Raw genomic sequence first — 288,358 nt, forward strand, 5'->3', positions numbered from 1 at the left:
GAACTCACAGCTTCCTAAAAGATCCAAACTAGTTTACACAATAGTTCCTACAATAATAGTAGCTCTAATAAAGTGCCTGGTCAGCCTGTCCTGCCCTTAATTCCCAAGTTCTTGGTGTGTATAGGCCATTGGAAAGTCTGACTTGTTCATGTGAGCTTGGGAGGGAGTGGGGGCAGGGTGGGCTGGGTTGATTTCCAGGTGTAGCAGTCTTCATTTTGGCCCTCTGGCCAGTGTTCCAGTTAAAATGAGAAAAGCAAGATTAAATCCAGTGACATTCCCATTGCCCTATAAAACTCCAGAGTCCTTTATCTGTGACTGCCAAGTATCTGGCCTCTTAGAATGTGAAGAAACCCTTGCTTTGTTTAAGATAGCCTTCCTGGGAAGTGACTGTCGGAATTACTTATTTAAACAAAACCTAATTAATGCCCAAGGCAGGAGCACAGCCATGGATTAATATTTAACCATTTGGAACGGGTAATTGAGTATATGGGGTTTAGCAACAGATTTGCAGCACCGGTTGATTGGTCTCTGCCTAGACAGCGCTCTTGGGGTCTCTGTTCCCTGGACCACATTCTTTCTTTGCCTCCTCACCCTCTTCCCCATGAAGAACCCAGGAGGAAACATGGATGGTGAAGTGTCAAGCTGGGACTTGCTAACCAAAGGCGTAGCTGAATTTAAGTTTAATATTTACTCAGCCAGGAAATGCTCTAATTAAAACAAGCTCTTTCAGTATTAAAGCCCTACCCTACAAGGACAGAAAAGAGCTCTCCCAAGAGGGTTCTGCCCTCAGGGGTGAGTAATCCTTTTCTGCCCTATACCCAGATGTCTTAGAGATCTTCCTTCCAAACTCAAGTAAGACTATAACTGGGATTGTGGATTGAATTTTCATGGGATGTTCAATGGTTTCCAGAATAAGAGCTGGCTGTGTAGATCTCCAATCCTAGATGGTCAAAAAGAAAAAAACAAAACAAAACAAAAAAGAACAGGGGCAAAAAGAAGATTTTTCAGCATGGGGGAGCAGATTCATATAGGAATAAAAGTAGGAGTAAGAAAGATGTCCTGGGTCAAATGTTGACTCCACCAGCGTTTCCTGTGTGACCTCAACTCTCTAAGCCTTGGTTTCCTCTTGGGTAAATTGGTTCTAGAATGAATCAGACATAATAATCCAGTAAAGTGTTTAATACATAATAAGTGCATATGAATTTATGCTACCATTAGTTTGATCATTCATGCCATCACTCATTCAAAGAATATGCCAAATGTTCAAAGCATACCAAATAATGAGCTAGGTAATGGTAATACAAGAAGCTGGCCCTTTCCTGAAGGAGCTCACAACAGTGTACAGAAACAAATATATAAAGTTTCCTCCCGTGTTGGGATAATTGCAATTGTGACAGTATGAACTAAAATGTTATTAATATGCAGCAAGGGCATTCTTTCCATGGGGAATTTCAAGAAGGCTTCCTAGTGACATTTAAACTGGGTATTTAAGGAAGGTTAGGACTTTTTCAGGAGGAGAAAAGAGAAAAGTTTATCCTGGGTAGAAGGATAGCACAAGTAGGAGCACAACAATAGAAAAAAGCCCAGTGTGTATGGGAAACAACAGGAAATTTGGACAGAATGCCCGAGGGCTAGGTATAAGGCAGGCATGTGAGCGAAGAGGCTAGAAAGCCAGGGTCAAGGACGTCCTGGGCTGTATCAAAGCATTTAGACTTTATTTGCATGATCAGATCTCTATTTAGGAAGATAATTCATAATTGGACAAATAAAGAGGGGATTAGAACAACAAGAACAGAGAGAAGAGTATAGCCACAATCCAGGCAGGATTCCCACAACAAGGGGAAAGGTGAGCAGGTCAGAATTAAGAGATACTTCAGTGAGACACTTGTCCAGTCTCCTTAGAGCAAATCACTTCCTTTGCCACTGCTCCTGGTACCTTATATCTAAAGCTGGTGTTAAGAAAGAGTTTGTTGGGGCACCTGTGTGGCTCAGTCAGCTAAGCATCTGCCTTTTTGCATGATCCGGGGGGCCTGGAGTGAGCCCTGTGTCAGGGCTCCCTGCTCAGTGGGGAGTCTGCTTCTCCTCCCTCTGGCCTTCCTCCTGCTTATACTCTCTCTCTCTCTCAAATAAAGAAATAAAATCTTTTTTTTTTTTTTTTAAAGAGACAGTTTCTGAAAAAATGTCTGGAAACAGTTGAGTGTTTCAGAAGAATATTTATAATGATATTTTGGGTAATGATTCATCCATATTTTCCCCAAATGATCAAGAACTGTTAGGCAAATTTCCCAACTACCTCCCACACAGAATTATATCACTTAAATTTGACTTGATTTTATTTCCTTCCATCTTTTCCTTCCTCCCTCCCTCTTCCCTTCGTCCTTTCCTTCTTTCCTTCTCAGTGATTTTTTTTTTAAAAGATTTTATTTATTTATTTGACAGAGAGAGATCACAAGTAGACGGAGAGGCAGGCAGAGAGAGAGAGAGAGAGAGGGAAGCAGGCTCCCTGCTGAGCAGAGAGCCCGATGCGGGACTCGATCCCAGGACCCCGAGATCATGACCTGAGCCGAAGGCAGCGGCTTAACCCACTGAGCCACCCAGGCACCCTCCTTCTCAGTGATTTTTAACTAGAGATTTTGTTTTGCCTATTCCAATCTCTCTATTAATTAGGACTCTACTGCAAGTGGCAGAAACCAACTAGCTTAATTAAGAAGAGTTGGGAGGAGGAAGAAGAAGAATGGGTGGGGGCAGGGAGAAACTGATTACTTACCTGCCTGGGAACTGCGAAGTGCAAGGATCTAGTCTCAGCTGGATCCAGGGAGTCGAACACAGATGCCACAGACCAATGACTGTTCCCAGAGGGATGGAAGGAATGCTCTACTTTGGCAGAACTGAATTATAAACCCACTTCTGTGGTCAGGAGGGCTGGACCAGTTACCAAAAAATGGGTGTGTATGAAATTTTTAGACCCAAAGAAAAAATGTATGACCACGGTCCACTACCTGAAAAAAATTGCTGAATGAGAATTATGGCAGCCCCTTCTTTTATGTCTTTTGATCCACAGTCAAGGATATTTTCAGGCTACGGAAATATATTTTCTTTGCTAAAAATTCCAGTGTTGTAAATAAAAACATAGTGTCCTCTGCGTAATTTCGCCAAAAGGATTGTGCTAAAATCCTAGGCTGTGGAGAGGGGTCAGCTAAGGTGGGAGTGCCTTTCCACTTTCAGCCTGTCACTAATGTCACCCACACTCTCGGGAGTCTTGAATTTATACTCTGGCTTTTGTTTTCAGTCTGGAGTCCTGATCTCGGTCAATTTTTGTTCTATTCCCTAGGCTTCCTGCCTTACTCTGGAATTCTTTTCAAACTCAGAGGGAAGGGTTCTAGAATTGGCACACTCCTTAGCCTATAGGTAAGCATATACTTTGTCCAGACCTCAATTAAATTCCATGTGCGCGTACATGCATGCACACACATTCACACGTGCACACACATGCACACACATGCACACACACACAAATGCACATGTCGGTGTGCTCCTGAGAGCCAGCTCTTAAATTTTCAGGAAATTGGGGTGCCTGGGTGGCTCAGTGGGTTAAAGCCTCTGCCTTCAGCTCAGGTCATGATCCCAGGGTCCTGGGATCGAGCCCTGCATTGGGCTCTCTGCTCGGCAGACAGCCTGCTTCCTCCACTCTCTCTCTCTGCCTGCTTCTCTGCCTACTTGTGATCTCTGTCTTTCAAATAAATAAATAAAATTAAAAAAAAAATTTTTTTTCAGGAAATTTGCAAGCCAATGGCTAAACACAGCCATGACTAAAATTTACATAAACCTCACAATTAAATGAATTATTTTAAAAGCAGAATAAGAAATACTCAAGATCCATCCCTTTTTGATGATTTGCATCTATTATATGTGTATGCTGGGGACATTATATAATAATGTGCTGCCATATATTTCTTCCCAGCTGTGTTCAGTGAAGTCAACCTCTGGTAGCTTCAAATCACCTACGGTGGGAGTATTTACATCATGGGAATCTGCAAATGCTACAAACCAGGGCTTTATATCTCACAGGGTTGGTGGTTAAACATCTACCAGCATGTCCCTGTGTTGACACAGGCATACCCTTTTCTGCTGTAGACTTCTTCTACATCCTTCTTAACACTTGTGTTACTACCCTTTGTCTGAGCACAACGTATCAGGGAAAACCTTGTCATGCATCAAAATATTGTGCTGTGCACATCACTCATAGCTAGGATTTCTTACCGAGATATTTACCTTTCTGCTTATTGGGGCAAGTAGATGAGTATTACCAGACACCACAGTGATTAGATTCCACCTCAACTCCCTTTAAGGAAGTGCCTGTTGGGAGAGACCTCACCCAAATAAGATTCTTCCATCTATTTTCTTGGGTCTGGCGTTTCCCCCCTCTAAGATTGTATTTAAGAATATTGCTGGCACTGAACCACAAGTCTTGTCAATTTCCCAAGTCCTTGGAAGAGTAATCACTCAGGAGCCAAGGATAAATTTGCATTGGATGGCTCCTTTGGCCTCTCTCACTAACAGAAATATACTTATGAATACAGTGGCTTCACTGTTATATTATTTCCTTGCTTTGTCAAATGAACCCAAGTGTAAGTTCACCATAGAACCAAACCCTGAATAAATACTGTCTTAAGGTTGATACAATTTTTAATTTTTTTTTGCAAGATGCAATTGAAAATATGTATCTAGTAGATCTGCTGAATACGAGGCCAGTCAATGCTTTAGACTTTTAATCTATTTAATGAGATAGAGGTTAGACGTAATTAAAGGTCTTGAAGCTTGCCTCTCTCAGTGCAATAAGCAAATGACTGAATTAAATCCATCCAGGGGATAAAATAAAAACATTTATCAAGGTAGCGATTTTGAAGGAATAACTCTCCTTCTGGTTGAACTTAAAAATAGTTTAGTATTTTGGCTAAATACCTGAAAAATACATATCAGTTTTAGTATATTAATAGTAAAGGCATTCATAAACAGAGTGGATAGAAAGATGAATTCCCTCATCTCAGTCTTCCCTGAGCCCCAGAATTTTTCTGTTTTTTGGGGTGGTGGCCTGGGTGGGGGGGGGTGTTGTTTCTTCTGTATTGTCTTGTGACCTTTTTGGGAGAATGTTGAAGGCCTTGAAGCAGCAGATGTCTTGGAATAGCAAAGGTCCAGCCTTCTAACTCTGACACACTGCAGATTTTCCTCCAGCTGATCACCAAAGGCACTGAGGACAGGCAAAGCCTCTGCTCTGAGAAGATGATCTGTTGCTAGAAGGAAGTGCTCAGCCCCTGAAATGGCGATGGCTCCCCATGGTCAATGAAGCCCAATTCCAGGGAGGCGCTCCCAAGCACATATCCTCTTGCCTCAGACTCTGTTTAGAACCACTGCTCCCAGATCTCGGTTCCAGTTCATCATGGAACTCTCTGGGCCCATGACAGTTGACCTCAGTCACCTCAGTCACCCTGTATCCTACTCTGCCTGAGCAGACTGGTTGGAATGGCCGCCTGTGCCAGCGTATCTTGGCATCCCAGCTTGACACTCTTCTCTCTTACCTGTGGACAGAGAAGAACTCATCTACCTGCTGTCCCATAAACCAAACCAGGCAGAGAGTCCTTCCCTGAGAGAGTCTGTACCGTGTCTGCATAGAGACCTGCACTGTTCTGGGCCAGTGGCTTGAAGGTCAGAGGAAGGGAGTGAGTGAGTGACGGGAGAGAAGAAGGGGGCCAGGGAACCAGCGTCCTGTACAAAGACAGATCACGTGAGTATTATGTGAATGTCAAATCAATTACCATTAGCTGTACTAATGCCCTCATCTCTAATGTCCTAGGCTTCCCTTCTAACTTAAAAACTTAATCTTGAGGGCTATTTTTTTTTTTTTTGCGTCTTAGAATTAGGGAATGAAAGAAAGGGTCCAGTGGCCAAAAGATCGGTCCTCGCTTCTACCTTCCTCTCTTTATACATAGGCGTGTGTGTGTGTACATATGCACACCCACATACACATCTACAAGGGCACATGCACACACAGACCTGCACTCGTGTAAGTATGTGTAGTCCCAGTGTTTGTTTCTGACCATGTTGTGCATTTTAAGATACTTTCCTGGATGTCTGCTTTAAGAACTCCCTATTATATTATACTTCTGAGTTATGACCTATGTTAGCTGATCTTTTACCTCTGTGCATTTTGAGGCGCTGATCCTTGACACTACGTTTTTAATATTCTACATTTTAAATTCTATCAGTGTGCACTGTGTAACAGAACTTGTTTGGGGAGTGTGTGCTTAACAATTGAGTAGATTCTGTTTCCTGGTTGACTCACTTCAAGCCCTAGAGAATGGAATGCCTGGCCCTCACAGGCTGCCTGATAACGCCAAGTGGCCCTGTTTGACTAGGGGGATGGGGAGTGGACACAAGAAGAAGATGCTATTTAAGCTGTGATGACCACGTCAAGCCCTTCCCTCAGCTCAAACTCCCTCAGAGGAAATTCTCCCTGTGGAAATGCAGGGATAGAAATTTTTCATGAGACCTAGAGGTAGAGGAGTCGCGTTTATGACTGACAAATGGGGAGGGACAGACAGAACTGTGGTTTGAAGGAATTGGGCCCAAGACCAGGGCTTGCTGGGTGAGAGCCAAAGGTGCAACTGCTCCTTCCACCAGCCTGGGCCCCTACAATGCTACTTTCTGCCCACTCCTGGATCAAATACTTCCTATGGCCAGACCTCTGGGATGGCGCCATCTTTGAACCCCTGGAAGTCCTACTTCTGGGATGTCTGCTTGGTTTCCTAGGGCCATAAGCATGTCTTTCCTGGTGTTGAAGTGGTAACCCAACCCAGTCACGCTTTTCAGCATTGTTTCTGAAGTCATGGAAAGGAAACGAGGAGAGGGGTGTGATCAACATGGTGCCAGGGGTTCTCTGGCCCTGGTGCCTTTGTCCAGACTGATGGACACTGCTATTCCTCCCCTGAGGCCTGAGACTCTGGGGGAGTCCTCACGGGTGGGACCCCTATGGGATGGACCTGAGGTCTGAGCTGCTGGGGAGTATTCAGGCAGTGAGCAGCGGAGAACCCCGAGTTGGTTTAGAGCCTCTGAGATAAAGGCTGCTTATCCGCAGCCACCACTCTCACAGGCCCGCTGTCCTTTAAAATACAGCACATGTAACTCCAGCAGCTGGGCTCTTTGGTGCCAAACCTGTAAGACCTTGCCCCATGCTTTTCCCCACCGGCAGGGCTCTCTCAGTGCTTCGAGGTGATGGCCCTCAGCTTGCGTCATCTGCGATTTCTATTTAAAGGCAAATCCCAGACAGTGAAGTATTTGCTGTAAACTCTCGCAGCAATGTGACACATGGCTTTTCTGCCAGTCAGGTCACTCGGCCACAGGCCTCGTGCTTCCTCCTCAATCGTGGCTCATTCCAGGAGGTTTCCTCCATTTCAGCCATTCTGGGGCAGAGCTGCTGGCCCAGCCATTTATCACTGGTAATAACCAGCAGAGCTGTGATCTTTCACATCTCCCCACAATGACCTGAGTCTTGGAAGGCGTCCTAAACTCCCGGATCCCCTCTGCCCGGCCAGGGCCTCTCTTCCTTTCTAAGGGCAGCGGATCGAGTTCAGAGGCGGGGCTCTCCCGCTGCGTAGGAGCTTGTGGGTCACTGGGAGGGCCAACAGCCTCATTAACATAGCAATCGAAGGAGAGAAGAAGGCCGGGTTATTCTGGTGAATGCTGAGCTTGTTCTAAATCCTCATATAGAATCCTCCGAGGCCCACAGGAGGAGGATTTGAGGCACTGTGTTGCAACAGAATTTCTGAGCCACAAAGGCATGGGAATGGAGCCATTAGGAAGGAAAGCCAGGCACTGCGAAGACATACTGCAAACACGCTCAGCTCTTACCTTATGGGATGCCCTTTCAGAACCGGAGGAGCTTCCTGCAACTTCTAGACATTTCCATAGTGTTTGCTGGACCCGCCCTGGCTTTGAGCGTGGGTGTCTCGCTGCAAACTCCCAGGACCTACATTTCTTGAGGAAGCAGGCCTGAGTGTACCTACATTTATCTCAATTATTTCCTCAGAATTGTCCGGCCTGTGAGTGGCCTTTTAAGACAGGCACCCCTAGCTGGCTTGCATGGTGGCCTGTGAGGTTTTGCCTCTGAGGACTCTGGGGTAATCCGTAGCCAAGAGAGCATCAGCACATAGGATCTGAGCAATGAGCCATCTTGAACTCATAACTACATTTTGGGAACAAGAACTGTGCCTTGAGATTTCAGGAATTCAGCCTTCAGATACGGAGAACAATGTTATAGGAGAGGGGTGGGGGGCTGCCTTTTGGCCCACCTACTTCTCTTGGCCACAAATTCCATAAAACTTTGGGAATTGCTTATAAACAACTCCATCGGAGAAGAAGTCTGAAACGTTATCTCTAGTGGTGTATGTGTATTTGCCGGCCACTTTCTCATACACGAGTGTACTGTCCAAGTACCAGATTTGGGACTTAAAGAAGAATCCAACAGACCCATCACCCCACCCTACTTTGTGACTACTTGTAATCATGCTAGTAAGTTGCATTTTGGCTTTCGAAGATGTCCAGTTTCTCTCTCTTTCCTATTTATTTTGGCAATGAATTGCTGTATAGACATGTAGTGATAGATGTGTTCGCTCTCTCCTGGGCTTCCCTCCCTGCTGTTCTCATCAAAGAGCAAGCTGAATACCGATGGCTGTGCTGGTCCCTCATGAGGGGGCCCCGTGTCACACGCTCTCTACTCAGAAGGGGCCCGGGTTGCCATTTGTCAGTGGCTCGTCGTCACGGCTGCCTCAGGTCATTGACCTGGATCCCTCTTGTGTCACAGCCAAAGGGGCTGTAATGGGAGCAAAGAGAGAAGGCTGACTTTGGTGTTTGAAAGTGACCAAGTTAGGGCTGTCTCTTGGAAGCGCAGTGAGATGGCCAAGGTTGGAGACACAGGGCAGGGGGACGGCTCCAGCCGCTGAGGAACGCGCTTTCCTGCCACTGCACCTTCTAAAAGGCTATGGGGCAGGACTGCCTTGCACAGCTCTGGGGGTCCCATTCACCCTGGAACTGGATCATGCTGGCTCTGAGGTCTGTGGCTTCCCGACCTTGTGCCTGAGGGGAAGACGGGAGAGGAGTGGGCAGACCAGTGACTCCGCGCCCGCTCCTCCTGCAGGTCCTGGCATGCTTCCGTTCGGACATTGAGCCCATGTCTCAGGGCCAAGGTGTGCCCCTCCTGGGGGAGAGTCTCTTCTGGTTTTGCCACGTACTAAACATATGGCAGATTATTCTATTGCCCCCATAGAGACCCATGACCAAAAGAAGGCTCATGAACAAAACTGGCCTTTTATTATTATTCTTTTAAAATATAAAGATTTTATTTATTTAGTTATCTATCTATGGGGGAGGGGCAGGGAGAGAGGAAAAAACAGAATCCCAAGCAGACCCTGACACAGGGCTTGATCTCACGACCCTGAGATCATGACCTGCGGTGAAATCAAGAGCCTGACACCCAATTGACTGAGCCACCCCAGCGCCGCCATCTTCTTTCTATGCCAAGGGTTTCTGCTAGCCCACAGCTCAGGGATGTTCACTGACTAACGTTTACATAGAACTTTGGTTCACTTGCGGACTCTGCTCACTGCCAATCTGTGCTCTCATGCCTTATATGCAAGCATCTAGAAGGCACGGAATGTGACTGGTCTGGGTTTGTCACCAACAGTCCTCTGGGCTACACACCAGTCTGTGGATTGCCTGCCTAGTCCTGTCTCCTTGCAGGAGGCTCGGGTGCTTTCCCCAGTGGAAGACTGCGAGCTTACCGCACTTGATGGCTCCCTCTAGAACGTAAGACCAAAGGTGAGAAGGAAGAAAGTGAAATTTGCTATAATTCCGCAGCAATCCGACAGCACCCCTGATGTCAAGGTATCCTGGGTGGCACTATTACGGAGGTCCCTGTTATGTAGATGGCATTTCTACCAATGTCAGAGCCTGCAGGTTGCTGGCCTGAAAGCAAGGCTGCCTTCGTGTAGAACAGCAACAACAAAAACCCCCAAACTTTCACTCGAGGCTGTGACTACTCACATTTGCCAAAGGAAGCAGTGGGAACCGCATTACTTAAATCCTTTCAAAATAGCCTGAATAAAGCACTTCACTCAAGTAAGCAGAATAGACTGCCGCTGACCCTGCAGGGCATCCATAAGATGACCTCAGAGCTTTTTTTTTTTTCTCGTGTCTGGTTTCTATGAAGGAGAAAGACTGGAGCTGAACCATGAAACAAAGAAGGAAGTTCACCCGCCCTCCCACCCCCTCGCCCTTTAGTCTTCAGTTGCGTCCTGACCTCTATCTAGATGGTCTCCACCAATGAGGTTGTAAGACCGCTCACACATACTGCCGTCCTGAAATACTGTAGGATCCTCCTTGCCACTTTAAAGACAGAATTCGTTTCCAAAAGCCTTTCATGGTCCCATTTCTTCTTCCATAATTCCTGCAGGTGTCCTTGTGAGTGGGCCCTGCGTAATTCTCCCGATGGGTTCCGGCGCCTCCAAGTGCGTCCCCTACAGCCGCCAAACAGGGTAAACCGCCCCTTTGCTCCGCTTTACCCTGTCAGTTATGGAGTCAGCCTTGTTTGCTCTTTGAGATCCAAAAAATCACAGGGCAGCGTCTCGGCAGCAGCTGGAATACAAAAAAGTGAAAGCAGAAGGAAGTGGACATCTTTGGCAGGAGGTGTAGTTTTGCTTTCCTTTCTCCTTCTTTCATTCATCTTTGTCTGGAAAACAGATAAGGAGGCATTATTTATTGAGAAGGAAGTGTGTGCATTAGCTACCATGGTAACTTATGTAACTATTGGCACTGTCCGGGCCAATTAAGGCCCTTTCTTAATGCTCATTTTCTTTCTAGAGGCTGAGAAAACCACTTACATAAGAGACTGATAAGTATTTTACAGGCTCTGATCATGAGGCTTCAAAGGTTCCTCTACCTGACTCTCCCGGCAATCTGGGCACAATGGAGTTCCATTTATTCCAAGTCTCTGGGAGGACCCTGGGCCCCAGGAGTGCCCACCTGCCGCTTTGGCAGGAGTCAGTCTTGCCACTACACCCTTCCACACCTGCTACCCATTCACTCTGCAGTTAGATTCTGAGCCTCACATGGTTGGTGCTATGGAGATCCTCCCTCCCTGAGCTCTTTGCCCAGGCCCTTGGTCCCTGCTGTCATACCTCTTTGGTGCTAAAACTGTTGGTCTGCCTCTGATCGATCCATCCATCCATCTGTCCATCCCTCCATCCATCCATCTATTGATTACCTTCTTACCACATGCCAGGTGCGGGGGATACTGAGATGAATAGGGCATGGTTTCTGCCCTCAAGGAACTTACAGTTTAATGGACGAGGCAAAAAGGCCAGTGATTTTATACATGAACACACAAAATTCACAGCATATGGAAGATTTAGAGTGAACCGTTTTATTCCCATTCCTATTGTGCAGATTCCCAGTTCCCCTTTCCACTACCTTCAACCACTTAGTTGAATTGCCTCCAGGGATGCACATGTAAACACATGCAAGTACCTGGGGATTGAGGGTGGTGACATACAGTAGATGTCTTCTGGACGAGAGGACCCTGATTGAAGAAGGAAGTGTATGGTCACTCGAGCAGTGTCCCCAGCCCTTGTACACTGGCAAACACACTTTGATTTTTTTTTTACTCTCATTTGTACAGCTGTAGGTTAAACCTCCCAGTACTACTATTACTACCTGTGATGTGTACTGATCCTTAATTGCCTACTGACCTTGATATGTAAGTTTCCTTAGCCATCTGTTTGGAGGTGGCGCGAGGCCCCCTAAGATGTGCATTTCCAAATCCTACATTCCATATCACTTCCGTTGCTCCTTGGGAGGCCCAGTGCCATAATTTCACACCTTATTGGCCATGGTGGGTGTTCGGCATAATGTAAAATGATGGGCAGGGAGAAGGTCCATCTTGCGTTAAAAGTATGTTTGTTAACTGAGTGCTAGTGACTCATGGCATGGGAAAAATACATACTAACAGAAGATTTCTGGTGCATAAATTTTGAATTGTCAGTGGATGTTCAGCTCTTACATTCACCTAGTATGTACTGGGACAATACACTGGTTGTTAATAGCTGGTGTATTTTCTGATTAGTTGGTGTCATGCTATACAGATTGGAGACATTTCAGTGACTCACAACGTTAATATAAATAAGTATTTCATGGAAAAATTTTAAATGAAGAATGCTGTATTTTATGCATAATCCATCACATGTATTGGGCCTGGGATTTTAAAAGCATTTCTGAGCCTCTTTAACCTTTCCTTGGCTATTGCTCAAGGCAGCCTCTTTGGGTAAAGAATGAGGCCAAACAGGCAGGTTGGCATAGAGTCTCCCTCTTTCTCTTGCTTCCACACTCTCAGAGCACTGGCTCTTTTGCACTGAGTTCTGAGTAAGATTTCTTTTGAAGAAAATGCTCTGCTAATTAGACGTAAGGTTGACACCCCATTCTAATACTCAGGCAGTGTCTCCATGAGGGCCATGAAGATACCTGAGGAAGGACACCTAGTCCATTTTTGAGGGTCAGGAATGCATGGGTTAAAGCTTTCCATGATAAAGTGATTCCTGAATGTGTGTGTAAGGTCAGGTGAGGAGGCTGTGTACCTCCCAGGCAGAGATAGCCATAAGTGGGAAGTCCCAGAAGCAAGGTGAGGAAAGTTTAGCTTCTTCAGGAAAGTTGCAAGGTATTCAATATGGCTGGAGTGTCTGGTTTCAGATGAGACTGGGGAGGTGAGCTGAAGTCAAACCTATGTTCTTGCCCATTCCACCTTGTCTGTTTCACTTGCTTTGACCAATGCTCTGTGTCTGGATGATGTCTCTCAAACTCTTGAACTTCAAATCTAATGTGGGTATCATCTGTTCCTCTCTATTCTTCTGGCACTATTGCACTTTGACCCCAACCCACATTCTCAGACCGTGTGATCTAGCTTGAGAGACCTGTCATTGACCAGTCAACTCACCCTTGTATTTGCTTTTCTGAAGTCTGTACTAATTCAGATACCAGATTCCTAAGCATCAAGCCCAGGACCTGATGTGTCTAAATCAAGTGCTGAACTTTTACTGGCCATGACCTTGCTTTTTGGCTCTCATTTGGTTTCTTAGTCAAGTCTTTGGATAAAAACCTTGTAATGGGATGATAGAATGACTCAACACCCTATAGTAAGCAAACATGGCATCCATGTTTTGGAAGCCAGCCTTTAGTTACCTACAGTTTCATCTGGCTAACCTTCAAGAATTACTGTGTCCTTTCTTCGGCTTGTGAAGCTATTTCTTGTACTAAGCTGTAATCAAATTTTTCATTTGTGGGAAATGTTCCATCCTTTTTTTATCACACTGGACTTCTCTTAGCCGAAAGGGATCTCCATGTTGTGAGAATTGAAAATGCCAGAAATCTCCACCACCATCGTTGCCGGCAAGGGACCTCTGGGCTCATCAAAATCAAAGAGCTCAGTTGAAAATCTTTAAAGAATGTCCTTACTGGTGGAGAAACCATCAAGTTCCACATTGCTTATTATGGTCTCCAAACTGTTGATTGTGACAAAGCAAGTTTTATGTACAGGAAACAACCACTTCCCTTCTCCCTTTGGAGGACCTAAAAAAGTTTGATCTTAGATAAGAAACCATAAATAATTACATAAACAATTACTCAGCCTTTGCCTTTCTTCTTGTAATCCTATAATGGTACTTTAGCAATAACATCAAACACCACTATTTTTCTTAAGTTTTTACAGTGAATAAAAATAGAAAATTTAAATATGATAAGTACTTGGTGTTTAAGACTTTAATTAGTTGTGAGAAGACACTGTTATTGATGAATTGCTGGCCCCATGCATGACTAGGACACTGAATGCAAGTTTTTGTTTTCCTCAACCAAAGAATTAGACCATTTTTACAGTGTGTCATTGAGGACATCAATTTTCCGGCTAAATGAAGTGCTTAGATGCATTTCGATGTGAACCCTAGCTCCAGTATTTAGTTTTAACTATCAGAATTTTAGGTTGTCCCAAACCATAACGAAGTTAAAAGCCAGGTCACTCCCTAAACAGAGGCTGGTCTTGTCCTTCCTTCCTTTCTTTCTTTCTTCCTCTTTCTTTCTTTTTCTTTTTTTAAAATTTTATTTATTTGTTTGAGAGAGAGAGTGAGTGAGAGAGAAAGCACAAATGGGAGGGGCAGGGCAGAGGAAGAAGAAAAAGTAAACTTCGGGTATGTGCTTTGGTGAGTGCTGTGAAGTGTCTAAACCTGGTGATTCACAGACCTGTACCCCTGGGGATAAAAATATATGTTTATAAAAAATAAAAAATTTAAAAAAAAGTAAACTTCACACTCAGTGGGAAGCCCGATGTAGGGTTTGATCCAAGGTTCCTGAGATTATGACCTGATCCGAAAGCAGACACTTGACCAATTAAGCCACCCAGGCACCCTAGGTTGGGCTTTCTAATATGCTGTTATTTTTTTAATGGGACAAAAAGTGATGCAATACTTTATAAAGAGTAAGCTAGCTTATTTTATGTAGCATCTTATGGGAAGTTAGGAATAAAAATGTTAATAAATAAATAAATAATTTTAAAAGTTAGGACCCCATCAATGTGAGCAATAAATATTTGCCCTGGGCTTAGTGACAGATTAGACATGAACTGTTTGGCAATGTTTTAGAAAAAAAGTTTTAAAAAGGAGGGTGCCTGGGTGGCTCAGTGGGTTAAAGTCTCTGTTTTTGACTCAGGTCATGGTCCCAGGGTCCTGGGATGGAGCCCCGCATCGGGCTTTCTGCTCAGCAAGGAGCCTGCTTCCTTCTATCTCTGCCTGCTTGTGATCTCTGTCAAATAAATAAAATCTTAAAAAAAAAAAGTTTTAAAAAGGCAAGGCCATTTTACTATGGAGAATGCGACTGTCCATTAGAATGTTCCCTGGACTTGAAGTGACATGAAACAATTCATTTAATATTTAACATTCATGTTATATACATTTTTAATATTTTATAACCACAAAAATACTTGATATAATCTGAATGTTACAATGCTGGATAATACACTGTGACTAGGAAGGTTCATTTCATAAAAGTTATCAAGGTGTGAGCTTCATTTAATGCTCTAAAGGAATTGTGTAATTGTACCTTTTGTTCTCTTAAGCCTATTTGCTTCAGGATAGTAGAATTAATCACATAAACACCCTTTTCCATGTCGCCCTATGCCCCCTATTCATTCAGTCTCTGACTGGCCTGTTGAGCATCTACTGGGTCAACCCATTGTGTAAGGTAAGAGGATGCAGGATTCCAAGATGAGTAGGACCTGGTCTTTGCCCTCCAGTAGTAAAAAACAAGTGGAATGGAGTGTTTGCCTAGCTTTGACATAAGTGCGAAAAGAATGCAGTGGAACTATGGAGGAAGGGGCCTGGTCTACATAGACAGGGACCTGGTCCCCATAGTCCTTCTACAATGAAGGATTTACCCATGACAGATGATGAGAAGGTGTCAGGAAAAAGACCCTGCACTGGAGATTAGGTTTGAGTTTGGCTCATTGTTCAGTTACTTCCTAGATTTGTGACCCTGGGTAACTTACTTCAATTCCCCAAGTTTTCTCATCTACAAAATAGAAATAATAATAGCTGTTCACTGGTCTCATAGAATCTTGGTTTTAAGGCTCAAATGAGCTAGTGCAAATGGAAATCCTTTTTAAAGTTTATATATATAATCTTATTAGAACTAACAGATGAGTTCAGTTAAGTAGCAAGATATAAAATTAATATGCAAAAATCTGTAGCATTTGTATACACCAACAACAATCAGAGAGAGAAATTAAGAAAGCAATCCCGTTTGCAATCACATCAGAAAGAATTAAATACCTAGGAAAATATTAAACCAAGGTGGTGAAAGATTTATACTCTGAAAACTGTAAGGCACGATTAAAGAAATTGAAGAGGATGCACAAAAAAGGAAAGATATTCCATGTTCATAGGTTGGAAGAATCAATATTGTTAAAATGCCATATTACCCAAAGCAATCTACAGATTCAATGTAATCCCTATCAAATACCAATGGCATTTTTTTCACAGAGATTAAATATTCCTAAGTTTTGTATGGAACCACAAAAGACCCTGAATAGCCAAAACAGTCTTGAGAAAAAAGAACAAATCTGGAGGCATCAACCTTCCTGATTTCAGACTATGTTACAAAGCTTTAGTAATCAAAACAGTATGGTATTGGCATAAAACCAGATACATAGATCAATGAAATAGGATAGAGAACCCCAAAGAAAATCCACACATGTATAGTCAATTAATGTATGGCAAAGGAAGCAAGAATACACCTTGGGAAAGGACAGTATCTTCAATAAATGGTGTTGGGAAAACTGGACAGCCACATGTAGAAGAAAGAAATGTGACCACCATCTCATACCATAACACAAAAGTTAACTCAAAATAAATTAGAGATTTGAATGTAAGACCTGAAACCATAAAGCTCCTAGAATAAAACAGCTAGTGATCTCCTTGACATCGATCTTGGTGATGATTTTTTTGAATCTGACACCACAAGGAAAAATAAATAAGTGGGACTACATCATACTCAAAAGCATCTGCACAGCAAAAGAAACAATCAATAGACTGAAAGTCAACTTACCGAATGGGAAAAATATTTGCAAATCATATATTTGATAAGGGGCTAATACCCAAAATATGTAAAGAATTCATACAGCTCAACAGCAAAAAGCAAAAACAAAAACAAAAAACAATCTAATTAAAAAAATGAACAAAAGATCTGAGTAGACATTTTTCCAAAAGAGACAATACAGATGCCTAGCAGGTACATGAAAAGATGGCCAAAAGTAGGGAAATGTAAATCAAAACCACAATAAGATATTACCTCACACGTGTCACAATGGCTGTTATTGAAAAGGCAAGAGATAACAAGTGTTGGCAAGAATGGAACGGAAAGGGAGTCCTTGTGCCTTGTTGGTGAAAGTGTAACTTGGTGAAGCAACAGGGGAAAACAGCATGGAGTTTCCTCAAAAAATTAACAATAGAACTACCATATTATCCAGCAATTCCACTTCTGGGTATTTATACAAAGAAAACACAAAAGCACTTGAAGAGATAGATGCTTCTCCATGTTCACGGCAGCCTTAGTTACAAAAGCCAAGATATGGAAGCAAGATAAGCCAAGATATGGAAGTGTCCATCAATGGACACTTGGGTGTCCACTGGGTAAAGAAGACGGGCGTACACATTTACACAAATGGGTAAAGAAGACGTGGCGTACACATTTACATGATGTAATATTAGCTATTAAAAGAGAATAAAATCTTGCTATTTGCCATAACATGGAAGGGGCTCAAGGGCATTTTGCTAAGCGAAACAAGTCAGATGGAGAAAAACAAATGCCATGCGATCTCTCTTACATGTGGAATCAAGCAAAACAACGACGAACAAACAACCGAACCAAGGTCACAGATACTGAAAACGGATTAGTGGCTGCTAGTGGCAGGTTGTGGGGGGTGGAAGAAATGGATGAAGTGGGTCCAAAAAAAAAAAAAAAAGATTGTATGTATGTATAATTATATCATCTAATATTTATATTACATAAATCTCACATTGGGGCACTGGTATCGGATTTCAGGTATTGTGACTACTTCTGGATTTCCTAACAAGGCTAGATTTCCTAACAAGAGTTTAGAGGGGACTTAGAAGAGATGGATAAGAAGATAAAAAAAGACGAAAATGGGAAGCCCGAGATGACATGTACAACAGACACAGGAAGGACACCAGGTGTTTCCTATCTTTGCCAAGACCCAGACACGAAGAAATGAATTCACACAGCAGCACGAGGGATTCAAGTTAGGAATAAGGATGACTTTATTTTCTCTAAAGAGCTGTTAAAACACTAAAAAGGCCAGTAAAGGAGGGCTCTGGTTCTCCTCTGAGAGTCTTTAAAAACAGAAAGAACGGGGAGCCATCCTCCAACAGTGCAGAGTTATATGAAGAGAGTTCAAGAATAAGAAGTCCACAGGGGATGCTTGGAACATGCTCGACCTTCAATTATTCCTTTGGGGAAGAATCAGTATTGGGAGAATGACGTCAGAGCCCCATCCACCACCTGGACAGAGTGGATGGAACAGACCTGCCTTCTCTTCTGCAGACCTCTGTTATTTTTGCTTTATTGCTTGGTATATCTTCAGGTGTTTTATGACATACCTATAGAGCCTGAGGGCCGTAAGCCATTTGCTTAGGACCCACCAAATATACGACTACTTCCTCTGAAGCACTTGTGTTGATCCTCATTCTTGCTGGGATTCTAGAATTTCATCCCAGTGCCATATAGAGAGCCGTACAGGCCTCGTGGACACTGGACTAACTCACGTCTCTAAGTTTCAGTCCTTAACCTCAGTGGAGTGTATTTCAAGGATTCCTGGTCTGTGGCTGGCGAGAAATCAGGTACATCGGGACCTAAAGACTTAACTTGCTTATTTTATTCACTCTATAAAGTGAATAAAGAGGAACAGAATCTTTAAGGCAGCCAGGTACAGACCTAGTCTAGGCGGAGGCCAAAGGATCGTTTGCATAACCAGGCCAAACGTACTTCGAAGAAACCATTAGTGCTGTTGGAATTGATTTGGATTGTTCCTGAATCTATGGCATGGTTACACCTGGCTTCCATTCCCCCAAAGAGACAAGACCTACACATGGTCAGAGGCCTGTGGGGGGTTTGCCCCTCTCGCTGTGGTTCAGTCCTGCCGTTAGTCCTTCCTCTGCCCTTCTCTGGCTGTGGGAGGTTAGAATTCGGGGCCAAAGGACACACTGATGGGTCCTCTACTGTCCAGGTGTGAGATCTGGGTCACCCTATTCTTGAAACAGCACTAGTCTTCCTTATTTCCCATCTGATTACACTGCAGCTTGGAGCTTGTGCTGCTTTTTCCACCCTTCCTGGTTGGAGTCGGCCTCCGTACTTGTGTAGCCAACAGGGAAAAATGGCAGAGGAAGGAGGGAGTTTCTGTTGTAACCGTCTATTTTTAGTGGCTCATAAACTTCTCCATATTCCTTTGGCCTGAAGCTACATATGCTTGGTCTCAGCCCAAAGGGAAGTTATTTTGGAAAGTCTGAGCAAAATCCTCTCCACTGCTGCTTGCATTGGCTTCAAGGAGACAGAAAAAAAATGGGCTTTTGGAAAATCAGGTCTGTAACTTTGGGGTTGGTGTAGAACTGGCCACTGGCCACTCTGTCCATCTCCCACCAGCCCCCATTAGAGGCCATGCCACTGGGTGGAACATTTAGGGGCCCTTTCATAGGCTGCTGTCTGGTCACGGAATAGTGACGGCATGGCTGTCCCGAAGCTGAGGGCTGATAGCAGGGCCATCAGTAGGCTGTGCTGTGGTGTGAAAGGAGAAGGAACTGGACCCAAACTCAGGAAGCTCTTACTAGTTGTGTTGGCTTGGACAGATCTAGTGGCTTCCTGGAGGAAGCAGCTAGGATGGCTCTCCGTTCCAATTCTGCTCCAGAATAAGGGGATAGAAATATATCTCTTCTTGGGATGAAAGTACTCAAATGATTGGGGGGGGAGGGGCGGAAATTGTCTTCATCCCTAAGGACACGGCTGGTAAGAGGCCATGGAGACCAAAGGCAGGCTTTTCCTACAGCTCATACGAGGGAGAATAAAAACTTGAGGTTCTCAAGCACAAATTTATAGAGAACTTCCTGTTTGTGGAGGATGGAGATGCAGGAGAGATATAAACAAAATTGAAATGATGATTCTCTTGTGGCCATTCCGTGTCGTTTCCCAGAATTGAAGCTATTTATCCATCAAAGCAGATGAAAGTCAATCTCAGCTGTTCCGAAAATGTGAAAAAAGCTCCCTTATTTATTTATTCAACTATTTATTTCTTCAACTAATATTTATCACATGCCCCCTGATTTTCACCCTTTCCTCTGGGAGCAGGAAAGGCAATGGACAGAGGAAGAAAAAAGTAAGAGAAAAAAACTGGTTGCCTGGGCACAGAAGATGGGCTTGGAGCTTAGGGAGCACCCCCAAGGTGAAAAATGGCAACCCCCATGGAGGACATAGAGCACCACTGAGCAAACAGAGCGACACTTAGATGATATGTTTGTGCTTCTTTTATGCTTCCAGGTTTCAGAGGCAAATCCCTCTCGATGATTAGTGGAGGTGCTGGGGCTCTGTGCTCAGGGGTGGCTGGCAGGAGGCCACCACACCTACATCAACCTTCTCGCTTCCCTGTTCTGTCATCTATTCCCATGGGAAGCTCAGAGTTCCCACACATCCTCAGCCAGGAAGGTCAGTGTGGACACATCTGTGTAGATGGTGGGGTGTGGCTGATAAGCGCCAGCTGCTGGACCCTGCTTGGCCCTGAGCACCACATCCTCTTCCGTATCAGCTCTTGCAGCAAATTACAGATCCCATCCCACAAGCCCCCAGGGCCAGCTTTTAAGAAGGGGAATGTGAAACAGCTCAAGGAACTTGACTGGGGTTCTCGCCACCCAGGCAAGACCTGGTGTGGGTTCTGCTGCTGTCAGAAGCAGAAAAGGGGGAGTGGTGGTGTCCTATTCCTGAGGCTTTGATGTGAAACCAAGAGAAAACAACACCCCTATTCTGGCCCACTGGAGAAAATGATGCAGAGCCTAGAGCCATCCTTCTCAAGCTTTCATGTGTGTACAGATCACTTGGGGGTCTTGTTGGAAAGCAGGCTCAGCAGATCTGAGATGGGTCTGAGGATATCTATGTCTAACAAGCACCTAGTAACGCTTGCATTGCTCATCTGTGGCCCTCCCTTTGAGAAGTGAGGCTTTATGTTCCGTTTCCTAGCACCCCTCCTCAGGGGTAAGAACTTGAACATGAACCAACAATAATATCCCAACACAAGTCAAGGGGTGGTACATGACAGCTGTGTGGCCCATCAGAGTTTTTGCTTTTTTTTATTGGGGGGGTTGGAGGGTGCAAAATGGAGGTGGAAGAAGGAAACCCTGTCCTCTTTAGTTGCTAAAGTGTGAATCAGAGCTGCTAGGCCCAGAGATTCCCATCTCACAGAAGAGTTGTTCTGAGATGTAGCAGAAACATGGAAGAAGTGAGCTGGGGAGCAGAGAGATCTTCACAGTGTTCAGTGTCCTGGCTCTGGTTGTCCCTTCGGGCAACTCCACTGGGCCCTTCCTCTGGTTTCCCTCTGTGAGTCTGCAAATTACTCTCTCTTGCTTCAGTTGGTGGTTCTCCATCTGGCTGCCCATTAGGCTGATGCTCAAAACCCCCTTCCTGGGGACTCTGATTCAGTCAGTCTGGAATAGGACTTGGGCACAGGTCGTTTTTAAAGCTCCCCAAGTGATTCTAATGTGCTACCAAGATGGAGATCCACCGCTAGGCACATTCAAACTGGGTGTGGATCCAGCAGCAACTGAGAGAGTGAGAGAGTCCTAAAGTGGGTTCTTGGAAACCACTGAAGTAGAAGATTTAGACTGAACAAGAAAACTGGGGCAGACTCCTGAGAAGACAACATCCACAGAGGGCCTGAAGAAAGGGAGGCTGAGGACCACACTCCAGCCCTTAGTGACCTCTCTGGTCCCTAACCTGTAGTGTATGCCATACTAGATCTGAATTATGTGTAGAGCTTGTAATTTGGTCTTTTTTGCTGAAAGGGGTAGGTCTCATTCTAGACGGTATGCTGCTACAGGGCAGGGATGGTCATCTGACGCCTCTTTCATTTCTTCCAAACACCAGCCACTGTATGTGCACTTACTGGTATCCCCAAACACGATGAGATGACGAACAGATATCCAGATGTGCGTCATAACGGGTTAGTCTCATCTTTCAAAACCAAGTCTCCCCAACTTCCTCCCTCCATGACTGTGAGGAATTCCTGAAACCCTTCACTATGTTCCCAGCTTGTGTTGGGGGAGGGGGAAAGGAAGGTTCATCAAGTGCTTATTTTATAGTCCTGACCCACATCTTAGTCTTAAGAGTGGATGGAACGAGCCAGAAGTGGGCCATTAAAGGGTTTGTAAACTCTCTTGTCACTTCAGAGTCAACAACTTGTTCTCTTGAAATAGAAATAGTTGTTGGTTTTGTGGGGTTTTACCCCCCCAAGGTCAGGCCCTTTTCTCAGAAATGCAGTTGCCTATGGAAAACTGACACTCCCTAATGAGTCCTTACCAGCTGTCAGCCTCATAGGAACAGTAATTATTCTGCAGGCTTCTTGCTAAATTCCAACGATGGTCTCTGCCAGAGCCTCGGAACACAAGCACACTGGAGATGGCAGGAACTCACAGAGCTCTTTGGGTGGTATTCTCTTCCCTTCCCTCAGGAGGACTTGCCCTGGGAGGCTTCCAGGCGGCCCCTCCACAGCAGATGTGAGGAGACTGGGAAGTGCGAATAGATCTCTCAAGCTGTACTTTAGGGCTGTTCATCCTGACCTGAAGAACCCGAACCACAGAAAGGGACTGAGCTGATAGCCAGGAAGACACCAACCTTAACCTTATTTTTCCCAAGGAAAAAATAAAGTACACAAATGCTGGTGAATATGTAAGAAAATCTTTCACAGTGTAAACACTATCATTCTTTCTTCTTCCATATTATTATATAGGAGAGAACCTTTACATATACAAGACACCTTTGGACCAAAGTCCTCAGATAGGAGTCCAGAGCTCAGCTATGGTCTTCTACACCTCAGTCTACCCAGACAGTTCATCTGTCTGGGCCTCAGACAGCTCTTCTACAGTGAGCAAATTCCTCCTTGCATGTGGTGTCAGTAGTCAACAGCCTTCCAATGCCACGTATGGGAAACTAATTATGATTATCGGCAGGAATGGTAGGGGGCTATCTCCAAGTAACTTGAGTCCACATGGATGGCAGTTCTTTTATTTCGTGGAAATGTGGTCAAAATGAAAGGCTCATCGGGAAGAAATTATAGCCTTCTGGGAGCCTCAGTCTCCTAAATGGATCCTCTTGGGCTTAGCAAGATGGGGAATTCATTTTTCTAACTCATTTGAGAATTTCTGTTGTGCTCTCTTTCTCTCTCTTTTCCTTAAGAGACTTTCTTTCCCAGACTCAATGGCTTCCGGGGGTGGGGTGCAGGGGTTTGAGCGGGACATCTGGGAAAGGCCTGGGGGTGTTGGGGGGGTGGTCCTAATGCAGTCAGCTGCTGCCTACAGCTCAGGCTGAAAGGGGTTTCTGCAAATAGCATGAGATGCCTATCCCCCAGAGCCGCCCCTCCCAGGCCATTCCCTAGAAGTGGAATCTGGCCAGTTCTTCCCAGCTGGCTCTGAAACCCGACGCCCCCGTGATTGATTTCACCATCTGACTCCAGAAGACTTGCACACAGGGGTGAAACGGACGCCTCTCAAGAGTGTGATAATCCACACTTCCTGGTAAGGTTCCCAAACACCACTCTTCCTGGGTCATCTTCTTACTTGGTCATCGATCTTTCTCTCGAGTCGGAAAGCACTCCTCGGGCTTTGTGATGATGGATTTCGTGCTTTTTCCCTTCATCTGCTCATAGCACCTGGCGCAGAATTTTGTCTGTGTCACGAGTCACTACGTATCATAATCCCTTGTGTACTTTTTCATCTGACAATGATCTCCTGAAGGTGGGAATTGTGCCTTGTTTATTCCTATACGTTCAGCCACTAACAGCCTGTAGTTCTTAGTGCATAGTAGGTCTTAACTATACGTTATTTTTTAAAAAAGATTTTTATTTATTTATTTGACAGACAGAGATCACAAGTAGGCAGAGAGGCAGGCAGAGGCGGGCAGGGGAAGCAGGCTCCCTGCTGAGCAGAGAGCCCGATGTGGGGCTCGATCCAAGACCCTGAGACCGTGACCTGAGCTGAAGGCAGAGACTTAACCCACTGAGCCACCCAGGTGCCCCAACTACATGTTACTTGAATGACTGCTTCGCATGAACGACCTCAGGGCGTTTCGGTGACTTTCCAGGAAAAGTGAGACCACCAAGAGTCAAAATATTTTAAAAACTGCATGGTTTCCAGGTATCAGGAGAGGAAATGCTATGAGTTCAGAGACCGGGTTAACTTTTGGTGGTGATGTAATAAGATTATTGGTTAAACTGGCTTTCTTTCTTACAAGTAAAATTCTAAAGTCTCCCAAGATAACATGAAGTAGTCCTATGAGGCCTTACGCATGCAGAAGGAAAAAGCCTGTATGCTCATGTCTCCATCCAGAAGTATTTGCCAAAGTATTTGCCTAATATACAGAAGATACATAAATTCCCTTTAACTTTCTTTGAACTCCATTATTAAAAGAAATACCCTACCTTTAAAGGCAGTAATATTTATAAACATAGCATGGTGTGTGGCACATAAATAGTAGCTGTTTTGATTATTTTAAATATTTTATTTATTTATTTGACAGAGAGAGAGATCACAAGTAGACAGAGGCAGTCAGAGAGAGAGAGAGAGGAGGGGAAACAGGCTCCTCGCCGAGCAGAGAGCCCGATGCAGGGCTCCATCCCAGGATGCTGGGATCATGACCTGAGCCGAAAGCAGAGGCTTTAACCCACTGAGCCACCCAGGTGCCCCACTATTTTGATTATTTTAATATAGATAATGAAGTGGCATGCTTCCTCCATCATTGCAAATCATGGTTAATGCCAAGAAGTCCCCTACCCTTTTGTTAAATTAAAAGTATATAAAAAGAATGATAAAAACAAATACAAAATAACTCTTGAAAAATTCTCTAGTTAAACACAGAGAATAATTTCTTGTATCTGAAGCCCATTTTGTTTTGTAGTTTTCATTCTTTAGGAACGCCTTCACACAGCAAGGCAAGAAAGGGTACCCTCAATGTATACGTGAAAAAATTGATGGTTTAGCTGAATTTGGCTCAATCTTAGGTCCCAGTCTCTTCAGAGACCCAAACCTGAGTTGGTAGTCCGTTTGTTTTTCATTTTACTTCTGCCTCATTCTTTTTGCTTTGCATGGAGCTCAACGAGGACAGTTCTACCACTGGGATACTGGACCCCAGGGTCTCTCTCCTAGAACACGAGGCTGGATTAAGGGACTGAGAGGAGAAACAGGGGAGATGGCATGCATTTCATCACTCAAAGCTGTCTTCAAAACTCCCGAGGTGATGGCTAGTCAGGGAACTAGAGAGGGTCTGATGTTTCTGATGTTTCCAATAATCCTGGTGAGGGAGGCTTTCTTACAGGCCAGACAGTCCCCTCACCCCCCTTATCTCCGTTAGTGAAGACAGGGTTCCATGATCCATGCTGGTTTTCCTTCTCCTTCCAACCTAGATTGGGTCCAGGATGGGTTTCCCTGCCTCTCCTCCCCAACCTAAGGAGGCACAGCTTTTAGGCAGTTTCTGGCCTCATGTGATTTTGGTGTTCCCAGATACGGACACACGAGCTACAGCCATTTTAAGGATTGTTTTGCTGTTTGGGACAGGAAGGCAGACAGCAGATGACAAAACTTACGCACAGAGGTGCACAGAGCCACCATCTCCAGAGCAAGACTGGAACTGGAATAAGGCAAGTGAGGACAAGTCACACAAACACAGGTCCTGAGCCCATCTTTATTTAAAATTTTGATATTTATTTTTGATTTTTGACATTAAAATATTACTGAAATTAATTAATTTCTTTGAAATTACTGACTTCTTTGGCGACCCCTTTCATTTTGTTGGAGCCAACAGTATTTCAATGACCACTACTGTCAGATTAGCTGTTGAATTTGTTCTTGTGATGGTCTCAGAGCCTGTCAAAACCCTGGCAGCGCTGCGCCACAGCACGCCATCTATTCTGAGGTAACGTAGATCAGGCATCTGTGCCTGGCCCAGAGCAGGGACTCGACTAACAAGTCTAGGTGCCCTTTCTTTCACCTGAGTGTGGAAACATCTCAAAGCTTGAGGCATTCTTCTCTGCCATATTGAATATGTTTAAAGTGAACGAGGTGAGCAACTGGTGATCTATTGTCCCCTGAAGTAGAATGGGTTGTTTTTCCTTCTGATGGAAAGAAGCTGTTTGCTTCCCCCTGTGGGCTCCCTCAGCACTTTGTCTATCCTGGATTATAGCTCTTACTCTGCTCATGTTCACAGACCCATCTTCCCAGGCTGTGAGTTTCTCTGTGCAAGGACGCTGTGTTGTGTCTCCCCAGCACTGTGTGTAGTGCCTGTAGTGCCTGGTCCTGGGCCTGCTCAGTACATTTTCATGGAGTGAAGGTAGAAATTTAGGCAGTGTTTCTGACTTATGTAAAATGCTTTTTGTTGGCATGAGCTTTCTGGACCAGAAATTCTTTGATAAAGCAGAACCAAGTGCTTTCTGGGACCCCTACCTAGCTCTCACTCCCAATATTTCCATTTGTGAGAGCTTAATATGTCAGGTCTAGTCATGTAAGGATGTCTTTAATAACTAGCCAGAATGCCTGTCACTTGAAACATTATGCTGGTGACTGAAAGTCTTCTTGAGTTAATCAGGACCTTCTGGTTTGTAAGCAACAGACTCCAACTCAAATGAGCTTGAGTGAAAATGAGAATTTTCTCAAATAACAGAGAAACCCAGGGATGAATATCAGCTCTAGAAGCTGAAATGAATGTCACCAGGACCCCATCTCTCACCACTAGTGCATGGTTTCTGGCATCCCAAGGCTCACATGCAACCTGCTTCCAGCTCCCAGTGAGGAAGAGGTCCTTCGTTAAACTCCACCAGAGGGGCACCTGGAGGGCTCTGTCGGTTAGGCATCTGCCTTCAGTTCAGGTCATGATCCAAGGTCCTGGGATCAAGCCTATATCCGACTTCCTTCTCAGTGGGGAGTCTGCTTCTCTCTCTCCCTCTGCGCCTCCCCCCCAGCTCCTGCTCTCTCTCAAAGAAATAAAATAAAATCTTTTAAACAAAACAAACGAAACTCTACCAGAAAGTCCTGGCAAAGAATCACTTGTGAACTTGTGAACCCATGGCTGAAGCTGGAGTGAATGGGCCACCTCAGACACTCTGGGGTCACATGTGGTGGAGGAGGGGCCTGGAGGGTGAGCTTAATCCCAGCCTCGAGCCTCATGGCTTTTGAGGTACTATCATACAATACAGATGAATAAGGGTGCGTGGGCAGGGAGAAACAGCAGGTGCTCACTATACTTACAACATTGGATTTACTCATTTTCCATTTAATTCTCATTTTTGCATTCAGTCTTATCAATTCCTCTTAAGTACCAAGTTATGTTATTGTTGGAGCAGTTTTATGGCTTAATCTTCCCTCTTTATCTCCCCTTTGGGCATTTTTTTTAAAGCCTTTCTTGAGGTAGGTTGTTTTCTTGTGTCTACCCTCTATCTGCGGCCTGCTTTTCTTTATTTACCAGTTTTCCCCTTCTTGTGCTTGCCTCAGAGGTTGGTCTTCAACATCCAGGGTATATTTTGGGCTTCTGGTTATGAACAGCAGTGGGGTGTGTGTGTGTGTGTGTGTACTATTGTTTTCAATCTTGCCAATTGTCAAATGTCTCCTCCAATGGCTTCTAGATGGTTTCAACAAGCAGGCTGCCTCACTTCACAGGGCATCCTCTGATAAACTCCTTTGGGTGTGTGTGGCCTGGGTGCTCACGGAGGGCGCAGGGGTGTTTGGTGAAGGCACACCAATTCTCCCGGGTGGGTACTGTGCTCACCCCACTAAGCATTTGCACGGGCTGTTAGCTCTGTCTGAAATGCCCTTGCCTGATCAATTTCTACTTAAAAGTGTCCGATCAGGCACTACTTCCTCCAGGAAATTTTCTGGCCATCCAGCCCAGCCTAGGGCCAGGGCTCTTTCATCATCAGCTGGTGTAGCCATTTATGGAACCAATTAATTACTTCTGGAGTCAGACCTGGTTGCTCAGGTATCTGTCATGAGTACCTATGCTTAGAGCCCCTTCTCTGAGTTCCATGGTATTTCTTATATCTCCCTGGTGTGCCATATATCACATTGTTTGGCATTCATCTGTGTATCTTGCTTTCTGCCAGTAGATAGGGAGCTCCTTGAAAACAGGAACTGTGGGGTTTTTTTTTAAGATTTTATTTATTTTTGAGAGAGAGCGAGCATGAGGTGGAGCAGGCAGAGGGAGAGGGAGAAGCAGACTCCCCACTGAGCAGAGAGCCCAACATGGGGGTCGATCCCAGGACTCTGGGATCATGACCTGAGCCGAAGGCAGACACTCAACAAACGGAGCCACCCAGGTGCCCCAGGAACTGTGTTTTAACTCTATTCCTAGTTTCAGGAACACGGTAGGCCTTTGATAAATGTTTGGGAAATGACCCATGCCTTCCTTAAAGTCCCTTAAGCTCTGCGGCAGATTGCTGTTGTGCCCAGAGCACACACCTGGTAGAGTACCATTGCTCTTGGTTTGTGTGTCTTATTTCCTGCCCTGCATTGTACACTTCCTTGTGGTAACTGACTGTGTCTTTATTAATTCCTGGTATCTGTCACCTTGTTCTGCGGTCTATTAAGTAGGTGCTAAGGAAGTATAAAAAAACATTTTAAACATAGATCGCTTTAATGAAACTGTTTCAAAGTGGTCAATTATTATACACTCTTTTGTTTGTATCTGCTGGAGTGCTTGCTCCTTGAATATGAACTAAGCCACGTGTCTTTTGTCAACACTTGGTTTGGATGTTCCTTAAATATCCCCAGGTACCAGACTGTTAAGTAGCATGGCCAGACTGTTCTTACTCTTTTTTTTTTTTTTAAGATTTTATTTATTTATTTGACAGAGAGAGATCACAAGTAGGCAGAGAGGCAGGCAGAGAGAGAGAGGAGGAAGCAGACTCCCTGCTGAGCAGAGAGCCCAATGCGGGACTCGATCCCAGGACCCTGAAATCATGACCTGAGCCGAAGGCAGCGGCTTAACCCACTGAGCCACCCAGGCGCCCCTGTTCTTACTCTTGATATGAGAATGAGAACAAGCTCCGAGAGACCACGAGTACGATTTGGGCAGTCTGTGTACCACACAGCCATAATTATTTTTGTTCTGAGGTGTGCCTTGCAGAAGGGCCCCACGTCTTTGAGCTGAGCTGGGGTCTTAGGCCCTCAGACTGGTGGTGGAGGTGTGTGGGGGCTGGAGTCTGTGTCTAAAAATGAATGTGGGGCAAGGCTGTCTCAAGTCCACACTAGTACATGGAAAGCAAGAGCTGGATTCCAAGTAGAGAATCTAGAAGGGAGAGGAAACCAGGGAGACTCCTGAAGGAAGGTACTGGAAAGACTCCCAGAGACAACAGGATGCAGCAAGGACTTTGTCACCATGAACATGCAGCTGAGTGAACATGCAGCTGCGGGTGGAAAGGGATTGTTTGGGGTAATGAGTGAGCTCTGAAAGGGATAAGAAGGAGTTGGTCTGTTGGCTCTATACAGCGGCAAGCTGGAGGGCCACCACAAACACATCATGTGTGTCAGAGCACACCACGTAGACAAGTGTACCATGGGCCTGTCTCCTCCAGGCTTCCTTTGGGGCCTGAGATGATAGGAGGGGGTGGTTGCTCTCCTCTAACTGTTCTGAGCAGCCCAGATTCGGACAGCAAAACTCCTCCTCATCGCAGAATGAGGCAGAATGAGCTTAAATAAATATGACTAATGTTGTGCCAGAAGCAGTCTTGGCCAAGGAGTTCAGACCCAACCCCGTCCATCCAGCCAGTGACTCCCACTAGCTGAATGGCTGCGGATGCGTGGGCTGCATACCCGTGGGCTGCATGTGTGAGGGGAAGCTGGGACACAACTTCAGGGAAGGCAAGGAGGAAGCTTACTTCCACTTCTTTTGTTTTTAACTGAGGCAAAATTGGTATAGGACATTACATTGGTTTCAAATGTACGACATAAGAAGCTGATCTTTGTCTACACTGCAGTGTGGTCATACCAGTTGAATTGAGCAGGATAAAGTATGGAGAAAACAGACTTGATCCACTTTCCTCTTGGAAGGAGACACTTTCTTTCCTAGCCAGCTTACGTCAGAGTAGAAGATGAGGATTTGATAAAACAATGTCTTTATTTCCTATGTATATTTCTTTGTTCCAAAAAGAGCTCTGATGTGTTTTCATGTTGGGTTCAAAGAAGAGATTGTCCTGGAAAATCACAGCTCCCTCAGAAGGGCAACCAGGACGTGAAAACCCTTCTGTGAAATCTTCACGCTGATAAGCTGAGGACTGAATTTCCTGGCTCAGGTGGTTTTTAATTAAAGCAATTTATATTCAAAGAATTTCTGCACATGCAGGCTCACACAAAATCAATGAAATCAAGAGAGGAAACGGAAAAAAAAAAAAAAACCCGCAAATGCAAACAAGAAGCACTTATGTGGAAGGGCAAATTTTTAATTTTGTGTGTGTGTGTTTACTTTCTGTTGAAAATATCCGTCTACGTAGGCTCATTTCAGCCAAAAGTCTAAATGTGTTGCATGTTGTTTCCTATTCTTCTTCCCTGGCTATACAATAAGCCTGAGGTTCGTTCTAGATTAAGCAGGACTCCTTATTTTTCTTACACTTAAACAAGGACGTGGTTTCAGCATCGAGCAGGACGCATGGAATAATTTGCTTCCACTTTCCCTCCACCAGCTCAATGAGAATGAGGGATTAATGAGAGTGTCTTCTTAAACAAGCCGCACAGTTTTGTCATTTCCATGAAGCTTGCTGGCATATAAATATAACCCCACATTCTTTTATGAAACACATAGATGCAATAAAATAGTTGCTTTGGTTCTTTTCTGGAGGCAGAAGGAGAAAAATGTCAAACTCTCATTGTTCAGTGTTTCTAACAGACCCCTTTTGTATAACTGCTATGACTTTCCAGCACAAAGTTCCAAACTGCAGATAATAGCTTAAAAGGCTATCTGAACCCATTCTGTTATGTAGATGAAAGGAAGTCTTTAAAATTAATCTGTGGCATCTCTGAATAAGAAAGAAGGGCACTCATCCAACTCATTTCCTTCGGCCAGAGTAGTGAGCAAGCAGAACAAAAATGTCAAAATTCTGCTGCTCACAAACTGGAGTTGAACATGGCACAGACACAGCCAATTAGCAACCGGATTTTTGCTTCTGACCTGTCACTGTTTGGAAATATGAAACAGTGTTATTATTTGATGTTACCACTAAATTCGGAGTTTACGTAAGGCACTGGACTCAAGTATAGTTTAAAGGTTAAGAACCTGTTATATTGCTGTTTTAGAACAAAGTATTCTGTGAGATATATATATATATATATATATATATATATATATAATAATCTTATTTTAAAATCGAAAGACTGTCTACTAGAAGAAGATTGTCTAAATCAAGAGAAGCAACAAGAAAACAAAATTGGACCAAACATCCTGGGAACTATGTTTGCCACGTCATCCTCGAGAATTAGTTGTATGAATAAAATTGTATCACCAAATTTATTTCTATCACAGCAAGTACTGAAGTAAGGAATCAAATGCGAATATTGGCCAAATGTGAGATGGAAAGAGATGTTGAGTTAGTAAGCATTAGTTAAAATGGCATCTGCCGGGGCGCCTGGGTGGCTCAGTGGGTTAAAGCCTCGCCTTCGGCTCGGGTCATGAAGGCTCTCTGCTCAGCAGGGAAAAGAAAAAAAAAGAAAAGAAAGAAAAGAAAAAAAAATTGGCATCTGCCATTGAGGGCATTCAGGTAAAAAGACTTGAAAGTACTCAGTTATCAGAACAAATAAGCATTTAGGAGGATTAGTTATGAAATAATTGTGTAGATCAAGACTGTTCCTCTATGAGAGTGATAAAGGGAAATATAAAAACACAGATTTTATTCACAATAAGACTTAGACACACACAAAACACAAACTATATAGGAATAGAAATATGCTAGATCTATCTGTAGGAAAAAAACCCATTTCCTTTTTGAGACAAGTAAGAGAAGATTTGAATCCATGAAGAAAGACGTTCTATTTTACTACCAGTATAGACATAATACCCTTTAGTAAGTCAATCTCCTCCAATTAAGCTTTGGTTTTTAACAAATTTATAATGAGAATGCTAAGGGGATTTTATGGAGAACTTCACAAAAATCTTCTAATGTTCATCAAAAAAAGAAAAAAAAATCCCTGTTAAGAGTTATCTAGGAAAATCCTGAAAAAGTAGAATAATGATGTAGGACTTTCCCAGGCTTAAAAATGTATCATAAGGTTATTTTGATCAAAGCAATATGGTACTATCATGGGAACAGTTGACTAGGACAGGAATCAACATATTTGGTCATTCCACCAACTGAGTAGGCATGCTCAGGAGTGAACACATATAATTGGGCTTTTCCTTCCCAAAAAGGCTTCTCACCTCCCAGGCAAATATAAATTACTACTGGGTATTTTTTTTTCCAGTTTATCAACTATGCTGTGGACCCTGAGGGTAAAAATAATATCATATTCCTCATTCTCATGCCTGCAGGGTATGTAGTAAAGGTATTCAATGTTTGATGGGTGTATAAGTGACTGTATGAATACAGGTGCACTGGAAAGAAAACTTCGAACAATGTTAGGAAGATCCACTAGCTTTAAACCTCTGCTTGAGAGTTCCCGACAAAATTCCTTTTGAACAGCTGACATTTGAATGAAAGTTTCTGTTTAACAAACCAAACTGCAGCTAATGCCTTAGGCATTTTCCAAATTAATTTACAGACTGATGCTGTTCATGGAAAAATTCCTATTAGCTCAAGTGATGACTCAAATTATTTTTTTAATGTAACATTCCTTAAATATAAGCACACACAAAACCAGGTTTATGAATGTTAGGCAAGCATAATACCAGAATGGATGTATCAATTAAACATCCATACTTATAAAACCAGTAAAATCCAGATGAGCCATAGATGGTATTTTTATGGACACTAAATTGCTGATATTGGGTTTAATGATGGAAAGATGTGTTTAGTTGTTATACATTTCCCTAGTTGACTTGACTCTTACAGTCTTGGAAATGAAGGACAATTGTTTGAGGCTTCCTATTGTCACTGCTGTTATTTTTAGGTTTACAGTTTTTGAAGCTTTATCCATCGATCCATTATATTGGTTGTCCAATGAAGTTTGTACATTGCCTTGTATACAATTCGTGTATGGTGTTGTATACAATACTGAAGTTTGGCGCTGAGTCTCATGGAAGCACAAATGCAGGCGCTGAACTCAAAAGATAGGTTTGGTCACAAGCAGTTGTCATCCCGATGGTGCAGAACCCTCTTGTATTACTTTTCTTAGATCATAAGCTAAAAGAAAACCCCAAATTAAAAAATTCTTTCATGGGTACCTCTGTGGCTCAAGTGGCTAAGTTTCTGACTCTTGATTTCAGCTCGGGGCACGGTCTCAGCGTTATGAGATCAAGCCCCCACATTGGGCTCTGTGCTCAGTGGGGAGTCTGTCTGAGATTCTCTCCCTCTGCTTCTCCTCCCACTTTCATGCTCTCTCTCTTTAAAATAAATAAATATATCTTAAAAAATAATTCTTTCAGGGGTGCCGGGTTGGCTCAGTGGTTTAGAGCCTCTGCCTTCGGCTCAGATCATGGTCCGGGAGTCCTGGCATCGAGCCCCGCATCAGGTCTCTGCTCAGCGGGGAGCCTGCTTCCCCCTCTCTCTCTGCCGTCCTCTCTGCCTACTTGTGATCTCTGTCAGTCAAATGGATAAATAAAAATCTTAAAAAAAATAATTCTTTCAGAAATCTTAGGTTGAGAAACATTGCCTTCGTTTCAAGTAGTAATTGATTTAAAAAAAAACAAGAAATTCCAGAGTAACAGAAGAAAGGAGGAGCTCTTTGTGAATATGGTAAATAGATTTTGTGACCACTGACCCATATTTTCAGCACCCATCTCAGGCACAAACTAATCGATCTTCCTTTGGAGATAGGCACTGCTAACCCTCCTCTGCAGAACGAGAAATTGAGGCAGCAACAGCACTGGGAAGCACGAGAAAATGTGGTGAAATTTAGATTAGTGGTCAAAGTTGTTTGTATCTCATTAAGAGGGAAATTGAGTGGTAATGACACAAACTGCTTAGCCCTTGGCTTGCTCTATCAATCACTGAGACTTGACATTTTTTCTTTTCTGGCTACACAGGACTCCTTGGTATCTCAGACCACAATGCTCAGAACCTGGTGGAGCACTTGTGTTAAATACACACTCCCCGTACCTTATCCCCGTGTGTCCTATTCATCTACAAAGGACTCAGTGAAAGCTAATAGCCTGTCTGAGACCACGAGAGCCAGGAGTTAGCCTGAAGCGTGCTGTCCACTTCTGATTAGAGACCTGTACGGGGTGAGTGCTTACCATAGGGAGTGACTGTTCTTTCCCTAGTCCAGGTGTCGCTTCTTCCTGAGCAGCTGCCGGGGGCCTGGCAGCCAGGCAGCCCTTCGGATAAATAGTACCTCAGATTCCGAGGCCTCACAGCGGCATGTGCAGACACAGCCCTCAGGTACGGGGCATGCACTTGCCTTAGTCATAGTGAGACTAGAGAGAATGTTCCTTCCAATCAGACCAAGTCATGAGCAAGTTCCCAAATATCAGGGGAACATCGCCTCGCCATAGTTACTAGTGTAGCCAAAAGAAATCACCAGAGAACACAGAATTCCAGAGAGACTGTGTCAAGTAGATTCCTCATGAATGTTAAACAAGATAACTGTTTAGGAGGAAATAGAGCTTTCTCATGCTTGCAGCCTTCCTACAGCTCAGCACAATAGCACTGGGAACTAATTTCAGTTCCACAGTTCTTATGATAAACTCTAGTGAGAGTTGGAGTCCTGTTTTTAAATGACCAGAGTTGACTTATTTGCCTGTCGGGAGTAACCCACCCAAGCTAGTCACAGTAAGCCAGGTTGCCCTCTTCCATACTTATTATTAATTTTCAGGGTCCCCAAAGTAGGGCTTAATGCATCACTAAGAGGGAGTTTGACCTATGATCTTTAATGAGGAGCTCCTTAAATCATGCAAGGCTTGAAAGCCAAATATTTATAAACATGTTCCTACACGCATAAAAGGGAGGATGTAAACCCCACTGTTAACAATGTTTACCTCAGGGAGTGGCACTGGACGGGGTAGGAAATGTCACTTTCTGTTTTAGACACATCTATTGTCTAAGTTGCTTTCCGAGCGAGCGTGTGAGTCATATTTTAACTTTTTAAAAACATTGTTTTTATTTAGAATAATTTCATTCCCTATGAAACATGAACTGGATTCACACTCAGCCCAGGGCACGTAGGATAGAAGTACCAGTTTCTTTCTCATTGGTAAAAACCCAATTTTCTTCAAGAGCCCAACTTCCATTGTTTAAAAAGATTTTATTTGTTTATTTGACAGACAGAGATCATAAACAGGCAGAGAGGCAGGCAGAGAAGGAGGAGGAAGCAGGCTCCCTGCTGAGCAGAGAGCCCGATGCGGGGCTCGATCCCGGGACCCTGGGATCATGACCTGAGCCAGAAGGCAGAGGCTTAACCCACTGAGCCACCCAGGCGCCCCAAGAGCCTAACTTTAATTAAGCACAGCAATTCAGTCAGGTATGTGTACATCCTATGTAGCCCGCTATATCATCAAAGAAAAGTCAGCCTACCCTGGGTTATAGGAACAGAAATGGAGAACCAAGGAAAGTGGTACACTCCAGGTTTCTCATGAAATAAACACTGACTCAGAATTAGGATTCAGTCCTCCAAGCTCTAACATGGGGACATAGGTGCCTTTCATTTCTCCTCCTCAGCAAGGACACCCGCTGTCCTTCAAGTGACACCTTTGCCCAGAGGCAGAGCTGTGCATAGCTCGGGAAGTGCGGGGCGGGGCCATAGCTGATATTCCGGTCAAAGCTCCGGTGGGGGCCGTTCTCATGTGGGTTCCTGAAGGCAGCTGGTAAGTCAGTTGTAGCTTGACTCTTAGGCGTCTCCCCAGGGAGGTCTGGTGGAGAGGGAGGCAGGGCGACTGCACGTGAAGTGCCTAAACTTTTAGCCACTGTAGACGTCAAGCTCAACTTGGGTCACTTCTAATCCAGGATGTGGTTCAGTGACAAACCATCCTGTTACATACTATGCTATATGAAATAAGAGAGCAGAGAGTCACTTTGAACATCATCTGAAAAGCGAATGCTAACTTGACCACTTCTTCTGACATATGTCCCTGTCTGCTTGTTTCTTCTTCTTCCTCTCTTTTTCTTCTATTTCTATTTCTTCTATTTCTATTTCTTCCTTCTTCTCTGATCCATGGCCTCCCAGGGCACTTCTGCACGGTCATTAAACAATGGTTGGCAGCTCAGACCCAAAGATGTTACTGAGTTCTATTTGTCAACCATGCAAGACTTCCACGTGTTTCCTAAATGTCTTCTTGAACATCTCTCCAGGACAGGACAGTCCTTGACTTTCTGTAGCCTATGTACAGACTCTTCCTCCTGTTTAACAGAGAACTTTAACCAAAGTTCATTCCTACTTTTTATGAATACAAGTCATAATTGTGAATAAAAAGCTTCCATATCTTTGAAGACAAAAGTCACTCCTTAACTTTCTTCTCTCTAGACCAAAGAGACCCAATTCCTAAACTTCCTAAATTCCTAGCTTCATGTAATCATAATTTAATAAATTTAATTACTCTTGGAACTCTCGCCAGGAGATCTATATCTCTATATCTTTTTTTGTTTTAAAGGGTGGCAAAAATGACAGTGTGGGCCAAGTAAGATTTAGTTAAAAGACAACAGAACGTTTTTAAAAATCTACCTCTTAAAAAATTATGATTTTTATATACTATATCCCTTGACCTATAGGTCAGTATTGTATTTTTTTTAAACAATGGTTTTGCATAGGTAAATTTTTCTTAATTTCAAGTCATTTTCCTTCTTCTTTTTATATATCTCTAGTGCCTTAACCTGTTTTGGAGTATAGAGAGGTTTTGTCCAGAAGTGAATTGCTTTTCACTCATTTGATTTTCAGGTTCAGTTTTTCAGTTTGCAAGGAACAAAGCCCCTCTTGAGTTCTAAGGCCACGGGACTTGTGAGAGTACCCGTGGCACACAGTGGAACCTAAGAGCCGCCAGAATCTGCGGGAGGACAAAACACAGCCGCGCTCGGATATCTCGCATTCGTCTGTGTATGTCCCTCTCCCTCCCTTTCTCTTTCACTCTCTATTTCTTCATTCTCCTCTCTCCATGGACCAGCTTCCTCAGCTCCCTCCTAGCTTTGGCTTGTGTGCACGTGAAGCCAAAAGGCCTCTCCTTTCCTTTCCCTACCTCATAACTCGTCAACTTTAAGTTACCATTACCAACTTTGTCACTCTGTTGTCCAGAGCAAACTCCCAGGAGCTAGCGTCTGATAGGCCTGCTCCAGTCCTGGATGGACTGTGACCCAGCGTGTCAACCCAGCCTTCCCAGGTCAGGTGTTTGTCCACATCCAGTCGCCTGTGCTGGGCATGTGAGTCTGTCAGAGCACATGCCACGTGGAATGGCTGATTTTGGCACTGGGATGAATAAACATCTCTGGAACAGCGTAAGTGAATTGAATAGTTTTTATGGAATAATTTCCCCCATTTTCTGAGCGTTGGTTTGAATTCCCATTGTCTTCCAAGATATTAACACTTTACGAAACTTATTAGCATATAAAAATTGAGGAAATACACTCTAACTCTTTCTGTCTACCTAATACTGATATTGAATGATATAGATTCTTTTTTTTTTTTTTTAAGGAAAGTTGCATTTATTTATTTGAAGAGAGAGAGCAAGCGGAAGAAGGGCCAGAAGGAGAGAGAATCTCAAGCAGTCTCCCTGCTGAGTACAATGCTGGGCTTGATCTCACGACCCTGAGATTATGACCTGAGCTGAAATCAAGAGTTGGACACTTAACTGACTGAGCCACCCAGGTGCCCCTTGACAGAGAGAGATTTTAAGAATGAACGCCATCAGACTTTCCTTGGAACATCACAGGTGGACACTGTCCCATTGACCACTACTACCTTGTGATTTTAATGTGAAAGCCATGACTCCAACTCATACCAAAATAAAGGCAAAGGATAACACTTTTTCTTGATTGGTCACCTAAAAAAGTCACATATTCTGGGAATTGGTTGGGGGTGGAAGTCATGTGTGTGGGCTCTGGAGCTGGCCTGCCTGGGATCAAAAGTTGGCTTTGACATTTCTGATCTGTGTAATTTGGGGGACTTGTGTGACTCTGCTGCTTCTCAGTTTCCTCATGCATAAAATGGGGCCACTAAGAATATTTCTGATTCCCATTATTGTGAAGATTAAATGAATGAATCAATGAAAAATGTTTGCTGCAACTATCTATTGCATGGTCAAAATCCCATAAATGTTAGCTATTATTGTGATCATTAATTCCACAACCTTTGTTGAGTAGCAATTGTATAGCTTAAGTTAGTTTGAGGTGGGATTCTGAGATTTTTAAACCATGGTGGTCTTACTCAAGAAAATGCAGGTGGATCTCTCGTTTGCTATGCCAAGCTCTTTACAGAATCACATTGGCAATCTCCTGTTACCTTCATCTATGTTATCTCGCAAGTTCCCTGTTATGAATATTCAACTGCCTGGAATCAAATTGAGAGCAGTTGCACAATTCTTGTTGTCTTCCAGAATGTTAGATATTTAATTTCCTTTATTCCAATTAAAGTTTCCATAATTTAATAGGAAATGTTCTTACAAAGCTAATTCTCTGAATCTTGTAGTGGCATTGTTCTTCACTTCTTCCCTCTCTGCTACTTCTGGGTATGGTGACATGAAGCTTAAAGCGTATTGGTGTGAAAGTCTATAGTGACTAGATGGACAAGGCACTCTTGAATTCAAGTTCATGAACTGTGAAAATCCCGATAAAGAAATATGGTATTGCTCATTGTCATCTGAACTAAGCTGTAAAAGTTCTGCTCCAAGGTTCTGTCACACTAAATACACTCATCTTGCTAAGTATACAGATCAGGTTCAATGCCTCTGAACAGGCAGCCTCTTCTAACCTAGTGGTAAACATTTTGATTAGTGAGAAGTGTTTTCACATCTGCTTATTTCAAGCTTAAGTGCTTTTCTCCTTCTCACAGAAAAATTGAGATAAGGCAAATATCATCATCGCCATTCATTTCCACTTGCAGTTTCAGCTAGTATGTAAATACGAGGCTCAGAGGACCAGAAAATGCCTTAAATTAGCACGGTATTATAACTGCATTGGCCAATGCTAGAGAATGATGGGAAATTGGTATTCCTAATGGAGCGGTGGTGAATATTCATTTTTCCATCTGGAAATGAAGCATATGCTATTTAAGAGATTGAAAAGTGACTTGAGCACTGTAACTACTAAACTTTACAATCTTGAGGGTGTAATTCACATGAAAAAAAAATAATGTGTGCTGTGAAAGTATACGGACGAGAACTAGAACTGAAATAGTGGCTGAAGTTAACCAAGTCCGTTTTTCAGAGGAAACCTGGGGCACAACCACGTTAAGAAAATTTCATGGGTGGGGACTCAGGACCACACTTTGATCACTATTATGAGGGGCCATGGGAACTTGGAGACGTTCTCTGCTCCTTTCTCCACAGGATTCCAATTTCAACAAGAATTGCCAGAATCTCCCTAGAAATACGGAATATTGAGGAAATGGAAAGAAACTGAGTAACACACAGACACACCTTATTCCTTAAATAAAATCCTGTAGTCAGAGCTTGGTTTGAAAGCCTCCTGGGGATTGACAGCTCGTTCCTCTGTTAGAACTGCTCTCTGGAAATTAATGGGCTTGGCTTTGTATCTCCAACTGTTCTGCACAAATGAACCAAACTGGGAATCAGTTGGAGTCAGTGAAGCTTAACACAACTCCAGTTATTGTTTACATGGCTCCCATGAAACCCCTGTGCCAAACTGATTAGATTTACAGTTCATTCGATAAGCTTGTCTGCTCATGGCACATCAGGCAGTGAACCCTTTCACAAAATGAAACTAGAGCTGGAGAGGGGGGAAAAAGACCTTTCATGAAGAGGGAGGCTGAGAGACAGTGCTGGGGGATCTTCTAAGCTTTTAGACAGCCTCCCTTATGCAGGGATTCGTATGCTCAGTGTTGGAATGACACTTCAGGATTTGCCGTCCTGCTCACCAGGCACTCTGCAGTGTTATTTTAAAATATGTTTGTTAAAGGAGATATATATATATGTGATATACATATGATGGATATATATATGTGATAATGGATATATATATATATATATATATATATGATGGATATATAATGGATAATAGAGATCTATCTATCTATCTATCTATAAAATCAATCACACTACTGGGAACTCGGGACAGTAAAAGGCTCTTGAGGGTAAAAGTGGGCCAGGGAGCCCCAAGTGGACCAGTGGAAGGCGATTACCCACTGCACAATGCCAGACAGAGCTGCTTTTTTGTTCTTCCCCTTTCCTCCATGCTAGAGGCTTCAAGAAACTGGACAAAGCCTACCCTATTTGTACATGCCTTGGATCTATTATCGAGTGATTGAGAATTAGTCATGGAGCCTCATCACCCTCAAAAACTCTATCTAGTTACCTTGAAGCAAGTAAAACTGATCTCATTTCTCTAAGAGCATGACCCAACAGTCCTGCCAACCATAGCCTTGCACTGTGGCCTTGCTCCCACTGAGCGGAGGAGGGGCCAGCTGAATTGAAGCTGATGACCACCCTCAGAGGAGTCGCACAAGCAAACTTTATACTCCATCTGTTTTGGCTAGCTATTGCTTCCTCACGAACTATTCTGAAACTTAATGGCTTCAAACAATAACCACTTTATTAATGTCTTACAGTTCTGTGGGTCTGGAATCCAGGCAGGGATTGGCTGGGTGCTGCTGCTTTTGCTCCATGTTCTCTCACCAGGTGTTACCTGATGGTATTCAGCTGGTGTCTGGGCAGGTTTGTAGGGTCCGAGATAGCGTCTCTCCCACACTTGGCACTTTGCCATGGACAGCTGAAGGCTGGCCTCCATTGCATCTATCCCTCTCCATATGGTCTCATGGTTGCTCCGCTAAAAGAAGTTGAACTTTTTACCTGGCAGCCGAGAGTCCAAGAATGAGTGTTCCAAGTGTCCCAGGAATGAGCTATAAGGCTTCTTATGCATCAGCCTGGAAAATTCCAGAACATCACTTCTGCTATTTTTTATTACTCAAGAAAATCTCTAAAGCCAGTTCTGATTCAAGGATGAGGGAGTTAGACCCCACCTCTCAATGAGGGAAAAGTTAAAACTTCCTTGTCTGTCTTGAGTCTTCCTCATACACTTTCTTATGACCTTAGAACTCTAAGAAAGAATTCAGTATTATAAGTCGTTTTCCAAATCTCTAACCCAATGATGGGAAAAAATATGGAAGAAAACTCTCAAGAACCCTTATACTGAGCACACATTGAATAATAATATTTAGTAATATTTAATAAGCTAAATTTAATTTAAAATATTTAGTATTTAATATATTAATATATAACATTAAATAATTAATTAGTATTTAGCAATTTAAAAATACTTAGTATTTATTTATTTATTTATTTATACTTAGTATTTATTAATTTAATAATATTTAGTAAGCCCTGGTATGTGCCAAATGCTTAATATTTAGTAACAATTGAGGAATTCACTAAATGGAATATATAATTTAAAGTAACCATAGGGACGCCTGGGTTGCTCAGTGCGTTGGGCCTCTGCCTTCAGCTGAGGTCGTGACCTCAGGATCCTGGGATCGAGTCCCACATTGCGCTCTGTTCGGCTTCCTCCTCTCTTTCTCTGCCTGCCTCTCTGCCTACTTGTGATCTCTGTCAAATAAATAAATAAAATCTTTAAAAAAATAAAAAATAAAGTAACCATACAGGTTCCAAATAGATAATTCCTGGCTGACCATTTTACTATCAACCTTGAACAAATCCCAGAGAAAAAGGATGTTTCTATAAAAAAATTTAGTCCCTAAGTATTAAACCCCGGGACACACACTCTGGATGCATTTCCTCACTATTTACTTAATGCTTTGTCATTTTATTGCTATGACCATACTCCCTCACCCACTAACTGTGTCTCCAGAATTCTGTGTAAACTAGAGTTGTGATTCTGAACCATAATATTATCATATTTGCAGGTGCAAACTGAAGCCCATTTTCTCCAGGCTTTTGATTTTTATTGCATTAAAAAGCCACATGGGTAGTATTGGTTCAAGTTCATGAGCCTCAGTGTCTGCCATGTGTACTCCATGCTGCTTTCTCCAGAAATCTTTTCCTGAGAAAGTCTAGCTGGCATTGAGATTCCTCCCAGTTAGGCACGTACTGCTGGAATGGGGCGAGGGCAGGGTGCAGACTGCCTCAGGGATACACTGTTGAGTGGATCGAGTGGTAGAGCCGGGGGAGCTTAGGGAAACTCCCACTTCATGCCACCATGCCTTCTTTTTATCTGGTGACTATAGGATGAGGCACACTGATGCTGGCAGCATTGTGAGGACTTGGGGACAGCAGACCAAAGAGTGAAAAAGTAGATTTTCCGATTTAGGGGATCTAGCCTTCCAGGGACCCTGCTGCTTTCTTTGCTCAAAGGACTCCTGGAATTTCAGCCTTCATACCCACCTCCTCTCCACTCTCCCTCCAGCCTCCCTCAAACCCTAAGAATTTCCACTCTAGATTATGCAGCTCATTTTCACTTTTTCCTACCGGTCTTTGAACTGTTGGCAGGATGAGAGCATTGGAGACCTTGGGTCCAGAATGGTGCCTTATTAACTAGCTGCCTAGATGCAGGAGTTTTTCTTTTGCATGAGAATTACCAATCTTTAGAGGAATCAGGGTAGTGAGGATGTGCCCTTTGTATAAAGTACACTGCTGGGTATGCTCCACTGTAAGCATGTAGTACAAGGGTGACACATTTTCTTTAAAAAACCAACACCAACGGGGTGCCTGGGTGGCTCAGTGGGTTAAGCCTCTGCCTTCGGCTCCAGTCATGATCTCAGGGTCCTGGAATCGAGCCCCGCATCTGGCTCTCTGCTCAGCGGGGAGCCTGCTTCCCCCTTTCTCTCTGCCTACTTGTGATCTCTTTCTCTCTGTCAAATAAGTAAATAAAATCTTAAAAAAAAAGAAAAGAAAAGAAAAGAAAAGCCACCACCACCACCACCAACAGAAGCAAACCCTCCAACTTCAAAGAAGCCTACTGGCATAAAAGGGAAAACCTAAGGTACCACAGTCAGTCATTTTTCAGTAGTTTCCATGTTCCAGGCCTAGGTATTGGTGCCAGGGATACAAAATACAGCCTCCAATTTCAAGGAACTAAGTTTAGTAGCAGACAGTTCTGTAAGCAGATGAATCGCAGTAGCACTCACTATGAAGTGGGGGAGAGGTGCATCCAGAGAGTTGATGGAGTCTGAGAAGGGAGTCCCTGGGCAGATGGTCAGGGTGTCGACTCAGTGCTACTCTCCTCTTTGAATAGTTATTGTAGTAGTTAATGGCTGGAATGAATATATATATATATATATATATATATATATATATATTTGCTTTTTAATTAACACTTGCAAAGATTTCAACTTTGGAATATATTTTAAAAATACACGTAACACTACAACTATTTTTCCTGCATTTGAATTATCCAAAAAACACAGATTAAAATTATTTATAACCACTATAGACATTGCTAGATGACTGTAGTCAGCACATAAAGAAAGTCTCAGAGAAATAAATGTATTTTGCTTATTTACTGAGTGCAAATTAGGGAATTCTAAGAGCCCCTCAAAATCAAAGAGCTGACTGTCTCCCATACTCTCTTACCTTCTTTTCAACCAATGTGGCATTTACCCAAACTTTCCTGTAACCGGTAGCAACTGGGGGTGGGTTAGCTACTTGGGGAAAGTAAACTTCTGGAACACCAGGGACGGGGGAGACTCTATTTGCTAGTAGGGTCGAAGGCTGAAAATTTTCACCCTGGTTCACTGGACTGGGCAGGGCAGGAATCCCACCCCCTGCCCCCCCACACCCCACTGCCCAGTCCCGCCCCAGCCATCCCATTAGCTTTTTGAGGCTTTCCGCCCTTCTGCAAGCAGGAAGAACATGCAGAAGTGTTTATGTCTGAGTAGCTCAACCTAACTGATACAATGTTCCTGGTGATGTTTTCCCCGCCAGAGGACACCTCCCATTAAGCTCACTCTTTGCGAACTGCTACAGTGCCTGGTTTGGGAGGCAGGAAATTTGGTCCTGCCGGCCAGAGCTGAAGAAGGCTATGAAGGTGTGCTCTTGGTTACCAAATCAGAAGCTGGGATATCCTGAGTCTTAATTTGGTCAGAGTCCCTGACATTCTCTCTTGCGAAAAGTCCCTGCTTTGATGTCTCGGGTTACAAAATTCGGAAATGGCTTTTGCCTTTGGAAATGCACTGACTTTCCATGACTTTTGAAAATGAAATGTGATATTAAGTGTCATTGAGTCCATTTTCCTCCTTTTTCACCGGGAATGGCCAGAAATGTGTTGTATAGTGTGGAACTGTTCGACGCCTCACTTTTAATCATGTGATCAGGGACAGCAAAGCCATTGTTACGGGAACATTCTCAGCTATCAGGTGGTCCAGATTTCTGCATTCTTTTCCTGCTTTCTTTGTTATTTGTTCTACATAGTGGGATGTTCACGGGGCCCTCATATTTCTTGTGAGATATAGTACTTACTTGTATGCAGATGGCTTGCTTTCCACATTCAAAATTTTCGAAGAAATTTTGAAGTTCAGGGTCTGGTTTCCCTATTAAGCTGCATGTTCTCCTAGCTCCCCTGCCAATTTATTTTCAGTGGTATGAGCTGCTTAATATTAGCAGCAAGATGTATTCGATAAGCTAAAGCTTCAAACAGTAACAGTGATTTGTAAATCGGTCATGGTTTTGGATAATCCTTACCACTAACTCTCCTGCGGTTGAACAGATTGTGAAAAGAGGAAGATAAGAATGTGTTTGGGAATGTCCTTCAGCTTTCTTCTTATTCTCCCACCAGGCCTCCTAGCTGGCTAGTCCTCTGAGCTGTTTTTCTCTTTTCAGCTTATGGTGCCCAGTTTGGGGCCCATTGTTGCTTCTGCAAACACTGCGAGAGAAGCGAGTGATCTAGAGCCAGTGGGAAGCACGGACTTGCTTCCACCCAAACGTCAGGCACTGAGAAGCTGGAATGACAGGGACTATTTGCCAAGCTCTAATGGGAAGGAATGGTTTATCCTGACCATTTACATGAAGTGAATGTGGGGTACAGTGACCTCATATATGTGTTCTCTCTTCCTGCATTTATTGCCCATTACCTGAACCTACTCTTATTTTATTTTCTGGTATATTGTCTCCTCCTTCAATTTCTTTTCTTTCTTTCTTTCTTTTTTTTTTTTAAGATTTTATTTATTTATTTGACACAGAGAGAGATCACAAGTAGGCAGAGAGGCAGGCAGAGAGAGAGAGGAAGCAGGTTCCCTGCTAAGTGGAGAGCCCAACGTAGGGCTTGATCCAGGACCCTGAGATCATGACCTGAGCCGAAAGCAAAGGCTTATCCCACTGAGCCACCCAGGTGCCCTCCTCTTTCATTTTCATAGCTACCATTTTATTCACTACATATTTAAGGGTAGACGCTGTGCTACATACCTCACTTATATAATAATTCATTTAATCGGTAGAACAATCTGGTGAGATCAGAATTTGGGCTGTTTCATGGATTAGAAAACTGAGTCCTAGAGAAGTAGAGGAACTTGTCCCAGCCCCTCAGCTGGGAAGTGGAAGAGGCTAAGGTGCCTCCTTGATAATGCAAACTGGTGCAGCCACTGTGGAAAACAGTAGAAGGTTCCTCAAAAAATTAAAAATAGAATTACCACATGTAATTCCACTACTGGGTATTTACCCAAAGAAAATGAAATTACTAATTCAAAAGGATATATGCACCCCTAGGTTTACTGCAGCACTATTTAAAACAGCTAAGATACGGAAGCAACTCAAGTGTCTGTCTATAGATGAATGGATAAAGAAGATGCGGTGGAGGGTACCATGCTAAGTGAAACAAGTCAGTCAGAGAAAGACAAATACCATATGATTTCACTCATCTGTGGAATTTAAGAAGCAAAACAAAGGAACAAAGAAAAAAAGAGACAAACCAAAATACAGGCTTTTAAATATGGAGAACAAACTGGTGGTTGCCAAAGGGGAGGTGAGTGGGGGGATGGGTGAGATAGGCAAAGGGGATTAAGAGAACACTTACCGTGAGGAGCAAGGAGTGATGTATAGAATTGTTGAATCACTATATTATATACCTGAAACTAATACAACACTGTATATTAATTACAACTGAATTTTTCAAAAGACAACATTATGTGTGGCATGAGATACACATAACTTCGTATTTGTTTCTGATGACGGTGGATGGAAAACCAAATTTTCCAAGAGGTGGTTTCATCTCAGTCATGGCAACTCCATTTTAAATTTAACATGATTCATTTAAGGTTTAGTTTATTTCTGGATGGCTGACAAGCTGTGGCTTCTTGGCTTAGAAAAACAAACTTAAAAAAAAAAAAATCCCACCTGAAATGACAATGTAAAATACTATATGACATTTTGATGGGCTCCTTATAAATGAATTAGAAATAGTCAAATGAAATTTACTTTATTTTGTTAAAAGATATTATTTATTTATTTGACAGAGAGAGAGAGAGATCACAAGCAGGCACAATAGCAGGCATAGAGTAAGGGAGAAGTAGACTCCCTACTGAGCAGAGAGCCTGATGTGGGACTCAATCCCAGGACCCTGTGATCATGACCTGAGCCAAAGGCAGAGGCTTAACCAACTGAGCCACCTGGTGTTCTGAAATTTACTTAAAATATATCTTTAAAAATATATCTTTAAAATGTACATACTTTAAAATATATACCTTAATGTCCACTGATGGATTAATTGATAATGAAAACATGTTGTGAGTTTCTAAATAAACATATATACAGCAGAATATTATTCAGCCATAAAAAGAAGGAAATCCTGCCATTTGTGACAACATGGATGAAACTTGAGGACCTCATGCTAAATGAAATGAGGCAGACTGAGAAAGACAAATCCTGTATCATCTCGCTTATATGTGAAATCTAAAAAATCCCCCAAACCCCAAGCTCATAGAAACACAACAGATTGGTGGTTATCACAAGTAGAGATGTGTGTGTGTGTGTGTGTGTGTGTGTGTGTGACGGGTTGTCCAAAGGTACAACTTCTAGTTAATAGCATAAATAAGTTCTGGAGATTTAATGCACAGCAGAGTGACTGTAGTTAAAAATATTGTATTTTATATTTAAAAGTTGCTAAGAGAGCAAATCTGAAAGGTTCTCATCTCAAGGAAAAAATTGAACTATGAAGTAACAGGTTAACTAAATTTATTGTGGTGATTATTTCACAATACATATGTATATATATAAAACATATTGTATGCCTTAAACTTATGTAAATTATCTCTCAATAAAACTGGAAAAAATAGATCTGAGTTTTAAAGGCATAGCTAGTAATTTGGATTCTCCTGATTCCAGCCAGAGGCAGGTTTGCCCCTATAAAATGCCCTGTGACTTAGAGCAAATGAAATGCCAAAAAAAGGCAGTAAGTTTCAGTATGGAAGGCAAACCCCTGACCACTAGTATAAAGAGACAAAAAAGTAAAATGGAAAACTTTCTTTTTCTGAAACATAAAGTTTGACATTGAATAGTACAATCCCTATTGGAAAAGTTTACTACATATGTCTAATTCATAAAACTGTTTGTTTATCATGGGTCAATACCTAACTTGTGAAAGCCAAATTTTGAAAGACGGTACACAAGTGGAAATTCTGATTTTAATACATTTTAAGTGCTTCAGATCCTGTTAACTTTACTAATGCTTAAGGCGAGGCAATTCTTTAGGGGTAGATGCTATCCTCATCCCCACTTCATAGCTGGAGAAACTGAGGCAGGGAGAAATGAAATGATTTACGGTCATCTGGCCAGGTTGGAAAAGAGACAGAATTTGAAGCAAGGGTCTTTGGTTCCACAGACCATGTGCTCTAGAGAACATATAAAACTATCAGTATAATGCAACCACAAAAGGAGAATAAAGAGAAGTTTTCCATAGCTAGTTTCCATGTGGCCTAAAAAGCAGCGAATATGATATTCTCTGCTGTTGGTGATGATGAAGTCAGTACAATAGTGAACTTGATAGCAAAATGATTACAGTAGGTCCCAGGAAATGGGAAATATTTCAGGCATGACATGAGTTTCTTTGACTTCTCTGCAGGTGACCAATAGTTTAAAATTATTTGAAAGCTCCCCTACCAAAGGTGGGATATAGAGCAAATGATTTCCTTTTGAAAAGTGTATTGGTAAAATATAATTCAAAAGCTCTCATCTGAGCAAATATCTATTCAAAGCTTCCACTGCCTTTTTTATTTAAAATTTTCAGTTTGTAGAAGTATCTTCAGTGATTTTATAATCATATTCTTAGGTATTGCTGTTTGTTTTCTAATCGACCTTTTTTTGGAACATGACGTGATTTTGTCATAACTGGATTTGAAGAACCCTTTTTGCGATATGCGCACATGCGCATGGGGACACACACACACACACACACACACACACACACACCCCATGCCCTATACAGTCAGCACATCTTTATCACCAAGCTAACTTTCTCCCTTTGGTTCCAGACAAGTGTCTTCTTGTCTCAGATTTATTTTTTTCATTAAAACTATGTACCTCCCTCCCTAGGTCTTGACCTCTTAATTTTTAAGTTTCTTGCTTCTTTCATTTCTTCAGCCCCAGAAACTGACAATATCCTCAGCAGATCCTGAAAGACGGCTACATCTCCCTTTCCTAAGATACTTCTCTCTTATGTTAGCCTAACCCTATTTACTATGGAAATGACAACTGATTCACAAAACTTGATTGTTACAGTTAATCAGGAAAAGCTGACTGTCTTCAAAGAGATTATTGTCAAGAGTCTGAGTTTGATTCAATTTCAAGTATGTCTGGCATCCTAGGCAGGAGGTAGGTGAAAGGCAGGAGTGTGGCTGAAAGTTTTCCATCGGCAATGGGCACTCGGGACACTCCAGAACACATCTCTCATCCCTGTTTTTCTTCATCCCTTCCTTTTCCCAAACAAGTGTCGTTCAGTTTAGTAGCACTCTATTGTTAGTTGCTCTTTTAAATTTCACATTATTTAAAATGTCAATTTGAGCACAATCAATATTTGGGATCAAGTAGGGAACTGGCTATTCAAATGTCCTCTACTAATCGTATCTTGGGAAGAAAGCGGAGAATGGTGCACAGAAGCAAGGCATCATATTCAGGATCATTAACAGCTGCTATGACACGGACATACCCGACCTTGCAGCACAAAGGCTTATGGGTTTAAAACTTTAGTTGCTGTATTGTGGGGAGGCTGGTGAGTCCTAGGAAAGTGGCCAGGGTGGGGGCAGTTGAAACTAGAGAGCTCAGGGCACAGCTTTTATCAACCAGTTCAGAAATATTTCAGCAACTGTTACAGGCATGTCAGTGGCTCGCACTGGGTACCAGGCTGCAGTAAAGCTTACTGTACTCTACCTGTAATAGTCTGGACCTGTTTCTCTGGAATAGTGTGTGTTCCACATGAAGAAAAAAGGCTATCTTGTGTGAAAAAAAAATCATAATACAGATGTTTCTTTTTTTTTTTTTTTTAAGATTTTATTCGTCCATTTGACAGACAGAGATCACAAGTAGGCAGAGAGGCAGGCAGAGAGAGAGAGGAGGAAGCAGGCTCCCTGCCAAGCAGAGAGCCCGACGCGGGGCTCGATCCCAGGACCCTGGGATCATGACCCCAGCCGAAGGCAGAGGCTCTAACCCACTGAGCCACCTAGGCGCCCCATAATACAGATGTTTCTTAACTTACTCAGTTGCCAACAGTCACATAATCTTAACAAGGTTATTACACATTTGTGAAAACAGTCTGATTTCCTGCATTGCCTGCTGAATTTGAACTCACTGCACCCCACTTTTGTCTGTACTTGACTGGAGCTGTTGATTGGCAGACAAGTGGGACCTCCCCCTCCTAAGCTGAGGGACTTGCTCCAGAAGCTGTTATCACCCAACAACCCTTGATGACGTTCAGGCAGCCTTTTTGTGCGGTGTGGGCTGTTCCCTTGGTACAAATACTCCTTTAGGTGAAGGGCACCCCCATTCCTATCTCCACTTGCACACACAGAACTTTAGGTCTTCCCCAGGACTGTACTCTGCTTCTGTTTCTAATGCAGGGATATCAGATTCCAAGGCAGTTTCCCCAAGGCATTCCAGAAGTCTTCAGGCTAGCATTTCTTAAACTATTTTAGGGGCATGGGACCCCATTTTGTCAGGCTGCCCAAAACCATGAATCCCTTTTCAGAACAAGGTTTTTAAAAGCATAAAATACACGGGATTTCAAATGAAACCAATTATTTTGAAATACAGTTAACAAAATGTTAAAAAGTTGTTGTATAAATATATATACTTTAAAAAATTTTTATGCTTTTTTAAAAGGAACTTTTTTCTTTTTTTTTTTAAGATTTATTTATTTTTCAAAGAGAGAGAGAGAGAGAGAGAGCAAGCAAAGCAGGGGGAGAAGCAGGCAGAGGGAAAAGCAGGCTTCCCCCAGAGTAGGGAGCCAGATGTGGGACCCCAGCCCAAGGCAGACACTTAACCAACTGAGCCACCCAGGTGTCCCAATATATATACTTTTTAATTGGCCTATTGCATAACAAGATCTAGTGGCGGGTCTATTTAATAACTACTGTAATTAATGATATTGTAACAACTATGCTGTGATGTAAAAAACAAAAACAAAAACAAAAAAAACCCAGCGAAAAACAAAACCTGTGGGTTCTACTGGAGACTAAGTCCTAGATACATATCCCACTGCCACTGTGGTGTTTCCCTTCCATTTATAAAGGAAGGAAATGCTAAATGTCAGAGGAGAGTGAAAATAAAAAAGTAAAATTTTTTTGTCACCCCAGTACCACAGTAACCCTGTCTGTCTCTGCGGCTGAAGAACCCCGCCAATAAAGTTGCCCCAGAGGTCAACACCGTGCTGAGGCCCCACCCCAAGCTCTAGAGGCAGGAGACTTCAGGCCACCCACACAGAGCTCAGAGCTGCCTCTTGGCAAGAATCTAGTCCTGGGAATTTGGGGAGGAAATAAGAGCTCCTGAGATCGTAGGTACCACCTTACACACCCATCCTTTCCTGTTGAGAAGCTGCTTCTCCGCTTTAGAGCACCTAGAAAATGAAATTGCTTACACCAGGGTGACTTGTCCCCAAAGCTCTCCTTTTCACGGGGCATATCCCTGGGTGCTCAGGGTTAAGGCTGAGCTTCAGTTTTCTAATCTGCGAATTGTTATGCAGATTGTTATGAGGGCTAAATGGGCTATAAAATGAGCTATATAAATTGTATAGCACTATCCAAGTTTGCGCTATCATTTTGGACGGTTAGTTCTTTGAGGGCCGAAAACAATCCACGCAGCTCCCTTCCCCAAGGATCTGGCGAGCGTTAAGCGGTCCAGAAGCACTCGTGGACTGAATGAATGAAGCGAGCATTTGCACGTGGGCTCGGGTCGGCGAGAATCCGCTGCTTAAGGCGGTCGGGGCCAGTGCATCATAGCACTTCTTGCGTAACAGGTAGTAAACGCCTTTCAGGCTCCGCACGGAACGGCAACCACAATTCCAGGGCTTCTTTCCCGGAGGACCCTGGGGATGGAGCTGCGGGGCCGGGAGCTCGTCTCCCCCCAGCACCCAGATGTCCCACGCCGGCTTCCGGGCCAGGTAGGCGGCGGCGGGAGAGGCGTGGGGTGGCGCGGGAGGGGCAGCACCGCGACCCCGCGCAGCCAGGCCGGCCGGGAAGGTGCAGGCAACCCGGCCCCGCGCCGGGCGCGCGAGGAGGGGCCAGAGGGGTGGGGAGGGGCGGGGCCGGCGTCCTCGTCACTTGATAAAACGCCTGCGAGTCTCCAGAGAACAACGGGCTCATTCAGCGGTCAGGAGCTGCCCGCGAGGGGGAGCGGCCGGGCGGCTAGCGCGACTCGTCCCGGGGGTGGGGCCGGCGCGGTGGCCAGAGGAGACGAAGGTGGCTGCGGCGGCGGCGGCGGCGGCAGCAGCAGCAGCAGCAGCAGCAGCAGCCCCGCAGCCCGGCAGCCTCGAACCCGGCCCGGAGCGCAGGGCTGCAGCCTCGGCTCCCGCTCCACCTCCCGGTGCGCCCGTCCATGGCGGCCACGGGGCAGCTGTGGCTGCTCTACCTGTCGGCGGGGCTCCTGTCCCGGCTCGGCGCCGCCTTCAACTTGGACACCCGCGAGGACAATGTGATCCGGAAAACGGGGGACCCCGGGAGCCTCTTCGGCTTCTCGCTGGCCATGCACCGGCAGCTGGAGCCGGAGGACAGGCGGCTGTAAGTTCCCGACTTCCCAGCCCCGCGGCGGCGCCGGCCCGCGCGCGAGGAGGGGCGAGGGCGAGCCGCGTTCCCGCCCGCGGGCCCTGCCGGTGCGGCTGCCCCGCCCGGGACTCCGCGGGCCCCCGGGGGAGCGCGGCCAGCCGCAGAGCCGGTCGCGGCGCCTCCCCCATTCAGCCCTAGAAACCCGAGGACCCCGGGGCCGAGCCCCGCGGACTGCGGCCCCGGTGCCAGGCCAGGCTGTTCTTGGCCCCGGGAGAGTTTACTATTTTTTTTTTTTTTCTCTCTCTCTCTTTCTTTTTAAACAAAGTGTTTTCCGGCGGTCCTTCCCTTCGGGCATGTTTGCTGGGAACCCGGCAGGTGGCACGCTTTGCTGAGCTTCACGTGTGTGTTTGGAGCGGAGGAGGTGGTGGTGGTGGTGGGGGGGTGACCCAGGGTGTAGGGTCGCCGTGTCGCCGCTGTGGGCTTGCTGGGAGCGTTGTTCCGGAAGATCCAGGCCTTTCCCAACTTCACGCAACACCCGGCTTCCCCGCAGACTAGGGAGCCCCGCAGAAGTTGGAAAGCCACTTTTCATCCTGCCCTGGCGTGGCTTTCCCCGCACGGCGGGCGCTCCTGTGGGAGCTACTCTAACATACCCCCTCCCCTCCTTTTGAAAGATGGAATTGACCAAGCACCTGTTCGCATGACTAGATCAGCTGAGAAAAACAAGATCGTATGAGTGGTGTGCCCCGTCCCCCGCCCAGGCCCCGAAGCGTCTGGCGGTACCCAAAGACCCTTTAGGCCCCTGCATTGCGCAGGCCCAAGCCGAAGGGTTAAAGCAAAATATCAGATCTGGGCTGGGGCTTTGCAAACACAGTTTAGAAGATCACTACCTCCCCCCCCCCCCCCCGGCCCGCCCATAGTATAGCGGTGTTCCTCCCGCGAGAAAGTGGAGACTGGCACTGCTCAGCTTCTCTTTTTTTTCTTAGACAGTGTTTGGTTCCCACATGATCTAACTCTTGAGGCTGGAGAGGGTTTGGGAGTCTTCATCTAGATCTGTACTACTGAGAAATAAACTCACCGACGTCCCCTCCTCCCCTAACGCTTTTAGTTGAACCAAGGTCCTTCCAGGACCAACAGACCGGAGAAAGCAAAGTGCAGCCACGGCAAGAGAGGACTTTGTGTTTATGAGGGCGGAATGGGACGTTAGAGCTGGAGGAAACCTCTTGATTTCTGCGACTAACAACTTCGGAGCTGGTGAATCTTCACGTCAGATTTTTCTGCTAACACCTGGTGGTGAAGCAAAGATATTTGTTGGGGGTGGGGAGGCTGAGGGCTGGTGGTCTGCAGGGCTGGCCGGTTGCTTGTACTCGGCCTTCTCTCAGAAATAATTGCTAAGCTGTAAATCTGAAATGAGAGGTGGTTTCTGTGACCTCAGTTAATGGATGACGTTTGGTGTCTCTGAATCCTTAGGGTGTGTAAATGTGCATCCGCCCACATGGTGCATTTGAACTGCTTAGTGCAGCCGTGGTTGTGGACTGGCAGAGGGGACACCTTCAGCCTGATATTCTTGTGCACCTGACGCCTACTGACGGTCATGGCTTCCTTGAAATACTTGTTCAAGCCAGCGTTGTGAAGGGGGTGTATTGGGCCAAGAAAATATCTTTGGGATGGAGACTTAGAAAATGTGAGGCTAGCGAGGAATCTGTCGCTGAGCAGCATGCTTGCTGAAACTTGTTATTGCTGTTGCTGCTGCAAGTGCTCCTGTGGGTAGGAATAAGCCTGCCATTGGCGTCTGTGCCTTCTAGAAAGGCTCTGCTTGGAGGGAGTGGCTGATTAGACCCTGGAGTGTATCTTTCCCTTGAGCTTGGAGTGTGGCAGTAACCACACTGCTGGGGGGTGTGGTTTATATTAAATCCTGTCCCCTCCTTCCCTTCTTTTGGTAAAGTGTTCCAGCTTCAGCAGCAGCTTTGGGCCTCCCAGGAGAACCAGCACACACAGGCCATCATCACATCAGTTGTCACCTTTGTCTGTAACTGATGTGGGTGCAAATAACAGCCAGTGAGGTTGAGACCCCACAACTTCTGGTCCAGCCTCCTAAACTCTTGCATTCTGAGGAAAAGTTCAGTGGGGAACTGATGAGAGGGAGGTGGGGAGAGAGAAAGAGAGACATGACTTGAGCTCAAATTCCTTCTGGGCTGTGGAGCAGCTGTTAATAATTTTAAGCCTTAGTTTCTTTATCCGTAAAATGGAGGTATTTAATAAGGTTGTTGTGAGGAGTAAGAGACCGCACGTACAATGCTTAACTCCTGCCTGATGTGGAGACTTGCTGACTAAGCACTGGGGGTTAGTGATGATGCATTGAGAAGCACTAATTGAATTCCTACTGTGTGCCAGCTACTGGACAGGTGCTAACCATTCACATTCTGACTGCCAAAGAGCAAAGCCAAAGTTTATTGTAGGTGGGGTAACCGATAATTTAAACTCTTAGTCATATTTATGAAACTCATATTCAAAGCAGTCTGACTTTAACTGGACTTAATTAGACTTGATAAAGTAAATTTGCTGAACAAGAGACTTTATTGAAGCAGGAGAAGTGAAGATTATAGAAAGTGCCGTAGATTTTTGGTGGGTTAAATTTTCTACAACTTTTAAATTTTCAGAAGTTGTGGGGTCTCAACCTCACTTCTTTTTTTTTTTTTTCTACAGTGCTATTTAAATATTTAATACCACCTTGAACTCCAGTTAAGATTTTATAACAGAATAATGTATCTGAGAGCCTCAGAACATGTTGGGTGTTTGTAAAACTTTGGGACTGTAAAACTTCACTCAGGGTTTTAGGCTGTGCCTTAAGGGAGTTTGAGACTCCAAATGATGGTGAGGTAGTTGTCTGAATTACTGAGGTCAGGGTGTGTACTCTTGGGGATCTTTTCATTTCCCTTAGGTAGTTAAGCTTAAGTTACCCCTTCCAAGAAGACTGTGTGGGACGACATCTATGGGTATGTCCCTTCTGTGACTCTTAACTGTTCTGGGAAGAGATGGATCTATGTTTGACTATAAGGCAGAACCTAGAAGAAAGAAATCTGTAGATATTCTTATAGAGCAATTCTGGGTTTTCCCTAGTCCATTATCTTCTGAAACTTTCAGATCATCATCTTCCAGAGGCTGTCCAGGCCACTGTCCCTTCTTTTTCTGCTTCTGCTTCTGCTTCTTCTTCTTCTTCTTTTTTTTTTTTTTTTTAAGATTTTATGTATTTATTCAAGAGAGAGCATGTGCACACTTAGGGGGAGGGAGAGGAACAAGCAGAGTCCACACTGAGCACAGAGCCTGACATGGGGGCTGGATCCATGACCCTGAGATCATGGCCTGAGTGGAAATCAAGTCGGACACTCAACCGACTGAGCCACCCAGGTAACCTACCCCCTCAACCATTGTCCCTTCTATTCTGACTCTGATGTTTGCTTTCAATTTTTCTCAGACTTGTGATACTTCTGCCTTTAAAATCATTAATTAGTCATCTAGTCATAAAAGTCATCTAGTCCTACTGGCTCTCTTTATAGATGAAGAAACTAAAGTTGAAACTTAGGAAATGTCTGAAGTCTCACAAGTGCTTCAGCAGAATCTTAATAGAATCTGGATTTGAATTGGTATTTCTGGTATTGTAATAATTGTATAATTGGTATTGTGCTCATGCCATCTCTTGAAGGAAATGTCAGAAATGTCTTTCAGACCTGGAGAAATTGGCCAGTATCTGAATTTTTGGAAATGTACTATGTTATGTTGATTTATTAAACTACTTCCCGTATGAATCAGGGCTACCTATTTAAATATCTATGCCTGGATTCTTCTAGTTGACCCTTATTCCAGCTGGCTTTGGATCAGATTTGGGTCCTTCTTTGTCTCTTACTCCCTTCCCTTCTGAAAAAGCCCAGTGAGGGGTGAGTGGAGCTAGCCAGGGATGAGAGCTGTGTCCAAAATGTGGACCTAAGCACTGGCTCCCTTACATTCATTCACAGTGAGGCCCAGGGCCAGTGTCCAGGGACTGTGCTCAGTCACCTTGAGTCCTGAGAGTGGAGAAAGTGCCAAAATGGACAGGGAAACTTAGAGAAGGTCATAGGACTCTGCAAGAAAGGGAAATAGAAAAGATTAATTTTAACACAGGCTGGTATGAGACGATCCAAGTAATGCCTTAGGGTTTGAAAGAATGGATCAGGATACTCGTATGAATAATTTGTCAGGAAAGTCAGGTTAAATGCTCACGTAAGAGTCTCTGTGATTGTAAAGAAGCAGTTAGCATGTTGTTCTTAGTTGTATAGTCCTCTATTTTAGCATAACAATAACATCAAGATTTAGCTTAAGCTTTGGCAACCATGTAGAACTTGAACTATGGTGCCTGGTTACCCTGCGACCTTGGCGCAACATAGTACCGTGGACAGAGTTGGTCAGTGAATTAGTTGGCACTTTCAAGAGGGAGAGTGGAGACATAATAGAAAATACCACTGTATGCTTAGATGACCAGGTCAGTTTTGTGTGGAACACTCATTGGTTCTCAGTCCACCCATCTTAAGAAAGAATGTGATCAATACCTCAAGAGCCAGTTTAAATTTCTCCATGAAAGTCTTTTGAGCCCACCCTACACTATAGCATTTATTTTTCCTTTGAATGTCTGTAGCACTTAGTATCCGACGTCTGTCAGTTCTGATGGCTTCGTGTTTAACTGTTATCTATGATTTTCAGAGGATGAACCAATCTTTCCCAACTGGGTTATAGGTAAGTTGAGGGCAGCGGTTTTAGATTCATTTCTTTGCTTGATGGCACCTAATATATGCCTTGCAGATACGGTGGAGTCCTATCATCATACACTCAATTTAACTTGTGAAATCAGCTCTTTTAGCTCAGGGTAGAGAGAGCAAGAAATCCCTTGATTTAACCCTTTGCCATTCACTGCTCAAAGGAGCTCTTGGACTCTGCTGCCCCCAGGGAAAGGGAAGCTATTGGCATAATGCAAATAGACACCCAAGGTGATAATTCTTGGTTTTTGAGTTGTCGAGAGGACACCTGTCCCAACTCAGGGATTTTCCTGAGTGATTTTAAATTATATTTGATTTTTGCCTTAAAGGCTGACTTGAGAAATACACGTTGACCTGCCCTGCAGTGGGTGCTCAGCATTTGTTGGTTGTTAAAATGAGATGAAATGGAGAGGCTGGCTGTAGGGCAAGATGCTAAAAGCCCTGGACCAGGGCATGTGGAGATCACATGAGAGTAAGCACGTGGGGGTACTTGGGAATTGATGGCTAAAGCTTTACTTATTCAAGGCTTGCAAGGGACTCTTGAATGTGTGTATCTCTCAGGGGAGCGGTGGGGAAGCTGTTGAGCTCCTCCATTGAGAGCTGTGGAGTGGTGATCTGGTTGGACCTTGTCAGAACCAGAGTTCTGCCGGCTTCTTGGGAGGGTGGCCAAGACTCAGCCCTACAGTGATGGTCACCAGGGCCAGCCCCAACCATTTCTTACCCTTTGTGTTTGTTAGATAAATGTTCAAACCTGGGCTGTAAGCAGTGAAGTGGCCATGGCACGTCATTGGGCAAGCTGGTTCTTGGTCTACATCTTCCATGCTTCTGGGACTGTGCAGCATGTGGTTTCTCTCATTGGGTTTGATTATGATCATGGTTACGTGTATATCCTTCTTTCCATTCTACAGTGACCCTGTTTGGAAAGTACATCTCCAAGGAACTATGCCTTATAGCCCTTTGGTAGCTGCCAAGCAGTGGGTAAATACCAGTCGGGGTTCAGTATGTAGATATCAGTGGGCAGACAGATAATCGGCATGGTGAGGGGCTGGGTGGGCAGCGACTTTGTGCACGGGTACCCATGGAGGGTGGACTGTGAAGTAATGGGGCAGAGTTAATGAGGAATACAAACTTCCTGGCATCCAGATCTTCTCAGAGCTCTATGACTTTGGAAGTATCCCCGTACCTTATCCTTGGGGGGCTGGGTAATTTGCACTCTACCCAGGGCAGGGTTGATGATGATTTATTTTCCTGGTCCTTTGTTTGGCATTAATGTACAATAGGAAGGCTGGGTCTGTTTGTGCAGAGCTGGGTCTGATTGTTCCCAGTGAAGCTGCCTGAGGTTGAAGACGTATGGACGAAGTGTGGAAGTAGTGTGTTCTAGCAGGTTTTTGTTTGTTAAACTGGCACTTGGAATTGGAAACCGTGATTCCTTGGAAATAAATCAAGAGCCTAATTGTTAATTAAGCCCCGAACTGGAACAGGTAGATTGGCTCTTCACCAGTGTGGGTCCCTGTAAGCCTAATAACAGGATGGAATGATCACCATCTCCTCTGTTGCTGTCTGGCTTTTCTGTTTAGGTAAACAAGGCAAGACGGTTCCAAATCCATTTATTCCAGAATTGTTGTGCTTGTAGAATGACTTCTCTCACCAGCCACAGTGTCGCCTCAGATTCTCCCCACATCTCCCTCCGTCCCTCTGTCCCTCCACCCCTACATATACGTGCTGGATTCCAGCACTGGATTCTGCTGTCACTTCACCTAATCCCAAATTGGCAGAAAGACTTGGAAAACTTTGAAGACTCTAAAACCAATGAAGTGGCCAAGAGGGCCATTCTGAATTAGGGGGAAGTGTCACTAAAGCAAGTGCAGAAGGCAAAAGCAAGTGACATGGAGCCACGGACATCCGCTCGCAAGTTTATTTGCTAAGCGGCTACATCTATTTTGCATGTCACACAATCCGAAGATTCCTTTTTTTGAAGAGCCACTTCAGATACAGTAAAAGAAAACCTTTTAACGAAATTTGCTTTCTAAGCCTGAAAGTATAGAAATAAAAATAAACTTTGGAATGGTATGAAAGGGGCACATTGGTTAGCGATATGAAGAATAAACAGAGCAGAGTAATGCCTGTTTCCCCAGGGCTGTGTTTGCTTTATTTGGTGATATCAATGTCACTATAGTTTCTTCATTTTATAAAGGATATTGATTTGTACTAAGGTTAAGTGTGGGTGTTAGGGGAAGTGTACAGATGATAAACATTTTAGAGCCATAAGGGTAGGAGGTCACTGAACTGTAGGTCTCCTGAGCAAAAAACCCTTTTGTCCTGACAGAATTAGAGCCCTCCTCTTTAGGATATATTGCTGTCGGTCAGGTGGTCACAGTCTTCTGTGGTCCTGATAAAGCCACGTAATCTGAAGTTAGCAAGAAGATCCTCAGCAAGGATGGGGTGTGGGAGGGTTGTTCCTGGTGCGAACAGACCACTTGGCAGCAGGAGGAATTTGAAGTCCTGTTTCTGTTTCAGCCCTTCCTGGGTCCTCTTTCTAAGGACTCATCTGTCAGATCATGGCCCGACACCCCTCCAACTGGCAGCATAGGACTGTCTCTTGAGAACAAGGATATTTTGAAGTGAAATGGAAATTAGAATCCTGCAAGGCTTTGGTGAGATTGGAGATGAAAAGTGTTGAAAAACCAGTGGGTTAGGACTTAAGGAATCCCACTTTGCTGTGACACAAAGAAACCTAAGAGTTTTCAAACAAGGGAAAGCTTAAAGAGGCTCGGACATGATCAGATGGCTATGTGGAGACATCTTATTCTAGGAAAATGGCTATTGCATCTGAGGCCTCCTGGCTGCTCGTGAGACCTGGCCCAGGTGCCAACTTAGGATACTCAGCAAAAGTTGAGAGCTGGCTTTAAGATCTGAGTGATGAAGAGGCTTCACATGAACCCACAAGTGCAAGAAAAGTTGGTTTTGGACACTGTTGGGCCTTCTAGACACCCAAGAATAGAGAACCTGGAGAAGATGTGTATGAAGCTCAAGGGAGGGTTTCAGGGGCCAGCTGGAAATGTGCTTTAATGTTCAGGGCGTGATAAAGTCATATCAGATGCTGTATCCCAGATGCCAGTTTCGAAAGAAAAAGTATTTTCCATATCTTCTATTTAGAAAGAGTTTGGAGCTGCTACAGAGATGAACTGAGGTCATGGGCATGTGGAGAAGCATCCTGGGGCTCCTGCTCAGGATGATCCCAGAGGTGGGGGCTGCAAAGTGAGGATCCCCCAAGTTCAGCAGCACCACCAGCCATGGCCATCTGAGAAGCTTTTTCACTGTCCTAGAGTAAGAGATGGATCTTTGGTAAGCTCATTTGTTTCTGTGTGCATATTTATGTATAATTATATATATATATATATATATAAAATATATATATAAATTATATATATATTATATATATAAATTATATATAATCTTATATATATAAGATATATATATAAGATATATAGAGATAATATATATATAATCTATATATAAGATAATATATAATCTTATATATATATATAAGATTATATATAATTTTATATTTCAACATAAAAGAAAGTAGGGGTTTTTATCCTTACTTGAACATGAGGAACAAGTAAAAATTGAGAGGGAAATGTGTTCTGGAATTCCAGAGAAACCATAATCAACATTTTTTTTTATTTTTATTTTTATTTATTTTTATTTTTATTTATTTTTTTTTTTTTAAGATTTTATTTATTTATTTGACAGACAGAGATCACAAGTAGGCAGAGAGGCAGGCAGAGAGAGAGAGAGAGAGGGAAGCAGGCTCCCGCTGAGCAGAGAGCCCGATGCGGGGCTCGATCCCAGGACCCTGAGATCATGACCTGAGCCGAAGGCAGCGGCCTAACCCACTGAGCCACCCAGGCGCCCCTACATTTTTTTTTTTTAATAGAAGTTGTAAGTTCAACAGATATTCACTGAGCATTTACTATGTACTAGGTACTCTTCTGGTGCTAGAGATATGGAAGCAAACTAAAGTCACTGTTTACTTCTGTTGGGGGAGACACAAAATAAATAGGGGTATTATGTTAGGAGGTAGTGAGTGACATAGAGGAAAAGAAGGTGGAGACAGGTACTGCGGAGTGGTCAGCAGTGGGTCAGCCAGGGAAGACTTCACTGAAAAGGCAAAGCTGTAAGCCATGTTAGTACCGGGGGGAAGAGTGTTTTTGGTAGCAGGACCACCCAGTGCAAAGGCCCTGGGGCAGAAGCATGCCTAGCAAATTTAGAACACCAAGGAAGCTTATGGTCTCCTTGGAGGCAAATTGCGTGGAGCCTTATCGGCCACTGAAAGACTTTGGGTTTTACTCCTGACTTCAATAGGAATCCTTGCAGGGTTCTGAGAAGAGTATGACCTGAGCTGACTTTGATTATCAATGGTTTTCTCTAGCTGCTAGATTGAACATAGACAAGCATGAGGGCAAGGAGAGATGTAGTGATATTAATTAGGAGGCACTTATAAATGACAGATAAGATATGATGGTAGTTTGGGCCATGGTGGTAACAATGAAGATAGAAGTGGTTAGATTCTAGATATATTTTAAAAGTAGAGTTAACAGATGAAGAGAGTGAAAGAAAAAAAGAATGTCCTCAAGATTTTTTGCCTGAGCAACTGGAAGGATGAAGTTGTCCTATGATGGGTTAGGACAGAACATAAGAGGAACGGATTTTGGAGTAAGAGTGAAAGTTTGATTTTTAGACGTGTTAGGTTTGAGATGTCTGGACATCCCAGTGGAGGTGCTGTGTAGGCAGTTGAATGCTGTGTAGGCAGTGGAGGAGGTCTGGGCAGGAGATACAAATAGTGGAGTCTTGGGGGTCTAGGTTGTATTTCCGGTGGAGGACTAAATGCTGAATGAGGTCATGAAGGAAGTGGGGATAGTTACTGAGGGTAAAGCTGTAGGGCACTCCCCAGGCAGAGGTTAGGGAGAGGAAGGCCATGGCCAGTAAGCGGGAGAACTAGGTGTGCTAACCTGGGAGCCATGTGATGAAGGCAGTGATCCATGAGTTGTGTCAGCGACCTGAGAGCTGATCACTGGGATAGCAATGTGGAGACCAGCAGCAGCCTGAGCAGAGCACTTGTGGGGGTGCTGGGAGCAGTGCCTGGTTGGAAAGATGGGTGAGAAGAGAAGATGAATTGGAGACCAAAAAAAAAAAAAAAAAAAGGAACAAAGGAACTCAGTTTTGTTGAAGAGGGGAGCAGAGCAAGAGATAGAAGAGAAATAGGCTCAGGAGGCAACATTATTATTATTGTTTATGATGAAAGCAAGTTACAGCGAGCTGTAACTCACCAGCATGAGGATGTTTCAGTAGAGAAGGCAAAGTGAGCACAGGAGAGGAGAGAGTTGCGGGTGTGCCGTGTGTGGGTGGGTGAGGGGGTGGACCTGCGGAGGGGCAGTCTCCTCATTGGAGCACAGGGGGCTCATCTCCCCACAGAATAAGGGGGCACAGGTGTGGGTAGCTGGGTGCTTGTCCTAGTGGGAGGTTGTAGGAGATTTTTCCTGGTTGCTTCTCATCTCTCATCAATAACCATACTCATTAGCCCTCAGTTCCTCAATAACCTGTGTAGAAGTTTACCTTGTAAGGGATAAGAACTCCATTCTAGAGCTAGAAGAATGTGGGGCTTGAATCCCAGCTTCTTCACGTTCTGTGGATTTGATCTTGGGCAAGGTACTTGTCCTCCTTGGGAAGGTGGTGGTGCTGATAGTACCTGCCCGAGGGGGTTGTGGAGAAGCACTTAGCCTTGTGCCTGGCATATCCAGTAGACCTCAACCTTTACTGTTGTGGGCTCCTTGAAATAGGAGTCGAGTTTCCTCCCCCACCCCGGAGCTTTAGTAGCTATCTTGTCTTGAAAGTCTGGTGGCCAGGAAGCCCTCCCCTCTGAGGGTTAGGTCACAGGTGCAGCTGCCCTATGGTCAAGGGGACTACAGTCATACTTAGGGGCAGTTCATAGGCTGTGGACAACTACAGTATCGTCTTGAAGAGAAGAAGGGGAAATGTCGTGGCTGGTGCAACAGATCGACCAGGAACGTGAGGGTAAGAGGATGAAGAAAAGAACTCGAGAAGCAGAGAGATGGGGTCAGGAGGAGCACTGAGGAGGATGTCCAACAGTGTTAAGTTTATTCAAAGCATTAAGACCATATATGTAGTGATATTACAATAGGAGAAGCAATACATCTGTGTCTAGTTAAACATCCACAAGTTCCCGTAATAAGTTTCACAATTGACTGTAAGCAGACCTCATGACGCCAAATGGCTAATGCCAGTACAATTGTTCTGTATTGATACAGCAAACCTGAAAGTAATTTATGGGCTGTACTAGGGCAGCAAGGACCAGCCATGAACTTATGACCCCAACTAAATTGTTCTCAGTTGTTTAGCAAGCGTGTGGGAAGTCACATAGGTGAGGGCACAACACATAGCACAGACCCTTTCTCAGTGCTACTCAACTTTTCCCGTCCTAAACCTTTTGTTAGGTTATTCGGACTTTAAAGGAGGCACAAGTCAGGGCCTGGTTTGGTCCTCGTCGCAAGCCTTATTGTGACCTCCCACAGGGAAACATGGGACTTGGAAGAAGAAAGACAAAATGGCAACACATCAAAACTGTTCAACTATCTCGAGTTCCTTACCATATTTGAGATGCAGAAGACCACAGCTCTCTATATTGTTAAATTCTTACAAGGCTCACATTAGGTATCGAGTGAGCATTGCCTGCATGGGAGCATTTGCAGCTCCAGAATCTGGTCCCGTCTAGGATGGCATGGTGTCTGTCACTCCCACTCCCTGCCCTCCCACCATAGACACCAGGACATTGACAGGAGACGTGTGCTGTGCAGGGCAGAACTGAGTCAGGAACACGCCAGGGGGGCTGCAGCCTGACTTCTTGCTCTTGGGGCCTGGTTGCTTGTCTTTGTCATCCTGGTCAACGTTATCTAGTGTATCATGGGGTGTATGGAGTAAAAATAAGGCATGGCCTTGTCGAATTGTCAGGAATGTGGAAGACCAGGCTAAATAGCCCTTCGGGTTCTAAAATACTAGCAGTTTTCAGTCTGTTCTTTCAAGATAAGTGGTAGAGGCTAACAAGGTAGCTTGAGAGAAATGTGAATCTGAAAGGAAATAGAATATCTCTGAAATTATGCAAGAGGGTGACTCATCAGGACCTTAGCATCCATGGCCCTGGGGGTGCCACAGATTAATCATAGCACATCTCCCTGACACAGCATGGTGGGGAGTTATTTTTTTAAATTATCTCTTTGTAGTGCAGAATGGAATATGGGTAAGTTTTTAATATAAAACAGGCTTTAAAGAGAATGCCAGTTTCTGGTGGGCTTGGGTTATGTCTCCTGTACATGTTCACCTCCCTTTGTCATTCATTGCTTTCGTGGAAATGACTGAGAAGCACTGACCAGCCCAAACTCTTCTCCTCAGATGGACAGCTAAGACCTTGAACAGTCAAGTGACACTTGGCTATTATAGATGTGGGTCCTGAAACACAGCTGCCTGGTGCCCAGTCCAGCCGATGCTATGCCATCCACTCCTACCTTTTGGTGAAATAGCCCATTCTTGGCATCAGTCCTGTGCTACATCATCTTGCACTTGACAGAACAGGGTATTACATTTTTAAATGTCCCTGTGGAGTAGTGATAGCAAATATACAGCCACCATTGCCCTTTCCCTTGCTGACTGGGGACACTCCAAACCACCATAGCAATTTTTCCAGCCAAGTCCCAGAATTCTCCAGATCAGCAGAGGTTAGCCTCCACTGATGAATCAGGGTCTGCACCTAAGACAACACTTGTTTGCTTACTTGGTCTGGCCAAATCCCTTGCTGTAGAAGGCACTCTATAAATGTCTCCTGATGGATATTATCCCATCTTGTCTGAGAGCTTCTCAAGAGCAAGGCTGACAGCTTGTCCATTTTTGGTTCGAACTTAATAGAGATGAGTACCCAGTGGTACTGGTTGAGCTCTTTGAGTTGATTTAATTTTCCAGGTACATTAAAGACTTCTGGAGGAGAGAAGTGGGAGGACCATTTTTTTAGGATGACCCTTTACACCATGGTTTTTTTTTTTTTTTTTTTTTTAAAGTTGTGGTAATATACGTAGAACATAAAATTTACTATCTTAACCATTTTTAGGTGTCCAATTCTGGAGTGTTAAATATATTCACATGGTTGTGACTACTTCAGTCTTCCTTGAACTTGTTTTGGAGGGTCCAGAAATCAGAATGTCCATGTTAACGAGGCCCTAAAATATTGATAACTAAACTTAAAAGAACTAAATTGAGAATTGTGCTATGTCCTTTCATCAGATAGATAGGATGTTCTAATGAGGATCACTGGCAACAAAATCAAAAGTTGAACACATTTACGGTAGAAGTTCAAAGTCCTTTCTCCCAGTGCAGCCTGTGTTTTCCGCTTTGGGAGATGACTGGTCCTGGTTGGGTCTAGCAGCTGCGCAGCTGGCTACACGTGTGGAACCCCTGGGTTCCTCAACACCTGTCCTTGACAAGCCAAAGTTCTTGTCTCTAGTTTCTAATGGAGTGAAAGAGAGAATCACTGCAGATGCGAAGCCTGGCCGTAGTCGGTTTCTCACTTTCGTCTTGCTGCTCTTCCTATCAGACTCAGCAGGTTTAGAAGGAGCCCTCCATCTCAGTGGCTGCAGAGGTCAGGCTGGAGCTGAGGTTTGGTGGGACAGTCGCACATTAAGGGCTGAAGTTTGAAAGGCAGTGCGTCTGCATTCAGGGAACGTCTGATTAGACTAACAGCTGTCCCTAGCAGTAAGGTATCTTCAGTTTGTCTTGCACATTCTTTCCTTGTTGGTACCTCCCACCCCTCACTCACCCCAGCCTTCCTTTAGAGCCTTGTTCATCTGTTACCTCGGAGCAGCTTGCTTTTCTTTCCCCGTTCCTTATCTCTTTGATTTTCTAATGATTAATTTCTCTCTTGCCTGGATTCAATATAGTTTAATAGACTCTCTTTATTTTTACTGATGTATTTATCATGGAATTTCTTTTTCCTTTTCCTTTTCTTTCTTTCTTTCTTTCTTTTTTTTTTTTTTTTTTTAATTTAGAGAGCCAGGAAGGGGCAGAGGGAGAGGTAGAAGAGGTAGAAGGAGAAAGGATCTCAAGCAGACTCTGCATGGAGCCCGGAACCCGACGGGGACTCGATCTCATGACCCCGAGATCATGACCTGAGCTGAAACCAAGAGTCGGACACTTTACCAACCATGCTGCCCAGGTGCCCCCTATCCCTATCATGGAATTTCTAACAAACTTTTAGGGAGCTGTGAGAAGCTCACTGATGATTCTGAATTTGGGGCCCCCTGAAGGTAGGGATTTGGGTCCGATTTATCTGTGCTTTCCCAGGACTTTAATGTGGAGCCTGGCACATGTCATTCCTCAAAAATAAAAAAGTGCTGTTTTAAAAGAAATCTAGGCCATGTGCAATGCAAGTCATAGGTGTTTCATCTGCATGGAGAGAGCAGGTGTATTCTAGTAATATCACTCACTAATGCTTTTGTGGATTTCTTTATCACTGGAACTGTTCAGCACCTACTGAAGTTGGGAAGGAACCCAGGAAATGTTCTAGGAAGACGGACCATCTCCCTTATTATGTGGATCAAGAAATGGAGGCCTAGGATTTGTTGTAGGTCCTGCAGCCCCCTGATGGAGCTGCACCTACACCCTCGTCCCCCCTCCCTTCCTGTACTTGAACCCCTGGCCTCTACCTCTACTCCCAAGCAGGGGTTGGTCTAGTCAGTGCCGCTGTTTTAATACGCTGTCCACAGATGCTTAAGCAGATGTGTTCCTGTCTCACCAAGCTGCTCTGAAAAAGAGAGCTCTCTTTTCTCTTGTGGAAAAGAGCTGCCCTCCGGAGTTCCCAAGATAAGGATTTCTTGAGGAGGAACCGGGCGTGGATTTGCCTTTGACCACACATGGAGAAGCAGTTGCTGTTCCCCAGATGGATCCCTACCCCCTCTGGCTTGTTCCCGGACAAGGAGTCCTAGGTCGCTTCACTCCTCTCATTCATGCTGTAGATGAGATGAAAGGTGAGGTGCCTGACTCAGCCCAGTGACTCACCCCTGCTCCGCCCTGTAGCAAGTGGGTGCCGCGGAGTGGGTGCGTCCGTGTCTGTGGCTCGGAAGACTGGGCGCCGGCACCGAAAGCCCGGGGCTCTTTCCCAGCCGTGCTCATTGCGCGTTAGCTCTGCGTGTGGGGATGCCCCCGAGCTGACAGATTCACCCCCTTCGAAAGCAGGACCTGAGGTATGCGGATTTGGGGTCGCTGGTCCTCCATAGCAGAGACGTTCCTCCCAATGCCAGCAGCGCTGACCGCCCCAGACTTCTGGGGGCAGGGGCTAGATCCTCTCTGGAGTCCTGACAGCTGGCTCGGGGGCTCCCTTGGCCGTGGTGGGAAGCTGGTCTACCCCCTCAGCTCTGTGGATTGCAGCCTCTGCCCCCGCCCCAGGGGACCTTTACTGTAGTGCCCGCATGGCCAGCCAGTGCTGGCTGTGCCCGAGGTAGGGCTTGGCTGCTGCTTTACTGGTGTGTCCTTCTTGCACTGGAAGGGGCTGAACCCGTCCCTGCCAGCTTTTGCTTGCCTGTAGCTGCATACATAAAGATGGCATGTGTGAGCTTGCCCCATGTGGTCACGAGGTTTGATTTTTCCGTGACTTCTGGGCACTTCTATAACACTCAGTGCCCATGACATCACATGCCCTAGGAGAAGAAGACTGACGAATGACAGACCTGTGACTCTGAAACCAGCAATACATTATATGTTAGTTAATTGAATAAAAATTTTAAAAATGTAAAAAAAAAATTCCCCCTCTTAGTCCTGGTCTCCATTTACCCTGTACTTGCCAGCTCAACTGTCTTTTCACCCGTTTGTTGTAAATCCTTGCACAGGTGTCTGTACATGTTATCAGCGAATACATACATTTTGTTATACATACTGTAGCACGCCGTATGTTCTTCTGCACCTTGCTCTTTTTTCTCTCTTGGTATGTTTTAGAGCTTAGGTGAGGTGTTAAATAGAGAGCTTCCTTAGTATTTTTTTTTAAATATTTTATTTATTTATTTGACAGGCAGAGATCACAAGTAGGCAGAGAGGCAGGCAGAGAGAGAGAGAGAGAGAGGAGGAAGCAGGCTCCCCGCTGAGAAGAGAGCCCGACGCGGGGATCGATCCCAGGACCCCGAGATCACGACCCCAGCCGAAGGCAGAGGATTTAACCACTGAGCCACCCAGGCGCCCCGCTTCCTTAGTATTTTTAACGTCTGTATAGTATTCAGTTTTAATGGTGAACTATGATTAATTTAGCCAGTCTGGATCTTCAAGTGATTTCTCATCATTTACTGTTAAAAAGTGGAGCTGTGGTGAAGAGCTTGGTACCCGCTTTGCTTTCTCTTAAGTCGTGGGTCCATTCCCAGGGCCGTGGTTTTCCACGCATTATTGGAACGATCCAGACTGATTCTCGAGGAGTGACTGGCTGCTCTCCATGACTGTCACAAATGATGTCCTACCATCCGATAGGGTCAGAGACCACTTCTCTGCCTGTGGGATTACTGGAATCTCGGCAGCAACTAGACCTGACCCTCTCACACTCAGGCTGTTGGATTCCTGACGGCTTCAGCATTTGGACTCCACCTGTACCTATGCTTGTTAAAAAACGTTTGAACGTGAGAACGGTTGGTTGGAGTGTGTGTGAGCTGAATAGCACCGAGAGCTCTCCGCTGCTTCATCGCTACCTCAGGGTCTATGAGGTTGTTTGATGTTCTCTTCTTTGATCCTTACAACACCCTGTGAGAATATTTAGAACCGAGTAACAGATGACACCCAGCAAATAGATGGTCTGGCCTGGATTTGAACCCATCAGGTCTGCCAATCACTGCCTTGCTATTTTTAAAAAATATTTTATTTATTTATTTGACAGAGAGAGATCACAAGTAGGCAGAGAGACAGGCAGAGAGAGAGGGAGGAAGCAGGCTCCCTGCTGAACAGAGAGCCCGATGCGGGACTCGATCCCAGGACCCTGAGATCATGACCTGAGCTGAAGGCAGAGGCTTAACGCACTGAGCCACCCAGGCGCCCCTGCCTCGCTATTTCTAATGATGGTTTTGGCTTGCCAGTCTGTTATGGGGCAGGTAAGAAGGCATGTGCTCTTGGGAGGTCATAGCTGCTGCAAACATGTACCGTGTTATCCCGATAATGGCGGCTCCAAGAAGGACTGTTGTTCAGCCAGTGAATGGATGGCAGTGAAGCAGTCCTTGGGGTTAAGCTATTGAAATACTTGTTTGGGAAAGAGTTTTGCCCCAGTCCCCCTGAGTGTCCCTCAACATGGCCTTGGCCATGTTCTATGTACAGCCCCCTCCCACCCTCCATGTTTCCCTACAATCCAGCAACTAAAGGGGAAGGACACCAACACAACAGGGGCCCCGGCAGCTGCAGCACTGTGCCACTGTCTGAGATTAGTTGGTTTCCAAGCCATATTGGCCGCTAAATATTTTCAGGTATCTTTAAATGCAGGAGTGGAGTCGTAAACAGTATGAATGTTCAGCAGTGTAGCTTCTGTAAATATTTTTATGTACATACACTTCTGAAGTTGTATTTTTTTATTGCTCACAGTATCCTATTTCAAATTTTTTTTTTTTTTTTTAACCCAAAAGGCCTCTCTTGGCTTTGCATTTTGTGTTGTTTTTGTTGTTGTTTTGCTGTTGGATGTAAAAATCTGGGTAGTTGGTTTGGGGCGTCCAGGGACTGGAACTCCCTCTCCCTGTTGCTCCCCCATGTGTAGCCTCAACCTCCTACTCCCAGAGGGCGGCATCTGTGTTCTAGGCAGGGCAATCAAGGGGTCAAAGAAGAGTAGAGCCGAAGACCCACGAGCACCATCTTTTAAGGAAAGTTCCTGAAGCAGCAATGTGATCCTTCATTGTGTGTCCCCTTTAGCAGGGCCAAGTTATAGATCACGTCCTGCTGGAAAGGGAGGCTGCGATGAGCCATCTTTATTTGGGGAGCCGTCTTTATTTAGCCTTGTGCCTAGGCAATCTGTTCACTATGGAAAAAAGGGAGAACCAGCCCTGGGCCACAGCTCACAGTGGCTGGCACAGCTACTAGACCTGTTATTTCAGTTATCTCCTATAGAAAATAAACTATGTGGGACTAATTTCCTTTTCTAAACATTGAAAAATTTGGATTTCCTAAGCTGTTGGAATAGTAAAATGGATATGGTGACTTACCAGGTATGTGTGTGTGTTTTAAATATACCTTTTATCTTCTTGGTTCTTAATTAAAAACATGTTACTGAAGAAGATGGAAATTGAAGAGTCACTTTTTACTTTGCAAATGAACTACTTGATAACAGCTTTTAAGAAAGACTTTTTTTTTAAGAGTTAGCACTGATACTGTTGATGCTTAGCACACTTGGCATATAAAAACCTGCTTGGTAATAATATACCCAAATTGAAAATTATTAAATGTAATAAGCTAATTATCAAATAAACTTCATTCATCTATCTGCCTACCTACTATGTGCCGAGCGGCATGGGAAGATCAAAGATGGGAGGCTGGGCTCCAGGTCCGGCTCATGCAGCTTCTTAGACTTGGTTCCTTGAAAGGTCAAGTCTCTAGAAGGACAAATGCGATTCTGTTTGGCAGCTGGAAAGTCAGGTATCTGATAATTCAGAAACACAGGAAGTGTTCAAATGGCGCATTTGACAAGGTCAAGCAGCAGCTTTGTAAAACTGAAAGAACAGTTTTGCTTGGAGACCTTTTATTTTCCCTTGCTTTACTGCAGTGGATAACAACATTTTTCATCTAATTATTTGAGGACTTACTGGTAATGAGTGGCTGGATCAGCTGAAAAGCACTTTCAGCTAATGACTTTATTTTTTAATTGAACTGGTTATACCTACACTTTCTAAATTTTTGCTGAAGTGGCATTGTTGGACATTTTAAATATAGTCTATTGCAATTTTAACTTGTTGGATGCTGATTGTATGTTTCCTGTAGATCATTTAAATCCTTACTGTTGGGAGATTGGAAGCCAGTGTTGAACCCAACTCACTCCAAAAATTGGTGCCGGGATGGAACCAGAATTCCTTCTCCACCCCTCCTCCCTTTTGCTGATCTGACTGCTCTTCTTGGTATTCCATTTAAGTGGTTGAAATTGGTGCCCTGACTTCACTTTTTCCCCACCCTGGTAATGGTGGACGTTTCTGAGCTGGAAGATGAGATGAATGTTGTGGATAATAAAGACACTTTGAGTGTTTCTTTATTGCATGGGCTCCCTTGTTCTTGGTCAGAGACACACCTATCGTAAAATGTCCCTAGTCAGGTAAGAACCAGAACCTTCCGGCTCAAACATCACAGGACCTTCACAGTCACTGAAAACTGGATTTAGTTCCAGCATGTTTCTTCAAGGAGACCGGGAGAGAGTCTCTTATAAAATGTTTGGATGGCCAGGACGAGATGAATAGTTTTGTGGGCCACGTAAGGGAGGCACATACTCTTTAGGCCCGTGTGCCATGGAGCTCATAGTACTTTACAGACCTTAATTATAACTGGCCATGCTCTTGTAAAGTGTAGAGGTAGAGAAATGAAAGTGCTTTAGTGTTGTTCTGTGATGAAGCAGAAAGGAGATTTGGGGTGGGGTGGTTTAGAGCACAGGATGATCAGAGAGTATGGGGCCCAACTTCTGTTTCATTCATTGGCAGCTGTGTGACACCAGACGAGTTACTTGTCCTCTCTGAACCTGCATCCACGTCTGTAAACTAGGTGGTGATAATGGTGTCTGCTTCTTCATGAACTCAGAGTGCCTCTTCTATAATGAGACATGATAGCTGCCAGTGCATTCTCAGTAATAGCTTGTTTGCCCTACTTTGCGGGTCGGATATGTGTTTATGTGATTTCTTGGAAGGTCATTAGAAATCTAGTCTTTTGAAAGTGAGACTGCAGTTCAGAAGGGAGTGTCAGCCTTTCAGTCACCTTTCTGTGGAAGCGTGAAAACCCGAGGCAAGGAGGTGAACAGATTTGTTCCACTGTGAATTTTAACTTGTACTTGCCCAACTGGATCAGCCAGTTAGTACAGTTAAATAGGGTTTTGGTTTTCCTTGGCCGCTCTTGACATATCTCTCTCTCTCACACACACACACACACACACGCGCGCCCAAATGCCTGCCCTTGAGGAGTTTATAGCCTGATTTAAAGCAGGGCGGGGAAGCTTGCTGTGGGGAGGGTGAAATATGAGTGCGGAGGGTTGAAGGCTGCTTCATGTGTAAAGCCTGGAGCTGGAGTTTGGAAATTCTTGGTGAGGAGAGCTCTGGGGGAGCCGGGTAGGCTGGCAGGAAACTCTTGAGAGAAGGCTCTGGGGCCTCTATGCTGGGGAGGTGGGGGCAACTCGTGCTGAATGGCTGGGTGTGGCCCCCAGGTGTGGCAGGCAGGATATGGCATGGAGGGAGGGTGCTATCCCTCCGTGTCTGAGCCTCGCTTTCTTTGTCTCAGATGCAGACGCCTGCCTGCCGATGACTGAAACATTTGAATAAAGGTCAAGGTGAATAACTTTATAATTACAGTCTCCTATCCACGCAAGCAGTCTCCCCCCTCCTCAGGGTTGCTGCCTCCCCTACTCAGAAGAGCATGGGAATGCCAGAGCAGTATCTACCCTGGGTGGACTACCTGTAGTCCGTGAGCATATCCAATGCCACGGCTGTGTCGGGTACTATCTCAGCTGTTGTGCTCAGGGAGTAAGGGAGAGCCCCTGCTCCCCTGGACCAGCAGCATTCTGGAGGACAGATGGAGAATTGACACACAAAAAAATGGGATATGCTAATCTCAAGTGCTGATAAGGACTGGGGATATGATGAACCAGGGCAGATGTGGGGAGGACCGAGGGAGAGCTCCAGCTGGGATGATCAGGGTAGGGCCTTTCTGAGGTGGTGGTGACGGGTGTTGAGCCATGACGGATGCGAAAGAGCCGGGGCAAGAATGTTTTGAGCCTGAGGAAGCAACTGCAGAGACCCTGAGGTGGAAGCCAGGTGGGTGTGGTTGAAGGACAGAAATCAGGCCAGTGTTGGGGGAATGAGTGGGGACAGATGAAGGGCTCTTCCAATAGTGTCCTGCGGAGCACAGCACAATTTGAATTTCATGCCAGTGGCCCTGGGGGCTGATTGGGGGGTGGTAAGCAGAGGACTGTTGTGATATGCCTCACAAGGTAGAACGGGGGTTCCTGGGGGGGGGGGGGAGAGGGGGTGGGGTGGAAAAGAGCAGAAAGAGGTAGACCAGTTGAAACGATACTACCCTGGTCCAGCTGTGACCAGACAGTGGCGTGCATAGCAGAGACATGGGTCAGAGTGAGATGCGAGGCAGAGCCAGGAGGAGGTACAGGTACCCTGGATATGGGATGGGAGGGGAAAATGAGCCATTGAGGGGGCTCCTAGGTGCCTGGCCTGAGCACCGGGGTAGAGAGTATATGTTTGCTAAGTGAGAGAGGGAAGACTTCTGGGGAGCATGGAGGGGAGTGGGCTTGTGTTTTTGAACATACTGAATGTGAGATGCCTGGCAGGCAATTTGGTATTAGAGTGTGGAGCTTAGGGAAAACATGTGAGCTGAAAGAGCTGTTTTGAGAGTACTCTGTTAATAGAAGGAATATCTAGCACAACGATAGGACTACAGTGAGAGACTAGGGGAGGGTCTGAGATCTTATGGAGAAGGAGCAGCCAGTGAACGGGGCATAAGAATCCACAGGCTGGCACAGACTTTACAGCCCTTTCTTCAGCCGGGCCAGTCTAGTTCCTACTTGGACAGGATTCAAGGGTCAAAATTGAACTAGCATGGCAAGTCACAGAGACTCTCTCATATCCCTCTCCTCCTAATAAATAAGGGAAGGGAGCCCACAGTTCTTGTGGGGCAAGACAGTAATGGTCATAGTGGACATAGTTCCCAACTGTGAAGGATATACAGGTAATAGACACTTTGTGTTAAACCGGGGGGAGAAGAGGTTAGAAGGGGCTCTGTCTGCATGGTACCCTTCTAGAATAATCATTTAAAGCTCTCACAATGAACAGGGGCCCCTGGTGCTTAATCTCACTGGTAAGATTGTGAAGGAGTTTGACATTCTGGGGATTCCTCTGGAATGATACAAAGAAATGTGGTTTAGGGGCACCTGAGTGGCTCAGTTGGTTGGATGTCTGACTCTTGGTTTCGGCTCAGGTCGTGATCTTATGGTTCTGAGACTGAGCCCTGCATCTGGCTCTGCACTCAGTGGGGAATCTGCTTGAGGATTCTTTTTCTCCCCCAACCCGCCCCAACTTGTGCATGTTCTCTCTCTCAAAAAAAAAAAAAAAATCTTTTAAAAAATGTGATTTAGAATTTGATTAGGTAGTCTGTTTCCTTGACCAGCTTTCTTGGACCTTCTAGTTCCTCTCTCCGGGTGGCTAATTGTTTTAACTATTTAGGTCTTAAATGCAAGCTGCATAATTAATATTGGGACCTGGGCAGGTCCTCCGTGAAACTTCATTCTTGTTTCCCTAAAATTAGGAAATCAAATGAGATCAAGCTGGGCTCCTTGAGCTCCTCCAGGAAACCAGGGACTGGTGGGGGTCGAAGGGCAGTGGCTCTGTCCAAGGGTACCAGGGCTCAGTTCCTGTGTGCGTGGCAGCCAGTGCTGGAGGAGGCAGCAGGGGCTGGGCCTCATACAGGGGGTGACACTCCAGTGGAATGAAAATGTCGGGAAGAGCTGGCAACAGGGCAGATGTTCTGCGGGGAATGGACAGCACTGGCAGAGCTTCTGCAGGGTGTGGGAATGTTGGTGAAGAGCTTGGTGGGAAGGATGCTTTCAGAGAGGGAGGGTTGGTCTGATTGGAGCCTGGGTGGTTGTGGTGGGGGAGGTGACGAGGCTGCAGTGTCGTAGGACCAGCTCCAGTGGTGACCTCATACTCCGCAGTGCTGCCTTATCTGAGGGGGATACATTCCCAAGACCCCTTGGGATCTTGGCTGCCTGAGACTGCAATAGTACCGAACCCTATATATACTCTGTGTTTTCCTATTCCTATTCCCTATTCTGCTTACCTCTGAAAAAGCTTCATTTATAAGTTGGGCACAGTAGGAGACTCATAACAATGGTAAAATTAAACAGTTATAACAATTTACCATAATAAAAATGGTGAATGTGGTCTCTTAAAATATCTTATCGTACTCTGCTCATCCTTTGTGTGATGTTGTGAGGTGTTTGTTACCTCACGTTTGTGAGCCATGTTCGGTGGCGTGATGAGGTGAAGTGAGGTGACTGATGTCAGCACAGGGACACTAGTGACTCTGTGTTAGCCTACTCCTGACCTTCCGACTAGGGTTGGAAGGAGGATAGCCTGCTTGCGGACCACGACTGACCATGGCTAACTGAAGCTACAGAAAGAGAAACCACGTATAAGGGAGACTATTGTATGGGAAGAGGTGATTGTCCTGTATTTTCTCATCTGTAAGCAGCCATGTGGAAAATCCAAAATGGGTTGAGTTAAAGACCTTCAGAAACATTGGGGCTGTGAATTCTGTGTGTTTCAAACCAGAAACCACGTTCAAGCTTCCTTTGACAAGAAGTTTTAAAGCTTTCTCTCAAAACCCATCTAATGGGCTCATTTTGGTGTTTTTCCTTTTAGTTGAGGGCATTTATGTTATCTAAAGCTACCTTTTGATACCTTCCAGCCTTTCCAAATGTGGTGTGGGCATTTGAGGCAAACAGCTCACTGCGTAAGATGTTGCTAAGTGTTTTGTTTTCAAAGACTGGTTTTCTCTGCAAATATATTCATCAGTAGGAATCGCTGAAATTAGGGCTGCTGACAACTCTAATAGGTCTAGTTGAGTTGGGGAAGTGGGTCAGCTACAGCGTGGGCCAGAGCACTCGTTTAGTGAGGGTCTTGGGAAGTATTTGCTGAATGAGTGAAGGAATGAACAGATGACTGAGGGGTTGTGCTAGCAAATTGGCAGCCAGCATTTCCATGTCATTTTACTCAGACTTACAGACAAAACTAAGAGAATATCACATCATTACAGTCTCACTTTTACATTTAAAAACTCCCAGTGCAGGGGCACCTGGGTGGCTCAGTCGGGCTGTGGGCTCCCTGTGCAGTGGGGAGGCTGCTTCTCCCTCTCCCTCTGCCCCTCCCCCCTGCTCCTGTGCACTCTCTCTTTCTCTCATTTCTTTAAAAACAATCTAGAGCCCTCAGAGGAGTGTCTGACTTGCGCTATGAGGATAACCAGCAGTGGGCAGTGCTCCTCATTGTCCACTGCTTTTAGAAGGCTCCCTGTAGAAATTGTTGAAGGTTCAAGGTTCCTCAGATTTTAAATCTGCTGGGTTGAAACCGTCAAGAATGAGTTGTGCAAGCTACTGTATGGACATGGCTCGTTTATTAAACGTACTGGCTGAGTGTCCTTGAAGCACTGAGCATGGAGCTGGATGGGAGGGGAGGCAGCAGTGAGCAGAACAGATGTGGCCTCGGCCCCTGGGCAGCTGACCCTGTGACAGGGGAGATGGACAGACAATAGGCAAGTCCTCCTAGGACTGACCATGGCTATTGCTATGAAAGTAAGGTAAATGCGAATGGACACCTGACCTAGCCTGGAAGGTATAGGAGGGTTTTTAAACAGAGACCTCAAGTTGAGTAAGGGGATTCGAGGGAGAGAGGAACGTGTACGAAAGTCCTGAGCCAGGAGAGAGAGCATGTGGTCGAGGGTTTGAAAGAGGCCCGGTCTAGCTAAAGGGTCCAAAGTGAGGGAAAACTTTAGCTCAGACTGTGCTCTTCAGAAATACCTAGCCTCAGCAAAAATATTTTAGGTTATCATCAAAATTTAAGTTCCCAGTGGCTGAGGACAATTTACTGTGAATAAGGAAGGGGACTGTTTAGATTTCTGGCCATGGTAGAAACCCTAGTGCCTATGAGGAAGTCTGTGTCCTAACCCCCTGTAAATTATCAGACTAAGTGGCATGGGGGACTTAAAGTTGCAAGTTAGGGGTTCTTCATCAGATGACATTAAGGCTAAGGAGATTATCCTGGATTACCCATGCCAGGCCAGTGTAATCAGAGGGAGCCTGCTAATGTGGAAGAAGGAGGCAGAAGATAGATTTGGAGCCGCATCACTGCTAGCCTCACAGAAGGAGGAAGGGGCCAGGAGTCAAGGAATGCTGGCAGCCTTGGAAGCCAGCTAGGGCAAGACCGAGTCTCCCATAGAACCTTCAGAGAGTAACTGCCGACACTTTGACTTTTACTTCTGAGCTACGGAACTGTAAGATGCTAAGTTTGTGTTGTTTTAAGCCACCAAGTTTGTGGTGACGTGTTACAGCAGCCAGAGAAAACCAGTACACCTGCCCAGGTCAGGGTCTCCTTGCAGAGATGGCTGTTGCCACCAAGTCAGTCGGTAGTAACGACCTCTGATGATGTGTTCGGCTCCAACACATCCTGTCTTTTTTTTTTTTTTTTTAATTATTATTATTTTTTATTATGTTAGTCACCATACAGTATATCATTAGTTTTTGGTGTAGTGTTCCATGATTCATTGTTAACATATAATACCCAGTGCTCCATGCAATCCATGCCCTCCTTAATACTCATCACCAGGCTTACCCATCCCCCCACCACTTCCCCTCTAAAACCCTTAGTTTGATTCCTGGAGTTCATGGTCTCTCATGGTTCATCTCCCCCTCTGATTCCCACCCACCCCCCGCTTCATTTTTTTCCTTCCTTCTAATGTCCTTCATGCTATTCTTTATGTTCTGCAAATAAGTGAAACCATATGAGAATTGACTCTCTCTGCTTGATTTATTTCACTCAGCATAATCTCCTTGAGTCCCACCCATGGTGATGTAAAATTTGGGTATTCTTCCTTTTTAATGGCCAAGTAATATTCCATTGTATATATGGACCATATCTTCTTTATCCATTTGTTTATCGAAGGGCATTTTGGCTCTTTCCACAGTTTGGCTATTGTGGCCATTGCTGCTATGAATGTTGGGGTGCATATAGCCCTCCTTTTCACTACATCTGCATATTTGGGGTAAATACCCAGTAGTGCAATTGCCAGGTCATAGGGTAGCTCTACTTTTAATTTTTTGAGGAACCTCCATACCATTTTCCAAAGCTGTGCCAATTTACATTCCTACCAACAACTACACATCCTGTCTTGAAGCAGCTGGCTGTGATGGTTCCTTAGTACATATTGATTATGCACTGCTGTGAGCCAGAGCCTGCTCTAGGAGCTTGGGATGAGTCTCTGGGTTTAAGACAGAAAGATCTGTGCCCTCGGAGAGCTTTAGTCCGTGTGCCGCACAGCCCTGAGCTCCACAGAGGGCTGATGAGAGTAGAGATTTCTAGCTCACCACCACTGGATATAAACTTGTGAGTGCAGAGTTCTCAGATCTATTTTTGAAATCTCCAAAAGACCGGTCACCAAAATAAGGAAAACATTTTAAGGTTTCATAACTTATATGTGTATATAGCTACACACACAGAGACAAGTATATTATAAATACACACACACACACACACACACACATTTTGGCTGGAAAGGCTAATAGGAGGTATTAGTCCGATGATTGATTTTTCTGGTTGCAAAGGAGAGAGAAGCAGGCCCTTTCTCCCCCATGAAAGAGCCTGACGCAGGCAGAGTTGCTGGGTTTAGATAAAAGCACAGGCAAGCTTTAATGCCTCCTTGCTTCTCTTTACCAGGTGGGGAAGAGAGGAGAAGAGGATCTTTAAGGAGAGGGAAGGACAAGACTCCTTAGCAATCTGGGCAGGCTGTCTGGGGTGCTGATGGTAACCGGGGCTGGTGCAGAAGTACTGTCCTGCTTCTGGCTGGAGGGAGAAGTATCTGTCAGTGGACACCTGGAGAGTCCATGTCGTCGGTTCTGGAGATGGCCTCTCCTAAGGCCAGGAGAGCTTTGGTGACCAGACATGGTGACCTCAGGTAGCCCAGACGTGGGGAGATGGGTTGTAGGGCCTCCCAGGCCAAAATAACTCACTAGTGCTTGTGAAACCATCCCCAGATCCAGCCATATAACTGGAATTTCAGGCGCAGGGTTTTAAAACTCAAGCTGTTGCATCAGTCAAGTTCCATTGCTAGCTTTATATCTGAGGCTGGGGTGACTGCATAATTTGTCTACCAAACTGGAATTATTTGTGTGAGGGAGAGGGAGTCCAGAACAACAGGTGTGAGCGAGGACTATTCTGGGAAGCCCTGGGTGCGTGGTCAGCTGAGCTAAGAGCTGAAAACTTTAACCGCTCTGTGGATAGTCTGGTGAGCAAAAATGACTCCATACAACGTGGCCTCTGTGTCGAGGGGACTAGGGTTTCCAGGAGAGAAGGTGCGACTGAGGGGCTTTCCTGAGATGCTTGTCCATAGCCCAGGGGGCCTCGAAGAGTTGTTTTCTGTATAGCCTGGACTATAATGCAAGATCCATTTTTTTCACCTCCAAATCATTTCACCTTATGTATGAGTTCTTAAAAAGTTGTTCTCCTGTGAGAGTTGCCTTCTTGATTACTTTATTTTGAACAAGAAAGTTCTTTTAGTTATAAACACATTAGCCTAATAGGACCTCCATCAGTTATAATTGTGGATGCGGATAGAGGTTAAATTGGTTTTAATATATTTTAAATAAAATAAATTGCTTTTAAAAAGGAGGCAAGGAAATTTACCTCCCATTTAGTAATAATTCCTCAGGATATGACACCATAATTGTAAGTCTTGGTTTGTGTTTATAAACTTTAAAATGTCCTGGGAATGCTCCTGAAAACTGAGTTAGATACGGTTTTCAGAAAGTAATGTCAAAGAAATATACGGAGTGTGAATAAAATCACTTCATGGAATACAAGTAAAGCTACTTTTAATGTTTAATATGTTATTTAAATGTTTGTACAGAGGATCAGATGTCAATTGGCTATTTCATCTATATTCAAAAAAACTTGTAATACAAATTGGCCAAAAAAAATACGTTTTGAAAATTTTTTTTTTCCAAGTGAGGAAATCGTATCTGTAGGCATCCATAGTCGATGAAGGGTGGTAGTAAGAGGCATTTTGGGAATCGCTGGGAGAAAGACCTCTTCAGACTGCAAGGAAATAGGGCTGAGGTGAACATTGGATTCCTTCACATGACTGGGGTTTGACTTAAGGTTGCAGATGGTGGACTCGCTGTGCGGTTTCCCTCCAGGCTCCTCAAGGCTCCATAAAGGGTGAGATTAGGTTACTACAAAATAGGAGGCAGGTAGTCTGGCTTACGACTGTAACAAGGGGGAGGAGCTACAGTCTGGAGCAGGTCATGCCGGGACTAGGGCAAACTGGAAAGGGTTTGCCCGGTGACCTGGGAATGATCAGGTAAGGCAGGGACTTGGGACTGAGGTCTAGATCTGGAAGGGGAGATCTATGTGCAAGACCACAGATGGCAGAGAGCACCATCAGCCCCCATGTCTGTACAGAGTATAGGCTGCTGGCATTCACACCTTGGCCAAAAACGAAACCAGAGCATTTTTTTGGTTGGGTTGGGGGTAGGGGATGGGAAGGTTGGCAGGTTTTACAGAGCTTAAATTGATTATAGCTCAAAAATACAGAATAGATTCTTACAGACAAGGCGGTTATGGTTATTTAAAAAAAAAAAACACAACTAAAAACCAGGGTTTTTCTAGTGTGAATGCTGGCACCCCCAAAATTTAAGGCTTCCTCCTCTAGCATTTGCTTTACAAGTGGTTTGCAATCTGATGGCAGCTCCCTATCCACTCAGTGTAAAGTGAATCCTGACCCCACCCAGGGCTCCCTTCAGAATTCCTACTCAGGGTGACACTAAGCCAAAAATGGACATTTTTTAGACAACACCAACACAGGAGAACCGAGGACTATGAGGCATATGGTGAGAGCTAGCAGCACAAAAGGGAATGGCTGAAGTAAGCCGAGAGAAACACTGGAAGAAACAGATAATCCAGGAACAGAACAAGAACTGGGTCGGGGTTGGGGGGAGACCTTACAGGTAAAATGCAATGCTTAGAATGTTAAGAACGCGTTGATCCACAAATTAAGAATAGAGTGTGCTATTAAGTAAAAGGCACAACTGGAACCAAGAAAGATCTTTTGGAGATAGAACTCCTGAAATTTAACTTTTTCAGTAGAAATATTAGAAAATCAAGTTGGAAAAACCTCAGAACCATAGACAGGGAGGGAGGCCAGGAGACCCAACACCTGAGCAGTTAAGGGGTTCCAGAAAGAGCACAGAAAATGGGATGCATGAAGTGATCGACGTGCCATGAGTCGGTCGGTCGAAAGAGCATGCAGTCAGAACACAGTAAGTGAATAAAGGCTCACATGCAGGTGCGTGGCTGTGCCTTGCAGAATGCCTAGGGTAAGTGAAGAGACTGAAGGTTCAAACAAATGAGAATTGGACTTCCATTAGGATTTTCGTTGGCACCGCTAGATACTAGGGTAAAGGCTGTAGCATCTAAGTTCTGAAGAAATTGTTTTTCAACCCAGAGTCCTACAATGCCATTTTTGTATCTGGAGGGACTAAGTTTATTTGTCATGTACTATACCCTAGGATGATTTTTAAAGAAAGTAATTAGAATAAGAGGGAAACCTGTTTTCTGAAGCAGATGAGCCCAGCAAGGCAGTCCTAGAACAGTTCGTGCAGTTGCAGAAGATCTGAGGCCTCTGAGGAGGAAACCCGAGCAAAGAAGCAGTCCTGATTTAATACAAGGTATGCAAGGGAGCTTAGAAATGATCGAGGCAAACAGTGTAAGGAAAAAGGCAATGAGAAATGCTAAGACAAGCCAAAGTCATGGTTCAAATGGGAAGTACAGCAAGCCGTTGATAGAATGAATGGAAGAAACGTCTGTTTGACCTTGATGCTGGGAGCAGTTTCCTTTGAGGCCAAGGGCTCTGATACTGGTCCCAGAGAGAAAGCACGTAAGTTCAATGTGGTCTGATTGAACACTGAATTTTTACCTGGTTATGTAAAAGAGCAGGTGTCTTGTGGTTACACAAGACAGCATGTAAGTGGTAGGCTAGTCTGACAATAGTGTAAAAATTTAGCTAATCGGTGGTAGGAGTTGGGGGGAAAGTGAGGGAGAAAGGGTCAGGGTGCTGATGGCTGCATCTCACCATTCAGGGAAGGGAGAGATGGTATGGAAAGTCAGTGAAGGGAAAATAGAAGGTTAAATACATTGTGTAAAACTTTAGGGGTAACAAATAGAAGAACTAAGATAATATAGTTACTAAACATGGGAAGGAAAGTGAAGAAGCAAGTAGTGTAATTTCTTCCCTTTCCATGTTGTGGGGTCCTCAGTTATGATCCAAAGCTGACAAATCAAGAAATAAAAGTAGAAGCAGAAGTAATGGAGATCCAGAGAAGTAAATCCAGATTTTTTTTTTTAAGAGGTTTTCCTCGATAATGGGGCTTGGGATGAGTTTGGAATTTGCTGCTTTCCATTATAAGTCCTTTCTTACTTTTTGGTTTCTTGTCATTTATTTATATGTATTTAACAAAAATTAAAAATGGAGTTTGAACTTGGGTTAAAGGTAGAGGTGACACAAATGCCATGGTAATGCCATCTTTTAATTTTTTTATTACTTAATTTGGACAAACTAAGAAGGCTGCACTTTATACACCAATAATAGTGTCCTTGTTCTAATGAAGCAATAGTTCATATTTCCTGGGACAAAGTCGTGGAGCTAGAAGGCAGAATCTTTAATCCTTGAGGAAACGAATTACTGCCAAAAACAATGAAGTAAAGCTGCTATTGTCCTTAGAGTTTTAAAAGTGGTCCAGTGTTTAGATCTTTTGGTTTGAAGTAGTTACACAAAAGTATACCAGCTCTATTTGGGAGAGAACTTGAGGATATGAAATAGGAGTGTGGCTCTCTTGAAGTCTGAAATAACTCTGAAATAGCATGAGAGTGGGTCCCGAATACTTGTGCCAGAAATTCTCATCTAGACTCCACAAAGACCTGAATTTATATCCTACCCTCAGTTTTATGTCAAGCTTGTGTCATCATTAGCCTTTGATATTGTATTTTGCTATTTCAAATTTTATTTTTTCTCTTTAAAGATGACGTGGTTTTGCAGGTTTTAGGTTTTTTTTTTTTTTTTTTTAAAGTTTTATCTAAGTAATCTTTACACCCAACCTGGGATCTGAACTCATGACCCCAGGATCAAGAGTTGTGCATTATTCCTACTGAGCCAGCCAGGCGCCTAGAGTTTTGTATTTTAAATGTGGCTTTTCAATATGTTGGAATCCCAAGCCGGGTTTTTATATCCTTATAGCTTCAAAATCGTGGAGGTGATTGTTCACTAGCCCCATGGAAAGCACTCTCGGAAGTAATTCTTCCTGTTCCTTTTGGTGTCTAAAACAATCCCAGTTCAAACTTAGATCCTCACCCTTCCTTGACAGTTTTTCTTTTGACCTGATAGGGGACTAGGCTTCTCAGACCCCCTTATGTTAATTTCTGCCATTTCCCTTTGAAGGCCGTAACTTCTATCCCCCGGTCCCTGTCACTGTGAATGTGACAGTTGAATTTGTCACTGTAGTTTTGAATTCCTCCATGCATACGGGGTGGGTCAGTAGTGACAGCAGCTGCTGTCACTGCTTCTTAGGAGGAAATGACCTGACTAGCCTAGCAGCTGCTGCCCAAGTCCCGGGCGTTGCTGTGGGTGTCCTGGCAGTGCCCAGAGAATGTGTGCTGCTTATACTGAGCCAGCATCAAGGGGCATTGGGGTCAAAGTGAAGAAAGCTGGGATTTGAACAGAAACTAGGTTCTGGTGTGGCCTTTGTGTTCCTCTGCATGCTGACTAACCCTTTTGGAGCTGTATGCAGTCCGCTAACTCAGGAGCCAGCGGTGTTTGAATGGCTTAGTCCAGTGCGCATCCTATAGGGCTTGGATGGGCTACATCAGGGATGGTGCCTTTGTTTGACTGGACACAGCTCTTTTTGATCATTTGTTCCTGCTAAGCATAACCTCCTCGAATGGGCTATGACCTCCTGATTCAGTCAGGGTTCAAGCTCCATTAAGAGTCTGCTTATTTCCTGACCCAGAGAAGACCACTTTTCCCTTGAGAATTAGGACACCTGCCACTTGAGTTTGGTTGGGGTTAGTTACTGTGTTCTTCCATCGAGGTGCTTCCTCATGTTTTCTATGATTCTGATTTTATCCAACTTACTTGCACCTGCCCCCCTGCCCCCACTGGTCATTGTTTTCCTGATTGTCCTATGAAGTGGGGTCCCAGGGAACCAGATGCAGCCAGAGCAGGGGCAGCCCCCCTGGTGATCGCTGCCTCTCTTTCCTCTGGCTGATGGGTGCCCAAGGCCAGGGACCAGAGGGCTCTGCCAAGGGCTGCAGAGCACCCGGGCCGCCCTCCATCTAAGGTAGCACAGATTCTGGAGTGGGCTCACTGTGCCAATTGTCCAGGGCCCTTGGAGGAAGAACTATGCTGTAAAAACGTGGGGGCAGCCCCCCCCCCGCCAGAAGGCAGTGTGGCTGTTTATGTTATTCTCCAGAGGCACATTTCTCTTATTTGCTGAGTTCTCTTTTCTTCTGTGTTTTCTGCCCCTCCCCACCCCCTCAAACCTTGCCCTTTCCAGTCTTCTGTATGGTTGGCTTTCCCCTGCAGTAAAATGTGTGGACTCCTACAAGAGCTTGGCGTTTTTATTCTAAATAGCACCATAATAAATTTTGTTAAGCATAAAAAGAAAAAAAAGAACTTGGTATTTTTAGCACATGTGAAATTGTGCTGCTACAGTCTCTGTAACCAGTTGGCAAAGTGGAATGAAATGCCTCCTCTTTCTCACTTGCCTGCTAAAGGCTTGCCTTAGCCACCTCCTGGTTGAGCAGAACCCGTGGAGGGCATGGAGGGCGGAGGTACCAAGGAGGGAGAACTAGGCAGTGGGCAGGCAGTTGGGAGAAAGGGGGCTGGGGGTAGGGGTGGGGTTGGGGTGGGGAGCTGCGGGTCTGCTCTGAAGGAGGACCGACTGTCCGACTGCAGAAAATAGAACAAGCTCCACAGCTTTTGAAACAACAGGAAAGCCGTCCATGCGCCTCCCCTGTAGAGCACAGCAGTGCCGGCAGTCCCTGGGCTCTGAGGGCTCTGCAGGTGCACATCTCTGGCCCTTTACCCCAGAACCCCCAGCTCTGCAGAGCAGACTGGCTCGTCCCCCAGCCCATAATATGGCATCACTGATTCCTACCCCGCCGTGTCCTCTGGCTCTTGCCCTGTCAGCTCTTGCCCTTGCCGCCTCTCACCCCATGGCTGCCTTGGGGACCCCGTTCCTTGCAGGCAGCTTTGAGTGCCCCCCGCCCCTGACCAAGGCACACCGCCTGGGCTGCTCTTGGGTTTCATACCTGCCTATGGGTCTGGTCCCCGAGGGCCAGAGTTTGGCAGGGAGGGGGCAATCCTTGCTCATTCTAGAAAGCTCTTGAAGGTTCATGGAATGAATGCCTGAATGAGTGAGTACAATGAACAGGAACTAGTAAGCCCAGCACCTGCCTTGGGTAGCTGCTGGGCTCCTCAGGTGCCAGGCTCCTCGGGTGTGGCTAAGGAGAGGAAGTGGTCAGAGAAGACTCTGTAATGACCTTGGAACTCCGGGGCTGCTCTTTACAGCCTTCCTGCTGGAGCTGGTTGCCTCTGCAGATAACCTCTCCCCAGTCTTCACCCCGCCCGATTCCAGGAACGCTTTCACTCTGCCTGCTGGCAGCCTTTCCATATTTTGCCTCCATCTGTTGGTTAACAGAGCGGTTCTTGTTTCTGTGTTTCATTGTGTAGGTTTTGCCCTTTCCCCTAGGTTAAAAATGCCTTATAGCCTAGGAAGCATTTGACAGGAATGGGAAAAATAGTGCTCCAAAGTAATTTTTTGTCCCTACACATATATATATGTGTGTGTGTGTGTGTGTGTGTGTGTGTGTGTGTATGTATGTATGTATGTATGTATATATCTAGCAGTGATCTTAGGGGATCTTAGGGGAGAGTAATTATCCTTCTTGCAAGGCCTCTGTTTTCTTTTCTGTAGAATTAGAGGGCTGTATGCTCTCTGCTGTTTCCCAGGCTCACATCCTGTGACTCAGTGCTATTGAGCCCAGCACTTGGCTAATCCCGCCCAGTCCCTGGGTCAGGGTTCCTTCCCCAGACCAGCCAGGTAATTGAGCTCGTTCACTTACGGCCGAGTCCAGTTCACCTCTCAACTGTTTGTGGGAGCTCCTGGGATCTGGGACGACATTGGTGGAATGTGTGTGTGGTGGTCCTGTGGCGATGCCTGTGGCCCTTTACCTTGCCCCTACCTTCTGCCAAGAAAACTTTCAGGCCCCAGGGACCTTGCCTTGGTCCTAAGTCTCCACTCCAGTTCTCTGTGTTGGTTCATGCTACTCATGCCTTCGTATGTGGGACAGAGTGTGGGTGCAAGTGGGCTGTGCCTGCCATGCAGGGGTGTGGGAGGAGGGATGGTACTAGGGACGTGTGATCCCACTTGAGCCAGCCCTCATTCTAGAACACTGTGCTTCGCTGGCCCTCCCCTCCCTGGACAAACTCTTGCCCCCTCCCTGTTTTTTGAGTGCATTTCCTTCTGCTGCACCTGCTGCATTGTGTCAGTTTAAATTTTCCTTATTGTTCAATCCTTTATTGGGATCAGAAAGACAGGTGGGAGGGACTGTTTTGTTTGTAGGGGTTTTTTTGATGTGTGTATGGTTTTTTGTTTTTGCATCTGAGATCTGTGGGTTTCTTAAAGGCAGGGAGTGGCTTGTTTTCTGTTTGAGGAGTTGTTGGCTCACATGTGTGTGTGTCCAGCTCTTTCCCCCAGCTCTAGCCTCATTTCTCTATCCCCTGAGGTGTGTTCCTTCCCTTTGTTACTGTTCCTAGCTGTTCTGTGAGTCAACCAGACCCACAGATGTGTGTGGACAGCATTATCAAAAGGAGCCCTGCAGAAACAGTGGGTTTCTGAAGATCTCTCCTGGCTGTGAAACTGAGATTTTTAAGGCTTGTCGGTTGGATTAGGGCCTCCTCTTTTTTTAAAAAAATATTTTATTTATTTATTTGACAGACAGAGATCACAAGTAAGCAGAGAGGCAGGCAGAGAGAGAGAGAGGAGAAAGCAGGCTCCCTGCCAAGCAGAGAGCCCAATGTGGGGCTCGATCCCAGGACCCTGGGATCGTAACCTGAGCCAAAGGCAGAGGCTTTAACCCACTGAACCACCCAGGTGCCCCTGGATTAGGGCCTCCTCTTAATGGAGCTAGCATTATTGGGGAGGGAGGGAAGAAGGCATAGTAGGATACCCAGTACACCAGTCATGCTGCCTAGACCCTCCCTGCCATGTCTGCAGACTGATGGGATGATGGAGGCTGAACCCATTTGGGTCAGGAGTTGCCAGAGTAAGAGCTGCTCTGGAAAGGCAGAGAAAGAAAGCACGAGAGCCGGGCAGAGGGAAGGAGACTCAGGCCAGTTGTATCTTGGGCAAGTTTAGGTTCTAAACAGTATTATTAAAAGATAAACTAACTAAGGCATATTAAAAAAAAACTTTACAAGTTGGAGCAAAAATCAATAGGAATCTGGCAGCGGCAGGTTGGAAGTGGTTAGGAGTGCTCTGCCAACAGGCACCAGGGGAAAGTCTCCTACAGAGAAAGTAGAAAAGCAAAGAAAAATTATTTAATCAGCTGTAGCTTAAAGCCTGGTTGGCTGTGTGTGATTGGTTGTCCCTTGGGTTTGATTTTATAACCTTGAGGCATTTACAGGCTTAGATAACTGCCACATCATTAAGCCACATGGGCCTAATGGCCTCCTTGTTTAATTAATTAGACAGAATGTGAACCGAAGATTCAGCGTCTAGCCAAAATTACCTTTGAGAAAAATGCCTCAGGAAGGCATAGTGTTAGATGTTGACATATCATTGCTTGTTAAGTTTAATGGGGCCATTTTCCCCCTCCAGTGTATGTTGAGTTCCATATGTCCTTGAATTAGGTTTAGGGGTCATGTTCTATAAACTGTATCTTTTAAATAAAACACCAGAATCCTACTCTGAGAGGTGCTGATACCATGAGAGATGGCACACTTTTCACGTTGTTTCAACAACCCCTTTCTGGGCTTGACTCGCCTAGCTCTGTGTGTGTGTGTGTGTGTGTGTGTGTGTGTATCTGTGTGTGTGTGTGTGTGTGTGTTGCAGGGACCAGCTACAGGACTCCACCCAGCACCCAAGCCAGTGGGGCATCTGGGAACTCTTGAACACGAATAATGCTGACATCTCCACATCACGGTTCTAACTGAAATGTTAATTGTGTTTGTTAAACTCAACTCTCCAAATTCTCTGCTTTGTCAACAGGCTGCTGGTGGGGGCCCCTCGGGCTGCGGCCCTTCCACTGCAGAGGGCCAACAGAACAGGAGGCTTGTACAGCTGTGACATCACCTCCCCGGGACCTTGTACACGGATCGAATTCGATAACGATGGTGTGTCCTTCTGTCCTCACTCTGTTCACTTGGCCAGACCCCACTTGCCTTTTCCATGAGGAGGGAGGGGGAGCCCAAGCCTTTGTTCTTGGAGAGAGAGCCTCTCTTAAATACATGTCTTGACTGTTTCTTGTTTGCCTTGAAAACATCTACTTTTTAAATGACGTTGGGATGCATACTGACTTGCCGCCCTTCCTAAGCTTGCTTTCTAAAACGATATGGTGTATGGATGTCGCCACCTAGTGTTGTTCTGAGGTTCTACAGGAGGCTGTTGAAAAACTAAATTCAGAGCAGCAAAGAGAATTGTGCAGAGCTTGTACTTGGCTGCCAAAAGTTCTCGCTTGCTGTTAAAATAGAAAGAGAAAGGCTGTTTTAAATATCAGAGCTCTCTAAAGTGAGAGCTGACCATCATGGATAATTTTGCCCTCTGGCTCCAACAGAGGCTTGTCTTGTGAGGGGTCTATGCTGAGCCGAGCAGTTAGCATACTGACAGGCTCCAAGCGAGCCAGATTTGACATACTTGGTCTAAGTAGACTTGCAGATTCATGTTTATGTTCTTCTCTTTTTCATCTTTTAGAAATAACCTTTGGTTTTTTCTTTACTTATTAGAAAATGATATATGTTAATTGTGAGAAAGTTGCAAAATACATCAACCTATATAAAGAAAAATCCCAAAACCATGGGTAATCTAGACATAATCACTCTTTAACATTATGGCATTTTGGCTTCACTCTACTTAAAGTTGTTTAGTTTTCACATTTTTGTAATGATTCAAGATTAAAAAAAAAGGGGGTGCCTGTCTTCTCACTGAGGAAGGCAAAACTTTAGATATAGATTGATACTGAAATAGACACATACATGATGGTGTTTGGGGTTTCTCTCTTTTTTGTGGGGGAGAGGTAAAAACTAAATAAGTTGCTTTCCTTTTTGGTATTGATAGAAAGATGTAAAGTGAATCTGAGGCCTTGTCTTCTCCAGAAAAGAAGAGAATAGTGCATGCTGTTATATGACAGATTTAGGACTATGTAGAGAAGTGCCCAGTTCTTGTTAGTTTGGATGACAGTTGGAGTTTGGAGACTGGATTTTCACATCACTGCTTTAAGCCGCACATGTTGGAAGATTACCCCTGAGTCTTATAATTTTCAAATAGGTTTTTGTACTCAGGATCCTGGTTGTCAGAAAGAGTGTAGGGCCACCATGTAAAAGCTATATAGTTTATGTAAAGAATTTTTAAGAAGGTTTTTTTTACCAGGAACCACTTACCTGTTTCTTCAAAGGAGAAATAATTTTTCTGGATCGAGTAACTGAATTTACTAAGGAGCAAGACTTGGAACCTAGGCAGAGTAGAAACCATCTTGTGTTTGTGTTCCTCTCTTGCTTCATTGCCTGCTTCATGACTTTGAAGTGCTAACTGTGTGTACGTAACCTGCGCTGCTTTCCACAGCCGACCCTTCATCAGAAAGCAAGGAAGATCAGTGGATGGGGGTCACCGTGCAGAGCCAAGGTCCAGGGGGCAAAGTTGTGGTAAGTGTGGAGAAGCATGCCCATTTCACAAGGTCTGAGTGCCTGTCGTCTGCCAGCACCAGGCCGACAACAGTGCGCAAGGCGGGCAGGGGCTCTGTATGTGGACAGTACAGAGGACTTGCTGCTTTGCAGCAGGAATTGATGTCAAGAAGAAATCAGGCATTATTTTTTCTGTGCTTCCTAAAGATGTTATTTATTTATTTATTTATCTGAGAGACAGAGAGCAAGCAGAGGGAGAAGGGGAGAGAATCTCAAGCGGACTCCATGCTGAGCATGGAGCCTGGGACTCGAGACTTGATCCTGTGATCCTGAGATCATGACCTGAGCTAAAACCAAGAGTCAGATGAGTGACAGAGTCACCCAGGCGCCCTTCTGTGATTTCTGATACACTTGGAAATAGTCATAAAACCTGCTTTTCTTTAGAGCTTTCAGACTCAAGGAACTTATTACTATACCTTCACTGAATATTCCTAAAATGCCAGCTGGTCTTTAGAATGCAGGAGAAAACTAGACGTGGTTTATGTCCCAGAAACTATGTGGCTTTTTTAGATGAGTTATAAAGAACATGGGAATGGTCATGGAAAGTAAGAGCGGGTAATTTAAGTCTGGTTGTTTGTTCTGAACATCTTCAAATATAAGTAGCAGTGGAGGAAGAAAGGGGTTTTTTAGTGGATTGTGGGAGGTGGCCTTGGAAATGCCTGCCTGGCTGGATCACAATGCTCTGTCTCTATCTCTTTTAAAATCCTCTTGCTCTAACAAATTGATACAGGATTTTGAAAAAAAAAAAAAAATGAGAATTTTACTGAATTCTAAGTTTTGATAATTAAGAGATCATCATTATAGGAAATCAACTTGAATGTCAAAAAGTCTATTCAGCCTGTGTTGTATGGAAAGTAACCATGAATACCTTGTAAAATTATAAAGAGTATTTCATTTTTTCTGGCGTGATTCACTCTGCTTTTAAAATAATCTTAATCTGAGTTTAGAGTACAAGTTAGGACTGATTATAAGGAAAAAATAGTGTGGGAAAAAGGGAAATGTCTTTGTTTTAGCTATGTCTGCCTCGTCCTAGGAAAATATGTCCGTGATTTCTCCCCTCTGGGACATAATTACAAATTTTCACCAACATACTGATGGGAAAGTTTATATGGCCAATAAAAGCCTATTAAGAAAATGAGAGACGATATTTCCTATTGTTTATGTGACAGGTCAGTTTACAAATACATTGCCTGTGGATTACAGACCGGCATTCAGTATTTGGACTGGAGCATTATCTTCCAGGCGAGAATAAGACAGAAGTCCTAGTTCTGATAATGCTAGATTGTGGTCCCCTCATGCCACTTTGGAGAACCGTTGCTGGTTTTGGATCCCATTCCAGGATGTGGGACACGTTTAACATCCTATTTAGAATTAAGCTCTCTTTATTACAAATTGATAAAATGGTCACTAATAAGCGTAAAGTCTGTAAAAATGAATGGGCTGCTTTATTCCTTCTGTTTGCAGACATGTGCTCACCGATATGAAAAAAGGCAACATGTCAATACAAAGCAGGAATCCCGAGATATCTTTGGAAGATGTTATGTCCTGAGTCAGAATCTGAGGATTGAGGATGACATGGATGGAGGAGACTGGAGTTTTTGCGATGGCCGATTGCGAGGCCATGAAAAATTTGGTTCTTGCCAGCAAGGAGTAGCTGCTACTTTCACTAAAGACTTTCATTACATTGTGTTTGGAGCCCCGGGCACTTACAACTGGAAAGGTAGGATGTGTATTTATAGCAACAGAGATTAGAATGACTGCATAATTTGTGTTACATGCACCTGTGATTGAGTACATTTGAAGTTAAAACAAAATGTTACAAGGCACTTGTATATTACAGAAGTAAGGTAGGATTTGTAATCTCTCAATTATATGATCTCAAAAACAGTGGTGGAAATGTTTCTCCTTTCTCAGCAATTTGCGTTAATACAAGTAGTTAACTTTTTTCTCTAAGAATATAATAATTAACATCCGTAGTTTTTTCTGTTTTGTATTTTCCTGTTTCTTGAGGCTAAAAGTGTTTTAAGTTTTAATGCTGGCAGACATTTCATTTTAAGGTAGTGATCTGAAAACAAAATAATTGTGTAGTATCATGTACAAGTAACAGTATATTAATACAGACATTTTTTTCATTATATCTTAAAAGACTGTTTTGCTAGTAAAGCAGAGAAGTTAGAAGGGTAGATGACAAATTAGAGCATTGTGAGATGATAAATTTAGATAATTTATGGGAAAGTTGTTTAATGGTATCATTTAATTATGATTGTGATGTGGGTAAAAGGAGACACTGGGAGGGAGTGGGGAGAAGGGCCCTCAGTTTGACAGAGTTTAACTTCTCTCAAGAAATGAGGCTGGCATAGAAAATCACTGTGTCACGAAGGACAGTTAACTCTAACGTATAATGAAGAGAAATGCATGGGATTTAGACATCATTTTTCTAAGAAATTTATTAAAATAAATGTGTTATAATATTTTCTGTAGTTAAGAATAACTTAGGAAAATTTTCCCTTTTGCACTCGAAAAAAACTCCCAAGTTTGAATTCCTATTAGATAGAATCCTTGAGGAACATCTTCCCCTTTATGTCATCCATAGTAACCTTTGGGAGGAGTTTCCTTTGACCTCCCCACTCCCAACATAGTATTTGTCAGGTATGTTTACCTCATCCAAATAACACATAGAATTTAGAAATAGTTTTGTCATAACAAGAATAAATGCCATTTATGGTTGAAATAACAAAAACACCCATGAGTTATGTATGTATGTATTTATGGGAAACATCTTTTACCTGCTTTAAAAACCCTGATTTAAAATGTTACCATTTTTAAAAAGTCACATAGTGGGCTTACTATATGAAATCTTTTCTTTTTAATTGTTAATTTTGAACATTTTAGAAAGATGAAATCTTGGTTCGGGTGGTTTGGAGAAAGGGTCAAAACATTTCAGCTTTACACTCTGGTAAAGTAGGTAAATTGATGGTAGGATGACAGACAATATAAAATACATCAGGCTCTTGTAATTTCTAAAAAGTTACTTTCTCTAGATTTAGTTAACCAAGTAAACATTTCATTTTCCATCCAGTTTTGTGGCATTACAGAGAATTCCTAAAAATGCATTTTTTTTCATTACTGGAACAAACTTCTTTGTAAAAATTCACATAAACATGATTCTTTAAACTTTAATAACCTCAAAAGCCCTCTATTTCCTCTGCCCTTCTTCCTCCAGACTCCTCTTCTTGTCCTTATGAACATGAGGCATGTGTATTAGGAACCATCTCTTTTATTTTGTTCCATCTTCATGGTTTTTTGTTGTTTTTTTGCCATTTCATTTCTTTAGGCATCGTTCGTGTAGAGCAAAAGAATAACACTTTTTTTGACATGAACATCTTTGAAGATGGGCCTTATGAAGTTGGTGGAGAGACTGACCATGATGAAAGTCTAGTTCCTGTTCCCGCGAACAGTTACTTAGGTAGGAATGAGCGCAGCTGGTATGCCCGCCTTTCCAGATACCTCAGTGAGACCCTGTCCGCCCAGGACCCTGGACCTCGAGGCTGAGAATAGGCCAGGAGGAGCCAGGGGCCTGTGGCTGTGCTGATGGGAATTGGATTTAAGCTTTGGTGATCCTGAGGTAACCTGGGTGATGCTTGGGACTCTTCCCTTCCGACCTGGGCCAGCAGTGGCCTCTAACTGGAAACAGGCTGTTGGGACAGGGGGTGGTGGGGAGAGGCAGGGATGTCGGCAGCGAGCTGAGCTGCCTCCTCTCTCCCTCCAGTGCCTCTTTCTAGAGATACTCTTAAGAGCTACATTTATGAAGTTACTCTGAAGTGGCAGGTCAAGACCTTCAGGTCCTTTCTTGGTGACCGTTGTTCTCCAAGGGTCAGCTCTGCTTCCGGACTGGGGCCCCCCTGTCACAGGCCCCCTGGCCGGTGGCATGGTGGCTTTCCAGTGGCAGCTGAACAGCACTGCCAGAGCAGCTTGGAGGACCCCCAGACTGTGTCTAAGTGCCAGTTCCCTAACTCCTCAGGCTCATTTGCATTACTAATGGGTGTCCTAAATTATTCATGTGCATTATGGTAATTACACAAAGGCTTTTAAAAGCTTTAATTCTTGGTATGAGTTGACATAAAGAATAATTACTGTACATTTCTTGGGAAAAAATGTAAAAAAATCTCCTAAACCTAAATAGTGACCTACTTTTTTTTTTTTTTTTTTAAAAGTACCCCTGTGCTAGAGATGTTACTGGAACAATGGAAGGTAAAAAGTAAAAACACAAGAATAATTCTAAACAATGTGTTAGTAAGCATATTCTAAAATATTCTAATTATAGAGATATGCATAAATGGTACTGTTAATTAATAAAACAAAAAACAAAAACAAAGCCACAACTTTTCAGACACTCCTTATTCCAAATAAAAATCTGGAAGAGGGCAGAGAAGAGGGCAGAGACAAATTAAACTTACCACTTGTTAAGTGCCAACCATGTGCTGTATTTATTGCTATACAAGTTGTACTTGACCTTCCCAACAATATTATAAAATCAGTATGATTATCCCTCTTTAGCTGATGGAAAAAAACTGTGACCTAAGGAGATTCATTTCTTAGTCCAAGGTCACACAGTTGCTCATCCCTCAGCCAAGGAAAGAAAGGCTCGTGGAAATGAGGCAGGATGCGAAGCAGCTGGGTGTGTGAGTGCTGGGTCCGTGGCTTTGCAGGACACAAACGGGACGCAGATGCCATCCGTTTGCAATCTCAATTACTCAGTATGGTTTTTCAGGGTAAATACCATCAACACACAAGTATGTTCTTTGAATATATTTTAACAGGCAGTCTCTCATCAAATGTGTTATTTAGGGATTGTTTTTGATGAGCAGTAATTTTAAATTAAAATTTAATGTAATGGTCAAGAAACCCGGTCAGGGTTTTCTGGTCAAGAAACTACCACTTTGGTCTTTAAGATAGATGCCCGTGGATTTTTACAAACAGTTGCTCTTGGAGCATTCAGGAAGTTTCAGTGTATTTTATTAAACACATTAGCCCCTTTTAAGAACAGGTTGCCTCAAAAGAGGCTGCCTGGAGGGGGAAAGAATCCAGTTCGTGTTGTCACATTTTTGTTGTCCGTGCTGTCCGTGTGTCTATGGTTTCAAAAAAATCAATGGGCTTGAGGAAGCAAGTGACCTGCTTGTGGTTTTGGAAGCTGGTGAGGCTGGCCAGCTAGAGGCGGGGGTGGTCACCTCGTGCAGCGGGAGCCTCGGGAGCTGGCAGGCCTCTTACAAAGCATAATTGCTTTCTCTTCAATCTTTTCCGTTCCATGCGTGTGTCCAGGCCTGCTGTTTCTGACCAGCGTTTCCTATACAGATCCTGATCAGTTTGTTTATAAAACACAGCCTCCCAGGGAGCAGCCCGGCACATCCCCCGATGTGATGATGAATAGCTACCTAGGTTTGTGACCTCTGAGATGACAAATAAATCGTCTTGGTCATGGTCATTTAAAGAAATTTTTTTGGGGGGGGGAGATCCATAAATCTTTTTATTTTCTATTCCATTTCGAGTGAAGCACACTTAAAAGCACGCCAGGCTGAGGCTCTGCCGCCAGGTGGTTTGCAGAGCTGGATTTGATTACATCACCCTGTTAGAAACTCGGAGCTCATCATATTCTCCAACTCACTTCACAGTTTGAGAACTGCAACAGTAGTGGTGAAGCTTTTTGTAAATCACAGTAAGAAGGGTGAGCTTATGCTCTCTGGCATCTGCCTCCCCTCCCTATAGGAATATTTGCTCAGTTTGAGTGGTTTTGACAGAGACATTGATATGCACCTGCTGGCAGATCTTGGTCTGTTATCTGACCCCCCAGCTGATGCTTCCTAAACGTGATGCGCCTCACGTTTTCTGCCCTCCGAATGAGTATGTGATTATCATCAGTGAGAACGTGCTCACCTCTATTGTTTTTACGAGGTTCTCAAATACTCCCATCTCACCGGTCATGGTCTTGTTTGCATGTTTGTGTCTGAGAATTAAGTTGGTCCGAAATACTGAAATGCTGTCTGTGGTAGATGAAGGATATTAGCATTTGTTTTACCAAGGAGATTGATGAATGTAGAAGTTACTAATCATTACGTTATAGCAGAACCCTATAATGTGCACTCAGGTATGTTGGTCTGTACTTTCCCATGATAATTTAGGATCTAGCTTGATCTCCTTTTATCACAGTTCTAGTATCAAAGTAGAGTGCACATAGCTTTGGAAGATGCGTGAGTGTTTTCATGATTCAAGTTACACATAAGCTAAGTAGCACAGGTAATTTCTGTGAAAAAAGTCTTCATGTATGTCACAGAAAGCCATGACCCTAGCCTACTGCTTTGTACTTGGGTCAAACTCTTTCATGTTGTAAGTGTGACAGCTGCTAAAAAAGGCCTGGAAGGAGTGGGGTGGGAAGCCAGAGGCAAAGGTGGTGATGGCGTTACCGTGTTAGATGCCTCCTGAAATACATGGTGACGTGAACTATGACTTTGTTTTTCTAGGCTTTTCTTTAGACTCAGGAAAAGGTATTGTTTCTAAAGACGAGATCACTTTCGTGTCTGGTGCTCCAAGAGCCAATCATAGTGGAGCTGTGGTTTTGCTAAAAAGGGACATGAAGTCTGCTCATCTCCTCCCTGAATACATCTTTGACGGGGAAGGTCTGGCTTCTTCATTCGGTTATGACGTGGCAGTGGCGGACCTTAACAAAGATGGGTAAGTGCGTCTTCGGTTACTTTCCATCTGCCAAGAAACCGTGGGTTCTTGGGCATTTTTCAGTCTTGAGCCATCCTTTCAGGTTCGTTGACTCAAAGAATATTTTTGCTGCCAGATCTTTACCTTCCTGCCATGTTTTTATCACTTGTCTTTTGGCAGCAGATGTTCATTACCGTCCTCGGGTTATTTACATTTTCAGTTTTTCGTTTTCACTCATATTTTGGGTCTGTGAGAATTAAAATACGGAAAACCACTAACTCGAAAAATGACACCTACGTGGTTCTTTTGCTGTGGCTTCTCATGGGGCTGTGGGAGCATCCAGAATGTCCTTTTAAAAACCGGAATCGGCGACAAAGTAATAGTTATGTCCGGGGGTGGAGGTTTGGGGGGTGGGTGGAGGGGAGCAGAGTCTGCGCACTCTCGTTCCAACTCGGGGCCTGTCTTCAGGTTCTTCCCGCTGATACCTTCCTGTGGGCATTCATCGTGGGCTATTGTGTAAAATGTTTTACCTAAACCTAAACACTTATATACCTAAACATTACATTACCTGAACATTACATAAATACACCTTCAAAAATGTTTTAATGGATGAGAAATCAATTCCAGATTTGAGGTCCTTTCTGCGTCCCGTCTCTGTGTCCTTAGTACCTTGGCTGATGGCATTCTCTGTGAGCTCGCTGGTATTTTAGCGGATGGTTCAGTTTTATCCCTCGTTATGTTTTTAGGTGGCAAGATATAATTATTGGAGCCCCACAGTATTTTGACAGAGATGGAGAAGTTGGAGGTGCCGTGTATGTTTACATTAACCAGCAAGGCAGGTGGAGTAAAGTCAAGCCCATTCGTCTTAATGGAACCAAAGATTCTATGTTTGGCATTGCAGTAAAAAATATTGGCGACATTAATCAAGACGGCTACCCAGGTAATAGATTGTGAAATAGTTATGATGCTCACAGGCTGATTATTTGATTGTCCAAAATAATGAATGCTTATGGCATTGTACTGGGATTTTGTTCGTTGATTTATGATTTTTGTTTGTTGATTCTGTTGATTTTGTTTGTTGAAATGTGATGTTGTCAACAGATATTGCAGTTGGAGCTCCCTACGATGATATGGGAAAGGTTTTTATCTATCATGGATCCCCGAATGGAATAAATACCAAGCCAACACAGGTAACCAGACAGCCTCGGTTTCTACAATGAGGGTCTCCACGTTTTGCCTTGCAGTAGGATATTGGGTTTATGTGCATTTTCATGCTACTCATGTTTGATTGACAAATCTGTAATAGTATGAACTTTGTGCTTTTTAAAAAATGTACCATTAGAAGATAGCTTGAAAATAGATTTAAAATAAGCACATCGTTGCATTTATTTGTAAAATTTCTTAGATAAATTGGGAATCAAAGTAGTCTAAGGAAAAAGACTGTTTTACCCAGATAGCATAAATAAATGGAAATGTGAGCTCTTTCCTTTAGCGGGATACTAACTGGAGGTAAAATGTGCAAAAAACTGAAACAAACCAACCAGATGGTTGTGATGACATGGAGAATTGAGATGCCAAAAATTTAAAATTGCCTTTGAGAAAAACAAGACATTTGGAGGGCAGGTAGAGAGGTTTGGTATATAGTAAAAGAAGCTCATCAAAAATTGGCCCCTTTATCCTTTGAGATAGAATGTAGATCAGATGACTTCTATGAGATAAAATGTATGAAGTGTTGGAGCACATGTGTGCTTATAATTTATTTATAATTTAGTATAATTTATAAGTAAACTCTTAGACTTCAGTGTATGAGGAAACATTTGGCTTTTTCAAAGCATCAAGAAGCTCATTTTGGTGGCCCATTGTTGATTCTGATGCCCTGTTCATTTCAGATTCTTGAGGGTAAATCCCCTTATTTTGGATATTCAATTGCTGGAAATATGGACCTTGATAGAAATTCCTACCCTGATGTTGCAGTTGGTTCCCTCTCAGACTCAGTGGCTGTGTTCAGGTGTGTGATCTCTGGCTTCAGTTAAGTATGTTCAATATTCAGCTTTAACTCAGATTTTGACCTTTTTAATTGAAAATCCTAATACCCATATTTCAAAGTTTAAGGTTTATATGGATTTTGAAGATTTTTTTAAAAAGTGATATAACAATATAAGAACTATTTTGTAATGCCTCACTAATTTTGAATTGAGAAAGAAAATCAGAACTGGTGAAAATTTTTACTTCATAGGTACTTTTAAAACCTTATATTTTCTTAAAAGAGGCAACATAAAATTTGACAGTACAAAAGATATAAGGAAGGAAATAAGAACCCCCCTGTCTCTCACGATCCATTAGTCAGCTCCAAAATTTTGGTTTATATCCTTTTAGTCTTTCGTGTTCTGTGAGTGCCTGTGTATATTTAACGAAACGGAGCTCACAGTGTACGTATTGTTTTGTAATCTGCATTTGTCTGTAATGCTCAGTGGACTTTGTCCACATCCGTGAGTTTATCGCGCACAGGGGCTTTTCCCCTGTCCTTGAATACTTTTCTGCGATGAGGTTACTGGCTGCCTGTAAGGTGTCACGAGGCCAGGTCTGGTTTATTTAACCATCACCCTACTGTCCTTGGATATTTATGTCCCTTTCTAGGTTTGTTTGTTTTGTTTTGTTTTGTTTTTCATGATACACCAGCTGGCCAGCATCCTTTACTTTTGTTCACGTCCTGAATTCTTCCCTCACGATAAATTCCCAGAAGTGAGTTTGCCAAGTGGAGGGCATATGTGTTTTCAGACTTTCGATTCACATTCACCAAAACGACCTCCAGAAAGGCTGCCTCGGTTTGCCCGTCAGCTTTGCTTGAGTCCCCATTTTCCTAGCGAATTTCATCACTGCTGGGACTCACCATTTAACATCATTTATTTCATTTGTAATTTGAGAAGTAGCACGTTCTTGTAAAAGAGTTAATACACAGTTGTGGAAAATGCAAGTTCCCCAATATTCCCATCGTCCACAAAACAACTTTGGATAGTTTTGGGTATCTTTCTGCTTCGAGGGCTTCCTCAAAGGGCCATTCTCACTGCTCTAACCTGGGTCTTAAAAATCTAATCTTTGTTGGTTCTCTGTCCTTGTCAGTATAGACACATCCATCTTATTTTTTTTAAACAAGCTAATATTGTTTCGTTATAAGCATTTAATCTTCAATTAATGGAATTTTTAGTCTCTGATCTTTAGCTAATGTAAACAGTGTGCTACAGAATATTATACATCTCTATTTGTTTTTTTTTGTTGTTGTTGTTGTTTTAAGAAAAATTCCTAGAAATAGAATCCCTAGGATACAGGTTAGAACATTTTTGTATTAATACATATATCTACAGAGAGGTTGTGACAGTTTATTGTCATGGCAGCAAGCTGTGAGAAAGCCCATTTCCTTGTACCCTTAACAGCATCAGACATGATGAATCTGGTTTTTGCTTGTGTGCTCTGTGTCCCCATCTTTTGGCTGAATTTGCATTTCTTGGATTCTTAGTGAGAATTAACCATTTGGGTTTTTCCTTTTTCTTTCTTTCTTCCTTCCTTTCTTCCTTTCTTTCTTAACTATTTGGCTTTACAGTTATTTTAATCTTAAAGAGATCTTTAAATATATTTTTTTAAGATTTTATTGAGAGAGCAAGAACGAGAGAGCACAAGCAGGGGGCAGGGGCAGAGGGAAAGAGAGAAGCAGAACCCCTGAGCAGGGAGCCCGATGTGGGGCTTCATCCCAGAACCCTAAGATCATGACCTGAGCCAAAGGCAGATGCTTAACTGACTGAGCCACCCAGACACCCCTCTTTAAAGATGTTTTAAATGGGTGTTAATATACAGTGAGACCCTAAAGGGGAAAAAAAGAAAAAAAAATCATTACCCTGTAGAATTCCAGAGAGTGTCAGGTAGAGATGTAGCCCCAACATCTAAAATATAATCCTAAGCCAAACCCCTCAGTCTTATAAGAAACTGATGCCAGGAGGACATTTCTGAAGAGAATAATATAAAAAAGTACAATATAGTATATTATGTAGTATATATATATGTATAGTATATACAATATAGTATAGAATGTAGTGTAGAATATCATAGACAATAGAACAATAGTTTTCTGGTTAGATGGCAAGATCTATGAAAAACGAAGAACCACCACAGAAGTTGGAGATGGCAAGAGTAGGAGACATAAAAAGAAGTAGAGAAGGATGTATCTGAGATGTTAGTGAGGACAAAGGAAGTTAAAAAAAGTTAACTAAATGAACCGTGTGTAAGTGATTGAGAAAAGAGAGACCTCAGGAAAACATGGCTAGCTCAGTAGTGGTTTGTGTTGGTGGTTATACATACCTGTCCTAGGAACCCAGTGTCCTTCTGAACTGTCACACTGGGGACACTTGTGTGTGGTACTGTGTGCCTTCTAAGGTTAATTAATACGTTCAGTCTGTGTGCTGTCTGGTGGTTCTCAAGCACTGCCTATAATATGCCTGTTTCTCTTTGTTCCTATAGGTATTAATCTTAAAATATTCAATGTTTATTAAGGCAGGGGCACAGGGAGGAGGGGCACAGGCAGGAGGGGCAGGGGTACAGGGAGAGGTTCTCAAGCAGACTTCACGCTGAACATGGAGCCCATGGTGGGGCTTGATCCTGTGACCCTAAGATCACGACCGAGTGGAAACCAAGAGTTGGATGCTTAACTGATTGCACTACCCAGGCATCCCTTAAAATAGTCAGTATTTTTAAAAGGTGGAAGACTAGAACATTGATCAAAATGCAGTTTGCATTTCTAGTTGCGGTATAGCCCTCAGGTATCAAGAAGACTTGACCTCCTGTACCAGAATTTGCTTACCATGTTTTCACAGCACACAGCCCATTTTTAGTGAGTTAATAAATATTTGCTTCTGAATATAGCTGGTATATTAAAATACTATTTTCCTATCTTAGTAAGTGGGTTGAGTATGAACCCTGTGGACTTGTTCCGAGAAGAGCCTTCTTTCTTTGGAGATAGCACAAAGGTAAATTTTAAAATCCTTTCATTAAAAAAATGAGAACCCAATTCCCTTATTTTACAAATGGGGAAACGGAGGCCCAGGACTGCTTAAGATTTGAAGACTGGATCCTGGGAGCCCAGGATCTCTACGTCTGGGAATTTTTCCCACTTACTAGTACTTCAAGATAGATCCTAAATACATGCCAGTCCAACAAGAGGTAGCTGAACCAGTAAGATTTGCTTTATGTGTTAAGGCACATGTTTCCCGATTTGTCATGTACTATGCGCTTGAAATTGTGTTTGTTGTTATGTTTTAAAAAAACAGAAGGGGCACCTGGCTGGCTCAGTCGGAAGAGCATGAGACTCCTGATCTCAGGGTCTTGGGGTTTAAGTCCTGGGATAGGTGTAGAGATGACTGCAAAAACAAACTTAAAAGGATTTTAAATAAAAAACAAATAGAAATGTTTTAGGGAGGAGTGTGTGTTAATATTTACTTCTGATATCTATGTCCCCTTAACACTATGATCTATAAAACATTCTTCCATCTCTAGCAATTGGTTTCAATTTGTGGATTTTTGCCTCTTAAATATGCTCTCAAAACTTTAATTAGGAATGTGTCTAGTCAGTATCTTAGAAACTAGCAGCTGTCTACAATAACAGTGGAAAGGTCAACCACCGAGATAGAAGTCATTTAGAAGCAGGAGTGTGGGGGCGCCTGGATGGCTCAGTGGGTTGGGCCACTGCCTTCGGCTCAGGTTATGATCTCAGGGTCCTGGGATCGAGCCCGGCGTCGGGCTCTCTGCTCGGCAGGGAGCCTGCTTCCCTTCCTCTCTCTCTGCCTGCCTCTCTCTCTACTTGTGATCTCTGTCTGTCAAATAAATAAATAAAATCTTAAAAAAAAAAAAAAAGAAGCAGGAGTGTGGGCAGCATTTGTCCTTCTGCAGGCTTGTGCCTTGCCTATGAATGTCCACGCGTCTTTTCTAGCCTACCGACAGATTGATTCCAGAAGTTCCAGCTTGCTGTCTGGGGTTTGGAATGCATTTTCCTGTGTTCCCCAGGACGGCTGGGTTACCAGAAGCCCATTAAAGTCAGTCTAATTGGCTCCATTCCGCATCCTGGCTGGGCAGTGATAGGGATGAGAGGGACCCTCTCCCCGTTCTCTTGCACCGTATACTTGGACTTGCTGTATCTGCGGCGGAGGTCAGGACATAGGCTGGTGGTAACGCCTTAGGCTGAGGAAGTAGGGGAGAAGATGGAAGGGAGAGCAGAGATGTTTTTATATAGCGAGAAGGGCCCAAGGTGTGGGATTCCAGCTGCTTGAGTGGGTTTGCCAGGATGGGGTTAGGCAGAGCAGAGATGGGACAGGCTGAGGGCTTGAAGCTTTTGCTCACGGAGATCCTGTGGGGGTGGAAAAGTTGTGGTGCCTTCTGCTGACAGGAGGACAAGGACTTAAGGCTAAGAATGGGATGTTCTGAGGAAGGGCAGGGGTTTGTGGGATGGAGTCCTGTCAGCTCAGGGTTGCCTGTATTCCTTAAAATTTACATGTACCTAGAAACCCTGATAGAGAGCGTCCCAGGTAATTAGGGGTATGTGGGTTTTTCACCTTTTTGGAAGGTATTTTGGCAAGATGACTCATAATTAAACGTGCACATATTCTTCAACTCAGAAATTCTGCTAGGAGTTTATCCTACAGGGGAATTCAAATGTGTGCCTAGAAACCTGTCCTTGGAGGTCTGTCAGAGCCGAAAGCCCCAAAACAGCATAAATGTCTACCCCTGAGGGACTGGTTGGGTCCCTGCTGTTGCTGCGTGGGTGCAGAACAGCGCCGCTGGCCTGAGAACCCGGGGACTAGACCTAGGGAGAGACAGGAGGAGGCCACTGAAAGGTCAGCGAGAAAAAGCAGCACAGAGGGGCGTCTGGAAGGACAAACCCGGCCCCTTGGGGGTTTAGGTGAGGACGGAGTCATAATACGTGTCTTGAAAACTCTAGAACTTTGACAAATTGTCCATGTTCCTTTCCATTTGAAAACTTCTATTAAAATGACAAGACATTTTATAATTATAAATAAATGTATTTAAAATTTTGGGGTAAAATTCATATAATGAGGTTTTATTTATTTATTATTTTTGTCAAGGTGTTGCAGAAGAGAAGTGCATTTTATTTTTGGGATTTTTTTACTAATAGAGACTAGACTAATCCTTTGGGTGATGAGATCTTTTTGAGATCATACAGAAATCTAATTTGTTTTGTTTTGTTTTTATTGTGTTATGTTAGTCACCATAAAATACATCATTAGTTTTTGATGCAGTGTTCCAAGATTCATAGTTTAGGTATAACACCCAGTGATCCATGTAATCTGTGCCCTCCTTAATACCCATCACCAGGCTCGCCCATCCCCCTCATCCCCTCCCCTCTAAAACCCTCAGTTTGTTTATCAGAGTCCACAGTCTCTCATGGTTCATCTTTCCCTCCAATTTCCCCCAATTCACTTTTTCTTTCCTTCTCCTAATGTTCTCCATTCTATTCCTTATGCTCCACAAATAAGTGAAGCCATATGAAAATTGACTTTCTCTGCTTGACTTATTTCACTCAGCATAATCTCCTCCAGTCCCATCCATGTTGATACAGAAGTTGGGTATTCGTCCTTTCTGATGGCTGCGTAATATTCCATTGTACATATGGACCACATCTTCTTTATTCATTTGTCTGTTCAAGGGCATCTCAGTTCTTTCCACAGTTTGGCTATTGTGGCCAGTGCTGCTATAAACATTGAGGGCATATAATGAGGTTTTAAATGAGGACTTTTCTTTGGCCACTGGGGAACGTCTTTCCTGCCCCCTGCCGCCCCCCTGCCCCATGGTTTTTAAGATGTAGTGGTAGACAGCTTGAGAGTATGTGAATTCTTCTCACACTGAAGGTAGTAAGAGGCCAAGCCTGTGTTTTGCTCCATTTTTTTTCAGGTCCCGGCCTGTGATTAATATTCAGAAAACGGTCACTGTGACACCAAGCACGATTGATCTCCGCCAGAAAACGTTCTGTGGGGCACCTAGCGGGATATGGTGAGAGCTCCCACCATATGCACAGAACGCCCTCACTTTCATATGTCTGCTTTAGGGGGACTCTATTGCTCTGAGGAGCCATGGGCAACAGTGGGACAGAAATGAGCAAGGGGACAAGGAATCTGTCAAGTGAACATAGAACATTTTACTCATCAGTGGGCAGTGGGGGGATTCGAGACCTGGGGACCATGGGGTTTTGTTTCTCTCTACTGCAGTGATACATCTTTTAAGGAATATGTGTTTGATTTTATATAGCCTCAAGGTGAAGGCCTGTTTTGAATACACTGCCAAACCCACAGGTTACAATCCTTCGATAAGTAAGTACCTAGTACCTTTAAAAATTATATGTTCTGTCCACCAGGTTGAAAGTAATGCATAAGTAACAAAAACAAAACTGCTGTGGCCAACCTTGGTTTATAAATTCTTGTATGAGGCATTCAGTGGCTCTGCTGTCTTCTCTTTAATCAGGAGGGTAAAGTGCAGGAGGGGAGAACTTTCCATTTGGTCCTTATTTGAATTTTCCAGAGCAGATGGTTTAGGACAGCAAGACTTGGCAAAATACTCATTTGCTACCACAACTGTTTCCTCCATTTCTGCCTTTGAAGAGCAACATGGAAAATTGGTTTTGCGGTTGTGAGGTGGTGGGTGGTGGTTGTAAGAGATGAGTCCCAGAGCCCAAGCTTTGTGCAGAATTGTTGGGTTAGCCTCTCCTTGCTGCGTCATCCCCTCCAGGCGGCCTCCGAGGCCCAGGACACCCACGCCACACTCCTGCGGGCGGGCTCCTTGGGGACCAGAAGGCTGGGCTTGGGATTTCAGAGCCCGGGGCTCTGCTCTGGGCTGTAGCTCCGAGACCGGCTCACCCCGCCGCACAGCAGAAACATTGGAGTCTCCATTTTCCTATCAGGAATAAAAATGTCTCTAGTAGGAATTCCTTCATAGGACTGTGGTGGAAAGCAAAGGAGATACTCTGGTGAAAGCCATCTGTCATTTGTAAGGTATTATGTGGCTTCCTTTCTTTATAATCCAAACGGGCTTTTTGGCTGCACGTTTAGACAAGGCTAATGACACTCTAATGGTGGTGATCGTCCTCAAAGCCTTCTGCGGTAGGTTTTAGTAAGAGCTATATGCTTTCAGGTGTAAGCAACCTGCTCCAGCTCCAGAGTGAAGATGGGGTCATGGGAATTTAAGGAAAGTTTTTCCCCAAAGAGTGAGGGTGATCAGATGGTCCTGGTGGCCCCGTGTGATGGCGTTGCATGCCACCAGCGGAAGCCTTCTACGGGGATAGGGTGGTCTGCAGTTTTTATTTTACCTTGATGTAATGAGTTTTCTTAAGTTTCCTTCTTGTTATGTAAAGTATTACTCTGTTTTCTTTATTAAAAAGATACTGCTTTTCATACTTCAGAATTTGGCAAATAAGTCTGTCTTCCCCCAGTTCACCCTGTGAATCCATGTAATCTGTGCCCTCCTTAATACCCTTAATACCCCCTTTTCCTATTTTAAGCCTCCATCTTCCTCTATTTTAAGCCATCCTCAGGTAGTTGCTTTGCCTCCCTGAGCTTTTTGGGCCCATCTGCAGGGCTGTCTTCTGCTCTAGCCTCTCCCAGGATCTATCCACCTTGTGGGACGTGTGCTTGGTATTGCTGTATCATGGTTTGTGCACAGGGCAGTGGTAGCCTCTCACTTGGCCTTTTGATGTGGCTGGTATTTCACTGAATACTGGAAACAGTTCTTGGGGTGGCTTTCATTGAGAAGAAAATGTCTTCTAGGCTTTCTCACACTCTGTTATCCTGTTAGTTTATTTTGTGTTATTTTTACCCAGACACCATACCTTACACTTGCCTGTTTGGATAATGGGTGTTTGACCATTGTGTTTCAAGTAGACTAGAGAGACAAGGAGAAATTGTGATTCTTTGACTAGGTGAGGAGAGGAAATGGGGAAACATTTTATTCTATGAGTCATTTACCCACACCACTCTGACCGTAGATGTGATGAAATCTCATCAGAGCCGTCCTTGTCTTCCCCTACATCAATCATTTCCATAAAATTACAGGCGTTGTTCTAGCTTTCATGTAGCATTTGATGCCCTGTGTATTAATTTCATGTTCAGTAGCTACACCATTAACCAAGGGTTTAACAACTCCGTTATCCGAGTGTTTACTGATGGCCTATCACAAATAGAACTTTTTTCTGTGAAGACATTTAAAGGGACCCTGTATTTCCTTGCCTGTACTTCCCCAGCACTGGGAAATTCTACATCAGATAGGACTTCCACCGAGCTGCATAAGTGAATCCATCTAAAATCCGTTCCCGGTGTCTGAGAATGTGAGCTTACTGTTTGATCAGGCCCTTTTAACTCGGTGGTCCTTGGTTGTGGTGTTGCCTACAGACAGATATTTATAATTGAGCCTTAATGAGTATTCTGGTTTGCCCCTTGAAAGGTCAGCAAAGGCAGCCTGCAAGGATTTTAAGATAACGTGAACTGTGGGGGGGGGGGGTCAGGGAAGGTTAGAGTGGGCTTGGTAGATAAACGGTTTTAACACACCCACACCCTCCCCTGCTTTTGCCATGAGGGGCACTCAGCACTGAGCCTTGGTCGGGTTCACTGTGGAGTTAACAGGTCATTGATAAATGGATGATGTCAAGGCTACAAGGCTAAAATGGAGGCACATTCCATTTGGCAGAAATTACTACTGAAACTGTCAGTGTTTCTAAATTTTGGTCTTGCTGTAGCTGTTGTTTTGGCGTAAGGGTAACATTCTGTGGTCTGTGTGCATGTCTCTCCGTGCACGGGTGGGTATGTGGGTGTGGTGCAATCCCTCCCACTTCCATTCAGCTGTTCTAAAATCATACTTATGGCAGGCGTTGTCCCGTTGCCGGGGAACACGGTGGCGAGCAGACTGATGGGGTCCCCGTCCACCCCTTTGCCTGGGGAAGATGGTCGGGCAGTCCCAGTGGCTAAGTGTAGTGAGTGGGGAAGTAGAATACTGTCCGATCCCCTCCGGAGAAGTCAGCGGCTTCCAAGCCCCTGAGGAAGTGATGTCTACACTGGGATCTGAAGGAGGAGTGAGTTAGGCAGTCGGGGGCAGGTAGAGAGGGCCAGGGCCCTGCTGGCGGAGGAAGAGAGTGACCCAAGCAGAGGCCCGGAGGAAGTGGAAACCTGGACATCCAAAGAGGCTTCGTAAAGCAGTTGTCTTGTGTGTTTGTGACAGACTTTGAAGCTGGTGCCGCCCCTGTCCCTCGCTGTGTGACCCTGGGCCAGGGCTCTAGCTCTGTGGGCATCCATTCCTCACCTGCAAGAAGAGGGTGTTAAAATAGATGCTCTTTAAGGCCTCTTTTGAACTCCACCGTGAATATTAGAATATGGGTGGTTCATTTTCTGTGTTTTCTGGAGAAGATTTTTTTTTTTCCCCTTGTAGCTGTCTTCTCTGACCCTATACGCACTTTGGTTTACTTCCCCTTCTAGTGGTTAGTGAGTGATTGATGAATGAATGTCAGTAATTTAGATGTTACCCCATAAAGAAACATAGTAACTCCATCCAGCAAAGAATGCATTCTAAAGCCAAGAAATGAGATTTTGATCATCCAAATCCTGGCTTGCCTCCGAGCTCCATTAGTAGAAGTAATCAAGAACAGGAGGTGTCTTCTAGGCCTTTGGAGGTCAGAAACTTTGGTGTGGGAAGACATGGCAGCTGGCAAATGGATCCTCTAGCCTTGAAAAGGAATATGTTTTACCTTTCAGTTCTTTAAAGTGAGAAGTCTCCGCCTGTTGTCAAAAGACTTCTCTATCTCTCGTATGTATTATTCCCGTTTCAGACACCTGTCCGTTATCTGTGCTTCTTAAACTTTAATGGGTCTAAGACCCACCTGATGGTCCTGTTAAAATGCAGATTCTGGTTAAGTAGGTCTGGCTGGAGCTTGAGGTTCTTAGTGCCCAGCAGATGCGAGGAGAAGCTGCCACTGCTCTCCAGGTGTGGGGCCCCGTCAGGGACAGCCTGCTGGATGCAAGTCAGTGCAGGCCTTTCAGGAGTGCCGCGTGTCCGTTCTCTTTAGTGCTCTGAGTACCTGATGTAGAGCCAGAAATCCTTGGATGCCGCTCAGAGGTTCTGACTTATTCTTGGGCTCCCCCAGGTGGCCCAATGGAAATTTAACCTCACAAACTCTTGACAGCAGCGGGCAGGAAAGGACCGCTTGATCTGAAAGGCCGTAACGTAGGCAAAATGTACATTACCGGGAAATGTGATCAGCAAGAAGGGCAGTGGGAGACATATTCTATGAGGGATTAAAATAACATCGAAGGGAACTCACTGTACTTATAGCTGAACTGTATGTGGATATACTCTGAGTTCAGAGGCTTTTGTTCATTGTATCTAGCCATTTTGGGCACGCTCGAGGCTGAAAAGGAGAGAAGGAAATCTGGACTGTCATCAAGAGTTCACTTTCGAAACCAAGGCTCTGAGGCCAAGTATACTGAAGAGCTCACTTTGACCAGGCAGAAGCAGAAGGCGTGCATGGAGGAGACCCTCTGGCTCCAGGTGAGGGCGGCCCTGCTCAGGCCGGTCGTTACAGGGGACTGAGCTGGGTTCTGTGGTGGCCTAGGGAGATCTCTGAGCCTGACACCAGCGACCTCTCATTCAGGACTGTTGGGAGCTCCCCAGGAGTGTTGATACCATACTCTGCACACTTTTCAGGAAAATATCCGAGATAAACTGCGTCCCATTCCCATAAGCGCTTCGGTAGAGATCCAAGAGCCAAACACGCGGAGGAGAGTGAATTCGCTTCCGGAAGTTCTTCCCATTCTGAATTCAAACGAACCCAAGACGGTTCACAGAGATGTAAGTTTTCTGACTTGGGTGTTGCCAAAGCTTCTGCTGTATTACGCTGCTCCATCATGTGTCTTTGAAGGGGGAGGACTGACTAGTGGTTTGCGTTTTTAAAGTCCATTCCTTTGTATCAAGTAAGCTTTTTAATATATGCAAAGTTTGTTTCAGATTGGTTTCCCAACTTAACAGTGAATATAGAAACATGTGGACTACAGTTTGGAGCCAGAGTATTGTTCTTAATGACTTCTGGCTGCTGCGGCTTACTGCGACTATAACTGGCAGAACTCATTCTCACATCCAGTTTCTCCTGTGGCCGTATGGAGAAAAATACAGTGCATTTTACCATTGAGAACATTAAAATGTAGAAAATAAACTTGTTAGTCCAGATGTTAAAATCAAGGAATATGAAATTCAACAAGGCCATGAAATAGTCACTTCGTGGCTAATGTAGCCTGTGTAGTCTTAGGAAGACCATTTCTGTGACATGCCCTGCTGTATGCCTCCTACGGGGGAGGGGGACCTATTTGCTGGTATTTAAGGTGGCTGAGGCATGAGAAAGGGTGGGGGAGCTGTGGTGTCTGGATTTGGCATTGTGTACCTGCCGTCAAAATCCAGCCGGTGCCAGAGTGTCTACTCTGTGGCTTTTGGTTCTGATGGCCCCCGACAAAGCCTCTCAGAAGCGAGTACTTACTGCTTCAGGCCTAGGACATGGCTCCTCAGTCTGCACACTGTCTTTATCGTCACAAAGTGTAGTTCCCTGTACTTTTACATACTTTTTCATAGACTTTAGATGTTACTGCTTCTCACATGACTGTTTCTTGTGGGTGTTCCCAGCTCTGTAGTCATGTTGAACACAACAAGCAAGGAACATAAATAGCAAGCAGCTATTTATTGATCAGTGTGATTGTGAAGCACCCATTAGTGCTGTGCCGTTTGTTTTCTTCACCTTAGACTGTTTCCTCTTCTGTTCAACAGAGCCCATAACCGTATCCTCATGGTCTGTTGTGAGGATTAAAGGAGTTAAAATAAGTAATCACACATGTTAGGTAGCATCATCACTACTACTGGCACTTCTTACATTATCCCTATAAAGTCGGCTGGTGGCATCCGCATATCACCAGGGACGTCCCTTGGAGTCTGAAAGGTTAGGTGACTTGCCCAGAGCCCCACGGCTAAGTGCGCGGCAGAGCCGGGTTTGGAAGGCGTTGCTGTGTGGCTGTGGGGCTCACGCTCGTCACTACACCTCGGGGGCCTGGTCAGCGTGTTCTTACAGCACTGCTCTGTTCAAGGACAGAGTTAAAAGACAATTCCCTTAAAGGCACTGGCTGCACGGCTGAGTATTTTTGAAGCTTCTGCTGTGGTAATTTTTGCACAGGGACAGGGGTATATGGAAACAGCCAGTCACTGTCCCAGTCCCCAACGGCAAGAATTGTGATGGTTTTGTTTTCACCAGAGAGAGACAAATCCTAAGAGACTCTAATCTTCAAAAACAAACTGACAGTTGCTGGAGGGGTAGTGGGTGGAGGGATCGAGTAACTGGGTGAGGGACATTAAGGAGGGCACGTGATGTAAGGAGCACTGGGTGTTCTGTAAGACTGATGAATCACAGACCTGTACTTCTGAGACAAATAATACATTATATGTCACTTAATTTGAATTTACATTAAAAAATTAAAAATAATTAATCTCCAACACAAAACAACAATGGTTTTGTTCTCCTACAGGTGCACTTCTTAAAAGAGGGATGTGGAGACGACAATGTATGTAACAGCAACCTTAAACTAGAATACAAGTTTTGTACCCGAGAAGGAAATCAAGACAAATTTTCTTACTTACCAATGTAAGAGTCACTCTGTCATCCTGGCAAAAATGACTGGCTTTGCACTGGGTTACTGAAAACATCCTGAGGTCTTTGTCATTTTTGTTTTTGTGCGTATGTGTGTGTGTTTTGTAGTCAAAAAGGTGTACCAGAACTAGTTCTAAAAGACCAGAAGGACATTGCTTTGGAAATAACCGTGACCAACAGCCCTTCCGATCCGAGAGACCCTGCAAAAGACGGAGACGACGCTCACGAAGCAAAGCTTGTGGCCACTTTCCCCGACACTCTGACTTACTCAGCATACCGAGAACTGCGGGCTTTCCCTGTAAGTGGTTTCACAGCCGCTGGGAGCAAACAAGCCAGCCCGGGGGATGGGGGGGATTCAGGCTTTTGGAGGGGGGCAAGCAATCGGAGGGTAATCTGTTTTTCTGTTACAGGAGAAGCAGCTGAGTTGTGTTGCCAATCAAAATGGCTCACAAGCGGACTGTGAGCTTGGAAATCCTTTCAAAAGAAATTCCAGTGTAGGTGATGCCTTCCCATCCCACACCGTGCCGTGTCGGGTGCCATTACAGGGTCAACACGCTTGGTCTGTGTTAATGCCTGTTTCTGTTTTTCAGGTGACTTTCTATTTGATTTTAAGCACAACCGAGGTTACCTTTGACACCACGGATCTGGATATTAATCTGAAGCTGGAAACGTAAGAATTGCTTCAACCTTTCCATTCAGAATTATTTCATGAAAACGCAGCCCGTCAATGAATTGGCTGTGCTTCTGACTCATAAAAGGAGTGTAATTGTAATGAGAAAACTGACTGTTAAAATGAAACCCTATTGTTTCCTTTTCATTTTCAGAACAAGCAATCAAGATAATTTGGCTTCAATTACAGCTACAGCAAAAGTGGTTATTGAACTGCTTTTATCGGTCTCTGGGTAAGTGTTTGTGTTTAGCATAACAAATCAGTGTTTAAAAGAACCGTTTACAATCCTCACTAAAACTGGTGTTTTTTAATTTAACAGAGTTGCCAAACCTTCCCAGGTGTATTTTGGAGGTACAGTTGTTGGTGAGCAAGCAATGAAGTCTGAAGACGAGGTGGGAAGTTTAATAGAGTATGAGTTCAGGGTAAGTTTCAGCAGTTAGTCTTTTTTATTCTATATATCAAAGGCGAACATCTACTGTATATGTTAATATATGTAATGTAATTTTAGTAAATGTGGATATGTAGCTTTAATATGTAATAGCAACATTAATAAAAATAAGCATGATAAATCCTCAGTTAAAAGTGAGTTCACCAATGTTTATATCACATACCGGCTTACAGTAGAAGTTTTGTCCTTCAGAATGGAGAACACAACTATCATTCGACATGGGACTTGTTCAAAATCCAGTTTAGTTTTTGTGTATAAGCGATGTAGGGACAAAGGAATACCCCGCCCCTCTCTCTCCCCAGAGTCTGTCTGTAACACACAAATCTCAAAATAGTTGATATCTGGCTTTAGACTGTGTTGGGATTTCTTTCTTCCGTTGTGAGGTCCTCTCTCTTACGGCGTATGGTTAATGTTCCTTCACATTTTACAAGCCCGGTGCCGGTGAGGAAGCATTTCTAAGCAAGAATCACAGTGACTCTCAGTCCAGTTGGGTGAACATGAGGGCATGGTGCGGAGGGGGCTTGTGACTCATCTGTGGGTTTGGGTCTGCGTGGCTCAAATCAGCCAAGACAGCCCAGTGGCTGTGTCTGAGATGGCAAGAATGCACCCACCCCTGACTCCAGCAGGATGGGGGGCTGAGTTCTGCTTGGGGTGTCTCTCAGCATTGTAGACACAGCTGGGATAAGTGGTGGTGGCAGAGGTGAGGACGCCTGCATGGGTGTGGCTGCCACCGGTGGCCCTGGGTGCCACAGCGGTCCTGCCCCACACACAGAGCTCACTCCTCATTTGGCTTCTGCCTAGGAAGCTGCTCTGTTCCCGGCTTGAATCCTGATTCATGGCCTTTGTAATGGTTTTATTCCCACTCTCAGTTGCTACCCAACCACCGTCCCCTGCCCTCCCTTGTGGTAGCGGACTGAGGTGACTTCATTTTTGCATAAGGAGGGGCTTCCTAGAAGCAGATTGCTGGCGGGTTGCCACAGGCCACACTCCTCTACAGGGCCCAGGAGGTTATAGAGCGACTCGCAGACCCCGCCACCTTCCGGGTCGGGAGCAGATTCTCTTGCTCACAGGAGTTGCCGGGTTGAAGGAGCAGTCCTCCATCTCTGACCTTTCCTAGGCCTGCATCTCTGCTGTGGGCGCCGGGCTCTCTGCAGTCCAGCTCTGGAGCCTGTACTTTTCATCATAGGGTCATGCTTTTTCTCCCTGGCTGCAGGAGTGGCTATTTAATTTTAGATTGAGAGACTTACACGGGGATATAATACGTGTTATTTTCTTACAGGTAATTAACTTGGGGAAACCTCTTAAAAACCTTGGCACGGCAACCTTGAACATCCAGTGGCCAAAAGAAATTAGCAACGGCAAATGGTTGCTTTATTTGGTGAAAGTAGAATCCAAAGGATTGGAAAAGATTGCTTGTGAGCCACGAAGTGAAATAAACTTCCTGAACCTCAAGGTACATCGATTTACCCTGCATCTCTGTAGCACATATAAGGAAAGCGAACTTCTGTGGGGGAACATCCTTAATTTCCCGAGGAAAAGTGACATAGTGGTGTGCTGACTTCTCTGGTGTCACATCTTCTGTCATAGTTGAATAACCAAGTCAGGCTGAGGATTTCTGCTGATCAGCTGCCATGATGGCACATCAGTCTGACCCAGGGCTTGTTGAAGGAAATGATGTTTTCTGAAGTTTTGGACCCAGTATAACCTATAAACAGAACTGGGATATGCGTCTGGGGTGGGCCAGTCAGTGTTCACCCCCCATAGAACCAAACTCATTATAGAAGAGATTGGCACGTTAGCAAGAGACCTTCAAAGCTTTCATTCTTATTTATTTTTTAAAAAAGATTTATTTATGAGAGGGAGAGAGAGAGCAAGTACACAGAGAGAGCAGGAGAAGCACACTGCCCGCTGAGCAGGGAGCCAACATGGGGCTCGATCCCAGGGCCCCAGGATCATGACCTGAGCCAAAGGCAGATGCTTTACTGACTGAGCCACCCAGGTGTCCCTCGTTCTTATTTTTTAAAATAGTAAATATTTATAAGTGTTGATTGTGCCTCAGGCACTATGCTAAAATAAACATTTTATTTGCTTTTTCTCATTTCATCCCCTTGATAGTTCTTTGAGGTATTTTTTCTTATCCCTACCATTTCACAGATGAGAGAAGAGAGATTCAGAGAGATTAATGTTTTAAGACTCCCTCAGCAGTTATGAGGCTGATTCTGCATCCGAGCTCTGCTTTGTTTTCAAAGCCTATACTCGTAACTGCATGTGCTGCTGCACGCTGACAGTCCTGGTTTATCATACGCTCCAGTGTGACCATCTGCTTAATTACCGTGTGTCTGTTTCTTCTCTTCTGGTTTTAATCCTCGTGTTGAGGGCTGACTTTCAGTAGATCGCAGTGAGGGAGCTCCTCTGTTTAAGTGATGGTGTGCTCTGTGTTCACTGTTGGCAGCTTCTAGAAGGATCTTCTGTTCATCAACTGAAAAACAAGATGGTCCATGATTCTTAATCCATCTTAAGGAAAATGCTATCTTAAAACTCCTTAGTGGATTAGTTTTCTACTTTGAATAAGTCACATACCAGTTCTTTTGCTTTTTTCTGTTTGTCGGTGTCATTTATTTATTCAAGATGTGCTGACTTTTTACCATGCGTCAGTTACCAAGCTGGGCGCTAGGGACATAGGGATGAGACTTGATGCCTGATCTCAGGCTGCTCAGTTTGGTGAGGAGACAGAAGAGCAAAGAAAGTGTGCTTTCTCCTCGCCTGAGTTTTAAAAGTCAGAGTGAAAATAATAAACTACTTCAGTCAATGAACTTGGAAGGAGATTGAAACATTTGTAGATTTTACACTTATTTCTGTGGCTTTGGTGACAGGAGATGGGGAGATATTAATTGTTGATGATGTGAATTTGGCATCATTTGGGAGAGGTGCCCAAGAGGTCTAGGCAGTGGTGACCGTTACATTCAGTAGAACTGTTTTGGATATAATTTCTTTTCAGGAGTCTCACAACTCAAGAAGGAAACGGGAAATTGCTGAAAAACAGATAGATGATAGCCGAAAATTTTCGTTATTTGCTGAAAGAAAATATCAAACCCTTGTAAGTATTTTTCAATAGCCGTGACTCAATTGGACAAGATGGTGGCAGGAAGGTCTTCCCCTGCCAACACTGTTGGATTTTTTTTTATTATTTTAATTTTTTGTTTTATTTTAATTTTTAAAGATTTTTATTTATTTGACAGAGACACAGCAAGAGAGGGAACACAAGCAGGGGGAGTGGGAGAGGGAGAAGCAGTCTCCCTGGTAAGCAGGGAGCCCGAGGCAGGGCTCGATCCCAGAACCCCTGGGATCATGACCTGAGCCGAAGTCAGGCACTTAACGACTGAGCCCCCTGGGCCCCCAGTCTGTTGGGTTTTAACTACCATCCTTTTCTCTCCAGAACTGCAGCACGAACGTGAACTGCGTGAACATCAGCTGCCCGCTGCGAGGGCTGGACAGCAAGGCTTCTGTTGTTCTGCGCTCAAGGTTATGGAACAGCACGTTTCTAGAGGTTCGGCCCTGCCACGAGGCTGTCCCCTGGAAATCATTGGCCATCTCGTAGAACGTTTCTCACTTCCTTGACACATTTGCTAACTTTGTCTCCGAACAGGAATATTCCAAAATGAACTACTTGGACATTCTCGTGCGGGCTTCCATCGATGTGGCCGCCGCCGCCGAGAACATCAAGCTGCCAAACGCAGGCACTCAGGTGAGCGGCTTCCCCACCTTCACACAGCTCAGAGCCCAGCAGGCTCATGGCATGTGTGGCCAGCTATAGTTAGTAGAAAAGATCTCTTCCTATATGAACCCAGGCTTGAATCTTACAAAGTCAGTCCCTGGTTATGCCCCTTGGGATAAGTCCCAAATAAGTCCTCATTCTCAGCCACATAATAGCCTTTGGAATAACGGAAGGAAACTGGCATGGCCCTGGGATGGGTCTCTCATTCTGTTCAGAGCAAAGCCTCCAGCCTTTCAGGTACCCGTCAGGCCAGGTGCTTTCCTTCCTGGGCTGGCCCTAGTCGGGCAGTGTTACTCCTGGGTGGGCAGAGCACGGATGCATGATCTGCCTAGTTTGGCTCGCCCTGAGGTCCTTCCCTCCAGACACAGTGGCCCCACACTGCTCTCAGTCAGCCTAAGACTGGGTTTTTCCAGTGTACACAGGAGATTGTGTTTGTACTTCCAGCAGCTGTGTTTCTGTTCTGCTGAAATTTGCAAGTGTTTTCAACAGGATGTGTTGTCAAGAGATAGCTCCCATATCCCATCCTTGACCAATTTTTTAAAAATTCTAAATGCATGCCTTTAAATGTAAACCTCACATTTTAGGTGGATTGTTTGTGGCCCATTGTTTCAGTTCACAAAGTAGTGATGAGTCTTGACCATTTGACCTCTCTGAGCTTTCTTCTGCTGCCAGCTTTATCATTTTCAAAGCTGGGAAGCACAGCTTCTCTGTCCTCATCCAGGCAGTTTAGAAAATACTGAACAGAACTGGGAGCAGTGGCGGGGGGCACACTGGGAAGGGTTCCTTGTTTGGGGGGAGGGGGTGTGGAGCCCAAAGGGCCTTGTGTCATGCTCTTGAGATCTAATGCCTGCATGTCATGTGCCAGAATGTTTTGTAAAAGAGACTGAATGGAGAGAAAGGTGGTCACTTACTATTCTCCAGCTGATCTCCTGATGTGCCTATGGACGGGTTCTGGCTTCGGACATTGAGCCGGCCGAAAGCGCAGTGAGCCTCCTGAGCACTGGCTTCTGAAGACAGCGATCCCTGGCTGTTCAAGTATATTATTCACACCTGAAGACATTTGTCTGGAGCAAATGCTAACCTGGGCGGGATGCTGGGACAAGGGTTAAAAAATCAGGACCGTTCCAGACTTAACCATACATCTGGTTACCCTAGCCTTAGATGCTCTCTGCCTGCTACTCCAGCCCACCTCCCCGCCTCTTACCAATAAGGCATCATAAGGGATCGTCACCCAAGCCAGAGCCTCCCTGAGAAGCTCTTCTCTTCCCCTCTGACCTAGGCAGTGGTCATAGCATTCTGTAACTTGAAACCGACAACCTGGAGAATCACTGGGTATTTAAGAGTTGGAAGAACACCACACTCTCGAGAGGGTAGGGACAGGAAGGGACAGACATTAATAGCACCTTAATAAAAGGTCTGCAGTTTACTGGACTTTTTATCTGTGTGTAGTCCTGTAAACCTCAGAATGACGAGGTAGATGGACTCATTTTCCAAAAAAGGAAGCAGGCACAGCGGGAGATGCCAGTGCGGTCCTGTATGGAAACCTGTAAACCCATCTGGTTTCAGGGCTCCTGTTCTTAACTCTGTAAGTCCCCAGATCTCAAATTCAGATGAGAAAACAATCCAAGGAAGGTTATCTCTCCTTCAAGGTCACAGTACTGGCAGACATGTGGAGGGGAGACCAGACGGTGGGCTCCTAAGTCCTCCTCGGGTGCTCTTGTTGGCTGGAAGATGATGGAACGGGGGTGCTGGTAACCAGTCTAGCGGCTGGGTCACACAGGAAAGTGAGGCTCTCTTGGGCCTTTCATGTTGGGGCTTGGAGAACTCATGCCTGCTCATGGGAGTTGGGATCCCTGCTGTGATCCTCCTTGGTTTAATAATTGGTAGGTACGTGAGTGGATCAATGTCTTGTATCTAGAGTGCATTTATTTTGAAGAGAGAGACATTTTCTTGCCTCTAGTCTTCTGGCACCTCTTCTCTTGACTGATTTCTGAGTGACAACAGCTCCCATGTTCTCCCTATAGGTTTCTTCAGTATTTTAAAGTGTACTTTTTCTGGGCCCAAAGATTTAAGCTTGATTCAAGTGTTACAGTGCTTTCCTTTCTTATTCCCTCACTTATTTGGGGTTTCAGTTCTGTCTTTATCTTGGTTCCTCTGTCCTTTCCAGCCCAAAGATCATCTTTCTTTGGAGAGAGAAGCGAGGAGGTGGGGTTATTCAGCCTTATCTTTTGGTCTTCATATTAAAACTTCCCCTTGCTCTTACTCTACTCCTGGCTTTAAAAGAGAAGAAAAAAAAAAAACCTTTTTGTTTCCTTTATAACCCAACAATTTTAAGAGTTTTGTGTTCACTTCTTAATATGAACATTTTAGTACATTGTTAGAACAAAGTCCAATAGAACTGGTCTCCTAACTAAACCAGATAAAATGGTTACATTTTAGCACCAGTGAAATCCATCTGGTTTATAAGCACTTACTAAGGACACACTGTGTGCCTTCCCTGCATGAATGATAGAGAAGCAAAAGTAATAAGATTCGCCTTGTGAACTGTTAAGAATTTCATGATTCATGGTGAACCAGGAGATAATTGTTGAATTGAGCTGAGGAACGAATTGTTTATTAGTTGTATTTCTATATCCCCCACTTCATTCCTAAGGAAGTTGGAAAGAGTATCTGTTTCCTGGATGCCAGAGATGAGAAAATATGGTAGGTGAAAAACACAGCATTCTTTAGGGAAATGTGATTTTCTTCTTTTGGCTCTAAATGTGGAGAATTTGAGATATGGATCCTTTTATAAGATGAGTTTCTGATATGAGGAACACTCACTAAGGGAATGAGGTCTTTAACATAGCTTTGTGAAAGACATGAAAATACCTTCACGGAGTGATTTCTTACACTGATGTGCAGTAAGAATAGAGGGTATGACGTTAGAGTGATTCAGGGCAACGATTCTGGCAGCGAGCAAGTGAATGAGGGGTAAGCCCTGCTCACTCACGATCGCACTGACTCATCAGCAGACCTTTGGCCCCATTTCCCCTTCATGGGCACATGATGGATGAGGTTCACATGCATAGATCATCCCTATGGAAATGCCTAGATTTTAAATCTAGGCACCCCCCCCCATTGTTTTTGGAGTTGGAGTAATTGCTACTCACCTCAACCTGTCACTGTCCATTAACAACAGCTGCTGTGGCAAGATCTGACCAGGCCTCCCAGAGCTCCCCTGACCCTATGCTGAGGCTCTATCCCCCTTTATTCCCAGTCCCTGCTGGAGAAAGACCATCCTACAGGAACAAAACTTTAGTTGACAGTTTCAGGAAACAAAATCTTGGCTGACTGGCCTTCCTCCCTTTTGTGGACTACAGTGTGGCCTTACACCCAGCCTGGGTTTGCGGAGCCCGTCTGCCCTTTAAGTGTGTGGCTCTGCCCCTGGCTTCAGTCCTCTGTCTTTGATGCCCAGTGAGTTGTTCTAAAAGGCTCCCAAATCTGGTTTGAATGGTAGCCAGACTTGGGGCTAGATCTCCCAGCTGGATTTCCATACACAGTCCTCCCCCCCCCCCCATACTGTTGGATTGCTGCCATTTATAGGAATGATTTTCCCTATTACCAGCCATTTGAAAGGCTCTGGTATGCGGTCTGATTATAAAAGCTGATTCCCCTGCCATGGACCATTCTCTACTCTCCACTTCCAGGTTTAACAGAGCTTAGGCTTAAAAATGAGGATGGCCCTTCCAGGTTGTCCCCTTGCCCCCAGGACGTACTCTATGCTTCCTTCTACTAGATAGGCAGAATAAGTGATAGGGAGCTGGCTCATTAGTGGTTTTGTTTGGGTTCACAGTAGGGAGGCTTACTGATCCCAAGTGCCCTCTTTTATCACTGTTTCCACTGTTCTTCCCATTTCGTGGATGCCCCTGTGCTAGACCTCGTCATCTCAAGAAAGGGTTGTTCTAGCTTAAAGCTGGGGTGCCTGTCGGGCGAAGGGTGGTGAGGGGAAGTGAGCCACGGGGCACCCCTTCCCTGGGGGTAGGGCTGGCTGCCAGTTTGGGCCAAACCTCACTGAGAGCATAACAGGAAACACAGTAGCTGATAAAGGTGTTGGAGTCAGGAGAGCAGGCTGAAAAGGACTTCTTCGTTCTTAAATGTTCCAAGAAAAGCAGTTCTCTTTCTTCAGAGTATATTCTAAAGTCAGATGAGTTGAGAGGCTGTTTTCTAGTATAAGTAGAAAAGGAAGTATTTTAATGAAGACTTTTTGTTTATCAAAGCAGAATGTTGGCAGATATGGAAGCCTTTTTAGGCAGCATCCGGGACTAACAGTACTGGACTGAAACCACTTCTCAGAACTTAATGGCTCGCACTTTTTGTTTATCCTTCACTTTACATTCTCTTAAGTCAGAAATACCAGAAACTTCAAACTGGAAGCTCGCTAATCTATTGGCTTATGAAATCCTATTTGTAGCAAACACCAGGTCTTTCAGGAGCTTTGAAAAATAGTCTCCTGGAATTATGGAAATCCACTAAAGGCACAGAACCGAGTTGTTGCAAATTGCCAGAAGCAACTTTTTAGATTTCTGAATAAACACCACTTCTGTTTAATTGATATTTGCCAACTATCAAATGTCTAGAGCTTAGGCTTCTCATCAGCTACTGTTTACAGCTCGAAGTCACCTCTGAAAGGGTCTGCTCTATCCAAATACACTGTTGGAGAGCATGCACCAGGCCGTTTAAGGAAGTCTTCTTGTGCCTGACGGTCCTTCATTAGACATCCTAAGGGGAAGTTACCGTGGTATCAGCACTATAGCTCCGTCCCTGTTTTTATTTTTCACAACAACTTTAAAGTCCAAGTGAGGAATATAGGTTAATTCTACATAAAATGGCCCCTTTATTTCCACTACTGAAAACGAAAAGCGAAGGTGATCGTTCTCAACAAGATGCCAGGTTATACAGATGAAGCAAGATGGGCTGTATATTGATGATTGTTGAATGTTGGAGATGAAAAAAAGTGCTTTATTATACAATTACTTTGATTCAATACAAAAGTTTAAAAAGGATGAGTTACCAAAAAAAATATTAATAATAACTTTGTCAAAACACAGTCCAGCATTTTCCAGGTTCTGGGAAAAGATCTCACATCAGAAAGGCATCTCATTCCTCCACAGGCTGCATTGTTCAAAATGTGTCTGGAAGCAGACTTGGAACTATAAACTCCTGGTATTCTCACTTGCCTTACAGTGGCGCTTGCTTTTATGCCCCATAGATTCGTGTGACTGTGTTTCCCTCCAAGACCGTCGCTCAGTACTCAGGAGTACCGTGGTGGATTATCCTAGTGGCTATCCTCGCTGGGATCCTGATGCTGGCTCTCTTAGTATTTATACTATGGAAGGTAAGTCCTATTTGGCATTTGAGTTCTAACAACCTAATTTTTATCTCTTGCTTTTTAAAAGAGTGAATTTACACTGATAGAATCTGTGTATTCCTTTGTATTGCTTCCCTTTTCTCAACATTTCATTATGAAACTTTGCCAACATGAAGCAAACTTGAGAATTTTATGATGAACACCCGTATATTTCCTCATACCTGAAATTTAAAAGTATTTGTATATTATAAGGAGTTTCTTAAATAAATTTTGGTGTTTATCACATAACTTAGCAAGTTTGGCAAATACCAATTTAAAAAACGTTACCACTTCAGCATTTTCTTTATATAAAATTCTGAATCAAAGCCAGATTGTTGGCTGTCACATTAATCTGAACTTGTATCCTTGTTAATTTCATCTTTTGTAAAGAAATGTTCACGGTAGCCATGGGGGCTTGTGAAAGCTGCAACTAGATTAGGAACAGAAAAGCAAGAAATTCGTAACTCCATTGCAAGGGGGTCCTCACTGCATCTCTCAAACAAGATCCGGGTTTAATAGGATATTCTTCATTAGAATTTGGTCCTGCAAGTAAAATTAGTATCTTCTCCTGGATTTCTGCCAATAAACAGTCTATATTATAAAAATGTATGTATGAGATGGATGCATACTTTTGTTGGCAAAGATTATGACCCATAGTTTGGATTATTCTAAGTGACTAATGAAGGTTCATAGTCCCTTATCGACAACTACAAATTGCAGAAAACTCTGAAAGCTGAAAGTTCATAATGACTTACTTGGCCGCAGAACTGGACTACATGTGAAGAGAAGCTATTTGTATTCTTTATCCTTTATTTAATGGTTCTGCTGTGAAACTAATAATGTTTTGGTTAGAGTAGTTTTATGCATGCAACATATTACTTTTCTAAAATGCCAAAATTCTAGATTTCCACACCTCTCTGGTCCAGAGGATTTTGAATTAAATGATTATAAACCTCTACCAACAATCTCTAGGATTAGACCATCTTTATCCTTTCCCTTGGATCCAAGAGTATAACTGACAGATTCAGATACTGTCACTTTCAAATATTGGGGATTTTTTTGGTATGTTATTTTTCCAAACAACTGCCTTTTACCAGTCTGAGTGAGTTTTCTGGTGTTCCTCAAATGTGTGATTTGGAGGTTGGTGACTGTCTCCTTCCTTGCATTGCAAGACTCCTCCCTGCATTGGGTACTGGCCAGTTTTACTGCTGACATCCCCTCCGGGCAGCCGGTTACTCTGGTCAGCACAGCCAGCAATAGGAGATGCTCTGAAAATTATTCTGTATCAAAAACTAAATTTGAAATTTAGTATTTGAGGATGGCTTTTGTGTGCTTTCTGGAGGAGGTCACAAGGATAGTCTTCTTCAGAGCAGGTCCTACTGGCAGTCTTTAATGAGGATGAGACATAGCTGTGGGGTGAGAATTAAAAAACACCCAAGCTCTATAATTTTAGGCAAATCATTTCATCTTCCTGGGGCACTGGTTTGCTTTCGATTTTTAGTGAGTGGACTGGACTAGATAATCTCATGGGTTGTTTGTAGCTCTAAGGTATCCAGAACTCACAAGTGAACCCTAATCAACCTCCTATGAGCCCTACACGAAGACCACTTTTATTACTTTACTGATACTCTTCTTTCTCAAGATAAATGATGCCTTTTCATGTATTAAAATCATGGAGCTTAAGGGCCATAAAGGACTCCAGTTCAGTGGCCATTAAACCGGGTTTTACACATCCACGTAGGTGCCAAGATTAAGCTAGGGTGGTGCAGCTAGGGCCAATATCCCCGCTTCAGCCAGAGTCATTCTGATGTTATGTGCTTTATTTCTTTATTTGACACAGAGAGAGAGAGAGACAGTGAGAGAGGGAATACAAGCAGGGGTCATGGGAGAGGGAAAAGCAGGCTCTCGATCCCCTGACCCCGGGATTATGACCTGGGTTGAAGGCAGACACTTAATGACTGAGCCACCCAGGCACCCCTGATGTTATCTGCTTTAAATACTAGGATATTGCAGAGGGTTTTGTTTGGAGGTAAAGAGGAAAGTCCTTCCTTCAGGCTGGTCTAGTCACCTTCATTTTGCCAACAAGGATGCTCATGCCTGTGGATGGTAAGAATGCTGCCAGACTGGAAGCAGGACAAGGACACTTGGTTCCCTATCGACCGCATGTGTTACTGCAAGTTGGCTGGGTGTGGTCACTGTGTATTAGATGGAGGGAGTCACAAGTAGACATCAAGATAAAGGGTAAAACTATGATAACGGAGCCATTATGAAGCTGTACTAGCCAGCGGGACACATGTGGCTACTGAACACTTGGCATGTGGCTGTTGCCATGCAGGTGTTTTTGATTTAACTTTGAAATACCCACATGTAGTTCGTAGTTACCATGCCGTACAAAACATCTAGATTTTCACTTTAACGAGTGGCCAGACTAGGAAGCAGAGTTTTCCAGGAGGGCAGACTTACTTGACCAAGCTGATTCCAAAGGGTAGTTCTACAGCCTTACAAACAAGAAAATAGAAAAAGTCCTCCCTCGTTGAATGAAGGAAATTATAGTAAAAAGGGGAATTACATCTCTGTGATGATTGAGAGTGACCTAACCTAAGGAGCACAGGTTCCTACCATTTAGCGATTACCTGGTGTGTTAGAATTTGGGAACATAACAGCTGTCATTCTTTCATGATGGTGTATTCGAATTTATATTACGATTTACCCACAAATACAAAGTCCTCAAGTACACAGCAGTTGTTCCATGAAACTTCCTGTGAAAGGCAGAAAAATGTCGTATCTATTTTATTTGGATTTATGCTAAGTCTAGATCATCTTTGTCACAGAAAAACTGCAGAAATCAATCTTTTGCCTATTTTAGAGTTCATATTCTCCTGCATGAAGAAACCACCCAAAGCTATAATCAGAAGGATATATGATTTTCCTTTTAGGATGATTTTTTTTGTCCTCTGGATGTTGGTTACAGATGGAAAAACCAATTAGCGAATTAATGTCATCCGGTTTAAGTATCAGACCAGAGACCCATGGTAATCAGGTCGGTTTGGTGGCTGTTCACTTCTGGTTGATCCATAAGTGGGCTCTTTGTAACAAGCTATTGGTTGATCCCTAAGTGGTCTCTTTGTAACAAGCCATAACTATAAAACAGATTACAATCTGAGATTTTTCTTTTGTTTCTCTCTTATACACAAAACTGTAAAACTGACTAAATACCTTGCTTCCTTATAGTGTGGTTTCTTCAAGAGAAATAAGAAAGATCATTATGATGCCACCTATCACAAGGCTGAGATCCATGCTCAGCCGTCTGATAAAGAGAGGCTTACTTCTGATGCATAGTATTGATCTACTTCTGTGGTAATTGATCAATGTTTTTTCATTGCTAGCTGTGGGACCTGCTATGGTTGTGGTGGCTAACTTTAAGAGCAACAGCTTGCTGTGTGTGTCCCATTAACAGATGTTTCCAAATGTCCACACTGGCTTGCCTTGCTTGGATTTGTTTTATTTCACTTGAAAGCTCAGTTTTGTTTGTGTTTTAGAAATGCACAAAGAATCTTTTATTGCAGGTGAGTTATTTTGTGTTGTTAAATGTCACCCACAGCAATGAAGATGATTGGACTCTATGTACACACAAAAGGAGGCATTAGACCTCCTAGGAGCCCAGTTTGCCATGTGTTGTAAACCCAGTATATAGCATCCCACTTGGAATTTCAAAGGTGAATAAGAAATCACTGCAGATTTCTTGTCCACTTTGGGATTTTCCACAGATAGAAGCTTGTGTTGACTGCCTAATTAACCTGTTGCATGTTGGAAACATTGTGTTTCTCTTGAGAAGGCTTCCTTACTGTCCTTTCTGATCTTGCTATAAAGTGATGGGGGAAGGCTTGGAATGCTTTTGTTGCTCAGAAATTGTTTTATGCTCGCTAAGCATGCGACTTCCTTTTCCTGCATATCTACTACGGGTCAAAGACCACTACAACAAACTATGAATGTGTTGACCTGGTGGACACGATGGCCAATTTCAGAAGATCGCTCTTTACCAAGTGACCTTCATTATACAAAATTCTAATATAAAAATGCTCTGGACAGTTACGGTTTCAATATGTTGTAATGGAGTTTGACCTTGTTTCATGTTCCTAGAGATCTTATTCAACTTTGGGTCTTGATTGATTTTAAGTTCGTGTTTTGCTTCCCTTGTTTGTAAATCCATGGAAACAGGAATTGGTGGTAATTCCTTTTTCCATTTATGTGGGCACGAGGGGATGGAATTCTTCCTATAATCCCTTTCCATGACACTGTCACAATGAATCCCAGCCTTTCCATTTCAGTTCTACATACCACCCTTGACTTCCTCCTCTTTTAAAATGAAGCAAGAGCCACATTTTGTAACAGGTATTTTGGCTTTTTGCACAAAATAATAAAGGAATGTGGAAATGGCCTTACGACAAAACTTCTTGGTCCATTTTTCCCAATGATTTAGTGATGACTGAATCTAATTTTACTTTGCCCCATGACATTTTTATAACCTCATTCGAAATAAATGTTCTGTTCCTATTACATGATACACATTAACCATTCCAAATATCTTCCTCATCCTCCTCCTAGCTGCATTTAAATCGAAGCACATCTTTTCCATGAAACATATTTTATTCATTTAAAAATTTCAATTTGATTAAAAATTTTCCTGATATGTTCTTCATAAAAATCTACTTTGGATCAGATTGAATATTTTTAAAAAAATGAATAAAATATATATTCATAAATAATTTACGTGTAAATGTCTTCTGCAAAAAAACAATTAGGGGTGCTCTGAAATTTAATGGCATACTTTCCTCAAGTTCTTTGCAGTACCTGATTGATTTTATTATAGGACACGGTTACTACATGATTTAATGAAACGGCTTAAATTTGGAAGCACAACAGGAAATCCACACAGTGTAAATTATCTTACAGCTCATGAGAGATGTGTACTTAGCCTCGGAGGAGAGAAAGTTCTTAAAATGACTCATTTGAACACTGGCATAGTCGAATAGTAATCTGTAAAAATATGGGTGATTTGATTTCATTTTGTTAGTGAGACAAGGACACAAAATATTCTTTAGTTCGTGGCCTTTAAAAAGATTGTTCTTTAACATCTAATCCAAAATTGAGATCTTTTAAACAGAGTATTGTGATTATAAAAAACGGAAGCACTGTTCCAGAGCTCTGAAATTGTTAGTAAAGAGGCAGCTTACTACATTGTTATAAAATGTAAAGACAAGATGGAAAAAACGGACTTTCCTTCTAGTTTTACAGCTGTCTTCTCTTCCGCTTATCCCCAATGGCTGTTGTCTTTTCAACCTGCTCGTTCCTTCTTAAAAGAAACCATGTCTTTTTTCCCTTCGTCCAGAGGTAGGCGTAGCTGAACAGGAAGCTTAGACATTCCCATTTTGTGCACTTGCTTTTCCTGCAATCCTTAATTTGTTTCTGCTTCTCTCTCCCTTTGATCAGTGCGGATTCTTTAAACGCTCCAGGTACGACGATAGCGTTCCCCGATACCATGCTGTGAGGATCCGGAAGGAAGAGCGGGAGATCAAAGATGAAAAATACATTGATAACCTTGAAAAAAAACAGTGGATCACAAGGTGGAATGAAAATGAAAGCTACTCCTAAGAGGGGCCAAAAAAAAGCTTCCCAGTACCCAAACTGCTCTTCCCCGCCCAACTCCGACATCTAAGTGGACTTGCGAGCCTGCTCGATCCCTGAATATTAATTTCAGACAGACTACGCCCAGTACGAACTTGGACAGTTTTCACTGTGGACGCTGACGTGTAGCCTGGGGCTCTCTGGTCTGGCACAGCCGAATTTAAGACTGTTGGAATGGAGTTTTCTTTAACTGCCTTAATTTAACTTTCCGGGTTGCCTTTGTTTTTGGTGTGGCTGACTTGCCTGGGCCCCAGTAGGGCCTACCCCGCGGTGCTCCCGCCCTGTCCTACCCCTAGCATAGCTGAAGACGGCACCAGTCACGGTCACTGTGCTGATAGGCCGGCCGCGGTGGTTGGCACTGCCTCTGCACACCTCCCTCCCCTAGGACCGGAGAGCCGCAAGGGAGCAGTGGCAGCACCAGACTGTGCCCTCGGGTAGCTGTGTTTCACTTCAGAGTGCTACCTTCAGTGCAATGTGCAATAGGTGGCGTTGCCATCCTGCCATCTGTCCCCATTTCCTAGACGTGTGAACACTTCTCCCACCAGGTAACATACAGCTTTCACCCTTCCTGCTCACACACACAGGTGCAACAGACTTGAATGCTACCTTAGACTTACTTGTATATGCTATTTATTTTTTCTTTTTCTTTCTTTTTTTTTTTTTTTACGACCGTTTTGTCATTGACAGGCCAAAGATTCTCCACTTTACCCTTGGATTGAACAATCAGAATTAGAACATGGGAGGTCATGGGTTTGAATTTCATGCAAAAAAAAAAAAAAAAATCCTTTGTAAGTTATTACATCTCCCTTCCTGACAGCCCTCACCCCCCTCTTCCAGACCCAAACTGTTTCAGAAAGAGAAGTTAACCGTAAGATGCTCAATTCTTACCGGACAACGCATATTGTTGAGTTTAGAGCCCTGTGTGAGGTCTTCTGCACCCTTTGTGCTGTAACTTTCAGGAACTCTTGGAAATAATGGGTTGGTTTGCTGGACTTGGGTGCGGTGTAAGCCCTGCTGCCCACACTGTACTGTCAGGACTTGAAAGAGAGGGTCGGTGCCTATGGTGGGTCCAGACGGATCCAGTGCGAGACTACTGAGTATCTGATCCCGGAAGTCAGAACATCACGGCTTTTATGTTTTTAAATGTTGGAACCATTTAATCGGTGAGTCAGTGTTCTGGTTTTTGTCTCCTCCCCTATCTGTAGCCCCCCACATTACTTTGGGACTACGCTAACTACAGTTTTCAATGGTTTTAATTGTAAAAATGAACTGGCAGAAGAGGAAAACATTTCTATACATTCAAGAGACAATGAACAAGATAGGAAATCCAAATTTTTAAAAATTACTGTACTTCAAAATGTTAAGTTAGATGGGGAATAATAGCAAACAGGTGCTAATTTGTTGGAACAAACTGTTGCTTCAGAGTTTTTTTTCTTTACAGAAATTGTATGCTCTGAAGATACTAAGGACATTATTCTCATTGTACTTTGGAACTTTCATTCACAAAGATGGTTTTACAAATGATACTTTGTTTACAAAAGTTTCTCTAAAACAGGTCATACCAGTGTTTGAAATCTAGGTTTCTTGCTTAGGTAGGTACCTTGTAACCAAATGTACTGGCTTTATAGGTTGCCATGGAGCTGGTATTTTGAAAGTGTCTGTAGATCTTTGTTAGAAAGCAAAGAATGTCCTATAAGGGAAGAGGTGGAAGGCTGGTCCAACAAGGAACATCATGGTGTTTATTGTTAAAAATGTCATCTCAAGTCAAGTCACTGGGTCTGTTTGCATTTGATACATTTTAATCCTAAGTAGCACTGTAAAATTATGATTAGAAAATACCTGTGGATATTTGTATAAAAGTGTGAAATAAATTTTTTTATGAAAGTGTTCATTGCTTATTAACACAGCATTATATATGTGAAACTCTAAAATTATAAATAACCTAATTGTTTTTTTATTTAATGAAGGCTAACTCAAGTTTTTAAGATTTTATTTTGTTTGATTGAAGGTTTTCTTTTTTTCCTTTGGGCTCTACTGTTCATTTTTTTTTTTTTTTTTTTTTGACATCAACTGACATCAACTGATCTGAAAGATCGCCTTATTTGAGATCCCTACAAATTGGGAGATGTCATTTAGCAATGATACCATGGCACGAAGAGTAAGAGTTCTTGTGGCAAAGTTGCTCTCTTCTGAGAAGATATTTTGGACGTGAGAGCAGTTTGGCTGTGGCACTACTGATCACCAAGGACTGATGTGGTAGAACTGATGGGCCTGAAAATATTTTCTTCACCAAAGTTTTCTGTTTAGATTTATAAGCAATTTTATGAAACTTCTTTAGCTAGATTATCACAATCTAAATGAAACTAAGGCATGGAGATAGAGCTCAGATATTAAAGCAAATAGCATGCCCTGTCCCGAATAAATTTCCAATGTAAAATGTATCATCTGTACAGTAAATTAAGTAATAGTTTTCTATTAAGTATTATATAGTGAATCTTGGTTCTTTGAAGATCAGACAGGTTTTACCACCCAAAGAAATGTGATGGGTACTTTCTAATGACAGATCAGTGTGAACCTTTATTCAGAGTCCCCTGGACCTACCCAGATTAATGACTACAATCTGTAATCACCGTCATTGTTCCAAGTGCCCGTGGCTGTACTTGGACTATGGTGTAGGTTTCCTGCACTGGACATCATGGCAATACTTGATAGGATTATATCCCTTCCTCTCCCTCTTAAAAATTTCTACAGGAATGCCTAGGAATGACAGTAGAAGATAAATAGGAATATCCTTGGATCCATTTACAAACACTGACATTTTGTTGCTGGTTGCACAGTCTCACACGGGGTCATGCCTTTGGGGCTGGGACTGTTCTGGAATGTGGGGCAGATATAAGTGGTAATGCTTTAAATTGTCCACATTAGGGAAGTAAGGGTAAGATCAAGCCTTCTATCCTACATGACAACATGGTAATGAGAACTGACCCCTGGCATACTACCTCATGAGAGGACAATGTGGGAAGACAGATTGGGGTTAATAGACTGTTCTGTTTTAAAGAAGAAAAGAGTGAAATGCTCTAGGTGCCTGGGTTCCAGATAAGTACAACCTTAAGGCTGAGAAAACAAAGTAATGAGAGTTGTGATCAGGAGGCATAGCATGAAGTAAATGGCTGAAGGCAGTTCCTTGAGACCAGAGGGTAGGGTCGAATCATGGGTCAACCACTGAGGAAAAAGCAAGTTCAAAGAGATGAAGAAAATGAACTTAAGGATCTCAAAACAGGAACTACCACAAAAAAGCCAGTAGGTCTCTGTTCTTCCACTAGTTCCTGTTTACAATCACAGGGGAAGTGAGTGTTTTTTCTCCTGTACCTTTAAAAAACAGGTTTTGCGGACTCTGAAAGGCATCTGGCCCAGCTGTTAGGATGGGGAAAGTGCTGAAGACCAGTGGCTGAGGCCAGGTCTACAGAGACGTTAACCAACAGATCCCAAGAAATCTAGAAGAAAAGTTGTAGAGGGATTCATGGTTAAACCCTCTAAGTGAATTAGAAGACAGAAATCAGGAAAAAACTGGTCTAGCACAGTGCAAGGGTAGACCACGTGCCACACAACACATAACCAACCAGGGAATGGTTAATGAGGACACTGGAGTGAAGAAGTCAAGTGCAATTCCTGTAGAGTCAGCAGAGCTTAAGGGCCTCGGTCACTCTTCGCCCTCTCCCCCAAGCCATCTCTCAGACTGTTCCAGGGAAACAAGCAGTGACAGACCCACGTTAGCAGAGGTCAGGTAAAATTTTACTATTCATACTTCTAGAACATTCACCGTCCCAAACTACAGGGAGAGCATATACTTCTTTCATTATCCAGAGCTTAGTGCATAAGGAAATAACCAGTAGATAGGTGTAAGTGTTAAGATCCTGTCATTGTGGGGCGTCTGGGTGGCTCAGTGGGTTAAGCCTCTGCCTTTGACTCAGGTCATGATCCCAGGCTCCTGGGATTGAGCCCGACATCAGGCTCCCTGCAGGGAGCCTGCTTCCTCTCTCTGCCTGCCTCACTGCCTGCCTCTCTGCCTAATTGTGATCTATCAAATAAACAAAACCTAAAAAAAAAAAAAAAAAAATCCTGTCATTGTAAGGTGTGCCTTTGTGGCTCAGTCACTTGAGCATCTGACGCTTGTTTTTGGCTCTGGTCATGATCTCACGGTCATGAATCCAGACCCGTGTCGGGCTTCATTCTCTCTCCCTCTACCCCTCCCCTCATGTGTGCTTTTTCTCTCTCAAATCTTAAAATCCTGTCATTGTGAAAGAGACAGGTGTAGTTTAATAACTGTTAGATGAATGGAAAAAGAAGATATGGTATACATGATCTCTGGAATATTATGCAGCCATAAAAAGAGATCTTGCCATTTGTGACAACATGGATGGAACTAGAGGGTATAATGCTAAGTGACATAAGTCAGAGAAAGACAAATGCCATGTGATTTCACTTAGACGCAGAATATAAAAAAGCAAACAAAGGAGAAACAGACACATAAACAGAGAACAAACTGGTGGTTGCCAGAGGGGAGAAGGGTATAGAGAGGAAACAAGAAAATCATAAAGGAGAGTGGGAGGTACAGGCTTTCAGTTTTGGAACGTGTAAGTCACAGAGATGAAAGAGACAGCATAGTGAATATAGTTAATAATGTAACAGCATTTTATGGTAAATGGCAGCTACACTTGGGTTGAATATGACAATGTATGGAATTGTCTAATTACTGTGTTGTACACCTGTAACTAATGTAACACCGTGTGTTAACTGCACCTCAATAAAAAACAAACAAGGGGCACCCATCTGGCTCAGTCAGTTAAGTGTCCAGTTCTTGGTTTTGACTCAGGTCATGATCTCAGGGTAGTGAGATCGAGCTCTGTGTCAGTCTCTGCACTAGGTGTGAAGCCTGCTTAAGATTCTCTCTCCCTCTGCCCCTCATCATTTCTAACAACAACAACAACCCCCAATTCTCTATTACTACAGTCCTTCCCTCCCCAACATCTTTTATGTGGCCTGTAAGAATGAGAGAAGGTCTGGGCACCTGGGTGGCTCAGTGGGTTAAGCCACTGCCTTCGGCTCGGGTCATGATCTCAGGATCCTGGGATCAAGTCCCGCGTCGGGCTCTCTGCTCAGCGGGAAGCCTGCTTCCTCCTCTCTCTCTGCCTGCCTCTCTGCCTACTTGTGATCTCTCTCTGTCAAATAAATAAAATCTTTAAAAAAAAATTGAGGATACACCTCATTCTTAAAGAATGAGAGAAGGTCTTAAACAGAAGTGCTATTTTCTTTTGACATAGTCATTTTTTGGTATGAGTGTACAATAGTTTGCGTTTCCTCATTATGTGAAGCTATTTATAATTCATTCACTTATTTCCATATTCATTAGTTGTAGAGAAGTCTTACAGTACCCATTACAGGCCAAGGTCTGTGTCTGGGGATGAAGATACAGAAGTAACACAGACATGGTTCTTGCTCTTGGGGAACTTATGTGATAACTAATATTTGATTTTAAAAAATAGATGGACATCACAATAGCTAATTTATTTGTACTTTTAAATATAAAATGCACTGCCATTTGTCTATGCAGGGATATTACTTCCTGTTTTACACAGAAGGGGCCAAAAGTCATAATCACAATTTGTGAAAAAGTTGCTTCCAAAGAGTAAAATAACATAATGGCTGCTTTCAGTAGGAATTAATTTGTGTTCTTTTCCTTTCTTTTAACTTAGTGTGTAATAAAATACTGGAATAGTTAAAAGACTCTAAGAAAAAATTTTAAACAAAACAGATGGAAATGAATCCACTTTAAGTAGCAGAATTTAAAATCTTGCATTATAATAAAAAAGGTTAACATATAAGGTCAGTACGTGATGCTATGTGAGTGGAACTTGCTTCCAGAACCAACCCCAACCCCAGAAAATCCAGAACAGACACTCCACCTGGGCTGCACATTTGAATTTCTAAGGAACATTTAAGAAAAAAAAACCCAATACCTAGACTACACACCAGACTGACTATCAGAATCTCAGGGTAGGATCCAGGCATCAGCACCACTGAAGGATCCCAGAGGACTCGAAGTGTAGCCGAGTTAGACACTTATTTAGGAAGTCGCTGGATGGCATGAATATTTATGGAAAGGGCTCTGCCCTGCATGTGGAAATGCCTCATTTTGTTTCCACTGGTGATTCCAGTGCACCAGTAACAAGAGTTGAGAAGCTAGAGGCATCTTTGCGGTAAAGAGAGAGGGCAAGTTGTTAGCGTCACCTCTTAGAGTATAACCTGGTGAGTGACTGGCATGTTTGTGCCCCAGTTTCCTCCTCTGTAAAACAGGATCAATAATAGGAATCTCCTAGGTTTTTGTAAGGAGTAAAGGAGACTATTTGGAAGTGCTCCGTAATTATAATTACGCTTGTTTATATAAAATCCTAAGACGTTAAGGTAGGAAGGAAGCATAGAAATTTAGTTCTACTTCCTCATTTCACAGATGGGGAGACACAGTTCCTTTTAATTCTCACTGACTTTTTGTTTCACACTTCAATGCCTGTCATACCCCATGACTTACCAGTGGGTGTTCCAGCCCCTGCCTGCAAGCTTAAGTACCTTGAACGGACTATAAAATACTGTGAACCAAACTCTTGAATCTGAACTCCTTATCAACATAGGTCACTTTGTACAAGAGTGACCTGATTTCTGATAACCTGGGTCTTGGCTCCTTAATACAATGATGAATGTAGGTCGGGGCATGTGCACAAAGTCAGTGTGTAGGCGTCTTGAAACTGTATTCATTCTGGTTGTTGTTGTTCTTCCTGACACGGAAGAATGTAAAAGGAGCAGATTCTTTTTGAAAATGCTTTCTCAGTTCTTTATGCACACCATCAATTCTTTGTTTCCTTTAGTGGGAAGATGCCCTACAGTTTTGTTGCTTATTACCTTTATTGCTATGCAGAAGAGGAAATGCTCACAGAGCCCAGTTTGTGCTTGGGTTACCATCATGAAGATGAAAAATTAGAGCTTATGATTGGAAGAACAGCTTGAAAACTCCCATTCCTCCCTTCCACCTGTCCCAATGCACTGACTGGAAGACCCATTAAAGGCAAAAAACAAAAAAGGGCACCTTCCCCTGGGAAGACAGGTTTTATCTGACTACAAGGTGTCATCAAATGACACAAAGTACTGAAGTCCCAGGATACCTGCCTAATGGAGAAAGTGCCCTTGATTAGGAAGTTGCCATCAGCAGTGGCGAAGAGTAGGCTGGTCCCACAGTGACATGTCGAGAATGACCTGGGGGTCTCGTGAAGACACAGGGTCTGATGCGGGCAGTCTGCAGCAGAGCCTAAGAGTCAACATTTCCAACAAGCTCCAGGTGCCGCAAAGCTGTGGGTCCATGGCTTATACTGTGGGGAGCAAGAGGCTCTGGGGTCCATCTCTGTCCAAGTCATGTCTCTACCACTTCCTTCTTGTCTGACCTTGGACAAATAGGCTAACCCCTGACTTCCGGGAAAGATGGCAGAGGAGAAGGACCCTAGTTTCATCTTGTCCCACAGACACAACTAGCTACCAACCCACATCAGTGTGAGTAACCAAGAAAACAACCCAAAGACTGGCAGAACAGACTCCACTGGTAAATGTAGAGAATAGGCCACACTGAAGAGGGCAGGAAGGGTAGACACAATGTTGGCTGGGGCCGGGGCAGTGGGTGGGGGGGTGGGCAGCACTAACCGGACTTGCACTATGGTTTGCAGGAGAGAGGGAACCATGGGCATGGGGAAGGGAGGCAAACGGACTACCACACCAGAGAACCTGCACAGGGAAGACAATCCCTATAACATTTGGCTTTGAAAGTGAAAGGGGTCAAATTTAATGAGTTCTTAAGATCAGCAGGACTTAAAGCCCGGAATTTTAAAAAATCAGTGGTCTCCATTCTGGAAGATCCAGAGGGTGATAGGGACATGACAAAAAGTCTGTGGAGAAACAGAAAGAGGAACTGAAAAATGTCTGAGATATAAGGGAGAGTTATTTACCAATCTCACAGGACGTGTCAGAAGGGCAGGTTTGCTGAGGAACTTCTCTAGTAACAAAGGAGCTGGAAGACACCACCAGAGGCCCCAGCATTAAGTTATGGCCCTCTGTGGGCAATGATGCGGCACCAACATTCACTACTTTACTTGTTTACACCAAGCCCTGTGTTTGGGGGGTCCTGAGTCCTGGTGGCAGTGGTGGTGGGCCGAGCAGAAGCTCAAGGCACGGCTTATTAAAATTATGTGTCCTGCCCAGGTGTGCTCTGCGGATCTTCCCAGGCCAGCCCTGGTCCTGGCTTAGCGGGTCTCCTTTTGTAAGCTGACTGGTGCAAACTTTGTTAAAATTGCATGTCCCATCCCAGCTGGGGACAAAACACTGGCCACAACAAGCAAAGAGAGCCTCTGCAGACACCTGAACTGAAGGGAAAAGCACCCAGAACACAACAGCCGGGCACATGCAGTACACACAGGAGTTTTGGTACACGGGGCACACTGCACTGAAGGCACTACAGGACTTCTTCAGGCCATTACTTTCAAGCGGAGATGTAGCTGACTTTCCCAACACCACAGTGAGACAAAATGAGGAGACAGAGGAATATGTCCCAAAGAATAGGACCAAAGCACCAGAGACCTAAGCAACACAGATGTAAGTAATAAGTGTGATCGAGAATTTAAAGAGGACACTATATAATTATAAAGAGGACAATCCAACAAGAAGATATAACAGTTACAAGTATTTATGTACCCAAAATGGGAACAACCAAACACATGAAGCAGTTAATAACACACACAAAGGAACTAATTGAGAGTAATACAATAATAACAGGGGACTTTAAAACCCCACTTACATCAATGGACAGATCATCCAAACAGAAAATCAACAAGGAAATAGTGCATCTGAATGACACACTGGACCAGAGGGATTTAACAGATATATACAGAACATACTATCCTAAGACAGCAGAATACACGTTCTTTTCAAGTACACACAGAACATTCTCCAGGACAGATCACATATTAGGCCACAAAACAACTCTCAACACATTCAAAAAGATCGAGGACATACCATGCATCTTTTCTGACCACAATGCTATGAAACTACAAATCAGCCACAAGAGAAAATCTGAAAATAGCACAAATACATGGAGGTTAAATAACACATTACTACACAATGAATGAATCAACCAGAAGTCAAAGAAGAAATAAAAAATTACATGTAGAGAAATGACAATGAAAATACAATGGTCCAAAATCTTTGGGATGCAGCAAAAGCAGTTCTAAAAAGGACATTTATAGCAATAGAGCCCTACCTCAGGAAGCAAAAAAAAAAATCTCCAATAAACAACCTAACCTTATACATAAAGGAGCTAAAAAAAGGAAGACCAAACAAAACCCAAAGCTAGCAGAAGGAAGGAAACAATAAATATTAGAGCAGAAGTAAGTGAAATAGAAGCTAAAAAAAAAAACAACCAACAGAACAGATCAAGGGAACCAGGAGCTGGTTCTTTAAAAACACCAACAAAATTGATAAACCTCTAGCAAGACTCACCAAAAGAGAGAGAGAGAGGGGGGACTCAAACAAAATCACAAATGGAAGAGTAGAAGTAACAACTGACAACACAGAAATATAAAGGATATATAAGAGAATTATGACAAGACTATATGCCAACAAACTGGACAACCTGGAAGAAATGGATAAATTCCTAGAAACATATAACCCACCAAAACTGAAGCAGGTAAAATAGAAAATTTGAACAGATTGATGACCAGCAATGAAACTGAATCAATAATCAAAAACTTCCGCCCCACCAAAAAAAAGTCCAGGACTAGATGGCTTCACAAACAAATTCTACCAATATTTAAAGAAGAGCTAATACCTACTCTTTTCAAATTATTTCAAGTACTACAAGACAAAAGGAAACTTTCAAATTCATTCTATGAAGCCAGCATTACTTAAAATCAAACAAAAACAGCAAAAACAGGAGAACTATGGACAAATATCTCTGAACATAGGTGCAAAAATCCTCAACAAAATATTAGCAAACTGAATCCAATAATACATTTAAACAAATCATTTGCCAGGATCAAGTGGGATTTACTCCCAGGATGCAAGGGCTGTGCAATATTTTGTAAATCAATCAATGTGATACATCACATCAATAAGGGAAAGGGTAAAAACCATATGATCATTTCGGGGTGCCTAGGTGGCTTAGTGGGTTAAAGCCTCTGCCTTCAGCTCAGGTCATGATCCCAGGGTCCTGGGAATCCAGCCCCACATCACACACTCTGCTCAGTAGGGAGCCTGCTTCCTCCTCTCTCTCTCTGCCTACTTGTGATCTCTGTCTGCCAAATAAATAAAATCTTAAAAAACAAAACAAAACCTTATGATCATTTCAATAGATGCAGAAAAATTATTTGACAAAGTATTAGATCCATTCATGATAAAAACTGCCAAAAAAGGAGATTTAGAGGGAACATACCTCAACAGAATAAAGGTCTTATATGAAAAACCCACAGCGAACATCAAACTCATGGGAAAAATCTGAGAGCTTTTCCTCTAAGGTCTGGAAGAAGCCAAGGATGTCCACTCTCACCATTTTTATTCAACATAACACCAGAAGTTCTAGCAGCAATCAGACAACAAAAAGAAATAAAAGGCTCCAAATTGGTAAGGAATAAGTAAAACTTTCACTATTTGCAGATGACATAAGACCACAGAAAACCCCAAAGACTCCACTAAAAAACTAGAACTGATTAATGAATTCAGTAAAGTCACAGGATACAAAATCAATGTACAGAACTCCATTGCATTTCTACACATTAATAATGAAGCAGCAGAAAGATAAATTAAGAAAACAATCCTATCTACAACTGAAACTAAAATAATAAAATACCTAGGGATAAACCTAAATAGAGAGGAGAGAGACCTGTCCTCTGTAAACTACAAAACATTGATAAAAGAAATAGAAGATGACACAAAGAAATGGAAAGACATTCTGTGTTCATGGAATTGAAGAACAAATATCGTTAGAGTGTCTATACTGTCCAAAGCAATCTGCAGATTTAATGCAATCCCTATCAGAATACCAACGGCATTTTTCACAGAGCCAGAACAAACAATCCTAAACTTTGTATGGACCCACAAAAGACTGAGAAGAGCCAAAGCCACTCTGAAAAAGAACAAAACTGGAGGTATCCCAACTCCAGATTTCAAGATATACTGCAAAGATATAGTAATAAAAACAGTACGGTATTGGCATAAAAATAGACACATAGACCGATGAAACGGAATAGAGAGCCCAGAAATAAACACATGATTATAGGGCCAATTAATCTTTGACAAAAGAGGCAAGAATACACAACAGGAGAGTCTCTGCAACAAATGGCATTGGGAAAACTGGACAGCTACATGTGGAAGAATGGACTGGACCACTTCTTTACAACATACACAAAAGTAAACTCAAAATGGATTAGGGACTTATATGTGAGATCTGAAACCATAAAACTCCTAGAAGAAAGGGCAGTAACTTCTCTGACATTGACCATAGCAATATCTCCTGAGGCAAGGGAAACATAAGCCAAAGTAAACTGTCAGGACTACATCAAAATAAAAAGCTTCTGTACAAAAAAGGAACCATCAACAAAACTAAAAGACAACCTACTGAATGGCAGAAGGTATCTGCAAATGACATATCTGATAAAGGGTTAATATCCAAAATATGTAAAGAACTTATACAGCTCAGGACACCTAGGTGGTTGAGTTGGGTGTCCGACTCTTGATTTCAGCTTGAATTATGATCTTGGCGTCATGGGATTGAGCTCTATATTGGGCTCCAGATTGAATGTGGGGCCTGCTTAAGATTCTCTCTCCCTCTCTGCTCTCCCTCACCCCCACTCGCATGCATTCTAAAAGAAAAAAAAAAAAGAACTCATACAACTGAACACCAAATAATCCGATTAAAAATGGAAAAATGCGCAGAAGGCATGAACAGACTTTTCTCCAAAGACGACATCCAGATGGCCAATAGACACATGAAAAGATGCTCAACATCACTCACCATCAGGGAAATGCAAATCAAAACCACAATGAGATGTCACTTCATACCTGTCAAAATGGTTTAAATTAAAAACTGAAGAAACAGTAAGTGTTGACGAGGATGTAGAGAAAAAGGAATCCTCAAGCCCTGTTGATGGGAATGCAAATTGGTGCAGCCATAGTGGAAAACAGCATAAAGGTTCTGCAAAAAGTTAAAAATAGAGCTACCATATGATCCAGTAATCACACCACTAAGTTTTTAACAAAGAATATGAAAACACTAACTCATATATATAAAACCCCATGTTTAAGGGATAAATGAAACTCTATGTTTATTGCAGCAGTACTTACAATAGGCAAACTTTGGAAACAGCCCAAGTGTCCATCAATAGATGAATGGGTGAAGAAGATGTGGGATATATACATAGATGCACAAACATAATACAATGCAATACTATTCAGCCACAAAAAAGAGTGAAATCTTGCCATTTGCAACAATACAAATGGATCTAGAGTATAATGCTAAGTGAAATAAACCAGTCAGAAAAAGACAAATCCATATGATTTCACTCATATGTGTAATTTAAGAAACAAATGAATAAAAGGAAAACAAAAGAGACAAACCAGAAAACAGACTTTTAACTACAGACTACAAACAGATGGTCACTTACCAGAGGCGGGGTCGGGGAGACAGGTGAAACAGAAGTGCATTAAGAGTACACTTACTTGGGCGCCTGGGTGGCTCAGTGGGTTAAGCCGCTGCCTTCGGCTCGGGTCATGATCTCAGGGTCCTGGGATCGAGTCCCGCATCGGGCTCTCTGCTCAGCGGGGAGCCTGCTTCCTCCTCTCTCTCTGCCTGCCTCTCTGCCTACTTGTGATCTCTCTCTGTCAAATGAATAAATAAAATCTTTAAAAAAAAAAAAAAAAGAGTACACTTACTTGATTAGCACTAAGTAATATATGGAATTGTTGAATCATTATATTGCACACCTGAAACTAATATAACCCTCTATGTTAACTACACTGGAATTGAAATTTTTAAAGATATGTTGCCCCTAATTGCTTACTTTCTTCATCTATAAAACGGCATATGGAATAACCAGGGCCCTACGAAAAACACTCCACCCTACTCACCTGTACACGACTTCCAACACCATAACAGCCTCAGACATGTGGATCAAGAGCAAATCGGGCCCATTTTCATCTTTGCTATAGCTTAGTATGCAGTGTTCATGGTCTTGAAAGGCTACATGACTCTGGTCTTAGGCCCCTCTTGTTGTCATGCCTTCAAGACACTTGCAAAACCCCATTGTAGTGAACACCATTAGCAGTGAATGAGGAACACTACGCCAGTTCTTGCAGATGACCCACAGAAACAGGGATATGTTGGTCTGGTTTTAGTGACTTCTCTAAATCCGTAACAAAACAGAAAGATTGAAACAAGGTTCAGGCTGACTCTAAGAGCTTTTGCTTTTTGCATTTCGACATTTCCTTTCCTTTTCCAAGCAGCAACTTTTCTTCAGTTTTCCTCTGCCTATTCCCAACACAATCCAACCACTCCTGCCAGAAACCCAGCAAAAGTAAAGAAAATGTCCAAGCCTCTGCGACAGATAACTGTGGACTAGCCTGCTCAACCTCTATTCGATCCATCTAGTTGGAAAGGCTGGGAAGCTAAAAAGACATTTCTAGACACCCTCACAGCTAGGGTTTTGCATGTGAGTTAGAGTCTATGAATACATACCTTCATTTGAGATCTGAAAGGTAAACTTCCAGGGGTATGTCTACTAACAAGCACACTGGTGGAGACTGAAGTCTCTGTGTTTGGAGTCTTCTAGCTTTCTGAGTATCACGGCAGGGTTAACTGGTGGTGGCCTCTTCATTCCACACCTTGGACTGCAGCTATAAAATATACATCTTTACCTCAATTTCCATTGACTTCCCCAGAGCTTCTCAGGTGGGTCATTATTCTAGAAATATCCTCAGAGGTCTAGCCTAGGACTCACCTTAGTCTCTTGTATATATGTAATCTCGCCAATTAAATCCCTTCATGCTAATAATAGTTAGAGTGGTTTCTATTTTATGCACTGAACTCTGATTGATATGGCCACTCACCCAAAGAAAATGCTGAAAGGTCTAGGAAATTGAAACAGAAAATAGGTAAAGAGATGTGGCTGCCTTTTTCTAGCTAATGGCTGGATTCAGAATACTTTTACTGCTTTGAAGACCAACTTGATCCTCTACGATTTATGTCCAATCAACTCATATCAAGGTTGATCTAAATTCCTCTGTATTCTAAATCTCCTCTAAGAGAGAGTGGAAATGTGCATGTGCATTACCTGACTTAAAAAAGAAACATCAGGAAATGAGAGGAATACAAAGAGAGAAGAGTACAGAGAATCATCATTCCTTAAATGTCAGAATGTCGTATTTCATGGACTGAATATATTCATTAAATCCCAATAACAAATTCTAGCAAAAATGAAAAAAGTCTTCAGTAAGAAATTTGTAAGTATAAACACAATGTAAGAAAACATATTTCCAGTCTGCAGGACATGGGTACAGATGATCAATGTGTGTTTTCACCTGCCCACTGTCCTTTCTTTGAGTGAAAGAATCTACTGTATCCTCTGGAAACTCTTCCCTTTCCTAAATTAATCCAAGAGGGAGCGAGGGAGGGATGGTGTGTGCCTGTGTGCGTTATGTGTATGTACCACATCTCCAGATGTATTCCCAATGTCCAGGGAGGGTAATGTGGCCCATGCCTGGCCAGAGTCCAATCCTGGTGCTTCTCTAGGGCAATTAAGGAAAGAGGTGCTCATTAGGGAGATTTTGCACATCTAGGACTGCTGAAGGCTGGTGCTACTTTGTCCATCTCTGGCATTACAAGGATAGAGTCAGCCTTGTGAAGACAACATCAACAACAACAACAACAAAAAACAGAACTGAGGGAAGCCTGGGTGGCTCCCTGCTTAGTGGGGAAACTGTCCTTCTCCCTGCTCATGGGCGCGCTCTCTCTCTCTCCCTCTCATTCTCTCTCTCTCAAATGAATAAATAAAATCTTAAAAAAAAAAAATCAGAGCTGAAATATGGGGAGAAACAGAGAGGAGGTGGAGGGTAGGGCACACTCCATACTTTGGTTCCAGCTGAAGAATTTTTAAGTGACTTGAAACAAAACAGTCTCTTTTTATTTAAGTAAGTTTGAACTGGCTTTTCTGTACCTGAATCTGTAAGATCTTGCCTGATACCTGTCAACTCTATGACATCACTGAAAGGATTATTTCAAGTAGATAAATGGGGCGCCTGGGTGGCTCAGTCGGTTAAGTGTCTGCCTTCAGCTCAGGTCATGATTCCAGCATCCTGGGATTGAGCCCCATATGGGCTCCCCACTTAGTGGGGAGTCTGTTTCTCCTTCTCCCTCTGCCCCTTCTCTCCTGCTTGTGTGTGCTTTCTCTGCTCTGCTCTTCTCTCAAGTCAACCAATCAATCAATTATTAAAAAAAAAAAAAAGTAGAAAAATATTTGGTTATTTTGAATTTCCTTTCCTTACATGGTTTACCCAGTGGGCTTCCCACCTTTCCCCTTAGCTTGAGCTGCACTCTGTCTCCTGCTCACACAAAAAAATGTCAATTATCATATAAGAGTTTTCTCAATTTCTTGCATAGATTTCAGCCTTGGTATAACTTACTTTAACAAATATGTTCTCTCCACTAAGCTATGCAACCTTGGCATTCTCCTATGTAAAACAACCACCACCACCACCACCACCACCACCCAACCCAACCCTATTTCACTGGTTAGTGCCTGTATCACAGGGAGTGCTAAGTAAGAGAAATAGCCATAATCACTGGAGACAGTGAGCAGCTTAGCCAAGGTTACATAATTAGCAAGTGGAGATGTCTTGATTCCAAAACTGCCCATCCCCATCAGAGACATGCTCCTCCTCCCATTGGAGGCAACCCTTCAATCCTTGAGGACCCTATTAGGTACTTAACCTCTCCTTCTTCTTTATCCACAGCTTGCTTCATTGGTCCCTCACCTCTAGCATTTAGACATACTCAAAACTATCCCTCTGTAAAATACACAAAGAAACACATTCAACTCCATGATTCTTCTCAATGACTTTATTTATAGTTATCTTTTGCTTCCCCACTACTGTTCTCATGAAACCACTCATTCCAAAGCCATCAACAACATTTTGATTAAGTCTAAAGCACACTTCTCAGTTCTCATCTTACCTAACTGCTGGGGAATATCTAACAGCATTGAATGCCCCCTCATTTTTTAGAGCACTCTTTCTTTGGCTCCTACAATTGGTCATCCCTTAAATGCTATTGCTTTGGAGGACTATCTCTGGCTTCATACACTCTCCCGGTGATCTCAATAACTCCAATGATCATTTTCATTACAAAGAGTGAGTTGTCTCTGTAGGAGCTAGTATCAGGCCTCCTCCAAATGGACCACTTTGGCACACAGCTTATGCCTAGCTGATAACCATCAAAGCCCAAAAACTCATGAAGAAACTCTGACCCTATGACTCCCCCAACAACTGCCGAAATTTAGATGGAGGACCTGCTCCAAGAAGAGAGCTGCAATCATAGATAACTACATTATAATATGAACTAAGACAGTATATAAGAAGGAATCAGAAGGCCTATCTGATCAAAGCTCTCCCTATGGTTGTTTCTGAATGGTCCAGAAAACAATTGTTTAGTGAGCATTAACTTTTCATCCTCCTGTGAACTGCATTCCTTCCCTTTGAAGTCCCAGACCCTTATCCTTCTCCTTAGTTCACAATGACATATATAACTTATTGTACCTGACTTCAGACTCTCACATCAATGTGGATCCTCTGTACATACAAAATTACAGTTAATTTTCAGTTAATCTGTTTCACATCAATTTACTGCCTAGTTCAGTTACAAGAACCTCGCAGGGCAGAACAGCATTTCTTCCTCCCCAACAGTGGGCACAGTCAGCAGGACACTTTAACTTTCTGGACAACTGCTTGCCCTAGTATTGCTACAGCTGAAATCCTTGGGCATCTGACATAAGTAGATGCCAGCAGAAAGTAAGTTTTCTTACCATGTCAGCCTCCCAGAATTTCTGTCTACAGAGTTCAAATGAATAAAAGTGGTGACAGTCCTTTTTTTTTTTTTTTTCTAAATTTAGATTAGCAGGAGAAAATACTTGTAGAACTAGTTCCTTGGGCTTAGCAACTCTTACTAAGTTTGGTAGAGTACTCTTGGTTTTATTAATACATTTCCTCCCAGAGATGGTCTTGTTTTTATCTATCTGTTGTGTTGTCATAAAGAGGAAAAAAAAAAACATACGGTAAGAATGCAAGCATAGTCCCTACATTAAGTTTGCTGTTCCAGTTAAACTCACAGACTGGTGAGTTCATGATTCTTGCTGGGCTGGCATCTGTTTAGATAAACCTTGTTGTAGGTTAATGGACACATGAAGGGAAGGCTGTTGCTAAGGGATATCTTGGAAACCAAAGCCACAAAATAGGTGGGCATGGGTCACACAATTAGAAGCTGTTAGAATGCAGGGCATCCTAACTCAAAGACTCCTGTGTTAGGATATGTTGGTCACAGGATGGGTTAGATTGATACTAGGTCACGAGTCAACCTCGAGTAAACTTGCCATACAACAAGACACACTGCAAAACACCAAACAAGCCCCAACTCCATGGCACATCCCTCCTAATATTAGTTTGGCTCCAAAGATCCATGGCTTAGCTAAAGCTGTTGATGTAAACAGAAGAAAAATCACGAGATCTCCTTTCATCTTAAACGTCCTGAGAGCTTGGCATAAGCTCTGAAGGATGCTCGTACCTGTGTGCTTCTGGTGGACAACTGGATAGGCTGCGGGTCCAAATGTAAGGAATTAAACAAAAATTTGGGTGAAGTTTTGGCTTGGTAAGTCATCCCATTCTGTTCAAAGCAGGGAAAATACATACGATTCCTTGTGTTCTGACACAGCTGCTTTACAGAGTCCCTCATCGCTCTTGTCTGACTGTGCCAGTTCTCAGGAACATTGGTCATAAGAGGTCCAAGACCATAAGGAACCTTTGTTGTCTCAACCTTCACTGCTTGTTAGTGCTGAAAAGTCCCATTCCAGTAGCACCTGCCTGTGATATAGGCAAATCTGTGGCTGGGGGCACCTCAAGTGTTTGTGTGAGACCAGGGACACTATTTCCACTACACCATCCTTACTGCCTGTGCAATGAAGGCCTTTGCTTTCTTAGGAACTTTTGGATCATGGGGGCTGCATCACCTATGCCCTCTCTAGGGACACCTCTTGTATCTTTGGTTAAGCCATTAAAAGTCTTACTGGTTTGAATCACTATTAATAGATCTTACTTACCAATGGCCAGAGGGTGGATCCTTTAAATTGGCTACATTTGCAAGAAAGCAAATTGTTTATGGAGAGCTATTGATTGTCTTATTAGTATAATGGCTAGCCTTGGATGACTCCCTTTCAAGATGAAAGAACAGAAATTGCACTTAAGACAAAAATTAACGGCACAACTAAGAAAAGCAGTAAAGGGAAACTTAACTAAAACAGACTTAGGAGGATAGAAGGGGAGGCTGGGAGGGGGAATAGTACTACTCAACGTCAATTACAGGAAGACTTGTCAATTACAGACTGTGACAGAGGGACCATCAAAGAAAAGAATCATCCATGGCAGATCCCGACAGGGAAAGACATACATTGCATTTTCCTTTTTTGGGAGGAGGGGGGTTCATTTCATTTTATTTTATTATTAAAAACTAAACATGTGGAACACAGATAATTTGATTCTGCATGAGGGAGGCTTCCTTTGACTCCTACATCTGAGGAATTTAATGAGGGGAAAACACAGAGAGAAATATATACATAGCTATTTGGTATATTTGGGAAGGTTGAAAGCAAAGTTTTACTTCAAAGGATTATTAGGATAACCTCTCTGCACAAGTTATAATCACTAATGCTGCCTGGATTGTTATATTGTGGGCTTTTTAAAGAATTGGGAGGTGGGTGGGTGATTCTAAGATTTTTGTTTTTGTTTTCCAATTACTTTTAACCCACTGAGCCACCCAGGTGCCCTCCAATTACTTTTAAAAGGAGGAGTCGAGTGATGGGTAGAGCCAAACTTTTAAATATCCTTCTTGGGATGGTCAGAATTGAATTTCAAACCTTAATATACTCCAAGGGACCATAACACAGGCTGGAAAATAATTACTTTCCAAGCTCCAGAGTTCCTCTGCCCCCTCTCGGCACTGTCCCAGGCTCATCTGGTCCCCACACAGGGCATGCTGAACCATGTCACTCTCCTCGGACCCTGCCTCTGTCTGTGCTATGAGGGGGGCAGGTTCCTCAGGGTAAACTCCTATTGATCCTTCTAAGACTGCTACTAGCGACTTGTTTTAAAAAAAAGGTTTTTTTTTTTTCCATTTCATATATATCTTTTTATGTTATGTTAGTCACCATATAGTACATCATTAGTTTTTGATGTAGTGTTCCGTGATTCATTGTTTGCATATAACACCCAGTGCTCCATGTAATACGTTCCCTCCTTAATACCCTTCACCTGGCTCACCCATCCTTCCATTCCCCCCTTCTAAAACCCTCCATTTGTTTCCTGGAGTCCACAGTCTCTCATGGTTTGTCTCCCACTCCTATTTCTCCCCCTTCATTTTGCCCTTCCTTCTCCTAATGTCCTCCATGCTATTCCTTATATTCCACAAATAAGTGAAACCATATGATAATTGACTTGCTCTGTTTGACTTATTTCACTTAGCACAAACTCTACCAGTACCATCCATGTTGATGTTGATACAAAAGTTGGGTATTCATCCTTTCTAACGGCTGAGTAATATTCCCTTGTGTATATGGACCCCATCTTCTTTATCCATTTGTCTGTTGAAGGGTTTCTTGGCTCTTTCCACAGTTTGGCTATTCTGGACATTGCTGCTATGAACATTGGGGTGCATATGGCCCTTCTTTTCACTATATCTGTATCCTGGGGTAAATACCCAGTAATGCAATTGCTGGGTCATAGGGTAGTTCTATTTTCAATTTTTTGAGGAACCTCCACACTGTTTTGAAAAGTGGCTGCACATGCTCAGACCACAATGTTTTGAAACTAGAACTCAATCACAAGAAAAAGTTTGGAGGACATTCAAAAACCCTTGGAAGCTAAAGACCATCCTGCTCAAGAATGTTTGGGTCAATCAGGAAATCAAAGAAGAACTTAATCAATTCATAGAAACCAATGAGAATGAAGACACATTGATCCAAAATTTATGGGATACAGCAAAGGTGGTCCTAAGGGGGAAATACATAGCCATCCAAGTGTCACTCAAAATAAACCAGAAAAATCCTGAATACACAAACTATCTTTACACCTTAAAAATCTGGAGAATCAACAATAAATTAAGCCTAACCCACACACAAGAAGGGAAATAATTAAGATTAGAGCAGAGACCAATGAATTAAAAACCAGTAATACAGCAGAATACATGAACGAAACTAGAAGTTGGTTCTTTGAAAAGAATTAATAAGATCAATAAACCACTGGTTAGACTTATCCAAAAGAAAAGAGAAAGGACCCAAATTAATAAAATTACGAATGAAAGGGGAGAGATTATGGCTAACATCAAGGAAATAAATACACTTATCAGAAATTAACATCAACAACTATATGCCAATAAATTAAGCAACCTGGAAGAAATGGATGCATTCCTGGAAACCTATAAACTACCAAGACTGAAAGAGGAAGAAATAGGCCTAAATAGACCCATAACCAGTAACGACATTGAAGCAGTGATCAAAAACCTCCCAAAAAACAAAGAGTCCAAGGTCTGATGGATTCCCTGGGGAATCCTATCAAACATTCAAAGAAGAAATAATATCTATTCTCCTGAAGCTGTTTCAAAAAAAGAAAGAAGGAAAACTTCCAGACTCTTTCTATGAGGCCAGCATAACCTTGATCGCAAAACCAGGCAAAGACCCCATCAAAAAGGAAAATTTCAGGGGCGCCTGGGTAGCTCAGTGGGTTAAAGCCTCTGCCTTCGGGTTGGGTCATGATCCGGTCATGATCCGGGTCCTGGGATTGAGCCCTGCATCTGGCTCTCTGCTTGGCGGGGAGCCTGCTTCCTCCTCTCTCTCTGCCTGCTTCTCTGCCTACTTGTGATCTCTGTCAAATAAATAAATAAAATCTTTAAAAAAAAAGAAGAATTTCAGACTAATATCCCTGATGAATACGGATGCCAAAAATGTCACCAAGATCCTAGTAAATAGAACCCAACAGAACATTAAAAGGATTATCTATCACGACCCCATACATACATAGGGATGCAAGGATAGTTCAACATTCACAAATCAATCAATGTGATAGAACACATAAATAAGGGAAGAGAGAAGAAGCACATGGTCCTCTCAACTGATGTAGAAAAAGCATCTGACAAAATACAGCATCCTTTCCTGATTAAAACTCTTCAGAGTATAGGGATAGAGGAAACATTCCTCAACTTCATAAAATCCATCTATGAAAAACACACAGCGAATATCATTGTCAGTGAGGGAAAATCTAAGAGCCTTTCCACTGAGATCAGGAACACAAGAATGCCCACTCTCGCCACTGTTGTTCAACATAGTACTACAAGTCCCAGCAATAGCAATTAGAGAGCAAAAAGAAATAAAAGGCATTCAAACTGGCAAAGAAGTCAAAACTCTCTCTTCACAGATGACACAATACTCTATATGGAAAACCCAGAAGACTCCATCCCCAAATCTCTAGAACTCATACAGCAATTCAGTGATGTGGCAGGATACAAAAATCAATGCACAGAAATCAGTTATTTCCTTATACACTACTAGCAATGTAACCATAGGAAGATAAATTAGAGAATCGATTCCATTTACAATAGTACTAAAAACCGTAAGATACCTTGGAATAAGCCTAACTTAAGAGGTAAAGGATCTATACTTGAGGAACTACAGAACACTCATGAAAGAAATTGAAGAAGACACAAAACGATGGAAAACCATTCCACGCCTATGGATTGGAAGAATAAACATTGTTAAAATGTCTATGCTGCCCAGAGCAATCTATACTTTCAATGCCATCCCAATCAAAATACCACTGGCATTTTTCAAAATGCTGGAACAAACAATGCTAAAATTTGTATAGAACCAGAAGAGACACCAAATTGCCAAGGAAATTGTAAGGGCCTATTTAGCCAGAGAGGCCCCACCTCGGTTGAACAGCCATTTTGTTGTTAATGCAGTAAAACTTAAACTGACCCTCCACCCTGAAATTACTTAAAAGCAAGTCCCGGAAACCAGTCTCAGGGGGAGATAACAGCCCGAATGCAGGGATGGGTCAGATCAGGTGGAGACATCCAATCAGTGGAGTATGCATATTGTCTCCCTAGCTACCAAGGAGTGTAGGCCCCACCTTTTGGGCACCTTTTGGGAGCCAATTCTGACTAAGGTGATAGGCTACTTGAAATAGCTACTATGGGGTCAATTGTAGTTCAACTGGCCACCCGTGTGTGACCTAGCACGACTGTGCAGCTTTCTCTGTGTGTTGTAATCTCATTGGCCACCTGTGTGTGGCCAGGCTCAACTACAGGACCAATACACCCAGTACGCTATCAGGAACTGAACCTGGAGACGGAGTCCACGTCCCTTATTGGAAATCCCCCCAAACAATACATAAATACCATGCTATAACCAGATTGGGGGTCCAAGTCCCTGCTCTGTTGTGCTGGGTATACTTGGACCCAAGCTTGAGCTTGCTGAATAAACCCTGGTGTGATTCCATTGGTTTTGGCTCCTTGGTGGTCTCTTGGACACAAAACTTGGGCACAACAGAAATGTTGAAAAAGAAAAACAAAGCTGGGGGCATCACATTGTCTGATTTCAAGCTATCTTACAAGGCTGTGATCACCAACAGTATGGTACTGGCACAAAAACAGACACCTAGATCAATGGAACAGAATAGAGAGCCCAGAAATAGACCCTCAACTCTAAGGTCAAATAATCTTCAACAAAGCAGGAAAAAATATCCAATGGAGAAAAGACAGTTTCTTCAATAAATGGTGCTTGGAGAATTAGACAGCTATGTATAGAAGAATGATACTTGACTATTCTCTTACACCATACACAAAGATAAACTCAAAATGATTAAAGACCTCAAAGTGAGACAGGAATCCACCAAAATCCTAGAGAACACAGGCAGTAATCTCTCAGACAACAACCACAGAAGCTTCTTTCAAGACAGGTCTCCAAAGGTAAGGGAAACAAAAGCGATAAAAAGATCAAAATCTTCTGCACAGCAAAGGAAACACTTAACAAAACAAAGAGGCAACCTAAGGAATGCGAGAAGATATTTGCAAATGACACCACAGACAAAGGGCTGATATCCAAGATCTATAAAGAACTCCTCACACTCAATGCCCCAAAACCAAATAATCAAGCCCAAAAATGGGCAGAATATATCACATTTCCCATGAGAAATTGACCACTTCAGCAATTCAGCCAATGAGAATCGGTCATCTCTCTTAACTCTCACTCTTCTCTGAGAGACTTTCAGTCAGAACAACCCCTCCCAACCTCCTCCCTCTTCTCCATAAAAACAGCATTCCTTTCCTTTGTTTGTTAGACTTGCTTATGGTTTTGCCATAGCTTTTTTGGAAATGCAATTCTTATTTCTGACTAAACCCGTTCTGCTGGTAAAGTAACTGACAGCTTTCTTTTCAAGGTTAACATTACTTGGTGATCAGAAGTGCGATCCAGAGAAGATCCCCTGACAACTTTAAAGCTGATAAGCTAATAGGTGCGGATACCCACAGAGCCAACTGGGTCCACTGCTTTGTCACTGGCCGTAGGGTTTAGGGGTAATTTTCTTCTAGATTTCAGGCTCCACTCTCCGTGTTTGAGCTCTCCAGGCTTTATATGGAACCTGTTTTCAGACTTTGTTCTTTCTGAGAGTACTCCTTGGGCCTTCAGTCTAATCCCTTTTCAGAACCAGACTGTACCCCTTGGAACTGTGCCAGTGTTTGGTCTGGTTCCTCTTTTGGGACTGGACTGTTCTTGTTGGAACTGTGCCTGTCGGAATTACGATGGTCTTTTAATCTGACTCCTTTTAGGAATCAGACTATTCCTATTGGAAATGTGCCTGTTGGAATTAAGCTAGCTTTTGATCCAATTCCTTTCTGGAACTGGACCGTTCCTTGTAAAAAATGTGCTAGCCTTTGGTCCAACTCCTATTTGGAACCAAACTGCTCCTATTGCAACTATGCTAGCCTTTGGTCCAATTCTTTTCTGGAACCAGACTGTTCCTACGGGAACTCTGCTGGTCTTTGCTCTGACTCCTTTTTGGAACTGGACCAATCCTACTGGAACTGTGCTGGCCTTTGGTCCACTTTTTGAAATTGGGCCGTTTTACTGGAACTGTACTGGTCTTTGGTCCAATTCCTTTTGTAATGAGGCTGTGACTGTTGAAATTGTATTGTCTAGGAATTTTTCTTCTTACCCTAGAGAAAAACCTCTAAGAAATGAGATCCCAGCCATCAAAATGTGTTTAGGGTGCCCCCCTCACTGGACCCTGATTGCATGTTTAAAGACCAGGATCCCTCCTCACAACCATTTCTAACTAAATGGATGAATTTAACCAAAAGTATTTGAGAGCTTCAATGGCTATTGTGGGGAACTTTCAATCTCCCCAAACTTGTTTTTTCAAAGTTAGAAAGCCAGAGCTCCTAAAAACACAAAACAAAATGGGATGCATATTTTAATTGGTACCTTAGGCTTCCAAATGTTTTCAGGATTCTCCTGCAAAATACTATTTATACAAGAAGAAGTTAAATGGCTTCTGAGGCCTTTTTTTTTTTTTTTTTTAAACCTCCCTCGTCTTCTCTGCAGACATGTGGCCTCTTGCTCAGGCCCTGCCTCCGGCACCATTTTCTTTCTGCTGATCTTCCCTTTTCCTCTGAACCAAACCCCCACCACCCCCGAACCTTTTAAAACCTGCTCCTTTAAAGCTAGGTCTTTTGAGGTACTAAATAAACTGTAGGCTTCTTATAGTCCCTGAACTAAGCTGAATTGGGAGCCACAGTTAAGAAGTTTTCTAAGGTGACTGATGCCCCCCTCTAAGTTTGCTTAAGAATTGAACATCGTTAAATTCAAACTTACCAACCTGGTTTCTCAGACTTACGTCAATTAGTCTGCATGCTTAGTGAGGGTAGGCCAAACGCTGGATGAAACCAGTCCAATAGGAACCTCCTGAAAGTTACAAACCCCTAACTTCTGGCAAGATGCTAGAACACCAGGAACCCCCATCAAGCAATGAGAGTGGCTTTTCCCAAGCCTGCTGATTGGAACAAAATTCAGGCTTGCGGGCAAAAGCCTGATGAACCAGTTCATGACTCTTCCAATCAACTCCAAATGGTCTTTTAAGAAAATTCTGGTCTTCCTTTAGATACTGAATCTAAAGTAGAGCACTCGGTCTGGTTCTGAAAAGGGGTTGGACTGAAGGCCAAAGCAGTACTCTTAGGGTAGCATTTAAAATCTACATTTATTAATAGGCTGAACTGGGATCTTTCGTTTTCAGTTAAGAAGACAAGGATGGAATGAGAAACTGCCCGCTCAAGATGTGTTAAATGGCAAATCAGCTCACTCACATCCTAGATGAGTCATGTGAAAGAAAAATCACTAGGGGCATGTAGGTGGCTCAGTGGGCTAAAGCCTCTGCCTTCGGCTCAGGACATGATCCCAGGGTCCTGGGATTGAGCCCTGCATCAGGCTCTCTGCTCAGCGGGGAGCTTGCTTCCTCCTCTCTCTCTCTCTGCCTACTTGTGATCTGTCAAATAAATAAATAAATAAATAAATAAATAAATAAATATCTGGGGGGAAAAAAAAGAAAGTTCACTAAAATTCTTGGTTTTCAACTCTAGCAGATGAGGGCCCCTAAACCTAATCCCTCCCCCTCCCACCCACCCAATTTCTGATATTATTGTAGAGACCCAGGGCATTGGAAAAGAGATTGTTACAAACTTAAGCATTCCAGGCACTTTCTGCTACCTTGTCATTCTCTCCAGTGTCCTCCTAATTCCCAATGATGGGGCTCTAAGGAACTACAGAGGCTCTTCCCAATTCTCCCTCATAGTAGGCCTGCAGAAATCACTCTGCAGACTGGAAATCACTAGCCCTCTGTGCATGCTGACCTAGGCAGTATAATCTCAGCACACCACCCCTGCCTCGGGGCACCAAAAACAGTTCCAACAGCAGGGTCTGGAATAAACATCAATGGATCCCTGCCTCTGAACCTACTCCCTTCTAAGGCCTTCAAGAAACACACATGCTTTTCTCCTTAGTTCTTCTATCCCTATTTATGTATTGCCCCAAGATTTCTCTGGAAAGTATCATGCTGGAATTTCTTTCTGCCAATAGGGGGGAAATGATTCTAGAACTGGCCAGTAGTAATCAAAATAGCCGGTCAGGACTTAAATGACCCTCTGACATCTTTTATTTGTTCGGTCTCTGGACAACACAAGAGCTGGGACACTGATTATTCCCACTAGACCAGATACCATCTCCTTCACCGGCAAGATGTTTAGCTGACAATCCAGAGAGCCTCTCCCATTAAGGTTCAAATAGATCCTGCAAACCATCTCCACAAAATTAACCAATACCTGTAAATAAAGAAGCCCTTCAAAGCATCGAGCCCATAACAGAACACAAGGCTCAGCACCTCAATGTCTTCTGTACTCCTAGTCCCTGTAATACCCCTATTTTACCTGTGAGAAAACCCGGTGGCCGAGGATGAAGCTTTGTTCAGGACCTCTGAGCAATAGATAGCACTGGTATCCCTCAGGATGCTGTTGTTCCTGACCCCATATACTACAGACGTCTATTCCCACTGAGAGCTATTTTCAATATAATTGACGTATGCAGTGCATTTTTAGTATTCCAGTTGACAGGAGAGAAAAATACTTTTTGCTTTCACATGGGAAGAATGGAAATGCACCTGTCACAAACGTGAAAAGCAGAATTGGATGAGGGGTGCCTGGCTGGCTCAGTCGGTAGAGCACAGGACTCTTGATCTTGGGGTTGACCGAGCCCCAAGTTAGGGGTAGAGTTTACTTAAAAAGATTTTTTTTAAAAAGCTGATTTGGATGATAGAAAGTTTTCTGCAGGCTCTACTCTGTTACAATATATAGATGATTTGCTTCTCTGGTCCCCCTTTCAAACCTCTTCACAGGAAAACCAAATCTACCTGTTAAAATTTCTGACTCTAAAGGAATGTAAAGTCTCTGAAAAAAACTGCAGTTTGCTCAAACTCGGGTTTGATACTTAGGGTACCTCCTCTGGGAATAAGGACCACATCTGGATCTAGGTAGATTTCAAGGCATCCCGAACTCCCCCAAAGCTAAACTAAGTACCAGTTATAAGGTTTTCCTGGACTGACCAGCTACTGTTGAAAATGGATTCCAAATTTCTCTCTTATGGCTCAATCTCTGTATGCTTTACTAAAAGATGACAGACTGGTGCCATTATTTAGAAAGATCAGGGTCATGTAAGCTTTTGAAAAAAAAAAAAAAAAAAGCCTAATAAAGCCCCCTGCCCTTGGACTTCCTAATTATCAACTTCCCTTTTTCTTGTGAGAAGGAAGGAAATGACCTTGGAGTACTCACCCCAAAACACGGACCATTACTGCCCACAGAGTAATTATAGCCAAAAGCTTGACCCTGCGGCATGGGGCTAACCCCTTGTCTCAGAGCCATTCCTGCCATTGTCCTCTTAGTTAAGGTCACTAAGAATTAATCATGGATCAATCCCCTTTAACCATCCTTGTATTTTAGCCTAGGGAGAAACTGTAAACATTTACACTGATAGTCAGTATGCCTTTGGGGTAGCTCATGACTTTGGAATATTGTGGAAATAATGAGGTATCCTTACCTCCAATGGCAATAAAATTAAAAATGGCTCCTATGTTCAAATTTTTTAAATGCTATACTTTCACTGGCTGCTCTGGCTATTATTAAAGTCCCTGGGCATTTCAGACTCTATTTCCTCGAGGCCAAAGTAAATCACCTGATATTTCCACCAAAAATACTGCTGTCAAGGAAACCAATAACCAAACCTCTGTAGTGGTCCAAAGGGATATTCACCCAAATGATAATCTGGAAAAATTGATAAGAGATATCCAACAATTACTCCCAGAGAAGGAAAAACAATATTGAAAATCTAGTAACAGTTGGTTCAATAAAAGGAGAACTCTGGTTTGGACCAAATAACAACCTGACCCCACCAGTAAATTCTTACTACTTACTATTATATGTGCATTAATGTCATTGGTCTACTTACAACATGATAGCATTTGTGAACCAGTGTTGGTGGAGAAATATCAGTAAGGTCACAGAAGTGCCCATCTCGCTTGTCCCACCTGCTCTCATCCCTTGAGATAGTCACAGATGTCCAATGTACTTGGCCTCCTTTGACCACAACTGGTAAAGGAGATATACTTCAATATTGTAAAGGCCTAACTGTTACTATTAAAATAATCATGCTTTGATAGACCAGTCTTTTCACAGTACTCTCCTGGGAGACAAGACCTGAAGCATCACACCTTGCTAGAGATTTTGTCTACTGGAAGACACCTTTTGTCTATTGGAAAGACCCTCTTCAGCCTCAAAGAACGGTCCTTAATAGGTACCGATAACCAAACTTTGTGCTGCCAAGTTCCAAGGCATAGACTCTTAGATTCATGCGACATATTTAAACAAAGTACCAAACCCTAACCAGACCTGCACACCATCTGGTGACCGGACAGTAAAAATTTTCCAAAATCGAAGCAGAGGACTTCTGATGAGACCGCTTTCCCAAGAAGTCTGGATAGGCCTATATACCTTTTTCTCATTGATTGCTTTTACTATCTCTTTTGTGGAAACACAAAGCCCTTGTCTGCATTTCCCAAGCCTTGCAAAAGGTGGAAACCTCTTTTGACCGTGGTTTACCGACCTTTTGGAAATAGGCTGGTCATGATCTCATGACAAACCAATACTTGCTTTTTCTGAAGGATTAGAAGGTTCAGGATTCACAAAAGTCTCTTTTCATCTAGACTATCAACTGTCTCTGGATTCTTATCCAAATTCATAGTTTCTGGATTTATAATTTTGAGGACTATATTATTGATAACATATTTGGTCCCAAACAGTTCTCTTGTGATAACAAGACTGTGTTAATACGTCCTTGATGTTTTGCTATTTTTGCAAAAAGTTCATTAGCTACTGCTTCATGTATACGCCTGCACGGTATTTTCCCAAATGTACTTGGTGAATTCTTTCAGTGTTCCTGCAGTTTTCATTATTCTGCTCTCATGGCCACTTTAGGCAGAGACTTGCAGAAGGCATACTTGACTCTGGATTTGCCCTTATAGAAAGAACCTTTCTTCCCTAAGTCTGAATAACTGCCAATAAATGTTTCAAATGGCTACTCTCAGATCTAGGGTCCAGTTGTAGAGCTACCATACCATTTGGAGTTGTTATGTTATGTATAATTACATTTTGTATTTTGTTGCTTGTGAAACTTTTGTAAAAATGATGTACCTAATAAGGAGATGATCTCCAATGCTTAGGACCTCAACCCTGATAAATGTGAACTGATGTAGGAAAGATGTTAGGGTTTGAACTCGATGGCCAAGAAAGAATTCTTGAGATGTCTTTGGTGCGAAAAGGTGGTTTTATTAAAGTATGGGGACAGGACCCATGGGCAGAAAGAGCAGCACTGGGGTCATGAGGAGTGGCCCATTATACACTTTAAAGTTGGGAGGGGTTTCAGAAATAGCATAAATGTCTAAGGAATTTTGGAAGCAAGGTTTCCGGGACCTTGAGGGGGCTAACTATTGTTGGGAAATGGTCACTTATTATGGTTTAATAAAACCTGAATCATGAGACCCTTCAGATGTATAAGGGTGGGTAATACACTTGCGGGATGACTGCCAACATGTATCTTGGGGGGTAGAGATAAAGGAAGTTTCCAAAGGAACTTTTGTACGTTAAAGTAGAACTTATAGGATCCTGGGGGTCGGGCTAAGATTGCCTTTTGCCCTTAGCAAAGTATTAACATTAAGGCAGCTGAGTTCCTAGAGGAATGTCACTCTGCCTATTTGAAGGACTTGTCAGTGGGCTGTAGGTAGTAAGGAAACTAAGGAATTTTTCTTCGGCTTTTGTTTCCCACATCATGAACTACTAATGATAAATGCCCAAGGGTTCTCCCTCCTAACCCTCTCTGTTACTCAAATATGGCCTTCTTTCTAACTGCTCTGCCCTTTCCCTCTGGCACAGGGAAAGGTCTTTCCTGGCACAGAAGGACAAAACCACTAAATACGGAAAACCTGACTTTTGATCAGTAATGCTTTCAGAGAAAGATCTTGATCAAAATGAAGAAATGAGAAAATTAATAAGGGAAATCACTAAAATGGACTTGGGATGCTAGAAGGGGAGGTAAGAAAGGGGAGCAGTACCACTCAAAGGCAATCTTAGGAAGATCTGTCAGTTACAGACTCCAGCAGAAGAATCACCAACAAGAAAGAATCATCCATGACAGATGCCAACAGAGAAAGACATATACTGAAACCTGTAAGAAACAGATGAGTCTGGCAACTCAGCCAATGAGAAACCATCATTATTCTTGAACTCTTGCTTTTCTCCAGTGGACTTTCATTCAAAACAACTCCTCCCAACATTCTCCCCCCTTTCCATAAAATATCACTCATCTTTGTTGGACTTGCCTATAATCCTGCCATCCTTGCTTGTCCTGAATTGCAACTCTCTGTTATTCTTGAATAAACTCATTTTGCTGGTAAAATAATTAAGTTTTATTTTTAAGGTTAACACAACAAATGTAAATTCCCCTTCTTATAATCCAGCCACATTTGACTGTTTTAACTTTCCTTTTCCCTACAGGATTTACAGAGAGCACTCTGGTCTAATCCCTACATCCAAAGTATACAGATTACTCATGTAAATACTGAAAGCCAAGAAGTGAATTTAACAAAAAGCCCCCAAGACTGGCAGTAAGGCTCACTTTGCTCCTGCTTTCTAGGGCTCTGCTAGCTTCAGGTATTCCTATGCAGCATCCATTTTAGGTGTATCCTAGACCCCCCCCCCCCCCAAAGGATTCATGTTCCCTGAACAACAGATCTTTTCAATTATAAAGCCCTTTTATCTAGCCTTTCAGAAGATCCTATCAAATTTAGAGAGGAATCAGATTAGTGGCCATTCACAACCCCTATACCCCCCACCCCCCTCACCCTGAGGAAACAGACGACTTGACTCTTCTACAAATGATCTCCAGAAGGCCAAAATTCAGGGGCTAACAGACACCAACCTGAACTGTGTACTTTGGAAAAATGCTTTATAAATGCTTTATACAGACTTTACAAAGCCATAAATCTTTTCATTCCCATTTTAGTTAAAAAGAGTCTTCCTTAAAAAAAAAAAAATCTTCCTGAAGCAAGTTTAGTTAAAAAGACAGGTCAAACCCTTGATATTCAGGCTACAGGGGTGTGTTGGGGGGGGGGATTAAAAACAACTATCTTGGGCATCGGGCTCTCTGCTCAGCAGGGAGCCTGCTTCCCTTCCTCTCTCTCTGCCTGCCTCTCTGCCTACCTGTGATCTCTGTCAAATAAATAAATAAAATATTTAAAAAACAAACAAAAAAGCCAACTATCTTTGTTGTGCCAATCTCTACAAAACCAGAAATACAACTGTAGAAACAAGTTGAAATTCAACTATCTTTACCAATCCCCAAACCTTGCCTATTCCTCTCAAAATGCTTACAGATATTATCAAAGATCAGGATATTATAACAAAATTGTCCTGTACTTTAAAAAGGTTAATTTTAAATAGCAATTACCCTGGAACTCTTAGGAAAAAGAATTTTTTTGGCATTCTTTCTCTGTCCCTTATAAATTTTATGTTTTTGAAAACATAGCTTGTATCACCTGAGACTAATGACAAAAAGGTGTGGAGAGGCTTTTTAAAATACAAACTATTGGGGCACCTGGCGGGCATAGTCAGTACAGCATATGACCATGTGACTTTTTTTTTTTAAGAGAGTGTATGCATGCACCTGTGTGCTCGTGGGAGGTGGGAGAGAATTTTAAACAGGCTCCATGCCCATCACAGAGCCCAATGGGGGGCTTAATCTCAGGACCCTGAGATTGTGACCTGAGCCAAAATCGAGTCCCACACCTAACTGACTGAGCCACCCAGGCACCCCAGAGCATGTAACTCTTCATCTTGGGGTTATGAGTTCAAGCCCCATGCTGAAGGTTAGTTTATTTAAAACAAACAAACAAACAAAAAAAAAAAACAAAAAAATAAGCTGCTATAAGGGCTCTAGCATCTCTGATAATAGGCATAATGCCCCAAATCTCCACCTTGAAAAAAAATGTGATACTTTCTCCATGCCTTTGTGATAAGAATTTTCCCATCCCCCTCTTCTCTAGGACCTAAGAGCCATTTTTTGAAATGCAAACTTCAGGGAGAAATTTTTCATGAGGAGTAAAGGAAACAAGAAAGAGACATAGATATTAAGTATTTAATTGGGCCTATACTGTCTTCTCCACAAATATTTGTAAAACAAACCTATTAGATTTCCTGTGTTTACATGTTTGTCCCTATATATATGGTGCAAATGTGAGATATTTTTCTCTACCTCCAAATGGTATTGCTAAAATGAATTTGTAAAAGAGCTCTATTTAGTTGTTTTGAAGGCAAGTGCTTGTAAGGACTGTGTATTCTAGTACTTTCAGAAAGAAAGTAACCCAAATGTTTTGCAAGTTCACATGATCTGGGGAAATATCTGGTATTAAAACTAATAAAAAGTTGATTTAATTCAAATAGACATCTTTTTAGAGTTATCAGCATTGAATACAAAACATTTGTTGTGCCTGTGATTACTGAAAGTTGAATAAGTTTCTTATCTCTGTTGCAAAATTTGTCAGGAAAAAAAAAGAAAACAGAGTAACAGTTGACACTTTGATGCATCATGAAGTTCTGTGGGTAATCTAAACAATTAAGAACAAGTAAATAGATTTAAGTAAGAACGTTTACAGTAAGCTTTTAAATAGCTTCCAAAATCTTTTGGGTAACCTGAAACATTAAAGTTCTGTAAAATTAAATGATGAGTCAAGTTAAATTCATTGACTATCTAGATCATTTCCAAATAAATTAATAAACATTAAGTAAAGAACACAGGTTTATCTATTTGTCTTATTACAAAGAAACTATAGATAAATTAGAGTCTGTTTGTAAACATGCTTTGTGCTTAACTGAAAGATTATACTATGAAGACAAACGCTTCTAGAAATTATGAAATGAATTCATAAATTTGCCAATCTAAAGAATACTGGTATAACAGTTCACAATTGCTTACTACTTAGATTCCACTAAAAATTAAGGGTTTGTCACCAGCAAGATCCCAAGACCTGACTTTTACTGCCCACCTGCACATATTCACTCATCTTTGTCCCAAGTTTTCCTTATGTTCTTCTTTCCAGCTTATTTTTTAACTTAGGCAAAAGACCCAATGGGCACAGCATCCCGTGTTGGAAACTGAAACTACCCCTCAAGCAATAATTACTGCCCTGATGAAGAGCTCTGGCCAGCCCAAACCACTTGGATGTGTTTGAGCGCAAGTCCTGACTCACAGCTGCACAGATGGACCACAGAGTGACCAGGAGTTACCTTTACCTCATCATAATGCTAAAATCTCTAGCTGAGAAGCATGAACCTCATTAACATAACATAAAATGCATGCATAGGCCCCTTTCCTTAAGATACCGGTAGGAACTTATGCCCACCTCTACATATGATGACAAGGCTCCCCTTTCTAAATTATCATCCTAACCCTAAATAAAAGGAACCCAGGGGTGCCTGGGTAGATCAGTTGGTTAAGTGTCTAGGTCTTGACTTAGCCTCAGGTCATGATATCAGGGTTGTGAGATGGAGCCGTATGTTGGGCTCTGTGCTCAGGGGGAGTCTGCTTGAGATTCCTCTCCCCTGTTCCCTCTTGGGCCTCCCCAGCCCTCTAAAATAAACAAATAAATCTTTTTTAAAAAAATAAAGGAACCCATTCACACTTGCTGGGGGAGTCATAGCTTTGGAAGTTATTCCCTGTGACCTTCTGTGACAACTCCAACTGCTGTAGTCTCTATCTGTAACTCACCAAGGAACAAATTGATACTGGTTCAGTCACAGTTTCTCATAGTTAAGGATTCTAATAAATGTAATGAAAACTACTGGAAATAATATGAAAAACAAATCTATAGGCAAGTGTTGGGGAGGAAAAAATTTTTATTCTTCCCTTCAAGGTTCTCCTAGTTGATATAAAAATGAACTTGACAGGAAACAGGAGAAAATCAAATAAAATTTATTAACATGTATACACAGGAGAGACTCAGGAAAACTGAGTAAGTCTCTGAAATGGAATAAGCCATCACCTTAATACCATCTTCAACTAAAGACAGAGGTGGAGGAAGTGGGTAGCTGGCTGTGAAAAGCAACCAGGAAAAGGACAAATGGGTAAGAGTATTAAATGCTTATCGTCTCCAATGGTAAGAGTTTCTAGAGATTTAGAATCATCCCTCTCTTCTTGGTGCTGAGGGAGACAGTCTTACAAATAGAGATATCATTACACATGTAAAGGTCTCTTACAAAAGGACTACTTCTTCATTCTCAGAGTTTCTCCTGTGTCTGCAGTTTCTTAAAAAATAATCAACCTAAAATAATCAATATGCCAAAGAGGCATATCTTGGGTAGCAAAATATGCTCCCCTATACAGAAAGTAAGATGTGTGTTTCTGGTAAGAAAAATTATGAGGAATGGGAATATATTTTTGTTGAAAGAAAATAATTATGTCCTAAGTGAGACCGGTTAAAGAGGGAAAACTCAGGATAGAATCTTAATGTAAAAAAGAAAGTTATAAAAGATTTACGGAAAAGAAATCTTTTTTAAAATTAATTTATTTGTCAGAGAGAGAGAGAATAGAAGGAAAGAAAGCAGTGGGCAGAGCAGGCAGAGCAGGCAAAGGGAGAAGCAGGCTTCTCACTGAGCAAGGAGTTCAATGTAGGACTTGATCCCAGGACACTGGGATCATGACCTGAGCTGAAGGCAGATGCTTAACTGACTGAGCCACCCAGGTGTCCCCAGAAAATGAATCTTTGAAAAGAAATTTTAGGTGTGTTCAGTATGGCTAAGTTTAGAATAAATTAAGTAAATGAATTTTAATACCAACTTATGCTGGTCCAAAATCAAAACTTTATTTTCTTTTTAAAAGGACAACGTTTTCGGGGCACCTAGGTGGCTCAGTGGGCTAAGCCTCTGTCTTCGGCTCAGGTCCTGATCTCAGGGTCCTGGGATCAAGTCCTGCACTGGGCTCTCTGCTCAGCAGGGAATCTGCTTTCTCCTCTCTCTCTGCCTGCCTCTTTGCCTACTTGTGATCTCTGTCTGTCAAATGAATAAATAAAACCTTAAAAAAAAAAAAAAGGACCAAGTTTTCTGGAACTGTGGGTCTGCTTTCAATAAGAAATTGCAAACAAAAACAAAAGGGCTTTTGTTAACCTTTAAAGTTATCTGCCTAGAAAACAAAAATTCTGTATTATGCCAAAATAATTTCCTATGTATATCAGGTCTTTGATTACTTAAGAAACTAAGTCTTAATTTGAAAAGAGCTAGATTTTGCTCACAACTACTAACATTCTGCATTTGCCTTTGAGATTTTGATGTCAGTTCAGTTAAAGGTATAATTATTGTTTCATAATAATCTGTGATCCTATTTAATCAAATGATTAAACCTTTTGATGTTTCTGATAAATTTCCCAAAATCAAATTCCAAAATGAAGTCTATTGACCATAATGTAACTGAGATGTTCCAGAAGGCCCCTGAAACATACCAGAGGTTTTGTTCCTCCTTATAAAAGAGAGATATTAAGCTATTTAGACCTATTTGGTATGCTAAATTACATGAGAATCATTGTCAAATAAATTATTAAACCCTCTTATATTACATGTGTGTAGATATTAGTTATTAAAGTATTCTAAAAATTGTATAAAACACCTAGAAATCTTATATACCCTGATTTAATCTAGAAGTGTCATGTATCACAAAAATAACCAAATTTCCTTAACTAAATTGTAATGAAATTAAATCAGATATTTATCATTGCCATTTTTAAGTCTTTTGTCAGTTACAGTCAATATTTTACTCTCTTGCTTTTGCAAAAGTGCTTCATCTTCAGTGAGGCACACGGAAAGAACTTTGAGTACATGTTTCTGATAACTTTAAAAAAATAAAACAGAACTGGATGGGAATGTCTAGAACTAGTGAAAACACTGGATTCAAGCAGAACAAGAATAACATGTGACTGAATGAACCGAGGGGGGGTGATTATAATTTTCATGACTTTTAGTTTGAAACAATTGATTTTTTAATTTTTAATTTTTAAATTTTTAAAAAAGATTTTATTTATTTATTTGACAGACAGAGATCACAAGTAGGCAGAGAGGTAGGCAGAGAGAGAGGAGGAAGCAGGCTCCCTGCTGAGCAGAGAGCCTGATGTAGGACTTGATCCCAGGACCCTGGGATCATGACCTGAGCTGAAGGTAGAGGCTTTAAACCACTGAGCTACCCAGGCGCCCCAAAACAACTGATTTTTAAAAAAGATTTATTTATTCGTTTTTGCAGGGAGGAGCAATGGGAAAGAGAGAGAATCTCAAGCAGACTCCCCATCGAGCAGGGAGCCCAACACGGGGCTTGATCCAGGACCCTGAGATCAAGACCCAAGCTGAAATCAAGAGACAGATGCTTAACCAACTGAGCCACCCAGGCACCCCTCAACTGTTGATTTTTTAAAAAATGTTTTAGTTTTCCTAAAGGAAACTTTTTAAGGAAACTTTTTCTCTTAAGCTAACTGACTTATAGCAATTTGATAAATAATATTTGTGTAAGCAGAACTGAAACATTTATTTTTTCCTCCCTACCTGATCCCTCCAGATTTCAGGAATTCTCAGCATTCTTATAGTTTTATGGCAATGTACTTATTTTCATAAGTTCAATAAGAATCTATTCACCCTGTAACAGGTCACAACTGGAAATGTTGCATATATCACCAAGGTTTTGACTTGAATGTCACATTTGAGAGACACAAGCATAGACTCAGATTTGACCAGATAGCCTTAAGGAACTAATGTTGACTTTAGGCAAGTAATAAAGCACATTGCAAATATTAACCTGATACCTTACTTAGAGAATTCCTACAGCCTTCCCATGTGAGTAAAAGAGGTCACTCCCCAGGAGGTACACACATTTCAAGATATTTGGGGGACCTGGAGAGGAGAGGAATTCAACCATATCTATAGGTGTTTCAGGTGAAACCTAATGGCAAGTAGATGGCTTGGCTTTTGGACCCCAGAGCCTATTAACAGTTCATTCTGGAGATTCCTTATGAAAAGTTCCAGCAAAGCAGATTTAAAAGAGCCTACATGGTCAACCACTATTCTTGATGGACTTATATATAAATAATCAGGCTAAGATTTTTAGAAAGTAGACTTATTTTGCAAACAAATTAGTTTAATAAATTGGGCTATCTCTGGTAGAAATGACGGAAAAATAGAAAAAGTATGTTATAAAAATTATAAATATAAAATTATAGAGAGAAAAATTATATTTCAATAACACACTTCAGTGGATATTAAGAGTATAATACTGCTCATCATAAACTGGACTAGTTCTTGATTCTTTTAGTTCCCTCCAAAACCTCACTACAGTTCTCTAAACAAATATTTTTCATTTTTCTTCCACGTTTCTGACTTGGATCATTTGAGAACTAAAACTTCCCTTCTTCCTGAAGCCAGGTAGACTGAATATGAACAACTTGATGTAAACTTCAGAGAAATTCCAATAGCTCATATACAGACAACCTCTGTGCTTTCTGTTGCTCTGTGGGTCATTCAAAAAGATCAAACTACAAACTAGGAGAATCTGACAGTTGCCACTGCCTGCTCTCACGCTATCTGAAGACGCTTTTCAAGCCTAACATCTAGAAATCTTCTCTACCGGCTACTTTGAGAACTCAGAAACTGGTTCATAATTTGATCTAATCATTAACCATTGTTCTTCTGTTTCCATAAAAATGCCTCCTATTTAATTCTTGATTATTTGAACCACAGGTCTAACTTTGACTGTGTCACTGTGTCCTGAAATGAGTTTAACTGAACTGATCTACTGTCAGGACTAAGAGAATTATTCAACAAGATGGAACAATCCACCAACTCTTTTTTAAAAAAATTTTTCCAACTCAACTTTTAAGGCATGAAACTTCCAGGGAAATTTCAAAAGAGGTAACTGTAGGGGCTAAGGGCAGGCTACCCCAAGATATGACTAGCTGAAAATAATCAAGGCCAAGACTCAGGAAGAAACTTTGACCTCTCTAACCTCATCAACAACTGCCTAAAAGAATTTAGATAAAGCATCTACTCCAGGAAGAGAGCTAGCACCATAGATAACTACTTTATAATATGAACTAGGTATGGTATACAGGGAGGAACATAGCAAGGCCTGTTAGATCAAGGTCCTCTATGTCCCATTGTTTCTGAGTGGCCCAGAAAAAATTTGCTTAACAAATATTTACTCTTTTTATTTCCCTGTGAATTATACTCCTTCACTTTGAAGTCCTACACTCCTCCTCTCTTTAGTTCAGAATGACATATATACCTCATTTTCCTTGTCTTTGGAATCTCATCTCTATTTGGACTACCAGCACATACAAAATTAAGTCTGATTTTCAGCTGTTAATTTGTCTTATGTCAATTTAATTCTTAGTCCAGCTAGAACAATCTTAAAAGGCATAAAAAATTTTCTTCCTCCCCAACACCTCCCAATATCCATTCTCTCTTTTTCTTTTTAACCACAACAAAACAAATATTAGGTAGACAGATATACTACCCAGAATAAAATCCCATGTGGCATTAGCTCCATGGCAATATTTGGATACAGTCAAAAAGAAGTCAGAAGTTACAGACTGGAATGCTGTGTTCCTTACTGTGCTGTACAAAACATTTAATAACACCATCCACCATCTGTTACACCTTCAAAGACATCCCAGCCAAGGAAGAAACTAGAAAGATTCAGTGTTGACATATGTTGGCTGCTTCTTGCTGTTTTTAGCACAGTCCTATGAAAGCACTGAGCTAACACAGGAGCTAAACAGTTTGAGGCAAAATGGAAGGGAATACAACTCTGATTAGGGGCCTGTTTTCTGCTTACTGTCTAAAATTTCAACCAACCTAATGTGGATCTTAGAGAGTGGAGAGGGAAAAAGCCATGGAAATTTTATAGTCCAAACAGAAATAGTAAAATCAAATTTCATCATATCTAGGACACTATCAATTTTAAGATACACCACTATTTATGAAAAAATAAGAAAAAATTAAGGTTGCTAATAACATAGTGCTTCCTTCTCCATCAGAATTATATTTTATATTCTATTTTTAAACTACATTTAGACAGATTTTAATACTATTCCTGTATATACAAAAATAGAAAAATACAAATAAAATAAATTGGTTAACTCTCTCCTGGAACTTCTATACCTTTTTACATTTGCAGTCTGAATCTCTGGGATTACACTTTAATGTAAAATAATAAATGCTTTGTTTTCCCCAAAATAGAATTATGATGGAGCATTTCTTAAGAGAATGCCCCACTAGTATCTCCAGGTAGCTAACACCCATTCTGCAAGTTGTTTTTTTGTTGTTGTTGTTAAGATTTTATTTATTTATCTGACAGACAGAGATCACAAGTAGGCAGAGAGGCAGGCAGAGAGACAGAGAGGAGGAAGCAGGCTCCCTGCAGAGCTGAGAGCCCGATGTGGGGCTCGATCCCAGGACCCTGGGACCATGACCCAAGCCGAAGGCAGAGGCTTTAACCCACTGAGCCACCCAGGCGCCCCCCATTCTGCAAGTTTTGATAATGGAACATAGGCAATGATGGGGATTCTAAGACCCTACTGATTTGTTAAGTATTTAGACATGAAAGAAGAAGAAAAAGCCTATTATGTATTAATAAAATACAGCAATTATATCATTCTGAAGAAAAAAATGACTGTAGCTGTGAGATTTCTTTTTTTAAGAGAAAGAGGGTGCACGTGTGGGGGGAGGGCCAAAGGGAGATTTTATGCTCAGCTGGGAGCTTCACATGGGGATTGATCTCATGACCCTGAGATCATGATTTGAGCTGAAATCAAGAGTAAGATGTTTAACCAATTGAGCCACCCAGGCACTCCTGTAGTTCCAAGATTTTTAAGGTATCTGCAGTTATAGTTTCCTGATAGTGGGGGCATCTCAGCAAGCAAAGAGCAAACGGGAAAGGACCTTTCAACAAAGCCTTTGTCTTCAGTTGGTTTGCTGACAGAAGAGCTAGGGACAGAGCAGCACGGATGACAGTAAGTAAAATATTAGCTCTTTGTGCTTAACACTATGTCTTGGCTATGGTTATTTGCAATTGGAGGTTGCAATAAGGGGGCTATACATTTTGAGTAAATCACAACAATTATAATCAAAAGTTTCACCTAATGACTTTTGTACTGAACTATAAATGAATAAAGGCCAACAAGCTTAGGGATTTTTTTTTCTTTTTTTTTTTTTTTTTTTACAGAGAGAGATTACAAGTAGGCAAGTAGGCAGAGAAGCAGACAGAGAGAGAGAGGAGGAAGCAGGCTCCCTGCTCAGCAGAGAGCCCGATGCGGGACTCGATCCCAGGACCCTGAGATCATGACCTGAGCTGAAGGCAGCGGCTTAACCCACTGAGCCACCCAGGCGCCCAAGCTTAGGGATTTTTGTTTGTTTGTTTGTTTTGTCTCTTGAAGTAGGGAGGGTTGGTTTTTTGAGCATCATGGTGGAATGGGTACCATTAATACCTTTTCTCTTAGGTCCTCTTAAAGTCTTAATTTTTCAGTGGCCTTTGCTGACTTCCTCTGTAAAGTAGCCTCTATACAACATACAACACATTCACACAATTTATCACAGAATTTTCTTTTATTATCTTGATAGCCTTTAGCACTGAGACAATCTTATATATTTATTTATTATCCAACTCTTTCCCCTAGAATAGAAGTCCCACTGTTCAAGTAAGCAGTTAGTTAGGTGCTAACAGGATATATGAAGGCCAGCAAAGAGAAGTCTTGGCCAACTACTGGGAAACTCAGAGGCCCCTCCTGGCAGTACTCTACAAGAAGCTGGATCAAACCAGACAGGCCTAAGATGGCAGGTGCCATGACAGGAAACCCGGTCCAAATAAGAAAAGGCACAAAACCTTGTTCCCAAGAAATCCCTGGCCCATGTAATAAATATTCTACCCTTTAGTTAACAACTCTCAATAAAAGAGAGAAACCCAACCCCCAGTTGCATGCAGCTCTCGTTCCCACTAGAGCTCACCCACTCTCACATCTCAAGATGTGATTTACTTAAGATTCACTTTAAAAAACTTCTCCACTTGTGTTGCTCATATAATTGTGTCATGTCTGTCCTTGAATTCTTTCTGGTGATAAGACCAAGAACCTTCAGTGACATCTTTGGGATGGGCTAGGTCAAGGCCGCAAGGACCCAGTTCACCCAGCAACATCTTTTTGGTGGCCACAAAAGACAGGTAACAGTGTACTGATTACCCTCTTTATCTATGAGCCTCCAACTCTCACCTTCCTTGTGCTAGAGAGTTGTTCAGTTACTCTTCCTCCTTTTTTCTACTCTCTTTCCAGTCTACCTAGGAACAAATGGTCTGACAGCATCAAAGAGAGACTGATTTTCAGCTTCAAAGAATGAAGGGCACTTTCTCCTTCCAGCTGAAAGGCACTCTTAGGCAACTAAGAGTTTCATGCAAGTGTCAGCACTTATTCCTCAGGACATGTAACAGTCCCATAGGGTTTTCTACCTTACTGGTAATTAAAACCTTGGCTCATCTGGGGATCCTCCAGTACTCTGAACCCCTCTGTCTTAAACCTCCAGCGGGAGAAACCAAGACATGTAAAAGAGTGCTTGGTGGCCACTCCTGGAAGTGACACTCACAATCAGCCCTCCAAGATCCATTGCATGGATCCCTAGGTAACTGTTCCACATTCCCAGGCTGTCTCTGTCTCACCAGAAGTCTTTATTTTGGTCCTTCCCTTATGTGTTAGCATCTTGTGCTCATTTCTCTCATCTTTTCTGAACAGCTTCTCAGCCCATTTGTGTCTGCTCCTTCTGACAATGACCGGTGGTGGGATGACTCAGACAGACACCAGACAGATCAGATGCACCTAGGTTCACTCTGAAGGTAACCCTGAGAGTGGCAGAGGCTCATCCACGTGCTGTGCAGCATCTGAAAGGTCTATTTCACACCTCCCAGGTCTGATCCCTCATTTAGTTTCAGCAACCTGCAACCTCCTCTTAAACCTACTTCCATGCTCTCTGTTGATGGCTGGGGAGAGAGACCCATGGGATGTTCTGCTGCCTATTGCAGCGATCCTGTAACTCACACTGTTGTATTTGCAAGCACACCAAAATATAGGCTATAAGCCATTGTACTCCCTAACAAGGGACCCTGCCCAACCATAATTTCCCTCTAGGTTTACCTTATTTATCATTTAACTGAATATCATCTGACCCAAGCAATTCACAGGTTCAGGAGAGAACTGGATAAAAGAGGTTAATTCCACCTGCACTGGTCACAAAGTAGAAGGGATCAAAATATTTCTGTGGCTCAGATAAGAAACATTTAGACCATCAGAGGGACTCCCAGCCCTGGAAGCTACTGTTTGCCTCTGGTTGTTGAGGGGCCTAACAGAATGAGGGGAAGGAGATACTTAGAGATCATAGAATCATGTTGATGTCCACCCTAGGACATCAGGGTTATTGCTTAGTGAACACTGTCCTTATTGTTCCTACTGGGGTCTTCAGGAAGACTGTCACTCCTGTGACTGAAGGCGCCAGGATGAGGCATGGGCCCTATAATGCCAGGGCTGGGCAGGTCCCCACCCAGCATGTTGGCCACTGCTGTGAAGACAGGGGGCAAACGGACCACTGGATCCACTTGCCACCAGAACTCCCTGGGAGGGTTCCTAATTAAGATCCTATCAAGATTCTGAGAGGAATTGCCTCTCCTCAGGGTAATAGAAGACTCTGAGCTTCTGTTGAGATTCCCAGGAGAGGATCAGAGGCCCCTCTTGGGAACAACAGCAGCCCATGTTTAGTTGCTTCTTTTCTCATTACATGAGTCAACTCTCTCCCTGAAGACAACAGGAAATTCCACCTCTGTCTTCATGGATTCTTCCCTAAGATGGATCTTCATACACTGGGAACTGGGACCAGCTTCCACTAAAAAGCTTAAAAAGAAAAAGTACTTATCCTCTTTTGTAACACTGCTTGGCCCCATATAAACTAGAGGATGGGGAAGTCTGATAGGAAAAGCCTAGTCTTTTAAAAAAATTATTATTATTTTTTGTTAACCTATAACGTAGTATTTGTTTCAGGGGTACGCATATGTCAATCATCAGTCTTACACAACTCCCAGCACTCACCATAGCACATACCCTCCCCAGTGGCCCTCATCAGCCACCCACCCTGTCGATCCCATCCCTCACCCCTCCAGCAACCCTCAGTTTGTTTCCTGAGATGAAGAGTCTCCTATTGTCTCCCTCTCTGGTTTCATCTTGTTTCAAGGAAAATGCTACTCTTAACTATAACACCATATTACAGCTTGATCTCCTTTGTAAAAGGCAAGGAAATGAACCGAAATTCCATATGGTCAGGACTTTATGGCTATACCCTATGATCAGTCCATACTCCTTTAGGGGGCCTGAAGACACCCTTCTCCTCATCCTCTACCCTTCAATCCACCATCAGCTCAGCTGCCTCAGGCCCTTATATACTTCTGTTAATCTGCCACCTCACCTGAGTTCTGTCATATTCTCTATGTGCCCCCCATTGTCTTGTAAACAGGTTGTGCCAAGATCATGTTTTTCTCTCCGTTTCTCCTGAGTCTCTCAGGAGTCTCTCAGTCTTCTCTGTTTGCTTCTTTTGTGCGTCACATCTGAACTGTATCTTGAGAGGACTGGAGGATCGTTGCCTGACTCTTGCTAGATGTGGGGACTTCTCCCTCATTCATTTCCTGGGTTAATGGCTCTAAGTGGGGCCAACTGTCTGTGGTTAGTCTACCTCAGAACTGGGACTTTGAGGAATAGTCCCAAGCAGCTGCCAAGGAGATTCCCAGTCTTCTCTTAGCCCAATGTGGACTGCCAGTTTTCTCTTTCCTGCTGGAACAAAAACACGTGTCTGTTCACCTGCACAAGCTAATGAGCTACAGGACTAGCACACCTCTTTCTCTGCCCTCTGGGCTCTGCACCTCCTTGGCCACCACCTCCCCTTTGTTCTGTTCTGCATCACCATGGCTGTGGCTTCCAGAACCAGCTTCTCTACCACCCTGGGGGCCTCTGGTGCCAGTGGCTCCTGTTCCTCTTACACTCACCAAGGAGCCAACAGCACCCTGAGCTGTTGGGCCACCTCCTTATGAGGTTCAAACTGGAGCACCTCCTAAATCAGCACAAGGGGGTTCAGAAACTTCCCTGGACTTAAAATACCCACTTCAGATTTCCTCACAGGAGTCCCAAGTACAAGTGACAGCAGGGAACAAACTGATCGATTTTTAGTGGACACAGATACAACCTCCTCAGTATCTGCTGCAATTTGTCAGCAAAGGATGGCTTAAAATGATGGTTGACTTTGTCTCATAAAACTTTTCATGGGTAATTGTTAAGCATGAGTAGGTTGAATAGATTAAAAAAAAAAAGGCTTACAGGTAAACTTTTAAATAGCTTTCAAAATCTTTGGCCTAAAACTTCGAAGTTTTGCTAAGTTAGATGATACATTAGATCAAATTCATTGGATATTTAAGTCTTTTCCAAGTAAGATAAAATGCTACTGGCATGTTATTACAGAGAAACTGAGGATTCTAAAAACCATAAAATGTACTCATAAATTTTAGATCTAAAGAATTCTGGTTTAACAGACAGTTCAACAGCTCAAAATTACTTACTACTTAATTTTCACTGGAGACTAAGGTTTCTAAGAGTTAAAATTCTGCCAAATATAATTAAGACTGATAGAAATGATAAAGAAAGCAACTCATATGTAGGAAAGTAGGAGATATGTAAAACAACATGTTACTAAATAACCAATGGGCCAATGAAGAAATCAAAGAAGAAATAAAAAAATGACTGTAAGAAAATGAAAATGGAAACAGGATGGTCTAAAGTCGTTGAGACATAGCAAAAGCAATTTAAAGAAGGAGGTTTATAGCAATAAGGGCCTACCTCAACAAACAAGAAAAATCTTAAGCAATCCAACCTTCCACGTGAAGGAACAAGAAAAAGAACAAACAAAGCCCAACAATAGGAGGAAGAAGAGCAGAAATAAAGAAAGATGTAAATTAATAGAATATATTAATGAAACCAGGAGCTGGATTTTTTTTGAAAGATAAACAAAACTTTTGTTAAATCTTTAGCCAGGCTAATCAACAAAAAAAGATAGAGGACTCAAATAAATTAAATCAGAAATGAAAGAAGAGAAATAACAAGTGACACCAAGAAATACATTCTAAGAGATTACTAAAAAAAAAAAATAAGAGACTACTAAAAAAAAAAAAATAAATAAATAAATATATATATATATATATATGCCAACAAGCTGGACAACTTAAAAGAAATGGATAAGTTCCTAGAAACACATAGTCTTCAAGACTGAATCACAAAGAAACAGAAAATTTTAATAGATTGATTATTAGTAACAAAGTTCGATCAGTAATCAAAAACTCCCAACAAACAAAAGTCCAGGACCAGATGACTTCACAGGTGAATTTTACCAAACACTTAAAGAGTTAATACCTACTCTTCTCAACTCATTCCAAAAACAAAACAAAACAAAAAAAACAAACAAACAAGGAGGAGAATTTGTAAATTCATTCAAAAGGGGCCAGCATTACTCTGATATAGAACCAGACAAAAACACTAAGAAAAAAGAAAAGAAAACTATAGGCCAATAACCCTAATGAACACAGCTGCAAAAAAAACAAAATCCTTATAAAATATTAGTAAACCAATTCAACAACACATTAAAAGGATCATTCACCAACAGTACATTAAAAGGATTATTCACTACAACCAAGTGGGATTTATTCCTGGACTGCCAGGTTGGTTAGACATCTGCAAATCAATGTGATACAATACATTAATAAAAGAGAGAACAAGAACTGTATGATACTCTCAGTAGATGCTGAAAAAGCATTTGACAAAGTACAGCACCCTTTCTCGATCAAAACTCTTCACAGTGTAGGCATAGAGGGTACATACCTCATATCATCAAAGCCATCTATGAAAAACCCACAGTGAATATCATTCTCAATGGGGAAAAACAGAACTTTTCTCCTAAGGTCAGAACACAGCAGGGATGTCCTCTATCACCACTGCTATTCAACATAGTACTAGAAGTCCTAGCCTCAGCAATCAGACAACAAAAAGAAATAAAAGACATCTGAAGTGGCAAAGAAGAAGTCAAACTCTCACTCTTTGAAGATGATACTTTATGTGGAACACCTGAAAGACTCCACTCCAAAACTGCTAGAACTCATACAGGAATTCAGTCAAGTGACAGGATATAAAATCAATGCACAGAAACCAGATGCATTTCTACACACCAACAGTGAGACAGAAGAAAGAGAAATCAAGGAGTTGATCTCATTTACAATTGCACCCAAACCCGTAAGATACCTAGGAATAAACCTAACCAGAGAGGCAAAGAATCTGTATGCAAAAAACTACAAAGTACTCATGAAAAAAATGGAGGAAGACACAAAGAAATGGAAAAATGTTCCATGCTCATGGATTGGAAGAACAAATATTGTGAAAATGTCTATGCTACCTAAAGCAATCTACACATTTAATGCAATCCCTATCAAAATACCATCAAGTTTTTTCAACAAAATGGAACAAATAATCCTAAAATTTATATGGAACCAGAAAAGGCCCTGAATAGCCAAAGGAATGTTGAAAAAGAAAGCCAAAGTAGGTGGCATCAAAGTTCCAGACTTCAAGCTGTCTTACAAAGCTGTAATCATCAAGACAGTATGGTACTGGCACAAAAACAGACACATAGATCAATGGAACAAAATAAAGAGTCCAGAAATAGACCCTCAACTTTATGGTCAACTAATCTGGGACAAAGCAGGAAAGAATGTCCAATAGAAAAAAGACAGTGTTTTCCACAAATGGTGTTGGGAAAATTGGGCAGCCACTTGCAGAAGAATGAAACTGGACCATTTCCTTACACCACACGCAAAAATACACTGAAAATGGATGAAAGCCCTCCATGTGAGACAGGAATCCATCAAAATCCTTGAGGAAAACACAGGCAGCAACCTCTTCAACCTCAAGCCGCAGCAACTTCTTCCTAGAAACATTCCCAAAGGCAAGGGAAGCAAGGGCACAAATGAACTATTGGAACTTCATCAAGATCAAAAGCTTCTGCAAAACAAAGGAAACAGTAAACAAAATCAAAAGACAAAGGACAGAATGGGAGAAGATATTTGGAAATGACATATCAGATAAAGAGCTAGTATCCAAAATCTATAAAGAACTTATCAAACTCAACACCCAAAGAACAAATAATCCAATCAAGAAATGGGCAGAAGACATGAACAGACATTTCTCCAAAGACATCCAAATGGCCAACAGACACATGAAAAAGTGCTCCACATCACTTGGCATCAGAGAAATACAAATCAAAACCACGATGAGATACCACCTCACGCCAGTCAGAATGGTTAAAATTAACCAGTCAGGAAATGACAGATGTTGACAAGGATGAGGAGAAAGGGGAACCCTCCTTCACTGCTGGTGGAAATGCAAGCTGGTATAGCCACTCTGGAAAACAGTATGAAGGTTCCTCAAAGAGTTGAAAATAGAGCTACCCTACGACGCAGCAATAGCACTACTGGGTATTTACCCTAAAGATATAAATGTAGTGATTCAAAGGGGCATGTGCACCCGAATGTTTATAGCAGCGATGTCCACAATAGTCAAACTATGAAGGAACCAAGATGTCCATCAACAGATGAATGGATAAAGAAGATGTGGTGTGATATATAAAGTGGAATACTATGCAACCATCAGAAGAAATGATATCTTGCCATTTGCAATGATGTGGATGGACCTAGAGGGTATTATGTTGAGTGAAATAAGTCAAACAGAGAAAGACAATTGTTATACGATGTTCCTCATATGAGGAATTTGAGATGTAGCACAGGGGGTTTGGGGTGTGGGGAAGGAAAAAATGAAACAAGATGGGGTCAGGAAGGAGACAAACCATAAGAGACTCTTACTCTCACAAAACAACCTAAGGGTTGCTGGGGGCTGGGTGGTTGGGATAGGATGGCTGCGTTATGGACACTGGGTAAGGTATGTGCTATGGTGAGTCCTGTGAAATGTGTAAGATGATTCACAGACCTGTACCCCTGGGGTAAATAATACATGATATGGTAAGTAAACAGACAAACAAATAAATAAAAGGATCATTCACCACAATCAAGGGGGATTTATTCCAGGGATGCAAGGACGGTTCAATATCTGTGTATCACTCAACATAATACATCCCATTCAAAAATGAAGAATAAAAACCATATGATCGCCTGAACAGATGCACAAAAAGCATTTGAAATAATACAACATCCATTCATGAAAAAAGCTTTCAACAAAGCTGGCACAGAGAAAACATACCTCAAAATGATAAAGGCCATATATGACAAAGCCAAAGCTAACATTATACTCAATGATGAAAATTGAAAGCTTTTCCCCTAAGGTCAGGAACAAGACAAGGATATCCACTCTCACCCTTTTATTCAACAGAGTACTGGAAATTTTATCATAGCAATCAGACAAGAAAAAGAAATCAAAGGTATCCAAATTAGTTAAGGAAAATGTAAAACCGTCACTATTTGCAGATGACATGATACTATATATCCCTAAAGACTCCACCAAAAAACCATTAAACCTAATAAATGAATGCAATAAAGTTTCAAGGTATAAAATTAATATATAGAAATCTACTCTATTTTTATACAGTAATAATAAAGTAGGAAAAAAGAAATTAACAAAATAATCCCCCTTACAATTGCGCCAAAAAGAATAAAATATCTAGAGATAGATTTAACCAAGGAGGTAAAAGACCTATACTCTGGAAATTGTAAGACACTGATGAAAGAAATTGAACACAACCAAATGGAAAGATATACCATGTTCATGGACTAAATGAATTAATATTGTTAAAATGTCCATACTACTCAAAACAATCTACAGATTCAGTATAATTCCTATCAAAATAACAATAATATTTTCCAGAGAACTAGAACAAATTTGTATGGAACCATAAAAGACCCCCCAAATAACTAAAGCAATCTTGAGAAGGAACAAAGCTGGGTATCACAGTCCCAAATTTCAAGCTATCCAACAAAGCTATAGTAATCAAAACAGTATGGTACTGGCACAAAAACAGATACACATATCAATAGAACAGGATGGGAAGCCCAAATACAAACCCATGCTTATATGGCCAATTAATCTATGACAAAGGTGGCAAGAATATATAATGGGGAAAAGACAGTCTCATCAATAAAAGATGCTGGGAGAACTGGACAGGTATGTGCAAAAGAATACAACTGAGGGTGCCTGGGTGGCTTCTTTGGTTAAGCACTGGACTCTTGATTTTGGCTCAGGTTGTAATCTCAAGATCACGAGATGGAGCTCTACGGTCAGGCTCTGTGCTCGGTGTGGAGTCTGCTTAAGACTCTCCCTCTCCTTCTCCCCTCCTCTAATCTCTCTCTCTCTCTCTCTCTCCCTCTAAAATAAATAAATACATCTTAAAAAAAAAAAAAAAACAACTGGTCCACTTTCTCAGAACACGTAAAGATAAGCTCAAGGGGTGCCTGGGTGGCTCAGTAGGTTAAAGCCTCTGCCTTCGTCTCAGGTCATGATCCCAGGGTTCTGGGATCAAGCCCCACATCAGGCTCTCTGCTCAGCAGGGAGCCTGCTTCCCCTTCTCACTCTGCCTGCCTCTCTGCCTACTTGTGATCTCTGTCTGTCAAATAAATAAATAAAATCTTAAAAAAAAAAAACAAAGATAAGCTCAAAATGAATTAAACACCTCAATGTGAGACCTGGAACCATAAAACTCCTAGGACAAAATAAGCAGTAATCTCCTGGATATCAACCTTAGCAACATATTTATAGATATGTCTCCTCAGGCAAAAGAAACAAAAAGCAGAATTAAACTATAAGGACTACAACAAAATAACTTTTATAGTAAAGAAAACCATCAACAAAATGAAAAGGCAACCTACTGAATGAGAGAAGATATTTGCAAATGACATATCCAATAAGGGGTTAATATATGAAATATATAAAGAACGTATACAATTCAACATCAAAAATACAAATAACACAATTAAAAAATGAGAAAACCTGAACATTTTTCCAAAGAAGACACAGATGACCAATAGATACATAAAAAGATGCTCAATATGACTAATCATCAGGGAAAAGCAAATCAAACCAGAAGACTATCTTCATACCAGTAAGAATGGTTAGTAACAAAAAGACTCCCAATAACAAGTGTTAGTGACGATGTGGAAAACAGAACCCTCATGCACTACTGGTGGGTATACTGGTGCAACTACCGTGGAAACAGTATGGAGATTTGACAAGAAAACTGACATATAAATACTATATGATCTAGTAATTCTGCTACTGGGTATTTACCCAAAGAAAGCAAATACTAATTTGAAAAGATATATGCACCCCTATGTTTATTGTAGCATTATTTACATTAACCAAGATATGGAAGCAACCTTAGTGTCTCTCAATAAATGAATAAAGACGTGGTGTATATGTCCAATGGAATATTACTCAGCCATAAAAAGTGAGTGAGATCTTGTCTTTGTGACAACATGGATGGACATAGAGAGCATTATGACAAGTAAAATAAGTCAGAAAGACAAAGACAAATACCATATAATGGTATCTGAATATTAAAAAACAAATATAAAAATATAAAAAACATTTTTATTTGAATATTAAAAAAACAAATGAACAAACAAAAACAAAACAGAAATTATTCATAGATACAGAGAAAAAACTCTTGCTTGCCAGAAGAGACAAGGATTGGGGATGGGCAAAATAGGCAAAGGAGATTAAGAGGCACAAACTGCTGGGCATCTGGTGGCTCAGTAAGTTAAGTGTCCGCCTTTGTCTCAGGTCATGATCCTGGGGACCTGAGATAGAGCCCTGTATTAGGCTCCTTACTCAGCAGGAGTGGGAGGAGTGACTGCTTCTTCCTCTCCCTCTGCCCCTCCCCTCTGCTTGTGCTCTCTTTCTCTCACAATAAATAAATAAAATCTTCAAAAAAAAAAAGGCAGGGTGGTACAAATTTCTGGTTATAAAATAAATACATTACTGAGATGAAAGTACAGAATAGGGAATATAGTCAACAGTACTGTAATAACGTTGTATGGTGATGTATGGTAACTACACTCATTGTGGTGAGCACTGCATAATGTACGGAACTGCTGATTTGCTATGTTGTACACCTGAAACTAATAACATTGTATGTCAACTATACTTCAATAATAACAAATTTTTAAAAATTTTAAAAATTGTATTTTTGTTCTCCTTAAGGGAAGAAGGCAACTGTATGTGGGAAAAAAAAATCATGGTCCAGGAGAATACAAAACTCTGTTTACAGCATGACTTTCTAAGGTATCTGATTCTGATTCATTCTCTTTGAGCTGTAACTCTGTAAATTGTAGATAACTGATAATGCAAATAATTCTTGCCTATATCCATGAAAACAAACTGTCAGATGGAGAGTTTCTGATTCCTAAGGGGTTAAAAGGCAATTTTGATGCCCTTTGCTAATTCACTCCTCTTTTCCTATATTTTTAGTTCTCCTTTGAACTGATAACATTTTTTCTGGTCCCCTCAATTAATTGATATGTTAATTAAATTTTTGGCATGTTCATTTTTTTCAGCTTAACTTAAATAAAATGGACAAAACTATAAGATACTTAAAGCACACAATGTGATAATGACATGTTCATTTTAGAGCTATTTTCAAAGCCATGATTTTACCTTTTTCAAAAATTGGCTTTTTTGATGTATCAGTCACTGTTGTGGGGCGGGAAATAGCAGTACACTGGAAGAGGAGACTGAAACGTGCTTGAAGTGACTATTAACAGAGGTGTTGGCTGAGTTAAATAGCCAGGATGCTGAAGCATCCCAATTAACACAGGGAAATTGGTACCACTTCTAGGGCCCATTGGGCATGGGGAGAGAGCTGTGGCCACACTAAAGCAGGACACAAATCAAGGCCTGGCAGGAGGGGACAAGAAAATAAATACAACTTTTCTCTCCTCTTGTTCTCTGAGCCTCATGAAGCCAGAGAGTAATGTATCAGCAACAGGCTGATACAGTCTAGCTTGTTCATTGCTGTTTTGACTTTTTTTCAGTCAAACCAGCCAACATGAATAATAAATTCTCAGTGAATTGAGATCTAGCCCAAATATGTGATATACGAAGACTTTTACAGAACCTTGGAATATAAGTGTGGCTTATATTTACATAGTTAAATAATATGGCCCCTTGGTAAAGCTCATATAAAAGAGCTATGTTTTGATCACTTTCTCTATATCTCTTGTCTTATGCTCATGCTGTATAGGGGTCCGGGGAAGGCCACTCCAAAATAATACTGGTTACTTTGAATTGAAGCTACTTGGGCAACAGCTAGTGCAAGACACTCAGACCCTCCTCCACATCTGCTTTAGGTAGGAAATAAATCGTTCACACGAAAGTTACCTTTCCTGTACTAACAAGTAAAAAGACACCCTTATCACCGGAGTAGAGACTTAAAAGTTGAGAGAGCTGCAGAAACAAACCTTGTTACCATTTACTAATCTACAACCCCAGCCCAAATTCTGCTTAGAATTCCTTACTAGTTAAAGCTCCCAAATATCTGCTTTATTTATCTCATCAATTCCTCACAAACTTATTGTCTCTGTCTAAAATGTATAAAAACTGCCTGCCTTGGTCATTTCTTTGGGTCTCAATTTCATTACTGGGCCTCCAAGCACACATAGTAAAACTTTGGGGTTTTTTCTCTTTTTAGTCTGTCTCATGTCAATTTAATTCCTAAAACAGCTAGAAGAACCTTGGGGGAAAAAAAGCAAATTTTTTCCTCCCATACAGTTGGCGTAGTCAGCAGGATACTCTAACTTGCTGGAGATTGCTCACTCTGCCTCAGCTGAGAGACTGTGGGACATCTGACATACAGCTAGTCAAGGTAAGATTTCCTACCATGTCAGCCTAGTGGAATCTCTGTCTGCAGGGTCCAGTGGTATGAGACTAGCTTCCTTGCTTGTCAGAGCTGGAGAAATCCCACTTGAGTACTCCTTGCCTGGTGTCACAGATTAGGGGGTCTGTGACTAGATATGTCACACATTTGTGGGAGGCCAGAGACACCTACACACCACATCATTTTTACCACCTGGGCAACAGAGTTTTTGCTTTCTTGGATTATTCTGGGAGTAAACTTTGGATCATGGGGTGTTGCATCATCTATGCCCTCTCCAGGGTCACCTCTTATATCCATGGTAAAGGTTTATTCTAAGCCTGTGAAGTTGCTTTTCGGTTCTATATATTTAGTATTGGAATTAATACATTAATGGTGATCCCACATGTTTATGGCCAAACAACAGATGTTTTGAATTAGAAAAATTTCTACATTTAAATAGCTTTTTGTTGTGGTGGTGGTTTTTTGTCCACACCACCCGCCGCCCCCCCACCCCCCCAAGCTCTGACTGCAAACAGTTGTCTTACTGGTATTTATGGGAGTATCAAACTGAAAGGAAAACATGAAAGTACAGCAGATAACCTTAGAGAATCCCTTAATAAAATCAAAGAACCAAAGTCAGATTTATTTATTTATTTTTAAAGATTTTATTTATTTGTTAGAGAGAGAGGGAGAGAGCAAGCACAGGCAGACAGAATGGTAGGCAGAGGCAGAGGGAGAAGCAGGCTCCCTGCCAAGCAAGAAGCCTGATGTGGGACTCGATCCCAGGACGCTGGGATCATGACCTGAGCCGAAGGCAGACGCTTAACCAACTGAGCCACCCAGGCGTCCCCCAAAGTCAGATTTAAAACAAGAATTAGAAATCAAATCGGACATAAGTCTTTCTTATGCCCTTCTTTTATCCCCCAATCCCTATCACTGACCTTCCCAAAGATCTTTTGGATCTGTTCCCCATCTTTTGGATGGCACCACAGATGGCATCTGTGGTGCCATCTCCTCAACCAATTTCTTTAAATCCTAGAACTACAATTTCCCCCAAGAAACCTTCCCTTTCTTGGAAGATTTACAGAGAGCATGTTGGCCTTTCTCTAGGCCCTGGGAAAACAGATCATTTGTTTACTCCCTGGACTCAGGGAGTAAATCTAGCAGCAACACCTGGAAGTCCAACAAAGCTCATTTTGCTGTACCTTATAATTCCTCCTATTTTCCAGGGCTTTGTAATCAGGCTCTGCCAGTTTTAAGCACTCCTATGCAATGTCTATGGATATACCCTGGACATCCACTGCAAAGAGTTCATGTCCCCTGGACAGTAAAAGACCTTCTTTTTTTTTTTTGAAGATTTTATTTATTTATTTGACAGACAGAGATCACAAGCAGGCAGAGAGAGAGGTAGGGAAGCAGGCTCCCTGCCCAGTAGAGAGCCGGATGCAGGGCTCAATCCCAGGACCCTGGGATCATGACCTGAGACGAAGGCAGAGGCTTTAACCCACTGAGCCACCCAGGAGCCCCAGTAACAGACCTTCTAAACTGTAAACTCCTTTACCTCTTTTCTTAGAGAATCCTACTAAATTTAGAGAGGAATTACAAAGACGAGCAACTGTCCACAATCTCACCTCCCTCACAGAGACCGTGTCTGGCTACTGCAGGGGTTCTTCCAGCCTGTGATTATCAGGTGGTTTTCAGACAGGCCAAATGGCTCCCAGGAGAAAAGTCCCCTGACAAGGGAAACAGATGGCCAGAGCCTCTCTCCAGTGCTCCTATGAATGACCAGAAGATGGCTCAGCTAGAGGCAGATATTCAAGAGTCAACAGAGCAACACTGGAGCACTTCCCTCCCCAAATCAGTCTGTCTAAGGTTGAAATATGCACTCAGAAAGAACACCAAAGAGACTTTGTTGAACATTTTACACAACCTTTTCCAAGGCATACTGCATTCATTCCAGAAGCCTCACAACATAGAATCTTCTAATCTCTGCTGTAATGGGAAACTTCCTCCCAATGTGAAAAAACAAATCCACAAGAATGTGGTCAGTTGGGTGGGGCAACTGCGGAGTCTAAGACCGGAGGCATCCACCCAGTTCTTTGAAAATAGTTCTTAGGAAAGCAGGGAGAACAAGGAACCAAAAGCAATAATTCTTGCCTTGCAACTTCAGTCTTTGGAAAGGTGAAGCATGACGCTGAGAATAACTCAGAGCCCAATCAGAAATCTCCCTATTTGCCTCTAAGCAATTGCTGATATTGCAAAAAACAAAAGCAGATATTGGAAGAGAATTTGTCCTGCACTTAAGAAAAAGAAGGGCTTAACAAGCAATTCTCTTAAACCCCACACCCTCAGAAAATTCCTATTGCTCCTGAGGGACAATTCTCCCTTAAGTGACAGCTGATCCCCAGTAGCATGCCAGACCTACCACAAAACTTAAAGCGGGAACTGGATCTCTTAATTGACACTGGTGCAACTTCCTCTACCATCTATCTTCTCAGAAGATTTATCTCTATTTGCCACTTCTGATTCTATTCAGGTTATCAGAGTCTCAGGGTAATCTATTTTATTGCCTGTGTGTCAGTCCACCCCAAGACCCTTAGGCCCTATTCATCCTCATCATGCCTTTCTTATTTCCAGCTGCTCACCAGTAAACCTTCTTGGTAGTGAACTCTGTTAATTTAATGCCACTATACACTTAGTAAGAAAAGCATTTTTGTTTCTTTACCAATAGACCAAATCCCAAATTTCCTACTTTAGTGAAACTCATCTTAATCTAAATTCCTCAGAAGAGGATGAATCTTTAAAAGATGTCCCATCTATCTTTGGGCTACACATGCAAATGAAGTTGAACTGTCATGAGGTGCAGAGCCTGGGTTCATTTCTTGGAAAAGGAATAAACCATTTCAATCAGTAGCTCAAAATCGTCTCTCTAGAAACCAGAGCAAGGAATTAACCCTATAACAGGCCCTCTCTCTCTTTTTTTAAAGACTTATTCATTTATTTGAGAGAGAAAGCACCAGTGTATGCACATGAAGTGTGGGCGTGGGCAGAGGGAAAGGGTATCTCAAGCGAAGTCCATCCTGAGCATGGAGCCTGATGTAGGGCTTGGTCCCATTACCCTGAGATCATGACCAGAGTGGAAATCGAGAGCCACCCAGGTATAATGGACCCTCTCTTAAAACATGATGTTCTTGTCTTTACCACCTCACCCCATAACACCTCAATCTTGCCAGTAAAGAAAGAAGGCAGAGGTTGACTTGGAAACCAAATTTATTAATTTGTAAAGGGCTTGAGGGACATAAATAAACTCTTTTGGGACTCCTTGGCACCTTCCTCAGTTTTCTTTTCAATCTCACCCAGACTCGAAATTTCTTTTTGCATTTCCATGTAAAGGGGGACAACTGCCACAGACTCCCAGTCCAAGAGGCTACTATGAGTCTCTCTCAATATTTCCTCAAGTCCTTCAAGCCAACCTGGACCCTATAATCCTTACCCAAGATTCCATCCTAGTGCACTATGCTGATGCCCTTTTGCTCTGTAATCAACCTGAGTGGGGAACTTTTATAGCTCCTTCATTCACTTAAAGGCAGTAATTAAACAAAGCCATAAAACCTCTAAATCAAAACATGAGTAGGTATATGCAACTGTTACCTATTTAGGACACGAGATATCGCAGGGCATTCTAAAGCTCACTCCAAAACACCTTGAGTCTCTTTTGTCCAGCCCTTTCCCCCAAATAGTTAAGTCCATTTTTATGGACAGCTGGATTTTGCCACCAACGGATTCCTAATTCTACAGTTTTTGTTAAACCTTTGTGTGCTCTTTTCTCAGGCATCACCCCACTCTGGTCTTCAGAGGCATTAATCTCTTTTGAAGTTTTGAAATGACCTCTGTCCACACTCCTCACTTACCGAATTTCGACAAGCCCGTCCATTCATACTGCATGAAAATAACAGCTTTGCTGCGGGGATTCTAGGACAAGCTTCTGCCTCCTAGAAGAATGCCAACAGCACAGTTCTCATGCCAAGTGGACCAGGTGGCATCAGGTGCACCCCCATACTTCCATGCAGCTGCCTCCTTGCTGGACAAAACGAGGACTCTTACGTTAGGTTCCTCTGTTGACTTGTGTGTCCCCAAAATATACCTGCGCCCTTACAAGTTTGTAAGACACAGCATCTCTCAACAAAACGACAGACCACTTACAAATAAGCTCTTCTAACTAACTTGTCATCTTATATCATTGAGAAACTTTAAATCCAGCTACCTTACTCTCTAATAATGGAGAGCCCCACTCTCTTCCCCACTATCGCCTTACAACTGTAGGATCTCAAAACCACGACAGCATCTCTCAGACATCCCTCCAAATAATCCAGACTAACTTTTATTTTGTCATGGCTCCTGTAAACAAAATTTCCAGGGATACATAATGACTGGTTGTGCCATAATTTTCCCACACAAAACAACCAAGGCATATTCTTTGCTCGCTGTAAAATAGCCCAAGTGGCTGAACTCATAGCTCTGGCCTGCAGAGTTTACATGCTGGTGGGAGGGGAAAACTGCTTTTACACTGATTCTGCAGGTTGCCATGCTGTTGGCACAATTTGGAAATCTCATGGATTCTTACCTTTGGTGGATACTCCCATTGCTAAAGGGCTCATAATTGCTGACCTAGTAAAAGTTACTCACCTCCCTTCTAAAATTATAATTATTCACTATTTAGTTCATACAAAGGAAATCGATACTGTATCTTTAGAAACCAGAAGGCTAACAGAACTGTTAAGTATTCGGCCCAAAAGAGACCACACCCTCATGCCCCCCCATCCTCAGTCTGCCCAATTTTTTTTTTCCATTAGCAAGGATTTTCTTTTTTATTTTTATATTAACATATAATGTATTATCAGCCCCAGGGGTACAGGTCTGTGAATCACCAGGTTTACACACTTCATAGCACTCACCATAGCACATACCTTCCCCAATGTCCATAACCCCACCACCCTCTCCCTACCCCCCCACCCTGCAACCCTCCATTTGTTTTGTGAGATTAAGAGTATCTTACTGTTTGTCTCCCTCCCGATCCCAACTTGTTTCATTTATTCTTTTCCTACCCCCAAACCCCCCACGTTGCATCTCCACTTCCTCATAAAAGGGAGATCATATGATAGTTGTCTTTCTCCAATTGTCAGTCCACCCAATTTTTAACCCTACCTTTATCCCGGACTGATAGTATTAATTATCAGGCAAATACCCTTCAACCTGAAGAAGATAACTGGATACAAAAGGGTGCAAATGATTGCCAGATGGATTCTATTGTAGCGCCTTTTAACCTTTTGGCTAGCACTTACCTCCCCCCAAATGGGACACGTGTGAAAATTAATGAAGGGAAAACTCACTGGGAGGTTGGGGTGGGGGGAGCTCTCACACTCTACTACTGCTTTTCAGTTGCAGACCCAACAGAAGACACGACCTTGCTATCGCAGCAGCTCAACTAATGAGAGACAGTCACATATCGGCCAATGCAAAGCTACCATACTTCAAACTCCCAGTTTACTCCAATGGACTTGCTTGTAACAGCCTTCCCCAACTGCACCCCACACCCGTCCGCTCTATAAAAAAGCACTCCTCTCCTTTGTTCTGCAGACTTGCCTACAATTTTGCCATAAACTGCTTGTCCCAAATTGCAATTTTCTGTTTTTCCCATATAAGCCCATTTTGCTGGTAAAATAACTGGCAGTTTGTTTTTAGGTTAACATGAGCAAACAGAATAATTAAGGAACTAAAATACAGTTGGTTCTGCCCTGGCAACCTCAAAATTTCTGACCAAATTATTTTGCAGTACACTAGGTGCCTCGTTAGCGCAGTAGGTAGCGCATCAGTCTCATATTTTTCAGTACACTATTTGTAATCTCACCAAATCAGTGCGCCCCCAAGCAGTCCTTCTAGGTCCATATTGCCCTTTGTGGCATTTCAAATGGATTTTATAGACTTGTCCCCAGCCCTGAGCTATTCTTCCTATTTGGCCTGTTTAGTGAATAGACTGGGTGCTATCCAACCAGATGTGTTAAACATGTCGCCACGGTGGTAAAGAAATTAACAACCGGATTATTCCTCATTTTGGCATTCATTTATGGATTGAGTTAAACCAAAGAACTCATATTACAGCAGAGATAAACAGTCTGCTTGCAAGAACACAGGGGCACTCATTAAAATTTCACACCCCATATCAACTTTAATCATCAGGGCAAATGGAACATAAAAATCTAGACCTAGAAAGGCCTTTAGAAAAGACTTGCCAAGAAACTGGACTTCAACGGCCAGAAGAACTGCACTTGGCCCTTATTAAGATCCAGAATATTCAAAATGGAAGCCATGGATTGATCTGCTTAAAAGAAAAAAAAAAAAAAAAGTATTGGGGCACCTGGGTGGCCCAGTTGAGCAACTGCCTTTAGCTCAGGTCATGATCCTGGAGTCCTGGGATCAAGTCCCACATTGGGCTCCCTGCTAGGTGGGGAGTGTGCTTCTCCCTCTGACCTCTCCCCTCTCATGCTCTCTCTCTCTCTCATTCTCTTTCTTTCCCAAATAACTAAATAAAATCCATAAAAAAAATAAAAAATAAATAAAACTATAAAAACAGTGTTGGTCACCCATTGCCTACTGACATCTTTAAACCTTTCATTTTTGAGTTAAATGAACAACCTGATGCTATGACTAACTATACACAAGAACTACTAAACTTGAAGCATATCACCAACAGGTAAACGAGGCATGGCCTCCTCCCACTGATGAACCTTGCCATCCCTTTCGACCTGGAGGCTGGATGTACATCAAATTCTTTAGAAGGGAACAAGCACTGTACCCTTGCTGAAAAGGCGCTTATGAGGTGTTACTGACCACCTACACTGCCATCGAAAGAGAAAAGAAATCCCCCTGAGATTCATGCAAGCCACACTAAAACAGACCCAGATCATCACTCACAAGACAACTGGGAGAGGACTTTTATAGGTGACCTGAAAATAAGGATTTGTAGGGCTCAGTTCCAGGTCTCAGAAGCAGATGGCACCATGTTATAGACAGCCCTTCCTAAGATCATGGATCAATAAACTTCTCTTTCCCTACCCCTTATTTTTAAAAAGACCCCATGATATTAAAACAAAGCACTTCTCTTTTTAATAGTTTATCCACATTTATAAATCATTTAATAAAATACAGACTTCTAGAGAATGCTTGTCTCTACCTATGCTATTTAGCTACTCTAAGTTTCCACTATGGGCTGGTTTCCAGCCCCTGTCGTCTTCTTACCAACTCTCTTTGAACAAGTTGGTCGCAGACCAAACACCCACTGGTGCCAGTTTACCAAACGTTAATCAGTCCGACTGTTGACTATGTGTACATCTAGATAATGCACAAAATACCCTGGTCTTTGTCCCTGCCGATGTAAACACCGAGGGACTGAGCTTGAGCAAAGGGTAAACAACACAGTGTCATATCCATGATCAGAAAAAAGTCACTCTGCCTTTCTCCCTGGTGAGTTACATAGGCCCCAGAAAAATCTCACCAGAAGCTCAAGGACTATCCCTTGTCAGGGTTAAAAGAACAGCTGAAGATTTTTCCCTTTACTCGGAACACAGACATGCCACTCAACTTTTCCTGGGTGATATACCATTACAATCAAACTCTCTGGTTTGATGCTGAAAATGGCATTTTCAAACTCAGCAAGGAGATTAAAAATAACCCTAGCATAAAAGTTTGCCAGATCACCCAATGGTTTACATAACAGCCTTGTACGAGAGGCCATAGCTCAGTTGCCCCTCTTGTTAGACTGCCCAATACCACAAACTATATTCAGGTGGATGGAAATTGCAGATTTCCTTGGCTGAGTGACAAAAGTAAGCTTTACAGCTGCCAGCAGCGAACTCCAGACCTACATCAGCTACTTTACAGACTCTTCTGCTCTCACACACTGGTAAGACCACATGAAAAATAGAGATGTACAGACATTAACATAATCAATGGCAAAGGTCATGGAATGCTCCAGGCCTCAAAAATTACAGGTTTCAACCTGACTTTGTCTGTAAATCATACCCCTCTTTTTATTTTATGTGGCAACAAGGTGTATAAAGCGTTCCCACGTAAGTGTTCAGGACAATATGGACTGATACCTGGCTCCTGTCACTAAACACTTCACCCTAAATGCTAACGACAAGCTTGGCTCCTTTGTTCGTAAAATTATGCCACATAAATATGCCTGTTGAAAAATCACAGAAATTCTGCTTGTGTATCACAGGTCTGCCTTCTTTTCAGCATTTAGGGTCTTTCTTCCCAAATCTTGGAGATCATGAATTAGAAAAGGCAATCCCAAGTCTCCCTATATAGTGGAATAAGAGCTCAATACTACCTCAAGAATTCTGACATGACTCCGGTCAGAAGTTAACAGCTTAGTCTCTCTGGAAGTCCAAAATCCTCATACCCGACACACGCTGGCAGCCCAGCACGGGGGGACTAAGGCAGTCTCTGGTGAAAAAGTGTTCTTTCCGCATAAACCAAATAGGACAAGTTCTACCTAACTTCAATATGTTAGAAAAAAAGGCCTAGTATTTTCAGCAGATAAACGAAGCACGGACATTTTATAGGACTGATCCATCTCTGGGGCTGGGGGACTAGCTTAATGGGGTGCGAAGGAAAGGGCTCAGACTTTTTCTTTCCTGTTGGTTCGTCCTCATTCTCATCTATATTCCTTTTTCTCTTTGCAGATCTCTTACCACTCATTTACTAACTCAGTTTGTCTCTCCATAGTCACCAGCTCACCTTTTCTATGGGAACTGGAGGGGCCCAAGGCAGGCCACCCTAATATATGCCACAACGGCATATTGGTTATTTTGAATTGAAGCTACTTGGAAAAAGACGGACCTTCCCCTGTATCCCCTGAAGGCCCAAAGTAAATCTTCTGTGTGAAAGGTACCTACGCTTTATTAAGAAGTAAAAAGACATCCCTACCCCCAGAGACTTTAAAGCTGTAGAAACAAACCTTGTTCCTTTTTACTAATCTACAACCTCAGCCCAAATCTTAGAATTCCTTACTAATGAAAGCTCCCAAACATCTGTTTTCTTTATGCTGTCAATACCTCAAATTTATTGTCTCTTTGTCTAAAATGTATGAACTCTGCCTGCCATGGTCATTTCTTTGGGTGTCAATTTCATTATTGGGTCTCCGTGTGCACATAATAAATCTTGGGTTTTTCTCCTGTTAATCTGTCTCATGTCAATTGAATCCTTAAAGCAGCTGGAAAAACCTGACAGGGAAGGACATTTTTTTTCCTTCCCTACAACTGCTTACTCTAAGATATTTTTACCATAGTCTTAAAAACCATCATGTTAACAAATACCTGAAAAAAAAAAATCTAATGTTCTCTTCAGCTTCTGGACACTAAGTCTTTGACCAAAAAGCAAAATGTTGATATCATTTTTTATGTGTTTTCCTATACTCAGTCTCTGGATATTGGGTGGAAGTTCGGTGAATATACTTTGATGTGGGAAACAAAGGCAGAAGAAAAATTACTGAATTTCCTTACTGCAGCCCATTGCCAGGTCCTTGAGATGGGCAGAGTGACATTCCTCTAGGGACTCCACTGCTTCGATGTTAAATGCTTTGTTAAGGGCAAAAGGCAATCTTAACCCAACCCCAAGGACCCTGTAAGTCTCCTTAATATAAAAAAATTCCTTTGGAAGCTTACTTTATCTCTACCCTGGCCAAGATACATGTTGGAAATCATCCCCCAAGCATATGACCCACCAATATACATCTGAAGGGTCTCATGACTAAGTTTCTACTAAACAGTAGTAAATGACCTTTCCTAACAATACCAAGCTCCCTCAGTATCCTGGAAACCCTATTTCCAAAATACCTGGGAGGCTTACACTATTCCTAACCCCTTCCCAACTTTAAAGTATACAATGGACCATCCATCCCATATGACCCCAGAGCAGTTCTTTCTGCCCCAGGAGTCTTGTCTGTGCTTTAATAAAACTACCTTTTTGCACCAAAGGCATCTCAAGAACTCTTTCTTGCCCATCAGTTTTGAACCCTAACTTCTTTTCTACATCACTTTGGAAAAAAGAAAAGAACCATTTCATTAAACAGTTGAATGGTGGGGGTGGGGGGTGGCGTCCAGCCCTTGGTTTCCGCTTAGGTCATGATCTCAGGGTAGTGAGATCTAGCCCTGCATCAGGCTCGGGCTCAGGGCCTAGTCTGCTTGTCCCTCTCCCTGTGCTTCCCCTGTCCACCCTCCAACCGCTCATTTTCACTCTCTCCTTCAAACAAACAAATAAATAAAATCTTTAAAGAAAAAAACCACACAGTCGGATTGGTTTCTGGGAGAATGAAGTTGCTAAAATAAACCTCAAGATTTTGCTGGGCCTTTGTGCTTCTACAGAAGTTACTGTTCAGCTGAACAACTTGACATGCTCAGGGCGAAAGCAGCAGAGCTGCAAACAGGGGTCAAGGGAGATGAATAATACCGTGGGTACTATACTATAATCAGTTAAGATTCTTGAGTTCAGGGAGTGGTATAGAAGGAAGGAAAAGGAAAAGGAAGGTAACCAACAGAGGCTGGAGCAGAGTTGTAGAAATGGTTGAGAGACAATATTTTAAGGATAACTAATATTTAAATTTTAATTGTTTTATCCCAAACGTTTGGTAAAGTTGGCTTTAGGCAAAACATGAATATGAGCTGTTCGGATAAAATCCTAATCAGGAAATAATAATAATTACAACAGCAACAATGGGGCGCCTGGGTGGCTCAGCGGGTTAAAGCCTCTGCTTTTGGCTCGGGTCATGGTCTCAGGGTCCTGGGATCAAGCCCTGCATCAGGCTCTCTGCTCAGCAGAGAGCCTGCTTCCCCTTCTCTTTCTGCCTGTCTCTCTGCCTACTTGTGATCTCTGTCTGTCAAATAAATAAATAAAATCTTTAAAAACAAAACAAAACAAAAAAACTACAATGATTAAAAAAAATAGATGTCATTTACTGAGGGTTTGGTACATCCTGGGCTTTGTGCTAACACAGACAGCTACACTATGCATATCACAGTCACTGAAGGAGACAGTAATTTTCCCCCCTTTATAGGTAAGGAGGCTGAGCTCAGACAGTTTAAGTAACTCCCTCAAGGCTACAGAGCTAGTATACAGCAGGGCCTGGATTTGAAACCAGGCACTAGGCTCTTTTCATTACACCATACTGCTTTCCTGTAATCCTCCCTGCAGTGTTATTACAAAACCGCTCTAGATGCTAATGATAACTGACAAGAACCCCCTGGTACTCTAAGGCTGCCAGTTCATAGTCAAATGGTGATAACCATCCAAAGTTTTCCCATACATGAGTCAGATCTGTTTCCTATGGTTTCTACCCCTAAGACTCCCATCAGCTGTTTCAGCCATTCAAAACAACTCTAATCCTTCTTCCATGGAGGAGACGCTCTAATATTGGTGTGGTATAAAATTCTTCTACCATGTCAGACCCTACTGTACATGCTTTCTAAGAGCAGGCATATCTGAATATAGGATCCTATCTGAATTGCATATGGCTTTATTCCCAGCCGCCCAGAACATTGCCTGGTACCTACAGGAAGCATTCAACAAGCATTCACAGAACGAATGAAGCAAGGCCAAATTTGGAGGATACAGAGTATTTCCGGTAGAACAGCAAAGGTATGAAAGATACCACCTCTTACTTTCTCTACATATCTCATCTTATGTTCATACTACTTCCTCTAAGATATTTTCACCAAAGTCATAACAACAACGATGTTAATAGATACCTGAAAAAACTGTAAGAGGCACAGCTTTCAGAGACTATGTTCAGGTGCTGTTTCCACCCCATTCCCTCAACTACCTACCCCTGTTTCCAGTTGGGCACTGTTCTCCTTCAAGCTAACCTTGTGGGACTAATACAGCCTAAAAAGAGACTGTCATCTCATTCTTTATACATATACTTTATATAACCCAAGACCTGACCACTATGGAGAAATGAATTGTTATTCTACACCAGTAACTGCTGGAGATATAGATGTATACATGTTTTATAGATAAACTACCCATGAAAAAGTAATTTTTCAAAAATTAAGACATACCAAAGCCCTGGTGATGGATATATGGGGAAGTAGCCCTGGAGATAAGGGAGTGCTGTGGGGATTTTCAGCATAGATTGCTGCCTTTGCAGCTCTGTGGGGTTAAAACAATACGAGAAATTGTCTAGTCTTGGATTCACTACAGACATTTCCCGATTTTCAACAGTTCAACTTACGATTTTTCTACTTTACAATGGTGAGAAACTGATACTCATTCAGTGGAAATCATACCTTGAATTTTGATCTTTTCCCAAGCAAGCTGAAATGGGATACAATATTCTTTCGTGATGCTTGCAGCAGCAGCAGCAGCAGCAGCAGCTCCAACTCAGCCCTACAATCCCCAGGGTAAACAACCCACGTACAGCCATTCTGCTTTTCACTTTCAGGGCAGTTCTTCAGTAAAGTGTTATTATAAAATAGGCTTTGATTTAGAGGATTTTGCCCAACTGTTGGCTAACGGAAATGTTCCGAGCACGCTTAAGGTCGGCTAGGTTAAGCTATGATGCTGGACAAGCGTATTAAATGGATTTTCAACTTACCATATCCAACCCCATCATAAGTTCAGGAAATCTGAGAAGAGGAAAAGCTGGAACAGGCAAACTGTGAAGCTGAAAAGACGTTAAGAGAATGTCAGTCAAGGGGAGGGACCCCTCATCGTGGTTGCTGACCATGCCTAGAAGGCCTGCACATGAAGCTTCAAGCTGGGCTGCCAATCATCACCTGGGTCTGCAGTCGCTGGTAATATTTAGGGATACGTTCCCTTGGCTTCATTCGCATTTTTGTACCGCTGCTTGGCAAGGGTCAGATCTTGAAGCTCTCTGGGTCTTGGCTTCTTTTTACCTGTGAAACGTGGGGCTTGCCTCCCAGTGGTTTCTGGCTCGCACTCGGACTCGCAGAAGCACACCGTTGTGGAAAGCGGAGTGCGCGGCCCGGTTCTTGAGGCTTTCGGCAGAGGCTGGGGAGGTACAGGAAGCAGGAAGGTGTGGTTCGCTCCGAAAGAGCGTGGGAAGGGGGCGCACCACTGGGCGAGCCCCGCTTAGCAGCCCCGGCGCCGCCGCCACCTGCGGGCTTCCCAGCTGCGCGGCGGGGCGGGGCGGGGCCTGCGGGGACCCATTGCTTTCCAGCTCCGGCCCGCAGAGCGGCGCACACACTAACTGTCCCGTGGCTCACCGGCCCCGCCCCGGCGCGCGGGGGCTGGACTTCGGCCCATGGGCGGACCCCGCGCACGGTCCCGCCTCCCTCCCCGGGTCCCGCCCAGCGGCGCAGGGGGCCGGGCTCCGACGAGGGGGGCGGTGGCCGCGGCGGTGACAGCCGCTCCCCGCCCCTGAGGGTCGCCACGTCCCTCACGTACCGCCCGGCCCAGGCGCGGAGCGGCGACCTGGCGGCCGCGGCTCCGGCACCTCCGGCGGGGCTCGGCATGAGGCTGGCGCGGCTGCTGCGCGGAGCCGCCTCGGCCGGCCCGGGCTCCGGGCTGCGCGCAGCTAGCCCCGCCGGCGCCAGCCGCAGCCTCAGCTCGGATTCGGGCTCGGGGCCGGCGCCCGAGAGCGGCGTTCCGGGCCAGGTGGACTTCTACGCGCGCTTCTCGCCGTCCCCGCTTTCCATGAAGCAGTTCTTGGACTTCGGTGAGTGGGGCCCGGGCCTCGGGCCTTTGTGCGCGGCCCTGCGCGGGGAAATGCGGCCCCTGACCCGGCCCGGGCCCGGCCGACGCGGGCCTCCTCTCACCTCCGGCGCACCCCCTCCTCCGTAACGTCTCTCCCCCAGCGCTTGAGACGCTTCCTTCCCCCCCTTGCGGACAGATCCTCTAGCTCAGGTGCTGGCGCCGGCGGGCGGCATAAATAACAGGGGGCGTGTGCCTTTTGACTGTGTATGGTTGAAAAACAAACCCGGAGGGCCGCGGGCGGAACGACCTCCCGCCTTTCGGCGCACGTGTGCAGAACCGCGCGCTCTGCCAGATCCCTTCTAGAGGCAAGTGTGTGCACACCTCCGGGAGTCGTGTTCGGATTCTTCACAGTGATGATGAATGCTCAGCTTTGTACAATGATGCATTACATTGACGTGATGAACGGAGAAGCAAGTTATAACTGGCCCGAGTGTTTCATAGAATGTTTTCCTTGCCGCTTGCCTAATAGCGTTTCCACCAACAGCACATTCATTTCATCAGCAGCAGTCTTGAGCACGTGTAAAGTGCGTGAACACTAGTGCTGTGGGGATTGCCACATTTCACTTTGCAGAAGCGACTATCCACGCCGCTCTTCCTCTGGTGGACGCTTCTTGATTTTCTCTGGAAAGGATGCAACAGATTCCAGAGAAATTTGCAAAGTTAGGCTTTTAACGTAGACTTCTCATAGGGGGTTTGGAGGGGGAAGGGAAAACTAATAAACCAATAAAGTAAAATTTCAGTAGAAAAACTTATCTTCTGCATTGTGAGTACTGACTTAAGTCTGTTAAGGGATCATTAGTGGGCTTAAAAGATATCAGCATAGCTGGCAGCTTTATCTTAAAATTGTGTACAGTGGCAATTTTGGGGGAATGTGGGGGGGGAAAGCCCTGGGTTTTTTGCTTTTACCTTAAAATGATTGTAGTGTGATTAAGGGGTGAGTTTGGTCTTGTTCACAGTATCCTATTAAATTTTCACAAGAAAATGCTTTCCTTTAATTCAGCAATTCCTGCTATGGACAATCTAGTTTTTGTTTTGTTTTGTTTTGTTTGTTTGTTTGTTTTTTAAAGGTTTTATTTATTTATTTGTCAGAGAGAGAGAGGAGGGAGAGTGAGCACAAGCAGACAGAGTGGTAGGCAGAGGCAGAGGGAGAAGCAGGCTCCCGGCTGAGCAAGGAGCCCGATGCGGGACTTGATCCCAGGATGCTGGGATCATGACCTGAGCCGAAGGCAGCCGCTTAACCAGCTGAGCCACCCAGGCATCCCTGGACAATCTAGTTTTTGCTAAGGTTGCCTCTTGCTAAAACAGCAAGATTACATTCTTGAGTTTAAAACACATTGCTGAAATAACAAGTTAGTTTTACTTCATATAGAACTGCTTGCCAAAGGCTATTCTACAACTGTTCTGCTTAGCCTCTTGATGGGAGTGGAAGAAGAGCAGGCTTCTTTCCAGGAATCACACAATTGAATAAAACCAGGTGGGGGGGGCAGTGAGTGGTTGGGGAGCGGTGCTGCAGGGATTCAAAGCTTGAAGATTGTTGCTCTACAGGCATTGGTATTTTTTGCTTTCTGCTGCCTGAAAGCCCTCCTCTACATTGAGTCTTGCTTTTCATGGTTCCCAAGCATCTGGTAACATTTCTCTGTTTATCTTAGACAGGTATTCATTTCTTATAAAGCTGGAGTTAGGAAACAGATTTTCTAAATAATAGCAGCAACAGGTTACATAGGGTAGGCTTTGGCAGGTTCTACTCTCAGTTAGATTCCACGCCTTGCTCAGATTTGCTCAGGTTCCCTTGGTTCTAAGATGATCCCAGTAAAGATGCAAGTGATGGAGACAGGAAAGTATCTTCATCATCACTCTACAAAGCAATTGGAATGTCAGGAATTAGGAGGTCATTTAGGATGCCTCACAACCCTGGGTTATCTTGTCGCTTGCCTCCTCTTCCTTTCCCTCTCATTATGGTGATGCTGCCACTCCGACATTGCCCAGTAACTGTGTTTCTCCCTGCCTCTTGGCTTCTGTGCCTTATGGCCTCTACTTATTGCTGTTCCTATCGTGTTTGGTTTTAGGATCTATGAATGCTTGTGAAAAGACTTCATTTATGTTTCTGCGGCAAGAGCTGCCTGTTAGATTGGCAAATATAATGAAAGAAATAAGTCTTCTTCCAGATAACCTTCTCAGGACTCCATCAGTTCAATTGGTACAAAGCTGGTAAGATTCCCATTTTGTATTTGCAATTTCAGTGGGCTTGTAGACTTCATGTAGGGTGAAAGCAAATACTTTTTTTACTCTTCAGTGGAATCTGTTAGTAAGAGTATTCCCCTTACTTTTATGGGTATATCTAGGCTTGTCCCTTGAATCTTGGACTCTACCATAACTTGGCTTTGGAAAAAAAAAACAATCAGAACTACACAGAAATACACATACTAAACTTAGGATTTGTGTTATTGAATATGCAGGATGTTACAATAAAAAATATCTACCATGTGTTGATGGTTAGGAATTTATATATATTACCTTTAATCTCTTCGACAACTCTGCTCATTAATCATTTTTATGGCCATTTTATAGATGAGGAAACTGAGACACCTACAGGTCTTTTGCTAAAGGCAGTACCAATCATAGTGGAGCTGAGATTCAAGCCCGGATTTGTTTCTTTCTACTATACCATGTTATAGTCAGAATGATAAAATGTATTAAAGCGTGTATATATTTTTTAATAAACTGAATTTGTTTTATTGCAGTATATCTTTATCGAACACAAATGTTAAAATCTTTTTCCTACCATTTAAAAATAATTAGAAGTTAGAGGAATCATATAAGAAACTATGATCTCTCTTCCGAAATATGACAGTAGGGGTGCAGAAATATGTGGTCACTTAAATACAGCCTTTCTTGGTAATCTTATTAATTTAAGAGTACTAGTCTCTTAAGCACTATACATTTCAAATGAATGAGTTTACCACTGTTCAGTCTTAGATAGAAAACAAAAGGTAGGTGCAAGATTTTTTCCCAGTTATTATTCATGGAGATCTTAGCCCTTTTTTGTAGGTATCATAGTTTGTAGGAGAAACTGATAGAACTTTAATTTTAAAAGACAAGTGAGGGGCACCTGGGTGGCTCAGTCATTAAGCATCTGCCTTCAGCTCAGGTTACGGTCCCAGTGTCCTGGAATCAAGCCCCACATCAGGCTCCTTGCTTGGTGGGAAGCCTGCTTCTCCCTCTCCTGCTCTGTCTTTCTCCGTGTCAAATAAATAAAATCTTATTTAAAAAAAAAAGCAAAAGAAGTATGATTGCTATAATACGTCTTACCGAGATGCTTGCTATCTGTAGTTCAAATATGGGACAGTTATAAATATGGTTTAAAGAAGAGGCATTTGTTTAGGAAGTATGATGGAATATAAGTGAGAACATGTAGTTTTCTGCATATTACTGTTTTAAAAATTCTTTGCTAAAAATAGAATATGCTACATTTTGGAATCTAATCTGCCCTCAAAACATTGTAGGTGCTCAACTGTCTTTTGAATAAAGAGCATAATTTTTTTTTTGCCAGTGAAGAGAAAAGTGAGGGTTAAAGCAAATTTCAGAATCACTTGACTTTAGAATGCTTTGGACTGCAGAGAGGCGCCGTGCTTGTCAAGAACAGCTTTCCAAACCAACATATGGATTTACAGATTTTTAAAACACTTTCATTGCCTGCTGGATCCCTACTAAAGATATTTGTAGATCAAGTGCCAACCGAGCAGCCAAAGCAGACCCTGTATGTTTGAAGGTTACTGAAAAGTAGTCGTGAAGTGTTTTCACCTCTGGCCCTGTACCGCTATTGTGCCTGGCAACATGACCTTGATGAAGTCATTTGGCTCTCCTCATTTTGCTCTGTCCTTAACAGGTGATTTGCCACCTTGAATTGTTAGGTAAATTAAAAACCTGCATTTTCATGACTTTTGTTTTTGTTCAGCTCTGTTTAAAAGAACTATGTGGTAAATTATTTTAACAAGTGTTTGTTGACTGGATGTTGACTGGACATAAGCTATTAACCTGGAGCATGCACGCTTCTAAAGGATAACCGCCTTCAGTGCCAGCCGATCATTGCCAATGCAGAAACCCTGTCCAGATCATCTGACTTTTGTGTATTTAAAGAAGAGTCAAAAGTCTAGATTTTTAATGTAGAATCTCCCAGTTTTGAAAGATTGCAACTAATTAAACATTAAAAAAAAAAAAAAACACTCAAGTCCTGTAAGGTATATAGGTTTTAAAGCTCAAGTGTTAAATTAGACTCCTAGACTGAGGTAGGCAGGCTAGCACATTTTATTGAAACTGAGACAAGGGGCACCTGGGTGGCTCAGTGGGTTAAGCTGCTGCCTTCGGCTCAGGTCATGATCTCAGGGTCCTGGGATCGAGTCCCACATCGGGCTCTCTGCTCAGCAGGGAGCCTGCTTCCTCCTCTCTCTCTCTCTCTCTCTGCTTGCCTCTCTGCCTACTTGTGATCTCTGTCTGTCAAATAAATAATAAAAATCTTAAAAAAATTAAAAAAAAAAAGAAACTGAGACAAGTTATTTGCCCCAGATCACATAGTTCTGGTAACAAACTCAGTTCTCATGACAATCAGCATTTATAATGTAGAGTGGTAAATTTAAGATAATGAAACACTAATTTAGAGTATATAACTTAAAAAAAAAGAAGTTGGAAATCTTAAAATCACTATTTTTAAAGATTTTATTTATTTATTTATTTATTGGATTTATTTGAGAGAGTGTGCTCACGCACCAGCTTGCACAGAAGTAGGGAGAGGGGCAAAAGGGGAGGAAGAAGCAGACTCCCTGCTGATGGGGTGGCTCCATCCCAGGACCCTGAGATCATAACCTGAGACAAAGGAAGCCACTTAACCAACTGAGCCACCCAGGTGCTGCAAAATCTTGAAATTCTTTTTTTTTTTAAGATTTTATTTATTTGACAGAGAGAGAGAGACAGCACAAGCAGGGGGAGTGGCAGGCAGAGGTAGAAGGAGAAACAAGCTCCCTGCAAAGTAGGGAGAGCCCGTTGTGTGACTGGATCCCAGGATGCTGGGATCATGATCCAAGCCGAAGGCAGTCACTTAACCAACTGCATCACCCAGGCACCCAACATCCTGAAATTCTTAATTTAACCAATGTTTTTAGAGAAAAAGGCACTTTCTACTACTTTGTGCCAGACTTTGCTTAAATGTGAATGGGTCTAAAAATCCTACTTCAACCATAATTTGTAGCAGTATTGTAAATTTAAAATAAAAAAATGTTAAAATTAAAAATACCTTCTTAGTATTTTTACAATATTGAACTTTCAAAATGTAAAAGAACAAATTTACCCCACTGATTTGCATTTTAGGTATATCCAGAGTCTTCAGGAGCTTCTTGAATTTAAAGACAAAAGTGCTGAAGATGCTAAAACTATTTATGAGTAAGTTCACTATTTTGATCCTGTTCTGAATATAATTTTCATACTCTTTAAATGTCATATAAAAAATATAAGTATATCAAGCTTAAACCTGCTATTGGGTCACTTTAGGGAAATGAACTTTCAATTTCTCTCCCCTCCAGAACATACGATAGTATGTGTCTATAGAAGCTCATGTAGGTATGACAAATACCATAAGGCAGTAAATACAAGAAAAGACACAGTTAAAGTGTGGTGATCAGTGGAAATCTAGATGTGGCCTCAGAGCCATTTGGATGGTAGGGAGCTGGTGAGGACTCAACCTGGAGAGTGCATGCCACCTTCAACTCTGGCAGATTATTGCCAATGCACAAACACTATCCAGATTGTCTGATTTTTGTGTGTGTGTTTAAAGAAAAGCAGTAAACTTAGACTTTTAAAATCTCGCAATTTTGAAGATTGCAACTAATTAAAAATTTTTTAAAAAATACTGAAGTCCTATAAAAACATATCTATGAGTCTCACTTTATGACCTTTGGCCTGTAAGATAATGAAAGAAATATAACCAGTTTAATAACCAGCATAACAGAATTGATAAAACCAGGTAGTCCTCTAAGAAGTTACCTGCTTATTCCAATGAATGTTGCTCAGAATTTAAAGACTACTTCTTTCACTGTCCTCAGAGTTCACTATACTTTTTTTTTTAACTGTCTTTAAAGATGATGGCAACATTTCACTTTTTAAATGTGTTTTGGTCTGAAAATAAGATCAAGGATTTACTCTCTGCCTACGTATGAAGCACACTATGTATTAAATCTTTAAAACAATGCTATTGAGTTAATGCTGTCTGTGCACAAAGAAGTTAAGAAACTTAGGGTAGCATTGAACTCAAATAGCCAACTAGTGGTAGCATCAGGATTTGAACTGAAGCCCTCTTTCTTAAAAATAAATGTTATGCTACGAAACCTTCTGAAAATGGTTAGAGCTGAATCTAAAAAAGACGGAGAGCGATCAAGCAAAATAATACTGTTTGGGGTTTTGAGAAGAGAGAAGAGAGAAGTGAAATAAAGAGTGACTAGAAATGATGACTTGTTTGTTGTTTTTGAGGAGTTTTCTTGTTTGTATTTGAGATTAGCGGTTTGGTTTTGAAGCAGATTACAACTAGGAATTCCAAAAATATTTTGAGCCGTGAGAGCATCATTGGAATAAGTTAATAGTACTCAAGATGATGACTTTGAATGGGAAAGCACTCATTCAGAAGTGTAAATTCTCATGGGTATGTTACAAGATGGATTTTGTTATTTCATAATTAAGACTTTTCTCTTTTATTTAGGTCTTTAAATGCAATAATGTCTTCTAAATGACGGAAGTGGGAAGGCTGGGTGACTCAGAAATTTTTCTTTTAACACAACAGTAGACTCTTCCTCTCCCATTTTTAAATTTAATAGATTCAATGAAATTAGAATTTCTTTTACTTTTCTCAGTGGTTCTTTCTCTCTTGGAACCACAGGGAATAGTCCTAAACAGGCAGGCTTTATTGGTTCATTCATCTTTATTCCTTACAGAGCATGTGTTCCCTAGAAGCAAGCGCTCTGTCTTCTCTTAATGCTGAACATCCCAGCAATACTATCCTTATTGGGAGTGCTTAGATGATCTGAGATGGTAATGGTTAAAGAAAACCCTTAACATTTTTAGGATTGTGTTTTGTGGCAGCCTTATTTTTTAGGAGTTCCAAGAAAATAAGTTTCAAAAGTTTTATTTTGGAGAATTTTGTACTGTCATTGATTTTGTGTATTTATGATCTGAAATTTATTTAAATAAGCATAAGAAAACATACACCAGTTGTCTTTTATTGTATCAGGAATTTCTTGCCTAGTATAGGTTAGTTAAACTTACATTTTAGTATTAAATTCACTTGTCTAAACATTTGGCAATTTTGACAAGTCAGGTTTGTTTAGCTTTACAGATACTGTGATCCGGATCAGGAACCGACACAACGATGTTATTCCCACGATGGCCCAGGGTGTGATTGAATACAAGGAAAGCTTCGGGGTGGATCCTGTCACCAGCCAGAATGTTCAGTACTTTTTGGATCGTTTCTACATGAGTCGCATTTCAATTAGAATGTTACTCAATCAGCACTGTAAGTATCCAGAAGTCAAGAGAAAAAGCAAAATGAAATGAATATATAAGTATATTTTAAACTTATTTAGAAAACTTCTCTTTAGAAATATTTAATTTCGCTTTTTTGTATATTAAGTAAATTACCTTACAAAGGAGGTATTTTCATTGAATGTAAAATACTATGTGTGTATTTAAGGAAAATATCTACTGTTTGGTACCATTTAGAGAAACTGGAAAAAGCAGTTATAGAGAGTTACAGCTTATTTTGTTGTTGGTTTTTTGTTTGTTTGTTTGTTTGTTTGTTTTTTGATAGCTTTATTGTTTGGTGGAAAAGGCAAAGGAAGCCCAGCTCATCGAAAACACATTGGAAGCATAAATCCAAACTGCAATGTAGTTGAAGTTATTAAAGGTAAATATTTATATTTCTCCTTTCGGGAAAGATGCAAAAATTAAAATTGTTGAGTTTTTCCTTTTTTTTAAGATTTTATTTATTTATTTGACAGACGGAGATCACAAGTAGGCAGAGAGAAAGGAAGGGAAGCAGGCTCCCTGCTGAGCAGAGAGCCCAATGTGGGGCTTGATCCCAAGACTTTGGGATCATGACCCGAGCCGAAGGCAGAGGCTTCAACCCACTGAGCCACCCAGGCGCCCCGGGTGTTATTTCTTGCTATTAAAACAATTATTTATATCTTGAGATAAAATGTTAGGGCAAATATATGGATTTGAAAATAAGTTTATGACGTTAATTGTACATTATATATAGAATGAATATTTTGTTGATATACTTTGTTAGGCAAAGTATGGTGATACTGTGGGGGTATCTGTTTCACTTCAACAAGAAGTATATATCACCCTATACGAGGAGCCATAATTCATAATAGTTTGGTTTGCATCTTTCCACACTTTTTCCTCTTATGCCACGTATACTCCTATACATATGTAATTGTTGGTCTTACATTGTTTGTTTTGGAAAATGGGTGCTATATGTATATTTCTCTACAAGGTTAGAGCCATCATTCCATGTTCAATATATATCGATACACTTCAGGGTTTTGAATGGCTTCATGGGTATATCAGAATGTATTAATCCATCCTTCTGTTGCTTCATGTTTAGGCGGTTTTCTTTTTTTTTTTTAATTACCAGCAGCAATACTGCAGTGAACATCTTTAATATCTGCTGACTTTGCTAGTATTTTAGAAGGAAAGATTCCTAACATTCAAGACATTTAAAATGCATTTAAAATTTTGATACCTCCAAAAAGGTATCAAATAATGAATGAGAGTGTCTGTATTCTAAACTTTCACCAACTCTACATGTTTGTTACATGTATTGTAAATAGTTCCTTCACCTTGCTGTTTTTACTTTGTTTATGGTGTCTTCTATTTTGATGTCTTTATTTTTATATAATCATATCTGTCATTTTTCCTTCATGGGTATTAGGTTTTGTCATGTCATACTTAAGAAGATCTTCCCCAAATAAGATAATCGAAGTATATTTTCATCTATAGACAGTTTTAAAATTTCATTGATCAGTACTATTGCCACCTTAATGCGTGATATAGAAGTAAATTTATTTTAATGCTTTTTTTGTTTGTTTTGATTCACACTAGATGGCTATGAAAATGCTAGGCGTCTGTGTGATTTGTATTATATTAACTCTCCTGAACTAGAACTTGAAGAACTAAATGGTAAGTGTGATGGTGTCTTTTCCTCAATGATTAGTGTTGTAATTATCTGAGAAGCAGTGATAAGAAGAATTTAGATGTGTCTTAATATAAAAGGAGTTTTCATCAACTTCTTTACTGAAGATGAAGGCTGAGGGAGAGCAATCATGTTAAGAATTATGCGCGCGCGCGTGTGTGTGTGTGTAATTTAGTTGGATTCTGTTCGAAAAGCATTTTTGGCTCTTCTTCCCCATTTTGTTTATATTTAATTGATGATGTTCATTCTTTCCTTATTTTTGTTTCTGTTTTGGTTGTAGAAAAAATGATGCCAAGAAAATTACATTTGACTGTTATATGTACTCCAATAATGTAAAATTCACCCTTTAAGAATTCTATTTCCTGAGTAGTGAATCATTTTTTATTGTTGAGGAAGTAAAAAGGCTGGCGGTATAAAAATGAAAGAAAAATGCTCTTCTGTTTGAGAATCTGTTTATCTTTGATGATCTTTTCACCCTGACTAGTACCTTTTCAAAAAAAAATTCTGATGTCTTGGAAGGAGGTTGATAAATCTGATTGTGTTTCTGTGGGGGTGGGGTAGTTGGGTAGAGGGAAAAACAGTTACTAAGTTAAGTTACTTAAGATGTCCCTTTAAGAATACAATTAAATAGGTTTTTCCTAAACTGTATTCTGGACCTTACAGTGGGAGAACAGTGGAAGAAGTTCTTCACTTGAAAATAGAATTGCTTGGTGTTTTTCTAAAGCCATATTAACTCTTTTGTTTCATAACAATACCACTCAGTAAAGAATCACAATGCACAAATGATAGTTTAGGAACCTGAACTGTGAGCAGTTTCCAGGTGTCCCATCCATGTTTCCACGGGGCGGTTTATTCAGAGGAGAGTCCCAATTTATTGGATCAATTAGAATTCTAAGGTATGGTGAGTCTTACTCCTTTGCTCTACTTAAAGTTCTGTTTTACATACTTCCTTCCTGCCCCCCTCCCCCTGCCCTGCCACTGCATCTCCAATTGGGCTTCTAAATTTAATAAAATGTTTGTAGAATTCATATCCCTTGATACATTGATTTAATTCATATCCCTTGATACATTAATTTAATTCAGATCTGTATCCATAGAAATGCCTGAAATAAAACAGAAAACATTGCATATGGTGAAACATTTAAAAAATGGCTTTAAAAAAAAATAGTATATTGATGTGACTTGGAACTTAGATAAGACTTTAACACTTTTGTTTTGGAAAATAAAATTCTGACCTTAAGGCCCAGAGTCCTTTTAAAAGACTCACCATCATAGTGAAAATGGGAAGCTGGGTTGGCTAGACAGTTATGCAGGATCACAAGAATGACTGCAAACTCATGTTGTCACCATCAGTTATAAATCTTTGTGAATGTGGGGTCAAACACTAACGCAGTGAAGAACCGGGATGTCAGTTCTCCCCCAAATAATACTACCCTCCCTAGTAAATGTTTTTCTTTTCATCACTACACAATATATTCTTGAAAATGCTTTAAGCACATCTCTCTGTACTTTCATATTTTTCTCTTCTGCTCTGTAGCAAAATCACCAGGACAGCCAATACAAGTGGTTTATGTACCATCCCATCTCTATCACATGGTGTTTGAACTTTTCAAGGTTTGTAAAATAGTATTACATAACCTTTATCAGTCCTTTCCTGAGGTTAGGGATCTGCTCTACCAGGTTTTCCTCCCTTGCATTTCAAGATGTCATTTCATGCTCAGTGTCATGTCACGTTGCTGGAGATCAGCGTTTTATCCATGCTGATGGGAACTTCAGTGTAGTGGTAAGTTTGTACTTGGAAGACAGGAAGAGTTGGGCCTGAATTCCAGTTCTGCCATTTAATCTCTGTGTGACATTGGACAAATCAGTCAACCTTTTTGAGCCTATGTTTCCTCTTCTATAAAATGAGGATAATACTATCCAGGTTGTTAGGAAGATTGGGAGTAGCCTACTAAGGTGTCCAGAACAATGGTAGCTCAGTGTAAATGTTCAATAAAGTTCTGTTTTTACAAAATAGAATATTTAGAAGAATGGTTTTCAATTTTCCCCCTTAGAAGACCAGAATCCAACTATTATATATTTGTGGGGGGTTTTGAGAAAGTCATTTATATTGACTTACAGGGCTTTTGCTATTATATTCGCTCTTTACAACAAATTTCAAAAACTAAATAAAATTATGCTAGAAATGTTGAGTACTTTATCCCCCAATAACCCACCAGTGACACTTGGTGATACACAGAAAAGTGAGTGATGAGGAGTGGTACAGGTCCTTGTAGCTGAAAATGACTGCCCTAAATCGAGCCTATATAGTCAGTTTCTCTTACTTTAGTTACCATGTCTTGAGCCAGTAGTCATCTAGTAGAGAGCAGAGGTGACTTTCAGTCTGATCGTGTAAAAGAAAAATACTCTGAAACACAGAAAATCTGACTGAATTCTTAGAACAACAAGAGTTCAAGAATGCTCTTTTGTTGCTAGGACAGCAAGAATGTATCTAATACTTTACAAAAAATCTTTCTATCCAACTGTTTAAATAAATAAGCAATTGGCACTTAAAGGATTAAAATTAATTTTTTCCTTAAAATTTCAGTTACTAGAGATCTTATTCCCCATGATGCTTAATAAAAGAAGTATCATATTCTATAATATATTTTACATAGTGTCATTAATAATGGCTTTCATTTGGAACCAAATCTTAAATAGCCTTTGGTAGAGATGGTAGCATCTTTTCCCCAGGGATACTCAACCCTGATGGGTATGCCTTGGTCACACACTCCTATTTCCAAATTCAGTCCCACCTTTTGCCTTTTTAACCGTATCGAGTTTTATCAATTTCTATTGCAATGCTACATGTCATGTTATCTTTTCGTGCTTATACTGTTTTGGCATTGTGTACTGTGTATCCTTTAGGAATTGATCAAAAGAGTTTCACAGTGTAAATATCCTTAGTTTCAAACTAGTGGAGAATTGGATTAGTTTCTACATCATAGTAAGACCACTGCTGAGAATACTACATGAAAAAAAATTTTTTTTCCTTCAAAGTAATCTATGGCCATTAAAATGATTCTTAAAAATAGGGACAAAACTTTTCAAAAATAAGGTTTGCTTGTTATCTACTAAATTATAGATGTATTTGGATAGAATCTTCAGCTTCAGTGTAAACTAGTCAAAATGTTGAGATGCCTGGTTTTGGAAAATGTGCAGAATTTAGTTGAAATCTTTAAATCAGAGTATTTCAAAAGTCCTCCAAAATTGACAATAATTTTTAAAATTCTTCAAATATAAGAATTGTGATACTTTGGCCTATCTCCAACAAATTAAAAAATTTTTAAATTTCATATTATATATATATATATTTGAAAATTATAATTAATCTTTTTTTGAAGTTTTATTTTGAATGGAACCCTAATATATTTCAGAATGCAATGAGAGCAACGATGGAACACCATGCTGACAAAGGTGTTTACCCTCCTATTCAAGTCCATATCACACTGGGTAATGAGGATTTGACCGTGAAGGTAAGTGCTTTCTGGCTTGTTTGTTTGTTTTAATTGATGCACAGGCATGTACATAATTTCCTGAAGACATAACTTATTCTTGGGAGAAAGAAATCCTACCTCTGATCGTTAATAAGCACATTGCTTCAGGGCACTTGAGTGGCTCAGTGGGTTAAGCCACTGCCTTCTGCTCGGGTCATGGTCTCAGGGTCCTGGGATCAAATCCTCCTCTCTCTCTCTCTGCCTATTTGTGATCTTTCTCTGTCAAATAAATGAATTCTTTTTAAAAAAAAAAAAAGCACATTGCTTCATTTATCTGGCAGAGTCTGGAAATTATCCCCTGAGTCTGTTTCTATTCTGGTCCATAATCCAGATTATTCAAGGAAAAGTAAATCCTGAAGACAGACAGTTTAGCAGTGATCTTGAATATCCACTTGGATAAGTAAAAGCTAAAAAATCTGAATGTTCACAGTGTTATATAGATAGTATATAATGTTGCATTTTTAAACAATGTTTTTCGATCTACTTTTATTTCATTTGCTTCTCATAAAAGCTCTTTACTTAGGAGCACAGATAATCTTATTGTTGATTTTACAGATGAGGAAACTAAGACACAATGTGTAGCTCATAATTTCAGAGCAAATAAATGCCACAGAACATGAAATCAGGCTCTGACTCCAGGGTTTTTCTACTTCATCGTTCAGATAGTCCAGTTTCTTAGAGTATGATGAGTCTCTTTTTAAAATAATCATTGTAAATTTTGTTTTAAAGTAATAAATGCAAAGAGTTTAAGAATCAAATATATTAGTTCCTGGCCATTTGTGGGTCACTATTGTCTTTTAGTTATTTTTTTCTGGGACTTATTGGGATATTTTTCAGTAGTATCCTGATATTACAATTTCCGAAACACAAAAATTTTCAAGAGCAAATACTAACCTTCTGTTACAATAGCTGAGGAGTTAGCTCTTTTAGAGCACCTCCCCTCCCTGACCTAACCTCCCCTGCTCTTTTCCCAGTATTTAAGTTCATACTTGAAATTCTAGATTAAAAATAATCATCTTGGAGAATTTTGAAGGCATCTACTGTTCCTTATTTCAAAAGCATATAATTCAGTTACTCAGCCGTCAAAAAAGAATGAAATCTTAGCCATTTGCAATGATGTGGATGGAGCTAGAGTGTATTATGCTAAGCGAAATAAGTCAGAGAAAGACAAATACTGCAAGATTTCACTCATATGTGGAATTTAGTGAACAAAATGGATGAACATGTGTGAGAGGGGGAAAAAAGAGAGGGAAACAAACCATAACAGACTCTTAATGATAGAGAACAGCAGGGGGTTTGATGGAGGGAGGTGGGTGCGGTGTGGGTAATGGCAGATGAGTATTAAGGAGAGCACTTGTTATGATGAGCACTGGGTGTTGTGTGTAAGTGATGAACCACTGAATTATATTCCTGAAACCAATATTGCACTGTATGTTTACTAACTAGAATTTACATAAAAATTTGAAAAAAATGTTAAAATATGTATAATTCAGTGGTTTTTAAGAATATTCACCACTGTGTTATTTCAGAACATTTTCATCACTCCCAAAAAAACCTCCATACCCATTAGCAGTCACTCCCCAATTTCTCCTTCTCCCCAGTCCTTGGCAACTACTAATGTATTGTCTGTGTATGGATTTCCCTATTCCGGACTTTTCATAAAAAGGAAATTCTGTAGTATGTAGTCTTTTGTGACTGACTTCTCCCACTTGATATAATGTTAGAGCAGGTATCAGTACTTCATTACTTTTTGTGGTTGAAGGATACTCTGCAGTATGCGCATGACACATTTTGTTTATCCATTCATCACGCTGATGAACATCTGAGTGGTTTCCATTTTTGGGGTGTTACGAATAATGCTGCCATTCATGTCAAAGTCTTTGTGTGAACATAGGTTTTCAGTTCTCTTATGTATACACAAAGAAGTTGAACTGCTTATAGGTAACTGTGTTTAAGTTTTGAGGAATTGCTGAACTGTTTTCCAAAGTGATGATACCATTTTACGTTTCCACCAGCAACATATAGAAATTCCAATTTTTCCACATCATTGTCAACATTTGTTAGAATCAGTCTTTTTGATTATAGCCATACTATACTGTGTACAGAACCTCAGTCTGCCAGAGATGAAAACTTTCCTGAACATGAACAGAGCCCTGGTATACATATGACCTTTTAGATTCCCAGGATATCCTCGAGCTTTTCTAAGCCCCTAAGGACATCTGATTTGCTAACTTCCTGTTAAGGTTTTTGTTTAGTCTGTTGTTTGCCTTAACTGTTGTACACTGCCCTAGGCAGCCTTCAAATTAATTAATTATCTCTAACTGTTTTTGATAAATGTTTCTGAGGATGGGAAGTAGGTGCACACAAGACTTTCTGCATTGGTGAGTACAGAATCAGGCCAAAGAACGATAGCCTTCCCAGTGGCTACCATGCTGCCGGTTTCACTCTTGATGGGAGATGGGGGTGGAAAGAAGCCAAGTTAAAACACCACAGAGTCCGTTGTTTTTCTTGACTAAATGCTCCCCAGGTTGCTGCAAGCCTTTGGTTAATTTCTAGAGTTCTGATCAAAGTTGACTCTGACAGTATTTGCCTTTTTCTTGGTGCTTTGATGGATGAGACACTTTTCCTTTTTCCACTGTTTTTGCTGACGTAACTCCTGCTATTCCTTTTGAGAAGACTTCTGCTTATTCCAATTCCTGTTCTTTTGTATACGACCAGTTTTAAGTGTCAGGTTTTGTTGTTTTGTCTCTTTTAACTAAAGCTTTTAAGATCTTCAGCTCTGTTCTGATATTTCTTAATGATGTGACTTGGTATGGGTCTTTTCTTACTCATTGAGCTGGGCCCTTTAGAATTTCCACTGTTTCCTTGGTGCTTTCTTCCCTACTGCTTCATTTTCTGATAGTCCCATTTGGAGGATGTTGGGCTTCATGAATTGATCCTCTGATTTTTCTTATCTTTTTTCTGCTGCTTTTTATCTCTTTAAACTTTTCATTCTACTCTGTGAGATGCCCTCAACTTTGAATTCCCAACTCTTGTATTGAATTTTTGTTTCTATTATCTTACAAATTTCCGGGAACTTTTTATTTTTTATTACTCCTTTTTTATAGTATTCTGTTTAGTTTTACCTTCTTTTATCACTCTGAGGATAATAATAGCTGTTTTTTTCTAAAAAATTAATATGCCTTAACTCTCTACACTGTTTCCTCTGAGTTTCTTTTTTCTGTTTATCTCTCTTGGCTGTTCATTTAAAAAGAGTGATGCACACATAAATGTATGGCAAATACCATCTGTTTGCTAAGAAAGTAATGTGAATGCATCACTTTTTTTCAGCCTAGATGCTAATGTATGTCTATTTTTTGGTTGGTTATGTGTCAGCTACTTGCTTGTTAAGGTTTACTTGATTCAAAATAAATCCCACATGTCTTCTGCTTGGGGACCTCAGTTGTGCTACAGCATTGCCTTTCTCATAATCTTTTGCTGTTTTGTCTTTCATGTGCTTTTGCATGTTGGTCTGTAGCTGTTTGCTTTTACTTGCGGTTATCCATCACAGCGGATTAAGAGTCACTGAATTCTTAGACACTTAGCAGAGACTTGGCCTGTGCTGGTGGGAAGGATTTGTTTGGGGAATCTGTCTCTTTAGTGTCAAGAAAGTTTCATAATGACCCAGCGATTCCATTCCTAGGTATATACCCAAAGAAATGAGAACAGGTATTCAAGCAAAAATTTATACAGGAAGGTTCATAGTAGCATTATGCATAATAGCCAAAAATTGGAAATGTCCCAGATGTCCATCAACTGATGAACAGTTCAATGAAATGTGGTACATCCATCTGATGGAGTATTGTTGGGCCATAAAAATAGATGAAGTATGGGTACCTGCTCCAGTGTAGCTGCTAGCTACAATACTGAAAAGATTACACTAAGTGAAAGAAACCAATCATATCATACAATTCTATTTATATGAAATGTCCAGAATTGGCAAATGTATAGGGACAAGAAACAGATTAGTAGTTGCTTAGGAGTCTGACCAATAAAGAGTCCAGGGTTTCTTTTTGAAGTAATAAAAATATTCTAAAATTTGTGGTGAATGTTGTACATACCTACTTATATATTAAAAACTATCGAGTTTCACAGTTTAAATAGGTGAATTTTATGGTACATGAATTACTTTAATAAAGCTGTTAAAAAAAAAAAAAAGGAAAGGAAGACTCAGAAGGGTCTTGAAAAGGCTGTTCTAGAAGCCCCTGTAAAGGCCCTACCCATATTAGGCTCTTCCTCCACACATCCAAGGTCACATGACCAAATCTCCTGTTAAATAGATGCTTGCTTTAATTTCTTCAGTAGAGTTTTCATCCCCATCACTAGTACTGGATTTTCAGGATCAAGATCTGTTTTTAATCCCTCTATAGAAACTTAGAAAACTAGTACTAAATGATATATATTAGAAAGTCAACAGGATGGCTTATAGTTGAGTTTTTAAATAATCTTTATATAGTCTTTCTTTCCATTCTTTTAGCTTATTCAATTTTTTGATATTTTTCACCTTTTTTTCCGTTGGCTAAGAATCCTGTGAGAGAGTTGTTTTTTTCTGGCTGATGACTTTAGCTGCTCTTTTAGATTTGGTGTTTGTGCTATACTCAGTAAATAAAATAAGTGTTAACAGCCACATGTCTTTCGAACTAAAATGTCAGTGTCTTGATTCATTCCCTATCGGTGATTTTACAAACTAGACATTGAGAAAGCTGTTGAGGAGGAGACTTCAGGAGCTCTGGGTGAGTTCAGGGTTAGTAAATCTCCTGCCTTTAGAGCTGTCATCAAGTTAGTGGTTCATTTCCCTTGGATCTGAAATTCCCACAAATTACCCCAGGGAGGCCAGTGTCTTGGGGAACAGGAAATTAGGGATGGCAACTCTTGGTTAGACGACATTGCAAAGTGGTGATTTCATACACCAAAGAGAAAACTTTAAAAATAAAAATTTTGGCAAACTTCTCTTTCTCAGCCTTTCGGTTGACATTACTGTGTATCACCCATCTCTTTTGTAATATCTTTACATTTCCTTGGCATAGGCTTCTTCTGATGATTCTCGATTTTTTCTTCAAATTATCTTGATCAGAAGTTTAATTTTCACATATCTTTCTCAACATATTTCTCATCAGACTGCCATTCTTCTTAAATATATACAGACCAACTGTCTGTCCCTCTCTGCCATTAATCCCTTTTCCCCTTTTATCAATGAATTCAAATCTTCTGGCATAATATTATCTGTTACAATTCCATTAGAAACTCTTTCGACCTCTTTAAAAATCTGGCTCCACTTTATTATGTCTTTGGCTGCAAAGCAAAGGAGGTTAGCTTTATCAGTTTTTAGTTACATTCTATGGCTTAGTTTACCCCCTTCACCTGTAAGAAGAAGAAGACGCTTCTCGAAGTCACCTTTGTCCTTTCTACTCAGCTCTCTGCTTTTCTCATACTGGCCTCTAGCGAGAAATTACTTCTTGTTTCATTTGATTGTTGTCGCCTTTTCTGGCCAAAGATTAAGGAAAACCAGGAAGTATTTACTGAAGTCTACTTTTTATCTTAATATCTATTCTAATACATTGTTTACTTACTTAATATTTACAGAACACCCACACTTCTTACTCACATTGCCAGTAAATGTGCAGCAGAACATTAAAGGATGAGTAATTAACAAATTGATGGATTCCAGAAAATACCCAGAGCTCTTTATTAATTTTATGAAAATAAATCTCTTCACTGGACTTTGAATTCATAGCCAAAAACAATTTCAAGCATGCTTATGTTCAAGTTCTAACTAAAGTCTTTGTATATTTTTATACTGTAATTTTCTAATTGTAGATGTATCAGAGGCAAGCCCTCAAGTGGTATTTCAAAACATATTTTTATTTTAAAAATTAAAATCTCTGTCATTTTCACTATGAAAGTAATATATATGCATACTGTAAAGATATTTAAAATTCATATAAAAACTCAACTATAAGCTATCCAGGCTTGACCTTTTTTTTTAAATTAATTTTGACCTTTTTTTTTTTTAATAATGCTCTTTTAAACTTATTTGTGATCAAGTTTTTGTTTTTTTTTTCTCTTTTTTTTTTTTTTTTTTTTTTTTTTTTTTGAGTAGTCTCTACACCCTGTGTAGGGCTCAAATTCATGACCCTTAGATTAAGAGTTGGATGCTATACCAATTAAACCAGCCAGGCACCCCCAGCCTACTGACTTTTTAACTGTTCAACACTATGTATCCATCTACCTACTTATTCACTCATTCACATATGTGTACCACACACGCACACATACATGTACACATACACATTAAACCAGATTTGTTTGTATATTAATGTTACACATAGTAGACTCAATTTAGATTTTGTGACAAAGGAAAATGCACAATAATTTGGAAAATAAGGCCCCATTAACTGTAAAGGAAAACAGAATGAAAATAGTCTCTAAATAAATTACTAAATTCAGCCTAACATGTGATTTGAGTTGAGAAATGACATTAGAACAATCCAAAGACCAGTGTACTCTAAACTCAAAAGGAAGTTGTCTGGGGGGGGGGGTCTGTGCTGCCGAATAGTATTATGTGGACCTCTTTCACCCCGGTACCTACAGTTCTACACAATATTTCATGGCTCAGTGGTTTTCTATTTTAGAATGTGCTTTAGTTTACTTCAGTAGTCCCCTTTTTAGGTTATAATCCAGTTTTAGCTATTCTGCATAGTGCTGTGGTGGATATTCTCATACATACTTTGCATACTTCTTTGATTATTTTTTTAGGATAAACACTGTTGGGTCAGAGGGTGCATGCATTTTGAATCTGATTGCCAGACCATCCCCCAGAAAGGAATAACAAATTCATTGTTACATACTGGGTAGACTTAGTTTATGCCCCGTTCTATGCTCACTGCACTGTGGATGTGTGGCCAGTGAGAGGCAGAGCCACAGCACTGACTCTGTATTATGATGGAGTTTATTATTCATTAGAATTGTGCACATTGGAGGAGTTCTATGAAGTCTACCAGTGAGGAAAACGTTTACACTCACAACTTGGATTGCATAGTACTTGTTTTGAAAAGCAGTACTTTCTTTGGGCACCTGTGTGGCTCAGGTGGTTAAGCAGCTTCCTTCAGCTCAGGTCATGATCTCAGGGTCCTAGGATCGAGCCCCGCTCTGGCTTCTTGCTCAGCGGGGTCTCTGCTTGTCTCTCTCCTTCTGCCCCTGCTCTTGCTTGTGTGCTTCTCTCCCTCTCAAATAAAAAACAATCCTGAAAGAGAGAGAGAAGGAAAGAAAGAGCAATACTTTCCCATCAGCAGTTAAACTGTGATTGTGTCTTGGTGTTTTGCTGTTTATGGGACTTGGTCATAAGGCATGATCCTTTCTCACCTTAGATGAGTGACCGAGGAGGTGGTGTTCCTTTGAGGAAAATTGACAGACTCTTCAACTATATGTATTCAACTGCACCCCGGCCTCGTGTTGAGACGTCCCGAGCAGTGCCCCTGGTATGTGATCAAGAAATAACAAAGTGTAAAAAAAAGAAGAAATAATTGAATGTGTTTCTGTGAATTGGAAAAAAAAAATCAAATGAATACCAAATAAATTACCAAATAAATCTGTTAAGCAATTGTGTAGGGTATCCATGAGGGAGAAAGGAAGCTATTAGAAAAAAAACACTTTACTCTGAATTTAAACAGCCTGTGGCTCATTTCTTCATTTGATTGAAAAGAGCACAAGACAGCAAATATTGTTTTACAGTTCTTACTACCAAGCTGGATAGTGATATGTCAGTAGTTTCATGTGGTTAACCACATTTTGATATACTATGTCTAATAGGAAGACTGAGTTACCAGTTTTGCTAGCATTTGGTCAACACTGATTGAATCTTCAGTGTTGATTTTTTTTTTTCCCCTCATGTACTTATAATTAGAAAAAAATCTCATAATCTGGACCCAGAAAAAAGCCTAGAGTTCTCATCACTTAATTGCCCACCTGGAAAAGGCTCAAATTATAATTGTTGTGGTGGTATTTTTTATTGATTTCAGTCACCTGTTCTCGGGTCTCCTTGCTTTTAAAGCGCTTTGCCAAATATCTGACCTGTAACTTGGGGAGAACTATTCTTTCGGGCTTTGAAACTTCTCTGGCATATGTGCTGGAATTAGGCTAGAACAGATGAAATGCAGTATAAAATAGATGGATCTATTTTAGATTCTTCCTAAGAAGTTACTAGAAGGACTTAGAGTTGTACCTGTTACACAGCACAGTTTCCGTAGCTCAGCTGTAATCTAGTTCATGTCTTACCATACTTTTAAAATGATTACGCCAGGACTGCGCTGCTCACACACAGTTGTGTATGCCTCCATGCACTGGCAGACAGACACAGTCAAATAACAAACATGAGCCCCTTCTTAGATTCTGATCTTATTGTAAGAAGTAAGGGAGGGAGGGGTGTATAAATCACAGAGCTGTGGGTAGGGATGGTAAGGAATCCAGGGCTAGGAACAGGAGAGCTGTCACCACCCTGAATTGAAGGAAGAAGTTGTTAGCGGAACCCAGAAGAAAGGATAGTAACCAAGCAGCTGCTTACACTCAAGGGGTCTAATCCCAAGGGAAGCTCCCCTCAGCGGGAAGGAAACAGAGGAATGACTTCTGTGACTGGACTCCCTCTGAGCTCCTACTGGGTTCCTCATTGTCTGGACCCACTGGAAGCAGAGGGCAGGGGAATCGTTGATAGCATCCTCTCAGGGCAAGGAGCCATGTGGAGAGTGGGTAGTTGATTTGGAAGGGTAAACAGAAACTCTGGTCAGAAAAGCCAAGGAATAAACAAATGGGAGAGGTAGATGAATCCAGAGCCTACATTTGTTAACAGCACTCTGATTCCTGAATCTGCGTAAGCTCTTAACTAAAGTGTTACATTGGAATATCATTGAACATCTGGCTTGGTGATAAAAACTGTTTTTACACTTGTCCAAATGTTCTGCTTTGTATTAAAGAATTTGTAAGATTTATTCAGGTAAAGAAGGCCATTCCAGGAACTGGAGACAGGATGAACAAAGACACAGAAATGAAAAATAACATTTGTTTGAGGAACTTAAGAGCTGGAGATTTGGTCCAGCTGGACTAGAAAGTGAGAGGCAGAGACCTGAGGTCTTGAAAGTTCTTTTTAGAAGCTTGAATTTTTATCTCAAGGCAGTGGGTTGGGGATGGTAGGCAGGTAGGTCATGGTGTTAGTGGCAATGTGCTTTGAAGGTTTTTAAACAGGGGAGTGATTCGTCAGTGAGTGACAAAGTGGACTTACTATTGATCTATCCAGGTTCAGAACACAGGCTGAAAATTCATGGTATGAAGTCAAGAGATGTATCTCTGAGACTGCCAACAAAGCTTTTTCTACTCTTGCTCCTAAAAGAGAGAACATGTTTAATCTGATATTGCCAAAAGCAGTATTGGGATACCCTAGAGGAAGGCAGCAAAGAAGAGCAGTGTGCTGTTCTAGGTCTACATGAGTCATTTTATAGGAAAAAGAAAAATGAGTTTTAAATGACCAGAGGGGAGCCATCTAATGTAGTACCCCAACTAGGCTTCAGCTTGATCTGTATTAGTGGTTAGGTATTAATGAGCTCTTAGATGCAGGCTCTGATAGCTTCAGGATACTCAGAAGCATTCATTTTAACTAGAAAAGTATGTCACTGTGTGGCTTTCTGAATAGAATTTCACTTTTCTCATCTCACAGGCTGGGTTTGGTTATGGATTGCCCATATCACGTCTTTATGCCCAATACTTCCAAGGAGACCTAAAGCTATATTCTCTAGAGGGTTATGGGACAGATGCAGTCATCTACATTAAGGTAATAACTGTAGTCTTTTTGATTTAATGATAATTCTTTTGGTTATAAGAAAAGATGCCAGTATTTAGCTGTAATGAAATTTTCCTCTACCTCATCACTGTTAAGATATAAGAATATGGTTTTTACATTGGATCCCATGTATTTTCAGAAATGATCTCCTTAACTGGGGGAAAGGACACACTCTGACCTGTGATGATCAGAACTATAACAGAAAAAAAGTCGGGCTGAAGTGGGAAATCACGTTATATATTACACAAATTTAATGTTAATGCAAAACACATGAATGGGCATTGATCCCCCAATCTTTTGATGTACTGCCAGTGTCTTTTCTCCGTATATGAGTCTGCAGATTCACGTTTCAGTTGTCTCTCCTGCAGAAGCTATACTTACCATGCATTGTTTTGATTTCTTGAAACAAAGAAACAACCAACTGCATAGTCTTTTTATTTATATGTAGTCCTTCACAGATGTCTTCTGACTCAGATCTGACAGCAATCTGTATATAACTTTTACTTCATGAGTCTTTCCAAAGCATTCATCTTAGTTTTCAAAGCACCTCCACCTACCCTCCATCCATCCATCCATCCGTCCATCCATTTATTTATTTGTTTGTTTATTTATTTTGCATTTTGTTTAAGCAATACTTGATTAAATTATGTGATTACAGTGATAGATGTAAGTGCATAAACATATTTGGGAACAAGCACAGGGGATGCTTGTCTGACATATAGCTTACCTGGTGGGAGCAGAAGCACTTAACCTGCTGGCCTGTGGTGTTCCATGTGTTTATCTGAGTTCAACATATTTTACAGTGTTGGAGAGCCACCGAGCCCCATCAGCCCCCTGGATTGGTTAAGCAGTGGGCAGTTGGTGCCTAACTTAGTGACTCAAGTTTCTTGTTCTGGCCACTAGATGGCACCTGTTTTATAGGAAATGGTGAAGACTGTGTAATGTAAAAAATAAGTTTATCCAAAAAGGTTAAATTTTTTCAAGATAATAATTCTTTCTCTTTTCTTTTAAACCATCTCAATTGTGAATAACTTGAAAAGGGCAACATGAAGGTAACATTTTTATCACCAAACATAACACTTTTTATCTAGCCCATAAATCAAGTTCCGGTAGTTCTGGCATATTTAAAGAGAATATGTAGGTGAAAGGGGTTTTTTCCCACTTTGTAAAAAAAAGCAGAAGACCAGAATCTCATAAAATCATTAAAATGAGGGACCTCCTCAGTGGCTCAGTCTGAATCTTGATACCACCTCAGGTTGTGATCTTCAAGTCCTGAGTTCAAGCCCCCATTGGGCTCCACAGTGGATGTGGAGCCTACTTAAAAAAAAAAAAAAGAAAGAAAAAGAAATTTAAAATCAATGTCAAAAATTTCCTTACCATTATCAGAATGAAATTTCCTGTTCAATATTTTCTACGTCTTGGGAATACCCATGACCTAAGGTCAGAATCCTACTAAAATACCTCAACTTGAAAAAGATAAGGAGGAACATGGTTTATCTCAGGTTCCAGAAATTTGCAGGAAACTGAAACAAAACAGTGTGAATCAATGGTAATGATATGTTGGAAATGTGAAATGATGCACAATGCAGGTATCCCATCCGCTATAACTGAAATTGGTGGCTTGAATGGCAGGAGGAGAAGACACAGGGTCAAACCCAAGGCCAAGAATTTGTCAGTCAAAAGCCTTAGACATAGTTTTGTATTTATTGATAATGTTGTTATGATGACTTTTCAAAGTCCGTGACTATGCTGGAAAAAATAGTATTTTTTCTAACAAATAATTGAAATAGATTTCATGAAATGATTTTACAATTATGTATATTAAGGTGCATATGTCAGTTTTTATGCATTTACACTTAAATGGCTTTTTCAGTTAACCAGCTTCTGTTCTGGGTCATGTTTTTATAAGAAGCATCTCCTATACCTATGTAAAATTTCATTCCAGCAGCTTCCAGGCTGTTTGGACAATTACTGCAAACAAAAAACTCAATCAATGTGCACACAAAGCAGTGCCATAGACTTAGTCAATAATGCATTGCAAATATGTACACTGTTTCAAAATGTATATAGATGGTGTGAATGATTAATAAAGTACAAATTCAATAAAGCACTGTTTAATTTGGAGTAACCTTTTGCCACTGTATACTTTCTCAAATAGTGGATTCTAAAAAAAAAAATGCCAGACTTAGGTCCCACTTTTTCTTTCAGGCTTTGTCAACAGAATCGATAGAGAGACTCCCAGTGTATAACAAAGCTGCCTGGAAACATTACAACACCAACCATGAGGCTGATGACTGGTGTGTCCCCAGCAGAGAACCAAAAGACATGACAACATTTCGCAGTGCCTAGATACGCTTGGAACACCTGGCAAATCCAGATGTGGCTTTTGTATTAAATTTGGAAGGGATGACGTTCAGAACTACGTTATACCAAATACTTCACATGTTTTTTTTCAAAATTAATTATTTGGGTAGAATAAATGGAAAGTGAATTCCATTTATATCTGTTAAACCTCCTAAAGAATGAAATTGTACCTATTTTGCACTTATATTTTCACAGTTAATTGAGCATATTTTTAAACAACTGCAGTTTTGGTCAACTTTCCTCTTTATGGTAGACTTCAGAAGCATGGGAGTCTTTGGGTTTCTGCAGAAAGCTGTGTGGTTTTTAAAGAACTTTTCATTTATGTGTGTTGGAAACCTTTCCTTAATGATTCTGATTAGCTAGTTAGCCATCCACCTGTTTTTTGGAATTCTGCCATCCTTGCTTACTCTGTAATGACAGCTGTAATAAGATGGTCTTCAGATGTACCAGTGAGTAAGTAGAAAACAGTTGCCATGTAAATGGGGCACCAGCCCCCTTTCAGCATCTACATGCATCACCTTCACTCTGAAGTTGATTTTTCATTTTTTAATTCCATTGCAGAGGATCGTAATGGGTTCCCTGTGGAGCTAAGCCAAGATCATAAGCAATCTACTCTGAATGTGCTTGTGATTAGTGCAGGGGGACGTTTTTATACTAAAAACAAATTAGCAGCGGCTAAAATTCTAGAGAAGAAATTGAGGTGGAAGTAGTGAGTCCACAAAATTGAACTATTGATTATTGATATTACCTAGGGGAGCTTTTGAGAGACAAGAGTTTTTTGGGGGGTCTGACTCCAGACATACAGAATCAGACTCTCAACTGAGTCTGGGGCCCAGAAATATCAATTTTTAGAATGCTTCCCAGGTGAGTCTGTTGCCTCACCTAGTTAAGAAACCACCCTTTTAAAGTGAATGTTATAAAGTAACAGAGATCTTTAGGTTTTGATTTTCACTTACTGCAAGGTCAGGCTTCTAGACTCCAGGAGAGACCCAACACTCTCAGGCCTGGTGCAATTAAAAGCAGGTAGGCAAAGTGCATGAGAACAGTCAGGTAACCGAAAAATTAGAACCATAAAAGCACAAGTATTGATGAAGAACATGTATTTTATAAGAAATATTTAGACTTTTTTATCAGGAAAAATTCAACCAGGGCTTATCAGCAATTCTTTGCATTCATATGGTGATTTCTAGTTTACAAATACTTTGGTGTAATATGATAACTCTGTTGGGCTTTACAACAGATGTAGAGCAGGTGGTATCATCCTTGTTTTGAGACTCAGAGTGTGGCCCAAGGTTGCACAGAATTGGAGTCAGGGCCTGAGTGGTCTCTGCTGATCACTGTTAGCTGCCAGGTCTGGGAAGCCGTGAAATTAGGAGACTATGTTATTAGTCAAACCTCGACTTTTAAGGTAACAGGGAACTATATTGAAAATGAATTTTAAAGTAAGATTTTAAATATTTAAAAAACAACCTTAATACTTAAAGGTGGGAACTTTATCTGGAAAATGCATTGGGCTGAAACACCTCATTCTCAAAAGGATTATGTAAGTTTAACAATTCTGTATAAATTTGTAAATCAGAAGGGATGGAAGAGGGCAGTGAATCCGGACCGCTATGTGAGAGGTAATAGTCCCGAGCCTCAGGGCGAATGGTTTGCCTGGGCCTTCTTAGCCAATTTGACCAAATGTTGGAAAAAGAGAAGTTTTACCCAATATAGCATTCCTTAATTATGGATTTTGTGAAAAATAATAGAATATGCTAATGGTGACTTATATTAGTCCAAGGTGTTAAAGTTTATTAGCTTTAAATTACACTTTTTTGGTAATGATGAAATATTTTAGAATTCTTTGAATCAAAATACTTTCTTTCCTAAATGAGACATTTGTATAACTGACATAAACTTGATGCTTTACTTATAAAACACTTTCCCTCCCTCCCCCAAATTAAAGTTTTTCTCTATTTATGAGCTAACAATAATGTTTTTAAAGCAAAAGTGAAATGTTTTCCTTTAGCTTCTTTTTAAGCTATAGCCTCTTTTTTACTTTGTTATATGGTAATGGACATAAAATTACATAAAAAAGTGTTGGAGGGGTAGCATTCTCCTCTATGGTTTCAAATCATTGTGCTACCTAGAAAGTTTTTAGATTCTTAACCTGTTTTCTCCACCAGCATTTAGTGTGATGCCATGTAGATACAGAAGTATATACAAGGATGAGAAGTGGATACTAAGTGATTTCTTCTTATAACCTGGGCATTTAATAAATGTGCCAACATTTTTTAGGAAGATTCGCAAAAATATTCTGCCCTATCCTTAAAATACTGGCTGACTTTAGATATCTTGATACTTAATAGTGATCACTTTCTTGCACTGTGAAGTTTTTACATGAAGATGTTGAAGTGGAAGTCTACCATATGATATTATAAAATGTTTTGTGTGTGGCAATAAACTAAAAACGTGGACCAACTCTTACTTTGAAAATTAATTGGGTCAATTTAGGGTTTTCTAATATAATTATATTTTTAAAATTAAAATCTCTTTCATTACCAAGTGTCAGTGTTCCATAAACATTCAAATAGTTGCAACTAGGTGGCTCACATTGAGACACTGTCTTCAGTAGAACTGAACTGGAACTTAGGTCTCTAATGTGTATATTCTAATGGAGAAGGCGAGAGGTAGAATTTGTATGGTTTGAGTTATACCAGGTTTTAAATATCCAAAATCTACTGATGACTGACTCATTGCTTAAGTGAAGATCTTCTGTTGTGTGATTTTTGAAAGGTTGTATTAATGTGCTCTTTGAATAATTTCACAGTATAAGTAATATAGGAAGGGCCTTTATTTGACTAGCATTACCCTCTGTACCCTCAGTTGAAGAGTCAGAACTAAATTTAGTCAAAGGTAGATTCCTGTCTTTATTCCTGAATAATGGAACATGATGGCAACTTCCATCATTGTTAAATCCAGCAAGCTCTATAACCAACTCCATAGATGAAAAAGTGGGGAAACCAACCACTAGTGTTTCTGTTCCTTTGTGGCCCGTGAGTGACTCATCAGAGAGGAAGCTAGAAATCAGTCAACCAGTTTCAGTTTGTGTCTTCAATTGCTTTGTTATAAATGTAAAGTTTTCACAGATGGGTAATCGGGATTGAGCTAGCTGGTTTGCAAATAGGGCTTTTCCTGGAGGAACTTTACATCCTATGTGAGTAACTTCTGACCCCAGTGATTAATCTTCTTACAGCCAAGCCCAGTGCTTGAAAAAATACTATAATGAGGTATGAAGGATTTTATATATGTCAAAAAAGAACACACGCTGGTTTGCTGAGTTTAGGCATTCTAAAACTAGACTGCCCTTTTGTTCTATTTACGTGTTTGGAAAGAATTAGACATCACCACACACTTTTTTTTAATAGTCTTCACATTTCTTTACCAATTTCTAACCATAGGATTTTAGCAGGAAGAGACAAGATTGCCGTTTTGTTTCTTTAATTTATAACATGAAATTTAATCTGTATGTGTGTGTGTGTGTATTTATGTATATATAGATACACACACGCAGTATGGGACACCTGGGTGGCTCATTTGGTTAAGCGTCTGCCTTCAGCTCGGGTCATGATCCTAGGGTGCTGGGATCGAGTCCCATATCAGGCTCTTTGCTCAGTGGAGAGCCTGTTTCTCTCTCTGCCTCTGGCTGCCACTCTGCCTGCTTATGCTCTCTCTCTCTCTCTCTCTCTCTCTGTGAAAAAAAAAAAAAAGATAAAATCTTAAAAAAAAAAAGAACAGTGCTTATCACTTAGCGAACATAATATAGGTGTATATTATTATTCTTATTAATACTCTTTCCTCACTGGGGCCAGTATTGTACATAGTTATACACAGTCCAACTGTAATTTTAAAAAGTTTTTTAGCAGTGAGGTTATGTTTTAATGGGTTTGGAATATGTTTCTACGTCCCTTCATTCTGGTGTAAAATGGCCCATTTTTCCTGCAAAATGTTAGCCCTTTTTTTTTTTTTAAGATTTTATTTTTTTGTTTAGCAGAGAGAGATCACAAGTAGGCAGAGAGGCAGGCAGAGAGAGAGAGAGGGAAGCAGGCTCCCTGCTGAGCAGAGAGCCCGATGCGGGACTCGATCCCAGAACCCTGAGATCATGACCTGAGCCAAAGGCAGCGGCTTAACCCACTGAGCCACCCAGGCGCCCAGCCCTTTTTTTTTTTTTTTACCTTGCAAAAGCTGTTATTTTTATTAGGGAATGGTAAACAGCTATCTTTTAGTCTATTAAACTACAGATTTTTGAGCAAAAATAGACAGTTTTCTTTCCAGGAAGGTAAACTAGAGAAACTTCCCTCTGAATGTTACATTCATTTGGGAATTATTTTCTCAAAGTCTAAAAGTGTACTTCCTGCAGTTGTCACATAGAATATTGCGAGGAATTCTGTAGTTTGGAATGGAAATGTTGACATTTGTTTATAATAAGTTCAAAGTGGTAAAAATTTCCTTTCGGAAACAGTTTATGAAGCCAGGACATTTTAAAAATTTAACTCATATGTAAAAGGCCACAGTATTCTTGCCTTGATTTTATACTTTGATGTCTTCCATTATAGAATCCAATATACAATGGCTATAGAATTATAATACTGCTTAAAAATATGTATTTGTCTAAAAACTTTAAAAAGTCCATCTGATTACATAATTGAAATAGAACGAAATAGAAATTGAGTGTCATTTATTTTACTCTATTACAGTATAAAAATAATCTGATTTGATACAAACTATTTCTTTTCATCGTTTACTCTCAATATCTCCCATAATTCCCAGTACATAGGAGGCACTTACAACTGTATGTTCTGTGAATGTGTAATGAATCATGTGCCCTTTCTCAAAATGAACTCACACAAAAAGGAATCAGTGCAATAAAGAAAACTCTAAGTAGTAACCAGCACAAGAAACCTAGCCAAAGGATAAAATACAGAAGAAAAGAAGTTGAAGAAATAGCAAAGCTGCACTACTGAAGCTATGCGTTTCTTTTAAAGTATAAAGAAGTAAGTGAGTTGAAAATGGAGCTACCCTACGACCCAGCAATTGCACTACTGGGTATTTACCCCAAAGATACAAATGTAGTGATCTGAAGGGGAACATGCTCCCCAATGTTTATAGCAGTAGTGTCCACAATAGCCAAACTGTGGAAAGAGCCCAGATGTCCATCAACAGATGAATGGATAAAGATATGGTGTGTGTATACACACACACACAGGAATATTATGCAGTCATCAAAAATGAAGTCAAACCATTTGCAACTATGTGGATGGAACTAAAGGGCACCATGCTAAACAAAATAAGTGAATCAGAGACAATTACCATATGATGTCACTGATACGAGGAATTTTTTTTTTTAAAGATTTTTATTTATTTATTTAACAGAGATCACAGTAGGCAGAGAGGCAGGCAGAGAGAAGGGAAGGGAAGCGGGCCCCCTGCTGAACAGCGAGCCCGATGCGGGACTCGATCCCAGGACCCTGAGATCATGACCTGAGCCGAAGGCAGCGGCTTAACCCACTGAGCCACCCAGGCGCCCTGGTACGAGGAATTTGAGAAACAAGGCAGAAGATTGTAGGGGAAGGGAAGGGAAAATGAAACAAGAGAGGGAGACAAACCATAAGAGACAAACCATAACAAACTGAGGGTTGCTGGAGGGTAGTGGGGAGGGATAGGGTGGCTGGGTGATGGACATTGGGGAGGGTATGTGCTATGGAGAGCACTGTGTATTGTGTAAGACTGATGAATCAGATCTGTATCCCTGAAACAATACATTATATGTTGATAATGAAATTAAAAAAAAAAATAAACACTATCCTTGAAAAAATTTTTTAAATAAATAAAAATAAGAATTTTAAAAAGTAAATGAGTGAACAGTTAGGGTAGGTGTGGCAGCAAAAAGCAGGAGGCGGTACCTCTGGGGAGCCTTTGTAAACTGCCTCAAAAGGGCTACTGCCAGTAATGAATCATGGAACACTACATCAAAAACTAAGGATGGCTCACATAACATAATATCAAAATAAAATAAATGTAAAGAACATTCTGTGTAAAAGCAAAAAAAGGGGGGAGCAGAGAAACCAGTAGCAAGGACTAATCAGGGGAAAAAAGGCCCAAATGAACAGTATTTAGATAAAAACAAGAAAATATAACTACAAGTAGAGATTGAAAATAATTGTAAGAATACCATTAACTGGGGCGCCTGGGTGGCTCAGTGGGTTAAAGCACTCTGCCTTCAGCTCAGGTCATGATCTCAGGGTCCTGGGATAAAGCCCCTCGTCGGGCTCTCTGCTCAGCAGGGAGCCTGCTTCCTCCTCTCTCTCTGCCTGCCTCTCTGCCTACTTGTAATCTCTGTCTATCAAATAAAATCTGTATTTTTTCAAATAAATAAAATCTTAAAAAAAAAAAAAAGAATACCATTAACTTTCTGATCAAAATTTTGAAAATGTAAAAGAAATGGATTCATCCAAGAGATTTTGGCAATTTAAATCAACCAATAACTACTAAGGAAATAGAATTAGTAATAATTAGTAATCATAATGACACCTCACCAAAGAGGAGAAGTGAGATGGAGGAAATCAGAGAGGGAGACAAACCATGAGAGACTGTGGACTTTGAGAAACAAACTGAGGGTTTTGGGGGGGGGGGGGGGGGGGGGGGGCGGGGGAGGGAAAGAGGGGGGGGGGGGGGGGGGGGGGGGGGTTGGGTGAGCCTGGGAGGGCACATATTGCATGGAGCAGTGGGTGTGGTGCATAAACAATGAATTTTGGAACACTGGAAAGAAATAAAATGAAAAAAAGAGAAAAGGAAATGACATCCAAAAAAAAAAAAAACAAACCCAAGAAGCCGATAATTCCTTTTTTTTTTTTTTTAAGATTTTTATTTATTTATTTGATGGAGACACAGTGAGAGAGAGAACACAAGCAGGGGGAGTAGGAGAGGGAGAAGGAGAAGCAGGCTTCCCTCTGAGCATGGAGCCTCATGCGGGACTTGGTTCCAGGAACCTGGGATTATGACCTGAACCAAGGGCAGATGCTTAACCAACTGAGCCACACAGGTGCCCCCAGTAATACCTATGTTAAAGAAACTTCTAGAGAATAGAAAAAGAAGACCACCTAATCCATTTCATAAAGTTTGTAAAATCTCAAAGCTAAACTTCATCATGCACAGTATGGAAAATCAATTTATATACTAGTCTTATGAACATAGAGGAAAAGTTTTCCAGTAAAATAGGAGCAAACTGACATAATAGTGTATAAAAAATAATACGTCACAAACTAAGTAGGGAATTCAAAGATGTCTCAGTATCTGAAAAATTTTATAATTTATCATACTACAAGTTAAAATTCAATATTCAATTATCATATGGTTTCACTTATTTGTGGAGTATAACAAATAGCATGGAGGACAAGGGGAGATAGAGAGGAGAAGGGAGTTGAGGGAAATTGGAAGGGGAGGTGAACCATAAGAGACTATGGACTCTGAAAAACAATCTGAGGGTTTTGAAGGGGCGGGGGATGGGAAGTTGGAGGAACCAGGTGGTGGGTATTAGATTGCATGGAGCACTGGGTGAGGTGCAAAAAACAATGAATACTGTTACACTGAAAAAATAAATAAAAAAAATCAATATTCAGACAGAAAATTCAATACCATTTTATTATTTTGAATTAGAGTTTAGTCATAAAAACAATGGCTTGACTCACGATATAGGCCACTGCTGGATGTTACAATCAACTGGATGGTGGTAGTCAGATGTAAGACATACCCTGGAATTGTCTGTTGGGTTGAGTCCATGTCAGCCCTGCCATGGACAATGTAATTAGTACCAAGTCCAAAGCTTCACCGTTTGCCAGGCAGAGAAGCTCTTGCCTGGGGCTTCCTCCTCCTAACTCTGATCCAATACTTTGAAGTATGGAAAACAGAAACATCCAATGTCTTTGTGTTTGGGCAAAGTTTGTAAAAAGGCCTAGTGTTTTTGACAAGCACATTTGTTTGATAAAGCTTAACCTTTCTCAATTTGTAGTAGCAAATCTTTATTTTGGAGAAAAGTCTCTTCCATCTCAAAATCAACCTTCAGTGACCAACCAACAAAAGCAACCAACAGGAACAATCACCAATGAGGAACTATCAGGCAATTGCGCTTTTTCTGTAGTGCCCAGCTGACCTTGATTTTTGCTCTTTGGTCACGGTATGTTTTCACAAAGCCTTAGTTAACAAATGGAAGTTACAGTTAAGTTCTTATAAGCAATGCTTCTCAGACATCCATGTGCACAAGACAAACCAAGGGATCTTGAGAAGGCACAGATTCTGATTCAGCAAATCTGAAGTGTGGTTTGAGATTCTGCATTGCTAACAAGTCTCCAGGTGATACTGTTGCTGCTGGGCCATGGATCACACTTTGAATAGCAAGGGTTTAGAGACCTTGGGATAAACTGCTATCAGTATCCCAAGAGACTAATTGAAGAGATTAAACCAGTTGCAGTGTGAGTGGGGAGCCAGGTAGATCTGATAAGATGTTAAAAGTACCCAGAAGGGCTAGGTTGGATCCATTCCTGATACTCAAGAGTACTTGGCCGGTGCTGCCATGACCTTGAGATCCAAACTCATTAATTAACTCTGGTAAAATCTGGGTTATAAGGATCTTTCCTAGTGGAACATGTGACTAGTGGAAGTCCTGATTAATGCAAGGAAGTGATGCCCATGTGTAATATTCATCATTTCATAGGAGGTTATGGGTGATGACAGCAAACTTTGGTGGACAATGACAGTTTCACTAGCCTCCTTATTATCTGCTCTAGGCAATAAGCAAAGTAATGGGTAGTGGGAAACAAGGGACCAAGACCTAAAGAGCTGGCACTGAAGGCAGTGTGAGATATGCAGGATTTGGTATAGCCCCTTACAGGAAGGTCTAAGTGATGGTTTCCCATCATGTGGATCTAATCTCCAGGATATAGATCTTGACAGAGTATAGATCTTGACAGGGCACAAAAGAAATAGCCAATAAGAACTCTTATACCTGTGAAAGTAATGTTTTGCAATAATTTAGCAGATGATGCGGTAATTGAGCATAATCTATTACATGACTGTCCCGTGAGTGGGTGACTTCTGAGGGTATAGTGAAAGAGATTTAGTTTATAACCTGGCTGGAACAGTGGATGTCCTTGTCACTATTAATAGGCAAAAAACATTCAAATCAATATGTGGAAAAATCCTCCTGAGATTTTGATTGTGGTATGTTAAATCTGCAGATCAGTTTGAGAATTCACATCTTGACAACACTGAGTCTTTCGATCGATAAATCTCAATTTATTTAGATCATCTTTGATGCTTTCATCAGCTTTGTAGCTTTGAGCATACAGATCCTGCACACACTTTGTTAGATTTAATCTATGTATTTAATTTTTGAGAGCTAATATAAATATTCTTTAAAAACCTTTTTGTGGGGCACCTGGGTGGCTCAGTGGGTTAAGCTGCTGCCTTCGGCTCAGGTCATGATCTCAGGGTCCTGGGATCGAGTCCCGCGTCAGGCGCTCTGCCCAGCGGGGAGCCTGCTTCCTCCTCTCTCTCTCTCTGCCTGCCTCTATGCCTACTTGTGATCTCTCTCTGTCAAATAAATAAATAAAATCTTTAAAAAAAAAAAAAAAACCTTTTTGTTCTCTAATTGCTCATTGCTAGTATATGTCACCCTTAAAATCTCCAGTATATCACCTCAGAATAAATCATGCTTCTGAAGTTTTACTGAGGACTGGAGATAGCCGAATAAGATAGCTTCCCATTTATTTCATTTGGTCCTTGATGTGGTCTTCATTATTGAGTAAATGGCAGTATGTCCAATGAATGTCATGACCTTGCCTGCCTTTGTAGTCCCCTCCATCTAGACTATCGTTTGTTTGACTTCACTTGGGAGGGTCAGCAGTATAATTTCACCATCCTGCCTTAGGGCTGTTGAAATTTTCTTATGCTACGATATGGGCTCACTAGACCATTTCTCTAGTTCTGTCTTTAACTGAGGTTACTTGGAGCTTTATATAGATTATGTCCCTATCCATGTATCATCAAGGGCATTGATCGCTGAAGCCCTTCTGTCACTCATCTCCATAATGACAGACAGGAGATGGCTTATTAAACAAGTACAAGTGGGCGCCTGGGTGGCTCAGTGGGTTAAAGCCTCTGCCTGCAGCTCAGATCATGATCCCAGGGTCCTGGGATCGAGCCCTGCATCGGGCTCTCTGCTCAGCAGGGATCCTGCTTCCTCCTCTCTCTCTGGCTGCCTCTCTGCCTACTTGTGATCTGTCTGTCAAATAAATAAATAAAAATCTTTAAAAAAAAATTTTCTTGGCAAAGCAAGTACAAGGTTTGAAATCTTAGCCCCACAGTGATTTGTAGGTGTCATGCTTGACATTCTTAAGGCTTTTAGAGAAAAATTTTGCCTCTATGGACTCCCTTCCTGAAGAAGGAGACACGGGCTGGGGCGCCTGGATAGCTTTGTGGGTTAAGCATCCAACTCTTGATTTTAGCTTAGGTCATGGTCTCAGGGTTGTGAGATCAAGCGCTACATTGGGCTCGGTGCTGGTCATGGAGCCTTCTTAAGAGTCTCTCTCCCTCTCCCTTCTCCCTAAAAAAAAAAAAAAAAAAAAAAAAATTAGGAAACTTGGGATTGGTTGGCCCATTTAGTTACTAGCACAACTTTATTACTCTCCCCAGCATCTTACTTCAATCCATCTATTTGTTTTATAAGTGAAGGCCCAGTCAACAGGAGGCACAGGTCAGAAGTGAATATCATAATGCATCCCTCTATTCTACTCTGAACACTCAAGGACACTGGAGACCTTTATGTAGGATACACATGCCTACAGGAGTCTTTGAGCTTAAAGATATGTATATGGACCTACATAGACCGCTCACTAGTCCACCCTCTTCCTCTGAGTCAAGGCACTGTGCTCATTAAAGCTGTGCCTAATAGGTTTCCTTAGATTTTAATATTAATCTTTGTCCTGTTAATGCCAATATTAATTGTTACAAAATAAAATCACCTACCTTGCTTCCCTCTCGCCAACACAGGGGTGGGATCGTGGAATGATATTTACCACCTGTTTGAAAAGAAGTAGGTGGATATCAGCATGTAGATATTCACTAATCACCTGCTCCCCTTAAGAACATGGTAGATGCCATAACCTTTTTAAAACTTTATTTATTTATTTATTTATTTATTTGACAGAGATCACAAGTGGGTAGAGAGACAGGCAGAGAGAGAGCGAGGAGGAAGCAGGCTCCCCCGCTGAGCAGAGAGCCCAATGTAGGGCTCAATCCCAGGACCCTGGGATCATGACCTGAACGGAAGGAAAGGGCTTTAACTCACTGAGCCACCCAGGCTCCCCATAGATGCCATAACTTGTACTGCCCAGATCACCATTCTCCCCAAAACCTATGTGTCACATTACACCTACACAAACCACACACACAGAGTTTGTGTGACCATAAAACTCTTTACTATTATAGATATAAATCATTGACTTCTGTGGATATCCCAAAGATGGCATCTCTGGTGCCCCTGCTTAGTCCTATGCCTAAATGGGTCAATGATCAATCATACTTGATGGGAATTTGATGCCTGGGGGAAGAATGCAAGCCGGTTTAACAACAGATGACAGATTTGAGTATATAGTCTAATTCGGAGTGTATACTGCAAATATTGATTTGTCCCAGTAGGAAGTTGGGTGCTATAGCAAAACCAAGCTTTTGTCTGCATCACCTGGGAAGTAAAATGTATAATATCTCCTCTCTCTAAGAACTTAATCAGATGTTTAGTCAGTATCCACAGCATCCACATGCCAGGGATGATGTAATAAATGCTTGCTATTTTTGTGGTAGCCCGCCATCTTTTGAAGGGTCTTTTGGTATCTGAGTAAAGCTCCATGTTATGAGTATTGTTCCCTCAAGTCTCCTTTGCTGCTAGAATACAGACAGCAACTTGGTTACAAGGGCAAGCCATCTCTCACAATTAGAAACATCAGCAGCATGAGGAACAAGCTCTGTGCAGTTTCTCATATCGCTGGCATGAGCTGTGGCACCTCTATCTTGCTTTCAGAAAGAGGTCATCGTGGTTGCAAGGTTAAGTTCCTGAATCAGAAATGGCGACAGTGCTGGTGTTGGTAGGTGCGGCAATAAAGTTGAGTTCCCAGGGTTCTCAGTGGTGACAGAAAGAATAGTAGTGATTTTAGCCCCCCTCCTCTTTTTTTAAACTTTTTTTCCTTGTCCAGATGAAATTCACGCAACCTAAAACTAACCATTTTCAGTGCAGTTCAGTGGGACTCAGGACATCACAAGGTTGTACAACCACCACCTCTATCCAGTTCCAAAGCATTTTCATCACCCCAAAAGGAAACCTTGCATCCATTAGCAGTGGTAGTTTCTTTTTCATGTTAGTTTTGTAGGATGATTTGGGATATTATTCTTGGGAACTTACCGAGAATTTCTTTTCTACAGTGGTATAATTATGCAAAAGCAAAAATATGCAAGGGTAAGTCTATAGAAACAGTTTGTGCCTAAATTAACTCTTGGACATATTGTCTTCAAAGGAATGTTTCAAACCAGCCAAAGACTAACATCAACATGCTTACATTTGAGTCAATTTTAACTTAAAAATCCAAAATCGTAAGGGCATTGGCTTTTTTATGAGTTTGGAAATTGAATCAGAAAATTGTGAAAATAGAATTGGTTAAGTCGTGTCTACGGTTCTGTCTGAAACCACCGTAGGTCACACTTCTCTCTAAGGCACAGTTTGAACCAGTTGAGGATTATGACTTTGACATGCCTCCCGTTGTCTTGCACCCCTCAGCCTGCCTCACACCAAATGAGATGTGCTGTCGCCCCTGGGCAAGCCAGCTCTCACTGCCTGGGTAGTGCCATCACTGTAGCTGCAGGCCTTCAGCCAATGCCAAGTTCCCTGTTCCTTCTGACCACGCAGATGGACTGAGATGGGAGGGGCAGGCGTGGGATAGCAAATCCAAAACTATGGCACTAGGGATGAGATTGGCCAAACTCCAAGTCGAGGATGATCCTCTGTCTGGCATAGCAGATCCAGCCCTAGGGGAGTAGTTTCAGTACAACCAACTTCAAGGACCCCCAGGCAGCAAGGGAAAGAAGCAGTGGGTGAGGGAGGAGTAGTGACTGAAGGAAATCTCAGGAGGGGAACAATAATTAGCAACTGACATTGTATCTGTAGCTTCCATTTCAGGACAGTCTACCATATCCAGGGGATACTCACCCTCTAATGTGTTTCTTGGGCAATTATCTAGAAACAAATATTTTTTACAAGAGCTGTGTTCAGTATCAGACTATAGTTGTTTAAGCAGTATCAAATGATGTGCAGTTTTTGTAGTATAAAGCAAAAGTCTGAATTAAGGATCATTAATACTTGCCTACTTAATACTTGACTCAGCTGTGGGTGAACCCCCAATGCAAAATGCTAAAAATAAAAGGTAAATTTAAAAGTCCCATCAAGCTAAATTGTGCAAGTGTTTATGATTCTTTGTGCTTTAAGTCTGTCCATGTGAAACCCAATCCATAGATTTACCAATCTATGGTACCCAAACTTATTTTTTATTCTTTTAGATTTTATCTTTTCACTTACTCAATTTTCTTCAATATGATTAAAATCTCTACTATTCTCTATTATATGTTATTCATTTTTGTATGAGGCACTTAAGCCCCTTAAAAACAATTAAAGTATATTTATTTTATGATTGCTTATCTATTGAAATATATTTTTGAGTGCCTACTGTATACCAGGCATTATGAAAGGCACTGGGACAAAAGGATGGCTTTTCCACGTCATGGAATTAAATTTCTCTTTCTCCAATTCATTTAATAGCCACTCAGTTGATTGGGTTTCATTTTCAGTTCGAAAATTTGGAGGCTCAGCGCACCTGGGTGGGGTGGCTTAGTTGGTTAAGCGTCTGACTCGATTTCAGCTCAGGACATGATCTCAGGGTCCTGGGATCTAGCCACATGTTGGGCTCTGTGCTTAGCGTGGCGTCTTCTTGTCCTTCTCCCTCTGCTCCTCCCCCTGCATGTTCTCTCTCGCAAATAAATAAATAAATAAAATACTTAAAAACAAATAAAAAGAAAGAAAAAAGAAAATTTGGAGGCTCATAGATAATTGGATATTTTCTCTTTTTAAAAAATAGTTTTAATTAATTAATTGATTGATTTATAAAGATTTATTTATTTGGGGGGCAGCGGGAGAGAGAATCTTCAGCTGACTCCCTGCTGAGTGGGGAGCTCCACAAGGTACTTGGTCCTCCAATGCCTGCATATTTTCATAAATTACATTCAATTGTATAACTTTGAATTTCTATAATGAAAAATCATATTAAGTCCCAAATCATGGAAGGTTATTGTGACTTATTACAGCAGGCAAAGCTAAAAATATCCTTGCCTTGGAATCTGTTTTCTTACAGGGCTGGAATTAATAGTGGGTGCTTTGAAGGTTTACTAAATGCACTTTCAGTTTCAGATCAGCAGATAGCAGCACTTGATTTCAGTTCGAGCGAAAGTTGCAGAGGCATTCTGTGTAATGTTATGACAAGTACACTCAAAGCCTCCAGCAAATGACTCTTTTTTTTTTTATTTCTTTTCAGCGTAACAGTATTCATTGTTTTTGCACCACACCCAGTGCCCAGCAAATGACTCTTAAAGTGAAAACTTAACACATTCAAATACAAGATACCATGTTTTGTCTTAGAAGGGGGAACACAGTGGTACTTTGGCCAAGTACCTTTATGAGACTGACGCGCTCAGTTGCTCTAAGGAGGCAACTTGGCAAAGTACCTTTAATTTAACAAGGTAAGAGATACCTTTTATTACTCTTCAGTGTAAACAACAGGACTTTTCCTGTTAAGGAGCATATAAAGCACAATCTGAAATTTTATTTACTATAATAGAAAGAAAATGTTATGTTTTTCTCTGATTAACTTTTCTCAGGAGCATTCTAAGTGACATGAATTTGATTTACTGCAATTTGCTGTATTACTGCTGCAGACGCTAAATTAAAATAAAGACCACACAGAAGAGGTTCTTCCAAACAACCCAAAGAAGTAAAAGGAAACATTCCTGTGTACTAGGTTTATAAAAAGAGTATATATGCATTTTCTTAAATGCTCATCACCATTAGAAGGCATGACTGTTCATGTTTGTGGTATTGTCCCCAAAAGGAAACTGAATTATCCATTCAACAAATGTGCTAGGCCCTGTGCTAAATACACAGCTTCCTGACATTGGGTACAAGTTGCCATACACATTCATTTTCGATTTCCAGCTGAATGATCTCTTGTCCAGTTATATTTTCACTATGATTTCTGGCTTAGGTCCATTCAACAGTGGCTTTTTTCTTTTTGTAAGATCTATTTATTTATATATTTGACAGAGATCACAAGTAGGCAGAGAGGCAGGCAGAGAAAGGGGGGAAGCAGGCTCCTCGTTGAGCAGAGAGTCCAACGTGGGGCTCAATCCCAGGACCCCGGGATCATGACCTGAGCCTTAGGCAGAGGCTTCAACCCACTGAGCCACCTAAGTGCCGCAATAGTGGCTCTTATTGATTTGTCTTCCCTGAAATGGGTCTACTATGTCACCGATTAGTTGCCCCTATTGTTCCATAATTATCATTTGACAGACAAATAGGCATCCAGTGTGTTCAGGCATCCCATCTCCAGCCCCATGAGGCCCCAGTCAGATCCCTGAGCACTAGGCACAAACACCTCCGTAGGGATCCCAGCACCATCCGTGTGTGCTCCTATCACACCCCAAGGTTTTGTAGCCTCACATCTTCCCTTTTGTGTTCCAGTCCTGGATGGGACTGAAAAATTCTCTTTTTTTGCAGGTATGAATCTTTGAGACACCCCACAAGGGTCTTTGGTTCTTTCAGTCTTCCATCACCTGTGCAGTCAGTTCCCCCACATTAAATCTCCCCTGTTTGAAATATTTCTGTCTTCATTATTCTCCTTGACCAATACAGCTGTGAAAATAGCAAACATGTATCTGAAGCTTTATTTCAACAGCAGAGGAAGCTTTTATTTCCTAGGCTATGTGTATGATTTCAAGTTAAATACTTGACAGGATCTTGGGGTGTTGGTGGCAAAAAATGGAATCATTAACTTTCAAATAATTTAAAAATAGGGTCAATAAAATCAAAGATTTAGGATGGAAGAAGAAAAAGCAAACAAATCCCTCACATTGCATTCAGCACTAGTTTGGATTCATGATTCCAAGTCCATTTAACAAATTAAATCCTGAATATCAAATACTTTACATTTTATAAATGTAAATGTAAAATCAGATTACTACTTAGATCTTCATATTTTCTGTGGCCCTCGCATTGAGCATTTTCCTTTGTCCCCTCAAAATAGCCAAAATGAGGAGAGTGGGAGATACAAGCTTCCAGTTATGGAATGACTAAGTCATGGGAATGGAAGACATAGCATAAGGAATACAGTCAATGATATTGTAAGAGTGACGTAACAAGACAAATGGTGGCTACACTTGGGAACATTAGGCTAACATTGGGCTAACTTGGGAACTTAGCATAATGTAGAAACTTGTCAAATCACTAAGTTGTATACTTGAGACTAATGTAATTTGTGTGTCAACTATACTAAAAAAAAAAATAGTCAAAAGGAGAATCACAAAATACTAAATTTAATTGGGATGAACTAGATAATTAATCTGCTTTGTCCTTTAACCATTACAGAAATGGAATGTGTAATTAAAATTTTACAAAAAAGAATCTCCAGGCCCAGATGGTTTTGCTGGAGAATTCTATGAAACATCAAGAAAAGTCAACATCAGTTTTACACAATCTCTTCCAAAAAATGGAAGAGCAGGGAACACTTCCCAATTCATTTTATAAGGCTAGGATTACTCTAATACCAAAACCAGACAAACACAGTACAAGAAAGAAAACTAAAGACTAATACCTCTCATGAACTCCGATAACAAAGTTCAACAAAATATTAACAAATCTAATCCAACAATGTATGTAAAGAAGTATACAACATGAAGTATATACCATATGGAGTGGGATTTATTCCAATATATAACACTGGCTCAACATTTAAAAAATCAACATGAACCACTATATAAGCAGGCTAAAGAAGAAAAATCATATGATAATATCAACTGACACAGAAAAAGCATTTGATGAAATCCATTCACATTCAGAATAGTCAGGGTCCCTACTTGGGATCTGATAGTGTTGACTCCACCCTTAGGCAACTTACTCATCCTTGATACTCCCCTATGTAAAAACAATGCTTTCATATTTTATGAAGTAAGAGGTTGGATTTTTTTTTAAAGATTTTATTTATTTATTTGACAGAGAAAGAGAGATCACAAGTAGACAGAGAGGCAGGCAGAGAAAGAGGGGGAAGCAGGCTCCCTGCCAAGCGGAGATCCTGATGTGGGGCTCGATCCCAGGACCCTGAGATCATGACCTGAGCTGAAGGCAGTAGCTTAACCCACCGAGCCACCCAGGCACCCCGAAAATAGTACTTTTCTAAATAAATAATGTAGTTAGAAATTTTGTAATTATTCCTATGGTATACACTTGTTTGGATTAAACCAGTAATACCATAATATTTCTGTTTCCAGGATCCACCATTATACATTAATGTTTGAATGAATACATTCATTATATAACCTGGATAGCAATTTCCAGTTCCAGTGCTAATGTACTTTCTGGCTAAAGCTGAAATTCTTAAGAGCAATTAGCTAATTCATGAATTAATATTGCTTAGGCATCAGCCTCTAGAACTAAATGAGATGATGTATGTAAAATGCGTATCACATTTCCTGCCATATTGTAATAATAATGCCACATTGTAACATAATAAATGACGGCCATTATTATTAGTACTGTAAACTAAAGATGTCATGAGTTTTTCTACAGTGATTATGGCCACAGATAAATTTTTTCTTTAAAAAATGTAAAGCATTTTCAAGCTATCGATAAGTTTCTCAAATGCAAGGTCCCATATGCTGGGACCTCTTTTATGCTTTTGTAAATCCTATTAATTCTGTCAATCTAAAGTCTGATTAGAAAGTATACCAGTAGATTTTTTTCCATAGTGGATGGACGTCAGCCATATACAGGCTGCATGTGCATATCAGTAAAAACAAATACTGCCAGCTTTAATTAACTAGTGCTTTAATTAAGCCTTTGGTACAAAGAAGTTGTGTCATTTGAGTACTGTGCAACACAGATGCTGAGACAGAGTTAGGAAGGCAAAGGTCTAGTGAGAGTTACCTAGAACAAAATTTAGAGATGAACTGGGGAGGAAACAATATGGGACAGAAAGAACCTCTGACCATGTTGCAGGCCTGACAGTCTTAATCGAAATAACAGGCTGGCTAGGAGCAAAGATTGACCATGAGGACGCCCACTCAGGGCAGATATGGCTGGGACCCTCTCCACACTCAGTCATTCAAGGCGAGGGGGGCTGGGGTAGGGTGCTACCTTGGGAAGGAGGCCTTAACTTAAATACTAAACCAGAGCCAGAAGGTACCAACAGATGGAGCATGTGGGCTAACTGCATCCTTTACAGCTAGCCAGGAAGTCCTTGGGGGAGGAACTGAGGAGCATACCTCCATGAATTCCTCAGAACACACGCTGGAAAATCATGGAAGCAAAATCCCTGTTTGACCTTTTCTTGCTGCCTTTCTAGGACTCACTTCTTTCTGTGTTAAGCCTCCATGTTAGCGTGACTTTCACCACTTCCACACTGCTCTCAGGCCCAGGGGAAATCATTCTGCTCTTTCCCAAGTTGCTCTGGGAAGAGGCAGGATTTGTGAGGTTGACCTGGGTTGCCTGGATCCGTAACTTAGACACCTCACTCACTCTTCTTCTGGGCATAAGAAAACTATCAAGCCTTGCCTCTATCCTGGGCATGCCCACATTCTCCTCTGTTCTTGGATTTCCAAACTTATTGAGTGTTTCTCCTCTCTCTTTCTCCAGTCTGAGCAAATGTATGCAGTTCAATGAATCACAGGTGAAGAGGAGAGGAAGCAGAGGGTGTGACAGGATCGACAAAGGCAGACCCTGACTGAAGACAGCACAATTCCCCCCCCCCCCCCAATCTAATTTTTATGGCCTGAGTTCCGTCTGGGCCTAGAATATTTTTATGTCCAAAGGCACAAACTTTAGTATATGTGATGCTGAAGCGAGGACAAAGGCACAAGCTTTAGAAATGTAAAAAGCCTTTCCTTCACTTTTCTGCTGTGATAACCTTGCCCTTAGTCAATGAATGCATTTACTAAATGCATTAAGAGCAAAGAGTAAAAGAAACTCAGAAAAGAAAAATCTTAGGTAACATCTCAAAATATTATGCCGCCCCAATGAACATCCAAGAATCCTATCAGGACCTGTGGATGAAGTCAGTGAAACTTTGTTATAGTCTTTGATGATTTAGGGAGAAGGGAAAAAGACCAGATGATCAAAGTCAGGAAAAAAATAAAATCTCTATTTTTTTTTTTTTTTAAGTCAGAAGAAAAAGGATGCTGCGAATCATAGATTGGTAACCAAATGTTCCAATTTGTCTGGGGTAATTCCAGACAAAACTCATCTCATTTCCTTTTTTTTTTTTCATAGTTTGTCTTAGTCAGGCAAAGGCCTTAAAATAAGATATCTGGACAGCAGGAAATACTTTGACAGTCTCCAGAGATATCTCTATGAATAAGATGCAAAAATGAAGACCAGAAAACTGAGGGGCTGGTAGATTTGTGATACAATGAACCACTATTCCCAGTGAGACTGGGACATGGCCAAAGTCAAGTGGTCAAGATGGAGGTGGCTATGGAGATTATGACACATAAAGAAAGTTGGATGGAACTGAGAATATGAAGCCTGAAGAAGTCTCGGGGAACACGTGGTAACCTAAAGATGAGAAATTAAGCACCTGTGATGTGTAGGCTTGTTCCGTGGGGCTGAAAAGAAAAACTGGGAAAATTTCTGGTAATTAGAATTTGTTTCAAAAGCAAACAAAAAAACAAACAACAGAAATAACCCCTAGGACATTGTGAGGTAGTATGTTTATCAGCAGCATGACATTATGGAAGAGATTCATTCATTCTATTCAATGTACAGATTGCCTACACTCCAGACATAGAGAAATACAGAATGAGATTAGATGACTTCCAAGAGCTCGCACAATTCTGAGCAGCTATGATTCTATTCTTTAAAAAAGGAGAGTGCTAAACCACAACGAAGAGAACTGCCAGGTTTTCAAAAAAATGCTTTATATGATTTACAGAAAAACTAGTGATTCAGAAAGAGTTTTATAAAAGTTCGTGGATATACCCAGAGCCAATTTTATGGCTCACTACTGGCAATATTAATGGAAGCTCTAATAAAAGTTATGATATATAGTAATAAAACACCTAAGCATGGACTCATAAATCATATTCCAACAGCATAAGGAGGTCATTTTTCCTTTGTGATTTAATACAGTTTTCCACAGGAGACCTATAAACCCCCAGTATAGGCTAAAGACTGAGGTTAAACCATGCTGTTTCAGAGATAAAATAGCAATGAATATGTAGATATGAAAAAAAGTGAACTCTAGGTTTACAATGTGAAAATTGTTTAGTCACCCCATTTGATAGCATAAGAACCCAGGAGGTTGCTTATTGGGTTCTCCTAACTTTAAATTTAATAAGTTGACTTTCCCTCATTCAGCTCTACCAAAATTCTAGACGGATGTTTGAGGAAGCATTAAAACCTACTAGGTTTGCTCACCATCATTATTTTTGCATCTCATCCACTTACCCTGCCATCTGATATCACACAGCTACCTTATTCACTCAGGAGCTACTCCTCTGATCCCTGATAGGGCTGTCAATCATAAGACCTCCCCACCCCTGCATCTCAGGTATGACTCTGGCGGGCCAAGTTTTCCCATCCACCTCGTGGTGGTTAATTTTATGTGCCTATTTGATTGGACTAAGGGATGTCCAGATGGCTGGTAAAGCATTGTATCTGGGTATATCTGTGAGGGTGACTCTGGAAGAGATGAACATTTGAATTGAAAGACCAAGTAAAGATCCTCCTCACCAATTTTGGTGGGCATCATCCAATCCATCAAGGGGCCAAATCAAAGAGGCAAAGAAGGGCAAACTCCTTCTCTCTCTGCTTGAGCTGAGACATCCATCTTCTCCTGCCCATGGACATCAGAGCTCCTGGTACTTGAGTTTTGGGGCTCAGACAGGGAGTTACATTATCAGCTCCCCTGCCCCCCTGCCATTTCTCAGGCCTTTGGACTTGAGACTGAGTTACACCACCAGCTTTCCTGGTTCTCCAACTCTCCCAGCCTGCAGTTCATGGGACTGCTTGGCCTCCACACCTGGTGGTTCTATTTCTCTGGAGAAATAGTGACTTGTCCAGAGGGTACCCCCATCTGGCCCTAACCCTAACCCTAATCCTCTTTCAGCGATTTTTAAGGGATGCAAAGAGAAGTCTTAGGGGAAGAAACAGAGGCCTAATAACATCCTTTGAGTTCCTGAATCCAGCATGACTGAATCCATATGAAGGCCTGGACTTTTCAGAATCATGAGACAACGAATTCTCGCCTACTTAAACTAGTTTGAGTTCATTTCTGTCACTGGCAACCCAAAGAGTCCTAATTAATTGGATATGACAGTTACTTTTATGTCACTGGTTTAATTCTAGTCATTTTTTGATAATTATCTTCAAAGAACTAGTCATCTTGAGTAAGAGATCTTTTCATTAGGACTTATTTCATTTACTTATTTTTGAAAGGGACCCATGTAGGCACACTAATTAGGAAGGAATAATGTTGAGCACCAAAGCCATCCTGGGATTTGAGCTTCTTTCCCAAGTTAAAATGAGTTGGTCATTGTGATGCGATAATAAAATATATTTATCCCATCTCCCATGTTCTTTGAGAGATGTAGCTAACACCCACCAGAGATAGGATCTAGATACTCTTTCCTTGAGTCCAGATAGGGCTTGTACAGCCCTGATTAGTGGGGAAGAATGGGAGAGATACCATGCAGCTTCTGAAGCTGGGCCATAAGAAGGACACAGCTTTTGCCTGGCCCTCTCAGGACACTTGCCCTTGGAACTCAGCTTCTATGCTATGTGGAATCTCAAACCAGCCACAAGGAGAGGCCCATGAAAGGGAAACTGAGGGTTTCAGCTGACAGCCAACATCAACTTCCAGACATGTAAGCAAACAAGCCTTTAGATGACTCCACTCCCAAGACTTGGAGTCTTACAGCTGAGGCCCTCATGCTTCCCACTGTGGCCTGTCTAAAATCCTGACTCTTTCAAACCATGAGAGACAACTAAAGATTTTTTATTTTAAGCCACTAAGTTTTAGAGCAATTGTTAAATAGTATTAGATAACTAACATGGTCATCTTAGTTGAGATGACAGACGACCAGAAATACTTATTTTGCAGAAAATACTTATTTTGCAGAAAAGGAAAGCTTTATAAGGATTGAAATGAAGTAACCGGTTTTCTGGCTATAGTTTGGAAATTCATATAGACATTGATTTCTATCATTTGAACGGTATACTTTTGAAATTGAAGCGTCATGTGTTACTTGGGAGAGGTCATTACTTTATGTAACGAATCAGTTAAATAAAAACAAGAAGGTACACTAATTTCAAAGATGTCATGATAATACCTTGGGGGAGGTGCAGTAAAATACAACAGTATCTGATTGTTTTCTTTTGCAGCTCTGAACACTTTTTCATTTGTAAAAGATTTACAAGATCAGCTTCTACATAAAGGGAAAACAAACAAACAAACAAAAAACAAACAAACAAACAAACAAAACAACTCCACAAATCCATTCCTGAAAAATTCTAAAAGAGAGAGGAAATGAGAGAAAAGAAAGATCCGGAGCCTGAAAAAGCTTCAAAGTTGCCATAGGAATCAAATCCCAGGCCCAGTCTCATGATTATGCAAATCATTTCGGGTTCAGAGGATTAACTAATACACTCGGCTGAGAACCTTGTCTAAAAGAATAGTATCTAAACCTGCACCCAGAGCAGCTAATGAGAGTACCTGTGAACTGTCACCTGCTCTGTTCTTCTGGACCCTTCTGCTCTTCAGTTCTTACTGTTTCAATTCAGTATTCACATATTTTCTACAATAGAAGTTTCACAAAGCATTATGATCTTTAGGGAAATACCGGAATGGAACATAAAATATTCTGTTGTGCAAAAGCAATAGCAGCGGGTAGAGTTCACAGAAACTAGTAGAGACCAATATAATGAATTATAAGCATGCCTGTGTTTAAAGCAATTACTGAATAACAGAAGCAACAGAACACAAAATATGCTTCTGTTTAGCTCATAAAAATATACACAGTATCAAGAAAACCATAAATAATGATTAGATGATCCAGGGAATTCAAATGCCAGGTCACATTTTACTCCCCCCTCCTTTGAACATCAGGTGCAAAGAAGCAAGGTTAATCATATTCTTTCACTTATGTCATACTATAATCGGTCTTTTTTTCCAGCCGTTGCCTCTATTTTTACTCCTTTATTCCTGCTCCTTGCTCCCCTCTCCACCCTCCCCCCTTCATAGCTACCAAGAATAATATGCTTGGTATTTGTCCTTGGGTATCTAAGTATCTTGAAAAATCTAATACTGTTTTTGTGTCACTTGATCTTGAAAACATACGTTAGTAGGATTACGCTACACATCTCAATCTATTTCTTGCCTTTTCCACCAAACACTGGGTTTTTAAGCTCTTTCTCTGTTGCTGTATGTAGTTCTGGTTCATTATTTCTGACTGTAGCCAAGTATTCCTTAGTGTACTTCTGCTGCACTGTAATCCTCCATTTCCACCATATGAATAGCTTCCAAATCTCTATCATCATAAACAACCTCATGATGGACATCTGCCTTCTTCATGACATATGTGTGAGCTGTTCTACAGAAAGTGAGGTGGATTACTTGGTTATTTGATATATGCATCCGTAATTTCACCAGACTGTTTTCCAAGATAGCCATAGGTCTACCCCAACCTTCAGCAGTAAGGGAGGGTTGTTTTCCCCACATCCTCACCAACACTTGGTATTGACTTTTGACCTTTTCAGCTATACTATGTTACTATGTTAGTTTGCATTTTTCCTGTTACTTGTCATTTTGGATCTTTTCATGTGATTGTTGGCAATTCGGGCTTCCCATTCTATCAACCTATTTGTATTTTTCTGTTGGACAATCTTGTATTTCTTTTATTGATTTGGTAGAGTTCTTTTAATATTTCAAGACTAGCACTGTCCAATAAGGTAGCCATTAGCCACATGTGGCTATTTAAATTTGAAATAATTTAAATTTAAAAATTAAAAACTTAGTTCTTAGTTATATTATCCCCATTTCAAATGTCCAGTAGCCTGATGTGGGTAGTGGCAACCATACTGGATAACACAGACACAGAATGTTTCCTTTATCACAGAAAGTTCTAAGGGACAGCACTGTTAAATATTTTTAAATATTTAAATAAAATATTTAAATAATTCCTTGTCAATTTTTAACATTGTAAATATATTGTCTGAAATGATCAACCAACTATAAATCATACATGGTGTCTTTCACTGAATAAAAACCAATAATATTCATATAGTCATATCTATTTTTTAAAGATTTTATTTATTTGAGAGAGAATGTGTGCACTGGTTGGGGGGAGGGGAAGACAGAGAGGAAAAGGGGGAGGGAGAGAGAATTGAGCATACTCCATGCTGAGCACTGAGCCAATGGCAGGACTTGACCTCATGACCCTGAGATCACCACTTGAGCCAAAACCAAGAATCTAATGCTTAACCAACTGATCCATCTGGGTTCCACTCATTAAAGACTTTTAACTAATTTTAATAAGATTTTCCAACAAAAGTCCAATGCATTCTTTGTTACGTTAATTTGAGATGGAAGATCTAGAACACCATCTTATTGCATTTTACCAATTCCAAGATGTATTTTGTTTTGTTTTGCTTCATATTTGAACATCTTTGGAATCAGGTTTCCTCTTTAGATCAATGACATCTAGCAGCCGTACTGGCAATATTCACCTCCATCTTGACTCTTAGTGATATATAAAATAGTGCTACATTGAACCATAGATGGTTTCCCATTTTAAAAAATAATAAAATATATATATATATATGTATATATATATATTTAAGATTTTACTTATTTATTTGACAGACAGAGATCACAAGTAGGCAGAGAGGCAGGCAGAGAGAGAGGAGGAAGCAGGCTCCCTGCTGAGCAAAGAGCCCGATGTGGGGCTCGATCCCAGGACCCTGGCATCATGACCTGAGCCAAAGGCAGAGGCTTTAACCCACTGAGCCACCCAGGCGCCCCTAAAATATATTTTTTAATTTAATATTTTTTTACCTGTTGATTTTCTTCACCTTTTGTTTTCTTTTGTTTACTCTCTTGAAATCTCCAACTGATCAAAATCAAAACTTACCACCATTTAGAAATACTCATTCACTTTCCAAATTACTACATGCACTACTTATTCTAATACTTGATAATAAGTGGGCATTTCTACATTTTTCATAGACAGAGCAAGTCTATTTTCTTGTTTTGCTTGTAGTTTTTTAAATGAAGTTATTTTTTTTTTAAGATTTTATTTATTTGACAGACAGAGATCACAAGCAGGGAGAGGCAGGCAGAGAGAAAGGAGGAAGCAGGTTCCCCGCTGAGCAGAAAGCCTGATGTAGGGCTCGATCCCAGGACGTTGGGATCATGACCTGAGCCAAAGGGAGAGGTTTAACCCACTGAGCCACCAAGGCGCCCCTTTAAATGAAGTTTTTGACAAGTTTAATAGATAATATAACAAATTCTCATAAGCTGACCTCCCAAATGAATAAATGCTGACATTTTGTATGTGCTTCAATTCTAGTTCTTCTTTTCTTTTTAATAATAATCAATGGTAAATTTTCTATTTTACTGATCAGTTTAATTTATTTTTACTTGATAACAAACTATTATTACAAACAAAGTTAAAGTTCCCTGTTTTTCTCTTTCCATTTTCAAATCTCAACCTCCTCGGAGACAACTACTCTCTTGAATTTGGAGTGTCACCAGTCCATATTTTTTCTACTTTCATTACATAACACTGGATTCCAAAGTAACATGAAGTATTGTGTTACAGATTTAAAATTTTTACTTGTATGACAGTGCTGCAATGACTTTGAATGTACTTCCTTGTTCATGTTCAGGTGTAAAAATTTCTTAACCACATCTATTTCTTCAATAAAAGCAATCTGTTCCTTAAAAGACAAAAAAATAGGGACGCCTGGGTGACTCAGTCATTGAATGTCTGCCTTTGGTTCAGGTCGTGATCTCAGGGTCCTGGGATCGAACCCCGCATTGGGCTCCCTGCTTAGTGGTAAGCCTGCTTTTCCCTCTCCCATCCCTCCTCCTTGTGTTCTCTCTCTCACTGTGTCTCTCTTTGTCAAATAAATAAAATCTTTAAAAAAAGAAAAAAGAAAAAATAGATAAGTTCTCTTACACTTTTCAAAAACAAAATATAATTGACAAAACTCTAAGAACATTTTTTCTCCCCTTTGTATAAAATAACTACAATGTGCTAGTGCATTATAATGAAGACAGTCATTGTAACTACATTCCATGAAAAACTCCTACCCAAATGTCAACTTTATTCAGTTGGAAATGATTTTTCTAGGGAACCCCCTGTGTCCTCTTTTTCCCCCAAAAGCAAGCATAGCCTAATCATTTTCCATAAAATTCCTTTGGCAAATACAGATTTGCATGACTGTTACATCAAACATATTGAAATTTCTGTGATCTGTGCTTCTGTCTACAATATCACTGCATCGTTCAGTATGTAAATCTAGTATGTGTCTGAGCATTTATATTATACCCATTTCTATAGCAACAGAGTAGATTTTATAAGCTACATATATTTCATGGCAATATTTAATTGTACAAAGAATTACTACATTTCTATCTTCTTCAGAAAGTATACTGCAGTGTCCTCCAACCATAGTCTTCCTTTTTTAAAAATTTAAAACAATGACAATGCACGTAAGATAAAAGCCAAAGTGTGTCAAGGGGCAAACAGTAAAAAGTAAATCTCCTTCCTACTCCAGACTTTAAGTTCCCCAGAATCTGTCTCAATTTACAATAGAGTAGCTGTTTCTATGATGCTTTATGATAGTCGATAATAGGGCCGAAGTAATACTAATGAGAAAAAAATAGTCTAAGATAGTTGAATGAATCTGAAAATAGACCTGACTTTAATGATTTCCATGCATGGCAGCCTTACCAGATGACTTCAAGGAATGGTAGGTGTTCAGGTTTTTACAAATATTTCTTGGTCCTCACGTGGACCAGTTCCAGAGTGGCTTGTTCTCATCAGTGGTTTGGTACCCATTTTGGAGCACAGTATCTAAGAAATGGTTCCTCATGCCCATACTGGAACATACCACACTCTTACCCCTGAGCCCCCACACAGATCATTTACTACTATTTACTCTACCAACTTCTATTCATTGACTGTTCTTTCAATGTCTACCAAACACTCTCAGGTGACCCCATGCTAGATAAACCATAACTCCTTTCAAATGTATTCTCTTCTCAAAAAATGAATAAATGTTGGTACTATTTGGTCCAGGGAATTCTTTACTATTCTTAGGAAACTTTGAAATTGTATCCATAAATATTTTTTGTTTTTTCCCCATTGTAATTCACTTCTCTGGTTTTATGCATTTAAGTTTAATTAGTTTAATGTAATTAAATTTTAATTAAGTAAATACATAAGTTGGTGCTCCCGTTCTGATTTGTTCCATTTTCTCCTTCTACATCGACAGCCTGAATTTATTTTTTAAAAAATGGGGTGGAGGGAGGGCAGATAAAATGAACATTATGGTAAAGACAAGAATTCTATAGCATTGGTTTATTTTCATAATTGTTAATGGGATAGAGACAGTCATGCGTGGGGGAGCCTGGGTGGCTCAGTGGGTTAAGCCTCTGCCTTTGGTTCAGGTCATGATCCCAGAGTCCTGGAATCAAGCCCCGCATCGCATCAGGCTCTCTGCTCAGCAGGGAGCCTGCTTCCTCTTCTCTCTCTGCCTGCCTCTCTGCCTATTTGTAATCTCTGTCTGTCAAATAAATAAAATCTTAAAAAAAAAAAAAAAAGAAACAGTCATGCAAGGAATTGATGAGCAACCAACATTCCAAGCATGGTCCCAAAAAGGAAACACCATGAACTTCTGTAATGGTCAGACATGGCATTTTTATTAAAAAATGAATTCACAAAGAAAATGGCATTTCATAATCATGCATAGATTGCCTTGGGAGCTATCATCCATTACTACATATTATAAATAAAAATAAATAAATAAATAATAAAGCAAAACCAATGTTTAATTGCTCTTTTGTGTTTTTCTCTCACACATTTCCAAAGATAGAAATTTTCCGTCCTATGAAGTCATTGAAAAGAAAAAAACTATTTTTGAAAAGTATTCATTGAATCCAGAAGAAATATTAACATGCAGACAATATTATTTCTTTAAGAAAATTAATTGTAAAGGCAAAGTCTGTATAATGGTTTTTATCCACAAAAGAACTTGTGGTATGATATGTAGCATGAAACTAGAAAATATTCATACTTAAATCTCTTTAATAAATCTTTGAGCAACCATTTGGTTTTTAGCTGTAATGTGTCTGTAAAACTGTACCTCTCCTTTCAATTACTCATTGTCATTTCAGTTACTTTCTGTACTCATTCACTTAGAGATTGAAAAGACATTATCTAAGGGCAAAGGAAATAATTTCAAGTTTCTGAATTCAATTCATGAGCCTTCATTTCTTTCCTCTTTCTCTCCCTGCTCCCACCTCCATCCCAGTCCCTCTGTCCCATTTAAGGGGTGGGCTGGCATAAAACTCGGAAAAGGATCATCTGAGCCTCTCTCTTGCAGTAGTTTTAGGTGGCAATGTGAAGAGAAGGGGTCAGTTGGGACCAGGCGAAGAAATTAAAGACATACAGAGAAGGGGCCATGAAAGTCCATGAATTAGCTGAAGTTAGGACAATTTGAGAACCCAAATAGAGAACAAGATAGTAGGTAGCAGCAGCCAGAGCAGTAGGAGCAGACACAGCTGGGCCACATGGCGAACATGTTTTCTGCTAGTGATGGGACCAAAGCCAGCTTCATGAATATGTGACCATGAACACAGTTCAGCACTTGATTTAATGTTCTGTTGTCTCTGTCCTGAAATTTTCATTAATTTTATCATTGAGATAGCCTCAGTAAGCATGTCTGCCACTCCTTACAGCCTCATTATATACCATGTTCACAGAGTCCCAGGAGCATAGAAGCCTATGGATCTGTGATGCTTGGGAGTGTAGAGACTCAGAGCAAGTACCAGGTACCATGGTATGTTTAAGGCTGAGTAAGGAGGGCACTCACAAAGGGCCACACTTACCGTCAGAACCAGAACTGTTTTGAAAGCACAAAGAATGCAACATGTGGGTTTTTTTTTTTTTTAAGATTTTATTTATTTATTTAAGAGGGGCAGGGAAGTGCAGAGGGAGAGGGACAAGCAGACTTGGCGCTGAGCACAAAGCCCTATGTGCAGCTCCATCTCACGACCCTGAGATCATGACCTGAGCTGAAATCAAGCATCTGGTGTGCTCAACTGACTGAGCCACCCAGGCACCAAGAACGCAATGTGTTTTAAGAAGCATAAGTGAGTGGGGAAACCTATCATTTCCCTTCTTATTCATGTTGCTTCCCCATGATGGGCAATCACTTCCACTGAAAATGACGACATGGAAGGAAAGGAAAGCGAAGACAATCCAGTCCTTTGTCTTTCAGTCTTTCCCTGCTCATCAAGAGGCTAAAGGTAGAGGCTGTTGGTAGGATGTGCACAAATGAAGAAGTGAAATAAAAACAACTGAATTAGTTTTGCGTGGCATGTTCACTGCTCTGGTAAGAATGCAGTATATATGCCCATAGGAACTACAAAATAGGAAGTGTGCAAGTTTGATGATTGCACTATGAGTTAAATGCTCTTATAATTACATTCAAAACTGACATTGCCTCATATAAAGATGAATGGTAAAAACCATGCTGATGCTTTACTTAGAATGATGTTAAATAACATATTTTTGAAAATTCATGACAATTTGAGAGAGAGAGACAGCAAAAGAAAGGAAAAAGCTTTATATCTTAGGACATAGAATGGCAGTTTCCTTGCTTTTTGATTTAAAGTCTCCACATTTTCAGTTTGCTCCTGCAAATTATGCAGCCAGCCATGGAGGGGGCTGCACAATTACATGGATCTAGGAGCCACCTGTATTCTGAATGGCTCATGTGTCCAGTCCCCTCAGGGCTGGCTGATATCTTATTCTTCTGTGAGGTTTTAGAACTTGATTTTTCTGGGTCCCCATGTGTCCTAGCTATGAGGTCCCTGTTTCTTTATTTGGGCAAGAAGACTTACAATAGACTTCCTTAATCTGAGACAACCAGAGTTCTCTTTTTTTTTTTTTTTGGCTAGGATATATATTTTTAAAGATTTTATTTATTTACTTGTCAGGGAGAGAGAGATAGAGAGTACAAGCAGGGGGAGCAGCAGGCAGAGGGATAAGCAGGCTCCCAGCTGAGCAAGGAACCTGATGAGGGACTCAATCCCAGGACCCTGGAATCATGACCTGAGCCAAAGGCAGATTCTTAACCGACTGAGCCACCCAAGAGTCCCCAGAGTTCCCTATTCCTTACAATTAAAAGCATCTAACCGAAAAAGCACAAAATATGGTATGAATTTTAGTTAGTAAATCATACATAAATATTTTCATTCGCAAAGTAAGTGATGCTAACTTAAACATGCTGCATTGGAAAAAATAGATTTTTGTTTAAAATAAAAATAATTTAGCTTGAAAAATCTGTATGAAAAGCTGTGCAAGTGAAATATTGCTAGACCAAAATCCTTTAAAAAATCAGCAAAATGAATGAGGGCCCTGGTCCTTTCATCAGACATGTGCCCTGAGGGATGTCAGCCTTTATGTGTGTTTTATCAGGTATCACATGATCACTGTGGCTTTGGTCATAAACAGGACATGGCCTTCAATGGAAGCTGAGTCAGTGAGGACATTTCCCTCAGCACAATCAATAAGAAGAAGGAGAACAAATGTGTGGAATTTGATTGAGGAGGCCAGCGATGTTTTGTGGACACCAGCAAGCAAACCAGAAAGCTTGAGAAATATTGCAAAATGTACAATATGATAGAGGCCATGAACCACTACCAGAAAATTTGTTTTATCTTTATAATTGATCCTTTTGGGATTTCCTCCCCCTTGAAGGGGGCAAAAGTTACTTACTGGAAAATTTAAACATTTTAGTAAAGTTAAAGCTGTGAGGGCTTATTTAGCCAGAGCAATTCCATCCAGTTAAACAGTGATTTTGTTGTTTATGTTGTTTATGTAGTAAAACTTAAACTGACCCCCCCGCCCCCGCCCAATCAGGAGAACCTACTTAAAAACAAGTCCAGGAAACCAGTAAAATACAGTCGACCAGTCCCAGATAACAGAGCCCAAATACAAGGGTGGGTCAGGTCAGGTAGAGGTAACAGAGCCCGGATTCAGGGATGAGTAGGGCCAGGTGGAGACATCCAATAGGTGGGGGGCGCATACTGTCTCCCTAGCTACCAAAGAGTGTGGGCTTATAGGTGGCCTAGTCACCCACAGTGACTTGTGTCCCACCCCATTATATGAAATTTGAACCTTCAGTTAACATTACTGAGTTCTATGAGTGCCATCTATGAATGATGGTTAATAGCAAACAGTCCTTTAGGAATTTAACAGGTGGCAGCTTTCAGCTTCACTTGGTTTGTTTAGAGATCTATGCTGAAATACCAGCGGTCTGTGTTTATAATATGTGGCTTTCTTCTCACAGCCAGTTACATAGGTGCTGGTCCTTTACACAGAGAAGTAACTGTATTTGTTAGAGTTATAACTTTTAACAATAGAAGCAGCAAGAGTTTAGGTGACATCACAAGGAACAAATCTGGAGGAGTTAGAGGTGTTTGGGTGTGGGAGGCCATGGTAGGCTTGAGACGAGGACCAAACCAGGCCCTGACTTGTGCCTCCTCTAAAGGCTGAAGAGCCGAACAAAAGGCTAAGGTCAATAAAGTCGAGTAACACTGAGAAAGGGTCTGTGCTATGTGTTGTGTGCTCGCTGACGTGACTTCCCACACGTTTGCTAGTCAGACAGAGACGATTTGGTCGGGGTCAGAAATTCTTGGCTGGTCCTTGCTGTCCTTGCACGGGCCATAGACGACACCACTGTAAGACTGTGCTGTGCTTACACAAACTATGTCTTGAGTGGCCTTGAAGTCAGTACATCTGGCGCTAGAAGGTCTGCTATTGGTGCTTGGGAGATAAATAATGGGAAAGCTTGAAGGATTTTCTATGCATGTTGCAAACTCTTCAGTAATCAGCTAAAAATAGATGATTGTCTCTGTTAGCTATAGAATGCTTCACAGCCTTGAATAAAATTGGCACTATTGGACATCCTCCTTGGTGGTCCTCCTGCCCCCATCTCTTTGTCTCTTAATTTCTTTTCACCATCCTCTTACCCTCACGTTCCTGGTCGATTTGTCGTGCCGGCCACGACATTCGGGTTATTTAGGTTAATTACAAAAGTCAGTATTTTGGACATGAGTTCCCATAAACCATCTCTGGGGGGTGCTGCTGTCGAGGAGGAATACAAGGCTGAATGGAGTGTTCAGGGTTTTCTTTATAGCAGAAAAGTATAGGAAGAAAGAAGGTATTATCATTCAGACCTTTAAAATTGGCATTAACTCGATAAACTGTATATAGTTGTAACATTTTCTTTTTCGGGTATAAATTGCTTACCTAGTTGATTTTAATCTCCTATATGGTTACTTGGTAGGAGGATGGGCTATCAGTTATGTAACTAAGTAAGTGGGAGGAGAAGCAATGATAGACCAAAATAATGGTGTGAATACAGTACATGCATGCAAAAAAAACAAAAAACAAAAAAACCCTAGAGCATTGGTTCTCAAAGTGGGGTCCTCTGGGAGCTTGTTAGACCTGCAGATTCAGAGGCTCCTTCCCCCGACTTCTACTGAATCAGAAGCTCTCAGGGTGGGGCCCAGCACTCTGCTGCATTTTTGACAAGCCCTCCACGTGAGTCTGTTGCATAAAAAAGCTGGAGAACTTCCATGCCAGAGGGCAGTGTGAGCTGAGCCTGGTTGCTTCTTTGAGACCTCCCCACACAGGAACCAGTCTTGGTTTCAGGTGGGTCCGTGCTCTGAACCCCCAACCTTGGGCACTCCTTGTCTGTGTCAAGGTACTTACTGGCTTTATTCAGTTCTGCTGCTGAGGCTTAGAAAATTTAAGGATCAAACCTTTAATCTTAGGAGATCATCTGCTTTTACACTCAAGTGAACTAAAAGAAAGAAAATTACTCAAATAATTTACATATTCAAGAGAGGAGCTTTGGAAGGACCAGCACTAAGTAAGTCAGATTATATGTAAGAAAGCGTTGAGGAGCCGTCTACTCATTTAAAATGAAGTTCTGGGGCACCTGGGTGGCTCAGTGGGTTAAAGCCTCTACCTTTGGCTCAGATCATGATCCCAGGATCTTAGGATCGAGCCCCGCATCGGGCTCTCTGCTCAACAGGGAGCCTGCTTCCCCTTCTCTCTCTGCCTGCTTCTCTGCCTACTTGTGATCTCTGTCTTCCAAATGAATGAATGAAATCTTTAAAAAAAATAAAAAATAAAAATAAAATAAAATGAAGTTCTTTTTGGAATGCCATAATGCTTATTATAAGCAATTAGCCAAATTGGATTAATCTGCATTAATTTTCACATTGGTCTTGTTGACATTAGGGGCTGGAAATTTTTATAAATATTGGATTGCTACCTCACTTTGCTTCATCTCTTTGTCAAATACTAGAATCATTCAAAATTAATGTTCAAAGGGTCAAAGTGGCCCCAGGAAGAACACATTGAACAGTTCCTACCATCAGTATTGACTAGATGGATATAAGAGGCAACCTGACCCTGAGCCCTATGCTGTGCAGGCTGTGCTCAGGCTCCACTCCAGACTCAGGGCCTCCCTTGGTGCCTGAGTCTTGGAATTACCTACCTGACAGCCCTGAACTCACATCCAAGGCCAAAATAGGCCTCCTTCTTTGGGCTACCTTCCTGATGTGGGCTACAGTTTCAGGGTATGTACCCCTAGAGCCAAGGAGTATCTATAAGGGCCTCTTTGCTGGGGAGGGGGCTCAAGCTTGGGTGCGTGGGCTAGGGGTGGGGTCCACAATCATGTGTTTAAGGAGAGAGCTGGAGGGTGGGAAGAAAATGGGCAGGCTTTTTTGGTGAGGGGCCAGTTTTCCCTGTTCTACTATAAGAAACTTGGAGGAATTTAATAATTCTCATATTAAAAACTGACCTCCTAAAGCACTATGAAGACAGAGTATATTCTTTTTTAACAGCTTACTGGCTTGATTTATAATTCTAAATATTTAGATGAGTAGTGTGTGGACTTCATTGGCATTGTTGCTCCATGCCTCTCAATTCTTATAGGTGGGCTAGTCACCCACAGTGACTTGTGTCCCACCCCATTATATGAAATTTGAACCTTCAGTTAACATTACTGAGTTGTATGAGTGCCATCTATGAATAATGGTTAATAGCAAAGAGCGTCGGGGGTTTGTAGGTGAACTTGAAGAGCAGTCCTGGGGTAATGAGGAAGCATGTCAGCTCTTCTGTTCACAGTGAACACCTGCTTTAGGTAAGACAAAGGGAGCAAACCATGGATAAGTCAGAAGAGAGGCATTTAAAATGTACCAGAAAAGTACTTCAAGGACTATAACATGGAGTTGGGCTGCTGGCATAAAAGATCAGCCAATGCCTTGGCATGGAGTATCTAGGGGCAAAAGGGAATAACATCATGATTAATAAGAGTTAGGCTCAAAAAACATGCATGTTTCTTCAACCTTGGACCTGATGGTTATTAACTGTGTGATTTGGTGAGGGGGGATGTATTAACTTCCTCTGTACTATAGTTTCCCCACATGTAAAATGGCAATAATAGTGCCTACCTTACAGAGAGGTTGTGAGAATGAAATGCAATGGAAATGAGTGTAGAGTGCCTGAGTGTAGAGTGTAGAATGTAGGGTGTCTGGCACATTGTAGGCATCCAATCAATGACAACTGCAATTCCCATTATTATGATGATGATGATCATTATTATTATTATTCCCTAAGGAAATATTTGCCCATAGGGATCATAGGCAAACTTTCAAGTAAAAAGCAAGCTCTTCAAAATGGATACATTCCTAGAAACATATAAACTACCAAAACTGGAAGGTATCCATATCGGCAAAGAAGTCAAACTCCACTCTTTGCATAAGAGTAGATACTCTACGTAGAAAACCCAAAAGACTCCACCCAAAATTGCTAGAACTAATACAGGAATTCAGCAAAGTTGCAGGATATAAAATCAATGCAGAGAAATCAGTTGCATTTCTATACACTAAAAATGAGGCAGAAGAAAGAGAAATCAAGGAATTGATCCCCTTTACAATTACAACAAAACCCATAAGATACCTGGGAATAAATCTACCAAAGAAGCCAAGAATCTGTACTCAGAAAACTGTAGAACACTTATGAAAGAAATTGAAGAGGAAACAAAGAAATGGAAAAGTGTCCCATGCTCATGGATTGGAAGAACAAATATTGTTAAAATATCTATGCTACCCAAAGCAATCTACACATTCAATGCAATCCCTTTCAAAATACCATAGCATTTTTCATAGAGCTGGAACAAACAATCCTAAAAGTTTGTATGGAACCAAAAAAAGACGCCGAATAGCCAAAGGAATGTTGAAAGAGAAAACCAAAGTCAGAAGCATCACAATTCCAGATTTCAGGCCATATTACAAAACTGTAATCATCAAGACAGTATAATACTGACACAAAAAAGGACATGTAGATCAATGAAACAGAATAGAGAACCCAGAAATGGTCCACTAATATTTGACCAAGCAGGAAAGAATATCCAATGGAAAAAAAAGGCAGTCTCTTCAACAAATGGTGCTGAAAAAACTGGACAGCCACAAGCAGAAGAATGAAATGGGACCATTTTTCTTACACCATACACAAAATAAACTCAAAATGGGTGAAAGACCTACGTATGTGATAGGAATCCATCAAAATCCCGTAGGAGAACACAGGCAGCAACCTCTTTGACCTCGGCTGCAGCAACTTCCTGCTAGACATGATTCCAAAGGCAAAAATGAACTATTGGGACTTCATAAAAATAAAAAAGTTTTGCACAGCAAAGGAAAAAGTCAACAAAACTAAAGGGCAACTACAGAATGGGAGAAGATATTTGCAAATAACATATCAGATAAAGGGCTAATATCCAAAATCTATAAAGAACTTATTAAACTCGACATCCAAGAAACAAAAAATCCGGTCAAGAAATGGGCAGAAGACAGGAACAGACATTTCTCCAAGGAAGACATACAAATGGCTAACAAACACATGAAAAAATGTACAACATCACTTGGCACCAGGGAAATACAAATCAAAACTACAGTGAGATACCACCTCACAACAGTCAGAATGGCTAAAATTAACTACTCAGGAAATGACAGATGATAGAGAGGATGCAGAGAAAGGGAACCCTCTTACACTGTTGGTGGGAATGTAAACTGGTGCAGCCACTATGGAAAGCAGTATGGAGGTTCCTCAAAAAGTTTAAAATGGAGCTACCCTGTGACTCATCAATTGCACTACTAGGTATTTATCCAAAAGATACAAGCATAGTGATTTGAAGGGGCACATGCACCTCAATGTTTATAACAGCAATGTTCATAATAGCCAAAATATGGAAAGAACACAGATGTCCATTGACAGATGAATGGATAAAGATGTGATGTAGATATATAAAATGTAATATTACTCAAACATCAAAAAGAATGAAATTTTGCCATTTGCAACAATGTGGATGGAACTATGCATCCACATAGTTGCTATGCAACTGTTTATGCTATAACATATTTATACTATGCAAAATAAGTCAGAGAAAGACAAATACCATTTGATTTCACTCATATGTGGAATTTAAGAAACAAAACAGATCAACATTGGGGAAAGGAAGGAAAAGTAAAATAAGATGAAAATTGAGAGGGAGGCAAACCATAAGAGATGCTGAACTCTAGGAAACAAAGTGAAGGTTGCTGAAGGGAAGGCAAAGTGGGGAGATGGGATAATTGGGGGATGGGCATTAAGGAGGCACTTGATGTAATGAGCACTGAGTGTTATATGCAACTGATAAGTCACTAAATTCTACCTCTGAAACTAATTAAAAAAAAAAAGTAAGCTCTTCAATTAATTCAACTCTCAGTCCCAGGATAAACACACACTGAACCTAAGAAAGAAAAGACTTTAGGTCACACCACAAGAGAGCAATGGCTTCATGTTCTAATGGGAAAAAAGCCAAAATCTAGAATGGTTTTGGTTTATCTAGGAATATTCACACAGGAATTGTAATAACTCTCCATCTTACTCCACTTTTGCTAATGGAATTTGCCATTTGTTAGTTTAATGCAAAGCTAGCTTTAACCTCACAGAGCCCCAGGTTTGCATCCTAGAATTACCATTTACTGCCTGACTCTGAATAAGTTACTTAGTTTCCTATTCTCTTAGTTGTCTCATCTGCAAAATGGACACACTAATAATAAAACAATAGTTCTGCTACTACTCCATAGTCTTGCTGTGAGGATTGCATGCAGTGGTGTACCAGAGCCAGCTCATATTATCTTGATCAATTGTTAAATTTTCAGGATTTTTCTAGATCACTTGTTGAGCCATTGGGTAGCCTGAAATTAGCCGTATTTGGAATATTTCTGCCATGGAGATCTGCAAATATGCAAATCAGTCCCTTTTCCTTCGTGAGAGGCATAGTACTGATAAATATTTGAAAGACTTTGCACTGTACACATCATAAAATAAGACCTACATTAAGTCAAATATTTTTAATGTTTTACTGAGTTCTTAATATATCTAGACATCTATTTTAGGTGCTGTATAATGTACTACTAGAAGAAGGTAGGCTATGGACAGATGAATCAGGCTATTGTGGGTAAACTTGGCCAAAATACCCAGTAGTATCCTTTCCTTTCTAAGTGTGTACCTTTAATAATGAAGCAAATAACTCTTAATTTTAAAATACAAAATAAAATAGCATAATTGCACAGTGCATACTGCCCCAACTCGATTATTATAATTTATTGTGGGATTTGCCATGGATACCTGATAACGTACACAATTGATAAATTAAGACATAATAGGAAAGAAGACTTCTTTTTTCTTTTTTTAAAACTTCTTATATAGGTCTGTCAGAGAGTGATTCTCATTGTACAAAAAATGTTTAAATTAAACGATGACTTAATTCTCATAAACACTACATTTTTTTGTTTTTTTCAGCATTGTTTCTTGTATGAGAAGGACACTGTAAGACAAGAGAAAGAGGAAGTGGTGCTTGGTGTTGGAATGTGTGTTTCACTCTTTGCAAACAAGAATCCACTTTTTCCTCTCTAATTTGACAGCTTTTTAGAAGCAGCAAGTCATACATTTGGAACAATTTGGATGATACCCAAGAAAAATAAGAGTGGATTATGAGAATCTTTAGGTACATTCCAGGAAAACAAAACAAAACAAGTCAACTGGGAGTAATTGCTTCAGGTAGGGTTTAGGCCAGAAGGATGACTGGTGTTTATCTGCCTGTGATTTTTTACCAGCTATAACAAAGTATATTTGCAGAGCTTCTCACATTTCAGTGTGCATAAGAATTTTCTGAAGAGCTCATTTAAATGCTGGTGCCTAGGCCCCACCCCAGAGAGTCAGCTTCCTTAGGTCTGATAGGGGTCCAAGAACTTTCTTTTTTTTTTTTTAAGGTTTATTTATTTATTTGAGAGAGAGGGAGAGAGAGAGCATGTGAGCAGGGGTAGAGATAGTGGTAGAGGGAGAGAACGAATCCTCAAGCAAACTCCTCGCTGAGTGAGAAGCCCAATGTGGGGCTCAATCCCAGGACCCTAAGATCATGACCTGAGCCCAAATCAAGAGTTCGGATGCTTAACTGAGCCACCTAGGTACCCCAGGAACTTTCATTTTTAACATGCTCCCAGGTGATGCCAGTGCTGCTGGTCTGTACTTTTTAGGAGCACAGCTAGGGACCAATAAAAAATATACTCCCATAATTTATAGAATAGGACTTCCAAACATGGTCAGCTTTAGAATCATTACTTAATGAATTTTTTATAAATTCCAAATTGAATCCCTACATGGGACCTGCTAAATCAGAATCTCGAGAGGTGGGCCCCCAAAATATGATGAATCTGAGATACTGTAATGTTAAGGGGCTCCCATCTACTTACTCTTGAGAAGCCAATTTCTTGGTCAGGACAGATGAGATTTAATGGCTATCACATTTTGAAACACATGTTGGAAAGAGATAGACCATAAAATTCAAGTAAGAAACGTATTAAAAGGGCACAGAAGCCAATCAATGGCAAAAGGAGTACTAATTTTGAGCAATAAGATGAATGACAATACTTCATTACAACCTATAGTTAAATATCTATGAGTCCATATATACATATATTATTGAATGAATAAATAAATAAATAAGAGATAACTTTAAAGAAGAATCCCAATTAATAAATGTAAAAGAAATGAAGGAAAAAGAAAATCCTGTTTTCTATGTTGCAGTGTTACATAAACACTACAGGAGTAATCATTGTAAGCAAGATTCTCTGATGGATATTAATAGGTGGAAGAAAATTTGATGAGAAACAAGATATTTGCATAGTGTCAAAGTATTTGTCCACAAGACAAATATTTATTAGTTTCTAAGGAAATAGAGTAAGTTTACAGTGGAGAAACCCAGAAGACACTTCCCTAATCAAGTGTCAAGGTGAATATCAACAATAGCAATTTATCATCACACACCTCCTCACACGATGCACTGAAAAGGACACACTTCTCTAGTATTTGTGCCAAAAATGATTTACTTCAATCTAGTTGTAAGAAAATATCAGACAAACCCAAAATGATATAACTGACCATAACCTTCAAAAGTTTCAAGATCATGGGACACCTAGGTGGCTCAGTCAGTTGAGTGTCCAATTTAAGGTTTTGGCTCAGGTCATGATCTCAATGGTCATGGGATCTAGCTGAGTGTCACATGCTCCGAGCTCAGTATGGAGTCTGCTAGAGATCCCCTCTCCCTCTCCCTTTGTCCCTCCTTCCACTCACTTTCTCTCTTTCCAAGTAAATGAATAAATGTTTTTATAAAGTGTCAGTGGGGCCCCTGGATGACTCAGTGGGTTAAGCTGCTGTCTTTGGCTCAGGTTGTGATCTCAGAGTTCTGGGATTGAGGCCCACATTGGGCTCTCTGCTCAGCAGGAGTCTGCTCCTCCCTCTCATGCCCCCTCTGTGCTCTCCTGTTCCCCTTAAATAAATAAATAAATAAATAAACAAAATCTTTTTAAAAAAGTGTGCCAAGGTCATGAAAGACAAATAAATACTGAGGAACTATCACAGATTGGAGAAGACTAAGAAGAAATGAAAACCACATGCAATGTGGTATGCTAGATTGGATCCTGGACCAGAAAAAGGACATTATGAAGACCTATTATTATATTCAAGTAATAGTCTACAGTTTCATGTATAGTACTGTAACAGTATTAATCTCCTAGTTCTGATCATTGTACTGTGGTTATGTAAGATGTTAACATTATGGCAAGGTGGGTTAAGTTATATATGGTAACTCTCTGCACTCTTTTTGTAACTTTTCGGTGTAAAATTATTTTGAAATAAAATTTTAAAGTTTCAGCTTGCTCTACCTTATGAAAACCCATTGCCTAATCAACTCTACTACTTGCCTCACCAATCTATGGATAAACTACAGGAATAGTTTCACTTGGGAAGTGGTCTAATAACAAGTAGAGAAGGCTTTACAAACAAGAGTCCAGTGGCCTTCTGGAGATGGGGGTTTTCTCACTACACTCAGCCAGCCCCTCCCCATGAGTTGCTACTGCATAGGCTAAAAAAGTGTGGGAGCAGCCACAGGTTCCTATCAGAATTTCCTGGACTTTGGACCATATGTGGAACTTCTGTAGCCCCTGACCCACAACTTTGGGACACTTGCCACTGAGCCTGCAGCACCATCCCCCAGGCATTGTTGCAAGAGCCAGAAGATTTCCACACCTGGGGCTCTCCGCTTTAAGGAGATAACCGGTGTCCAGTAGCAGCTTTAATATTCTATTTCTTTAGATGGCATTTTATTAAATGCAAAGCTCCTTTAGACAGCAGTGTTCATGTTTTCCCCACATCGATACTGTGTCTCACATCCAGTCATTCAAAGTCAATCTGATTTATTTCCAGTGGTTTCACTTTGGTTGCTCTTTGCTATTCTCACTAATAGGAAGAGCTCATTTCACTCCATTAGATTTCTCATTTACATAGTGGAGCTTATATTTAGTTTTACCTAACTTGGTCTTCATGTACGAAGAAGGTGAAAAGATGTTCATCTGCGTTTTCCAAGGTAGAGGATCATTTCCTGGTCTTTCTGGGAAGTTGTATAATGGGGAAATTAGTGGAGGTTGTGGAGATACAGATTGAGTTTGATTTCTGGATGTGACTTTTACTGATAGTCTGACCTTCCACAGGTCTCTTCATGTTTCTGAGTCTATATCTCCTCAATGACAAAAAAAAGACAATACAAGTAAAGTTTTTGAATTATTATGAGAATTACATGAAACAATATATGTGTAGAATTAAAGCTTAGTTTCTTATTTACTAGATATTATAAAAACAATCTAAGCTACTTTTTGGCCTGGACTAGGAATAAGGAAACATCTAAAGATAAGGAATCTTGCAGAGAGAGAAAGCTGTCTCTGTCCTTGTTGTATTTTATTTGTACAAATGATTTGCAGTCAGTGGCCTTACTTTGAGCCAAAAAGGAAACAAACAAAACCAAGAGCCAGTTTTTAATAAGCGTAATGTAATTATCCTTTGTTTTATATTTCAAGTGACTAACTTCCTCTTGTTGTTAATTTGTTTTACTAAGACTATCTTTAAATTTCTGTTGGGGAACCTTTAATCTCTAACTTGAGATAATTGCTGAAAATCACTAAATACATCTTTGGTAGGAAATAGTGGAACTCCTGAGATTTATGTCTGACTCTTCCCTTAGGTTGTAAATTTCATCACAGAATTAAAATTAGGGGATGGATTTTGTTTGCACATTTTTGTTTGTTTGTACTCCATACATGTTGAAAAATGGGAGAAGAAAGCATTGAATCTATTTTCCTTCCAGCAGCTTTAGTGTTTGGAGTAAAGAAGTAAGTCTAGCTTGTTTTTGATACAAATTCAGTATGAAGTGTGGTTTCTTTATGACACCCAAACACTTTAAACACAGTAGGTAGTCAATAAATAAATAGTTTTCTTTCTCTGTACCCTTATAGTTTGTGTCTAAATATCACTTTACTTTTATTAGAAACTTTGTTGTCCCCATTAAATCCACTCCAATTTGTTTCCTTCCTTCTCTCTTCAGGGCTTAACATTGTCCTTAGTTACAATAAGGCAACTTTATTTTAGAACAGTGGATTTCAGAATTTCTTTTTTTTTTTTTCTAATTTTTTTTTCAGTGTTCCAAAGTTCATTGTTTGTAGACCACACCCAGTGCTCCATGCAATACGTGCAATACGTGCCCTCTTAATACTCACCACCATGCTCACCCACCCTCCCAACCCACTCTCTTCAAAACCCTCTGTTTTCTCAGAACCCACAGTCTTTCCTGATTTGTCTCCCCCGCTGATTTCCCCCAACTCACTTCTCCTCTCCATCTCCCAATGTCTTCCCTGTTATTCTTTATGCTCCACAAGTAAGTGAGAACATATGATAATTGACTCTCTCTGCTTGACTTATTTCACTCAGCATAATCTCCTCCAGTCCCATCCATGTTGATAAAAAAGTTGGGTATTCATCCTTCCTGATGGAGGCATAATAATCCATTGTATATATGGACCATATCTTCTTTATCCATTTGTCTGTTGAAGGGCATCTTGGTTCTTTCCACAGTTTAGCCACTGTGGCTAAATGAACCCCAATGAACAATGGGGTACAGATGGCCCTTCTCTTTACTACATCAGTATCTTTGGGGTAAATATCCAGTAGTGCAGTTGAAGGGTCATAGGGTAGCTCTATTTTTAATTTCTTAAGGAATCTCCACATTGTTTTCAGAATTTCTTTCTTTTTTTTTTTTTTTAAACTAAAACACTTCATTGAGCCTCCTGATGACAGTGGTAGAATCACACGTTAAGAAAATACCTAACAAGTTCTTCCTCTAGCCCTGCCTGACTTATGCAATCCTTTTGCAGTAAGTTATTGAAGGCTTTTTGTTAAACAGCAACCCTTTTTCAGGGAAGAGGGTATTTTCAAACTAACGTCAATCATAAACCCTTTAGTAGAATTAGCCAGCTAGATTACTGGTGAGTCTAATGACTGGTTTCCATCCAACAGTAAAAAGAAGGAATGAGATACAGGGATGAGGATGTTTTGATCCTGCATGCAAGTTCTGCTTATTGTGGAATCTGGTAATCATTCTGGGCAACTAGAGAAAATAATGGAAACCGGGGGTGTAGGCCGAGGTTCCGTGTGCTTGAAAGAGGCCAGAATTGCTTAGTAGTGCTTTAACAGATTGATTGGAAATAATAGGAGTGATTTTTGATTGATAGATCAATGTACTCATCTAATCGAGCTCATAATAGATGAGTAGATGGCCATACAAGTTGGTGATAGGTTAGGGCCAAAATGGGTGGATGTTTTTATTTATTTATTTTTTAAAGATTTTATTTATTTGAGAAGGTGGAGGGCGAGAGAGAGAGAGAGCAAGAGCAAGCTTGTGTATGTGCGTTCGGGGGTTTATAACTGGAATGGTGTTTTGTAACTTAACTAATGGGTTAAAAATCTGTCTGTAGGGAGGTTATAAATCAAGAGTTCTGCTACTACTAAAGTAGTGATTTTAAACTTTCTTCAAAGTTCTGCTGGAATTACAAAGTCAGACATTAGCCTGACTGGTTGCCAATCAAGGAAGCAATCTTCACCAGGGTTGGCTGACATCTGCCCACAGCCTGCAGAACAACCATCCAATGAAACCACAATTTCCCATGAGGTGAGAGTAAATGAGAAACTAAAATACTTATTAAAGTAACATTTTAGATACACTAATACCCATGCTTTTGTCTGTAGCTAAGCAGCATGAGTAGGCTACTTGAGTTCAATTACATTGTGAAGATGTATACAGTTTATTTAGTTGGAGAAAAATAATAATCACAGAATGGAATCACAAGGTGGATGACTCACAGATAATTACTGTTTTGTTGTTCTAGGAAGTACAGATATAAGTGGCATATCTGGGAACTAATAAGGATATGACCCTGAAGTTTTCTTTGGGCCTATTAAATTTATTTATTGCCAAAAAGTAGAAGGACCAATAGCGCAGGGTGTTGGGATTTTGCTAATTGCTCTGGCGGTGGTTGGCTTGCAGTTATTATTGATGCTTAGGAGACTAACAACTGTCTAGATTTCAGTCACACTTGCCATGATTCATCTTTGGGAAATAATTCAATAGGACACTGTGAGTCCAAAAGGCAGAATAACTGGGGGAGACAAACCATATGAGACTCCTGACTCCAGGAATCACACTGAAGGTTGTGGAAAGGGAGGTGGGTGGGGGGATGGGGTAACTGGGTGATGGGCATTAAAGAGAGCACATGATATGATGAGTACTGGGTGTTATAGTCACTAATGAATCATTGAACACTTAAAAAAAAAAAAAAAGGCAGAGTGGAGAAAATTCTTCCTGCCATGTCCCTCGAGTTTCCCAGAGTCAGTTCTTTTGAATAGGCTCCTGATTTCTGACCACAAATGAGATGATTTTTATCAAAAGTTTACTATTTAGATACTCTCAAGAGCAGCTGCATAGACTTTTACTTTGGTCAAAGCATGATCTTCTTGGATAACACAATGCATTAGGAAGCAAGAAGCGTAGGGTCAATTCCTAGTTTCACCACTGGTGAACTGGGCTGTCACTGGTTGCATTTGATATTTTATTGAAAGTCTCTATAGCATCCATTAAACCTTATTTATTGAGGGCTCACAAGGCAGACAGCCCAATACCAGAAGTTTTATTAGTATCTGATTGTATGTAGATTTTAGTTTATATACTTAGTAGAGAGCACTACAGAAATAGTTACCTTGTGAATGAGCTTATATCTACCAATAAAAGGAAATTGAGGTAACTGAAAAAAACATATATAAATGTATTAATGTACATAATGTATATAAAAACCATGTTTTCTAGTGTCTGTATTTGAATCTTTACATCTGGGACTTTGCTGACCCTGAAGATAGCAAAACTCCCCTTTCATGTGCAGTCATCCAGTACAGAGCCCTTACTTCCAGCCTTTTTAAGGCTCTTACACTCTAGACCACTATTTCCCTAATCACTCTTGCCTTAATCATGCCAGGGCCACCCCTCAGGCCACCCACTCTATGCCCCAGAGCCTGCTGAAATTATTCAAACTAGCCTATCTTAAACTGGCTTACTCTTGTCTCTTCTATTCCTTCCCACAGACACCACAATAAATGTCCCTGGCTGCAGTTTCCCCTGCTTCCCCTGCCTCCTGACCAACCCTGGTACTTTCTCTTGTGGCCCTACATGCTGTGCTGTGCCTCCTGTGTTTATGTGGCTATAAAAACATGACAGTCATTTCTGCATCTCTATGTCTTACCATACCTGAGTAAAACAAATCCTGGGTTTACTTTTATAACAATATATTTAAAATGGAGAAAGCAGGCATAAAATATTTAGATAGTTTAAGATTACATTGTTCATTTGAAAACTAATTACTCCTTACCTCAAAGCTTATTGATTCAGTCTTCCACTCAAAAATAGATTGGGCACTTCCGACATATAAGGAATTGTTTTAGGGTATATAAATCCAACCTTGTCATAACAAACAAAAGAGATAATCTGTTATTTAACTCAAGCATTTTCCTACTTTATTTTCAATTTCTATTTGATATTTTCTCTGGGTTTTCCTATTGGAAGCCCTCTCTACCTGCTATAACTTTCTTTCTGCTCCCCTACTTACTGTTTTCCCAAATTAGCACTTCCCTGCTTACCTTCCTCCTCCCCCTAGCATGTGTGTATCACACTGTGGTGCACCTACTCCCACACCTGGCATGCTCATGCCCCACTCACACACCCCTCACTGGTACATTACAACCCATCTGATGCCTGGCTAAGCAAATTTGTATTTCATATCATGACCTATAGATAAATAAATCTATAAGAAACTTGGCTAGTTACTTGTTTTTATAGGCATTTAAACCTTGCTTATTTATAACTGATAGGTGGGATTATTGTCAAAGGAAAATATAAAACAAAGAAAAGTTCACAGGTAACTGAAGAAATGTACCTGTGGGGATGTTTATTATCTATCTACACTCTTCTGATGGTGTAAATCTTGAGTCTCTTAATATATAACTCATGCACAAAGAAAGCATATACAGCAGGTTATTTTGACCCTTGACATGGTGACCTGTGAAAATGATCATCTCTTCACCCCTCCTGAAAAGGTGAAAATGCCTCAATAAATCAAGGTATTGATCAGTCAGGTTTATAGAACTCTGAACAGAGACTTGACAAAATAGTGCCTTAAACAAGAAAAGGGCTTAAATTTCTTCCATAACCAGAAATCTGGGGATAGGCAACACAGGGCTCATGCAGTTCCTCAAATACTCAGGCTTCTTCTATTTATCAATTTCATCATCCTTAGGTTTTGACTTTTATCCTATGGTCATAAGATAGCTTCTGCCACTCCAGACATCTTGTCTGAGTTCCAGGAATTAAAAAGAGGAAAGGGAAAAGGGAAGAAGGCACTTTCAGGTGAGTCTAACCATTTCTACTGAGGTACAGGCTTTCCTGCAAAACCCAACCAGTAGATTTCTGTTTGTATCTCTTTGACTAAATTGTCACTTGGCCACAGGAGCTTAAAAGTTGTATAAGACACAAAAGTACCCAACAACACAATTAGGTATTTACTTTCTTCACTGCAAATCAAGTTTTTGGTAGCAGGTAAGAATGAGAGAAAAATGGAAACTAGTAGGTTTCTCAGTGTCTGCCATACTTTTCAACAAAAATGAAGTTGATGGTCCTCTTGTTAGGTTCAGACAATGGTGTCAGCATCACCACCTGCCCCCTCATGTAGCCTCCCTCAAACAGTACAAACATCAGAAAGAAAAAGTAAATTTATATGCAAATCCTATTTCAGCACAACCTGGAGATAGCCAATGTCCAAACTTCAAAAATAACTATGAATAAACAAAGAATAGTCAAATCCCAGAATGCAGCTTCTCCTAGTATCACCCCAACTTTGTTGCAACGAGGCTGTTGGGTGAGCAAAAGCAGACTCAGAACTACAAGGAAGGCAAAATAGGGAAATTAGTGAAGAATCCTAAGTTTGAATTATCCTACGACCAGAAAGACTAAGTCCACTCTAAGCCTGGAAATACTAAAAAAAGCATCCAGGGTTGAGCATGGATATAAAAAAGGTCTTCATGACAGTCATTTCTCCATCTGTGAGTCTTGCCATACCTTATTAAAACAAATGCCTGGTGCCCTTCTGTAGCAATACATTATTCAAAACTGGAGAAATTAGGGAAGGAATCTTGAAGTATTGTGATTTAAAAGGACCAGCAGGGGGCGCCTGGGTGGCTCAGTGGGTTAAAGCCTCTGCCTTCTGGTCAAGTTGTGATCTCAGGGTCCTGGAATCAAGCCCTGCATTGGGCTCTCTGCTCAGTAGGGAGCCTGGTGCCCCGCCTTCCCCCTGCCCCACTGCCTGCCTTTCTGCCTACTTGTGATCTCTTTCTATCAAATAAATTTTTAAAAAAATCTTTTAAGGGACAGGCGGGATTTAAAACGGCAATCCTTGAAGCTCATAGGTCTGGGGGAAAAAAAGAAATATGAAAAAGGAAGGGAAAAAATCCCTTTTGGCAAGTACAAGAGGGAAGAGGGGAAAAAGGAAAAGGGAAAAACAAGAAAAAAGAGAAATCTTATGTTTCTGCAAGATAAAGGAAAAACATAAAAGCAAAGGACTCACGGCCCTATTTACCCCATAAAAACACACCCCCAAAACTGTCAAAGTACCTGAGCTTTGATATACCAGTATGAAATGATGCCATTAAGAGGTGCCTGGGTGGCTTAGTTGGTTAAGTGTCTGCCTTCAGCTCAGTCAATGATCCCAGGGTCCTGGGATCAAGCTTTGCATTGGGCTCTCTGCTCAGCAGGGAGGCTGCTTCTTCCTCTGCCTCTGCTGCTTCCTCTGCTTGTTCTCTCTCACTCTCTCTCTGTAAAATAAATAGATAAAACCCTTTAAAAAAAAAAGAAAAAAAGAAAAGAAATGATGCCATTAAGCCGAGAATCTCTAAAACACCCCAATTCCATAAATATGAACAAATGGAAAGTAAAGTCCATATAGAAATATAGTGAAAACAAAGAGATGAAATTTCATGGCTATCAACTGAGGCAAATTCTCCTCTGATAAGACAACCAATAATAATAAGGAAACTATAAAGAAGAAAACTGTAAGCTCACATATCAAGCAGAACTGAGTACCTTCATACAAGGATTTGGAAATATGAGAAACTTTTAAATTAGAAGTACAAAAAGTAAAAATAAAATGAACAAAATTGGAATAAAGGAAAAGCTTGATTGCATTTAGGAAAAAAAAATAGAAGAAAGAGGTAAAATGAAGAATAAATTACAAGTTGCCCAAGGGAGAATAGATTCAAACAATTTAATAAGTAGTATTGAAAGAGAGTGAGAAACCCCTGGAGAGAATGAAAACGGCTTGAATAAAGTCATAAAAAGGACCAGAGGGAGAGAATCAGACTTGAAAGACAGGCAAAAAGGGAATAATTTTCATGTTAACAGAGACCCTGAAGAAAAAAACAATAAAGCTGAGCTAATATTTTAACATTTTTTTTAGAGAATGAGAGAGTACAAGAGCAAGGGAATAGGGAATGGAGAAGAGGAAGAGAGAGAGAATCCCAAGCAGACTCCCTGCTGAGAACAGAGCCCAATATGAGGCTCATTTTCATGACCCTGAGATCATGACCTAAGCTGAAATCAGGAGTTGGACGCTTTATTGATTGAGTCACCCCCGTGTCCCAAAAGAGATAATATTTTAAACTATAATTCAAGATCACTTTAGAGAATGAAAAATACTTATATCTATATGTTCAGGGAGTTCACTGGGTACCAGAAAAAATTAATCCAGAGTGATTAAACTCTTAAGACATATTCTAGTAAAACCCATTAGATTTTAAAGACAAGTATAAACCATCAAGGTCTCTAGGCAGAAATATCAAATAACTTACAAAGACAAAAGAATTAGACCAACTGTAGACATTTCAAAACTAACATACAAAGCCAGGCAACAATAAAACAAAAATTTTTTAAAGCTTAGTGAAAGGAATTGTGAAACAAGTATTTTATATCCAGCTAAACTGTCCTTCTAATATCAAGCATATAGAAAAATCAATTTACATAATTTTAGGGAATTATGTGCCCTTTTTCTTTTTAAGCCATTTTTTGAGGAATTTGCTAGAGGATACATTTCATAAAATCAAATCATGACTAGAAAAATTTCAGTGCAAGGACGGATGGTGAACATTTAAAAATATATAAATGCCCCTGTAAGACTCAAACAGTAGGGGCGAGGTTGGAGAACAAACATGCAAATGTTACCTGTTGTCACAAAACAGAAACATTGTTTCAAAATGAAAAAGTTGTAAAGTAAAATTCATGACTGCTTTAGAGCTAACATTAGTGAAAATGAAATTATCTTTATGGGAGGCTGGTAATAGTAATATTTCAGAATGTAATGTTGTATGGATCTGGAAATGAAAAACCAGAAATAGAGAAGCATGGGTAGTATGACCCAAAGAACTGCTCTAAAGATGAATCTTTTTTTTTTTTAAGATTTTATTCATCCATTTCACAGATAGAGAGACAGAGAGAGTGGGCACAAGCAGGGGGAACAGTGGGCTCAGCAAGAAGCAGGCTCCTGGCTGAGCAGGGAGTCCAATATGGGGCTCCATCCCAGGACCATGGGATCATGACCTGAGCCAAAGGCAGACACTTAACCAAATCTAATGGAATAGAGGTCATAGGAGTTGGCCCTGAATAAAATCTCCCAGAGTGATATTAGCTACATGGTGCATGAGTCAGATTAATCCACCACATGTCAGCCACTGGATCCTCATCAGAGCTGGCTCCAGGGCAACGTTGGTCATCCTAAATACAGTGTATATCTCCATTTCTCCACCACCTGTTCCAACCTATCCGTCTATTCATCCTGTCCCCCTGACACCATATTTATCTAAGAGATTTCACCTTCAGATACAGATCAAGAACATAGCCTAAAGAAATAGCCAAAAAGCAGTATGGTACTTGTGATAATGGTACCACATTTTTACTTTTCTTTCTTTTCTTTTTTTTTTTTAAGATTTTATTAATTTATTTGACAGAGAGAAATCACAAGTAGGCAGAGAGGCAGGCAGAGAGAGAGGGGGAAGCAGGCTCCCCACCGAGGAGAGAGCCTGATGCGGGGGCTTGATCCCAGGACCCTGAGATCATGACCTGAGCTGAAGGCAGAGGTTTAACCCACTGAGTCACCCAGGCACCCCCTTTTCTTTATTTTCTAAGTGTATGTACAAACCTTAGGGTATATATGGATGTTTTTTGTTTGTTTTTGTTTGGTTGTTTGAATGTACTGAATACACTTGCACTGGCCTTAATTCCTAGGTTATTCACAGATTGTGGGCAGCCACTGTAACTATTCAAGCAATGACTTCAAGCACCAACAGCAAAACTTTCAGATTTTATTTTTAGAAAAAAAAAATCACTGTTCTGAAATATGGAGGATGACAATTTTGCATTGATATGGTGTATTTGCTTATATTATGTATTGTGTTATTAGCCACTTGAAATTTATGGGCATCCTATTATTTCTTTTTCTGTTTTTAGATGCGAATAATTTTTAAGTATCCTCATATTTTCACTCTTGCTTGTCTTCCAAAACTATTGGCACAAACTATATTTTTCTAATTTTCATGTCTCAAACTCATTGGACAGAGTTTCCTTCATTTTCTGTCATCAAGCAAAGTATAACAAACAAAAAGTATCATAAGACCACAGGATTCTTCAGATTCACACTGAGGAATTGTTAGGTCCTTTGAGCTTTGAACTATTATTTTTCTAGATCAACTGCTTTGGAGCCAAAAGGTAGACTTTTTCTTCTTTTTTTTTTTTTTTTAAGGGTTTTTTTTTTTTTTTAAGATTTTATTTATTTATTTGACAGACAGAGATCACAAGTAGGCAGAGAGGCAGGCAGAGAGAGAGAGAGAGAACAAAGCAGGCTCCCTGCTGAGCAGAGAGCCCGATGTGGGGCTCTATCTCAGGATGCTGGGATCATGACCTGAGCCGAAGGCAGAGGCTTTAACCCACTGAGCCACACGTGCACCCCCAAAAGGTAGACTTCTTAAAAAATTAGTTTGTAAATACAGATTGCCATGACCTAAAGTTTTCATGTTGATAGGCAAAAAACTGTACTCAATATAGTATAATCAGAGACCAGTATAATCTAGGATTTATTAAAGAGAACATTTCTATAATATTAACTAAAATTAATGGCAATTGTGCCTTAGAATTCCAAAACTCCGTCTCCCCCACTTCAATATAATGGTTCAATGTGGATACACTACTCTCCCTTGGGTCATTGATTTTTAAATGTTGTACATGATATCTGCACATTTCAGTGATTGAAGTACCTTAAGTTTTTTGGCTACTCATGAGATAGGGAGACATGGAAAACAGTTTGGGTTTTCTCACTTTGTAGTATTTCATCATTGTTAACAACTTGCTTAATGCCCAAAGGACTCCTGTGTGAGGAAAAGAATGCTAACCATTTGTACTTTGTCCAAAATCCAATTTAGAAACTGTTAGACAATTAATAAAACTCCAAATATTCATACATTACTAAAATAACTTATAAATTAAAATTTCATATATTTAACAAACTAAATTTCTGTATGTAAATATTGATGCTAAACTTAACATTTTTTCTTTCATCTGAAGCCACAAGTCTAAAATACTAGATTTTCTTAAATGTTCTAAACACATTGAAAAACAGAAAAACAAAAATAATATTACAATAATTATAACACTGATCAGCACACCTTGTTACAAAAGTATTTGTACAGTATATGTAGATTTCTTTCTATTTTTAAAAGATTTTATTTATTTATCTGAGAGAGAGAAAGAAAGAGTGAGAGACAGCATGAGAGGGAAGAAGGTCAGAGGGAGAAGCAGACTCCCTGTTCAGCTGGGAGACCAATGTGGGACTCAGTCCCAGGACTCTGGGATCATGACCTGAGCTGAAGGCAGTTACTTAACCAACTGAGCCACCCAGACGCCCCTGTAGATTTCTTTCTTACTTGTCTTTATTTATTTTTAATTCTTTTTAAGGTTTACTTCTCAAGATCTCTAGCATTATGAGAGGTTAATAATCTCTGGTTCGGGGCTTGAGATAAAATATCAGTGTGCATGCCAAGGTGACTTACCTGAGTCCATCATCCAATTGGATAAGCTTTTTTAAATAGTTAGACTTTATCCATTGCCTCAGGAACTAGCTACATTGCTAAAATTATTAACTTTGATTCATCAGATATGATGAATCTAATCTTTTTTTTTAACTTCTTGTTTTCTTTTTTTTTTGACTTTTAATTTTTTATTTTTTATAAACATATATTTTTATCCCCAGGGGTACAGGTCTGTGAATCACCAGGTTTACACACTTCACAGCACTCACCAAAGCACATACCCTCCCCAATGTCCATAATCCCACCCCCTTCTCCCAAACCCGCTCCCCCCAGCAACCCTCAGTTTGTTTTGTGAGATTAAGAGTCACTTATGGTTTGTCTCCCTCCCAATCCCATCTTGTTTCATTTATTCTTCTCGTACCCACTTAAGCCCCCATGTTGCATCACCACTTCCTCATATCAGGGAGATCATATGATAGTTTTCTTTCTCCGCTTGACTTATTTCGCTAAGCATGATACGCTCTAGTTCCATCCATGTTGTCGCAAATGGCAAGATTTCATTTCTTTTGATGGCTGCATAGTATTCCATTGTGTATATATACCACATCTTCTTGATCCATTCATCTGTTGATGGACATCTAGGTTCTTTCCATAGTTTGGCTATTGTGGACATTGCTGCTATAAACATTCGGGTGCACGTGCCCCTTTGGATCACTACGTTTGTATCTTTAGGGTAAATACCCAGTAGTGCAATTGCTGGGTCATAGGGCAGTTCTATTTTCAACATTTTGAGGAACCTCCATGCTGTTTTCCAGAGTGGCTGCACCATCTTGCATTCCCACCAACAGTGTAGGAGGGTTTCCCTTTCTCCGCATCCTCGCCAGCATCTGTCATTTCCTGACTTGTTGATTTTAGCCATTCTGACTGGTGTGAGGTGATATCTCATTGTGGTTTTGATTTGTATTTCCCTGATGCCGAGTGATATGGAGCACTTTTTCATGTGTCTGTTGGCCATCTGGATGTCTTCTTTGCAGAAATGTCTGTTCATGTCCTTTGCCCATTTCTTGATTGGATTATTTGTTCTTTGGGTGTTGAGTTTGCTAAGTTCTTTATAGATTCTGGACACTAGTCCTTTATCTGATATGTCGTTTGCAAATATCTTCTCCCATTCTGTCAGTTGTCTTTTGATTTTGTTAACTGTTTCCTTTGCTGTGCAAAAGCTTTTGATCTTGATGAAATCCCAATAGTTCATTTTTGTCCTTGCTTCCCTTGCCTTTGGCGTTGTTCCTAGGAAGATGTTGCTGCGGCTGAGGTCGAAGAGGTTGCTGCCTGTGTTCTCCTCAAGGATTTTGATGGATTCCTTTCGCACATTGAGGTCCTTCATCCATTTTAAGTCTATTTTTGTGTGTGGTGTAAGGAAATGGTCCAATTTCATTTTTCTGCATGTGGCTGTCCAATTTGAATCTAATCTTTTATGATCTAAGTTTTTTATGATCTAATCTTTTCCCCCAAGTGGCTTATCTTCATAGTACAGATGTTAAAAAAAACATGCTTTCCTAATCTGTTTGGGTGTCTTTTAAAAAATACAGCTTCATATGTCCTTTTTGCAATTGTTATTATGAGTATCTTTTCTTTTTTCTTTTTATTCCCCTTTCTTTATCATACAATGTAGGAGAAGTCTATTTTGCAACTACCCATTTTGAGTCATTCAGATCTTCCTCAATTAAATCATTTGCCTTTGAGTAACTTCGTTTTCTTTCTCACCAACCACTGAGACATTGAAGATTTTTTTATCTTCATATACAAATATTAGAAATATTTATAATATAATTATAAATAATTGATGTTTGAATGATAAAATATATAGTAGATAAATAATTACAATGATAAAATTCCTGCTCTTTAGGAATTTTCAAACTAAAGTAGCTAAAATAGATTGGAATATATCTATAAGACAACACCTTGGATTTTTTAAACTCTTAATATTTTAGACCCCAGTTGCTTTCCTCAGAGAATAATAATACTTGTTCCAACTATTTTGAGGGTTATCATGAATTCATGGCTATGTGATCCTTTTGTAGATTACTATCTACATTATTATATTTGATATAAAGGCTAATCTTGATCTAGTGCATACTGATAATGCAATTAAACCACACATCTGGACACAATGAATAGCAAAGGGGTATGTACATCCCTCTGTGTCCACATGTCTATGGTGAAACATGACTAAAGAAGGAAAAAAGAAGAGTCATAAAAGAAGATTCTATTGTCACTCTCGGGATATCACCAGAAAGGATATAAAAAAAGAGAAGACAACGAGTAACATCGTAAAAACTTAAATACATTTAAGAGGAGGAGGAAAAAGGTTAAATGTGAACTTCAAGAAATATGGATTCTCAGTGAATGATTATTCCATGAATGAACAAATTTGGATAGGGTAGCAGAAAGTCAATAGCTTTTCTTCTTGTACCATTTCTATAGAAAACCTTAGGAATAGGATAACCACAATGAGTTGGTTGAAATAGGAGTATTGATAAAAAGAGCTTACCTGCTTTTGACAGAGATGAAAATTATTCTTGGAATGGAAGTCGGTCTGCAGGGAGGAAGGCTAATGTGGCTCCTTCCTAAAACTACTGGTTTTATATTCTTTATCTTTGAATCAGTTGAGATTTTCATTTCAGACATTCATCTCACTTTTCAAGCTGTTTAAAGTTTAAAATTAGCATCATTACATCAGAACAAAATCTCTTGCTAAGTCATAGCTCAATTTTATATATTCAGTGGATTTTTTAAATCCATGAATCACCATATAGTGTTGATGGATGACATACCTTCATTCCTACACTCCTTGCCAAGTAAATTTGTTTTTTTGTTTAAATGTTTGTTCTTGTCATAGTCTAAATTTCAAGCATATTTCCACAACTACTAAGGAGTTGTGGTTTTAGGTCATTATTAAAACAAAGATGGATCTCCCTATATTTTTCTTTTGTTCCAATGTGTTTAATTGTGTCATTTTTGGAGAGTGTAGCAAGTACCACATATGCTTCCTTGGGAAGAAACAAAAAATTCAGAGATTTTATTAATTAGGGTACCAGCATGCTATGCTTCTTTCTTCATATATTTCACTTCCTGAAGTCATTCCTCCAGTAGCTGGCTAAAGCATATTTGTTGATTCCTTGAATGTATTTATTCTGCCTTTACACTCAGGTTGTTCAGCTGTGTTTTTAAATGTAAGGAAAAAAATAATTTTTTAGAATTTGAAGAGAAGTCCCAGGACAACATGTCCAGAGAGCACACAGGTTTGGAGCAGAAGGATGGAGGGCCCTAGAAACAATGAAACCAAGGGAAAAACCATCTGACATATTTGAGCATTTGGAACAATTGTTGCTTACGCATTTCACAGCTTTGTTAAAGCATCTGGGGAAAATAAAGGTGCACAAAAATTTAATTTTTAAAAGAGGCAATTATTAACTCCAGAAAAAAACAAAAAGTTATATGAGAAAGAAGACATCACAGTGAAGTACTTGGGTTACATCAAGTTATACATATAGCCAAAATAGGATGAATATTGATTATAGAATTTGACCCAAAATATTATAGCTCAATTGGGAGGATGAATTCAAGGGAAAGCAGAGGGTATAAGAGAGCTCAAATACCATAACAAAAGTTTATAGTTCCCTAACCCTGTGTTTTAGCAACAAATCATGATGATTCATTGTAAGTAGAGTAGTCATAATTTATCACATTAAGACACTTTTGAGAGTAAAGGAGACCATTGGTAATAATTATGCCAAGATAACAAGCATAAACTGGAATTGGTTAGCAAACTTGGTATATGTCACTGTAACTATAAGCATATTATTTTAGAGGTAAATGCTAATGAGACAGCAAATTAAGTTGAAAATGTCTCTAGGGAATGGGATTGATGGGGATAGAGTAGAACAGGAGACTGCTGATTTTTAATATAAGTTTTTTAATGTTATTTGATTTAAAACAATGATTATGCATCGTATTGATCAACTTAAAAATTAAAATTTAGAATTAGATTAGTCTTGCCTAGTTGTTTTTGGTATGAACCAGAATGTCTCTTACTGTCAGCCAGAGGCCATATCTGAGTTCTGCTGTAATATTTATTTATACTATTCATTTGATGTTTCTCCCTCTAAGAAAAGATGCAATTGGCTAGTAAATACTCAGTTCTGTTTGTCTTTCAAAAAGGGATTTGCCACAAAGTAGATGCTTATTAAATAGTTGTTAATGAATAAAAGAAAGATTCGGTAATAATTTCAAAGGCAGAAGAACTTTCTAGAAGCCAGGTTTATGGACGATATTTTCAAGTACTGGTGTAATGGTCAGGCAGGCTTATTCTGTGTGTCTGGGATTCACCAGATGGCGATTCTGTAGACAACTTGGAAAAGGGAGACCTCTTTACAAAATTTAACTTTAGAGAGAAGAATTTTGACACTCTTGCAGAGATTCCTTTATGACAATGTTACCTAACATAATAAAAACTAAACTTTTAGAAATCATAGCCTGTAATGTGTGCCTTTAGGGATGAAGGGTTTTTGTTTTTACTGCCAAATTGATGCTTGTTAGTTTGTAACTTCCCTCAAATTTTTATACTCAGTCTTTTCTTCCTTGTTATTTGAACAATAAGATTAAATCTTGGAGGAAGAGGAACTGAACATATTTTCTTTTGGGAACCATTTTCATAACCTAATGTACTATACTAGGAGAGCTTGGATCAGTGATGAACACCAGAGGGTAAACACCCAGTTCAGAGTATTTGCAGTAGAAATAGGACCAACAGGTCATGAAACTGCAGCTCACTATTTCTCAGGATATTTGTCCTCTAAATTGAAATTATTATGGAAAAAAAGTGGAGAGAGAAAGAAAAAAATTGGGACTGGAAGTAAAACAGAAACAAGAAAGAAATGAGGGCAGTAACACAGATACATCTTTTGGAAATCAGATTGAACTCAGCATACCTAACTAACATCTTACTTTCTTAAGGAGAGTCCTCTGTCAGAAACAAGCACAAAAACTTTTAAAAAAATGTAAAAACCACTCTTCTTAATCTGAAACCATGTTTTCTCAATGTGTAAGTATTTATATTTCATCAGTTCTTCGAAGTAGGGTTATTTCATGATGTTTTCCTTGATCCCCAAAGTCTATCTCTGATATAACAAATTCTGGCTAAGTGTTTCTCTAATGCCTAGCATCTTCGGTGACAGCTTTTATTACTCATATGTAATTTTCTGTTTACTTGTCAGTATCTTTCACTAAATTTCAAGCCATGGGAAGATGCTATTCCGTTTTGATCACCATTGAATGCCCCATGTTCAGGGCTTGGCACATAGGGAATGTTCAATCAATATTTGCTGAATAAATGAATAAATTAATCATGTTATTCTTTTTTACTTTATATCTACAGGAGCCACTGTCTCTGAAAATAGTGTGTGTTCACTGAAGACTTGACTCAGACAATAAATTTGTGAATTTGGCAACTGTCAAAGCTCTCCAGCCAGAGAGAACAAGACAGTGGATATTGTGACAGCTTGTAGGCATTTCTCCCAGCTTAGGGGAGCTTAAAGCAGGTCTCAGGAGCAACTACAGAGGGCTGGGCCAATTAGACAAAGGGAAAACCTAAGATTAACTTTAGCCCTTGACACATCCCCCCCCCTTTTTTTTTCTGTGACTGTTAGCTCATTGCCTAAGCTATGAAGCAACTCTGGGGAAATATAAATTATAGCAAGAAAGTGCACTATATCCTTCACCTGGCAACAGGCTTAGTAAATCTGGCTTATTTCTGAGCTGGTATGTGCTGCCTGGATATTGTGATCTGAGCTGTTTCAGACTGTAATAACCAGGAGGGTTTTTCATTATCTTTGGTAAGAATTCAGTAGCAATCACTTAGATTAGCCACAGTATTTAATTTATTGAGGGAGGAGGTGGTGGTCACAGAGGATAGGACTCAAAAGAAGGGTAAATGATGCTCTGAACCAGGGATGATGTCCCTATTTCTTGCATAATGTGCCCCAATCCCAATGAAGGTAACACTACTTATCACTAGTAGCAGACATGTACATTATTTTATTTTGATTATTGTTGTTATAATGAGGATAGAATTCTACCAGACTATTAGTGCTCCCTTTCTTGATTCCCTTTGTGTGATTTGGCAGATATATTTGAGAAGTAGTAGTTCCTAATTAGGAGATGGAATTTGAGCGATCACCATCAATAAGGATTGGGCCTTGCTCTTGGTTCTGTCATTCAACAAATATTTATTGAACACCTATTATGGGGCCAGACATTATTCTAAGTACTGGGAAAATAATAGTAAATAAAAGAGAAGTTTTATTTATCAAGCAAGACAGACAATAAACACTAAATAAGGAAATTGTGTGGAATATTTAAAGGTGATAAATGACAGAAAAGAAAAATCGGGGAAAAGTGTACAGGCATGTGAGAATGCAGGGTGGGGAGTCACAATTTTAAATGGGGAGAAAAATATAGGCCTTATTGTAAGATGGCATTTGAGCAAAGGCTTGGAGGTGGCGAGGGAGTAAATTTGGAAGGCATATGGAAGAAGAGGCCCTGCAATGGGCACTTTACTATTGTGTTTGAGGAACACCAAGTTGTTGTGGTTCAAGGGGAGAGAGTGAGGTGGAAGGTAAGAGAAGAGATGAGGTATGGGGAGCCCCTAGAAGACTGTGAGTAGAGGAATGACTTATCTGAGTTTCGTTCAGAAGTCTGGCTGCTATTTTGAAAATGATGTCTGGGAGTATGGCAGAGATGACTGGCAAGTGACCCAAATCCATTCTCCTTCTTCCTCAATGTAGAGTTGTCAGTGGAAGTGGCATTTCCTAATCATCTTGGAATGCAGATATGGTCATCTGATGAGGAAAGAACAGAGGTGCCATTGGCCAGAGAGCTAAATGTGCACTGGCAAAAGGCGTTAAAGACTTGAAATTGGCCTCTGACTATTGCATAAGAAAGAAGTCAAGGTGCTGTTCTTTAAGCCACTGAGATTTGGGGGTCCATTTGTTATGGCAACCCAGCCGACCCTAACTAAGAAAAACGTCAAGGACAAAACCAGGAAGACCTATAAGAAGCTATGGCACTAATTTAGATGAGAGACTATGGTGGTTTGAACAACGTAGAGGTAGCAGAAAATGAATCCTAATATATTTTGAAGTTAGAGCCCACAAAATTTCATGACAGACTGGATGTGGGGTATAACAGAAAAAGGGGAGGCAAGTTTGATTTTATGATTTAGGGATTGATGCATTATAAGTTTGGGAAGACAGCAGATGAAACATTTGAAGGGATAAATTGGAATTGAGTTGTAGATCTATAAATTTGAGATAATTTTTAGTCTCCAAGTGAAAGTGTTGAATAGATATGTAGACATATAGATTTGAAGTTCAAGGAAAATGTCTGGCCAAGGATATTGATTTGGAGTCATCAGTGTGTAAATTGGTGAGGTCACCACGAGAGTGAGGACAGCTACAAGAAGAGGTCAAAGGACTGGGGCCACTTCATCTTTATGAGGTCGGACAAAGGAGAGAAATCAGCAAAATGACTAAGTAGGAGAAATGAGAAAGAAGGAAAAACAAAAGTGTAGTGTGCTGGAAGATACTGACCTACTATTCTTGGATGTGCAGAGGTCCATGCTAAAGATCATGACCCACAAAATGTTTCCTTGCCTCTTAGGAACAAGGGAAAGACATGACAACCAGTGAGACTATGAAGCGAACAACCTGTGGCCCAATAAGAAAGAGCTGAGAGAGCAGAGAACACTCTGGAAACAACAGTGGTAGGCTGGGAAATGTATGGATTCTGTTCTGTGAAAGAAAAGAGGGAGATAAAAAACATTTTTTGAGCAATGGTGATAATCAGTTTTATGTTTTAGATGCATTTTGGAGAAGATGAAAATTTAGTAGGTATTTCTGAGACCAGTAAGCTGAGCAGGAGATGAATCCTTCATCTTGAGTAGACTTGGGATCAATATCCCAGTGACTTTAATCAAGCTGGGATTAAGGGGTTAACTGAATCCAACCTTCCCTTCCACCTCTAGTCCTTCATCTGTGCCCTTGATCTCAGCAAGTGACATCATATTCTACTCAGTTGCTTTTGCCAGAATCTGTTAATTATTTTTAATACCCCCATCTCCCTCATCCTGTAACCAATCCTGTAACTAATTGCTGAAAATTTGGGTCTCTTAAATATTAAATACCTCTCAGGTTTTTCTATTCCCCTTCAACAACTATGCTGCCCTCTCACCTGAATCCCTTCAAAATCTCCTGGCTGGTCAGTTCAAAACAGATATTTCCCACCCTGCCCAGTGTTCCTTCTGTTCGTTGATGACATTGGAGGCAGTGGGGCTTTTAAAAACAAATCCTGTCATGTCACTTCCTTGCTTCTCTTACTCCTGGGTTAAAATCCCGAGGCTGACCTTCTGGGCCCTATATGGTCTGATTTCTGCCTCCATCACCAGCTCTGTACATAAACAAAAAACATTTTGCTGAATGAATGAATGAAGGAAGGAAAGATGTCTTTTGAGCAAAGGCTCAACTTGAGTAAGTTATTTACATATTCAAAACCCCAATTTCCTCATTTATAAATTGAGAACCATAATATTTCCTTCACTAGAATGCTGCTAAGTTAAACAGTAAGATACCATGTTAATAAAACCTAAGCGTTTAGCATTGCATGATAGTTTTGATCATTGTAAGTGAACCAAATTGGCACTTGGCACAGAACCTGATACATACACTCAATATGTACTTGTTGTTGATGATAAATCAGCACTTTGGAATCGTAATCACCTTGGTGACTATTTCTATAGAATTATCAATAAAACCCCATACCATCTCATTTGATGCTGATCAGCAAGATATGCATGGCTACTTACAGCATCATACTGCTGCTCATTGCCTCCAAAGACGGAAATCAAGTTCAAATTCCTCAGCTTGGCATTCACATTTGTAGTCTCTTTAATATATATCCTATGCTCCTGAGAAATTAATCTCAAACAAAACTTATTGGATTTCTACTTGTGGTAGGTGCTAGATATTTAAATTTAACTATTGAAGGCTTGTATGATGTAGTTTCAGTACCCCAAATCCTGACCCTGAAAATACACCCCATTGTCTGTGGTAGCCATGGAGGTACACTGCTCCAATCGCCCTTCAAGACAACGTACTGTAGGAAGCACAGTTGACTGCTGCCTCCAGCTGCCACAGCTTTGGATTCTATACCATGCTCATGCCAAGACCAAACTTTTGCCAGGCTATACTTAGCCCATGAATGACTATGAAGGGGCACTAGAGCAGTGCACTAAGGGCTAAGGCTCTTTCTGTCCATCTTTCTTCCTCTCGTATGTGTCAGACCTGCATCATGGTCTAAAGGTGCTCTCTGCTTCCTTCTGTGCTCTCCTCTTTTATCCTTGACAGGTGTCCTCCACATTAATCCTTTTACATATCTAATCCCATTTTAGCATCTGCTATGTTAAGAACCCAAACTAACACAGGTGCTACCAGGAGTTCTCCAAGGTAATTGGTAAGATGGGGCTTTTTAAAGTCAGGGAATTATATGTCACTGTGTCCTTAAAAAGAAAAAAAAAAAAATACGTGTGCCTGGGAATGAAGAGCAAAAGCAAAAGTGGCCCCACTTAACCACCATTCTTTTTTTTTTTTAATTTTTTCAATTTGTTTATTTTCAGAAAAACAGTATTCATTATTTTTTCACCACACCCAGTGCTCCATGCAATCCGTGCCCTCTATAATACCCACCACCTGGTACCCCAACCTCCCACCCCCCACCACTTCAAACCCCTCAGATTGTTTTTCAGAGTCCATAGTCTCTTGTGATTCACCTCCCCTTCCAATTTACCCCAACTCCCTTCTCCTCTCTAACACCCCTTGTCCTCCATGATATTTGTTATGCTCCACAAATAAGTGAAACCATATGATAATTGACTCTCTCTGCTTGACTTATTTCACTCAGCATAATCTCTTCCAGTCCCGTCCATGTTGCTACAAAAGTTGGGTATTCATCGTTTCTGATGGAGGCATAATACTCCATAGTGTATATGGACCACATCTTCCTTATCCATTCGTCCGTTGAAGGGCATCTTGGTTCTTTCCATAGTTTGGCGACCGTGGCCATTGCTGCTATAAACATTGGGGTACAGATGGCCCTTCTTTTCACGACATCTGTATCCTTGGGGTAAATACCCAGGAGTGCAATTGCAGGGTCATAGGGAAGCTCTATTTTTAATTTCTTGAGGAATCTCCACACTGTTCTCCAAAGAGGCTGCACCAACTTGCATTCCCACCCACAGTGTAAGAGGGTTCCCCTTTCTCCACATTCTCTCCAACACATGTTTCCTGTTTTCTCCACATCCTCTCCAACACATGTTGTTTCCTGTTTTGTTAATTTTGGCCATTCTAACTGGTGTAAGGTGATATCTCAATGTGGTTTTAATTTGAATCTTCCTGAGGGCTAATGATGATGAACATATTTTCATGTGTCTGATAGCCATTTGTATGTCTTGATTGGAGAAGTGTCTGTTCATATATTCTGCCCATTTTTTGATATGTTTGCCTGTTTCATGTGTGTTGAGTTTGAGGAGTTCATTATAGATCCTGGATATCACCCTTTTGTCTGTACTGTCATTTGCAAATATCTTCTCCCATTCCATGGGTTGCCTCTTTGTTTTTTTGACTGTTTCCTTTGCTGTGCAGAAACTTTTGATTTTGATGAAGTCCCAAAAGTTTATTTTCACTTTTGTTTCCTTTGCCTTTGGAGACATATCTTGAAAGAAGCTGCTGTGGCTGATATCGAAGAGATTACTGCCTATGTTCTCCTCTAGGATTCTGATGGATTCCTGTCTCACGTTGAGGTCTTTTATCCATTTTGAATTTATCTTTGTGTACAGTGTGAGAGAATGGTCGAGTTTCATTCTTCTACATACAGCTTTCCAGTTTTACCAGCACCATTTATTGAAGAGACTGTCTTTTTTCCACTGTATATTTTTTCCTGTTTTGTCAAAGATTAATTGACCATAGAGTTGAGGGTCCATATCTGGGCTCTCTACTCTGTTCCACTGGTCTATGTGTCTGTATTTATGCCAGTACCATGCTGTCTTGGTGATCACAGCTTTGTAATAAAGCTTGAAATCAGGTAACGTGATGCCCCCAGCTTTATTTTTGTTTTTCAACATTTCCTTAGCGATTCGGGGTCTCTTCTGATTCCATACAAATTTTAGGATTATTTGCTCCAGCTCTTTGAAGAATACTGGTGGAATTTTGATCGGAATGGCATTAAAAGTATATATTGCTCTAGACAGTAGAGACATTTTAACAATGTTTATTCTTCTGATCCAAGAGCATGGAATGGTCTTCCATCTATTTGTGTCTTCTTCAATTTCTTTCATGAGTGTTCTGTAGTTCCTCGAGTACAGATCCTTTACCTCTTTGGTTAGGTTTATTTCCAGGTATCTTATGGTTCTTGGTGCTATAGTAAATGGAATCGATTCTCTAATTTCCCTTTCTGTATTTTCATTGTTAGTGTATAAGAAAGCCACTGATTTCTGCACATTGACTTTGTATCCTGCCACGTTGCTGAATTGCTGTATGAGTTCTAGTAGTTTGGGGGTGGAGTCTTTTGGGTTTTCCATATAAAGAATCATGTCATCTGCGAAGAGAGAGAGTTTGACTTCTTCATTACCAATTTGGATACCTTTTATCTCTCTTTGTTGTCTGATTGCTGTTGCTAGGACTTCTAATACTATGTTGAACAAGAGTGGTGAAAGTGGGCATCCTTGTCTTGTTCCTGATCTCAACGGGAAGGATGCAAGCTTTTTCCCACTGAGGATGATATTTGCTGTGGGTCTTTCATAGATAGATTTGATGAGGTTCAGGAATGTTCCCTCTATCCCTATACTTTGAAGCATTTTAATCAGGAATGGATGCTGGATTTTGTCAAATGCTTTTCCTGCATCAATTGAGAGGACCATGTGGTTCTTCTCTTTCTCCTATTAATTTGTTGTATCACATTGATTGATTTGTGAATGTTGAACCATCCTTGTAGCCCAGAGATGAATCCCACCTGATCATGGTGGATAATCTTTTTAATGTGCTGTTGGATCCTGTTTGCTAGGATCTTGTTGAGAATCTTAGCATCCATATTCATCAGTGATATTGGTCTAAAATTCTCCTTTTTGGTAGGGTCTTTGCCTGGTTTGGGGATCAGGGTAATGCTGGCTTCATAGAAAGAGTCTGGAAGTTTTCCTTCTGCTTCAATTTTTGAAACAGCTTTAGGAGAATAGGTGTTATTTCTTCTTTGAAGGTTTGGTAGAATTCCCCAGGGAATCCGTCAGGTCCTGGGCTCTTGTTTTTTGGGAGGTTTTTGATCACTGCTTCAATCTCGTTATTAGATATCGGTCTATTCAGGTTGTTGATTTCTTTCTGGTTCAATTTTGGTAGTTTATATTTTTCCAGGAATGCATCCATTTCATCTAGGTTGCTAAGCTTATTGGCATATAACTGTTGATAATAACTTCTGATGATTGTTTCTACTTCCTTGGTGTTAGTTGTGATCTCTCCCTTTTCATTCCTAATTTTATGAATTTGGGCTTTCTCTCTTTTCTTTTGGATTAGTGTGGCCAATGGTTTATCGATCTTATTGATTATTTCAAAAAACCAGCTTCTAGTTTCATTGAAAACTTTCTACTGTATCTCTGGTTTCTACCTCATTGATCTCAGCTCTAATCTTGATGATTTCCCTTCTTATGTGTGGAGTTGGTTTGATTTGTTGTTGATTTTCCAGTTCTTTAAGGTGTAGAGACAGCTGGTGTGTTCTGGATTTTTCAATTTTTTTGAGGGAGGGTTGGATGGCTATGTATTTTCCCTTTAGGGCCGCTTTTGCTGTATCCCATAGGTTTTGAACCTAAGTGTCTTCATTCTCATTGGTTTCCATGAATTGTTTCAGTTCTTCTTTGATCTCCTGGTTGATCCAAGCATTCTTAAGCAAGGTGGTCTTTAGTTTCCAGGTGTTTGAGTTCCTTCTGAACTTTTTCTTGTGATTGAGCTCCAGTTTCAAAGCACTGTGATCTCAGAATATGCAGGGAATAATCTCAGTCTTTTGGTATCGGTTGAGTCCTGATTTGTGACCAGTATGTGGTCTATTCTGGAGAAGGTTCCATGTGCACTTGAGAAGAATGAGTATTCTGTTGTTTTAGGGTGGAATGTTCTGTATATATCTATGAGATCCATCTGGTCCAATGTGTCATTCAATGCTCTTGTTTCTTTATTGATTTTCTGCTTCGATGGTCTGTCTAATTCTGAGAGAGGCGTGTTAAGATCTCCTACGATTAGTGTATTCATATCAATATGACTCTTTATCTTGATTAACAGTTTTCTTAAGTAATTGGCTGCTCCCATATTGGGAGCATAGATATTTACAATTGTTAGATCATCTTGGTGGATAGTCCCTTTAAGGATTATGTAGTTTCCTTCTGTATCTCTGACTACAGTCTTTAGTTTGAAGTCTAATTTATCTGATATGAGAATCGCTACCCCAGCCTTCTTTTGAGGCCCATTGGTATGAAAGATGCTTCTCCATCCCTTCACTTTCAGTCTACGTGTATCTTTAGGTTCAAAATGGGTCTCTTGTAGACAACATATGGATGGGTCCTGTCGTTTTATCCAATTTGCAACCCTGTGCCATTTTATGGGTGCATTTAGGCCATTCACATTGAGAGTGATTATTGATAGATACGTTTTTATTGATATCGAGTTACCTTTGAAGTCTTTCTTTCTGTAGACTGTCTCTATATTTCTGTTCAATGCTATTCTTGGGATTTTTCCTCTTTTATAGAACCCCCCTTAATATTTCCTGCAGTGTCGGCTTGGTGGTTGCATAGTCTTTTAAGCCTTGCCGGTCTTGAAAACTCTTTATCTCTCCATCCATTTTGAATGTCAGTCTTGCTGGATAAAGTATTCTTGGATGCATGTTCTTCTCATTTAGTGCCCTGAATATATCTTGCCAGCCTCTTCTGGCTTGCCAGGTCTCTGTGGACAGGTCTGACGTTATTCTGATGGGCTTCCCTCTGTAAGTAAGGAGCCTCTTTGCCCTGGCGGCTTTCAAGAGATTATACCTACAATTATAATTCCTCAATTTGACTATCAGGTGTCGTGATATTTTTTGGAATGTATAATCTTGGGTGGAGACCGTTCAGCCTCTAGTACATGAACGCTGGTTCCATTCGCGAGATTGGGAAAATTTTCATGAAGGACTTGTTCCACTATATCTTCTAGACTTCTTTCTTTCTCCTCCCCTTCAGGGATTCCAATAATTCTGACGGAATGCTTCATGGCATCATTTATTTCCCTGATTCTGTTTTCTAAGCTGTTTGTTCCAGGCTTCCTCCTGATCCTTTCTCTCGATCTGTTTGTCTTCCAGATCACTAATTCTATATTCTGTCTCAGTTACCCTAGCTTTGAGAGAGTTTAGATTAGATTGGAACTCATTGAGAGAATTGTGAACCTCCTCCCTGGTAGCTTTAAGCTCCGCCCTAACATTGTGAACATCCTGTCTGGTCGCTTTCAGTTCGGTCCTAATCAATTCTGTTTGTTCATCCATGGCTTTATCCAACCTAGCTATTGCCTGGATAATTGTTAGCCTGAATTCTCTTTCCGACATATTGTCTATGTTGATAGCCGTTAGCTCTGTTGCAGAAGGTCCATCCTCTGTATTTTTCTTCTGTTGGGCATTCCTCCTCCTAGTCATTTTGGTGGGAGATGACTGAACAGATGTAGCTGGATGTATCAACTGTGGTGCAGTCAAGGTGCACCCTGGAACACTTCTGAGCAATCAGGATTCCCCACCCAAACAAGAGACAAAAGAAAAGAAAAAGAAAAAAAAAAAAAAAAGAAAAGAAGAAAAAAAGAGAGAGAGAGAGAGAGGAAAGAAAGGGAAGATGAAAAAGAAGTTTCAGCCCAGATGGGCCCCAAGGTAAGATTTATGAAGTAGACAAACAAAAAGAGATAAAAAGACTGACACAAGTATATGACAAGAGAAAAAATATATATATATATGCAAATAAAGAAAGAACCTCGTCAAAAAGAACTACAAGTGTAAAATTTATATGCTATTAGGACAAACACAAAAAACACAGAAACACTGGTGGAAGAAGATGGGAGAGTTCTTATAAATTCTCAGTGTGTGCGAGGAAGGTTGTTTTGATTCTTCCTGGATGTATCTCTATATCTTTGTTAAAGGACTCAACTTTCCTAAGATAAAGGGGATTAAAAATTTGTTTACCTATAGGGGTAGTATTGATTGGGGAAAGGGGATTACTTTGAAGTTTAACTCTATATGAATATTAGAGGATAAAAATAAAAAGGAATAAAGTAGACTAAACTAAACTAAAATTTAAAAAAAGGAATTCAAAAAATAAAAATGCAAAAGAAAAACATAGGTGTATGTATCAAAAAGTTCAGGTTAGAAAGGTATTATGGAATTTGATGTACTGTACAACTCGCTGTGATGGTAAATAGGTTAAAAAAATTACCTATGTGTAAAAAAAAATAATAATAATGAACCGGAATAGTGGGAATGAGTGAACAATACAGGTTTTCCTATGAAGTAGTGGTTGTTCTCTTGCAGTCCTTTTTCTTTTT

At 41.3% G+C, this 288,358-nt stretch overlaps 2 protein-coding genes, 1 long non-coding RNA gene and 1 pseudogene across 8 annotated transcripts; 3 read left to right on the top strand and 1 right to left on the bottom strand.

Annotated features, from left to right (window-relative positions):
- Window positions 1–51,849: 51,849 nt before the first annotated feature.
- ITGA6 (integrin subunit alpha 6) lies at window positions 51,850–129,607 on the top strand. Of its 2 annotated transcripts, XM_059394169.1 has the most exons (26): window positions 51,850–52,343; window positions 88,470–88,594; window positions 90,039–90,118; window positions 91,622–91,877; window positions 93,492–93,623; window positions 96,673–96,883; window positions 97,609–97,802; window positions 97,964–98,052; window positions 98,752–98,870; window positions 104,813–104,911; window positions 105,167–105,228; window positions 109,284–109,444; window positions 109,601–109,744; window positions 111,457–111,572; window positions 111,687–111,876; window positions 111,989–112,072; window positions 112,169–112,248; window positions 112,403–112,480; window positions 112,568–112,670; window positions 113,976–114,149; window positions 115,695–115,793; window positions 116,133–116,243; window positions 116,343–116,441; window positions 121,723–121,848; window positions 125,092–125,217; window positions 127,351–127,506. In XM_059394169.1, the coding sequence occupies exons 1-25, from the start codon at window positions 52,162–52,164 to the stop codon at window positions 125,197–125,199; spliced, it is 3,222 nt and encodes a 1,073-aa protein (XP_059250152.1). In that variant the 5' UTR covers window positions 51,850–52,161; the 3' UTR covers window positions 125,200–125,217; window positions 127,351–127,506. The 2 variants fall into 2 exon arrangements, with proteins under 2 accessions (XP_059250152.1, XP_059250150.1); XM_059394167.1 differs by lacking the exon at window positions 125,092–125,217 and having other exon boundaries at window positions 51,851–52,343; window positions 127,351–129,607.
- LOC132013835 (uncharacterized) lies at window positions 127,368–194,402 on the bottom strand. Of its 5 annotated transcripts, XR_009403118.1 has the most exons (5): window positions 193,740–194,402; window positions 141,365–141,522; window positions 140,350–140,508; window positions 128,163–128,254; window positions 127,370–127,458 (listed from the first exon to the last, which is right to left on the bottom strand). It is a non-coding gene; the product is annotated as an uncharacterized LOC132013835 (long non-coding RNA). The 5 variants fall into 5 exon arrangements; XR_009403119.1 differs by lacking the exon at window positions 128,163–128,254 and having other exon boundaries at window positions 127,368–127,458; XR_009403117.1 differs by lacking the exon at window positions 127,370–127,458 and having other exon boundaries at window positions 128,165–128,254; window positions 140,350–140,530.
- Window positions 194,403–194,471: 69 nt separating this feature from the next.
- PDK1 (pyruvate dehydrogenase kinase 1) lies at window positions 194,472–222,324 on the top strand. The gene is made up of 11 exons (XM_059394170.1): window positions 194,472–194,822; window positions 196,927–197,068; window positions 200,222–200,293; window positions 202,228–202,412; window positions 202,707–202,802; window positions 204,005–204,082; window positions 205,633–205,709; window positions 207,512–207,610; window positions 215,038–215,148; window positions 217,374–217,487; window positions 219,705–222,324. Exons 1-11 carry the CDS (start codon window positions 194,618–194,620, stop codon window positions 219,843–219,845), a joined length of 1,320 nt encoding a protein of 439 aa, XP_059250153.1. The 5' UTR covers window positions 194,472–194,617; the 3' UTR covers window positions 219,846–222,324.
- Window positions 222,325–279,195: 56,871 nt separating this feature from the next.
- The window catches only part of LOC132014479 (RNA-binding protein EWS-like), a 28,709-nt pseudogene continuing 19,546 nt past the window's right edge, over window positions 279,196–288,358 (top strand).

Source organism: Mustela nigripes, chromosome 3 (assembly GCF_022355385.1).
Source record: "Mustela nigripes isolate SB6536 chromosome 3, MUSNIG.SB6536, whole genome shotgun sequence".
Lineage (NCBI taxonomy): Eukaryota > Metazoa > Chordata > Mammalia > Carnivora > Mustelidae > Mustela > Mustela nigripes.

What these genes read in the sequence shown, in the direction of transcription:
- ITGA6 (XM_059394167.1), top strand. Translation starts at nt 52,162, where the DNA reads ATGGCGGCCACGGGGCAGCTGTGGCTGCTCTACCTGTCGGCGGGGCTC. An exon ending in TAAACTTCCTGAACCTCAAG is followed by an intron (nt 114,150 to 115,694) that starts GTACATCGATTT and finishes ATTTCTTTTCAG; the next exon opens with GAGTCTCACAACTCAAGAAG. An exon ending in GGAACAGCACGTTTCTAGAG is followed by an intron (nt 116,244 to 116,342) that starts GTTCGGCCCTGC and finishes GTCTCCGAACAG; the next exon opens with GAATATTCCAAAATGAACTA.
- PDK1 (XM_059394170.1), top strand. Translation starts at nt 194,618, where the DNA reads ATGAGGCTGGCGCGGCTGCTGCGCGGAGCCGCCTCGGCCGGCCCGGGC. An exon ending in TGTAGTTGAAGTTATTAAAG is followed by an intron (nt 202,803 to 204,004) that starts GTAAATATTTAT and finishes GATTCACACTAG; the next exon opens with ATGGCTATGAAAATGCTAGG. An exon ending in CGTCCCGAGCAGTGCCCCTG is followed by an intron (nt 215,149 to 217,373) that starts GTATGTGATCAA and finishes CTCATCTCACAG; the next exon opens with GCTGGGTTTGGTTATGGATT.